At 39.4% G+C, this 278,207-nt stretch overlaps 7 protein-coding genes and 1 long non-coding RNA gene across 17 annotated transcripts; 3 read left to right on the top strand and 5 right to left on the bottom strand.

Annotated features, from left to right (window-relative positions):
- Positions 1-7,330: 7,330 nt before the first annotated feature.
- LOC131237826 (dof zinc finger protein DOF5.6-like) lies at positions 7,331-10,246 on the bottom strand. The gene is made up of 2 exons (XM_058235836.1): positions 9,976-10,246; positions 7,331-8,754 (listed from the first exon to the last, which is right to left on the bottom strand). The coding sequence occupies exons 1-2, from the start codon at positions 10,024-10,026 to the stop codon at positions 7,882-7,884; spliced, it is 924 nt and encodes a 307-aa protein (XP_058091819.1). The 5' UTR covers positions 10,027-10,246; the 3' UTR covers positions 7,331-7,881.
- A 41,888-nt stretch (positions 10,247-52,134) lies between these two features.
- Positions 52,135-210,399, top strand: LOC131237824 (serine/threonine-protein kinase ATM). Of its 7 annotated transcripts, none has more exons than XM_058235829.1 (79): positions 52,152-52,469; positions 53,183-53,291; positions 53,375-53,518; positions 58,311-58,472; positions 58,582-58,777; positions 58,935-59,091; positions 59,172-59,311; positions 59,395-59,482; positions 60,788-60,891; positions 62,824-62,922; positions 63,350-63,406; positions 63,649-63,730; positions 67,723-67,797; positions 77,982-78,023; positions 78,331-78,401; positions 82,133-82,181; positions 83,909-83,980; positions 92,547-92,699; positions 92,802-92,891; positions 92,980-93,170; positions 125,786-126,404; positions 126,529-126,600; positions 126,742-126,906; positions 128,143-128,268; positions 128,575-128,702; positions 129,383-129,539; positions 131,707-131,753; positions 131,828-131,891; positions 132,030-132,104; positions 140,016-140,087; positions 140,382-140,567; positions 141,255-141,376; positions 141,475-141,544; positions 141,660-141,787; positions 149,101-149,242; positions 149,345-149,482; positions 149,683-149,781; positions 149,884-149,930; positions 150,044-150,239; positions 150,342-150,554; positions 152,255-152,326; positions 152,477-152,546; positions 163,153-163,270; positions 163,375-163,498; positions 164,048-164,191; positions 167,604-167,714; positions 169,059-169,106; positions 171,340-171,444; positions 171,661-171,747; positions 174,137-174,451; positions 174,883-174,998; positions 175,273-175,339; positions 175,453-175,527; positions 175,861-175,983; positions 178,095-178,259; positions 178,338-178,442; positions 184,841-184,992; positions 185,101-185,302; positions 185,383-185,430; positions 185,554-185,637; positions 193,197-193,280; positions 194,435-194,515; positions 194,789-194,878; positions 194,962-195,024; positions 195,296-195,436; positions 195,629-195,685; positions 195,863-195,922; positions 196,426-196,520; positions 196,633-196,741; positions 199,895-199,984; positions 203,269-203,348; positions 203,451-203,529; positions 204,203-204,249; positions 204,339-204,438; positions 207,040-207,171; positions 207,298-207,432; positions 207,524-207,589; positions 209,018-209,161; positions 210,116-210,399. In XM_058235829.1, exons 1-79 carry the CDS (start codon positions 52,401-52,403, stop codon positions 210,191-210,193), a joined length of 9,078 nt encoding a protein of 3,025 aa, XP_058091812.1. In that variant the 5' UTR covers positions 52,152-52,400; the 3' UTR covers positions 210,194-210,399. The 7 variants fall into 7 exon arrangements, 5 of the variants coding, with proteins under 5 accessions (XP_058091813.1, XP_058091812.1, XP_058091810.1 ...); XM_058235827.1 differs by having other exon boundaries at positions 139,968-140,087; XM_058235830.1 differs by lacking the exon at positions 175,861-175,983 and having other exon boundaries at positions 52,151-52,469; positions 139,968-140,087.
- A 2,744-nt stretch (positions 210,400-213,143) lies between these two features.
- Positions 213,144-217,266, top strand: LOC131237823 (uncharacterized). Its single transcript, XM_058235826.1, has 2 exons — positions 213,144-213,291; positions 216,119-217,266. The coding sequence occupies exon 2, from the start codon at positions 216,304-216,306 to the stop codon at positions 216,895-216,897; it is 594 nt and encodes a 197-aa protein (XP_058091809.1). The 5' UTR covers positions 213,144-213,291; positions 216,119-216,303; the 3' UTR covers positions 216,898-217,266.
- A 4,044-nt stretch (positions 217,267-221,310) lies between these two features.
- Positions 221,311-231,662, bottom strand: LOC131237821 (uncharacterized). 3 transcript variants are annotated; one of them, XM_058235825.1, is made up of 5 exons: positions 231,505-231,662; positions 229,182-229,322; positions 228,051-228,246; positions 222,320-222,368; positions 221,311-221,674 (listed from the first exon to the last, which is right to left on the bottom strand). In XM_058235825.1, exons 2-4 carry the CDS (start codon positions 229,295-229,297, stop codon positions 222,351-222,353), a joined length of 330 nt encoding a protein of 109 aa, XP_058091808.1. In that variant the 5' UTR covers positions 229,298-229,322; positions 231,505-231,662; the 3' UTR covers positions 221,311-221,674; positions 222,320-222,350. The 3 variants fall into 3 exon arrangements, with proteins under 3 accessions (XP_058091808.1, XP_058091806.1, XP_058091807.1); XM_058235823.1 differs by having other exon boundaries at positions 222,320-222,339; positions 231,505-231,661; XM_058235824.1 differs by lacking the exon at positions 231,505-231,662 and adding an exon at positions 229,513-229,535 and having other exon boundaries at positions 222,320-222,339.
- A 4,432-nt stretch (positions 231,663-236,094) lies between these two features.
- LOC131237820 (uncharacterized) lies at positions 236,095-241,720 on the bottom strand. The gene is made up of 6 exons (XM_058235822.1): positions 241,518-241,720; positions 241,360-241,414; positions 239,551-239,601; positions 238,638-238,729; positions 238,448-238,525; positions 236,095-236,387 (listed from the first exon to the last, which is right to left on the bottom strand). The coding sequence occupies exons 1-6, from the start codon at positions 241,571-241,573 to the stop codon at positions 236,234-236,236; spliced, it is 486 nt and encodes a 161-aa protein (XP_058091805.1). The 5' UTR covers positions 241,574-241,720; the 3' UTR covers positions 236,095-236,233.
- An 8,361-nt stretch (positions 241,721-250,081) lies between these two features.
- LOC131237818 (fructose-bisphosphate aldolase 3, chloroplastic) lies at positions 250,082-263,865 on the top strand. Its single transcript, XM_058235820.1, has 6 exons — positions 250,082-250,329; positions 260,532-260,801; positions 260,974-261,083; positions 261,927-262,017; positions 262,209-262,478; positions 263,279-263,865. Exons 1-6 carry the CDS (start codon positions 250,174-250,176, stop codon positions 263,555-263,557), a joined length of 1,176 nt encoding a protein of 391 aa, XP_058091803.1. The 5' UTR covers positions 250,082-250,173; the 3' UTR covers positions 263,558-263,865.
- LOC131237819 (uncharacterized) lies at positions 257,570-259,368 on the bottom strand. The gene is made up of 3 exons (XM_058235821.1): positions 259,111-259,368; positions 258,766-258,906; positions 257,570-257,789 (listed from the first exon to the last, which is right to left on the bottom strand). Exons 2-3 carry the CDS (start codon positions 258,879-258,881, stop codon positions 257,585-257,587), a joined length of 321 nt encoding a protein of 106 aa, XP_058091804.1. The 5' UTR covers positions 258,882-258,906; positions 259,111-259,368; the 3' UTR covers positions 257,570-257,584.
- Positions 263,866-267,139: 3,274 nt separating the features above from the next.
- LOC131237817 (uncharacterized) lies at positions 267,140-276,838 on the bottom strand. Of its 2 annotated transcripts, XR_009167428.1 has the most exons (6): positions 276,763-276,838; positions 274,902-275,056; positions 274,084-274,209; positions 273,423-273,472; positions 268,186-268,350; positions 267,140-267,917 (listed from the first exon to the last, which is right to left on the bottom strand). It is a non-coding gene; the product is annotated as an uncharacterized LOC131237817 (long non-coding RNA). The 2 variants fall into 2 exon arrangements; XR_009167427.1 differs by lacking the exon at positions 276,763-276,838 and having other exon boundaries at positions 267,140-267,441; positions 274,902-275,388.
- Positions 276,839-278,207: the final 1,369 nt, after the last annotated feature.

Genomic DNA, 278,207 nt, shown 5'->3' with positions numbered 1-278,207 from the left:
TGTCCTGATCACCTTACATGTTTGGCACGTGTGCCTGAGGAATGAAATGCATGGATCTTTATCCCGCACGTGTTGTGCTAGCATTCTTCATGCACAAGAACTGTTTTTCTAGCATGGCTAGAACGAGCTGCCTCCACTGTTGAAGAGTTGTGGGCCATCACCCATCTGCAATGGATCAGTTAATACAAACCATCTGGATTACTACGGCCCGATGCACCGGTGGGTAGAAATAGGGCCATGGTTTGATCCAGACCATTGATCTTATTGTCCGAAAAAAATCCACATTATCACTTCACAAACCTTTAATCACTAACCTACAAATAGACGGTTAAGATAAAAATATATCAAGAGTCCTTGAAAGGGCCAAATATTTGACGGCTGGCCTGCCCTCATCTGAGGACGCCATCTGGATCAATGATCCATGGGCCTACTTGTACCAAATGAGTTGGCCAGGAGTCAGTACTGGAACTGTGTGAGCTTAGGGGTGTTATTTGATACTTTGGTATTGTGTGATGGTTGATACACAGGCGCTCAGAAATTGTCCACGTGGTAAACATTAAATCAAATTAAACCATCCAAATTGCAGGACCCCACTAACCTCCGAAAGTATGATTGAACGATCCTAAACGCGGATTGATGGAGTTATGTTTGTTGAATCTAGACCATTGGATATCGTCATTTTCACCGTCCATTAGATGTCCACAAATCAGCCGGTTATGATTTTATATCAGTGCAATTTTTAATTCCATGGTGGTCTAAAGTGGGACCCACAATTTGGACGGTCTAATTTAAGTTGGATGCATGCCACGTGTGCAATTTGTTAATTTCAGAGTAATAACCATGACACCTGCAAGATCCAAGATGTTCATGCACTAGATTGCAATTTTTTTTTTTAATCCTCCTTGACCACTTGACTATGCACGTTCCAATGTATGGGAGCCGTTGATCACGAGATTGCCACTCAATAGGTGAGTTATCTCAAAGTTAGGCTGATCTTACCATTGATCACTTGGTGTGGCCTACCTGGGTTTTGGATCGGTTAAAGCTTTGACCTTATAATGAATAAGGTGTTGTGTTTTTTATAAAAGTAAAATTTAAATTTAAAAACTTTATTTTAAAAAATTAAATAAATTTAATATATTAAAAAAAAAATCTTAGAGATATTAATTAGGTAAGTGGTAAGAGGATGGGTTTTTCCGGATTTCCTGCGAAAGGCTCCTGTAAGAAGTTCCTGCGCAAGGATGCTGGGTGGAGGCCTACGTCATGTTTGTGGGGAATATACTCTGTTCATCCGTTTGGTGATCTCATTTTAGGAAAGCGACCAAAAACGAGGTGGATCCAAAACTCGAGTGGGCCACACGAGAGGAAATTTTGGGAAAAGAAATACCTACCATTGAAACCTTTCTGGGCTCCACCTTGATGTTTATATGTCATCCAAACCGTTTACTACATGGATGAAGAGAAAATACAAAACATTTAGCCCGAAACAAAGCTTTTATGGCCATAGGAATGTTTCAACGGTTGTCATTGGATCCTCACTGTTTCCTCTCGTGTGGCCCAATTGGATTTTGGGTCCATCTCATTTTTTGTCACTTTTCCTAAAATGATCTCGCCAGACGGATGAACGGAGTATATTTCACACAAACATGGTGGTGGCTCCCACCCAGATCCAATGCCTTTTCCAGGAAGTTCCTGCCCAAGGATGCTGGGTGGGGCCCACCGAGATGTTTGTGAAAAATCCACCCCGTCCATCCATTTTACGAGCTGATTTTAGGACGTTATACCAAATATTAGATGTATATAACAATCAAATGGGCCACACGAGAAGAAACAGTGTGCATTCAGTGAGCACTGTTGAAGCATTCTTAGCCATAAAAGTATCACGCTATATTTTTTGTGTTTTCACTTCATGCCATTGGGAATGACCTTATAAACCGTTTGGACAGCATATAAACATTAAGGTGGAGCCTAAGAAGGTTTTAACGGTAGAAATTTCTTTCCCCAATTTCCCCTCTCGTGTGACCCACTTGAGTTTTTTATCCACCTCAGTTTTTGCTATACATCCTAAAATGAGATCAAAATACGGATGGACGGAATGGATTTCTCACATACATTGCAATGGACCCCACTAGCATCCTTTTGTGGGAAATTGGCGTCCCTACCTTGTGTGAGGAGCTTAATGGAGCTAATTTTTTTGGCACTTGGTTCAATAAGAGGTCTCACTCCCATTGTTGTTTGGGAGCGGCGTAAGACTATCTTCTCTTGAAGAGGTAGTCACCCTAGCCTTGTATTCCTATCTCTTTCTTTCCATTATTATTGTCTTGATCGCATTATTTTTCTGTGGCGTGCAATTTTAAAATTCTGCTAAGACATTTCGAAATATAAATTTTCATATTGATTATTCAAATTTGTAAATTTATTGTATCCTAAAAACAATTTGTATCTCCTTTCTTTTAGCATTAAACCTGCAAATCTAATTTTATTAATCTCATGTCTTTCATTACTCTACTGAATACTTTTCTTCCAATCTAATACAAGGAAAGCCACACCAAATGGATAAAGTAGGTGTCACATGAACAACAAAGCCTAGGCAATTTTCTTTTACTTTTCAGAGCTTATGTAAGAAATGATAAAACCTTTTGATTAATTCACATCTAAGCATACCAATGGCTACAATAATGTCTCATTTGAAAATAGGACATGCATTGTATCATACACACTCTACGATTTAAAGTTCTGGCTAAAAAAATTCTCAAGAGAATTTTATTTTGTCAAAAATATGAGTCGAAAACAAACCTCAATTCTCTTAAAAAGATGTTCTTGAAAAATAAATATTAGAGATAGTATTTTCTTTCTCACATTTTTGGAAAATAAGGTTTCTCATAAAACACATGGAAAATTTATAGGATGGGATATTTTGTACTGCATGGTAGCATGTACTCAATAAGAATATGGCAACTCAAGTCCAATGTGAAAGTGAAAAAGGGTTACTGATTCCGTCTATCAATATTTCAAAAAATCTGGGGAATGTATTGAGGTGGGCCAGATATGTATATCGAATTTAGACCGTTGGTTTATTTCTTTGAACAGCACGGCTGTGAAGCCCATTTGATGATTATATTGACAATCCACACAGTGAAGATGTCTGATGAACGTCTCCAATTTCACACGTATCTCATTTCTTGGTATGAGGTGAGTGCAGGCCCTCAGACCAAAATCTCAGTGGAGTTATTTGACACTCTGTCAGAGCATGGAGCTTGATATGCAGGGACTTAGAATGGACACCCTGATCCATAGCTCAAGTGGTAGACTGAGTGAAAGATACCTTGTTTCAACACTGAGGTCTTCGATCCCTAGTGGGGGTGGCTAACACCGTAGTGTGAACTGACAGTGGGATGTACTGACAAGCTAACCAAAAAAAAAAAGGACTTAGAATGGAAACGGTGTATGCCATGTCATACTGAGTAAACTCTGTTGGGCCCACCACGAATGTATGTGGCTTGTCCACGCTGTCCGTCCATGAATATATGTGATATTTAGCAGAATCATTATAAAAAGCTTGTCAAAATATATATTTTTTAATAAAAAAAATGAAGAAATTTTGAGTCTCATATAAGCCACCAGCATAAATCTCTCAAATAAGCAATTTACTGGTGTTTTTTAACCATGCATTTAAATGGGTAAGGTTGGACAAATCAAATTATTCTATTGATGTGATTTTAGTGTTGTAATCGGTAATTAAATTATTAATTAGTAGCCTAACGAAGCCTTTATTATACATGGAATCTTTTGCCTCCAAAAATAGAGCCGGGAAAGCGTTTCATTCTTTTTACACCCTAATCACGATACAAAAAATGTGTACTTCAAATACCCCACAGTGCAGTGTCCCAAACGAAAATTCCAAAGTAAAATCTCATCAAATCTTCTCGAATCCCTGGGATACACGCAAACATAAGATGCCAAACGGCCCCTTAATCCACATGACTCACATGTAATGACGTGGCACTTAACAGAATTCCATGCAATGCGATGGGAACTGGCTTTTTCTCTTTCTCGGGTATCCAAATCCACGCATGACTCTCGTCACCAGACTATGGTGATTGTTCACCTCCATATTCTTAGTTGGTGGTGGAGAAATTAACGCCCTTTAGCCGTTATAACGGAATGGCCTTCTTCTTCTTCTGTTTTTTTGTGTGCTCAGGCGCTTTGCAAATTGCATCTGAGCTGTGCTAGGGAGCGGATTAGGTGAAACCCGGCCTTATCCAAGACTATGAGGCCCCTGCCATGGGGCCCACCTTGATGTATGTATTTTATATCCATGCCATCCATTTGCTTTTTCAGATCATTTTAGAGCATTACTCAAAAAATGAAGCAGATTCAATTATCAGGTGAACTACACTATAGAAAACAGTGGTGATTGAATGCCCTACCATTAAAAACTTCTTAGTGCGTACCTTAATGTTTCCGTAGTGTTTATTTTCCATCCAATCTGTGATACATAAGCATGAATGAAGGAAAAGAAATTTTTTAAAAAAAGCAAAAACAAATATCCACTTGATCCAGCTTGATCAAGCTGATAATTGGATCCTTACTCTTGCTTGGGTGGTAGACTCTTTGGACTTTCAACACCCGGTCAAGGGTTCGAGCATCTATAAGTGGTGAAATTCCAGCAGCGTGAGTGTGTGGGGTCTGTGTGCGTGTGTTTAAAAAAAAAAAAGCTCGATCCAGAGCTTTTGTGGCCCATTAATGGTCAATCACGTGGATACAGAATACATACATTGAAGGTGTGGGTCCCACGGACATGGCCACACCTAATCCGCTCCCGCTGTGCTAAGCCTACTCGCGAGTATGAGGTGGCACATGTAAGCACCACCGTACATTAGGGCCACCTTAGATGAGCTGACCCCCGAACTGGGCCCACTTCGCCACTCAAGGAAGAGAACTTTGGCTAGAGGTTTCTAAGCCGTCCACGTGTTTCTAACATCAACTTGGACCAGCCTGATTTTGAGGCAAGAACATCTTCAAGATTGGACCCATCTGATGAGCGGCTGGATATCGCACTTGTCTGCCACACCGCCACACACGTGCTGGCATGCAGATGCCTGCCTTGTACACCATTCTTTTGTTATTATGATGGACGTGGTTTGGGTGGATCCCTAACTATGGGGGGCCCACTGTGATTTATATATCTTACATCCACACCGTTTATCCATTTTGAATTATCATTTTAGGGCATGATCTCAAAAATGAAGCAGATCCAAGTCTTAGGTGGACCATACCACATGAAACAGTGGTGATTGAATCCTTACCATTAAAAACTTTGTGGGGGCCACAAGAATGTTTATTTTCCATCCAACCTATCAATAAAACAAAAATACCTAAATGAAGAGACCATACAAATATAAGCTTGATCCAAAACTTTGTGACTCATGATAAGTTTTTAATAGTCGAATACCATTGTTTCCGGTATTATCATCCGTCCGTCCACCTGAGATTTAGATCTGCTTTATTTTTTGAACCCTTCTCTTAGATGAGCTTTCAAAACGGATGGACGAAATAGATATAAGGAATATATCACAGTCAGGGATCCCACCCACCTCGGCAATGCTTATATAACTCTAATACCAGTCTTACACTGTCTCTATTTCCATCAAACAAGCCGCGTAAGTATGCTAGTGTGGTCCATATATACATATTGTAGGGCCCACCGTATTTTGTCCACAGCAGATAGATAACACTCACCATTCAATCACAACCATCAAATCTATATCTACACGAACAGTTCACCATTCAATCACAACCATCAAATCTATATCTACACGGACAGTTAAAAGTAACCAAGTCAGCATCCAAACTTCAATGAGAAAACCCTGATTGTTGGTATTGCTGGTATCGTCCAATCAATGTAGTTGTCTGAGTTCTACTTTATTCGTATGATGGTCCATTATCTGTATTCGATTGCTTTATGTGCAGACTTGAATGGTGAATGAGTCACCACTTTTATAAAGGAAGAGGATTGTGTCCTGCCGCCGCTGGACAGAATCGGTCCAGGCAAGGGGCTCTGTGAGGCCCACTGTAATGTATGGATTTTATCAAAGTTATTCATTCATTTTTATTTTTTTTCATATCATTTTAAATTATAATTTAAAAATAAAGAAGATTCAATGGTTAAATGGACCATAAACTTGGGATTGAACGCCCACCATTAAAAACTTTTTGAGGGCTATAGAAGGTTTTGATCAAGTTGTTATTTATTTTTTCCCTTCATTTAGGTACCTTATGATCACATTCGATGGTAAATAAACATGACGATGGGTCCTAAGAACGCTTCACCGTTAGGTGTCATTATCTAATGTGGGGGCGTTTTCACACCGGGCTCAAGTGGGGTGACATGTGGGATGTGGGGGCGTATTCGGGGTGGGTGGCCCGCATAACCCTTGAATTTGGCGCCCGTGTGAGACGGGTGGCTTGTATAGGGCGGAACCCATGGATTTGGGGCCCACGAGATGGGTTCGGGCGATGACCTAACCCATGAATTTAAAGCCTGAGTTATATGAGATAAAGGGATTAATTCACCATGCTCTATCAGTTCGAACTTTTAGAACAAGTGATTAATTATCCTACATCATTATCACCACAACTGGCTTCCGAGGGCATGGTCCACTTGAAACTTGAATTTGTCTTATTTTTTGGCCTCATACTATAAAATGATTTAAAAAATGGATGACAGATAGCAGACAAAACCATTGCATCATGGTGGGCCCTATAAAAGTCCTACCTGGGCGGATTTATGTCTAAGTGGGCAAAAGACTGTATTTATGTAAGCCCATTGTAACCCAACTCAACTTAAAAATAAAATAACATCAAAATTTTCATTATTTAGAAAAATGGGCCACTAATTTCATAGCTAAACTAAAATATTATATTTCTTTATTAGTTGTTCATTTTGCTATGATATAGTCTCTATAATAATTGTACTTTTTTACTTTTATAATAATTAACTTATTATTATGATATAAATGAAAGTGAAAATATTCAATTATATAAATTAATATAAATACTTTAAGATTTAAGGGAATGGTAATTATGAACATTGGAAATAGACCCGGGATCCTGATTTTGCATGTCACAAGTTTTCCTCGAAATTAAAAAAGGAAAAATGGTAGATCTTTAAACACCCTGAAATTGAAATCCATGATTTTGAAGGGTGTCAAGCAACCCCTATTTTACAACTTGTGGATTTCAATTCTTAACTTACAAAAATTTAATATTTGAGATGCCAAACACCCCTGAAAGTATTACATATTCGCACCCTAAAAACTGCCAGACAAAGACAAGCAACTTTGAATATCTTTACTTCCAAAGACCCCAAAAGGGCCTGAAAAAACACATGATCTTTGATTGTGATAAAAGAAACATCAAACTGCGAAGTCATTCTTCTCTTTAGTCATCTCAAATCCTACTTCAAAGCATTTCACACACAAAACCATCCTATCCTCCCACGCATCACTTGTGTATAACATCTGAACTTTGGAGAAGGTGAGCCCCACCATAAAGATCGCCCCGGGTGGAAAAGACCAATCTAGTCATTAGGTGGGCCAGACCCATGCATCCAGTTGGATCATCGGCTGTCCCTTGAATTCAACGGTGTAGATTCCCTGATGAGTGGAGCATCCTGGTTTTTTTTCTTCCCAAGTGATCTGTGTGCAGCGGCCCACCTTTTGCATGGCTCAGATGTGCTACACAAGTTACACATTGGTGGTAATATATTGCAGGTGAATACTTCTCCTTTAGGGGCAAAAACCACCAAAACACTTTTCTAAAATTGATAAAAATCAGCTGATTTGTTGTAAAAAGTAGTATGCAATCTATCTTGATCATCTAGAGCAATGTGTTTGTTGTTGAGGAACCATAGCCATTCATTGCCCCAGGCCATGATCCTAGACCGTTCATCAGATACCCCAGTGTATCTCTCCCAACTTGAGTGCAACCTTGTTCTTGCCACTGATCAAGTGACAAAATCTTGTTACTTGATTTCATCTCATTTGCATTCATATCCTCATTTCCTCCAAATGGTAGCAACAATCTCTCTCCATTTTCCATGTATGAGCCATGACTCCCATCCATAGAAAACCCAAATGGAGAACATAGCCCATGAAGGCTAGGAGAGGTGAACCCATGATCCATGTCCTCCTTTCCCCCCAAATGGCTTGAATCACCACCACCCATGTAACCATACTTTCCAGGACTTCCTAACATGCCTTCAAGCTTAGTATCCATGAAATCAGAACACCCAGAATTCGAGAGCATCGAGTCATATTTGCACCCCATAAAACTAGGGTTCCCAAGATTTCCTAGTATGTCATTGAGGTGTGAAAACTGCACCCCAGGAATTGAAAAGTGGAAATCCATCCCATCGTTGGAAGATATATTAGGGTTTCGATCGGGGAGCTGATCAGCCGGCTTCTTTGCGGCCGCTTTCTTATTCTTTCGGCAGCCACCACCCACTGGAACATTCCTGAGGGACCCACCTTTGGTCCAGTACCTTCTACAAGTCTTGCAGAAGTATCTTGGCTGAGATAGGCTGTAGTTGTTGTAGTAACAAAACTTAGTATGGGTGGAGTCACATCTTGGACATTTAAGAGCTTGATCTGGTTGTGGCCTGAGTCTCCGTTCTAGTACTGGCTTGGAGCATGAGATTATCTCCCCTGAGGGTGATGAAGAATCCATCTTAGTCTCCTCGTAATCAACGCCCTAGTGTTTTTAGAAGAACAGAAGATTTTGTCAGATTTGCAATCATGGTCATGTTTCATTTAAATAATTGGATGTACTTTCAAACACTAGTCAAAAGTTACAATGCCCATGATTGAAATGCAGCGTTCGAGATTATTAAAAATTCATGTGGGAATGCATGATTTGAATAATGGGACAACTTTCAAACACGAGAATCGAAGATTGCAACCGTACTGATAGAAATGATGAAAGGTGAGATTTTAAGAAAGAAAGAGTGGCAAATGTGTGAAAATTCATCACATGGGCCTCATTTTCTAACTTGCATGAAATTGGATGTCCATCTGTTTGGGTGATCCAAAAATTCAATTTTCTTGAACTAAAATTTTACTTAGCTCAAGCTGGTATAAGCCTATTTACTCAGGCATGACTATGTTGCACTCCAAATGGGGTCCGTCCAGATGCATTATCGGATCGAATTGCAATTATAGTGATTTTTAGTAGAGCTAGAACAATTTTATCGGTTATTTCGTCGCTAAGATTAGCTAAGTGTTCACAATTCAATTCGCTTGTGCTTCCAAACATGGCGTTAAAGCATAAAATGGCCACCCTTTCTGAATATTACACTCCAAGAATAACATTTTTCACAGCACCATTACCATGATGATGATGATGAACATTCACACCTTTGATTTGAGGACACCCATTTCTGCATTTTGGGAACTGAAGTAGTACATTAGTGTACTACTAAAATTCCCAAGATGGAAAATGGGTGGATGCAAATCCATAAGGGTGGGTCTAAATAGTGGTTGAGAAGATCATGACCAATTAAACAAATGGATGGATGGATGGATGGAAAGAGAGGGAGAGAGAATTAATGATGATTAGCGTAGTGTTCGCAATTCAATTCTCTTGTGCATCCAAACGCGGCATTAGAGTATAAAATGGCCACCCTTTCTGATATTACACCCCAAGAATCACATTTTTCACGACACCATTACCATGATGATGAATATCCACTCCTTCGATTTGAGGACACCCATTTCTCCCATTTTGGGAACTGAAGTAGTACATTAGTGTACTACTAAACTTCCCAAGATGGAAAATGGGTGTATGAAAATCCAAAAGAGTGGGTGTAAATAGTATTTCCTTAATGATATTTGTGAGAAAATCATGACCAATTAGATGGATGATAGATGTGATGATGATGAATTCCCAATGACACAAATGAAGTGCATGACATACCTGTAGCCAATTAGAAGTGTCCATGCAATCTTGGTGAGAAGTGAGGCCCATTCAAGAGTAGATGACTTGAACAAACATAAATGAGAGAGAGAGAGAGAGAGAGAGAGAGAGAGAGAGAGAGAGAGAGAGAGCTATAACAAGAAGTTCCAAGACATTGCTATGGAAAAGGAAGGAAGAAAGAAAGGGAAATTAAAAGAAAACAAAGGGCAAAGGGGAGTGAGGAAGAGAGAAGTGGAAGTGGAGATGTGATGATAATAGAAGGAAGAGATTGATTGGTTTGTAGGGTAGTGAGGCTGTGAATATGAAGACCAAAAAAGATAGCCCCATCAGCAACTACAGTCTAGGTCAGTGCACTGTCATGGGGCCCACCATGTTTGTTGGGCTCTGATTGGCTCGGCTTTGTATGGCTTCAATGGTGCGACAGCCCATGCTCTTTTTTTTTTTCCACAGCTGATCTTTCATGGGGAGACGTGCGGTAGAAAAGCAATTTGACTGGCCCGGCAAACTGGTCATGTGGGGTCCACAACTGACGATCCGAACCTTCCATATGATCAGTCGCGGACCATTTGCTGATGAGTAAAAACTTTGATGCTTTGCCAGAGTGTGATGTATGATAAGCAGGCACTTAGAAATTGCACACGTGGCATGCAAGTAGTAAATTAAAGTGTCCACATTATGTGGTCATTATGTGGTCTAGTGTAGATGCATTGGGAGCGTGGATTTGGAACCCCCTGGATTCGGAGCCCCCAGGATTCGAAACCCCCCTTGATTGGCAATCCTACCCAGAGTGTGAATCAACTTTAATTAAAAAATACATATGCATGGTATATTTATTGGGGTTTGAATTTAATTACTAAATCAACTTTAATATCTCTAATTACTAAGATATATAATTTTTAACACTATAGTTGTAATAAGTCCGCTGAAATATATGTTTTACCTGAAAATGATGAAATTCTAAGTTTTGGCTGGACTGCAAGCACAAGATCATGTCTGAATGACTAACCAACAATTTTTAATCGTTGACTAATATAGACTATGTTTGGTGCTGGATAATGTTTGGACGGTGCTGATCATTAGTAGTGAGTCATGTACCTAATAGAATGATAGTATACAGTGACACACATGTTACACCTACAACTATTAAAGTGATTTTAGGTGTAATCTAAGCTCTCACTGTGGATTGCAAACCCTTTGAGGGGATTAGAAACCTTCTGGATTTGAAATCTCCAGTTACTTTATGCTGCCACACAGATAGGGGATCGCCAATCCTCTCTAATCCATGGTGCCAAACAATCCCTAAGCCTATGAAACACCGTACATGTAGTATATGTCAAAGCCATCCAAGCCATCCATACGCATGAATATGACCCACCACGGCAAGGAATGAGAATTGAATATTTACCATTGAAAATTTCTCAATGCAATAAAAGTTTTGTATAAGTTGATATTTGTATTTTATTTTAATTTTCATCAATATAATTTTATAAACAAGCTGGGTGGCAAATAGACATTCTGAAAGTAGTAAAAAAGTTTCCTAATATTTCTTGTTGTAATGGTCTACTTGAGTTTTATATTTATAAAATAGATGAGCCATATGAATATATATTTCATGATGCCACTCGTACAAATTTCACACGACATCGGCTTTCAATTTAAGTAAGCCTAAAATGAAGTGTATCCAGGTATCAGGTGAACTACACCGTATGGGAAACCTCCGTTAAAAGCTTCTCGGGGTTTACAAAAGTTTTGTATATAGCTAATTTTGTTTTCCTTTCATCAACTTATCAATGGGTTGGATGACAAATATACATTACGGTGGGCCTTGAGATTAGTGGTGGTCGTTCAAAAATTACTTTTTATCATGGTGTGGTTTATCTAAAAAAAAATTTGTTTTTTTTTCACACACCCACTCGTGCTGTAGTGGGAATTCACCACCTGTGGGTATGGACCTCGTGTTGAAACTCCTCAGAGTCTACCACTGTGGTAAGGACTTAACCCTGGTTTATCCAAGATTTGTAACGAATTTTGGGCCTATCCTATAAAAGATCTAAAATAAAATAGAAAGCAGCTTGGTCATAAAACACAAATATTACGGTGGGCCGCACGGTCACAGATCTACCGAGCACGGTGTTTCCCTTGGGTCGTGGTTCACACATGGCATTGCATGTATGATCACTGGCCCTGATCTGACAATGCCTGCACGTGGGCCGCATTCACACATTGATGCTGCAGTTGATGAGGAATGTGGGCGTGATGAACGAATCTAAGTGAGAACACTCGACGTAGACACTTCCGCAGCCATCCAATCAGTTGTGGGGTCCATCTGAAAACGCCCTCCTGCAGTAAATGGGCGTATGAGCTGTACACCTAATCTATTCCTTGGACTCTTGTGAAACGCAAACGCAATAAGACACCACAAGCACGTGGATGTGATTTCTTGACGCGATTCCTTCGTGGACAAGGTAAGTGTCATTTGGGGCCTTTTTAAACGGTAGCAACTCATTCCTCGCACTAACGACACACATGTGCGTCGATCTGGACCGTCCACATCGTGAGACCCGTTGTGATGGAGCTTGTACCAGAAATCAAACCGATCTAATAATCTTAACCGTCCAATTATTGATCATCGACGAAAGCGTCCAAAATTAAACAATCACCGATTCAGAATAATGGTTGAAATTAGATGGATTTACGGTGCTGATTGCATTAGATGTACGAAACGTGTGTGGTGGATGAGTCGTAACCATTTAAAGATGGTGACAAGACGCACACCGTTGGTTACGCCATTCGGCCATTCTACCAATGGCAGCGCGGGGCGATCGGCTCGAGCGGGACCGTCGGATTCGGGAACGGATTGGCTACTTGACACCAGCCAATGGCTGGTGGTCGGTGCTCTATGGGACCCACCATGATGTATGTGTTTCATCCATGCCGTCCATCTATTTTTCCAGATCATTTTGTGGTATAAGACCAAAGATTAGGTATATCCTAATCACAAGTGTACCACATTACAGAAAACAGTGTTGAATGAGCTTCGACCATTAAAAACCTTTTGGGGGCCATAAAAGTTTTTGATCAAGCTGATTTTTGTTTTTTCCCTTCATCTGGGCCTATATGACCCAATAAACAGATTGGATGTCAAATAAACAGTACATTGGGCCTTAGGAGTATTTTAATGGTGGATATCCAATCACTATTGTTTTCCTGTGGTGTGGTCAACCGAGATTATATCCCTCTCATTTTTCGCATCAACCGATAAAATGATATGTAAAAATGGATGAACGGAATGGATGAAATAAATACATCATGGTGGGTCCCACAGATCACCAACCATCAGCCACCGGGCTGGTGGCAGGGGGAGTAGCCAATCCGTTTCCGTCGGATTCTCCCGACATGCGTCAGCCATCACAGCGTGATGACGTGACAGACGGGGAATATTTGGGTCCTCGAAAAAGAGCAAACCGAAAGAGCACTCCATGTGGGGCCCACCACCCTATGATCGAGAGGACATTCTCGCTCGCCTCCTCCAAGCAAAGGATAGATTCCCTTTCAGAAGAGGGGAGAGAGAGAGAGAGGACACTGGTTCCGTTGGGTGCACGTAGGCGACGTGCTCCTTCGCACGTCCGTTTTTATTGCGACGGTGGACCATTGTGGTGGGGCCCACCCGATAATCGTACAGATGAACGGGGATGGTGGGCCGGAGGGCGTGGTCCTTTCTGAATGGACGTATTGGGCCTTGACGTGCCTGTTATAGAAAAGGATCTGATTTGATACTCTGGCAGAGTGTGACGATTGATTCGCAGGCACTCAGACATTTTACACGTCGGCAAACATTTACTCGATAAAACCTTAGAAATGATCACACATGGGATGTGGACCTGAAATCTAAGCCGTGCATCTGGCGCGCTTCTTCATCGGAACCCTACGTACTAATAATCATGGGCTGGATCACAGGATCCACCGAGGTGGGAGGGATCCCTGACTGTGGGGCCTACCTTGATGTTTGTGCCTTATATCGACCCCGTCCATCCGTTTTGAAAACTCATTTTAGCTCGTGATTCCAAAACTAAAGTAGATCCAAATCTCAGGTGGACCATAGTACAGGAATTGTGCTAATCGACCATTAAAAACTCTTGTGGGCCACGAAAATTTTGGATCATGTTGATTTTTGTCTGGTCTCTACATCCAGGTCTTTGTGACCTTATCAACAGGTTGGATGAAAAAAGAAAAAAAAAAATTAACTCCGGAAGCCCCCATGAAGTTTTTATTAATGGGGATTCAATAATGGCTGTTTCATGTGGTGTGGTCCACGTAAGATTTGGATCCGATTCATTTTTTGGATCATGTACTAAAATGAGCTTTGAAAATGAATGAATGGTGTGGATTTAAGACACATACATCAAAGTGCATGCACCCCACATGGATCCACCTACCTGAGGATCCACATAAACCGCACCGCACATCTCTATACAGGCCATGTGTAACATGCCCGCCCAGATAAGCCTACGACCGGCTTGAGTCCAAGCATGCCCCTTTATTACAGTGGGTGCACATCATGTTTCTGTCAGAAGAAACATACACAAGAAAGTGGACTCCACGTTCCATCTCCAAGCTTCTACGTGGACATCACCCCAGCGTCCACATTTGCTCCCTTTGATTGGGCCCACCAAAGCTATGAAAAACTTTGGATGCAGATTGGATTCTACCCTCACTATTTCCTAACCAGAGTGGTACTGCTCAACCAGGGGCTTTGTGGAGCCTACTATATTTTAGAGCATGGGCTAAAAAAGGAGCCAGGCCTGCTGTTGAAAATTCAAAGGGCCATCAAAGTTTTAGATTAAGCTAATATTTATGTTTTTACTTCATCGAAATCTACGTGACCTCATGAACATGGAGGTGTATACAAGTCAAACCGAGTCGAGCTCGGCACAGCTCGACTTGGCTCGGCCACTTGTTGACCCCAGCTTGAACTCGGCTCGACTTAGTCCTCGAGCCTAATTGGCCAACTCAGGCTAATTCGAGTTAAGTTTGCCTGTGCAACATTTTCACAAATATATTGATTGCACCTTCAAAACCTCACTGTATGTAAAACAGCCGTTATGGTTTTATAGGTATTTCATCAAACACCTTCTAAGCAACATAAAAATTAAGAAAAAAAAATTATTTTCCTATACATATATTCTTTGCTACCAGCCATACTTCGTTGAGTCATTTCATCAAACATTTGGTGAGCAACATCAACATCAAAGTAATCGAGTCACCGAACTGGCCCAATCCAAGTTCGATTTGAGTTGGGTTCGATCTGAGGCAAGTCAAGCTCAGGCAAGCTTGAACTCGGTTTGAAATTTTTTCGAGCTCAAAAAATCAACTCGAACTCAATTTTAAACTGAGTCGAGTCAAGCTTTTTCAAGTTGAGTTAAGTGAGCTAACCGAGTTAACTCGGTTCGTGTACAACCCTACATGAACATATGAAATAAAAAATAAACGTTATAGTAAGTGCTATAAAGTTCTAAATTGTAAGAGTTCAATCTCAATTGCTTTTAAAGTTATAATTTACTTGAGCCTTCAAGCTGCTGCTTTTTTAGGCTCATGCAGAAAGTAAATGGACATCATAGATAAAATATTTACATCACGGTGGCTCCACGGAGCTTTTGACAAGACCGTACATCTCTAATAGGCCATCATAGCATGAACTTTAATATCTTTATTGATTTTATATGAGTCACATTATTCCAAAAATCCAAACTTCTTATGGCTTAAATTAATCTTTATTGAGAAGGTATATATTTTTTATAGTTACCCTCCCTTCACTTGATGCCGAGGTTGATGTAAAGTAGTTGTGGATTAAATTTTCTTTCTACTTATGAATAAAATATTACTAAATTTATTTTGAAATTACAATTACATACTTTAACATTTTAACACTTCCTAATTTCCAGTTTATCTAATAACACTTAAGCTGAATTTTGGAGTTCCAAGCATAATAAGGGCTTATTATGCCTTAGAACGAGCAAGCTTAGACACTTGTTTGCGCGGAAATAGGATTATTTGATATTTCCTTTTAGGACGGTCCATTAAATGTCAGAAACCCACCGGATGAACAAATAAGTTTAATTTCTTACCTATGGCAGCATGAAATTTTCATGCTTTCATGTGACATCTACACATAGCACGCATGTAAGATGGACCATTATTCTTAGATCATGCTATCTTAATCATTTAATAAATGGGCCTTTTACCAGCTGTTGCTGATTTTTCTTTTTAGCACTCCTTTGTATGCCAAGTAAACACTGATTTTTAGACCATGCTTCAATCTCTATTTGAAGCACAAGTTCAGCTATTTGGATTTCATCAATCAATGTTTTCTGTGCATCGAGATTGTGAATGAGACGGAGCTAGGAATGGGCTCTCATCATGCATCCCGATCAAGATCGGTATTTTGGACAGTTTAATTCGAAATATTTGTACTCTGTCCCAAAAATTTTAAATAATTTCTAAGAGCCTAAGTATCATTTATCACACTTTGTAATAGTATCAACCTTTAATTTCATTTAAAAGACAGAAATGGTGCAAACGCAAGCTGGGAACCACTATTTATCCTACCATGATTGATAGATCACCCCAATCTTTCTACTCTTGGGAGTAAAATAGTACAAAGTTGCACCATTGGTACTTAACAGGATGGAAGAAGAGAAGCTTCAATAGACTGGCAGAGCACTAGGAAAGCACCACGGATGATACGCAGTAGGGCTGAAAGTCCGGCAGGTTCAACCCAACCAACCCGTCATTGGATTGGGCACGGCCAGGATATATAGGGTTCAATCTCAAGCTTGGGCTATACAAACACCAACCTGATAAAACTTGGGTTGGGCTCGGGTTGAAGTCTTAGGTTGCCTGTCCCAACCCAACCCAACGCAACCCAAACCAAACCCGATCGATATATAAGTTACCATTGTCGGGTTTCATTGGTCCACATCATTTCCAATGACTCAAACTAACAAGATACACTCAATTTCTCTCTCAAATAAATTGCAGGCTATACCACGCGACTTTTAATGGAGTAATTCTATATTTTAGCTTGATTGTTTAGAAGAAGAAGGAAAAAAAAAAAAACTAAAGTTTTTTAAGGCAAATAATTACATGTATAATTAATAAAATAAAAAATAAGACATATAATGAAAATATAATATACTAATGTAATAATGAAAAATATTGTCATGTATGCATCTGACCAACCTAACTAGGCCCACTTGGGTTGAGCTTGGGTTGAGAATTCTTATCTCGAGGTTAGATTGAGTTGGGTTGGGGTCGAGGTATAGAAACCTTGGTTTAAGCTAGGGTTGAGTACCAACCGGACCCAACCGGCCGACTTTCAGCCCGGTACACAGGCACTTAGAGTTATTATTATTATTATTATTATTTTTAGTAAGTTTGATAGTACACACCCATGTGTACACACACTCCATGTTAGCCACCCCCGCTAGGGATCGATACCAAGACCTCAAGTGTTGAAACGAGGTATCTCCACTCAGTCTGCGGTTGAGCTATGGATCTAGGTGTCACTTGGAAATAATTTAAATTTGAATACAGATCCTCTGTTTGTGTCAAGCAGAATAATCGTAATTGTTGCAATCTAATTGGATGGTATCATTACACACCATCATTACTGACTGGCATAGACCAATGACAATGCGGGAAAGCAGAAAAGTCATGCTTTTGGCAAACAAAGGATCCGGACTCTTTTAAGTTTTGAATTAGTGGCATGCATGCACTTCCTAAGAAACTGTCAAAATTCAAGCGTACATGGGGTTGGAAATTGAAAATTTTTCAAAGTTCTCCTGTCTCATCAAAGGTCACTATTGTTAAATCATCTTATTTTTTGGACTGTAACCTAGTAACAGTGTATTCCAGAATTTAACGGGTGCTGCATATCAAGCATTGCTTGCAGCCAGGGTATTAACTAACTCCCAAAGAAAGGGTGCTGCTGTCAATCTGCTTGGGCGTAGATACCATTTCCTTCCAATCAACTACCTCAAGCTTTTGGGTGTAGATATCAAATAACGCGTGGGAGAGCTGAAGTAGATCACACCAGACGAAACAATGAAGATTGAAATCCAACCGTTGAAATTTTATCAGGACCATAAAAGTTTTGGATCAAGCTAATATTTATAGTTTTACTTCATCTACATCTATGTGACCTCATAAACATATCAAATGAAAAATAAACATTATAGCAAGCCTTGTAAAGTTTTAAACGGTAAGAGTTCAATCCCGATTGCTTTCTAAGTTATAGTCAATTTGAGCCTTTGAGCTGCTTCCCTTTTGGGCTCACGCAAAAAATAAATGGACGATGTGAATAAAATATTTAAATCATGGTGGGCCTTTGACAAGACCGTCCATCTCTAGTTAGGCAATGGTAGCATGAAATTTGATATTTTTATTCATTTTATATGGGTCGTGTCAATCGGAAAATCCAAAATTCTTAGTGTTTAAATTCATATTTAATGAGAACAAGTATATATATATTTTTAGCTACCCTCCCTTCACTTGATGCTCAGGTTGATGTAAAGTAGTTGTTGATTAAAATTTCTTTCTACTTTTGAATAAAATATTTCAAAATTTATTTTGAAATTACAATTACATACTTTAACATTTCAACACTACTTATTTTTCAGTTTATCTAATAACACTTAAGTCGAATTTTGGAGTTCCAAGCATATGAGGGCTAATTACGCCTTAGAATGAGCAAGCATAGATACTTGTTTGCTGAAATAGGATTATTGGATATTTCCTTTTACGACCGTTCATTAAATATCTGAAACCCACCAAATGATCAGATAAGTTTAATTTCTTGTTTGCTATGGAGACAGCTAATTGCCTACCTATGGCAGCATGAAATATGCATGCCTTCATATGATATCTACATATAGCACGCATATAAGATGCACCATTATTCTACGATCATGCTATCTTAATCATCTAATAAATGGGCCTTTGACCAGACGTGGATTTTTATTTATAGCATTCCTTTGTATGCCAACTAAACACTGATTTTTAGACCACGGCCCAATTTCTATAATTTGAAGCACAAGTTTGGATTTCATCAATCGATATGTTTTCCATGAGTCACTATTGAGAATGAGATGGAGGAATGGGATATGTCTCTTCATACACATAAGCTACTCTTATCATGCATCCCAATCAGGATATGTAATTTAGATAGTTTAATTTGAAATATTTGTACTCTACGTCCCAAACTTTTTAAGTAATTTCTTATAACCTAAGTATCATTTATCACACTTTGCAATAGTATCAACGTTTTATTCCATTTATTGCTTGTTTGATTTTCCAGTGCACTGGTAAATACCCGGTAAAAAAGTAATAATTATTTCCCATGTATTTACAATATACTTGATTTAACTACTTACTTTTTTGATATGGAAATCGAAAATATTACAAAATATATATGAGTCCCACTGTGATGCATTTCGCTCATCCACACCATTCATTCATTATGCCATTGAATTTATACTGTGAGCAAAAAAATGAGGTATATTCAAAACTCAAGTGAACCACACCATGCGAAAAAGGAAATCGAATACTTACCGTTAAAAACTTTGTGGGGCCACTGTGTTTTTTGGTGTGAGCACATGAGTGTTGTATTTGCTTCATTTTTTATCTCATGCTTCAAAATATTATAGTAAAATAGATGAACGGAACGGATATATCATATATATTACCGTACCATTCAAATTTTAAAATTATCTCTTTTAAACTAGTTTCCATGGCACAAATACTTATGAATTTTCAAACACAGTAAATCATAATAATTACCTATTTCCAGTGTATTTACACTGGCTTTGAGAAAACAAATAAGCCCTTGAAAGAGAGAAATGGTGCAAACGCATGCTGTGGACCACTATTTACCCTACCATGATTGATAGATCACCCCAATCTTTTTGCTTTTGAGAGTAAAATAGTAAAAAATTGTGCCATCGGTACATAACTAGACAAAAGAAGAGAGAAGCTTCAATAGACTTTATAGCAGAGCATGACCGATGGATGATACACATTAGGGCCGAAAGTCAGGTGTGTTCGACCTGACTGACTCGTGACTGACCCAACATTAAATTAGGCTCGGGCGAGATGTATCAAGTTTGGTCTCAAGTTTGAGTTATACAAATACCAACCTGATAAAACTTGGGTCGGGCTTGGGTTGGGTCTCAAGTTGCTCAACTCAACCTGAACTTGGTCAATATATAAGTTACTTATGAGTTATAACTGAGTGCAAATAATCCATGCTGAAGGCACATAAAATTTCAATGCCGTTGTCATGTTTCATTGGTTCATGTCATTTTTGATGACTGAAGCTAACAAGATATATTAGATTTCTCTCCCAAATAAATTGGGTGCTATACCACACGGCTTTCAAAAGAATAGTTCTATATTTTAGTTTGTTTGTTTAGGAAAAAAAGAAAATTTATCACAACAAATAATTACATATATAATTAATAAAATTAAAAAGTAAGACATGTTTTGAAAATATAATATACTAATGTACTAACTAACCTAGCCAAGCCCACTTGGGTTGAGCTTGGGACGGGAATTCTCAACTCGAGGTTAGATTGAGTTGGATCGGGGTTAAAGTATAGAAACCTTGGGCTAAACTTAGCGTTGAGTACCAACCTGACCGACTGGCCGGCTTTCAGCCCCGCGATCACAGGCACTTAGAAATAATTTAAATTTTGAATACGTGGCATGCATGCATGTCATAAGAAACTGACAAAATTAAGCGTATACACCGGTTGGAAATTGAAAATTTTCACGTTCACCTGTCTCATCAAAGGTCACGATTGTTAAATCATCATAAGTAACAGTGTATTCCAGAATTTAGCGGGTGCCGCGTATCGAGCGTCGCTTGCAGCCAGAGTATTAAATAACTTCCGAAGAAAGGGTGCTGCTGTCAATCAGCCTGGGCGTAGATATCATTTCCTTCCAATCAACTGCCTCAAGCTTCTGGGTGTATATATCAAATAACACGTGGAAGAGCCCATCATCGAATACAGTGTACACCTAGCTAGCTCACCTGAGGCTACTGATGGCCAAAATCAGACCTGACCGTTGGATCAGGAGCCTCCAAATAAAGGCAGTGGTCCACGGTCAACAATCCAAAAGGAAATAAAAGAAAACGGTTCATTGCAAGGTTAGGATCATTCAGTCATGGCAGCTTTCTGAGTCATACGTAATCCAGGGAGGGGCCCACCAGATGGATTCAGTTGTTCTGGATCGTTCCTTGGGATGGGAAACACGTGACTTTCAGCGCAAGAGGTGATATGATACGCCGTCCGAGCCAATGCACCATGCAGGTGGATTTCCAATTCTCACAAGCAGCGCCATATCTTGGTAATCCAGACCGTTGATCATTTGCAGCCCACCTTAGATGACCTGTCCCCGTGAAATCGCCTCGATATGACAGCACCGACCTTTTGATCTGTGGCCCATGGATTGACGGTTGAGAACAGAAATACAAAAAATCCAAATTCAACCGAAAATAGGTCCCTAGATTGGATGATGAGATTCTAATATAGGAGATGTTTGGTCATGGTCCATCTACAATGGGACCCAACGGACCAATTGTCCGCTTATCAAACCATGGGCGTGATGTGTGATCACCATCCAACTCGTCCATTAGATGCGCCCCCTAATGCTACGTTAGAACTCAAAAATCTAGCCATAAAAATAGCTCATGTGGGCCACACCAAAGGGATCAATGGGAGACCCTAGAAACTCCAAAGAATGTGGGGTCCACGACATTGATTGTGCACTGTCCAACAAACTCATGAGGTGCACCTCATAGGGATGAACGGACACACCAACACTGGGACCATTCAAAAAATCAGATGTGCCAAACCACATAAATGTACAGATTCTAGGCGTAATTGTACATTTCTCCATGTGTGTGTCCCACCTACGTTTCGGAACAGGACGAATCTTTGGATCTACGTGATGACGATGAGTTTCAGCAGATGCACGGTTCCGATTCCACATATACATCACGGCTGGGCCCAGCACAACTCGAACGTACAGTAATTTCCATGGGTTCGACGCTCTTTTTCTATTGTCAGCCATTCCATATATTTCCATTTGCAATTTTATATTATTTTGATATTATGTTACTGATGTGGGGCCCTTAGTTGTTGCGCGTGCTGTGGAGACAGAACATTCCTCTCAAAGATCATGTAATCATTCAAAGGACGGTGGAGAATATCTTGAAATTTAACCATTAGTGCTCCTTTTTCATTTTTATTTTTGTTCTCACGCTAGAACCTACTGTATATGTGTGGGGGTGCTTGGATCGATGGAACCATGAATCCATGATTGTGGGCCCCACCATGATGTATGTGTTTTATATCCAAACCGACTGTCTGTTTTCCAGATTACTTCAAGTCATGAGCCCAAAACTGAAGTACATCCATTTGTGGACCCCACCACAAGAAGCAGTGGTGATTGAACGCGCACCGTTAAAATTTTCCTAGCTTCCTGGCGTTAGATAGTAATGATTTTTTTTTTTTTTTTCCATCCAACCTGTTGATAAGGTTATACTGACCTGGACGAAGGGAAGACAAAAATATCAGCTTGATCCAAAACTTCCGTGGACCAGAGAAGTTTTCAATGGTGGGCGCTCACTACTGTTTCCTACAGTATGGTCCACCTGAGATTTGGATCTGCTTCATTTTTGGATTCTTGCCCTAAAATGATCTGGAAAAACGGATGGACGGAGTGGATATAAATAAAATACATCACAGTGTACCCAGAGTCACGGATGCACCGAATCAGCGTCCCACATGGGGCGGATGCGTACTACACAGAGAGTGGGAATTTGGTTGGACAATCTTAATGGCCCAATCATGAACCACCGTTGATCGACTTTTGATTTTTGAAAGTGCTTCAGTTAGACGGTCAAGATCGATCAATAAATATGAATTTTGGTCAGAACTAGAGCCTATGAGATGAATGGTCCATATCTTGTAAACGAATAACATTCAACTTCAGACAATCTAAGAAGCATGTGACCCGAGATTCCTGCATATCATCTTTTGAGGCTACATATTCTTTCGAAGTGGGGCCTGCTGTTTTGGTGATACAGACCGATTATTGGATGGGCCCTGCAGTAGATGGGGGATGCCACAAAAATCTCACGGATCTGAAGGTTCTAATCTTTTGGATGGACCGTTGTATGGTTTTAATTAACCATAGCTTTGTACTCCACCAAATCAATGGGTGAGATTCTTCAAATCCCTGAGTACGGTGGGGCAGACCACATCAATGGTCTAGATCACCGAAACCACGGCCCCAGGTGTACACGTCTGTTATCTCACTTCCATAGTGGAAAATGGGAGTATTTTTCAAATCCACTATGGAAGTGATTACAGGTGGGTGCAAATATCAATTCCCCAACTTACACCGCATGATTACAGGTGGGACCCACCGTGATGGCGAGTCGCCGACCATGTGACCATCTTCACGAGCTTGTGTCCGGTGTTCTCTCTTCTGCTCCGAGGTTTGCTAACTGTGCAAGCGTGTGTAGCCATGGCCATCCACACGCAGTCACACGTGACAAAATAGAACACGTATGGGTGATCTGAGCTTTCTATCTAGTTACAAACAGTGTTCAGATCTTCTGCCTCAAAAATTGGGCAGTTTCCTCATCAGGTGATCAACAGTATTCAAATCAAACTAACGGTTAAAACAGATATTTTCTAGCCGTCCAGTTGTTGTGGCCCGCTTAAGGTTTGAAATGGGCGTGTGCACACACTCATCTAATGTAGCCCGAGAAATTTACGACTGTGGACCCCACCTTTTATCCAGCGGTTTTTACGAAGCAATACAAACTTAGAATACGCACTTGGACCTCCTCGTACGGAGTCGGAATTTCAGGACGAAAATACCCCTCCTTTTGACGGAAACGGATTCGGTACTCCCCCTGCCACCAGCTAATGCGGACGGTCGGTGGTCTGTGGACCCCACCATGTTGTATACTTTTCATCCATGCCGTCCATATATTTTTCCAGATCATTTTATGGTATGAGACCAAAATTAGGTATATCCAAATCTCAATTGTACCACATTACAGGAAACAATTTTGAATGAGCGTCAACCATTAGAAACTCAGGTGGAGCCCACTGTGATGTTTGTGAGAAATCCTCCCCGTCTAAGTTCATTCATAGGGTCACAAAGACCTGGATGAATAGGAAAAGCAAATTTCATAATGATCCAAAACTTGTGTAACCCCTAAAAGGGTTGCAATGGTAGACGTTCAATTCCCCACTGCCTTTTCCAGTGTGGTCCACTTGATTGCTAGATCTGTCTTATTTTTCACCTCAAGCCTTAATTCGAGTTCGCCAAATAGATGGACGGTTTGGATATAACACATACCTCATAATGGGACCCACAAAAATCGGTGGGGATTACAATAGGGAAAAAGAAGGAAAAAAAAAGAAAAAAGAAGCCAGCGTGTTGGGGTCGACCGGGTCAAAGCTGGGTCTATCGCTACGGATTATAACCGTAGCTAAAACTGTAATGCTATGCACTTTTTTCTTTTTTTCTTTTTTCTTTTTTCTATTTTTATTTTTTACATGGAGAACGTTTTCCCCCTTACATTTTTCTATAATACATAATTATGTAAATATGATTATATAAGTATATAAAAATATTTTTCTATCTTTTAATTCATTTCTTTGTCTATTTATTTAACAAGCATATCTCTTAAGCTAGAATGATTTACTTAACTTACCACATATTATTTTGGGGTAGGAGAAGCTAATTTAGCTAATCAACCTAGTTATTTTCCAAGATTCCATCGGGTCATTGGTCGAAAATCCATTTCATTCAGTTCATGGTCAATTTGAATCACTTCGTGGTCAAACTAGAAATTCAGCGGGACAAACATGAAATTGAGTAAGGCAAACATGAAATTGAGCGGGGAAAACTAGAAAGAACTTCATTTTTATTATATTTCAATATAGGACTTATTACATTAAGTTTATTATATTTCAATTACGTGTAAATATTTTTGTTATAACATTAGTTTGTTATTTTAATTACGTGCCAATCCATTACGTGCTAATATTTTTATTATTACATTAGTTTATTATATTTCAATATAGGACTTATTTTTGTTATCTATGATTTTATTAATTATATACGTGATTATTCATCATAAAGAACTTCATTTTTTTCTTTAAAAAACTAAGCTAAAATATAGGACTACTCCTTTAAAAAGTCATGTAGCATAGCACGCGGTCTATTTGGGAGAGAGAAATCCGGCATATCTTGTTAGCTTGAGTCCTTGGAAATGACGTGGACAAATGAGACCCGACATTTTCCACGTTGTTTTTCTTATTTGCCCCGCTCATATTTCAGTTTGTCTTGCTGTTTTTCTAGTTTGTCCCGCTATTTTTCTTGTTTGCCTCGCTATTTTTCTAGTTTGCCTCCTCATATTTCAGTTTGGCCCATTGTTTTTCTAGTTTGCCCGCTCATATTTCAATTTGCCCAGCTTTTTCTAGTTTGCCCGCTCATATTTCAATTTGCCCGCTCATATTTCAGTTTACCCACTGTTTTTCTTGTTTACCCCGCTATTTTTCTAGTTTGCCCGCTAATATTTCAATTTACCCAGCTCTTTTTCTAGTTTGCCCCACTCATATTTGATTTGCCCGCTCATATTTCAATTTACCCGTTGTTTTTCTAATTTGCCCGTTCATATTTCAATTTGCCCCTCTCTTTTTCTAGTTTGCCCCACTCATATTTCGGTTTGCCGCTGTTTTTCTATCTTGCCCCGCTCATAATTCAGTTTGCCCCACTCATATTTGAGTTTTCTCATTGCTTTTCTAGTTTGCCCGCTCATAATGCAGTTTGCCTCATTTTCATGTTTCTCTCATTGCTTTTCTAGTTTGCCCGCTCATATTTTAATTTGCCCCACTGTTTTTCTAGTTTACCCCATTATTTTTCTAGTTTATCCCGCTACTATTTTTCTAATTTACCCCGCTCATATTTCGGTCTGCTTGTTTTCTAGTTTGCCTCGCTCATATTTGATTTCCCACTGTTTTTCTAGTTTGCCTTGCTTTTATGGTTGCCTAACTCATTTTCATGTTTGCCCCGCTGAATTTCTAGTTTGCCCTGCTCAATTTCATGTACGGCTGAAAGTTGAGCGGGTTCAACCCGACCGACCCGACATTGGGTTGGGCTCGGGCAGGATATATCGGGCCCGATCTCTAGCTTGGGCTATACAAACACCAACCTGATAAAACTTGGGTTGGGTTAGGCTTGAGCACCAACCCGAACCAACCCGCCCGACTTTCAGCCCTAATTTCATGTTTGCCCTGCTCAATTTCATGTTTGCCCCACTGAATTTCTAGTTTGCCCCACCGAATTTTTAGTTTGACCGCGAAGTGATTGAAATTGACCACGAACTGAATTAAATGGATTTTCGACCATCGACCCGATGGAATCTTGGAAAATAACTAGGTTGGTTGGCTAAATTTGCTTCTCCTACCCCAAAATCATATGTGGTAAGTTAAGTAAATCATTCTAGTTTAGGAGATATGCTTGTTAAATAAATAGACAAAGAAATGAATTAAAAGATAGAAAAATATTTTTATATACTTATATATATATATATATATATATATATATATATATATATATATATATATATATATATATATATATATATATATATACTTCTATATACATATTTACATAATTATGTACTATAGAAAAATGTAAGGGGGAAAATGTTCTCCATGTAAAAAATAAAAATAAAAAAATAAAAAGAGAAAAGAGAAAAAAGTGCATAACACTACAGCTATGGCTACGGTTATAATCCGTAACGAAACAACCCCTCCTTTGTGAGTAAGCGGGCATGTGGTTACGGTTTGGTGGCCTCCTTAGCTACGGATTAACCGTAGCCATAGGTGCCGCTAATCTGCAACCACAAGTACTATGGTCTAGGGACCCGATAGACTAGGTCAGCTAGTTGGGGTCGACCGGGTCGATTGTCTTGCCCACTTGTGTTTTTTATATTTGTCTCATTTTTTGTCTTATATCATAATGAGAGTAGTCAATTCATTTTTTTAGATTTATCTCATTTTTTGTCTTATATCATAACGAAAGTAGTCAAAATGAATTGACATGAGACCCACATAGCTTTCAATAGTAAGGGATTCCTACCCTAAGTTGTCGTGGGCAATCTGCATCCCTTTGGATTATAGGAAATTCATCTAACCCTAGGTTACAGGCAAGTTGCATAACTTTTACACAATTTAGTTTGCATATGACTCAATTGAGTTTCAAAACTCAAGATAAACTTGACTCGACTCGAACCACTAGCTCGAGTCGAAAGCTTTGGCAAACAAGCCAAGCCTTAATGTTGAGCTCGAGGGCAAGCTCGAGATCGAGCTCAAACTCGAGTATAGCATGGACGAGTCAAGCCGAGCTTGGTCCATCTTGACTCGACTCGACTTGATGTACAACCCTATTTACAGATAATATGCAATAGTTAGGCCTCAAGTCCAGTTTAGGCATGATTTTGCTGACATGTGAGTGGTATAATCATGCATCAGTGAGTTATGCCCTATTCTCGACAATAAATACTCGAACATGTCTTATTTCACTCGGTATTGGATAGTGGCATATTTACATACATGCTTAGCGGGCTCATCTAGCACTACAAGCTCTAGATGTCTTACTTGTGTAATTCAGATAAGGTATGAATACGAAGAACAAGACATGTAAACTAGACATGACCCATTCATGATGGTTTCCTCCGTATCAATGACTTGGATAAATATATAACTGACTTTGAATAGATGGTTCTTGTGAGCTATTTTGGATGCTTAGCTAAAAACATAGACTTCTTTAACTTAGCTACAGAATATTGGGGTTAGATTTCTTTCGTTCGTTGGAATTCCTGAAGAAGAGTTTTAATGGATAATTGAAGTTTAAATATTGTAAACCCCATGAAATCAGATTTTTCAAGAAATCATTTTTTAAAAAATCTGTTTTATTAAAAGATCAAAACATCTCATTTCCCATTTCCCATTTCCCATGAAATATGAGCGAGGCAAACTAGAAAATCAGTGGGGGAAACTAGAAAATGAGCGGGGCAAACTAAAAGATCAGCAGGGCAAGCATGAAAATGAGTGGGTCAATCATGAAAATGAGCGGGTCAAGCATGAAAATGAGCGGACCAAACTAGAAAATCAGCAGGGCAAGCATGAAAATGAGCTGGTCAATCATAAAAATGAGCGGGTCAAGCATGAAAATGAATGGGGCAAAGTAGAAAATCAGTGGGGCAAACTGAAATATGAGCGGGGCAAACTGAATTATGAGCGGGGCAAACTAGAAAAACAGCGGGGCAAACTAGAAGATCAGCGAGGCAAGCATGAAAATGAACGAGGCAAACATGAAAATCAGCGGGGGAAACATGAAATTGAGCGAGGCAAATATGGAATTGAGCGGGGCAAACTAGAAATTGAGCAGGGCAAACTATAAAATCAGCGGGGGAAATATGAAATTGAGCAGGGCAAGCATGAAATGCATGGAAATGACCATAAAGTGAAGCAAATTGACCATGAAATGCATGGAAATGTGGGTTAGCTTGCTAGTAAACACCCATGCCAATACACACCCTCCATGTTAGCCACCCCCACTAGGGATCGATACCAAGGAAAACGTACCTAAATAAGACTTTAATTTCACTACTAAACTATGGAAGTGTCCCAAAAGAATACTTTATGGATCTTCTAAGGAATGCTTTGAATCATGCTCGAAATGTTCGTTTCAATAAGCACATTGCAGCTGTCTGGCTTCAATAAATGCCCAATGTGATGAATGTTGCTCTGGTTGCTTTGGTAGTTCACATGGTTGGAGTTGGTTATAAAGAGTGCTCCATGTAGAAACCTCTGCCATGTACTTTCAAAAAGCCAACCCAAATTCTTAGGAGAAGACTAAGATAATAATGGTGATGATGATGCATTTGTAAATTCATACACATATACAAACATACATACTTATAGAAATATATAGATATGCATATGCATATATAGATACAGATACAGGCATGTGGTTTTGATTGTATATGGCAATCACACAATGCAATTCTTGAGATTTCGGAAAAGTCCATCTTTTTCACAGCCAACAATCATGGCCACCTAAGACCTATCACTTGCTATGAAAGAGAAAAGGCCCTTAATTTATCTTCAAAATTGCAACAAACCCAAGACATCATTTCAGTAGCAATAGTGTAGGATACGATGGAGTTAAAACCCACTACACCTCGTGAATCAATGTAATTTCAAAATGAAATTACGCATGCATATAGGACTGATTTAGATAGTGGACTCAATCCAATTCCAAACAACACATACCATCCAATTCCATTGCAAAATTATTTTAAAAAATTCTGAATCAAGTTGAGAAGTATTAACAATATTCACTAATCAATGCAAAAAGTTGGGGTCGACCGGGTCAATGGCCATTACAGCCAGATGGGGTCGACCGGGTCTACCCGGTCGACCGGGTCAAGTCACAACAGTGAGTTTATAATGTGTTTTTAGTTTTTTTCCTTCACAATAATCCTGATGGCATTTTTCTTTTTTGTCAACCTCACTTAGCAAAACCAAGTTTGAACTCATTTTGTCAACCATACTTAGCAAGTAATGTTATTATCAGGCCCACACAGGCATTTCGTCGAACACAATACACATCAGTGGGTTTGCATATTTATATAATCCTCAAATATAACATATGTATAGCATTTTTACGGATATTTGGAAAGAGAAAACCCGATTAAATGCTTCAACCTAGGGTTTGGGTCAAGGGTCGTCAGAACCTATCCAACACACGAAGTTTATAAGGATAGTTGGAAAGAGAAAATCCAATTAACCTAGGATTTGGGTCAAGGGTCGGATCTCACCTCTTGGTTGATTCTAGCGAACAACAAAGGAGTTCTTAGCCTATGATTCTAGCGAGGCACATGCATGAATCATAGCCTAAGACTTTAGTGCTGAAATTCCCCGAACGGTTTGTCTTCCGGTTCTCTTTGTGTTAGTTGTGTCAGGACACATGCATGCGGCCATAGCTACGAAAATTGGAAGAGAGCTCGAATTTGTTACCTTTTATCAACCACACTTCGCATCTACTACGGTAGGACCGAGGTCTCCGGCGAATACACTCACACACACTTCGTCCATGTTGCTGGAATTGTTGTAGGAGAGAGTGAAAGAGAGAGGGGTTAAAGGATTTTATACCCTGGTTTTAGGTCAGTTGGCCCCGGCTTTCGCTAATTTATCCAAATGGCCTTGTTGGACCCAATTCCGGTCACCATTTCTCAATCAAGGGTCAGATTTGACTGCCCCGCTGCAAGGACATATCTTCAATATTCAAAGTGTAAATTTAGGTGAAATCTGAAGGCCGAAATCCTGAGATTGGCCGGGCGTGCCAAACAGAGTCGGTGATCTGATTCCAATCCCACCGATCTTAAGACAATCCACTGACAACATCATCGTTACCTTTAAATCCCATCCAATCCATCCTAATCTACCACAAGCCCAGTGAGCCCAATGACGGCCCATTCAGTTAGATTTTTTTGCCCTTCATTGGGCGATGCATAGCCTGAAAAGACAGTCGCCAAGTACAAATTGCGCAGATCGGCTCTACGGCCCATGTTTAACGGGGCAAAATGAAAGTTGGACGGGGCAAGTATGAAATAAGACTTATTAGATGTTGTAGCTTCAACTGAATCACCAAACTATGCGTCACAATTGAATAAACTGAAGACCCCAGAGTACTATTCATATTATCTTTTCAACGATCATATCATTCAAATCAGCGGGGCAAGCATGAAAATCACCGAGGCAAACTAAAATATCAACGGGGGACACTACAAAATCAGCGGTACAAACTACAAAATCAGGGGGAGAAACTGAAAAATCAGCGGGAGAAACTATAAAATCAGCGGGGCAAACGAGAAAATCAGCGGGGGATACTAGAAAATTAGCGGGGCAAACTACAAAATCAGCGAGGGAAACTGGAAAATCAGCGGGGCAAATTATAAAATCAGCGGGGAAAACCGAAAAATCAGCGGGTCTTTAATTTTCATGTTTATTTTCAAAGATGTATAGATGTATAAATGGCCTATTGTCTTTGTGCATGACAGTTAAATGCGTGCTATTCTTTATCTTCGAAGATGTATAGATGGCCTGTTGTCTTCTTTTTTTAGCAATCAGCCAAGGAAAACGTACCTAAAGAAGACTTTAATTTCACTATTAAACCATGGAGGTGTCTTAAAAGAATACTTTATGGATCTTCTAAGGAATGCTTTGGATCATGCTCGAAAAGTTCATTCCAATAAGCACATTGTATTGATAGGTATGCGTCCCAAAATAAGACTTATTAGATGTTGTAGCTTCAACTGAATCACCAAACCATGCATCACAGTTGAATAAACTGAAGACCTCAGAGTACTATTCATATAATCTTTTCAACAATCATATCATTCAAATCAGCAGGGCAAGCATGAAAATCACCGGGGCAAGCATGAAAATCACCGGGGGATACTACAAAATCAGCAGGGCAAACTACAAAATCAGCGGGGGAAACTGGAAAATCAGCGGGGTAAACTATAAAATCAGCGGGGCAAACTAGAAAATCAGCGGGGGATACTAGAAAATTAGCGGGGCAAACTACAAAATCAGCGGGGGAAACTGTAAAATTAGCAGGGCAAACTACAAAATCAACGAGACAAATAGTGATTTTGATGGGGACATGTAGCTAGGTATGAATCATAACTTACATTTCTGGCGAATATGTAAAAAATTTTCAAAATATGCTATCCACCAAAATTACAAAGTATATTATACATCAAAACTTACAAAGTATGCTATACATCATAATTTACAATATATAGTCAACGATTTATATAATACAATGTATACAACATATTTTCAAAATCCATTTCATGCCTTGGACAAATATCATCTACAAATTATACGATTGCACGTCTAGGTGCCCATGTCCAAGTTCTTTATCTTCAATATCATTTACTTCCCCTTGCTTCCTCAACTCCTCACCCTCCTCCTCCATCACAAAACGTCCCCTCCGTGTACGACTACATTCCTTCTCCTTAATAAACTCCTCTCTCTCATTCACTAACTTTTCCTATTTTCTGTTGTGCATGTTCCATTGTTTTAATTTCCTGTTTTCTTGATGTGTGTGTGTGTAAAGAGACAATTTCGGCCGATATGGATCCTATAATCTGATACGCCCAATATCGTATCATTTTAGGGCCTGGCTGATACAGTCACAACATTATTTAAAACCTTGCTCAGAAGTCAGAAATCCTTCTTTATCATTTGAAGCAGCAATCTCGTGATGTGCTAGCCTGACACTCATGGAAACTTCATTGTCCAACATTACCCAATTGGACCTCCATACTCCATGGAGTACTAATCAAGTGATCAAATGGATGTTATTTACTTCGGTCATAGGGTTGGCTGGTGGAATGTGTTTGGTTTTGGTTTAATGGAGCTAACAGAGTTGAGTCAACTCCAGTGTCTCTCCATTGCCTAATCTCTAATAAACTCAACCAATCATCGTGGCTCTTACCTACGTTTATGCTTTAGCCCCAATCCTTCCATCCCATTCATCCATCATCACTTTCAAATATCAGCGGGGGAAACTAGGAAATGAGCGGGGCAAAGTAGAAAATCAGCCAGGGATACTAGAAAATCAGTGGGGGAAACTAGGAAGGCAGCGGGGCAAACATGAAATTCAATGGGGCAAACTAGACAATCAATGGGGCGAACTTAACAGATATTTTCATTGCTTAAGCCGATAAATCTAAACTTATTCAATGTTCAAATGGACCACACGAAATGAAATTTTTAATTGAACTTCTATTGTTGATCATTTCTTAGGGGCTATAGAAGTTTTGGATCAAGCTTATAATTGTTTTTTCTATTAATCCATGTCTGTATGATCTTATGAATAGGTTTGATAACAAACAAACATCACTATTGGGCCCATTATGGTTTCAACGGTGGAAATCATTATGCCCATTGTTTCCCGTGGTGTGATCCCTTGGAAATGACGTGGACAAATGAGACCCGACATCACTAGTGTACCTTCTACACAAACAATCCACACTCAATTATAATTTATAAGTAACTAATATATTGATCGAGTTCGGGTTAGGTCGGATAACCTGAGACCTCAACCCAAGCCCAACCTAAGTTTTATCGGGTTGGTGTTTGTATAGCCCAAGCTTGAGATCAGACCCGATATATCCTACCCAAGCCCAACCCAATGCAGTGGGGAATTGAACGTCTACCATTGAAACCCTTTTAGGGGTTACAGAAGTTTTGTATCATTATGAAATTTGTTTTTCCTCTTCGTCAGGTCTTTGCGACCCTATGAATGAACTCAGATGAGGAGGATTTCTCACAAACATCACAGTTGGCCCCACTTGAGTTTCTAATGGTTGACGCTCATTCAACATTATTTTCTGTAATGTGGTATAGTTGAGATTTGGATATACCTCATTTTGGTATCATACCATAAAATGATCCGGAAAAATATATGAACAGCATGGATGAAAATCATACATCATGATGGGGCCCAGACCAACGACGATCCGCCATTGGTGGGTGGCGGAGGAGTACCTAATCCGCGCCTGTGAAAAGGATGGGTATTTCCGTGAAAACACAGTGGGGCAAACTAGAAAACAGGCAAACCGAAATATGAGTGGGGCAAACAAAAAAAAAAGAAGGCAAATCAAGTATGAGTGGGGCAAACTAGAAAAACAATGGGGAAAACATGAAAAGCAGTCTTACTTACTAAAAATGAGCAAACATGAAAAGTCAGTGGGAGAAACTAGAAAATCAACTGGGCAAACTAGAAAAACAACGGAAAAAACAAATATAAGCGGGCAAACTAGAAAAATAGCGGAGAAATATGAAAAGCAATGGGGCAAACTAAAAATTAAGTGGGCCAAACTAGAAAAACAATGGGAAAAACTGAAAATAGCGGGGAAAACAAGAAAAACAATGGGAAACATGAAAAAAAGTGGGAAAAATATGAAAAATATGAAAAATATGAAAAATAACGGAGAAATATGAAAAACAATGGGAAAAACTGAAAAACAACGAGGGAAACATGAAAAATAGTGGGAAAAATGAAAACTCTATGGGCCCATCATGATAGATGTGTTTTATCCATGCTAGGTGGTTGTCCATTTTACCAGCTCATTTTAGAGTATGAGCACGAAAGTGATGCAGGTCTAAACAAGTGCAGCTCAACATTTTGGGGGCCTTAGGCAAGTCATAAAAATAAGGCTTAGAATTTAATTTTTGAGAACTTAATTAGCAAAAAGTAAGTATTTGTGGTCCTAGGTTTTAAGAGAAGAATTCATTGGGAATGATGTTATTATTTTGAAAAGAGACGATAGAGTTCGACTATTATTATTAATAGTGTTAGTTTATAAGATTTGTTTTTTTATATTTTCTAATTTGCCCCATTGCTTTTCATGTTTCTCCGTTGTTTTTCATGTTCCCCCGCTGTTTTTCATGTTTTTCATGTTTTCTCGCTATTTTTCATGTTTCCCATTGTTTTTCTAGTTTGCCCATTGTTTTGTCTATTGTGGCTGTTTTTCATGCTTTCCTCATTGTTTTTCATGTTTCCCCCTGTTTTTCTAGTTTGCCCATTGTTTTGTCTTGGCACATTGTTTTAATTTCTCATTGTTTTTCATGTTTTTCCCACTGCATTCTAGTTTGCCCATTGTTTTCATGTTTCCCTCGCTTTTTTTTTTGTCCCATTGCTTTTTTAGTTTGCCCCCTCATACTCCAGTTTGCCCTGCTTGTTTTCTAGTTTGCCCGTTCATATTTCATGCTTACCTTGCTCATTTTCATGTTTGCCGCTCTTTTTCATGCTTGCCCACTCTTAGGATCGATACCATGACCTCAAGTGTTGAAACGAGGTATTTCCACTCGGTTGCTAGTTGAGCTATGGATCTAGGTGATAGCTAGATCTGTCTTATTTTTTGTCTCAAGCCTTAATACGAGCTCGTCAAATAGATGGACGGTTTGGATATAACACGTACCTTATAATGGGACCCACAAAATGCCGTAGGAATTATAACGAAAAAAGAAAAAGAAAAAGAAGCTAGTGAATTAGGGTCAGTGGGACCCTATAGCTAATGGTGAAAATAAGTGTTTTGACCTGATAGAGGGAGGTGGTTTCACACATACTGCATAGTGGGCTATATAGAGCATGAGTGTAGGCCTATTTTAGTTTGCCCCGCTGTTTTTCTAGTTTGCCCCACTCATATTTCAGTTTACCCTGCTGTTTTTCTTGTTTGCTCCGCTCATATTTTAGTTTGCCCCGCTGTTTTTCTACTTTACCCCGCTCATATTTCAGTTTGCCCCGCTGTTTTTCTTATTTGCCCCATTGTTTTTCTAGTTTGCCCTGCTAGATTTTCAACCATCGACCCGAGGAAATCTTAGAAAATAACTAGGTTAGTTGGCTAAATTAGCTTCTCCTGCCCCAAAATCATATGTGGTATGTTAAGTAAATCATTCTAGTTTGGATCCTTACTCTCCCTCGAGAGGTAGACTCATAGGAGTTTTAACACCCAGTCAAGCGTTTGAGTATCCATAGGTTGTAAAATTCCACTAGTGTGAGTGTGTGGGGGTGTGTGTGCGTGTGTAAAAAAAAAAAAAAGCAAATCATTTTAATTTAGGAGATATGCTTGTTGAATACATGGACAAAGAAATGAATTAAAAGATTAAAAATATTTTTTTATACTTATATATACATATTTATATAATTATGTATTAGAGAAAAATGTAAGGGAGAAAAAGTTCTCCTAGAAAAAAAAAAATCCTGCGAGACTGCCGCCTGCCGCGGCAGTATGTGGTTTTTTTTTTTTTTTTTTACTATGTTGCATGTGTGGGTCCAATCATGAGGTTTGTGTTATATCCAAACCGTTCATCTATTTGGCGAGCTCATATTAAGGCTTGAGACGAAAAATAAGATAGATCTAGCTATCAAGTGGACCACACTGTAAAAGGCAGTGGGCAATTGAACGTCTACCATTGAAACCCTTTCAGGGGTTACAAAAGTTTTTGATCATTCTGAAATTTGATTTTCCTCTTCATCCAGGTCTTTGTGACCCTATGAATGAACTTAGATGGGGAGGATTTCTCGCAAACATCACAGTGGGCTCCACCTGAGTCTCTAATGGTTGATGCTCATTTAACACTCTTTCCTGTAATGTGGTACACTTGAGACTTGGATATACCTCATTTTTGGTCTCTTACCATAAAATGATCTGAAAAAATATATGGACGGCATGGATGAAAAGCAAACACCATGGCGAGGCCCACATACCACTGACCATCCGCCATGGGCGGGTGGCAGGAGGCGTACCCAATCCGTTTCCGTGAAAAGGAGATGTATTTTCGTCCCGGAATTTGTCGTCCGTACGAAGAGGTCAAGTGCGTATGTTAAGTTTGTATTGTTTCAAGAATATCCAATGGATAAAAGGTGGGGTCCACAGTGCTTGCCTAAGCCCTGACTAGGCAAACCGGGGGCGGGCCACTGCTAACCGACCGGAATTTGGGGGACAACGTGCATGAGATCTACACCGTCCATCAGGTGCGTTGCCTAATTTCCACACACAAATCAGGCCGGTCCTAAAGTCAGGTAGGCCACACCGTAAAAGAAGAGTTGGGATGGAACGCCGACCTTTGGTTGAGTGTGCGTCCCACGTGGTTTATATACGAGATCCAGTCCGTTCATCTAACTCGAATCACTGGAATGAATGGATATTTCAAAATTCGGGTACACCACAATCGTTTTTACACTGTTTCTTATGGTGGCCCACATGAATTCTGGATCCGTGTAATGTTCGGATTAAGGGCCAAAAAGTAGATGGTGAAGCTGATGGACGCTGTGGATCTCATGCACATCAAGTGATTCGCCCCCACATAAGCAGTAGGCACGGCCCTTTATGCACACGCGTTCTGTGTATCACAATCGTCAAAGCTCATTGGAACACGTCCCACAAGGAAATAACGAGGTAATGATCGAATGGACTAAGTGCGTGGAAACCTCCCATGCACCCAGTTGCATGTGAATCCACGTCACCTATCCGATCTGGACCGTCATTAGGTTAAGTCCACTCATCATCCTCCACCGAGAAAAGTTACCAGCAACCGGATGGACGACGATCTCCTGCCAAAGCCTTTCGCAGAAGTTACTGCGCAAGGATGCTGTGTGGGGCCCACTTCGATGTTCTTCGATGAGCACCGTTGAAACATTCTTATGGCCGTGAAAGTTTTGTATCAGGCTATATTTTTTGTTTTTTCAGTTCATCCCATTGTGAATGACATACAAATGACTTGGATGGGACATAAACATCAAGGCGGAGGAATTAACCTAATAAAGGTTCAACCGTAGGAATTTATTTTCCCAATTTTCTCTATGGTGTGACCCACTTAAGGTTTGGATCCATTTAATTTTTAGTCTGACGTCTTAAAATGATCTTGAAAAGTGAATGAAGGGATGAATTTCTTGCAAACATCAGAGTGTAATCCACCCAACATCCTTGTGCAGGAAATTCAAAATCCGCATGGCAATGGGATAGTTGGGTACATCTGTGACGGAAACTATTTTCAGCCAGCGAACTTGTCAATTCACTTCTTTCAAAATGGACAGGGGTGATCGTCAAATCACTAGCCTGGTAGGTGGATGATATTAGATGGGATCATGCAGTATGGAATTGCATTTTAGACTGTAAATTTTATCCTGTAATTGGTAATTTAAGCCTGATAGACTGAGTGAAAGATACCTTGTTTCAACACTAAGGTCTTGGCATCGATTCCCCAGTGGGGTGGCTAAGAGTGAAGTGTGAACCGATAATGGGTGTACTAACAAGCTAACCAAAAAAAAAACACACAACAACAACACATATTCAGATGCCAGCAGTAAATGCTCCAAGATTTTCTGTGGATTTCAGCAAATGCTTGTGGATTTTCTGTGAATTTCAAAATCCATTATACCTCGGGCGTCTGTTATGCCAAACCATTCAAGAGTTATAAACATCCCATTATCCATTTTCTTACTTAAAGAAAATATTTTTAGACTTCCATTTTCTTATTCTTACATCTCAATTAAACTTAGAATGCAGTTTATTGTACGCATTCCATTACTGTTAACTCAGCTTTTTATTTCTCTCTCTCTTTTTTTTAATTACATTTATTTTCTATTCCCTTTATTTTATTATGTTTGCATGTACATTGGTTTTCAAATTTGCGAAGCAAAGTTATGGTCTCTTTTACTTTCTTATTTTTTTCGCTAGCCCAGGCCTCTCGTGAGGTTACACGAACTATGACTACATGATTAACATATTTACAATTACCCTAATTTTTCTGATAGATGCACATTCTTTAAAATAGACACCACACTTAGTGTTGGTAGGAGGGGGTGCCTAATTCATTCATCACTTATAGCTAAGACACTTACTCAAAATCTATAATCACATGCTAACAGCGTGACTAATAAAAGCAAAAAAACCAAAAAAGAAGAAGAAGATATCATTCCATCACGTGTATGCATCTGCACAGGCTGTTTGTTTGTTGAGAAAAGTTCGATTGATATTTTACAAATTTTAAGTGTCCAATAAATGCCCACTCATCGGTGAGACATATACAAGTACGTTAAAGTCCATTAAGTCCATTAACATACATTGATAAACCACTCTCTGAGAGCTCCAACTTTTAAATCAAGGGGTGATTTGATATGGTATCAGATCTGAAGTTTTGTGTTTTAATTGTGGGAGCCTAATTGATACCATCATCTACAAAATCCCGGCCATTAATTTGGCGAGGCCCACTATGATCACAATCGAATTCATGAAGTGGGCCAGTATATTCATTAGGAGTAGAGTTGGGCATTAAGTCGACTCAGACCGATTTAGGGCTAACTCGACTCGATCTAGTTTTGAAATAGGCTCAACCCGAACTTGATCCTACTCGATACCGAGTCCAACATGCTTGACTCGATCCGAGTTTGGTCTGGCCTGGACTGATTCGGACCAAGTATGATCCGGTCAGAAGTACTGAGTCGGGTCGAGTTGGCACCAAGTCAGATTGAGAGATGAGAGAGAAAAGGAGGAAGAGGGTAATGGTGGTGGGTGGTTGCCGGGCTTGGAAGAGGGAGGGAGGGAGGGAGTGGAGAGGAGAGAGAGGAGGAGGAGGAGGAGGAGGAGGAGGAGGAGGGTGGTGGGTGGTTGCCAGGCTTGGAAGAGGAGGAGGATGAGGGAGGGAGAGAGAGCGGTTAGGATCGGGTCAGGGTAGGGTTAGAGAGTTAGGTCGAGTCGGGTTTCGGATCGAGTCGAGTCTAATCGAATCGAGTTTTGGGTCGAGTCGAGTTGAGTTACTGGGTAACTCGACTCTGTTTGAGTTCGGATTGGGCGAATCTTACTCAGTTCGGACTAACTCACCCATTTGATTCGGGTCGAGACAGATCGTCACATGCCAACCTCTAATTTGGAGAGACCGGTGCGTACTCGAACACTGGTCATTGTTCAAATTTTTCTAAGTGGCCACTTTTGTGATAGTATGGGTCCCATCTACCTGTAGGGCGGCCTTATCCACAGGCCACGGTATGCTCATTACCGACCACCTGATAAACGTCATTACCGACCACCTGATAAACGTCACCGATTATTAGGCATGCGTACACCTCATACGAGCGAGTACCGTCAGCATCCCACCCACGTGCATGCGTGCAGAGAATGCTGCTAGCTGGCGAATTCGACGGTCCAGAAATCCAACCTGAATTTGGCCGGGTTTGGGCGAACGCAGGCGAGGCCGGGGAACCACCAACTTCGGTGAGGCCGTGAGAGTGGGTCCCTCCTTAGTATATCTTTTGTATATCCACACCGTCCATCCCTCTTGCCAGCTTATTTGAGAGCATGAGTCCGTAAAAGAAAAGTCGATCCAACTCTCAGGTGGACCACACCACAAGAAACAGTGATAATTGAGTACCACCATTAAAAACCTGTGGGCCACAAAAGCTTTGGATCAAGCTGATACTTGCGTTTCCCTTCATCTAGGTCTTATGACCTCATCGATGGGTTGGATGCAAAATAAACATTACAGTGGATCTTACAAAGTTTTTAACGGTGACCGTTCAATCACCACTTTTCTTTTGGTATGGTCCACCTGGCAAAACGGATGGACAGCGTGGATATACAACAGAACAGATAAAGCAAGGTGAGCCCCACAGTCACCGCCTCACCAAATCCGCTTTCGGTTTGGGCCGGGCCTTGCGATCGGATGGCTTAGATCGTGGGTATTGGGCTGGATATTTCCCCTCGCCTATCACTCCTACCAGAGGTCTTCACTCCAATCTAGTTGTCTTTGGATTCCCATGCATTTGAAATCCAAACTCTCAAATCGGTTATTACAAGCCCATTTATTCGCATTTCATTTCATTCCATTTCCATGTTTCTACTCTCACCACGATGGGTTGAAACTCTTGTGAGTCTAGTACGGGGCCATGAGTAGGGACCCAACTTTTTCCGTTTTCATGTTTGGTTTTCTATTTCCCCGGTAACAACATGGAAGTAAGTAATTATGACTTACTCCACCTGCTTGAAACTGGACAGGAATTACGTCTTGAAATTCAGTCTATAAAAGCCATATTTGGGCTCCATCATGATATATGTGACTTATCCACACCATCCATCCTTTTTAACAGCGGATTTTAAGACATGAACTGAAAAAATGAGGCAAATCTAGAGCTCAAGTGGACCACACCTTAGGGAATGATGATCATAAAGACGACAACAGTTGAAAGTTGTTTTCTCCCTAGGGCTCACATAGATGTTTATTTGTCATCCAACCTGTTCATCAGGTTACACAGTCATGGATAAAGGGGAAACAAAAATATCAGCTTGATCTAAAATTGATGGGATCCTCGAGAAGCTTTCAATGATAGGAGTTCAATTCACATTGTTTTCTTATGGTGTGATTCACTTGAGGTTTGGATCTGCCTCATTTTTTGGCTCATGCACTAAAATGAGCTGGCTAAAGGGATGGACGGTGTGGATAAGACACACATCATGATGACCCCATGATTTAACACTTTTCTCCTGACATGAGTATTGTTAAGGGCGGTCAACATCACCTTCGAAATCTAGCCGAAAAATATAAGGATAATTAATTATTACCCATTTACCTGAAATTACCATTGTAATTAGAGAATCAGAGAGTCCTTTATCTACTCCCAATTCCCTCCATTTACTCACATCCAAACAGCCCAGCAATGCCTAGAAATGTATTCCAGTGGGCCTCTAGATTAAGACACTTATGTGGCTGCATAAATTGTAGTTTGAAAACTAAACCAGTCAGCTTACTCCAAAGCAGGTCAAGTGCAATTTCCTACAACCCGGCTGTTTGAATGGGAATAAATGGAGGTAAATGGGGAAAAATGGAAGTGGAGGTAAATGACATTTGAAATGTGTTTGGATGCAAGTAAATGCATGTAAATAAAATGAAATGGAGTAAATTGAGATAAATGACATTTGAAGTGTGTTTGGATGCAAGTGAATGCATGGAAATAAAATGAAACGAGAGTAAATGAACTTGCAAATGAAATGCACCAAGGATTTAGAAATAAGATGGAATGCCCTTTTATGCTCCTTGAGAATCACAAGAGTAAACCAAAATGCTGCTATGTCCATGTCTAACAAATGTATGACATGATAATGATACTCCAAAATAATTCAATCATGGACTACAACATTGAAATCATAGCAATAAAATGATCCAAAATGTTCAAAGGCTGACCATCTAAATGGACGGTTAATAAATGTTAACAAGTTGCTTGTTTGTGATTTTTATAGTTGCGGCCCACCCAAGGCTCAAATTTTCCTCTTTTCTAGCTAAAGTATATATTTAATGGGTTTATTATAATCATTCTATTACATATCACATATGCACATTGATTTTAACATTAAAATTGATTTAGAATGTCATATACTTTTGTGTGAATATATTGAAATTTTCTAATGTATTTAAGTTCCTTCCATTTATTCTCATTCAAATAGAATATTTGAATTTCAAATATCCAACATAACTATCTAAACCATTTACTCCCAAATCATTTACTTCCGATTCAATTTTTCCTATTTAACTCCATTTACAAGCTCCCAATGAAGCCTAAGGGGTCATTTGGCACTGTGGATTGGAAGGGATTTAAAAGGGTTTCAAATCTCTTGGTTGTTTGACAGCATAAAGTAATTGAGGGTTTCAAATCCCCTCTTTGAGGGGGTTTGCAATCCACGATGAGAGCTTGGATTACACCTAAAATCATTTCAATAGTTGCAGGTGTAACATGTGTGTCATTATACTATCATTCAATTGGGCACATGGCCCGCTAATGATGATCAACACCATCCAAACACTGTTCAGCAGAGTCCAAACATTCTCCATATTAATTAGCAATTAAAAATCATTGGTTAATCACTCAGACATGATCTTGTGTTTGCAGCCCATATGAGACTTAGAATTTCATCATTTTCAGGCAAAACATATATTTAAGCAGGCTTATCACAACCATTGTGTCAAAAATTATATAAATTACATATTTCATTAATTAGAGATATTAAAATTGATTTAATAATTAAATTCAAACCCTTGTAAGTATATTATTCATATGTACTTTTGGATTAAAGTTGATTCATACTCCATGGTGCCAAACGCACTTGGAGGATTGCAAATTTAGAGGTTCCGAATCCAGGGGTTTCCTAATCTATGCTCCCAAATAGGGCCTAAAGGAAGCCGGTGTAACATTGATTTAGTTGTGTGTGGATAAAATGAGGAGATTATAATCTTTTTTCACGAAATATCTAAAAATGAAAGTTTAAAAATGTTAATATTACTTAGCAATAACTCCTTGAAGGCTTTAATGGCGGACCTCTCCATCACCGATGTTTCAATTAAGTTCTGGATTTGGGATTTTTTTAAAAAATTATGTCTTAACATGAACCAACAAAACCCATGGATGGAGATGTCGTGTGGACATAGACGGTCCCAATAGAGCTTTTGATTTCATGGGCTTCTTGCATCAACAATCGTAAGAAATTTATACCCTTAACTAGTTGGTTGATCGTGAAAATCAGCAACGTCCTAATTTGCAGGCTCGGCATTACTTACTTGTTGACTCAGGGCTCCTTCAGCCTATCAACGTTGTAATTAGTTCCATAGAGCCAAAGAAGCAATCCGCTCCAAGGGTTGAATATTGAATGACATGGGTTGGGTTGGATGGCTTGGCTGGGTCTCAGGAGTGGGGACTGTTATTAGTGATGCACCCGAAGAACTCTCTAAATCCCTTACACATGTGCTACCTGACACGTGTGCTTCAAAGCCCTCAATGCATTCAAGCAAGCGAGTACACTTGCCCATGCTGCTCACCCTCCCTTCAACGCCCTTTGGCGATCCACACCGTTCATTCGGTAGGCTGCGCCACCGATATGGCCCGGTGCTCACTAGAGATATCCAACATCCATGAATAACTTTGAAAATCTGGACCACAGCTTCAAATTCAACTTTGTACGAATCCATGGATCTCCATTGAGTTAGATATTCACCGTGCGTCTCATCCATGGTGGGGCATTTGATATCAACGGCTGGATTGGCGGTGCCTCGTGGGCGAGCCTCTGTAGCATTTAATTGGCGTAATAAAGTGTTGTACATTATCGTTCCTGTTTTCACTCTGTACAATACATTGTTTGATCCAAACCGTTGACATTTATAGGTACCACCGTCAATATACCAGATAGAAAAATCCTAAATCCCTAAAAGGGCCGCCGAGGAAGAATGTTAGAAAAGGGAGATGAAGCAACAGTTCCCATTTAAACGTAAAAAATAGAGGATTTCATCTTTCCGGATCCTCCAACGAAATGGATTTGTGGTGAAATGTCCATCCACGGTGAGTCCCATCACATCAACAGCTTGGATTACGGCATCATGGGCCCCACTTTTAAAAAACGAACCTCGAACATACCGTGGCAATTAGGCAATTATGCAAACCATTGGTAAGAGCAAATATATAATCAAGTCTGTGAATGGATTTTTATTTTTTTTATTACACACGACGCACACACCCCACACACTCACGCTGGTGGAATTTCACCACCTATGGGTACTCGAACCCTTGACCAGGAGTTGAAACTCCTGAGAGTCTACCACCCGGGTAAGAGTAAGGACCCAGGTCTGTCAATGGATTGGATCACCCCATGATACTATACAATCCGATCCATTTATAATGGGTCTGGACCGCTGTACAAGTTTGACGGAACAGAGTCTGTATCTTAACATATTAATCGGATCAATTCTGGATCCGGATTCGATTTAATTAATACCCAATCCAATTATTCCAATGAATGTTTCAATCTTAATTTTCATTTAAAAAGTTTTAAAGCAAGCAATTCAAATTTTTTTATTACCTTTCATTGTCCCTCTACACAACTGATGCTCCACGCAAAAAAAAAAAAAGAACGAAAAAATAAAACTAATTAAATGAATGTTTCTCCCGGTTCATGCGTCTAAAGAAAAGCATAAGTTACAAAAAAAAACTCTCTATTGCCCCCTTTATCCCCTCTCTCTCTCATTTTCTCCATTAGTAAAAGTTGTTATAACAATTTCTCATCATCTAGTGGTGTTTCCAATAATATTGAAAATAAATTTTGAGAAATTGATAAGTGGCATTCCCATGTACATCATAACAATCAAATTTTCTTTAAAATAATAAGAACCAAATTGGTATTTGGAATAATCACTCTTTCCTTCTAAACAAGAGTTTAGTATATTTAGTTAGTAACTACTTAACAAATCGAAGTTCTTAACACTTTCAAGAATAACCCATGGCATTTTCATGATTCAAGTTTCTATTGTTATATTATAATTAATATTTAGTATAGGTGGTGGAGTGCTTAATAAGGCTTGTAATTGTTTACTTCGAGAAATTGTAAAGGCTTTAATACGTAGGTAACATTGATTGTGGCATCCAAACAAGAGCAAGTAAAAATTAATTTAATTTACTTTTAATTATTAATTTTTATACAATAAACTATAATTACAATTTTATGTATATATTAGTTATTTCTTCTCCTATCATTTATATGAGCATGGTATAAATTAGATTTGCCAAGGTTAATTTCTTTAACTTGGTAAGGAAAAAATATGCATGATATTTTATCAGAGTTGGTACTTGACAGTGTTCCATGGCTTTGTTTTTTTTTTAAAAATAAATAAATTTAATACTTCTAGATTATTAATTAACATGATGAAGTTAATATTTAATAGATTTTTTAAAAAAAAATTATTTATATATGTATAAATTTTAGATTAGTCCCAAGCTTGATATGGTTACATGCCAATGCATTGATGGGACCTAGATAGGTAGCCAATTGATTCAATTCAGCTCTGACCCATTGACAGATCCGGCCAGGCACGTCTGGATCCACTATACATGTTTAATGGTCGGGTCTAGATCCTAAGATATCAATCCGTTTTTAATCAAATCAGTTCCGGATCCACCCAATTCCGATTTGGATCTGACCGGTTAACAGGCCCAGTATAACACGTAGCATAAGTGTATAAATTGATGCTCTAGCAGACCATGTTCCTTGATATACAGATACTCAAAATTTATATATATGGCACACACTAATTCAAACTAAACCTACTAATCTGTGGAACCGTCCGTTGCTAAGTCATATCTCAAAATCAGATTGGTTGAATAATCATAGCCACTGATTTCCAGGCACTTATTTGTTCACGCAGGATGATTGGATCTTTTTCATTCCTAACCATCCAGTAAATCTATACCAACCCAATATTAAGATAACTAAATAAGTATAATTTTTTATTAATCATATATCTAAATTATGAACCATAATTTATAAGGGTTAATTTAAATTTTTAGCTATTACAAGTGTGTAATTCATGAGTAATTCCAAGTACCTGCTCATCATCATCCGACTACCGGTGTATTAACGTTTTTCGACTACATCTGTACGACCCATTCATGGCCTATTTACATTTGTAAGCCCACCTCTTTTTACCTTTCAAGAATAAGCCCCATACGTACGGATAACTTGCCAAAGGTCGAAAATGCCCCTGCTTTTCCTTCCGCAAGAGGATCGGCCGCTGACGCTCCTCGAACTCCAAGTTGTGCCAACGGCTCAAAAGATATCAAAGTTTCATGGGCCCCACAATTATTATGTATTTATTATATTCACAACGTTCATCCATATTTCGAGATCATTTCGGAGCATTATCAAAAAACAAAATCATACCCAAAGATCAACTGGACCACACCACAAAGAGCAACAAGAAAATTGATTTTCACCATTGAAAATTTTGTAGGGCCCACCATAGCATTTATTTTCCATCCCATCTATTCATAAGGTCACGAAGACGTGGATGAAGAGTTAAAATAAATTTCATAATGATCCAAAACTTTTGCGACCCCTAAAAGGGTTTCAATGGTAGACGTTCAATCCTCCACTGCCTTTTACAGTGTGGTCCACTTGATAGCTAAATCTGTCTTATTTTTCGTCTCAAGACTTAATCCGAGTTCACCAAATAGATGGACGGTTTGGATATAACACATACCTCATAAATGGACCCACAAAGGCGATGGGGATTAAAACAGAAAACAAAAGAAGAAAAAAAAAAAAAAGAGCCTGTAACCTATGGATTATAACCGTAGCTCAAATCGTAGCCCATGCCTTTTCAATATGTCCTTTGGTATGTATCGAAGGTCTTTCGATATGATCAAAAAAAGGTTTAAAACTGTCCAGTGAGTTTGCCTAAAAAATCCTGCAATTTTCGATACATATCGAAGTGTATTTGATATGTATCGAAGCTATAGCTACAGATTATAACTGTAGCCATAACTGTAGTCCGTAAAAGCCCATGCATTTTCATTTTTTATTTATTTTTTTACACAGAGAACTTTATTCTACCTACAATTTTCTCTAATACATTTATATAAATATGTATATACAAGCATATAAATTTTTTCTCTCTTTTTTTTTTATTTCTTTCTTTATTCATTTAACAAGAATATTTTCTAAACCAAAATTAGTTACTTGACGTACCATGTATGATTTTGGGGTAGGAGAAACTACTTTAGCCAACTAATCTTGTTATTTCCCAAGATTCCATCAGGTCGATGGTCAAAAATCCATTTCATTCACTTCGCGGACAATTTCAATCAGTTTACAGTCAACTTCATTTACTTTGCGATCAATTTGATGCATTTCACGGTCAATCCCGACGATTCCCCTTGACTTCACGGTCAATTCCATGCATTTCACGGTCATTTTCGGTGATTCCGTTTAGATTCAAGGTCATTTCCACGTACTTTATGGTCAATTCCCTTCACTTCACGGTCATTTCCATGCATTTCACGGTCAATTCGCTTCACTTCAGTGTCATTTCTATGCATTTCCGGCGATTCCATTTAGATTCATTGTCATTTCCATGCACTTCACAGTCAATTCCCTTCACTTCATAGTAATTTCCATGCATTTCACGGTCAATTCGCTTCACTGAACGAACATTTTCATGCATTTTAAGGTCATTTTCGGCGATTCCGTTTAGATTCATGGTCATTTCCAGGCACTTCACGATCAATTCCCTTTACTTCACGGTCATTTCCACGCATTTCATGGTCAATTCGGTTCACTACACGATCGTTTCCATGCATTTTACGGTCATTTCCATGCATTTCACGGTCAATTGCATTCACTTCATGGTCATTTCCACGCATTTCACGGTCATTTTCTTTTACCTCAGGGTCATTCCCATCCATTTCACGGTCATTTTCGGCGATTCCATTTAGATTCACGGGCATTTCCATGCACTTCACGGTTAATTCCCTTCACTTCACGATCATTCCCACTCATATCATGGTCAATTTGCTTCACTTTAGGGTATTTCCATGCATTTCACAGCCATTTCCAGCGATTCCGTTCAGATCCATGGTCATTTCCATGCACTTCTCGATCAATTTCCTTCACTTCACGGTCATTTCCATGCATTTCACGGTAAATTCGCTTCACTTCACAGTCATTTTTATGCATATCACAGTAATTTCCCGCGATTCTGTTTGGATTCACGGTCATTTCCATGCATTTCACGGTCAATTCCCTTCACTTCATGGTCATTTCCATGCATTTCACGGTCAATCCCGGCAATTCCGTTTTGATTCACGGTCATTTCTATGCATTTCACAGTCAATTCCCTTCACTTCACGGTCATTTCTATGCATTTCACGGTTCCGTTTTGATTCATGATCATTTTCATGCATTTTACAGTCAATTCGCTTCACTTCACGGTCAATCCCGGCGATTCCGTTTTGATTCACGGTCAATTCCCTTCACTTCATGGTCATTTCCATGCATTTCACGGTCATTTCCATACACTTCACGGTCATTTCCATGCATTTCATGGTCAATCCCGGCAATTCCGATTTAATTCACGGTCAATTCCCTTCACTTCATGGTCATTTCCCTTCACTTTACGGTCATTTCCATGCATTTCACGGTCAATCCCGCCGATTCCCTTTCATTTCACGGTCATTTCCATGCATAGAATTGACCATGAAGTGAAGGGAATTGATTGTGAAATGAAATGGAATTGTCGGGATTGATTGTGAAATGCATGGAAATGACCATGAAGTGAAGCGAATTGACCGTGAAATGCATGGAAATGACTGTGAATCCAAACGGAATCGCTAAGATTGACCGTGAAATGAATGAAAATGACTGTGAAGTGAAGCAAATTGACCATGAAATGCATGGGAATGACCGTGAAATGTATGAAAATAACCGTGAATCAAAACGGAATCGCGAAGATTGACCGTGAAATACATGGAAATGACTGTAAAATGAAGGGAATTGACCGTGAAATGCATGGAATTGACCGTGAAGTGAAAGGAATTGACCGTGAAATGCATAAAATTGACTGTGAAGTGAAAAGAATTGATTGTGAAATGCATGGAAATGACCGTGAAGTGAAGGGAATTGATCGTGAAATGCATGGAAATGACAGTGAATCAAAACGGAATCGCCGGGATTAATCGTTAAATGCATGGAAATGACCGTGAAGTGTAGGGCATGGAAATGACCGTGGAGTGAAGGGAATTGACCGTGAAATGCATGGAATTTTTGTGAAGTGAAGCGAATTGATTGTGAAATGCATGGAAATGACCATAAAGTGAAGGGAAGTGACTGTGAAATGCATGGAAATGACCGTGAATCAAAACGAAATCGCCGAGATTGACCGTGAAATGCATGAAAATAACCGTGAAGTGAAGCGAATTGACCGTGAAATGCATGGAAATGACCGTGAAGTGAAGGGAATTGACTGTAAAATGAATAGAAATGACCATGAATCAAAACGGAATCGTCGGGATTGGTCGTGAAATGCATGGAAATGACCGTGAAGTGAAGCGAATTGACCATGAAATGCATGGAAATGACTGTGAAGTGAAGGGAATTGATCGTGAAATGCATGGAAATGACCGTGAATCAATACGAAATCGCGGGGATTGACCTTGAAATGCATGAAAACGACCGTGAAGTGTAGGAAAATGACCGTGAAATGCATGGAAATGACCGTGAACTGAAGGTAATTGACCGTGAAATACATGAAAATGACTGTGAATCAAAACAGAATCGCCGGGATTGATCGTGAAATGCATGAAATTGACTGTGAAATGAAGGGAATTGACCATGAAATGCACGGAATTGACCGTGAAGTGAAGGGAATTGACAGTGATATTCATGGAATTGACCGTGAAGTAAAGGGGAATCGCCGGGATTGACCGTGAAATGCATGAAATTGATCGCGAAGTAAATGAAATGAATGAAATTAACCGCGAACTGATTGAAATTGCTGGCGAAGTGAATGAAATGGATTTTTGACTATCGACCTGATAGAATCTTGAAAAATAACCAGGTTAGTTGGCTAAAGTAGCTTCTCCTACCCCAAAATCATATAGGGTATGTCAAAAAACTAATTTTGGTTTAAAAGATATTCTTGTTAAATAAATAAAGAAAGAAATGAAAAAAGAGAGAAATTTTTTTTATATGCTTATATATACATATTTATATAAACATGTATTAGAGAAAATTATAGGTAGAATAAGGTTCTTCATGTAAAAAAATTAAAATTATATATATATATATATATATATTTATATATATATATTGCATTGACTGGCACAGACATAGTTATAACTACGGTTTTAATCCATAGCTAATAGTAAAACCTTCACTACATCTCGAATACTCTTCAATATGTATCGAAAATTGCAGGATTTTTAAGGCAAACTCGCCAGACGGTTCTGGACCTTTTTCGATCATATCAAAAGACCTTTGATATATTAAAGTACATATTGAAAGACCTTCAATACATATCCAAAGACATATTGGGAAACAGGCGCTGCGGCTATGGCTACGGTTTTTATCCACAGCCATAGAAGATCCCGTAGCCATAAGTTTCTCTCTCTTTTTTTTTTTTTTTGCTATTGTAATCCCTACCGCTTTTGTGGGTCTTATTACGAGGTATGTGTTATATCCAAACCGTCCATCTATTTGGAGAACTCATATTAAGGCTTGAGATGAAAAATGAGATAGATCTATCTATCATGTACTCCACACTGTAAAAGGCAGTGGAGGATTGAACCTCTACCATTGAAACCCTTTTAGGGGTCATAGAAGTTTTGGATCATTACGAAATTTGTTTTTCCTCTTTATCCAGGTCTTTGTGACCTTATGAATAGATTGGATGGAAAATAAATGTTATGGTGGGCCCTACAAAATTTTTAATGGTGAAAATCAATTTTCCTGCTGCTCTTTGTGGTGTGGTCCAATTGATCTTTGGATATGATTTTTTTTTTTTTGATAATGCACTGAAAAGATCTCAAAATATGTATAAACGTTGTGGATATAATAAATGCACCACTGATCCGCTTGAAGGAAAAAATAGGGGCATTTTTTACCTTTGGCAAGCCGTCCGTACATCTGGGGGCTTATTCTTGAGAGGGAAAAAGAAGTGGGCTCTAAAATGTAAATGGGCAATATATGGGTCGTACAGTTGTAAATTTCTCTTTTTCGACGGTCCATCCTATCGACGCGGATTAGCTACTGACAGGTTGAGTAGCGAGACTCGCTAATGAAGTGACGTCACCAATTTCTTTGGGCCCCACCATGATGTGTGTTTTGTATCCAAACCGTTCATACATTTTGAGAGATCATTGTAAGCCATGATACAAAGAATGAGGTAGATACAAGGCTAGAGTGGACCCCACCAAAGAAAACAGTAGAGAGAGGGACGCCTACCGTTGAAACCCCCCAAAGGTCCAAAACCTGTTAATGTGCTAACGCAGACATGAAAGATGGGAAAACACAAATATCAGCTTTATCGAAAACTTTCTTGACGTTAGAACTTTTTAATGGTGGACGTCACTCTTCTCACTATTTTCTATAGTGGGGTCCATTTGAGCCTCAGATCTGACTCATTCTTTCGATGATGCCCTAATATGATCTCTCCAAATGGATGAACGGTGTGGATACAAAGCATACATCACGGTGGGGCCTATAGAAGTTGGTGACGTCACTTCAGTTACGCGTCTCTCTACTCAACCTGTCAGTATCTAATCCGCGTCCGCATTCCATACTCCGTCAGCTGAGACTGGGAGGCCTCTGTCGAGTAGGTTTTGGGTTAAACGCGTTGGATAATTAATGATAATTCGTCTCCTAATGAATAATCCGTTAAGCTTCTGTACTGGATCAAAACGGTTCACATACTTTATTCTTCAATGAAAGAACAAACAACGGTCACATTCATACAAAATATCTTGTACTTTAATCAAATGGCCAAGATAAAAATTAGCCAATTGAGATAAACTAATGTAGAAAATCATCTATCTGGTATTATGTACAACCAAAATAAATCTATACACAAAATTTATATCTACAGATCAGATCCACTCTCAACTTCTATATATCATATAATTGACGACGAACTTTCCTTTCTAATCCAACGCGACGGATCGGATTCCCCCTCTTTCCTCTCTCATAAACCCCTGGAAAAACTCAGTTCTCCGCCAAAACTCCTCCGTCCCTTCCCGCCTTCCCCCATTTTATCTTCTTCCAAAAACATTCCCCAGTCTTCTCGAAGGAAAACATAAAATAAAATCCCCAGCTTCCATTTCTCATCTCTCTGGTACCGCAGTTTCCATCAGAGAAGAAGAGAGAAGGGAAAAAAGAAGAAGCCATGGCTACTTCAAGAGATATTCAAGAAATCGTTTCAAAGCTCTCATCAGAGAAAGTCAAATCTCGAGAAGTAATTCATTTATTTTTAATTTTAGTTTATTAAATCTCATCAGAGAAATTAAAATAACTGTCGGCAAATAGCTTCATTTTTTCCTCGATCGAGCCGGCATTCCGTGTGATCCAGACTGTTCTTGTGGTGGGCCTCACCATGGATGGAGCTATATTGAAGTGAGCTCCCATGGTGGATTATCCTAGTCGTCTGAACGGAAAATATACACCTTGCTGTCAGGTTTTTCTTCATTTGCGCGAGTGGGCCCCTGCTTCAGCCATCCAAACCGTTGATATGATAGTTCCCACCGTGAATGACCAGTGCACTATAATTCTTCCAGGTTGGAAGGTTCTAACTGCAGAATCGTTGGCCTTCTTTGTTTGGATTGAATTTGGAGCGTGCCATATGCTCTTTCTTGACCGTCAATCTGCTAGCGGCTGATCTTGCAGTGTGGGGTTTCCCGTGGCCCTATTAACTGTCTGGATTGCTGAATCATGGGCCCCATAGGTACAAACTGAAAACTCACACACACTGAAGAAATTGCCTGTTCATACTTCTTATAGTACCTAAAAAAGCAAACATGATGAGCAGTTCATCTGGAGTGGCTATGATTATCTGGTCGAAGAGATTTTCATTCCAATGCCCACATGGTGGGGCCCGTAATGCCGAAATGGGCTGGTTTGAATTAAAATGCCGAATATATTGTGTTTTTACTTTCATTTGATGGATTGTAGGAAGGTGTTAAGTTGTTGAGTAGCTGGATGGAAGGTGAAAGGTCGTTCGGTTTCTGTAAATTGCTTGGCCAGAACACTGCAAGGCTTGGACCTAATGAGATTCCGCATGGTAAGATTGGATTTCGATGCATGTGTTTACTGTGGGAGGGGTTTCTTAGATTGTTTATTTTTTTTTTCATTTATCGATTGCAGCGGAAACATGGCCGTTTATTATTACGTTGCTCACGAAATGTATTATGTTGGAAATATCGGCGAGTAAAAGGCGATTGCCAAAGCTGTTTTTTGCAAAGACTCTTCGGAGTGTCATTCAACATGCTGAAGATGCCAAGTTTTCAGGTTAGCGATGGAATTCTATGATGGTTTTATTTGCGCATTTGTCTACTGTTATCTTATTTTATGAGAAATTTGAATAAATTTGATTGGTGGCGTTTGAGTAAAAAAAAGACAATGGGAAAGGAAAGATGCGAATTTATGTTTTGGGTTGTGAGATATTTTTTTTCCTCTTAATTTATTTGAGAAAATGACAAATGTAACACCCAAATGGAATTCCATAATGGTTACATACAGAATTTTGCAATTGGCAAAATTAGAACGGAGACAGAAAAACCGAGACATGCAATATGCTCATCTCAATGGCTCTCTCTATTGTGTGGATACAGGGGATGTTGAGATGGATGTGTGGGAAGTCTAAGAAGTATTGAATTAGGAATGATGTCTTCCAAACCAGCCTAGAGTATGTCCCAATAAGGGCCTGTTTGGATTCTTGGAAAGTAAAGGAAAGGAAACATTGTTTACAATGAAACTCACTATTGTTGTTTGGCAACTCTTTCTTTGTGGGAAACACCATTTCCCTCTTTCTATCTTTGTTAGAAAACAAACAAATTTATTTTCCCTTCTTCACCCCCTAAGAAAGACATTATCCCATGATGGAAGGATAATAGATTTCTCAAGGGGTTAAGCCCAAATGCGCTATCATCCATCTTCAATCCCCCACATGTGCCACATGTCAAAGTGCCAAATGAGCCATTAACAATCATCGATCATGCCCCACATGTGCCACTATGCCACATATGCCAATGTGTCACATGAGTCACCATCAATCTTTTGTGCCCCACATATGTAAAGCGTCCCACGTGTGCCAACATGCCATATGTGACACTATCCATCATCTCTTACGCCCCACATGTGTAAAGCATCCCACATGTGTTGGTGTGCTGCATGTGACACCATCAATCTTCTCTTATGCCCCACATGTGCTAATGTGCTATGTACTATCATTAGCCCCACATGTGCAAAGCACTCCACATGCGCCAGTGTGCCACATGTGCCATCGTCTGTCTTAGATTGCTCCAAATATGCTACTGTGCTAATGATGCAATTTGCACATGTGCTACCATTTGGTTTCAAGTGCCAATGTGTCAAATGTGCCAACTTGTGTCTTGTGCCAGGTGCCATTGTACAACTTCAAGCACCTCACATGTCAAGCACCCAACATATTTTGTGTATGCCACATGTGCCAGTATCCATATTCAAGCACCCCACGTGTGCTACATATGCCATATGCTAATTTGGCACATGCTAGTGACTATCTATAAATTTTTTTTTTTTTTTTGCCAAACAACAAATTTGATAATAGATCCTAAACTTCTATGAAAATATTGTATAAAATTTAAAAAAAAACAAAGAAAACAATGTTTCCTTTCCCATAGTTTCCTAGAAATAAGGTTTCTCGAGAAAACACTATTTCCTTTCCTATGCTTTTCCTGAATCCAAACAGGCCGTAAGAGAAAACTGATGGAGAGTTGATTGAGATGGTTCAATCATGTGTAACGAAGACTGCCGACAGCTCCTGTAAGAACTGAAACATTAACTAGGGTGGAGGGGCCTGAAAAGAAGGTGAGAGGGAGGCCTAAAATGCCTTTCATTGAGGTGGTGAGAAGGAATAGGACTGCTTGTCCACATACTGAGTGTAGGAACTTAAATAAGAATGATGGCAAAATTGGAATCATGAAGCCAAATCCTGCTCTGGATTCCTCTCCCTTTCGCTACTCGTTTATGCTTGTTAACAATTATTAACAGACACTTCACTACTCCCGCACCTACATCAGTTGTTGCTTTGCTTCACGCTCCGTGCAACTGTAGTTTCGGATCAATCTGGATTCATGCTTTTATTGTATTCTGGTTTGTTTGTTATTGACATCTTTTACTTTTCTTATCATCATCATCTTGGTTATTACATATTTTTGTGTCCCTTAATCCTGAACAAATTTGGTCATGCGTCTCTTTTATTTGCTGAATATGTATATTTTTGATGGATAAGATTTCTAAATTTTATTGCAAAGAAGAGGATGGCAAGGATTCATCATAGAAACAGACCGACAGGCCCAACAAGCTTACAAGATACCCCTCCCTCCCCAAATACATTAACCGAATAGCTACAATCCCCTACCATCTGCTTTGCTGTAACCACACTAATTACACTCTACCCACATATTCAACATACATTTGTATGCTGCACATTGAACATGTGAACGACTTTGTAATAAATAGGTGTTTTTACTAATCAGAAGTGAATTGTAACTTTGCCACGATGTTGTAGGGATATGTAGATTCAAATGGATGCAGAAAATAATGGCTGGAATTGTTCTATACTTAGAATAAGAGGGGAGAACGAAGACTAGACAAAGGATTATTAGCTATTCGAATAAAGCTGAAGGCAATAAAATCTCAAAACTAAATGTCCAATATGTTGTAGGCTAATGAAAGCGTTACTCACTTCCCTAATTGTTTAACACTAAACCAGTAACCTAATTTAACTTTCTTCTAAAATTAACTTGGTAATCAAGTCTACTCTAAAGAAAGAAAGACCTAATACCATTTGTACCCGTGCTTCCATTAATTAAACCTGATATTGAACCCAAAAAACCCCACTTTTGGGTAAAGTGCAATATCTAGGCTAAAGTGCAAGGTTGGGCATGATCGTGTTGGAATGCGTAGGTGGGCTCCTTGCTCTTCTTTCAACCACCTACTTGAGCACGTCCTTTCCACTTTTGGGCACGCGTGTGTTTATTACCTGATATGGGGGAAATCCATCTGCATGCACGCTTTGTGCTTAGTGGTATGCCTGGCAACTGTCCTTCGTGATCCTTCTCTGCTTGCTTGCCCTTTGGGGTGTGTGTATTAGTTGTGCTGGTGGTTAGTACCAGGTGGGAGCCGGTTGCACCACTTTTGCCAAACTACGCACTTACATCTGCCACTATAACAGGTGTGCAAGATTGGAGAGGTCCATCAGTCGTGACATGCTGTGTAGATGCCATCATGTGGGCCACAATGTTTGAAAGAAATGGATGGATAAAAAACTGTTTTAGCCATCCATTACTTTGATACACCATGGCCCACCCGATGAGTTGAACTACCTGATTTTTGTACCAAAAGATCCGCATATTGTATCCTACTTCCACCTGATGGGCTGCTCGCATCTTGCATCCTCACACCTCAGTGACACGTGCTGGAATGTAGATGGGCATGGCTATACGTGTACATGGCCTTAACAAGCCTCTCACTCACCTCTGTGTGTGTGTGTGCTGCGCGCGCGCATTGTGTGCATATGTATGATTTTAGCGCAACCACCCACCCACCATACATACATATGTGTGTCTGTGATCCAATATAGTTGACTGCATGGTTGCCTACCATGCAGTTGAGTTGTGTGGGCTCCACTATGATATATGCATGAATTCAAGCCTCCATCAGATTCTCTCTTGTGAGTTAGACCAAGGGGCGAAAAATGAGGCCAATGCATGATTCAGGTGGGCTACAACATAGGGAGACAGTTGGGAGGGGATTCCCACCCTTGATTTCAGTGGTGCCCACCTGAATTCCAAAATGGCCTGACTTTTGGTGTGCCTTTTCATCCAAGGTAGATGAAGGGGCTGAATGGCCCATATTCCATGCACACAACGGTGCGGCCCATACAAAAGGAAGGATGGGTGTCCCCTCCTAACTGTATTCCTTTGTGTGGCCCCGACTCATAGACCAGCTTGATTTTTGCGCCCCGCTCCTAACATGATGGGACACATCGGATGGTTGGTTTGGATGTCATAAACACATTTCGGGTGGGCCCCAGGATGGTTGACTGCATCCCCCATATATATGCACCTAAAAACACATTGAATGTATATGCACACACACACAAATGTACCATAGGGATTGCTGAACTCAATGAAGCAGAATTGCGGGCTTTGCTCATGGGAATGGAAGGTCTATCCGGAATAACCCTAACACCAAACACCCCCCTCTTTCTCTTCAAAGGGGATTCAATAAAGACCGTCAACTGGGCTTCTTCCATGGTCTATGGATGAAAACCCGTGGTGATTGTCAAGATGGCTGGACTAAATTAGGGGACTGAAGGAGACTATCTTGGCACTCTTCATTTACATTAGTGGGGAAGGAAATGATGTAGCGGATGCCTTGGCAAGGATGGATGCTAACCTCCAATCATTTCTGATTGCATACTCTCCCTTCGTTGTAATATTTTCTCTCTCAATAGAATTGTAAGCTTATCCTTCTAAAAAAGAACATGTGCATCTGACGCCTTATTTATAATGAAGTGTACTATGGGCCCACTCGCTAGCAATTCATCACTACAGAATATTTGATTTCAAATTCCACAATTAACTCAGTTTATGTCAAAAGAAAACTTCTAGTTAATGTTCTTCATGTTTTTGGTTATCCATCAAGGAAAGAGCATGAATAGAGTTGAATCATCCTGAAAACCGATAATAAATTTCTTCATGTTTTTTGTTATCAATAAAGGAAAATGAATATTCTTCAAGTTTTGTACGATGTGATTATATTTTACGTTTTTTTTTTTTTAAAAAAATTTAAAATTTAAAATTTTATTTATTAATAAAAGAAAAGGGTATCTATGATAATTGGAGCAGGATAGAATAAGACTAGTGTTTGACTAGGGGGGAAGCATTTAATATGGTTGGAGTGTATTGCTTGCTTTTGTAATAAATGGGGTGTGGATCTTTTGGTCTTTTGCCTTAGTGAATGCATTCTTCATTTATCCATAGAGCTTGTTGATTTCAACTAGTGTAGCTAATGAATGGAAGTTTTTTCTTAGGCAAGACGTTGCCTCTCTTGTCCGTAGTGAAGTTGCTTTTCAGCCATATCTGGGATGTTATAAAGGATGTTCCAAGCTTCCAATCTGAATATGGCATTATTCTCCGGCATCTTTTGGCAGTGAGAGAATACCGCTTTCACATGAGGAAGCGGGTTTATAATAGTGAGTTCATGTTTGTTAAAATAGGGTTATACTTATCTGAATATTCAAACCGCTGCATCTGATATTTTTCCATGCTATTGTCCAATTCGCTTGGCCTTCTTGCTGGCAGGTTTGGTACTTCTATTCAGCAGTCAGGTACAAATGGCCATGGGTGGGAAAAATAGTATCCAATCTAACACCAAAGAAGAAGTTTTCCGTTGCATCCTCACACTCCACTCCCTCTTGGAAAACCCTCCTGGTGATTTCCCCGATAATCTAAGGGAAGATCTCATTAAGGGGTTTGTTGGAATTTTCTCGCATGTAAGGTATTCCATAAATTGTGCCTCCTTTGTTTTGATCTGACATGGCCAGAAGCCTTTCAGTCAATTTATTCTTACTTGTTTTTTGTCATCCCCTCGACAGTTTGAAATTACTGATTATGCTTGCATGCACTACATTTTCCCCTTTTCTGAACATTATCAGGGAGGAGGGGAAAATTTCACGCAAACTCATTGAATGCATCAATATGTTCTTGATAAAAGATGGCCCAAATCTGGGCTCTCAGTCCATGGAAATCCATTCCGCCATGCAGGGATTTATGTTCCGCTGTTGGCTCACAACTCATGATCGTGGGTTGAAGGTAATAAAACAAGTGTTAATCTTTTGATTTCTGTTCTTTGTAAGATAGTATCTTATGAATGGTTTGTTTTCTTTTTGTAGAATGCACTTATTGTTTATGCAAGGATACAGTTAAAGCTTAACAGGAGTGTTGCTGATGGAAGTCGTCTGATAGAACTAATTCTCGATGTTGTTAGCAAGGACCTTGATCAAAGCAATGTCGTGGGCACTGGTATTGCCTGGTGAGTCCTTGTGTTGTCTCATCTGATACTCTCTCAGGTCACATGGCATGTCTCTGATACAATGCTAATGCAATAACATTCAGGAGTGATGCAGCGAGGGATGATAAGGTTGGAGCCTTGGCAAACTCACAGCGTGGTTTGATGGAGCTTGCCGCCTCAGTCTTTTATCAGGTCTCATATGGTATCATAGTATGAGGGAAGCATTGGGAAAATTTAGGAAAATTGGGAAAATTTTTAGTTAAACTTCAGGAGATGTTAAAACATACATGATTGTACACTTAACACTCAAAAAAGAAGCACTATGCACAATAATTTTCGTTTTTTTTTTTGGGGGTTTCAAAACTATGCTCCGAAATTGCTCTCCGATTGTGATTTCTCCACCAAATTCGTGTTTTGGTTTGAAAAAACTCCAGCAGAGTCGTTAAAATACAACTGCAAAGAGAATTCTCAAAAACATTTGGGCAAACTCCCCTTCCTGCTTATTGACGTTGCTTTTAGTAGAAATCAATGTTTTAAATATCGTTATCGTGTAATGTATCACACCCTTGGGATACGGATACATATCAGTTATCGCATGGGATATATCGCTTGTATTGTGTAATGTATCACTGTTGTTGGGATGCATGGGAACATTGGGGAATTGGTTGAATTTTTTAATGAAACTTTAGGGATTGTTGAAAAAGACATCAATATACACTTAGAAATTAAAACATTAAAACAAGCACATAATAGGGTTTCCTTTGTATGGGGTCCTAACATATGTGCTTTCCAACTGAATTAATGCAAGTATATTCAAAGTATATTCATATAATTTATAAACGTAAGAAGGCATGTATGGAAACACAAGCAATACGTTCAAAAGCAAAAGAAGAATCACTAGATCAGGTTACTTACATACATGTTTAATTTTGTGTTTGGATACAAAGATTGCAACTGATTTGCGAGAAATTGAGAAATTTTGATTTTTCTCAAATTTCCGCAACTTGACCCATCTCCCCCAAATCTCGAAATCGAAGTTCCAAATTCATGATTTTTCATGGAAAACATGAAGAATCATAGATTTGTAACCATTTGACTCTGGTTTAACGTGATTTATAGCAAAAACATGGATCGAAAATCGAAAATGCTCACTGGATCGAATAGGTGGGATATATCGGCACTACTTGTGCGTTTCGTATCACACAGGTGGGATACAAGATATATCGTGGGATATATTGGCTGATATCGTCGATATTTAAAACACTAGTAGAAATATTGCGAAATATTAGAAATATCATGATATGTTGGCATTAACTTGATACATGGGAATTTTGCAAATACTTTGAGATTTCATATTGCCCACGTGCAATACCGATAATATTTTCTGATATTCTGGCCAATAGCATCGATAAATTGATCACCGGCACTGAAATTTCGGTCTTTCAACCCTACTTAGTTGCCGATGAATTCTGTTCAAAATGATTGATTACCTTGCAGGTGTGTGTGCATACAACTAAAGTACCATCATCAGAGAAGCGACTTAAGAGGGAGAGTGCTGCCGCTCGTTTGAAAGATGGTCTCATGAAAGGGAAATGGTTATGGTGAGGTGCATCTTTGCTATTTTAGTGTAACTTAATATTCTTTCCTATATGTCATTTTGTTAGATCTTTGAAAATGTGACGGATTTTTTTTTTTCAAAAGTTTAAATTTATTTATTTAAGTCGTAAGGATCACTGTTTAGATATTATCAAGTTTCTACAAAATACAAAATCAGAGAATTCAGTATCTAGAATTACCTGCAGATTGCTGTTGTCGAAACCATGTAGTTTTCCAATGGCATACTTTCAATAGAAAAGCTTCTCTCTTAGATCTATCCTAGATGAGCCATAAGAATGTTCCTAGGTAACTAGTGGATCCCCTGTTGGATTATATGGACTGTATCTTAATGCATGAGCCCAACAACACCCATGTTCAAATCACTGCAATTGATTCCGTGAGGCGGGCCAACGCACATTACATTAGGAACTTGAACTCCATATATGTCCTTAGGTCTAATGATTAGTCAAAGGTAGTACATAGGCAAGTCAATCTGGACCAAGCATGATGGGTCTCTCAATCTAGAGACTTGTAGTGATTTTCCAATGCAAGTATTTGACGGGTTTAATACCCAAATCCCATATCCATGAATATTGTCACTCCCATGTGGGGTAGGTCAAAAGTGTTGATTCGTTTTTGAGCTCAATGGGGGAGACCTCCCATCTCAAACATTGGTCCCTTCACATTTTTTTTTGAGAATTATCGGTCCCTTCACATAGGATGACCACATAAGAATAACCACAGGTTCATCCTAGGACCCGCTAGGTGGTCCTGAAACATCAGGGTATTGAGATTCATTGAAAATAACTCTTCCTTGACCAGCAGTCGTTGTGTCCAAATGCAAGTTCCCAAGGACAATAAACGAAACCATCTCCTTTGACCCATATGCCTGTACGATTAAGAATCTAAGATGTACTCACTTATTGATTATGACATTAACCACGTGTCCACACAGGACGCATGATCATCATGATATATGGACAAGATCATCAATTCAAAGGCTAAGATAAACACACTGGCTTTTCAGGGCACACTGACACATTCATTAGTCTCTTGTATATTGGACTTTTCTACAGTTATACGCTAGAAGGACAGTTGCACTCGTGATGTTAATTTTGTTGAGGTGCTCCTTACATGGGGTGGAGTCTGAATATCTGATCTTTCACTGTGTCCATAAAGTAGATACAAGAAACATTGCACTTTGAAAGTAGAGACTGAAGAAATTTTTGGATAATTTGCTTGATAGAAATGTCTTGGAGTTTACATCATGGAAATTCGAAGGCTTTCTGAGATGAATAGTGTTTGAGTTATGTCTATCAGAAATTTAATTTTCTTTCTCTATAAGCTACAAAACTACTGTTAAGGGACACAATGGGTTGATTAATTTTCTTGGAAGTGTTTTCAGTGAATTTTCACATGCAAACAGTCCCTGTTGGGTTAATTATCTGTATCACTCATGTGATGTCAATGCTTATTAATGTCTCTTCATGGGGACTTCAACACATGCCCCTGTGAAAAGGACCTTAACTAAATGATGCAATTGATCTATCCAGTACCTTTTCATAGATAATGTGCTATATTGGCGTCCTTTTCTTCCTCTCATTATAGATTACTGCAGCTTTATATGAATATGTGACTTTGCTAAGACCATGGTCAAGGCTGATCAACTTGTATTTGAGTGAATGCGATAAGGTACCCATTTTTATTAGTCAATTTAGAAACTTGTAATGATTTATTGTACAATGATAAGAAAAAATGTTAAACAATTCTCAAAAGAGAGGTTCTACTCTAGATTATTGGATGCTTTTGTTTATGATCTCTGGTGAGAGGTTCATACTCTTGCATATCTTGTTTAGGATATAATTATCTGTAAGTTCTAGCCCTGGAGTTCATTTTCTGTGTCCTAGACAATGCATTCTTTTCACCATGTTCTGCAGGTATGGTGCCTTTTGCTTCCTTATCCGGAACTATGGCTTACGCATCAGTAGGGCTCTTGTCAGCTACTGGTTTGAGGGCATCTGTGAAAGTTTTGAGAGGTATTCTATGCTTGTAATATCCACTACTTGCCATACAGCTATGGATAGATTCGTTATTTATTAACTTAGTATATCCTAAAATCCTATGCGAATAAACATTCACATCTGCATGTTTACATGGATGCTCTCATACAGTCACAAAGACATGCATCGATATAGTCTATTGAACTTGTGTGATTACCGACACTCATACATCCATATATTTACGCGTCAGCCACACTTTGATTTACACGTAAAAACTAGCACAAGTATGCATGTGCATCTGCATCTGCCAACTTGAATATGTACCTAAACATAGACATGCCTATATGCATGTGTGCAAGTGCATATTCTCTAGTGCACAACCCATTTGTTACGATACAAGAAGGTAGTGAACAGCGATGCTTTGATATTCATGGATATTTGGATCATGGTGTTTTATGTGCAGGATTTTGAATGATGCCAACACAGTGCATGCTTATGATGGCCTTCTGTGGGCTATACGGTATGCTGTTCTATTTTCCCAAGAAATAGCCTTTATCATGACAATGGTGCTGATGCATTGTTGTTTTCCACTTCCATTGGATTGTATGCTTTTACTTTTGTACTCGACAATGAATTTCATTTCCTATATATTTTAAGCTGTTTTATATATTGTTTATCTGCAAATTCAATATGGTCAATGCATTTAATAGCTGACAAATCCCACTTTCTGAGTTCTTATTATTTCTGCAATGCATTTTGAAGGAGCCTGCAGGAGCTCCCTTCCTTGCTGCCGCTTCCGACTCCAGGAGGGGAGCCTTTGCAATCATCCATCACCTCCAGTGAGGTATTGGCCACTAGAGTTCCCCCCCTCCTTTCCTTGCCTTTTCTTGGAATATAGTCTTCTGGATGTTGTGTACTATCACGGTGTACACTAAAAAAGCGTTAACTTTTTTTTTCCTGCATCATGTCCATCACTGGATGAGTGCATGGCAATGGGGCCACATGAATTTTTTTTTTTTTTTTTTTTTAAAATTTATTTATTATTATTTTTTCGGTATGTAGTGTTTTAAAATTTCATTTTTTTTTTCCATGGTTGAGTAATATAAAGCACAAAACACTGTTACGTCTAATAAATAATTAGGTGAGAACCAGTGTTCGAAATATCGGTATCGCACAATGTATCGCACCCTTGAGATACAGATACGTATCGGTTATCGCATGGGATATATCGTTTGTATCGCATAGTTTATCGCACTTTTTGGGAAACATGGGGAAACATTGGGAAAATGGTTGAATTTTTTAATGAAACTTTGGGGATTGTTAAAAAACCCCTTAATGCACACTTTTAAATCATAACATATCAAAAAAAATATACACATAATAAGTTTCCTTTGTATAGGGTCCTAAGTTATGCGATGTTTAACTGAACTAATGCAACTATATTTAAATTGGATGCATGATATTTATAAATATATCGTAGTCATGTATTAAAACACAACCAATTTATTGAAAAGACAAAGAATAACTTAAGAAGTAAATTTTGAGAAATATACTTATGATTGATGGGGACATGAAGTGACATCACCAAGTTCTGAAGGGCCCACCATGATGTATGTGTTGTATCCACACCGTCCATCCATTTGAAGATATCATTTTAGGCCATGAGAAAAAGAATGAGTCAGATCCAAAGCTCGAGTGGACCCCACCACAGAAAACAGTGGAGAGAGTGACACCCACCATTAAAAATTTCTAGGGGCCACAAAAGTCTTTGATCAAGCTGAAAGTTGTTTTTTCCCTTTTTTTCATGTCTGTCTTAACTTATAAATAGGTTGGATCTCAGATAAACATCACAATGGACCCATGATCAGGGTTTCAACAGTGGGCGTCCCTCTCTCCACTGTTTTCTATGGTGGGATCCACTCCAAATTTGGATCTGACCCATTCTTTATCTCATGCCGTAAAATGATTTGGCCAAAGGGATGGACGGTGTAGATGCAATACATACATCATGGTGGGCCCCACAGAACTTGGTGACGTTACTTTAGTAGCCGGTCTGGCTACGCTTCCTGAGAATCCAAGGACGCGGATTTCCTGCGCAAGCCATTTGCAGGAAGTTCCGGCGCTGAAAACTTAAGTGGGGCCCAACGTGATGTTTGTGAGTAATCCACTCCGTTCATCCATTTTTTGAGATCATTTTAGAACAAAGAGCCAAAAATAAACAGGATCCAATTTTCAAATGGGCTGAAAATGTAAGGATTGAACATCCACAGTAGAAATATTCGTGTGCCCATAAAAGTTTTGAATCAGGTTAATATTTGTGATTTCAGTTCATCTCAGCTCCGTGGGCCCCACCATAATGTATTTGTTTCATCCATTCCGTTCATCCATTTTTACGGATCATTTTAGTGCTTGATACAAAAAATTATAGGGATATGATCTCATGTGGACCACACCACAGGAAAACAATAATGATTGGATATCCACCATTAAAATCCTCCTAAGGCCCACTGTACTGTTTATTTGACATCCAATCTGTTGATTGGGTCATAAAGACCCAGATGAAGGGAAAAAATAAATATCTGGTTGGATGACAAACAAACATCACTGTGGGCCTTAAAAAGGTTTCAACGGTAGAAATTAACAGTTCCACTATTTCCTGTGGTATGGTCCACTTGAGTTGTGGATATGGTTCAATTTTGGGCTGAACACCTAAAATGATCAGTAAAAACGGATGGACGGCATGGATAAACCACATGCAATCACGGTGGCCCAACAGAGTTTACTCGGTAAGCGTACCATGTTGCCCGTCATTGACGGAAACGGATTGGCTACTCCACCAGCCAATGGCTGATGGTCGGTGCTCTGTGGGCCCACCATGATGTATGTGTTTCATCCATTCCGTCCATATAATTTTATATATCATTTTAGGATATTAAAAAAAGAAGAAGATATACTCCAATATCAACTGGGCCACATTACAGGTAACAGTGTGAAATGAACGTTGACCATTAAAAACTTTTTGGGGTCCATAAAAGTATTGGATCTAGCTGATATTTCTTTTTTCCCTTCATCTGGGTCTTTATGACCTAATCAACAGATTTGATGTCAAATAAACAGTACAGTGGGCCTTAGGAACATTTAAATGATGGATATCCAATCACTATTGTTTTCCTTTGGTGTGGTCCACCTGAGATTTATATCTCTCTAGTTTTTTTGATAAAGCCATAAAATAATCTTTAAAAATTTATGAACGGAATGGATGAAATACATACATTATTGTGGGGCCCACAGAGCACCGACCATCATCCGCGGGCTGGTGTCAGGGGAGTATCCAATCTGTTTCCGTAATTGACGGCCCCAATGCCACGTGACCAACTTACGTGGGTCCCACTAAGATGTATTTTTTGCATCCACACCGTCTATACATTTGAAGAGATCATTTTATGGCATGAGCCAAAAAATGGGTCAGATCCAGAGCTCGAGTGGACCCCACCATAGAAAACAGTGGAAAGAGTGACGCCTTTAAGGTAGGCCCTTAAAATTCTTAAATTTAGATATCAACCCCTTAAATTAGAAAGGAAACCGGATGGACGGTGTGGATAGACTACATACATTAAAGGTTGGCCCAACTGAGTTTACTGAGTACGATAAGAGCGTACTCCGTAACCCACCGCACGATCGAAACCCCTTTTCACCCCATTTCCGCGCCCTTCTTCTTCGTTTTCCCTCTCCTTCACGCACGCAGAGATTCCGACGATCGCGGCGGCGACGATTCTCGTTCTGGAGGAAGGGGTTCCTCAATCTGGCCCGATTTCTCGCCGGAATCTCCGAGAAATCTCCACAGATATATCGTAATGGACCACCTCCGATCACCAATCTTCGCTGGTACTCTCCGATTTCTCTTTTTTTTTTATAATCTAATTCATTTTTTTTTTATTCTCCACCTATGCGCATGGCGATATCGGGCGATATCGCACGATATATCGTGCGATATCTGAATTTTTGCATTTTTGGTATCTTCCGGGCGTTATTGCCCGGGTATCGTCTCGTTGGGGCCCGATAACGATAATATTGGCCGATAGTATCGATATTTCGAACACTGGTGAGAACCATGGTTGAAATCCTTCTTAGTTAAAAATGTTCTCAACCAAATAGAAAATATAAAGGGCCTAGTCTAGATTGAACACTATTAAAAATTCATGGGATTTTTATGAACCACCATCCGCACTATAATGTCAATTGATGGAACCACTTGTTTTAGTTGGGGTTAGATTTTACCACCCAAAATTTAATGGGGTTTTTGATCTTTCCACTTCCTGCCGGATTATCCTAATAACAGGCATCCATTATTTTCAAAATGATGAAAATGGCCCTTTTAAATGATGAAAGTGCCCCTACGCTAAAAGTCTCTTATTAACCCCACTCTCTCACTTGTTCTCCCCTTCTCTCTTCCGAAGTCTAACAGCCTGCCCGTCTCAATTTCTTCCAAACCCTAACGACTATCCCTCTTCATCTCACACTTCCAAATCCTAAAGGTCGTCCCATCTTCTTTTCGCTCTCACCCAACTGTCTTGACTGACTGAAAGGGAAGAAGAAGAAGAAGAGAGGAAATCCCATCTTGTTTTTTCTTCATGTTTCTTTTCAGTTAAATGCCATTTAAAGGCTTCCTTGGAAATACCCTTGCTATGTGTTTGCGTGCGTGTTACCACACGGGCTACTGAAGCTTCAAAAAACCTGGTTACAAACATAACATGCATTGCATATGTTTGAGTTCTTTTCTTTGTTTTTGTGTGAAACTATGGAGTAAATTAGTTCAATCGTTGGACGAATTTACAGGTTAAAGGTGGGTGGCATATAATATGGAGCTGTTTAATGCATGGGCTTCCTATATTCAGTAATGTGACATCAGTGGTAAGTTTTGCTAGCGATCTTTATTTTGGTGGATTATCGATTCAGTGATGAATTGGTGACGCTGCTTTAAATTCTTTCTACAGCAACGGACTGGGGTTACAGTTTATCATCTTCTCTGGGTCTAGGTTTAATTTGATTATGAATGTTTATACTGCTGTCTTTCTTTGCTACCAGTTAATTCTGACCTGCTTTTTCCTTGTTGCAACTTTCAGTGATTGCCTTTCTGGCCAATATGGATTAAATGAAATAGAAACTCATTTAATCATGTAAAAGTCAGTGATATTACTACATCGGGAGTACTTTTTAAATCAAGCTTTGCATTGGTGTGTTGTTACTAAATATAGTACCAATGTGGAGCACCACTTATTCTCAATTAAGAGTCTTGAATTCTGTTATTGGGATATAGGTGCGTGTTATACATGATTAATTTCAAGAAACAATGACTGATGAGGCACATTATTTTCAGTAAAAAAATGAGTTGCGTTATTTCTCTTGCATCCCCCAACTGCAGATTCATGATCTGTTGATTGAAATTATTCTGGTTTCTGGGGAGGAGGTGATGCCTTTACCTAGATTGGTTTTTTGTTATAGTTTCTTCAACTTGTTGATTGTATGGAACATGTACAGGTTTCAACTTTTCTCTTCCAAGGTGATAGGATATCTTGTAATCTTTTAATTTGGCATATGTGCGCCCTTGTGTGCATGTGTGTCACTTGAGAAGTGTATGCAAGGTGAAACAATGATTCTCTCAATGCATTTTCATGCTTTAGTTTAAGGATAAATGTTTGCATGCCAGGAATTTTCATGTCTTTGGTGTACAATTTAAAATTAATAATCTAAAATACTGATGTAAATCATCATCATCCAAGCCTTATCCCAACTAGTTGGGGTTGGCCGCATGTATCCTTTCCTGCTATTCCACTCTATCGAGGACTGTAATAATAATTCCCATGGGGTGTAAGTACATCTCTTACGAAGACCATATCCTCGGCTAAACTCAGGTTATCAAATATTTTCCTACTACCTCCATCCATGATCTTTTGTGCCTTCTTCTAGGCCTTTTAGTGCCTTCAACTTGAATCAATCCACTCGCAATTGGACCAATTATTGGTCTTTGTTCATGCATCGGTCCTACATCAAATTTGGTATTAGAGACCATAGGTTTAGCATAGGATTTTCGTGTTGCATCTAGGATAAGAGTCACATATAGGGTTAGTAGTGCATACATTGCATATAGGAATATATTGCTGATTTTATTTATTTATTTATTTTTTTCGGTCATAGTTGGGAGTATCCTATTGCTGAATTTCCAGCTAGCCTTTCCATTTATACCATTGCTGAATTTTCAACATAGTAATCTCGGGTTGTCACATTGCCGAATTTTCAGTTTGTAATTTTCAGATTACATTCTTGCTGAATTTTCAGTTTGGCAACCTCGGATTACCATCTTGCTGATTTTTTTACATAATATTTAAGGGTAGCGGCTTGCTGAGTTTTCAGATTAGTGTTTCTAGTGTGTCTAGTTTGATCTCTAGGTTGGTTTTATCATTGTCATAACATTGTCCTAGGACCCAGTGTTTCCTTTTGGAGTTGTGTATGCCCACTCGTTCGGGACGTGGTTTTGGTCTACAACTCATAATGAATCTAGAGCAGATTGCCGAGGCCCTTAATGCTATCAAGAACTGCTTGACGACCATTGAAGTGCACAATAGAACCACTGCCACTCAATTAACCGCGACCAATGCACGTGCCAATAAACTTGAGGCCTCCCTACCAAGGTGTTCCGTAACGGTAACGGTGGCCGTAACGGCCACCACCGTTACCGTTATGATCCATTTTTTATTTTTTAAAAAATGTTCTTACTGGACCGTTATGGGGCCGTTACAGGGTGTTTTTCTGTAATGGCCGTTACGGCCATTTCGACCCCGTAACGCGTAACAGTTATGACCGTTACCGTTACGTAACGGCCGTTATGTAACCGATTTGGAATACCATGCTCCCTACAGGCAAACCCCAACACTGGGAAGATGTTCAATCTCAGGCTGGAGATCAATTTGATAGGTGAGGGCGTGGCCAAGGCGTTGGCCGTGGTCGAGCACAAGTGCCACCACAACGTGAGAAACGTTATGACTGTCATGATCCAGATGCACAAGTCATGAAGGGTGTAAAAGTTGAGGCTCCCAGTTTTGATGCTCGATTGGACCCCAAAGCATTCCTTGATTGGGTGGCAGACATGGACCACTAATTTGAGTGGTATGATATGCTTGATGCCCGTTGAGTGAGATTTGCCAAGATGAAGTTGGTGAGCCAGGCCAAACTTTTTTGAACCAACATGGAACCTAAAATTGATAGGAGTGGAGAACCCCAAGTTGTTCATTGGGCTGAGATGAAAGAGGTCCTTAAAGAAAAGTATTTCCCTCTTTCTTATCGCCAGAGGGTCCTAGACCAGTGGCATGATTTACGTCAGATATTCATGACTGTGCCAAATTACATCACTAGGTTCGAGGAATACATGATGTGATGTGACATTAAGGAGGACCCGATGATTACATTGTCCATGTTCAGGATGGGCCTCTGATTCGAGATCCAACGAGAACTTTATTCTCTTGATGTTGGCACATTGGAGCATATGTACTAAGTGGTGCAAGACATTGAACACTTTCTCAAAGCACCAGTTAATAGGCGTCATGACTCTCGGGATCCAAGTATTAAGACTTACCCTCAAGAGACTAAGCCTAACATGGGGAGTCAGTTTAGACTCCAAATTGGTTCCCAGTCCAACCCTAGAGATGTCTAAGGAAAATGGATAACAAGTGCTAACTCTAGGGGAGGTGAACAAACGCGATGCATCAATTGCCAATGATTTGGTCACTTTGCGCATCGGTGTCCCTCAAAATATAGTAACAAGGCTCTTGTGATTGACGGTGGTGAAGAAGCAGGAGATGAACATGGCGATTTGAAGAAGAAGTCTATCAGCCCAATATCACTGGTGCTAGTGATGAGGAAGTAGAGGAAGAAGAGACCATATCACTTGCAGTAGTCAGGTGCGCCTTGACTAATGTTAAGGAGACTGATGACTGGCGTCGGACTTCGATATTTTACACCTATGCGAAATGTGGAGAGAAGAATTGCAAGGTGATCGTCGATAGTGGTTGCTGTACCAATGTGGTCTCCACTAGCACTTTGTCCCACTTGGGTTTGAAACTTGAACCGCACCCTCAGCCCTATAAAGTATTATGGGTGGATGCATCTTCCATGCCTGTCATCCAACGATGTCTCGTGCCTGTTAACTTTGGATCTTATTTGGATTTGTTGTGGTGCGACGTTTTACCTATGGATGTTGGACACATCATTTTGGGACGACTTTGGTTATTTGACCGCAATGTGATGATATATAGCCGTTCAAATGTGTGTTCATTTATGCATCAAGGCAAGAAGATCACTCTAGTTCCTCTCCCACCAAAAAGCAACGTGGATAAGAAAGTTGAGGGGAAGTCAAGTAATCCAAGGGATATGAGGAAATCCCAACCTAAGTCTCTCCATGTTATCAGCGCCAAGGAGTTTGAGAGAGAGACTATGGTGGTTGGTGGATTCGATAGTGTACGCCTTAGTGGCTAGAGAAGTTACACCCGAGGTTAGTGTAAAGGGACCACTTGAGGTGAAGCCGATTATGGATGAGTTTCACGATGTATTTCCAGAGGACTTACCAGATGAACTTCCACTCATGAGGGACATCCAACATGCCATTGATATTGTCCCTAGGGCCTAGGTCGACTCTACCAAACCTTCCTCATTATTGAATGAACTCTTATAGAACATGTAGAATTGAAGAGGCAAGTAGATGAGCTCTTCAGAAAGGGTTTCATTCAAGAGATTTTGAGTCTGTGTGCCATACCAGCACTTCTCGCATAAGAAAGATGGCACGTGGCGCATGTGTGTGGACAGTAGAGTCATTAACAAAATCACGGTCAAGTACCGCTTTCCCATACCGCGTCCTGATGATATGTTAGACATGATGGTGGGTGCCACCATCTTTTCGGAGATTGACCTCAAGAGCGGGTATCAACAAATACATATACGCCCAGGAGACGAGTGGAAGACAACTTTCAAGACGAAGGATGGGCTATACGAGTGGCTAGTCATGCCCTTTGGCTTGAGTGACTAACGCCCTGACCACATTTATGAGAGTAATGACCCGGGTGTTGAAACTCTTTATGGGTAAGTTCCTTGTGGTGTATTTTGATGACATTCTTATCTATAACACATCAAAGGAACAACGTCTCCATCATCTGAGGCAAGTTTGCGGGGTCATCAGAATTGAAAAGTTTTACACCAACCTTAAGAAGTGCACATTTATGTCAAAGAGCGTTATCTTCTTAGGGTTTATCGTATCATCTGAGGGCATGAGAATGGACCTCGAGAAAATCAGGGCCATAGTTGAATGGCTTGAACCGCGCAATATTCACGAGGTGCGCTTATCAACTTTTTATTGGCGGGTTCATCAGAGGATTTAGCTCCATCATGGCCCCCATCACGGATTGCATCAAGAAAGGGGAATTTGTATGAATTAAAGCTGCCTCTAAAGCATTTAAGGAGATCAAGGACAAGTTAAACGAAGCCCCTGTCATGCGCCTTCTTGACTTTTCTAAAGTCTTTGAGGTTATGTGTGATACATTTGGGGTAAGTTTGGTGGGTTGCTTAGTTAGGAAGGGCACTCCATTGCTTATTTTAATGAGAAATTGAATGAGGTAAAGCAATGGTATTCCACCTATGACAAAGAGTTCTATGTTGTTGTCCAATCCTTGCGCCATTGGTGGCATTATATATTACTGCAAGAATTTGACTTGTTCTATGACCATGAGGCCTTACATTACCTCAGTTCCCAGAAGAAACTAAATCTTAGGCATTCTAAATGGGTCCAATTTATTCAGGAATATTTTTTCGTTCTGAAACATAAGGCTGAGGTTGAGAACAAACCTGTTGATGCCTTTAGTCGTCGTGTGGTGCTACTCCAAAGTATGAGAGTGGAAGTGACTGAGTTTGATCGGTTGAGAGAAGAGTATCCTACATGCGCAGATCATTGTGGGTAATGAGCTAAAAAATGAGGCAGATCCAAAGCTCAAATGGACCATACTGCAGAAAGCAGTTGGCACAATAATGCCTACTGTTGAAATTTTCATAGGGCCTACCATGATGATTATTTGCCATCCAACCCGTTCATAAGGTCACACAGACCTAGATGAAGGGAACATAAAAATATCAACTTGATCCAAAACGGTGTGGATATAACAGACATTATAATGGGTCCCACATGACACATTGATGTCAACACAACATTGAGGTCGGTGGTATGTGGTACACCATGCAATTTGCTTCCTTCTCCCATGCCGTTCCACTCAGACGCAGATTGCTGGCGAAAGCAGAACTATCGACAATAGAAACTAGGCGGGGCCCACATCGATGCTTGTGAAAAATCCACCTTGTCCATTCGTTTTGCTAGATCATGTTAGGACAAGGGCCCAAAAATGAGGCAGATCCAAAACTGAAGTGGGCCTCATGACAGGAAAAAGTGCATAGGGGAATGCCTACCTTTGAAACCTCTTTGGGGTCCACTGTGATGCTTATATGCCATCCATTCATTCCTATTGGGATGAACTGAAAACACAAAATACTAGCCTGATCAAAAACTGATGTGGCCCCATGAATGTTTCAATGATGTACGTTCAATCCTCACTGTTTTCTGTTGTATGGTTGTTTTGATTTTTGGACCTGCCTCATTTTTGGGCCCATGTCCTAACATGATCTACCAAAACGGATGGATGGGGGTGGATTTCTCACAAGCATCACGGTGGGCCCCACCTAGCTTTTGTCGCAAGAAGTTTGGCTTTTGCAGGCTATCCACGTCCGAGTGGGACGACGCAGGGGAAGGGGGTATGGATTAGGTGTTACCCGGGTGACACCTTAGTGGGTGTCACTGCTATTGTGTGGCCCACCTTAATGATGTGTTCTATACCCACGCTGTCCATTCAATTTTCTAGGCCATTTTAGGATGTGGTCCCAAAAATTAAGCAGATTCAAATCTTAGGTGGACGTGGACCACACCACAGGAAACCGTGGTGATTGAAAGCCCACTATTAAAAACTTCCTAGGGCCCATAGTAATGCCCGCCACCCATTGATAAGGTCAACTATACCTGGATGAAGGGAAAATATAACGATCAGCTTGATCCAAAACTTTTGTTGCCCACAAAAAGCTTTTAATGGTCATTCACCATTGTTTCTAATGGTTTTGTCCACCTGAGATTTGGATCGGCTTAAGTTTTGGGATCATGTCCTAAAATGAGCTGGAAAAATGGATGGACAGTGCCCATATACAAAAAATTCATCAAGGTGGGCTCCACATGGTATGGGTGACACCCATAAAAGTGTTACTTGGGTAATGCGTAATCTGCTCCCAGGAGAAGGGGATGCGGTTTGGCTATTGACACCGCCAGTAGCCAGCGGCTATTGGTTGGTGCTAGGTGGGCCCCACCATGATATATGTGTTTCCTCCACGCTGTCCATCCAATTTTCCAAATCATTGATTCGAAAAATTAGGCATATCTAAATCTCAGGTGGACCACAAGATAGGAAAACATCAGTGATTGAATGCCACCATTAAAAACTTATTGGATATTCAATCACTACTGTTTTCTTGTGTTATGGTCCACCTGAGATTTAGATTTGCCTCATTTTTCGGGTCAAGCCCTAAAATGATTTTGGAAAATGGATGGACGACATGGATAAAACACATACATCATGGTGGGGCCCATAGAGCACCGACCAGACCAGTAGCCACATGGCTACTGGTAGGATAACTAGCCAAACTGAGTTTGGGAGAAGCAATCTTCGTGGTGTGCCACACACTACCGACCTTGGTGTCGTGTTGACGCCATTGTGTTCTGTGGGACCCCCACACCGTCCATCCATTTTGTGAGATTATTTTAGGGCATGGGCCCAAAAATGAGGCAACTCCAAAGCTCAAGTGGACCATACCACAGAAAGCAGTGGCAATTGAACGCCTACCATTGAAAGCTTCATGGGGCACACAAAAGTTTTGGATCAAGTTGATATTTGTGTTTTCCCTTCGTCCAAGTTTGTATGACCTTATGAACATGTTGGATGGTAAATAAGTATCACGATGGGTCTTGGGAAGGTTTCAACAGTAGGCATCATTGTCCCCATTGCTTTCTATGGTGTGGTCCACTTGAGCTTTGGATTTGCCTCATTTTGGAGCCCATGACCTAAAATTGATCTTACAAAATGGATGGACAGTCTGGATACAACACATACATCATGTTGGGCCGACATAACTTGGTGACATCAACACACCATGCACGAGTGTTGGAGAGAGAGTCAGAGAGAGCAAATATCACATGCGTGCAAGAGAGTCTCTCTCGCCGCAAAGCTGGACTTTCGGGAAAGTCCCGAATCTCCGTTTTTAATCTTTGTTTTCTTAATCCAATGGCTGGTATTGTGGTGTGCAAAGGGTTATATGCGCACAGGTGATCTTTTCTCTCTCTCTCTCTCTATATATATATATATATACATATATCAGTAAATAAAAAGAGACAAAAGTACCCTTAATAACAAAAGCAAAGATACCCATCATGTCCCAAACCAACACAATGACAAATCTACCCCCAATAACAAAAGAAAGTGCATAAGAACGAAGGCTAGGCGGGTCTCATACAATGTAACAAGAGCTCAACTGTGATGATTAGATGCCACATAATTTGGTCTATCTAATGATCAGGTGGGCCACACTATGGAAAACAGTGGACAGTCACCCTCCATTGTATCATGGTGGGACCATATGATGGTTGGATCAACCATGGTGGATTGTACGAGTAGGATAGTAGGCGAAAACAATGGACAACGACTATAGAGAAAAGTTCAATGCACATTCTCCAACCAGTAGTGACTCTAGTTGGCACGAGTTCATTGTCGGCATTAGCTACGATGGTGATTTCAGACTTCTTAGGAACTACTTGAGTTGGACTCACCCATTGACTGTCGGATATAAGGTATATGATACCCACATCCAACAACTTAAGTACCTCAGCCTTAACCACTTCATGTTTGGATTTAATCGACGTTATGGTTGCCCGGAGGTTTTTGCATTATCCTCAAGATGAATGCAGTGAATAAAAATCAAAGGATCAATTCTCTTGAGATCCGCAATCGACCATCTAAGGGCTCCTTTATGCTCAATGAGAGTAGAAATAAGCATACTCTCTTGTTCTTTCTCAAGGTGGGTAGAAATCACCACCGGGTATATCTCATCTTGACCTAAGTAGACATATTTAAGATCAACGGGCAAAGGTTTTAGGTCAAGCTTCGCTGCTTTGAGGCTAGACGGTAGCGGCACTACATCGGTTTGGGGCAATTTCTCAAATTGTAGCCTCCACCCGTTAACTTCAAGTATCGGCGCAGCATCAAGCATGACATCCTGCTCCCTAATTGTGTCATCATCTAAATCAGGGGAGTGGACCAAGCACGTCTCTAGAGGGTCCGAGTATAGAGTCAAAAGTGCTTTAACTTCCACGAGAGAATCTATCAAGTTAATGTCGTGGATATCGTCGACATCCTTTGACCGTTTGCTCATGTTGAAAAAGATATTGAGCTCCAATGTCATATTTCTGAAAGATAAATTCATGATTCCATTCCTACAATTAATGATCGCATTTGATGTAGCAAAGAATGGACGACCAAGAATGACGTTTTACATCCTTTAAAATGGTAATGACTCTTGAACTGTACACTTGGAGGCCCCTGTACAGATGGTTACAATTGTCTGATGGGTGTGATTACAGAGCTCCATCCACAATAGGACCCACATTTTGGATGGTCTTGATTGATTTATTGTGTTGTCACGTGTTGCGAGGATGAGTCACCATCATTTAAAAAAAGGCGCTGAACCAATAGGGAACAAAAATACAACAACCTAAGAATTCTATGCTTTTCTCTGTAGTGTATGCTACCTACGCTGCACACCACGCTACCTAGAGCATACTTTGCATACTGTATACTGTATGCTACCTGGGAATTGCGCTATTTACATACACTATGTAGCGTTTTAGCTACACTATGCTATTTAGAGTATGCTACTAGTGCCGCTGAAAACACTGGGGCGTAATGCTGGTCCCTAGTGTCAGCCCGCAATTATTGGAAAGTCAATCTCTCCACTAGTGGTCCTCACATCCCTTGTACATTTCCTTAATCACGTCAATATATCCTCTTAAGATCCCTTTCTTTCCCAACACCCACCATACTCGCTCTCTAGGGACCCTATTGTTTTGAGTCAATAAAGACTGTGTCGAGATCCTCCTCTCCCTACATTTCTCCATCAGCTTAGGAAAACAAACTCAATGGTTGTCCTTCCTGGAATAAATCCAAACTGATTTTCTGATTCATTGGTCTCATACTCTTATGCCTTTTATCATTGGTCAATCACTCTATCCCAAAGTTCCATAGTACAAGTCATAAGTTTAACCATGATAGTTAGTGCAACTCTCCTTTATTCTTGTAAATAGGTACTACAATACTTCTCCTCCATTTGTTTGGCATTTTCTTCGATCTTACGTTCTTGTTGAACAACTTTGTTAGCCAAAATAAACCAATTTCTCCTGCGCACTTCCAAACCTCTATCGGTATATATCATATGGTTCTAGGGCCTTTCTTGTTTTCATCTTTCTCAAAGCTTCTTTCACTTTCGATATCCTAATCTTGCAGAAGTATCTATTTTCTCCAGCCTTGTTTGTATTTATGATTCCTTCTGTCCCTAAATACTGATGTCAATTCTCATTGGCAGTATCGTCTGACTAATACAATCTAACAGGAGACAGTGGATGAAGATTCTCATTTGAGTTTGTGACTGATATTATCATAACTTATGCTATTGACGTACTTGTATAGACCATCATGCATGATTGTTATTGGGTTCTGCTGTACCTTGCTTGGGATTCTACTGCTACATCGATGTTAGAATGGTATTCTCCTTGTATCTAGTTATGTGGGATCTTTTTTTTTTCCCCACCTGTTTCATGTTTTTTAAGGCTACTTGTTTCATCATCCTAGTTTTTGGTTGGTTTTGTAGTTTAAACCGATGACCTAATGTTGCACCTTGTGTTTACTTCCCTGCAGGCTGATGCATCATTAATGCTCCTTGGGTGTATTATTTCAAATGTAATTGAGTAAAACCTCTATTCCTCTGGATAGCACCTTTTTTTTTCACTCCTTTTTTTTTCCCCCTGCAATTTCTTTAGGGCCTTACCTTGTCGTAGAGGGGAACCCTTCCTGAAATTCTCAATGGCATAGTGCGGGTTAGAAGTAGTTTCCAACCAGCAGTTGACATGCCTTAGTTATAATCTTACTAGCTGCGTCTTCATTCCCCATTTCTCATAAAGTTGAACATTTTCCTTTAATATGATTAACATATTTCACTTTCGTGGTCATTTCAGATGGTAAAAGTTTTACTCTCTCCTTCTTTCAGGACCTAATTAATGTGCCCATTGTGCCTCAAGATGTTTGGGACCTCCGAATGTTTAAGCATATGACATCCATGTATGTTTCCTGTTCTTTTTTTTATCAATGTCATTTCTTTCAAGTGGATGGTATTTATGGTTATATGTGTGTGGTTTTGTTTCAGGCTTCTAGTTTTGTAACTTTTGATTTCATCTCCATTCTTGACTGCATTGTTTGGTGCTTGTGGCTTTTGAGTAGCCTTTTAACCATATAAAGTGCTTGACTTGCTCAATTTGGCTATGATGGAGTATTCCTTTTTTTTTTAACCTCCTCAAAGAACGTCTGGTTCTGATCATGCCTCTCTCGATATCTTACTAAGAACTTCCCATGCTATGGCCTTTAAAAAAAGAAAAGAAAAACAAAAGAACTTCCCAAGCTATGTCCACCTTATCTGGACATTTTAGGTGAAGTTATGCAAGCAATTGTTGTTGGCAGCAGCGACTGCAGCCATTGTTGTCGCAGTTGTTGGTGGTAGGGAAGAAAGAAGAATAGGGTGGAAAGAGAGGGAGAGAAGGGCGGGGGTTGGGCCTTTGGCGGAGGAGGCGACCATTGTAGTAGTCCGGCACTGGGATGTTGCTGCTGTTATTATTGTTTATGGTGGCGTCAACGACCGATGCTGTTATGATTGCCTGATAGCCCTCTTCTTTCTCTATTTCCCCCTAAATTCCTTCTTTTCTTTCCCATTTTCTTCCTTTTTTTATTCAATCAATTTTAATTTTCTTTTTAATTTTCTCATATGATTTGTGGCCATGGTTGCTTGTGCAAGATGACGACTTAATGATTTGGTTTTGATCAGAAAATTCACACTAACGATTGACATATGAAATTTGGGAAAAGGGCATTTAGTAATTAAATTTGGGAAAAGGGTCGGCACTCACCTCGATCGTAGACACACAAGTCGGAGATCCGTCATAGTCTCTTTGATACCACCGATGAACGAATTGGATGGGTGGGCCCACAGGATCTGACGGTCTACATGATTTTGGAACCTTCGCATACAGCCGAAGATGCTATAGAAGACACAAACCATTGTCGAGGGTGGAGTACGATTTGCTCAGGACGAGGTGCTATGTCTAAAGGTCTGCCTAACCACCAAGGGAGTAGAGAGAATCTTGTCACCTCTCTGATACAACTGATGAACGACCTAGATACCTTTGGTAATGGCCCGGATGGGTGAGCCCGCTGGATCTAATGGTCTACACGATCTTGGAACCTTTGCACAAAGCTAAAGATGGATGGCAGCCATCCTCTATAGAAGGCACTGACCATTACCAGGGCAAAGTACAATTCGCCCGGGATGAGGTGCTATGTCTAGAGTTCTGCCTAACTACTATGGAAGTAGAGAGAATCTTGTCACCCCTTTGATTCTATAGTTAAGATGGTCCTTGGATTACGATCAATGGCTTAGATCGTTCAGAGGTGGGCCTAATGGATAAATAGAACACTATTAATTTCCTTCCTATTTTCTATCTAGAATCCCTCTTGGTTGTGTGTATTTTACGAGGGAGTGCCTCCCATTTTATAAGGGAGGGATCATGAGAGTTTGGAAGAGGTAGGGATTATCCCATCTTTTTTGATCTCTCCCTTTTCCAGATTGAATCCTTCGTTGAATTTGAAATTCAACTTTGAATTCAAAATTCATTTTTAATTCTAAAAAAGGAAGTAAACAGAGGGATATGGAGGGTAACTTGTGTGGGACCCACCCAATAGTGATTGCCCACAAGCCCATGTCCAATAATGGACTATTAGGAAACATCCACTCCTATAGCAAATATATGATTCAGTAAGGGTTCTCCTTTTAGTGGTTGCATTTCATAATCAGCCTCTTCGCCACTAGATGTTAATAATGCATTTCTTCATAAAGAGCCTTAAGAAGTATATGTTTCTTTGCTTCCTGATTTTCACCCACTGGGGAAGAAAGGGAAGGTGTGTAAATTGAAGAAAGCAACCTATGAGCTCTTCTGATTATTCTATGTTTATAAGGTGCAGTAGTGGCTTTATGACTATCCTCATAGTCTATGTTCGTCCTCACGGGCAATAATGATATGTAGATAGTATGTTTGATATTAAGAACTTGGGTCCTTTGAAATATTTCCTTGGATTGAGGTTGCTTGGTCAAACAAAGGCATTTTCATTTCCTAGAGGAAATATGTTCTTGACCTTCTTTTGGTACTGTTATGCTAGTTGTGCGGCATTTAGATTTTCCTATTAAAGCCAATCATCGCCTTCACGACAAGGGTCAAGAGTTTTCTTGATCGGAACATGTATCTTCATCTAGTGGGAAAGCTCATTTGCTTGAGGATAACTCATCCAAACATCACTTATGCTATCACTGTAACAAGTCAAATCAAGGACTCGCCGTGTTCTCATCATCTTAAGGTTGTTTATTAGATTCTTTGCTATTTGAAGGCAATACCAGGAAATTGATCACTATGTTCCAATTACGGGCATTTGAATCTTAGTGGGCATTGTGATGTCGATTGGGCTCGCTCTAGTGACTGGAAGTAAGCAAGTGGATACTGTGTGTTTGTTATGGGCAATCTAATGTCTTGGAAGAATAAGAAGCAAAATGTCGTGGTCTGTTCTTTTGTTGAGGTGGAGTATCGTTCAACAGCTCGTGCTACATGTGAGAAAGTATGGCCCTGTTCTCTTATTAAAAACATTGGGTTTTTGCGTCACTACAACTCTGCTGCATCGCAATGATCAAGATGCATCGTTGTCTGTAATCTGGTTTTTTCATGAAAGAACGAAGCACATAGAGGTTAGCTGTCACTTTTGTGTGAACAATATTCTCCAAGTTGATTTCTACTCTGTTGGTTCGATTGAATAATCAATTAGATGGTATTTTGAAAAAGCTTGCAGTCCTTGGCATCTTCTGGAGATTGTGTAAAATGGATGTATGAGATTTTGTGGATGTGTGTGTTTTGTAATGGGTGCTCTTGCTCCTCTCTACTCAAATCTAGAGTCTGCAGAGCACTGCTCCAACCACTTCACCGTTCATGTGTCCTTTCTGTAAGTGAATTTGAGGGAGTGCACTTGTTAATCTCTAAGCCATTCATTAGGTGGTCACTATGACTAGATGCCCTTGTGTCAAAAATCGGGTTGATCTGGTTATCATATGGACCACATCTTTATGTCGAGTTTGGGTTGTTTGTCAATTTCTTTTAACAGTCCATTTATTTTCTAGTGTGTGGTCCACATTATGATCAGTCTGTCCCGTTCAGTGGGAAAGGAATCTGAGAGGTGGGTCCATATGATAAGAGTCTTGAATATCTTAGATGTTCTAACTTTCCACATGTGAGAGACGATTGGTACTCAGTGGAGTGCACTTAGCATTACCCCTCTCTTACTGTGCTAACAAATTTTGTTTACAGAAACTGCTGGGTTTGCGAGTGTGGAACACAAATGCACCACATGTCACAATATGGCATGTTTGTGTAAGATCTAGGGTGTTCATCACACAATCCCTTTAGTGCGTGCATCTTAGGCCCGCCAGTCATCAAGTTAGCAATACATATAAATTAGTGATTAACTTTCAGTTGTTTATTTATCACTTTAGTGTTGACTTTTTGCTTGAGTGAACACTAGCCTTTCTATTTTACTGACACAAAATAACTGGTTATTTCATCATAAATTAGTTTTATTTTCCAAAATACTAAGCGATGTCTTTATAGGACATTTGCCACTCAATTTATAGTTTAGTCAATGTTCAATATCTTCTTGTCATTATCTTTGTGCTGTCTAATTGGATGATTGTGGACTCCCTCCAGGCCTGCTTTATACTTCATTGCTTGCTATTTCTCATGGAAAGGTTGTCAGGTATGCTCTTTAGTGGGTATCTTTTCCTTCTTTTTTCAACTTAATTGAAAATTTCTCTCCCTACAGAAAGTTAGTCAAGCTCCATTTTTTCTTCTATTGGTCATTTACTTGTCATTTCATGCAGTGTAAATATTTGTCTATCACCTATCTCTGTATTTTGGTTTGGACTTCTGCATTTTCAGGAGACCAACATTAAGGTCCTTGCTTTTTCTTTATTGGAGCGACTTCCAAACTGATTACCAGCAGGATTGCTTTAACCAAGCATGTTTTTTCTATCTCATGAAATTATTCTTTTGGCATTCTTACACTTATATGTTGGTATAGTGCCTGGCCGCTTTTTGTTGAAAGATAATGATGATTTTCGTAAGAAAAGGAGAGAAGGGGAATGATGAGAAATTATCTCCCAAAGCATAAAGAGTGCGGTTCAGAAAGGATTGAGAAACCAAGAAAAGGACAATCAAATGACTTTGTGGGTTTAACCCATTGCATCACTTTTGAATTTTCCTTCTTGAATACATCATTTAGGCTACTAGTTCAATTCTGAAAGGATCTATTGTTCCGTTCCTCCCAAATCGACCTCGAGCCTGCTAGAAGATAATCTCCCCAGGACCTTCCTCTTTTGGCCCACGACACCCCTGGTGACAAGCTATAAACAAGGAGCCAGTTGAATGAGGCATCACCCAGGGTATCCAAACGAGTCTTAGTATCATCTCCCTGAAATCCCTTGAGAAATCACAATGAATGAATAAATGATTCACCGACTCTGCATCCATAAGGCACATAATGCAAGCATTGGGAATGATCATTTGCCTATTCCTAAGTTGATAATTTGTTAAAACTTTATTTCTTGCAACTAGCCTACCGAATCACCGACTCTGCATCCATAAGGCACATAATGCAAGCATTGGGAATGATCATTTAGCTATTCCTAAGTTGATCATTTGTTAAAACTTCATATCTTGCAACTAGCCAACCGAATCAGACAGCTCTTGGTGGGGCTTGATATGACCTTATGCGTCCAGTCAGCATCACTCCCCTGTAAGGAGAATGAGCTGATAAAACCTTGTAGAAAGATTTGATAGAAAATATCACTGGCCTTCCAATTTTCTACACCTATCCACTCCTAACACCAGGGGAAGGATCCAGCATTGTAAAAGATCAGGCAGATTCACCATATACTCAATTTCATCTTCATTACACTTCCTTTGACATGGAGGTGCCTAAACCATTCGATTTCCAAGATAGAAAAGCACTGAGAGATAGGAATATCACAGTCCCTAGCAGCTAAAGTCAGCCCAGGAAAAAGAGGATACTGAGAGGACAATCACTATGCTGCCTGGATGCTATGACTCAAATACCACTCACTGCATGATTTCTAGTGCTGTCTTCAGTTTATTGGATTTTTTTTTTTCTTCTGAACTCCTGGATTTTATATATGAATATTTCATGTATATGAGGAAAAATTCATCATCATCGTCGTCGTCGTCTAAGCCTTATCCCAATTAATTGGCGTCAGCTACATGAATCTTGTTCGCCACTCCACTATCAAGGGCCATAACTTCTGTTAAACCATTGGTCATCAAGTCTTCTCTTGCTACCTCCACCCATGCCCTTTTGGGCCTTTGCCTTGCCCTTTTAGAGCCGTCAACTTAAATACATGAGGAAAAATTGCAAGTGATATATGTTTGTTGTTCTTTAATTGCTCATTATTCGTTATATTTGTGCAGGGTGACCTTCGTGATGTTTTTCATCTCAGACAAACTCTTCTAAGGGCAATTTTTGGACTGTTTAACTTGAAGGTTTGTTGCTCCAACCCTATCTGGAAGATCATTTCTTGAAATAACTTACATGTCTATTTTCTTTTCCAATCAAGGATACACTGATTCTTATCGAAATTAAATCTAGGGTCGAATGGTAAAAAGCAATATTTTTCCTTGAACTTTTAATAGTGCGGATTTGTATACTAGAAGTAGAAGAAAGAAGAAATAAAAGAGTAAAGAGAGAGTTGTGAAAAGAAAGGAAAATAGGACTGTTGGGCAGGACAACCCTTCTCCTCCTATTTATATTAATAATAAGCAAGTAAAAAAGACAGAAACACCCTTAAGTCACAAAAGTAAAAATTTCTCTTAATTCCTAACCAGGAGTATTCCAATTTAACTAAAAAATAGACAAGAAGAGGTGCTAGGTAGGCCGTACAACTGTGTGGCCTACATCTATATCCATTAGGTGGGTATTACGGCTGTACGACCCATGTTTCTCAAGCTTTAACAAATATAATTGATGTAAAAGATTTATATTTTGCTCTAGTTACTTTTGATCTTATTCAATTAAAACTTGTTACAAATTCAAGATTCTTCTTTTATTAGTATTGTTTTGTAGCAATATGCATGAAAGAGGAGGGGATCAAATAGCGCTAGCATCCATCGGCTGTCTAACTCATAGATGGTGACAAAAATATAAAAAATTTCCATGGGATTGCTAGCTCTAGAGCTTGGGCCAATTGTATCTCCTCACTCGTTGTTAATGGGAAAAAGGCTCGTTGACAAAGGTCCCATCTATGAATCCACTGTCTAGTATTATTAAGACTTACTATCGGATGAGGGTCGGAAGAGGCCGAATCTTGACAATCTTAGCCTTCGACTTTTATCTCTTCGGAGGAGGCTGCGAAGCTTGAGTTGCCTATCCGGTTGGAGGAGATTAAGGAGGTAGTGTGGGATTTGGGGAGGGAAAAAGCCCGAGGGCTGGATGGTTTTTCCTTTGGCCCTTTTCTAGACCTTCTGGGACTTGGTTAAGCTGGATCTTTTCGCTTTCATTGAGAATTTTTTTGGCCTTTGGTCGCATTTCGTTGAGTTAGGTTGCTACCTTTTGGCCCTCATCCTAAAGCTGGACGGTACAGATTGCTTGAAAAATTTTAGACCCATCAGTCCTCTCGGCAATCCTTATAAAATAATTGCTAAAATCTTGAGTCAAAGGCTAAGGGTGGTGCTTCCTAAGTTTTTTTTTTTTTCCCTTTCAGAGCGCCTTCATTTAAGGGTGGTAGATTCTTGATAGTACTCTAATTGCACCTATAAATGTTTGGACGCATTCCAGAAGGCGGCTAGGTAGGGTGTGATTTGCAAATTGGACCTTGAAAAAGCTTATGATCACATTGATTGGTTCTTTTTGGATTATATGTTGGTTCGGCTGAATTTTGGAGCTAAGCGGGGACATTGGATTCATTGTTGTGTTTCCTTTGCAAGGTTGTTTGTCTTTATTAATGGTTCTTCGTTTTGTTTCTTTAAAGCCTCTCAGGGCCTTTGTTAGGGAGATCCTCTCTCCCCCTTCCTTTTGTGGTGGTCTTCGAAGCCCTAAGCAAAATGTTGCCTAGAGGTCAAGCCGAGGGTCTATTAAAGGGTTTTGAGGTTGATAATTTTCCTCAATTGATCAGTCACCTCTAGTTTGCCGATGACAACATTTTGTTCTGTGAGGCCGAGGAGTCTATAATGGCTAATATGAGGATCACTATCAGATGGTTTGAGGATGTGTCTGGGTTAAATATTAAACTGGCTAAGAGTGAAATCCTTGGTATTCATGTCTCTCAGGAGGTCTCCCTGTTAGCTGATATATATATATATATATATGTCGGGTTGGGTCCTTCCCATCTTCTTATCTTGGTCTTCCTCCTCTGCCTCGGTAAGCCTGCAGTTCTTCTTTGGGATAAGGTGGTTGAGAGAATGGACAGAAACCTTTCTCCTTAGAGGAGCAACTTGCTTAATTGATGCCCTAAAGCTGTCCGTCTATACTTTGTCCTTGTTTTGATGCCCTAAGGTGGTTCTTGCATGCATTGATAAGCTGAGAAGGGATTTCCTTTGGCAAGTAGGCACCTGCAAGAGGAAATCTCATTTGCTGAATTGGAAAGAGGTCTGTTGATGAGGACATTGATGCAGGGATGAACGTGATGAGGTCGATCACCGTCTTCCTCGAGGATAACTACTTCGAATCCACGGAGCTTCTCCGGACTCCTCACAGAGACTTCTCGAATCCACGAGGAAAAAGCAATAAAAATAGAAATAAAATTCTAAAGAAATTCGTAATTGATTGATTGATTGAAATAAATGAGTTCACAACCCTTTAAACAGGGATACCAAGCAATAGGAGAGAAATCAGAAGCAAACTATAACTAAAACTCCCTAAAATTCGTAACTTACTATAAATAATAAATTTACTTTTATAGTAAGTGTCCTATGTGGCTTAACCACGTTATTCTCCTAATTATTCTAAGCACTTTTCGTGTTGGACACAACTCCTAAAGCCCAACAGATGAAGAGTTAGAAACTTATAATCAAACTAAAACTTACTATTTATAGTAAAAACGGAACTAAACATGGAATTTGGCTGTCGATAGGATGAAATCTCGAAAATTCGGCTTGGGCAACCCGGCTATGCCGGATTGGTTGGCTAAAGTAGCTCGTCCTACCCCAAAATCATATATGGTATGTCGAGTAACTCATTCCTGAGATATGCCTGTTTTAAGGTTCTGACAGTCTTGATGACTTCTGCCTCTGATCGGGCCTTATCTGGTCCATCTTGGACATGAAAGTGTCCAGGACTTGCTCTACATCAGTCCCTTCCACTTCAAAAGAACTCGTCCTCGAGTTCTCGTGCTGCTTCGGTTTATGATACTCCGTCTGGTGCACCGTAATGATACCCGGATCAAAAGTTATGATCAATTTACGGTCCACCTTCTTTTGGTCCAACCATGCTAGGAATGTATCTGTGACATGTTCTGCATCAGACCCCTCTACTTGGAAAAAAGTCGTCCTCGAGTTACTCAAGGGACTTGGTTTATGATTCTGAGATAACTTTTGATGCCGATGTTTATTAACCCTTTTCTTGTACTTGGCATTAGGCTCTTGAGTTGACACAATACATGCACTTATGCTTTCCTTGACTAATATCGATCAGTTCCTTCACTTCTGTCTTCAAGATCTTACATTCCTTTTGATAATGTGGGCAATTAGGTAGACTTATAATTGAGACGGGATCAATGTGGTCTTGTATATCTTGTATGAGAGGCAATTTATTAGGGAGTTCATCTAGCACAATCGCCTTGAACTCCTGCAACACTGGTTTCAAATCCCCTGGGATGTTCACAGGCTCCATATATTCTTTCTTTTTAACTAATGCACATATATCTTTTGTTTCCTCATATTATTTAACAAAGGCCTGTTCAGTTGTGAGAGATTGTTCCTCAACTTTAGAAGTCTTGGGTTGGTTCTCCGTTCCCATGGCGAGAAGGCTAATCTTTCTACCGTCTTTAGTAAATTTAAATACGTTATCCTGACCTCTATGTGTAGCAATAGCATCAATATTATTTTGCCATGGTCGATCAAGTAACATATGACAAACTTCCACGTCGACTACGTCACAAACTACTTGATCCTTATAATTTTTACCAATTGAAAATGAGACAGTACATTGTTCGGTTACCTCTGTTTTGTTGATCTCCTTGATCCATCCAATCATATATGGAGATGGATGTTTTTCTGTTTTCGGTTGTAGTTTTTCCACCATTATTTTCGACATGAGATTGTCACTGCTCCTGACATCGATGATCACATTGCAGACTTTTTGGCTTACAGTGCACTTCGTTCGAAAGATGTTGTCTCGCTGTAATTCTATTTCTACCTTTGGTATGTATAATGGCTTCCTCACGATCAAAGTGGTGGCTTGCGATCTACCATCATCTGATGGTGCTTTGAAGAAATCGGGGTTGTGTTGTACAACAACCACGGGCGGTTGAGCATCACTTTGAGCTCGGGGCGGAATTAGCGCATCCGTAATACGGTTGAGAGTTGCCTGCAGCCCTTGCATGGTTAACTGACTCTCCCGGTGGGAAGCTTTTATTCTTTCCGAAAGATAACGAATCCCTGGATCACCGTCCACAAGAATTTTGTTCATACCTTTGTTGTTTGCCATTGGCCTGAGGGGAGTACTCGCTTCGATACCAATTGACGCAGGGATGAACGTGATGAGGTCGATCACCGTCTTCCTCAAGGATAACTACTCCGAATCCACGGACCTTCTCTGGACTCATAAAGACTTCTCGAATCCACGAGGAAAAAGCAATAAAAATAGAAATAAAATTCTAAAGAAATTTGTAATTGATTGATTGATTGAAATAAATGAGTTCACAACCCTTTAAATAGGGATTCCAAGTAATAGGAGAGAAATCAGAAACAAACTATAACTAAAACTCCCTAAAATTCGTAACTTACTATAAATAGTAAATTTACTTTTATAGTAAGTGTCCTATGTGGCTTAACCACGTTATTCTCCTAATTATTCTAGGCACTTTTCATGTTGGACACAACTCCTAAAGCCCAACGGATGAAGAGTTATAATCAAACTAAAACTTACTATTTATAGCAAAAATGGAGCTAAACATGGAATTTGGCCGTTGATAGGATGGAATCTCACAAATTCGGCGTGGGCAACCTGGCTATGCCGGGTTGGTTGGCTAAAGTTGTTCGTCTTACCTCAAAATCATATATGGCACGTTGAGTAACTCATTTCGGTTTGTGAGATATGCCTGTTTTAAGGTTCTGATAGTCTTGATGACTTCTACCTCGGATCGGGCCTTCTCTGGTCCATCTTGGATATGAAAGTGTCCGCGACCCGATCTACATCAGACATGAAAGCACCATTCAGAGTCTACCAGAGGAGGAGATCATCACCGGTTTCCTTTTAAATGGATCACTACTACGTGGGCCCGAGTGGGCCAGGTGGACCATTTTGAAGACCCTACATGCATTTGATGCATCTTCGAAGACCCTACACTAGGAAGATACATGTGGGCTGCATTCTTGAGGAGTTGGGACCATTGGATCGAGAGGGGGTGACGATCAAACTATTAGATCAAGTGGACCTCTCAATCGCACGGTTGGATCATTGTGATCTTTGATCACTTTGATAATAGCATTAGGATAGTTTATTTTATTGGTTAGGTTTTAGATTTCATTAGTTATTTTTGTTTGAGTTGTATTTAATTTTAATTTTGAGTAAGTAGGACATAAGTGGAACACATTTGATCTGAGAGAGTATTTTGGTCGGAACCCAAAATTGAGTCTTATTTCAAGGCAAAGGGGGGAACGGCCAGCAGTAATGACTGATTTTATTAAATAAAAATTCGGATTCTTCTTCTTGGAAGTCTCTCTCACATGTGAATTGAGATCCTCAAGTGATTTGAGCTATTTTGGGTGCGAAATCCAAGTGTGTGAAGCCCAAACCTCTCCTTCATCATCATCTTCACGATAAGGTATTCTCTCTCTCTCTCTCTCTCTCTCTCTCTCTCTCTCTCTCTCTCTCTCTCCCTTTTCCTTCAAATCCTTCTTCTTCTTCCTCTCTTAACCCCATCCACCAACCCAACCCATCTTTTGTACGCCCCCTTAACCTATCCCTCTTCTCTTTCTTCTTCGATCCATTTTTCTCCTTTTATAAACCCTAAATCCCTAAGCCTTATTTCTAAACCCTAACCCTAATTCCTATTTTCCCCAACTTCAAAAAAACCCTAAACCCAAAATCCCCAATTCTCATGGACCCTAAATTCCCAAATCTCAAATCTTCCCTTCCAACCTAGTCTTAGAACCAACAAGTCAACCCCTTGAGTGTGGATTGTGTCTATGCTAAGTTGGAAGTTCTATCGTTCTATTGGAATTAGTTTTAATTGATTTATATGATTTCATAGCATGCGGGCATGTGATTTAGGTTGAATAAAATTTTATTTCCTATTGTTTACTCGTAATCTTCTAGTAGGTTAACATTTTTTGTTACTTGAATTACTTTATGGACTCTTTGGTAATTTCCATGTTGCATGCTAGCATTAAATCATGTGTTATGCATCATCTGTCGTCCTTTTGATGAGGGGGATGCATAGGGCATCTTGATGTTGTTAACTCGGCCTTGCTGAGCAAGTGAGTTCGGCTCTTTGGTGTGGAGCTGTGGTAGAAATTCATTGCTGCGAAGTATAGCTCTTCCCCCATCGGCTGGTGGATCAAAGAAACATCTTTGTATCGCGGCTCCTTCCTTTGGAGGGTTGTCGCTTGAGTCGCCCCTAAGGTGTTTTAAGGTTTTAGCTTGGCTGTGGGGGAGGGGACAAGGGTTAGATTTTGGGAGGTCGTTTGGTGCGGAAACCCTTCACTTCAATTGTCCTTTGGGAGGATGTTTTGTGGGGGAGGGGACAAGGGTTAGATTTTGGGAGGACGTTTCCTGCTCCGGCTAGTCTATGCCCTGTGGCTGATATCTCTGTTGCTGGTTGCTTCTCGAGCTTGGATTCTGGGGGTGTATGGATTCCCCCCTTCTATCGGGACATGATGCTGAATTCGATGATTTGGCCTGTCTTCTCTCTTGTTTGCATGGGATTTCGTTCTCTCCGGGCGTGGAAGATTCTCTCTTTTGGCGATTTTGCATGTTTGGAAGATTAGGGATTGGGTGCCCTGAGTTTTTTTTGTTTGTGGGGTTGGGTTTCCCGAGTGTTTGTCGTATTTTCCATTTTTTTTTTCCTTTTTATTTTATTTTATTTTCTTTCTTTGGTTTTGTTTTTGTCTTCCTTTCTTTTTTCTAGCTTTTGGCCCTAATAAATTTGCATCATCTTTCGGAAAAAAAAAAGTTGTAAAGGGAGGAGGTAGAACTTGTAATTGCATCAGGACACTTGGACAATCTAATCGCTGAATGCAGACTATCATTTGGTCCATACTACATTTCATGGGCTGCTGTGCAAAAATCACTTCGATCAGGTGATTTGCATACGACTTTGGTTATGCATAATATTAGACTAGAAACACTAGATCTTTTGGTTGGTTATCAAGTGAACTTATTACACGAAGTTATTCTAGTAGAATGCATGAAGTAATTGGCAAGCAATGCCTTTGAGTTGCATCACCAAAATGTTCGTCATTGTTAGTACTCCATAAGTATTATATAACTCAGTTTTCTGTAGTTACGTGTGCTGTAAGATTCTCCAATCTTTGGGGTATTCTGGATTCAGAAACATTGTTTGTGAGTTTCCTTGAGATGCTATGTTAACCCTTTTTTTTTTTTTGTTAAAAAAAAAAAATTAAATTTTTTTAACACCACATGGACTACAGCGTTCAAATTGTCTGTGATTAGCCATTGCTTGTAGAACATAGTTGAGGTAGATGTACTAAAACTAGCTGATAGTTGGTTCTTGTATTATTATGTATGTTCGTATTATATGTGCGCTCCTGTGTGGTTGTTTCTTTGTCTCAATGTCTTCATTAGAGCTGTACAAGAGTTGAGCTAGCGTTGTCAGCTCGCTTGACTCGACTCGGAAAAGCTCGACTCACCTCGGTTCGAAATTTGATTCGGACCGAGTCGAGCTAGTTTTTGGAGCTCAAAAAAATTTCAAGCCGAGTTCGAGCTTGCCCAAGCTCAACTTGATTCGGATCAAACCTCAACTTGAATAGACTTGGATCGAACCTCAACTCGAGTAGACTCGGATCGAATCGGCTCAGTGACTCTGTTATTTTGATATTGATGCTGCTTGCCGAGTGTTTGATGAAATGACTCAACGAAGTGTTGTTTTGGGTGCATGCATTCTTCGCGGAATCGGCTAGTGGCGAGGAAAGAATGGACACGAAACAAATCACTACAAAAAAAAAAAAAAACTTTACATTATAAAATTGCCCTCATATCTTGATTTTGATTCTGCCCGCCAAGTGTTTGATGGAATACCTGGAAACTGCTGTTACTGTTTTGCATTCTGTGAGAAATTGAAGATGTAGTCTATGTGTTTGAGAAAATGTCGCAGAGGCTCGAATTCGGCTCGAACTGGCCCGAGCTGCTGACCGAGCCGAGCCAAGTTGGCCATCAAGCTCGAGGACCGAGCCCAGCCGAGTTCTAGCTGGGGTTAGCTATTGGCCAAGCTGAGTTTGAGCTGGGGTTAGCTACTGGCCGAGCCGAGTTTGAGCTGGGGTTAGCTACTGGCCGAGCCGAGCCGAGCCGAGCCGTGCCAAGCTCGACTCGGTGACTCGTGTACGGCTCTAGTCTTCATAGAAATACTTTTAGCGAGAAGTAACCAGTGATTACTATTGTGGAAGCGAAACTGATGGGATTGAGGTGTGGGAAATGTTTATATCTAACTTGTTCACATGTGAAGGACTTGTGTGTGCTCCATCAGCTGATAATGCCATATGATGCTACCCTTTTTTTTTTTTTTCCAGTTGTCATCAATTGATTTTATCTTGTTTTTATTTTTCAAATTTGGTTTGAATGCTTGCCTTTGCTTTGTTATCAGGAAATCCTACCTTCAGTTTGTCTTATTTATGTTTTGGCATGTTGGTTTAAGTGAGATGTCCTCTTGTGTAGGAACCCTTTGTTTTAAATGAGCGGATGGTGATGCTCTTGCCAGCAGCTATTTTTTCTCTTTGTGCTGGTTGCACACACTTTCCGTCTTATTCAAGGCAGTCATTCATGTTAAACTCTTATATTGATATTCTTGAAGCTGAGGACTGGACGAAGGTATGCTTTTTATCCCATGTTGTATCTTTGTGTCTAACTTCTGGTTTTCATACTACCTGGGGGATACTGGGTTGATTCTGTAAATGGGAACTGTGGTTGTAGACAGAAGACCATGACCAAGGACTGGTGAATGAGCTTTCTGAATGCTCGGTGGAAGTTTTGGCAGAAATTGAGCCAGGATGTTGTGTTGAGGTGCGAAATGTTGGGTTCTGGAAGTGTTTCATTCAAAATATGGTTCCATTTGATATCTAATTTTTGGGCATGCAATGGTTCATTTTAGGTGTCCCAAACTGAACGCTATCATAATTTGCGCCTTCCACGACAAGTAAGGCATCCATTAATGCAGGAAATGGAAGATTATTTTCTAACAACTGTAACTTCAGATCAAGAGATTGAAAAGAAGTCACTGTCAGAGCTCTTCTTTTCATGTGCTTTCTTATCCAATTTCATCTATGTTTCAATGTTAACCAGGTAGTCTCCACTCTGGGTTTAAATCTGATTCTACTGAAAATTTTATTGTTGAGGAACTTGCCGTAAACTTGCTGTTCCTGGTTTATCGTTGACTGTTATCTTTGATGTGAAAATATTAAGGCCCTGTTTGGTAGACACTGAAAAATGAGTTCATCTCATTTTAATTAACAGTAGTGATGTATTAAAGGTCACAATCTCTGATACACTAAATGTTAAACTCATTTTTATTATTATCAAAGATTGAGATCTCTAGTACATAATTATTGTTAACTAAAAGGAGAAGAATTCATTTTTAGGCATCTACCAGAAGGGGCTAAATTGTTTGGTGAAAGTGTAGTTATCGACTTGGTGGGTTGCATAAAATCCAGCATTTACTTTCACATGATAATCATGAATTAGCTGAATCTTTTTTTTTTTTTTTTTTTGTCTTGATGCCACTATGTAAATGATTCAAGCTGCTATTTTGAGCATTTAATCATGATTACCGCTAAGACAATTTGCTGTCTACTCACGACATGTATTCGTTAGGATTTTAGAAATGTGGAAGCTTAAACTTCTGAAAAACAATCGATTTAAAACATGCCCCTAAGGATCCCCATGTAGAATATAAATCAAAATCCAAAAGCCATAAACAAATCACATACCTTGGTTTGTCATCCGTTAATTATGATGTAGACAATGCTAATGCCTATTCTCTAAAGTAGGAGATCTCTCCCCGATCTATCCCAGATGAAGGAGAAAGAGGAGAGCCAACATACCAGGGTATCCCAAATCGGTTACGTATCGTCCCTAACGGCCGATACGTAACGGTAACGGTGGGACCCGTTACGCGATACGGGGTCGAAACGGCCGTTACGGATTTCTGTGACCGTAACGGCCGTTACGAAAAAACAAAAAAACCAAAAAAAAAAAAAACCTTACCTTTTTTTGCTTTTTTCTCTTCTTCTTCTTCTTCTTCTTCTTCTTCTTCTCGAGCAGCTGCGGCTGCGGCTGCGGCTTCTCGCGGCTTCTTCCTGTTCTTCTTCTTCTTCTTCCTCTCTCTCTCTCTCTCACTCTCTCTCCTTCCTGTTCTTCTTCTTCTTCCTCTCTCTCTCAATCTCTTCTTTCCCCCTTTCCCTCTTTTTTTCTTTTCTTTCTTTCCCTCTGTTTTTTCTTTTCGTTTCCCTCTCTCCTTTTTCTGCAGCAACTGACTGCTGTAGGTACGTGTCACGCAAAGACGAGCGCTGACACTCCTCGAGCTCCGAGTTGTACGAACGGTTCAAAGGAGATCAAAGTTATATCGGCTCCACGGCGATGTATTTATCACATCTACACCGTTCATCTATTTTCAGAGATCATTTTAGAGCACCAGCCAAAAAATAAATTATATCCAGAGATCATGTGGACCACGCCAAAAATAGCAGCAGAGATAATGATTTTCACAATTAATTCGTAGGGCGCACGGTAATGTTTATTGGGCCCCCCGTAATATATATATTTTACCCATATCGTCCATCCATTTTGCCACGTCATTTTAAGCCAGGATTCAAAAAATTAATAATATCCAAATCTCAGGTGGACCACACCATAGAAAATAATGGTTATAGAATGCTCACCATTAAAAATTACTTAAAGTCCATTGTAATGTTTATTTTCAATCTAACCTGTTAATTGGGTCACATTGACGTGGATGAAGGGAAAACACACATGTCAGCTTGATCTAAAACTTTTCTAGCCCCCAATAAATTTTTAACGGTGAACGTTTAATTATTGTTGTTTCTTATGGTGCAATCTACCTGAGCTTTGGATGTGCCTCATTTTTGGGCTCATGCCCTAAAATTATTTGGCAAAATAGATGGATGGTGTAGATATAACACATTCATCACGGGTTAGGCCCAAAAAACTTTGACACGTGTGCTGCACTTTACATCCGAGTCCCTCATAATTCAAGCTTTAAAAAATTGTACACGAGACATATATTAACTTGAAATTTAACAATTAAATTTTAGACTGCAATTGCTAACTCACAATGCCAAAATCAAATTATTTGAATAGTTTTAATTATTAATTTGTGAACTTTTATTTTTTAAAATAGGGCCTTTTGATTTTTTATTTTTATTTATGATTCACTATCCAATAAATGTCCACCAATTTATAAGTGGGATAATCACAATAAATGGCATGAATTTGAGGCTGATTTGGAGAATAGATTGGTCCTCCAAGTCAGCCCCAAATTGGCAACGCCATCTACCTAAATTTAATTTCATTTTTTTAAAGAACTATTGGGAGAAATGATATCAAGTTGTTAAGTATATAAATTACATATTTAAAAAATTAAATATATGAATTTTGTAGTCAAATTCAAATTACCTGGTTAAAAAATTAATCAGACAGTCCGATACAACTTCTTACCAAAGAGTGGACCGTTACACCACTATAAACATGTTCCAATTTATAAATGAATGCATATTTGGAATGCTTAGAATATTTCGGATTTAATCCATATTTTTTCATATTTTTTTGGCAAAAAAAAAATAAATTGCACCGTTACGGGCCGTTACACCCCTGTATCACTGTTACGCCCCCGTATCCGTATCGGTTTCGGAGGGCACCGTTACGCCAACCGATACCGATACGGGACACCTTGCAACATACACAGCCCAGTAATAGGGTCTGGATGATTCTAAAATGGAGAGCCGTCCACTAGGTGGGGTCCACACATGGAACCACACGAGTGATGGATGAAGGATGAGATGATTCTCTCGTTCTTCTCCTCTTCCCTCTCTTGTTTTCTCTCTAGGTGATGCCTAAGGGATAGGGATGTCTAACACTGGGTTCTCTCCCTCTAGGAGACGATCTATATATAAAGAGATAGGCCTGTTTGGGAGCGTGGATTTGGAACCCCCTGGATTTGAAATCCTCCTATTGTGTTTGGCACTCTGGATTGGGAATCAACTTTAATCCAAAAGTAGCTATGCATGGTATATTTACAGGGGTTTGAATTTAATTACTAAATCAACTTTAATATCTCTAATTAGTGATGTATGTAATGTTTGACACAATGGTTGTAATAAGCCCGCTTAAATATATGCTTTGCCCGAAAATGATGAAATTCCAAGTCTCAGATGGGCCACAAGCACAAGATCATGTCCGGGTGACTAACCAACGATTTTTAACCGTTGATTTACATGGACAATGTTCGGACGGTGCTGATCATCATTTTAAAGTAATTATAGTGATGCAATTGATAATCTAATTGTTTTGGGATATCATTAGTGGGCCATGTGCCCAATAGAATAATTGTTTGGTGACACACATGTTACACATGCAACTCTTGGAAGGATTTTAGAGGTAACCTAAGTTCTCACCATGGATTTCAAATCCCCTGAAATCCCCTGGATTTGAAACCCTCTCTTTGAGGGGATTTGAAACCCCAAGTTACTTTATGGTGCCAAACAACCAGGGGATTTGAAATCCCCTCAAATCCCCCCAAATCCATGGTGCCAAACAACCCCTCAGGGTTTCAAGGGATGCACTTGTTATAATACAGCTCATCCCCCTGTTGTCTTAAAAGCTGTTGTGCGATAGTACGCATATACATTTTCTATCTTGAGAATCACGAGCTCCTGTCTAGAACTACAAGCCCATTCCACCCCTTCAGAGTTGGCAATGACATCGTTGAGGATGAATCTGTTGGCAATAAATCTTGTTTGTTCCTTTTAATAATCTTGGGAAGGATGTGATGAAGCCTCAAGGTTAACAAAAACCTTTGCCTTGCTCAAACTTCTATATGCTGTACCAAATCAAAAGTCCATGATCCTGCTTATCCATGTACCTAAATTGATTGGATCCCTCCACTAACCATGGCCATCCACCCTTAATCCAATACAATGCAAATCAATAGGTGGACCAAAGATCTTAACCATTGGATATCCATCGAGTGCGATTAAAACATTTTTAACTGTCAAAACAAAAGATCGACAGTTGAAAGAATTTTTGAAAACATTTAAAGCTAGTTTAGTGCTAAGCCTAGCTATAAAGCAACTTGGTGGATGATCCCATCATCAAGATCTAAGTATGTTCCTAGGAAACTACTGGATACCTTGTTGGATCATATGGACCTCAACCATTTCCTAATGGATACGCCCAACCACACCCATATATGGAGCCACCTAAGTAACGTCATGAGGGCCAAAGCATATTATACTAGGAACTTGAACTCCCCATTTGTCCCCAAGTTTAAGGATTTGTCAAAATTGTTACATACATAGTCAATCTGGCGAGGCATGATGGGTTTCTCGATCTAAAGACTTGAAGAAGCAATCCTCCAATGCAACTATCCAAAGGGTCTAATAACAAGATTCTATAGCCATGAATTCTCACACTCAAAAGTGGGGTAGAACAAATTGGCACCAACTCGTCTTTAAGCCCAATGGTGGAGACTTTCCATCCCAACTCATCATTGGTCCCCTCACACATGATTACCACACGAGTATATGTTTTAAATAGCTTAGTTATGCCACGTAGTGGTATGTAAGTGTAACATCCCGAATTTTCATGGTCCGATTACGTACTCGTGCCTGAGAATTCCGGGTGTTAATAATGTAAAACTTAGATGCTTCAAAATTGCACCTTTAAAAAAAAATAAATTCACATCCAGATACATTTACGAAGGTAACCATTCACGAGAGTAAAATCAACTATATTTATTATTCCATTAGAGTAAAAGAATTCAACAAATCATCAAATGCCCTCTTAATGAGAGCTTATTACATTATCAAAGTTTGCAGCGGAAAATAAATAAAACAATTCGTGGTGATATCCTTCTTTATTCGAAGGAATCTTCCATAAAATGATTATCGTCCGTAACATCAACCTGTAATACACTTGCAATATTTGTATGGTTGGAGAGGGCAATGCCCTACTCATAGTGGTGGTTGTCTTTTAAAGTTTACAATGATTCAAGTGATTCATGAGAATAACAGAAGGGTCCTGATACATCTTATAATCCTCAAATACAACTGGTATCGGTATGCGTAAACATTCTATATGAAATGCATGCCTAGCAAAGTATGTGTGGTCCATCACACTCAACGATCATTATCACAATGTGGCAAGTAGTTCAAAATATCCGACTAGCCCTGCATTCTCACACTACGGAGATTCGTCGGCATGTCCAACGTTAACGTGGATTTATGCAAACGTCTCAAGGCGACACAACAATGCGATTGGAAGATTTACGTGACACGATGTGTTCATGGAGCGACTATTTGCGACATCCAATCTCGAGAAGTGATGTAACACGCATGGCGATCTACTTACATCGATTGTGCACCACTACCAAACCCACGGAATTACGTGCCGACCAAGAGGGCTGCTACTCAACGCATTACGTCTACGATATTATACCGATCACTAGAAGTGAGATTTCCAACATTATATTTGTGTGACAAGGTAATAACGTGATAATTTAAATTGTGCAATAGTCATTTATAAGGTGATGATTCACAATAATAAAACTTGAAGCATGTAAGAATAAGATAATCAAATCAAATTATCGCAAAATTTAAAGAAAAAACCCTCACTTTAGCCTTAGATCTAGGTAGATCTCGATGTAGGAAAGTTTCTACATGAATCATAACAACGCTTGAACAAGAGGGAGACACCACATGTGTGGAGGAAGAGAATAATGGGCGACTACGCTTTCTCTTTCTCTCTCTTTCCTTCTCTTTCTCTTTCCCTTTTCCTTTCTCTTTATCTTTCTTGAACGTGGGATCATGGGCGTGTAAGAGAAGGGGATGCACTCCTTTTATAAAGGATTGGGCGTGTGAGAGGGGGTGCGTTTCACATCTTACTTGGATTGGGTTTCTCCAATTTGACCTTTTCTAGCAATCTTTTTTTAAATCTAATTCGTCTAGTGTATCGGGATTGTCGAATAGGGCCGGGGTATATGGTTTTCTTAGTGATCGGAAATTTATATTGGCATATCTTGAAAATTCTCCTAACGGGTGCCAAAACGAACTTAATCTCAAATAACGGTCCACACTTAATGATTAGGGCCCAATTTTAGGAGAAATGTGTAGTTTAGATAGGCAAACGGTTGGACAAAAGTTGGTAGTTGATTAATGGTGGAAAATGCCTAAATCTGAGATTTCACCTTTTGCACCAAAAGGAAGGAACTGGCTTCAACATTCAACGGTGTAGGATCATAGATCGGGGTCTAAATTTTGTATAACCTCGTAGTCATATGAGACCAAAGTGTGGTCCAAATTTGAGTTGCGATGGACAGTAGGAAGTGATTAAATTGGAAGATCCAGATTTATTAGGAGTTGGTAAGCCTCGAAAGGATAAATTCGTGCCTAAGGAAAAGCCTACCAGAATGGGGCCTTCATATTTCACACTTGTTCCATATTATGTGTAATCCAAGTCATTTACATGAAGAGAAATATCCTACCACGATTACCCACGAGGTTTTTTTACTAGATGGACACCAAAATCAACGGTTAAGGGGTTGATTTGTCAATTGGGACACTTTTACTATAATCTAAGGGCTGAAATTTGACATGTATGGTTAATTTATAATACATAGGCATGGTATAAAATTTCACATCAAACGGTTTATGAGAGCTATGTGATCTAGAATTCAAGGGTATAGGTTAATGTCATTTTCGTAACTATTGCTGATATAGGAGTTTTGGAAAATCTAATGGTTATACATGGTTATAGGCACGTTTCTAAGTAATTCTTATAAAAAAATTTCTATATAAATCATTATAAATAAAGAATTATTCACCAAATTAATTAAGAGAATGCACATATATCAACCAACATCATGGATGATCAGATGACATGTTAAAAATATAAAAACTTAATGGTTAGTTCTCTGATCATGTATGTAAGTGGGTGTACGGTCAGTTTTGTAAACGGATGATCACAAGTGGTTTTTGGAATGATCAAGAGGCAATATTATACCGTTAGATTCAAGTGACTTGTTCACATGTGTAAGTTTTTCAGATTGTAGTTTTGATGGTGGGTTAAGCATATTCATAGGTGGTGAACAAGATAAACGGATTAGAATTTCAATTTGGTGTGTAAGAGCGGATGCAAATATCAAGTAGTTAGTTTACTATGATCGGGTGGTCAAAACTCAAAGTGGACGGTCAAATATCTTTACCTATCGGTGGATAGTTGGCTGAATGGTTGGTTATGATCAAGGTGTCCCGTATCGATATTGGTTGGCGTAACGGTGACCTCCAAAACCGATACGGATACGGGGGCGTAACGGCGATATGGGGGCTAACGGCGCAAATTTTTTTTTTTTTGCTAAAAAAATATGAAAAAATATGGATTAAATCCGGAATATTCTAAGCATTCCAAATATGCATTCATTTATAAATTGGAACATGTTTATGGTGTAACGGTCCACTCTTTGGTGAGAAGTTGCATTGGACTGTCTGATGAATTTATGAACCAGATAACCTGAATTTGATTACAAAATTCATATATTTAATTTTCTAACTATCTACTATCAATGATATATATATTAGAATGAATTTAATATGAAAATATCTTACATTAGGTGTTTGCAATTATTTTTGAGGAATTTCTCGAACATACCTCTGCACGTGACTGTGATTCCTGTCTATAACCTGTCATCCTCAAGTCAAGAATATTAAAAAAAAATAGTAGTGTCTGATATACTCCCCTGCAACTTGATTAAGGATTACTTGATTGGTTGTCAGGGGAGCTATTTTAAATACAAGTTCGGCAGTGTCAAGTGTGTGCATGACTGCATGGCTTCTTGCAATAATACTGCTGTGAGCTGTTTGATGCAAATACTTACCTTAATATAAATATATACTCACAATTATAAGTCACCACAAAAATGAAAATCTGCTTTTTTGTGGTTGCTCGACCTCCACATCATCATCATCGTCACCATCAGGTTGAGGCTGTCCAATAGGTGTACGTGCTGCATATCCATAATATCTAGTGCCAGAAGGAAACACTAGATCAACGAAACCAGAGGATGATTGATCCTGACTAGGTAACGACTCTTGACCCCGAGTAAGGATATCCACCAGTGCTCGTCGAATAGCCATACTGGTGCCTATACTCAGGCTGTTGAGAATCTTGAGATTGAGAGTACGTCTGTTGTGATGAGTAACTTGGATTTGGATCTGGATATCTATAATCACATGAACATTGATCGGAAGGGCTATTCCAACATGAATGTGATGGAACAGGCTCAGTATAACCATCATAATCATAATCCAATTGACCATAAGAATATCCATCATAATAACCAAGACCATGAGCCTGCTGATGTTCCGGACCTTCCGGACCTGGTGCACCACTAGATGTACCCTCCTCCTGCTGGCTGTATCGTGACTCGGTACACCCATAAGTCCGACCTCGTGTACCACCTCGTCGATGTTCATCGGCATCGCTATCTCTAGACGGCTGTATAGGGCGCTGAGCAACACCAGAAGTGCCAACACCAGGGGGCAGGGGGGTCATCGTCACCATCATCTGACATGGTCACGCTACCACTGCCCGTACTCTTTTGTTGATTTTGACCCGTACTCGTACTTGGCATAAACGCTGCCCCTCTTACTGGGTCTAACACATCTACACGACTCTCTTGTTGCGCTCTACGTATTTCTGGGTCATCAATTTCCAATTCTTTACTATCCTCTTCAATTTGCTTTTCCCTTGTTTCCAACCAAGGTAGAAGCGGGTCATCCTTATCATAAATATTGTCCAAGTTTATTGGACAGTAGTCTTCGTTATCGACAGCTGTAATGCTCCTATGATGTCGTCGCATTCTTAGTTTTATATTGTAGTGCATAAAGACAAGTTTATCTAATGTTCTAGTCTGCAATCTATTCCTATTTTTTGAAAGCGCAAAACAACTCTAATTTCTTTCGCAGCTAGATGAAGATGTTGTTTGGCTTAAAACTTTTATTGCAATTTTTTGGAGAGCCTTCGTACTCTCTCCGAAATTAATCCACCATTCGGCCGGTTGCAACCTCGAATGCTGTGCAAGAGTATATCCAAAGCTACCAAGGCGATTTTCAAATGTATCCAATTCATTCAACGTCTTTATTTGCATATCTAAGTCAGGCTCTAATCTCTTTAGCACATTTTTTAGCTTGACACGGACTTCATCATCTTCAACAAATGATTGGGCATATCTATACCTAGGATTTAGATAGTAACTTGCTGCATGAAGATCATGACGGAGTTGTCTTGTCCATCTCCTGTCGATCGTCCTTCAATAAGACTCCCAGCTTCTACAATCACGTTGAATTGCCAACTTTGCCTTATCCATGGCATCGTATAGGAAGCCCATGGTAGGTGCTTCGTCGGTTTCAACAAGACGGAGTACCCTCATTAGTGGCTCCATCACCTTTAGGATCGACTTGACCTTCTTCCAATATTTGTTGTCCCGTATGGTGTTCGCAACTTCAATCGGTGTCCCTGATGTCTTCTTCCCATGTTTTGTGTTGAGCCATTCTTGGGAAATGAACATCTCACTCAACTCTCCCCTATACTGGAATAAACTCTTTAATGCTATAAAGTTTGTTGCGAATCTTGTCGCTGCAGGCCTCAACAATTCTCGTTCTTTCGTGAACTTTCTCATTATTGCGACTACTTGATTATGGTTGTAAATAAACGTCGTTACTTCTCTTGCCCTTTCGACCATTTCCTTAACATTCTTCTTCTTCCCAATATTTTCCAATATAAGATCAATACAATGGGCAGCACATGGCGACCAAAAAAGATGTTTTCTCTTATCCATCAACATGTCCTGCAAGCTTATATGTTGCTTCATTATCTGTCACAATCTGCACTATATTCTCCTCTCCAATCTCGTCCACAACTTTATCCATTAGTCTATTAATATAAGTAGAATTTTTTGTTGCCTCTGAGGCATCTATTGACTTATGGTATATAGTTCCTAAGTGGCAGTACCCCATGAAGTTGATCATGCTGCGTCTGGTTGAGCCAGTCTAACTATCACACATGATCGTGTATCCTCTGGCTTGCCATACAGGTTTAAAGGTAGCTACGTATGCTTTCACATCCGCATACTCTGCATCTGTCCATTTCCCCCTAATCTCCTTAGCCGTGGGAGCTTTTATTCCTTCACCTGCTTCTGCTGCTGCATCAATTACCACCTGCCAATATGGAGAATTGGCTGCGTTAGGAGGTACGTTGGCATGTATAAATAACTTTGCTGCTGCTCTACCTAATTTCTCAACGGAAGTTCTACTCCACATTTGTTTTATCTTCTTTTGTTTAGTTGATTCTTTCCTAAACAGGATTTGATCAATAGAGGGTCTCCTAGGCTCATTTACTTCTTCATCCAAACGTATAGGTGCATCACGTGAAGATGTCTGTCGTCGGCTCCCAAACACACGTTGTAACCCACCAAACCTACCCGCTCCCCGCCCCCCTGCAGAAGCAGTTGCACTCCCACTCCCACTACCCCCCTTGTATTATGCACTGACCCACGCGTGCTAAACATGCGACGACGTTCTTCCTCTTCACGAGCTAGACGCAAGCTCTCTCTCCTAGCTATAGTTAATTCTCGATCTGAATCTTTGTCAGAATCAATAATATCTTCATCACGAACACCCATATATTCAGGACCAAACACCTCCTGTCGAGCTGTATCCAAAATATCATCTTTCTTCTTTTGTACAGTAGCACGTTTACCCTTCGACTCATCCAGACTAGCTTGCATTAAAAGCATTGTCTCTTTCGGTACTCTACTACATGGCGCAATTTGACCCTTTCGATGTGCCAAATGTTGTTTGAGACGGCTAATTCCTCCAGTCACTAGTCTATCACAATACTTGCACTTCATTTGGTGCCTAGTACCACTAACCCTCTTACAATGTTGCCATCCAATATCCTCACTTGTTGGCCAGACCTAGACATTTCTTTAGGTTTAGGTAGATACTAGATAATTAGATATGAGTATGAGTGTATGACCTATGTTAATAAAGATGATTTTATGTTCTAACTAAACCCTTAGAAGCTCCAAGGCAAAACCTGTCCAATATAAGCAAATAAAAACATAAAGTCACTAATTCGAAAATAAAAAAAAATTATAAAATGACACTACAAATCTGTAAAATGCACATTAACATGTTATACTATAATTAACACATGAAATTCTATGATTAAATTAGCAAACTATTCATTAAAAAATGATTTTTCGAATTAAAAAAATGGCCAAAATTAATGTGTAAATAGAAAAAAAAATAAAAAAAAATAAAAAATGGCACCCCAAATTTGTAAAATGCACATTAACATGTTCTACTATGATTAACACATCACATGGCATGATTAAAACACCAAAACATTTATTAAAAAATGATTTTTCGAATTAAAAAAAAAGGGTCATAATTAATGCGTAAATAAAAAAATATTAAAAAATTATAAAATGGCACCCCAAATCTGTAAAATGCACATTAACATGTTCTACTATGATTAACACATCACATGACATGATTAAAACAGCAAAACAATCATTAAAAAATGATTTTTCGAATTTAAAAAAAAAGGACCATCATTAATGTGTAATTAGAGAAAAAATAAAAAAAATATAAAATAGCACCCCAAATCTGTAAAATGCACATTAACATGTTCTACTATGATTAACACATCACATGACATGATTAAAATAGCAAAACAATCATTAAAAAATGATTTTTCGATTTTTTTAAAAAAAGGGCCATAATTAATGCGTAAATAGAAAAAAATATAAAATGGCACCCCAAATCTGTAAAATGCACATTAACATGTTCTACTATGATTAACACATCACATGACATGATTAAAACAACAAAACAATCATTAAAAAATGATTTTTCGAATTTAAAAAAAAAGGGCCATAATTAATGCGTAAATAGAAAAAAATATAAAATGGCACCCCAAATCTGTAAAATGCCCATTAACATGTTCTACTATGATTAACACATCACATGGCATGATTAAAACAGCAAAACAATCATTAAGAAATGATTTTTTGATTTTTTTAAAAAAGGGCCATAATTAATGCGTAAATAGAAAAAAAATATAAAAAAAATTATAAAATGGCACCCCGATTCTGTAAAATGCACATTAACATGTTCTACTATGATTAACACATCACATGGCATGATTAAAACAACAAAACATATTAAAAAAAGTATAAATACCTTTTTTGACGAATTTCTGAAAAATGGCCCACCGAGCTTCGATTCAAGAAAATCCATAATAAAATGTGTTTTTATCTCAAATACCAAGCCAAGATTGGTCGAAAATAGTAGTAGAAGGATTGAGTGAGAGTTTGAAAGCAAATGGTTTCAAAATAAGTGAAAAACGGAGCTTAAAAAGGCAAAAAAAATGTGACCGTTATCTGACCGTTACAGGCTAGCCGTTACGGGTCAGTAACGGCCGTTACGCCCGTAATGGGCCGATACGGGTACAAAAACTAGGAACGGCCGATACAACCTTGTATTGCGTAACGGGTACCACCGTTACTGATACGTATCGGCCGTTACGGCCGATACGTATCCGATTTGTGATACCATGGTTATGATGGACAAGTGGGAATACTTGGACATATGATGATCTTGTCTTAAAGTCAACGGTTGGATGACTTGATCTATGGATGAAGATAATTCTCAACGGTCAGATTCATGTTGGAGAATAGATGTAAGGTTATGATAGCTAGATTGGTATTGTACACATGTACATGTTAAGTTAAATTTCATTGTAACACTCGAGAACTTTCAATATTCGGGTATTGAAAAGTTTGGGGTGTTACACTAAGCCTTCATGCTACGTGTATCATTAAAAATAGATTAAATCATGTGTAGCCTACAATACATGCTAATTGACATATGCTAAATGGTATGTTATGGAGTTTACAATGCAAATTATTTTCATTAAACATGGAAATTATTTAATGTTTTTAATGATTTGTTACATTTTTCTATTTTCAAGAAAATTAGTTAGTGTTTTAATGATTTACTAAAATAATGTTAGTCACAATGTTAATTAGTTCTGTTACTATTTCTTTTTCTTTATACTTAATATTTGCAATATTGTCCTATTATTTTAGGATGTGTTTGGTCTTACTAAATATCACTATTGGTGTACAACAAGTCAACAACTTAGTATACACCTGTGGTGTACAAAGATTTTTGTACACGTGTGGAGTACAATATTTGTCTAGGATTAGTATTAGGTCTCTAATCCTTCTTTATCTTTTACTATTCGCTTTTAACTCAAATTCTGCACCTATAATCTTTTATATAATTCAATTTTAAGGCGAGAGGAAATCCAACTTTTTCATCTCACATTTTCTTATTCTCCTTCTATTTGTTTTCTTCTTCTAAAACTATCATGGTATCAAAGCTTCTTTTGATACGAACTCTGCATCCTTTTTTACTTCAATTTTCTCTTCTTTCTCCCTACTTCTTTTCCTTCTCCCAAGCTTCAATTTTGTCCCTGTTTACCCTGTAAGATGGTGAAAGTGAGATAAATTTTCTCCATCACCATCCTACAGATGCACCTGTAATGCATCATTGAATCAACCGGAAGAGATCTCTCCATTGGCTGTTCCTTTGGAAGAAACATCCACAACAACTTGAAGCTGCAAATATCACCAGAGGAGTTTTCTTATACCAAGAACCATACCGAAATATGGTTCTGACAAATTTTTCAGCACCCAATCTACACCAGAAACCATCTAAAGTTGTTGGATTAGGTCTTTTGCCACCAAATATGAATCGGAACCACTCAGGTGTCATCGGATTCCCATTTTGGGACCAGTTTCATCATTGGATTTGGATCAGGGTCTTGCCAACGTCATCGGATTTGAGAAAAGCAACCTCTGTTGTTGTAGGAGCCACCGGATCCTAGGCGAAAACCTTTCATTGCTAGAATTAGGCCCAGGGGCCTTTGTTGTTGCTTCTTCGGCCTCCTACAATTGTCGATTCTGATGTACGTCACCAGATCCTCCCTCTTTTGTCGTCGGAATTGCCGAATCTAACTCGAAAACCTCCCAACGTTGCCAGAATCAAGTTTAGCAACCTTCATTGTCGCTGAAACTGCCTTTGTTGGCCTCGTGTTGTTGCTGAATTTGTCATTCGTGCCTCTAGGACTGCCTATTAGCACTATATCTAATGCCGAATCCTTTAATAGACACTCGATCCACCTCCAGAACCGCCTGCTGCTTCTGGATTTGTCGTCTGTACCTTTGTTTATCGCTGAATCTACCCTCTAGACCACCTGGACCATCATCTGCTGTCAAGCTTGTTATCTGGACTGGTTGTTCTTGGCAGATCCAACTTACAATCCTTTGTTAGACACTTGTTCCAACTCCAGAACCCTTCGACGATACACATATCATCCTTAAGGATTTATTTATTAGTCTCTAAATTGGAGATAATAAACACACCTAGGGCGCTTTTGGACATATGGATAGCCCTAGTCTTTCAATTACTCTGGTAAAACAGATGATAAATTATTTAGAATGGTCCTAGGTAGCCCATATGTATATTGGAGCACGAAAGAGATTGGGATACATTACGAGAACCAAGAAACAACCCAATTCTGATGATCCCATGTATGATGAATGGGAAAGTGAAAAATGGCTTGTAATGTCTTGGTTGATAAATTCTATGCAACCAAACATTAGTCGCAAGCTCCGTCTGTTGAAAATTGTAAATGATGTGTGGGATAAAGTCGCTAGGATGTACTCTCACCAAGAATACTTAGTCCACCTCTGTCAACTCCACATGGAGATAAACAAGCCCAAACAGGGAGATGGAATTGTAGAAGAATACGTTGCTAACTTGAACAATAAATGGGAAGAATTGGATAATTGTCAAGCAACTATTCTAGAATTGGAAGATCTGAAAAATCAAATACGTCAACTCAGAATCTTTAAGTTTCTAGTTGGTCTTCTTTCGGACTTTAAACCTCAAAGTATGTTGATTCTTGGGAGAGAATCTTTTCCTAACATCTAATCTGTATATAACTACATACGCATAGAGGAAAGATGATGGAATGTTTGTCACGCCATCCTTCAAGAATGGCTAGGCTTAACTATAAACTCTAAAAATACAAAGGGGCAATGAACCAGACGGGGAACCATGGATAAAGATAAGCTCAGATGCAATCTCTGTGGAAAAAAGATGACATCTAAAAGAATATTGTTGGGTCCTTCATCCTCATCTTCGGCCTAAGGATGTTAAAACAAAGTCTTCTGCTACTATGAGCATTGCTGAAGATACTTCTACCCATACTGGCCAAGACCCAAGAGATAAAACCATTAGTGAACTACAACACGTGGCTGCCATCTAGGCCTCCATCTTTGTTGCTAACTAGATGGGGCAGTTAGGTACTCATGTAACTGCGAACCATGTCATCGATTCAGGAGCATATGGTCATATGACGGGTACGACTGATGGATACACTTCCTACTCCTATCTCCAGTAATGTTAGATTGGTTGATGATTCTCTTTTTAAAGCATGAGAAATAGAACTTTCAATCTTCTTGATTCCTTGTCTATCTCTTCTGTAGTTCATGTTCCCTCGTTTCGATCTAATATTCTTTTTATGAACTCTTTGACCAAACAACTAAGTTGCCGTGTCATTTTTTATCCATTCCATTGTGTCATCTAGGATTTGCAATGAAGAAGACGATTGGTGGTGGTTGCGAAGACTGAAGGCTCTACCTTCTCAACCGAGAACGACTCAGTTCTACTCATGTTTCAGCATTTGCAATAGAGAATGAAACTTAGGTGATCATTTGGCACACTCGTCTAGGTCGTTTTTCTTTAAAGTCATTATTTCATTTGTTTCTTGGAAAGTTCAATAAAAGTGATAACTTATAATGTGAAACTTGCCACTTATTTATCCGTAAAAAAAAACTTATCAGTTATCCAAATACTATCGAACTACTTTTCCCTTAAGTAATACAAAGACATTAAATCCATTTCAACTTATCCATTCAGATGTATGGGGACTTGCTTCGTTAGTTTCTGTATTTGGCTTCAAATATTCCTATTATTTATCGATGATTTATCATGATATAAATGGGTTTATCTACTAAAAAGTCATGATGAAGTCTCATTGACTATAAAGATATTTCATCAAATGGTTTCCACCCAATACAATACTAAGATCAAAACATTTCGATTTGATAATGCCTGAAAAAATTTACACCATGACTTACAAAAATATTTTGTAGATCATGGTATAGAACTTCAGACCTCGTGCCCTTATACACCACATCAAAATGGGGTAGCTAGACAAAAAATCAGCACTTACTGGAGTCACCTGGTCCTCACTAATAGGCATGTTAGTACCAAAGGCGTATTGGGATGAAGCCATTCTCTTTGTTACCTATGTAATCAATCGGATACCGACAAATGTACTAAAAGGTAACTGCCCATTACAAGTCTTACAACCTCATGCATCCCTATTTATTCTACTTCCAAAAGTGTTTGTGTGCACCTGCTTTGTTCACATTCTTGGATCATCTCACACCAAGCTAGGACCACAATCTAAATGACTGGGAGGTGGGGGAATATGCAGAACTTCTCAATTGTCTCTCTTTGGTGTCGCTGAACTGGAACGAGCCTGATAAATTACTGTGGAAGGCGGACAAATCTAGTCTTTTCTCGGTGAGATCGCTTTATACTATCCTGTCTCCTTCCACAAATCCTCCCCCCTCGGCGCACCCTTTTATCTGAAAGTACTAGGCTCCCCCCAAGTATATCTGTTTTGCCTGGCTAGCAGCGAGGGATCGAATCCTCACGGTTGCCAACCTCAAGAAAAGAGGCATGCAACTGCCCAATATATGCCTGTGTTGCATGAATGACGAAGAGACGACCGATCATTTGCTGGTCCACTGTGCATTCATTTCTCCTATCCGGTTGGATTTCTTTCAAAGATTCAATGTCTACGGGTGCATTCCTTCCACCGCCTCGTCCTTATTAGCGTACTGGCACGGTTCTCAGCTAGGGAAGATCAATTCGCGGATATGGAGAATGGCGATCCTCGCCATTTGGTGGGCTGTTTGGACGGAAAGGAACGATCGTTGCTTTAACAATTCCCCATCCTCGACTCGCGTTGGGGGCTCTCGGGCTAAAAAACTTCTTATTGAATGGGTGGCCAATGTTCCTTCTCTTAAGGGGTGTAATCTTTTGTTCTTAGGTTCTTAATCCTGGTTCTGCCTTCTCAGCAGGCCTCTTTTGTTTCTTTCGTTTTCTTCTTTTGAATAAAACGTTACTTCTTAAAAAAAAAGCTAGGACCACAATCCATAAAATGTGTGTTTTTAGTGTACAATGTACTCCTAACTCTAAAAAATACAAATGTTACTGTCCTATAAATCAGAAAAGATATATTTCTAAGGTTCACATTATTTGAAAACATACCTTATTTCAATTCACGTGACAGTACACATACTCTTGCATCTCTTCCTCTACCTTTCATAGATGAGTCTCATATTGACAAGATGCCAAGCCATACTCCAACCAAAGAACTCAAGGTCTATTCTTGGATGAGGAAATTTCTTACTCTTTACAAACACTACCACCATTCTACTTTGAAACTAGAGCAAGTTTATCTCTCGATTGCGCTTCGCAAAGGAACTTGGTCTTTGTACACATCATTTCATTGGTAAATGTCTCATCTAAATATCTTTCTCCTTCCTATTAGTCATACCTTTAATCCATATCATTTATATTTATTCCAACCAAGATTATAGATGCCCTGGGTGACCCTAAATGGAAAGCAACCATAGTAAAACAAATGTCTGCACTTGAAAAACAAAATACTTGGAATTAATCACTTTTCCATAAAGCAAGCATATTATCGGGTGCAAATGGGTGTTCACCATTGAATATGAGGTTGATGGATCGATAGATAGATAGAAGGCATGACAATTGGACCTTGCATCAATCGGATGTCAAAAATGTGTTTCTACATGGTGATCTTCGCAAAGAAATATGTATGGCCCTTTCTTCTGCCTTTTGGCCTTAGGGGGAGACTGGCAAAGTCTGTTGTCTTCGGAAAGCTTTGTACGACCTCAAATAGTCGCCTTGTGCGTAGTTTGAAAAGCTTGGCAATACGATTTCCAACATCGAATTTAAAAGAAATGCTTTTGACCATTGTGTATTTGTAAAACATATGAATAGCAACATGACAATTCTCGTTATATATGTTGATAATATTATTCTAACTGTCACGAGCATAATTGAGATGGACAATGTTTAAAAATTCTTGGCCTTGTCATTGAAAATGAAGGATTTAATGCCGTTGGAGTATTTCCTTGGAATTGAAGTGGCTCACTCAAAACAAGGAATCTTTTTTATCCCAACGTAAGTATCTGTTGGATCTTTTCTCCGATGTTGGTTTTGTTTGGCGCTTATCATGTTGACATACCTATTGAAGTAAATTCATGAGTTACATGAGAGACGATCAGACGAAATGGATAATTTGAGCATATACCGTCGACTAATTTATCTCAGCTTTACTTATCCCGACATCTCTTATGTGGTTGGAATTGTAAGCCAGTTTATGCAACGACCTTGTTATCATAATCTTGAAGCAGTTTATTGGATTGTTCGTTATTTGAATGTTGCACCTAGTTGTGGTCTTCCCTATTCAAATCATAGTCATTTGAGTATCAATGGTTTTTGTGATGCTGATTGGGTTGGCTCCTCTGATCAACATTCTACTACAGGGTACTTCACGTTTGAATGTTGAAATCTAATTTCTTAGAAAAGTGAGAAGCAATCCATTGTTGCTCGCTCGTCTGCAAAAGTTGAATATTGGATAATGGCTCATGCGGCATGCTAGTTACTATGGGTGAAAATCATATTTCAAGATATGGGATTCGTGACAACTTCTTTAATTCTACTGCATTGTGAATCAAGCATCCATACATATTGCATCCAATCCAGTTTTCCACGAATGCGCAAAGCACATTGAAGGCGGCTGCTATTTCATTTGGGAAAAAATAGCTGCAGAGATTCAACATACACCTTCATTCAGAAGATCAGTTAGCTGATGGCTTCACCAAATACACATCAACAGTGCACCTCAAGACCATCAATATCAAGCACGTCATGAATGATATCCATGCACTAGCTTGAGGGGGAGTGTTGGTGTAGAACAACTTAGTATGCACCTGAGGCGTACACATTTATGTACACCTATGGAGTACAATATTTGTCTAGGATTAGTATTAGGATTAGATTAGGTCTCTAATTCTTCTTTATCTTTCAGTCTTCTCTTTTTATTCAAATTCTCCACCTGCAATGTTTTATATAAATCGATATTAAGGAGGGGAAATATAAATTCCTCATCTCATGTTCTCTTGTCATTCTATTTGTTTTCTTCTTCTAAATCTATCAATCATGAAATTTCATGATTAAGCCAAATGCATCCTTAATAAAAAAAAAATGGAAGTGCTATGTAGCTTATGCTTCACACTTTAGAGGGGTGAATGCTATGCCTTAAGTTAATTGCTATTTAAAACACTATACAAGAATAACCAAAGGTTCATCCTAAAACCTGTTAGGTGGTCGTGGAATAATATGGTACTGAGATCCATGGAACACAACTCTCCCATGGAAAATGGTTGTTGTGCCAAAACTCAAGTTTCGAAGGACATCAGATGAAACCCTCTCTTTAACCCATGATTACATGTACAATTAGAGTCAACCCATATATTAATTATGATGTTAGTAACATGTACACATAGAACCAATGATCATCATGATCAATGGTGAAGATCATCACTGGCTTTTCAGGACGCAACACAAATAGTGTCCCTTTCACATTATGAGAATATGAAACAAAAAGTTCTGTAGTGCTTGTCATGCCCCAAACTCGGTGAATGAGCTTATAGAATTCCCGAGCTCCGAATCCGGTGTGACAACCTCCGTAGTTCCCCGATTTCGGTACCCAGCACCCATACACCACACTGCGAGACGATATACTCGCGATAACCTCCGGAAGATACCAAAAAATCCCAAATCCAGATATCGGCCGATATTATCGGCGATATCGCACGATATATCGACAATATCGCGCCATTTCCTCTCCATTATTGTCGGACATCAACGCACGGACAGTCACGGGTAGATTGCAGGGGACTCACGAGTCCCACTGTAGCTAACCACCCACACACACCATAAAAGTCGGATCCGAGCAATGGAAAATCAAAAAAAAAAATTGAATCAGAAAAAAAGAGAGAAAGAAATCGAAGGGTACCTGTTGTAGCGGTGATCGAAGGTGAGCCATTCGACAGGTAAGTGCCTTTTCTTCCCATTTTCTTCATCTTCCCTTTTTCTCGGAGATTCCGGCGAGGAATCAGGCCGGATCGACTCACCGTTCCGGGCCGAGATTTGAGGGGACGAATCGGACTGCGTTGATGGCGGCATGGAGATGAAAATGAAGAGGGAAGATGAAAAGAGGGCGGATGCTGAAATCGGGTTGCGTACTGAGTAACGTACGCTCTTATCGTACTGACTAAACTCTGTAGGCCCCGCTGTTAAGCACTTAGTTCATCCATGCCGTCCATCCGTTTTTCCAGATCATTTTATGGGTGGGGCCCAAAAATAAAGTATATCAAAATCTCAAGTAGACCATACCAAAGGAAACAGTGGAAGTATTGATTTCCACCGTTGAAATATTTATAAGGCCCCCAATGATGTTTATTTGTCATCCAAACCGTTCATAATATCACAAAGACATGGATGAATGGAAGAAACAAATATCATCTTGATCTAAAACTTCTGTGGGCCCCCAAGAACTTTTCAACGGTAGACTCCAATTCAAACTGTTTCAGGTGGTGTGGTCCACTTGAGCTTTGGATATGATTAATTTTTCTTTCAAAAGACATGAAATTATATGATAAAATGGATGGACGGATTTGATGAAATGTATGAATGACAGTGGACCCCACAGAGTTTACTCCGTACACAGTGCCCAATCCGCTTCAGCGGATGGAAATAGGATTGCATACTAGTTACTCAGTACGCTTTTATTGTACTGAGTAAACTCAGTTGTGGTCCACCTTGAATGTGTGCAGTTTATCCAATCCGTCCATACGTTTTTTCACTTAATTTTATCCGTTGAGCCTAAAATTGAGGCATATACCAAGCTTATGTGAACCATACCACTGGAAACAGTGGGAATAGTGATTTCGACCGTTGAAATATTTCTAGTGCCCAAAGTGATATTTATTTCTCATCCACCATGTTCATAAGATAAAAAAGACTTGGATGAAGTGAAATAAAAAATATCAGCTTGATCCAAAACTTCGGTGGCCCCTAGAAATTTTCAATGGTAGACACTCATTTCACACTCTTTCCTGTGGTGTGGTCTATTGATATTTAGATATAATTTTTTTTTTTTTGTATATGAACTGAAATTAACTTTTAAAATGGATGAACGGTGTGGATCAAATAGATAAATCACAGTGGATCCCACAGAGTTTACTCCGTACACTTAGCATACTGAGTTACTCAGTACGCAATCCGCTTCCCCGTCAAATGGGGTAAATGCTTTCCACCGTTGAAACATTTCTCCATTGATTTCTATGGTGGGGTCCACTCGAGCTCTGGATCTGAGCCATTTTTTAGCTCATGCTATAAAATGATCTCTTCAAATGTATAGACGGTGCAGATCTAAAAAATACATCATGGTGGGACCCACGTAACTTGGCTATCATGCCCCCGTCACTGACGGGCGGCATTCCTGGATTGCGTACTCAGTACGCTATTATCTTACTGAGTAAACTCTGTTGGGCCCACTGTGATTACACGTGTTTTATCCACGCCGTCCATCCGTTTTTACTGATCATTTTAGGCGTTGAGCCCTAAATTAAACCATATCCACGACTCAAGTGGGCCACATTACAGGAAACAGTGTTGAATGAACGTTGACCATTAAAAACATTGTGGGAGCCATAAAAGCTTTGGAACAACCTGATAATTATTTTTTCCCTTCATCTGGGTCTTTAGGACCCAATCAACAGATTGGATGTCAAATAAACAGTACAGTGGGCCTTAGGAGGATTTTAATGGTGGATATCCAATCATTATTGTTTTCCTTTTGTGTGGTCCACCTTCAATTTACATCTTATGATTTATTGTATCAATCCCTAAAATGATCCATAGAAATGGATGAACGGAATGGATGAAACAAATACATTATGGTGGGGCCCACAAAGCACCGTCCACCAGCCATGAGGCCGGTGTCAGGGGGAGTAGCCAATGGAGATGGTTTGCGTACTGAGTAACTCAGTACCCTTAGCGTACTGAGTAAACTGTGTGGGGTCCGCTGTTATTTATTTATTTTATCCACTCCGTTAATCCATGTTAACAGATAATTTTAGTGCTTGATCCCAAAAACGAAGCAAATTAAAATCTCAAGTGGACCACACCACAGGAAACAGTTTGATTGAACATCTACAATTGAAACTTTTTTGGAGGCCAAAGAAGTTTTGGATCAAGCTGATGTTTGTGGTTTCTCTTCATTCATGTTTAATGGTCCACTTGAGCTGCAAACCTCTTGAGGGCCACAGAAGTTTTGGATCAAGGTAATATTTATGCTTTCCTTCATCCAAATTTTCGAGTGCTCCTGCTGACCAGCAAAACTCATTCAAACGAGGGGAGTTATTGGATACTCTGGCAGAGAACTAGGCTTGATACACAGACACTTTATAATTATACACATTACATGCATCAGATCAAATTAAGCCCCTAAATTGTGGAACCCGCTGTTCCTGACTTACAACACCGAAATCAGATTGGTTTCACCAGTCCAACTTAAATCGATCCTTGTGTTTTTAAATATGACCGGTTTGGATTTTCATTTAAACCGTCCGATTGTCAGATGAAAAAAAAATAATCAGAAATTTTGGTCCAGAACACATCTAAAAGAGGGTCCCGTGATCTGGACAATTTATTTTGACTTACTAGTCTGCCACGTATACAATTTGTAAGTGATTGATAAGCGCGTGAGTATCATTAACAACACTCTGCCAGAGTATGAAAGATTTTCTCTTCAAAACAAATCTTCATTCTGCAAAACGTCGGAAACCCTATTCGCCATCCCCTATTTTTCTGCCTATTTGAATGAGAAATAATCAGATACAGCGACTGTACCAGAAATATTGATACATCCATTTATATTCACAAACAGATCTTATCTATAGATTATCTAATCTGTCTACAACGTAGATCACACAATGTTGAACTCATTTTATGCAAAATCAGTACGATCCACTCCTCGAGTAGGACACGTTGGAAAAATGAATTGCAGTCGCAATATGAATCATGTACTGGTGTGGCCCACTCAATGAGATGATTGGTCTGATTTTCATATCACGATGTCATCATGTCGTGGCCAATTCATGAAAAGAATGAATATTCTACACACGTGATATGCTGGCAGGAAAAGAGTAGTAGTACCTGAACTTCTAATACAGCTGCTGTATGTGATTGTTCGTATTTTTTTAATACTTACGTTTGAAAAGGTTCACAAGAAAAGAGAGAATCATGGAACCGGTGTCTATATCATGCTCTGATTTCATAGCCAATCCGTCTCCTCGCGCACTGACGGGTCGTGTAGCCAGATTGCTCAAGTGACGCACCAAGTACTTCTAGTTGCACCATGATACTTGAATAGTCCAATCTATTGATCTGTACCATCCATTAGATGCACAATACATGTCATGGAGAACCATGTAAAAATCACACCAATCGGGCAAATCTAAGTGTCCAATGCCATGTACATGTGGATGGTGCTCTATGGACTATTCCTTAAAATAATCTAACAAAATGGATGAGTGTCATGGATATACAGCACATGCCCCAAGGTGGGCCCTAACAAGTACTAATATAATATTATTTTACAGATAAAATATGTCGGGAGGAAGAGGAGGTAGGCAACCTGATATAGGGTGGACGTACGGTCGGCCCATTCCCGATAATCGATTCGGGAGTATATGTAATTTGTGTGGTCATGTATCGAGGAGCGGTGGGGTAACCCGCTTAAAGGAGCATTTAGCGGGAGGGTATCGCAATGTTGTGGATTGCCCGAAGTGCCCACAGGATGTGCGAGAACAGATGAGGACCATATTGAAAAAAAATGTGAAGACAAAAGATGAACGACATGCACGGGAGAGGGAGATTAGGGAGGAATTGGGGCGGCCACCATATGCAGGTGAGGATGATGTAGTGGATCTTGATAATGATGATGATCCCGAATACAGACGTGCAATTCAAGAGTTCATACGGGATCAGCGGGTGAGGGATCAGAATAGGAGGTGGGACATAAGTATGCCTAGATTTGAAGGGTCTATCCATGAGCGTGGTGGGGGGAGTGGAGCAGGGGGGAGTGGAGTAGGGGAGAGTGTTAGGGGTGGATCAGGGGAGGCTAGTAGGCGGGGAGGAATATGGGGCATGAGCAGGAGTAGTAGCATGTGGGTACCGGATCTACCTTCAGATCCAAGGATGTACAAAGAGGCAGGAGGGACACAAAAGAAAATAAATGAGATGTTTAGTGGAGGGGATGTGAGGAAAAAAGTTGAAAATTTTATAGCAAAATTTTTTATATACGATCAAATCCCCGCAAATGCCGCAGCAAGCTCGCATTTTAAAAATATGATAAGTGAAGTGCAGCGTGGGGGTGAGGGTGTGCAGCCTCCCACACCCGCCCAGATCATGGGAAAATACTTGGATGATGAACATGCAGAAATGAAGACATACGTTGATTCGTATCGGCAGTCATGGGAGATGTACGGCTGCACCGTCATGTGTGACGGTTGGACCGGACCGACGAAGATGTCGATTATAAATTTTATGGTCTATTCTAGGGGACGGGCGGTGTTCCTAAAGAGTATAGATGCGAGTAGTAAGATCAAGGATTTTAACTACATTTACAAACTAATGCACAACGTCATGCAAGATGTTGGGAGGAGAAATATTGTGCAGTTTGTTACGGATAATGGAAGTGCATTTGTTAAGGCGGGGAAGGATATTCAGAGCAAGTATCATATGTATTGGACCCCATGCGCAGCCCATTGCATCGATCTCATGCTGGAGGGGATCGGGGATAGGCCGTCGGTGAAGACTGTAATTACTGATGCACGGCTCATCACAAACTTTGTATACAACCACAGCTGGTTATTAGCCGCAATGCGCGAGAGGTGTGGTGGGGATATAGTGCGCCCCGGAGCGACGCGGTTCGCCACAAATTATATTGCCTTAAGTAGCCTTCTCAAACACAAACAGGGGTTACGAGAGCTTTTCGCCTCTCATGATTATGTAGAATGGAAAAAGAGGTTAACAAAAGTAACCTATAGAATTGAAGAGTTGGTGCTGGGAAATTCATTTTGGGATAAAGTGCGTGGTGTTGTGGGTATTATAGAGCCTATTTATGTGGTGTTGAGGATGGTGGATAATGAGACAAATCCGTCGATGGGGTCGTTGTATTCGTCTATACAGCTGATGAAAGAGGCTATCATGGTTAAAGCTCCCAATGCATATAAGTGGGTGCATGCAATAATAGACGATCGTTGGGAAAGGACACTTTCTCACCCACTACATCAGGCCGGTAAGTACCTATATGGATTTTTTTTCCCATATGCAATAATAAATGAGAGTTGTATTGATGTGTATATATTGGTTTTCAGCATATTTCCTAAATCCCAAATACCACTATAGCCGGAACCTCTTCGATGATAATTCATTAAAAAGGGCTGTACATGAGGTGTACGATCACTTATTCCCCGACTGTCCAGGGAAAGGCACCTTTGGTAGTGAGGTAAATATGTTCCGCACTTACATTATCCTTATCTTCATCTCAATCATTAAACACTTATTCTAGTTGCTATACACCATCAACAGATTGTTAAATTCCGCGACGCAATTGGGATGTTTGGGTGTCACCCTGCAGTGAAGTCAAGGAACACCATGATGCCATGTGAGTCACTGTAATAAACTTAACTTTTATATTATTTTGAAAAATCTAGGATAATGAAAGAATTTTATGATATGCAGGTGAATGGTGGTCCATGTATGAGACTGACTGTGAGGTTTTACAACGACTGGCTGTCCGTGTGCTTGCACAGACGGTGTCCTCGTCACCTTGTGAAAGGAATTGGAGTACATTCTCTCTCATACATACAAATAAACGTAATAGAATAGGGTATGAGAGGCTTCAGAAGCTAGTGTATTGTCACTACAATATGAAGTTACGAGAGAGGTTGCTCCGCTCGGAAAGAAGAAGAAAAGCACAGGAAGACCCACTGGACCTGATGACAGTCGGACAGCATGCATATGCTGAGGATGCGGAGGATGACCTAGTTTACCAGTGGGTTAGGTCGGATGACTTAGATACCCCGGATGGGCGACCAGAGCCACATATTGCGGCAGAAGCAGAGACACAAGGGATTAATGTTGACAAACATGTGGAGCAGCAGAGGTCTCCTGATGAAGCATTCGACCCATTAACGAGGAGTCCGGAGGGCAGCCCGCGGCAGTCACTATCACGCGGGACACGTGGCGGGGAAACATTATCTGACACCGAGACTGAGTCAGAGAGTGATGCAGGAAATGAGTCCGATGATGATGATGGCGACGATAAGGGTGATGATGACTCTGATGACAGTAAGGATGATGATGATGATGATAATGATGGTGGTGGCAACGGAGATGGTGGCGACACAGGTGGGAGTCAGGATAAGAGGCCTCTTAGCCCTTTTACCAGGGAGGAGAATTTTGATCATTCCACGCAGGACCCTGACCATGGTTCTCGTCCAGGAGAACCACGACCCCGTCTTGTTTATAATAAAACATACACGCGTCAAAAGCTACTGCAGAAAAAGAAGACTCATAAACTTTCAGATTTTGAGGAGGAACTGCTAGCAAAATGCATGAGGGACACAAGCGTTCGTGGCAAGCGAGGTGGCTTTAGATCTGGATCACGGACGAGGGAGGGGAGCTCGAGTTACAGGCCACAACATGAATCTGGATCACAAACACTGGAGAGTAGCTCGAGTTCTGTGCCACAGTATGGGCATGGATATGGACCTAGTGGATATGCGACGAGTGACTCCAGCAGTTACGACACATCATTTTTCAACCCTGGTCAGGAGTTCACTTCTACATATGGGCAAGGATATGAGCAGCAGTATGGATATGGCCAACAATATGGATACCAAGGAGCTTCATATGTGCCCTTCCCAGATCCATATCAGTTACAGACTGTGACGATTACACAGTACCCACGAATGGGCGTATTGATTCAGTTTGGAGAGGATGAGTACCAGCGTTATGTAAGGGAGTATCTTAACTGGTACCACTCTACTATGACTTGGGCACAATATTGTCGAATTGTGGAGCAGCAGTACTATGCCCAGCCCCGTCGAGATGGAGATGATGATTACGAGCCACCACGCAACTCTATGTGGGTCTAGACCACAACTAGTCCCCATCATTGATATGTATATTTATCAAATTTTACTTCTTCAGTTCTTATTTTGCTTTTCAATGAATTGGTTGTGTTTTCATACATGACTATGATATATTTATAAATATCATTCATTCAATTTAAATATAGTTGCATTAGTTCAGTTAAACACCGCATAACTTAGGACCCTATACAAAGGAAATTTATTATGTGCATCTTTTTTTTGAGATGTTATGATTTAAAAGTGTGTATTAAGGGCCTTTTTAACAATCCCCAAAGTTTCATTAAAAAATTCAACCATTTTCCCAATGTTTCCCCATGTTTCCCAAAAAGTGCGATAAACTATGCGATACAAACGATATATCCCGTGCGATAACCGATACGTATCTGTATCTCAAGGGTGCGATACATTGTGCGATACCGATATTTCGAATCCGGTGTGACAACCTCCGTAGTTCCCCGATTTCGGTACCCAGCACCCATACACCAAGTTTTGAAAGCGGCGTCCCACAAGGAGGATTTTAGGGTGATTTTTTTGGTAACTGAGAATATCAATAAGAACTCCACAAGCCCCATAACATCTCCACTGTACATAACGGTTTGGTTCAAGGCTGCTGAAAGGGAAATACATATGATAGCAAAAGGACAAAAGCAAAGGAGCGTGCTCCAGCATCACCTACTACTGCGCTCTAGCATAACCTGAAACATAAACAAGCGTGCATGAGATTCTTACGAAGCCCAGTAGAGTATGTGTGTGTGCGCGCAATGCCAATGCATATGACAAGTATATTAATATCAGAGTAAGTAGATAAGGATGGAGGGCTATGATGCCAAGTCCATGCATGTAATTAGCCATACCAAGGCTATGTACATATGCTATGCGAAGGCTTACAAGGTTGAATGTCATATGTAGCCCTGCGATGCAAATATCCCAATCCTCATCTCTAGTCCACTTCTTAGAACGGTTCCCATCTGGAACATCATCGGGGTCTAGTACACAGGCAAAGCTCGTAGCGCAAGACCATGTGAGGGCAAAGACCTCACTACCTACCTCGATAGTGGTATGCCAATGCCCACCCGGCTCGGCAGTAGCGGGTCTATTTCGAAGTTGGTCAGACTTGACCTAATTCGCCTACACCACTCCAAGCAGGTGAGGCCAAACCTCCTTCCAACCGACCCCGACACAGGCGTACAAAATGTCCCAAGGGAATATGGGCTTTACATCGTACATAATCAACCCTCGCAATCCGGCCAACCCGGGATATATCAACGCCGGAAATAGGTGTATAGAATGTTCTAGGGGAAGATGGGCTTTACAGTGTTCATCGTGATTTATGTGACATTCATTCTGTCCATCACTTGCGATTGATCATGTTAAGATCTGAGCTAAAAAATTAGGCTGATTAAAACTCAAGAGGGCCACACTAGGTAAAACAGTGGGATGAAGACAAACCATTAAACCTTTTTGGGGCTCACCAAAGTTTTTGATGATGCTAATATTTGTTTTTTTTTGCCTTTGTCCTGGTTAATCACTTTATGAAGAGGTTGCATGATATATAAACTTGACGATGGGCTCCAAAAAGGTTTCCTCGGTGGGCATTCTCATTCTTGTTGTTCCCTGTGATGTGGCCCACTCAGTGTTTTAAATAGCAAATAGTGGGTAGCGTAGCATTCACCCCTTTGAAGCGTGAGGCATAAGCTACAATTCGTGTGGCATAAGCTACATGCTACCTCTAGCTTTTAATTAAGGTTGCACTTGGTTGCACCAATATCATGAAGTTTTCTCAACCAAACTCATCCTAAAATAATAGGAAAAATAGGGAAAACATTAAGAAAAAGATAAAGAAATCGCAGAAATAGTAACAAAATTGATTTAACATTGTCACTTATATTATTTTACTATGTTCGCAATATCGATATGAAACCCCCAAAAAGCACTTGGGAAATTTAAAAAAAAAAAGATTCTTTGTATCCTACGATATATTGCAGGCTATTGCACAAAATTCGTCGATATTGTCACGATTTCGTCGATATTGTCACGATTTTTCTTGATATAATCAATGTGACAAAGGGGGTTTTAGTACCTGTAGAGAAGAAGATTGCATAATCAGATCAAGAATTTGGTGGGCCACTCCATCGATCAACGGTGTGCGCCGTAAGTGCAATTTTCTTTTTCTTTAATTCAAATGGCAACGCAATTTTTGGCGAGAAATCCACAAAACTCGTGGAGATTTGGGATTCCGAAAGCACCAGAACCCTTTCTTCGAAAATGGCGTTGGAAACGGAGAAAAATCAGGGATTCCGGTCCTACGGGAACCCTCTTTCTTTGAAAATGGCTGACTTTTAGGGATTTTAGGGTTCCGGTCATTCCAGAACCCCCTTTTCTTAAAAAATGGCTTCGGCCTCTCTGCTGTAACGGTGAAATTTGATACTTATTTAATGGAAATGGATTGGCTACTTAGTGGTCGGTGCTTTGTGGACCCCAACATGATGTATGTGTCTCATCCATGCCGTCCATCCATTTTTCCAGATAATTTTATGGTATTGACCCAAAACTGAGGTAGATCGAAATCTCAGGTGGGCCACAATGTTGATTGAACTCTCACCATTAGAAACTACTTGGGGCTACAAAAGATTTGGATGAAGCTGATTTTTGTTTTCGGCATTCATCCAGGTCTTTATGACCTAATCTACAGGTTGGATGTCAAATAAAAGTTACAGTGAGCCCTAGGAGGTTTTTAATGGTAGATGTAATCATTATTGTTTTCCCCTGGTGTGGTCCACCTGAGATTTTGATTTGTCTCATTTATGGGATAAATGATTAAAATGATTTTTTAAAATGAATGAACAGTGTGGATAAAACATATAGATTATGGTGGGGTCCACATAACACAGATCACTAGCCACCTGGCTAGTGGCAGCGGGACGCGGATTAGCTACTGACAGGTTGAGTAGCGATACTCGCTATTGAAGTGACGTCACCAAGTTCTGTGGGCCCCACCTTGATGTATGTTTTGTATCAACGTTGTTTATCCATTTGGAGAGATCATTTTAGGGCAAGATCCAAAGAATGAGTCAAATCCAAAGCTCCAGTGGACCCCACCATAGAAAACAGTGGGGAGAGTGACGTCCACCATTAAAAACTTTTACAAATGAATGGACGGTGTGGATACAACACATACATCATAATGGGGTCACAGAACTTGGTGATGTCACTTCTGTATCTAATCCTCGTCCAATGGCAGCGTCACTGGCCAAACTACGTCTCTGTTTAATAAGGATTTTGGCTATCCACGCAACGAGGAATCTGATGTGGAGTTTGGGCCCATCGTGAATGTATGTGGTTTATCCACACTGTCCATCCGTTTTTCCAACTGGTTTAAAAGGTCGAGCCCAAAACCAAAGCATATCCAAAGCTCAAGTGGACCATACCACAGGAAACAATGGGAATAATGATTTCCACCGTTGAAACCTTGCCCACAGTGATGTTTATTTGTCATCCAACTGTTCATAAGACCACAATAACATGGATGAAGGGAAAGCACAAATCGAAGTTTGATCTAAAACTTCTGGGGCCCTTGGGAATTTTTCAACGGTGGACGTTCAATTCACATTGTTTTCCGTAGTGTGGTCCTTTTAAGCTTTGGATATGCTTTATTTTTTGTCCCAAGCCCTAAAATTATATGGTAAAATGGATGGAAGGAGTGGATAAAATATATAAATCACGGTGGACCCCACAGAGTTTACTCAGTACCGGGGCACAATATTGTCGATTTGTGGAGCACCACTGCTATTCCCAGCCCCGTAGAGCAACTCTATGTGGGTCTAGTAATGCGGGGGCATTTTCACATCGGGCTCGAGTGGGGTGGCCTGTGGGATGCAGGGGCACACTCGGGGTGGGCGACTCACATAACCCATGGATTTGGGGCCCATGTGAGGCGGGTGGCTCGTGTAGGGTGGCATCCATGGATTTGGGGCCCACGAGGAGGGTTTGGCCGAGGACCTAATCCATGGATTTGGGGCTTGGGCTATGAGATAAAGGGATTAATTTGCCATGCTCTATCAGTTCGAGCTTTTAGAGTAAGTGGTTATTTGTCCTGCATCATCTAGGCTACAACCAGTCCCCATCATTGATACGTATATTTCTCAATTTTTACTTTGATACATTTATAAATGTTATGCATTCAATTTAAATATAGTTGCATTAGTTCAGTTAAATATCGCATAGCTTAGGACCCTATACAAAGGAAATTTATTATGTGCATTTTTTTTGAGATGTTATGATTTAAAAATGTATATTAAGGGCTTTTTAAACAATCCCCGAAGTTTCATTAAAAAATTCAACCATTTTCCCAATGTTTCCCCATGTTTCCCAAAAAGTGCGATAAATTATGCGATACAAACGATATATCCCGTGCGATAACCGATACGTATCTGTGTCCCAAGGGTGTGATACATAGTGCGATACCGATATTTCGTTCACTGATTTTACTAAATCATTAAAAAAATCATCTAAATTTTATTGAAAATAAGAAAATGTAAGAAAGAATTAAAAAGATTAATTAATTTGATTGTTTTGTGAAAATAACTTGAAGTGTAAGCCACATAGTGTGTAAAGTAGGCTACGTAGTGTATAGTGTATGCTAATTAGCATATAACGTAAGTTACACATGATTTAAGCTGTTTTCATGATCTATATTGCATGAATGTTAAGCTACGCTATGTACTGTATTACTATTTAAAACACTGGGCCCACTTGAATTTCAGATCTACCTCAGTTTTGGTTTCGTGTCCTAACATGAGCTGGTGCAACTGATGGATGTAGTGGATGTTAAAACTTATCATGGTGGCCCCTACAGCTTTTTGTTGTAGAAGGCAGATTGGTTGAGCAGATCGCTATAGCATTACTCTTTGGTCCATGCTGTAGCTGTTTTTATAGATTCTCTTTTCTTCATTGGATAGAGATGTCATCACCCTGTTCCGAATATGCTTCTTGGACTTTGTGTTCAACTAGAGACATTCTGCGCTTGAAATCTTGCACTCCTTTTTTATTTTAAAAATGCACGGTTGAAGGTTGGTTAAACTCATCTTTAGCTGCTTTGCTGTCTCTTATTCACGTCACTTTCTTGCAGGCATAAAGAAGGGAATTCAACTTTCCTCACCAAAATGCTTCATCGTTTATTAGAATTACTAGAACATGCTGTTTCTGTAATTCAGGAAAATCTCAAGGAATCTCACAATCATGGCTGTTTGGGTTCTGGCCCCATTGATGATGTAGTAACAGGTTCCACCCTAGCCGCTGTTAGAATTCTTATCCGCTCTCCACTTTTCAGCATTTGGAAACAGAGAAATGCAAGCAGCGATGAGCTTCCTAGAAGTATCATTCAAGTTATTGAGAGGCTTTTGCTGGCTCTAGCTAATCTATTTGAAGAAATTTCCAAGTGTAATACAAACTTAGAGTCTGAGACAGATATGGCAGAATTCTTTCCATCTTCTATGACCTGCCCAAAAAATTCTTATACTATGAATGATGGTAAAGTGAGGATTGTTGATATGGAGCTGGACATAGAAGACGAATCCAAAGATGCAGATACTGCAGCTGCTAGTGGGAAGAACATTTCTGGGTTTTCTTTGTCCTCTGTGCAGTTGAAGCTGGACATGCTTTCAGCAATTTCAAGTTTCTTCTGTGTTTTGCCTGATAATACATGGGAAATCATGTTTGATCTCATGGGAAAAGAAAATGATTCCAAGGTATTACTCGCATGTACTGTTTGGGTTGGGAGGGTGGGAAGGGTTCTGTTTGTGGGTTTTATTAGTACTTTGCAAAATCATTACATTTTTTGTAATGTTTGTATTCTTTTTTGTGTTTAATTAGGTGCATGAAAGTATGCTCCACGGTCTTTGTCAAAATTTTGCTTGCTCTTCTACCAGAACTCTTTCGGAATTGGTACAGTGAACTCTTGCACATGAGGTTCATAAGACACTATTATGCTTTGCCAAAATTTCTGTGGTTATCTTAGGCTGTAAGGTAATTGCAGGCTTCCACTTGATTGATTGAGCATGCTGTTGTTACCACCCCATTTTGTAGGTCAATTCAATGAATAACATGATGAAAGCGAGTCTGACTCTAAAACTCTGTTGTGTTAATGTCGTAAATGCCATCCATGGTTTGCTGGGGGCATTACTACCCTCGGGTTCTGTTGGAAAAGATGAAAATGTTAAGCAGTTTGGAAGGGGAAAGGCAACGGATCAGGTATCTTTTATATCTGTTGCTATTTTTGTTATTTGAGACGAGTCATTTCACTTGAAAATTCAAGCATTGACCTCCACACACTGCTTGGTATGTCATGGTCTCCTTAAGTATCGTGTCAATTTTATTATACAATTTTCGTTTAACAATTGTTTTGCTTTGCATGGACTTCTGACTTTCTAATTACTGATGGATTATGATACTTAAATATTTTCCTTCTTTGGATGGACTCATTGAATGCATTCGTCCACATGCTCCCCATCCTACTTACTCACTCCTCCCAAGAAGTAGTCCTATTTTTCATGTCGAGTACTTGGAAGTTGGCCTTTCTGAGTTGGCTTAGCTATGTCTCAGGTCAACTAGCGTAGTTTTCTAACAATAGTTTAGATTGCCGCTTCTCCCATGTCTCTGACACTAAGATATTTGCTCTCAGGATGGCGCTCATGTTGTCTGCAGTTGGTCTTTGTCATTCTAACCATACTAAATGATATTGTGGATCTACACCATAATATTTCCCTGTAGAAAGCGTTTAGATTACCCTTTTTTCCATGGCTTTGACACCAAAATATTCCCTCTGTGGAAGGTGTTCAGACTGCGAAACATCACCCTTTTGAGGATACCACAAACTCCCTCTGTGGAAGGTATTTAGATTATGTGAAAAAGCCAAAATGGCGATATGTGGCAAAAGTTTGCAACCCTTCAAGATCTGCTAAGTTAGGGAACTTCTTGATGGATAGTCAAAGGTGATGCTTTTCAATTTACTTGAATGGAATGTAATCAATGGCTAGATTATTCTAGATGTTTAAATCTTCACAAAGTTAAACCTCTTCTTGGGAGGAGGAACCGATGGATATTGTGTTTGTGCTTGACAAACAAGAGCTGTATTGTATAGATAGATACTTATCATGATAGTACTGCTTATATTGCAAACTGCTTAGGCATTGTGTACCAATTGTGTTTCAAAACTTGAAGACTCTGGCATGTTTTATTTCTGTTGTGGATATGTTGCATGCATGTGTATAATGACAATCAACATACTATTAATTTACCTTTTCCATTTTGATCTTCAGTTTTTAGTGAATGTGTTTGTAGACTTGATATGCTTTCATTTATCATAATGATTCTCTTTAAAATATACATACTGTTGATTTGATGTTTTAGTGAACCGTGTGTAGCCAACATGGTATCAAAGGCCAACTTATGTTTTTAATGAATTTGTGTGTGATGTTGGGTTTACAGAACTTGGTACCCCTTGGAGATTTGGTTAACAAAGTAGTGGAGATTGGTCTTATTGATTGGTCTGCACGTGTTAAGCTGATTGATTGCATATGCTATTTTGTAATGCTCGATCCTCGCATTGCCCAGGTGATTCTTTCTAAAAGCAAAGATGATTGCCCCTTCGCTTGACACTGGGTGTGCGCTTCTAAGTTGACACCTTGCCTTTTTATCCTGTTCAGCCTTGGCATGACTTGTTTGGGTATCCCATTCTCTTAATTGAGTGGATATTGTCATTGTCAGGAAGGACAAGATAAAAATGTCACCCATTTGGCATTCACTGAATGAATTTTTGCTGAATTTCTTTTGTTTCTAAGAATCCCAACAATTTGAATGTGACTAGCTGCTTGTAACACGTTTTTTTTTTTTTTGGATACAATCCTGCACATTAAATAGGCTATGATTGAGAGACTTCTTGCGATGCTTCAAGATACTGATTATCGAGTTAGGCTCTTCTTGGCAAGACGAGTTGGTGTGCTTTTCCAGACGTGGGATGGGCATGATGAGTTATTTCAGGATATTTGGTAAAAATTTGTATTTTGAAAATATATCAACATAGACACATCATGTTTTATATGGTCATCACTAAGGCTGTCAATGAGTACCTAAATCCATGGGTACCTAAGTATCTGACCCGATTTAACTAGACATGGATCCACATTTTGGGCCTGATTAATAATCGGGCGATCCGATTTAGAATCCAGATTATGTTTTGCCTGGCCTGGGTACCAATATGATTTTTATTTTTCATTTTATCCTTTATACATTTATATTTATTATTAAAAATGATGTAAGAGGCATGTTTCTAGTATGGACCCAAATCCAGATCTGGACATGAACATGGGTCCAGACTCCATTCTATACTTGATTCAGATCCAAACCCCATTCCAAATTGCTCGAAACAAGACCCAACCACACGATGGGGTACCTGAGTCCTATCAGATTTGGAACCTGTACTCATATTTGTTACCCATTTCCAGACCTGATGGATCTGAATCTGATCCCCTTAGTTGGACCAGATACGTGTACACTAGTAACTGACCAGAAACCAACCTATTGGCAGCCCTAGTCATGACCCACTTTGGATGACTGTAGCTTTACTTGTATATTTTCTTTGATATTCATCTTTCCTCCAAAAGAGGAAAAGGAAACTTTGTTGCCCACTTCTCTTTTGCTGCTTACTTCTCATTTTTTGTTTTACCAGTTCCAATTTTGGTATCAAGCTAGTGATGGCCTCAAAAGAGAAGCTTGTTACAGCAAGGGAGGTTTTGGCCACTGATGTTCAGCCGCGGTTAACTATGGAAACTAGTATTGTTACACTGGCACATATTGCATTTTGCAGTGAGAAAGTAGAGCTGGAGGTACTTAACCTTGCTTTAGCAAATTTGCATTTCAGTGCCTGGTCTGATGGTTATCCATAAATAAAAAGCCTGGTCTGATGTGGGGTAACGATTTGAAAACTGTTTGCTTTTCTTAGGCTTTGATGATTTTCATAGTATTCCAGGCATCGTTATGCTTCTAGAATCTGGATTTCATTATAAAGTCATGCAAATTAGTGCTGTCCTCAAATTGTGAAAATAGGAATTAGAGACTCTGACTTATCATCCATCGACTACACCAAATTCACATATCTTGCAGTACATTGGCCCCTCTGCTTTTCTGTATGCTTAGCAACAGTTTCTAACTTCGGTTGTGCATATGATTTGTATATCATATATGACGGTAGTTATGATTGATTATGGTATAGCTGCCATATGTGGATTACACATTGCTTGTCAGTTGTCATCTGACATTCATAGGTGTTCATATATGCAAACAAGCAGGTATATACACCAACTCTTTTGTAGAACTGTAGTAGTTGACATTGTTATGTACCTGTGATACCATCATTCTTCAAAAGCTACAGTACTTGGGGTTTGATTTATAAGGTTAAGGTGTACCCCTTTTTCAGAATTTAGATATACTTGGATTTTGAACCCTAAACCTACAAGTTGCTTAGAATATAAAGTGACCTGTATCAATTAACTAACGGACCAATGTGTGAATATTGTTGGAGACATTTTAACATCACTTTATTTCTTTTCATTAAAATTTATTATGCTCATGAGTTGTAATGAATCCTTGCCACACCCTTAGACATGGTGTTTAGGGGATCGTTGCCGTACCTGTACCTGTTCTCTGTAAAAATAGTTGTGTATTGTGGGTTACTATGATAATTTTCTCTTATGAAGACACAAAAAATAATAGTTGAGGGTTTGATGACGATCTTGTCTAATCAACATTTGTTATCTAGTCACATGAAAATCTTCAGTGTGCCCAAATTGTTGCCTTTTGTTGGAGTCTGAAATGCTACTTCCAAGTTTGGTATTCTCTGTACTACACGGATTAGTATTATGTAAAAGGAAATGATATAGCAATAAAATGAAGGTAAACTAGGAAACTCTAGGCTCAGGAGTCTTTCAGATGAAGAGGCGGTTGTGTATATCGATCTGTTGAATTTTCTCAAGCAAGTTGTTCCTTCAGTCCTGGAAGAAGACTCCATGATCTGGATAGGGCACCATTCTGGGAAATTTTTCGTTTGTTCTCTATTCAGATTCAGATCTATAGCAGATTCAGATTTTTCTCCGAGTCCTTCACATCTGTTTCATCATTGGTTTTATGGCGCCCCTCTTCTATTGGCGGTTTTCATATGGTCGGTGGGCCAGAAAAGAGTGTTGACGATTGATAATTTGCAATGACGATCTCTTGTGCTCCCTATTATCTGCCTGATGTGCATGACGGACATGGAGTCCATCAACCACTTATTTATATACCGTCCATTTGTTTGAAGAGTGTGGGATTATTTTCTAGCTGTAGCTCAAGTGGCTTGGGTCATGCTAGATTCAGTGGATGCTCCTAGAGTGGGGAAAGGTGGAAAAATTGTTTGGAGGCTTCTCATTTTGACCCTTTTTTGGGCTATATCTGGAAGGAAACGAATGAGCGATGTTTCAGAAATGGGAGGACCTCGGTTGACAGAGTGATTTGTATAATGAAAGGCTATGCAAAGGGTTGGGTTCCTTTTGTTAATGCAGCTATGACTGCTTCTGTTTCTTCATGTTTGGGATGTTAGTGTTGTGTCGTTTTCTTTTCCTGCCTCGCAGTGGGTGGTCTAATCAATTTCTATTATCTCTCAAATTTAAAAAAAGGTTACAAGTGGGGCTGAATATTTGGTACATTTGGGGCATGCCATGGAAACTCTTGTTGCTGCAACTTACCCCAGCTGCATGCCGATGATTATTTAGTTTCACCTTCCACTTCTTTTGTGAGACTAGAAAATTTTGACATGTGCTCCCCCTCATATCCAGCAATGATCAACCTTGCCTTACTATAGGTTATATTAAGCTCATATCCTCTACAGAACTTTCTAAATGTTAAAGAATATGGTGTCCAGATGATTTTCTCTTCTTACTCTTTAGTTTCTCATATTGTTAGTATCAAGTAGTACTAATATGATCACTTTCTTTGGCAATTACCTGTGGAAATGCTCAGGCTATCTTCATGCTGTGTGTTGTTGCTGCGATGGATCCTTGTCAGAGGTATTTTGTTCCACAGGTTCTGCTTGCATACTTACCATCCTTAGTTTGTTTTATTGAGTGTCACTTTTCTACAGGGAACTGGTTTTTGCAGTACTTGATAATCTATCAGGACGACTCCAATACACAACTAGGTCAAAGGTGACATGTTTAACTTCTCTTTGCCACTAGTTTCTTCAGAAGCAGTAACTGATGCTAAGTTGGTGGCAGACATTTCTTATGCCACTATGATACAACAAACTGAAGTAGACTGTATTGATATGGACTGTTTTTTTGCAGTACTTGGAGGAACTTATGGGATCAATTCTTTCTTGTTGGGTGGCTTGCGGTGTAAGTTTAGTTGCACTCGTTGAGGTATGGGCTTTAATTTTTTATGCCATACCGCACACTGTTAGTAGGACGAGTATGATCAAAAGAAAATCTCAGTACCGTATATTCAAGGGTCTGGGTCCTATCAGGCAAACTGCAACTTACCAAGGTGGAGCAGCATGCCCACCAAAAACTCAAGTGTACTTGCATGCCAAGATTGGACAGTCAAAATTCTGGACCCCATTGTGAATGTACATGTCATGGAAAGCAAATTAATTGGATGATCTTAACTCATAGCTGCCAAAATTTCTCTTTTAATGTCCATTGATGCTCACCATTCAGATGGTTGGAATGATCTGATAAAGCGATCCTTGGGTCATGCTCTGTTCACATTGGGATCCATGATTTGCATGATCTGGATTGGCATTTATGTATGGAAAATTTTTGGTGAATTAATTGCTTCAACTATGTAAGGTGGATTCCCTATATTTAAAACAATTATATCTTTTGAACCTAGATTTAGAATCTCTGTTTTCTGGTTACTGGGTGCCCAAAGCGTCTAGTTCCTTTCATTTTACTTTGATAAGAAGCTTGTTAGTTCCTTTTGTTTGAATGCGCTTTAGTCCCCCTTTCGTGGTGCACATATAATGGTTATGTTGTGTGTATCATAGGTTTCTTTTTCTTTTCTTCTTCTTCTCTCTGCTTTTTTTTTTTCCTTGCTTGATTTCCAAAATCTCAAGGGCAGCAATTTTACTCATATTGAAAGTCTTTAATTCTAGGTCATCACTCATACTTCAACCAGTAGTCTAGTCCTTTCTATGAGATCTTTCCCCTGTCTACGAAACAAAATCAGATGAGCCTGCCTTCAATACCAATCAGTCCTCTCTCTCTCTCTCTCTCTCTCTCTCTCTCTCTCTCTCTCGGAATGGTAACTGAATTTTATTTTATTTTTGTTAGATAATGAAGTTTTCTTTGTTTTTTGTTTTTTTGCTTTTTTTAAAAAGAGCACAAAAGCTCAAAGCAACAAAACAACAATTACATCCAGACAAAAATTACGAACCACTTTGGTCAAAGTCCTTAATGCATGGCACCCACCTTATTACATCCAATTTAGCCCTCTTATAGACATCCACCTCCAGCCCTCTTTTATTTGGAAAGGATTGATTGTTTCTCTCCCCTAAAGTAACCCAAATTATAGCCATCAAAACTAACCTCCACACCACTATTTCTTCCCGATCCCTACCCCCTAACCAAGCCAGAAAAAGGACCAGGATGAACCTCGACATAACCCAAGACATTCCAAAGAATGTTAGGAACTTCTTCCACACCTTCCGGATGAATGGGCAATGGATGGATGAACAAATGATCCACTAATTCCGCCCCCCTCAGGCACATCACATAGCAAGGATCACTAACAATCTTTTTTGAAAGTTGCCAATTGTGAGTATCCTGTTCCTACTCACCAACCAAGCAAACATTGCCACTTTGGGAGGAGCTCTGAATGACCAAACTAATGACAACTGAACTTCACTCTCTTCCACAAGGGAATGGCGCAACATCTTGCAGAAGGAATGAACTAAGAATTGCTTTGATTTCTTTAAGGACCACACCATAGAATCCCTCTCATCTAAAGGCGGTTTGAGACATCGAAGCCACTCTAAAAGCTGAACAAAGCCCTCCACTTTCTTGTCCAACAAATTTCTACGGCACATGGGAGCCCAAATCACAAGATCACTGGCAATCAAGTTACATTAATCAATGGTCACATCTAGATTCGTAGTGATTTTGGCTAACGTTGGGAAGACGGGCTAGAGTGGGCTCTCCCCAATCCATAGATCCTTCCAAAACTGAATCCTTCTCCCATTCACCGCATGTGAATCGGATCCTTACCTTTAACTTATTTGCCAAACTAAGGATCCCCCTCCACAGGCCCCAAGGCCTTGTAAAAGGATGAATCCTTCACCCACCGGCCACCACCCCTTCTTGAGCACCATATATGCAAGAAATTACCTCTATCCACAACTGTCCTTCCTCCGAACTAAGCCTCCACAACCATTTACATAACAACGCTTGGTTTGTCTTTTCTAAATTCCTTACACCAGCTCCCCCTTATACGGTTTGCACACCTCTTCACAATTCAAGAGGTGGAATTTATGCTTTATCTCGGCACCTTCACGTAGAAAGTTCCATTTTATCCTTTTAAACCTATCCACCACCAATGCCGGACAGTTGGAAACTGACATGAAGTAGATTGATGGGTTTGACATTGCAGCTTTGATCAATGTCAACCTTCTTCCCAACGAGAGATGCCTGCTTTTCCACCTAGACAACTTCCTTTCAATCTTTTCGATTATTTTATCCCACTAATGTTCGGTAGGCTTGCTAATACACAAAGGGAACTTGAGATATGTCAACGGAAGCGACCCAACCCGACACAAAAAAAAACTCTGTCAAGGCGGCCACCTCATCACTAAACGAGCAAACACCGTGCATTTCACTTTTAGAAATATTGACCTTTAGGTGTGATACTACTTCGAAGCATCCTGCCAGTTTCCTCAAATTATCCACCATTTCAACTTCTGCATCATAGAAAAGAATAGCGTTGTCGACAAATTGAAGATGAGAGATAGGAAACGCCGCAACTCTCACCTTGAAACCTCTAATCAACCCAACTGATTGGCTTTTATCCCACATCTTGCTTAGCGCTTCAACCACCGCCACAAAAATGAAAGGCGAGAGCATATGCCCGGGAATAGCCTTTGGGAGAGCCGTTTACTAGTCCTGATAACCTCACCGAATTGATACACTCTTGCATCGACCTCCTCCACCTTTGCCTGCATCTCAATCTCCTAAACATGTAGTCTTGAAGCCCCAATCATTGTGGCCATACGCCTTTTCGATGTTTAGCTTGCAAACTATCCCCTTCTTCCTTTTCCTATGTCTTGAATCCAAATGCTCCTGGTTTATAAGTGCAATTGAATTGTACTGAAAAAAATAAGCGACAAAACAACAAAAGGGATCAATGGGATGATGATAAATCTTCCCACATAAACCTTCAACATACTTTCATAATTCCCCACAAAAACCCATGAAGACTTCCCAATTACACCCTTTTAAGATGAGAATTCCCAGAGTCCCACATAATCAACTTTCCTTTTGCTGTTTGAAAGATCACTTTGGCTTCTTCGAATTTATTGTTAAAGACTTTATTGTTTCTTTCCTTCCAAATGGACCACAAAACTGATAAGAAAATGATACGCCATAGAGTTCTCCTTCCTTTCCCATGAACTCCCATAACTACACTTGAGAAATTCCTAAGATAGATCCGGGCATCACCCAAAACACTTTAAAAAGATGCAACACTTTATTCCAAATCAATGATGCCATTTGATAATGAATAAAGAGATGATTAATAGATTCCTTGTCCTTGAGGGATAAAAAGCATACATTCATAATGAATCAATGATCATCTTGCTCTTCCAAAAATGGTCAATATTTAAGACTTCAGACTTTGTTTTTAGCAACAAGCAATTTGATGACTACCACCCTCGGGGGACCAAGGAATTACCATAAACAAGCTTGTAGGTTAGTATGAGGTAATCTTTCTCCTACCTTCGATATAAGGATTTGACAGTGAAGGATCTTGATCCTCCCCTTCCCATCTCCATCCGCCTTTAGCCATAGGACCCAAAACAAAATTATCCCATCATCATGGAGGTTTCTATAAAAAGTAGGGTATCAAGAAATTACACCACCCAAGATGCCAAAGCATTGGGAGATAGGTACCATCTTGTTAATGGCCAGACTATAGTGGCTGCCATTGTCTAGGCAAAGTGGTTTGTTGACAAGAAGAATCTTCCCAAAATCTTGTTTTGGATCCATTTTCCACTACAACTGTAGTTCTATTCCTGAATTTAGATGTAGCTCCCATTGCCACCTTCCATATCCTTGACGCCCTATATAATGATGAGCTGGCCGTGAGCCCTTCTTCCTCCTGTGTGCCATATTTGTGTGCGATAAATTGTCCGTCTCCATAAATTGTCGACTTCTGTGCCAAATCTCCTCAGCTACTGGCCCTACAATGATATAGGACGGATAGCCTAAACTATGATGATGCGAATGAATTAATACACGGATTATTAGAGTAAATCAAAATATAAAATATTGCCAATCTATCACAAATTTAAAGAAATCAAGTAGTCAACTATGCTCAAATTCAAGGCCACATCATAATCCCGCAGATGGATCTTAAGATTATCAATCAAAAATGACCCAATGGAAGGTAGAACTCCCATCTAGCATAGGATTCGATCTAAATCTGAGGATTTACTTGCGCTTTGTTAGGGTTTGAAGATTTAAGGTTTATGGAATTTGGAGATTAATGTTTGGAATGCTAGGTTCTAGGGTTAGGGTTTTAGGTTTTAGATTTATGGGGTTTTAAATAGGAAGGATCAAGGATCAAAAAGAGGGCAAAAAGGGGGAATGGGGCTGGCCGTACGGACATGGGGGGTGGTCCGTATTGTTGTACGGTTGGGTAGGGTTTAGGGCTAGAGGGTTTTGGGGATGGGATTTGGAAGGAACCAAAAGAAAAAAAAAGAAGGAAAATAGAGAGAGAAGAAGAGAAAAGTGAAATGACCTTGAAGAGAAGAAAAAAGGGAGAGAAGATAGTTGGAATCACTCCATGGCTTCACACCAAACTCCAATCACAAGAGGCTTTTTCTTTGCTCAAAGTAGTAAAGAAGAAAATTTTATTTTCAACTTAAAGAATGTGTCCCTAGAGCTTTACACACCCAACCCTTTAATAGTCTTTTTGGGGTGTTTTTACAAAAATACCCTTATTGCATATAAAATGTCTAAAACACCCTTATTTCAACTAAATTATAAAATAAACCAAAATACCTAAAATAAATAAACTACGCCATCCCAATGGCTCCATCGTGTCCAATGGGTCGACAATTAAGATGATCCACGGTCATGAACCAATGGTCCATGTACGAAATTCAACGCTCCCAACTAAGCAATCCTGATGCAGGACATGAAAATTAAATATGATACGCAAGATTTCAGGCTTTAGATCATACTAATTTAGAAACAATCACAACAATTCCACATCCCACATAAAGTCAAGCATTCAACAAGGGGAATCTACGAGGGTCCAAGCCTACACATGTTAGGACTGGATCAATTAAAAATTAAAGACCAAATAATGCTTAAAGGAGAGTAGATTCATCCACTCTTGCAAAGGATTATTCCCCAATCCAAGGGATTCACATGTTTCAATTCGGGAAAGCCTAGGGTTTGCAAAAGTGGAATAGAACCTGGAATTTACGATTATCTAGGGTTAGGGTTAGGGATTTAAGGCGAGAGAAGAGGATTAGAGGGGAGAGAACTTGAAAATAATCCACACGTGTGGACAACAATTTGGCCCAGACGCACGTGCGTGGGATCCTGCCCGCATGTGTGTGGTGCCCACGAACCCAAAAAGGGACACCTTGGGGTTGGTCGGCCAGGGGTGGGCCACCCACACTAAGTTTCAGGCCGATCGGGCGTCTGGTCTGTACACAGTGCTCTGCCGAAGTTTTAGCCCTCCTGGAGGGCTTGATTCTACAAATCTGCTGTAGAGGAAGGATCAGCTGCAAAAGGGGGTGGATTTGATGATGGAATGGTTGTGGGAGATGATGAATATTGAGGGTAGGAAGTGGGGGCGATTTGGAATGGGTGTGGCTTCGCACCACGGTAGTTAGCCCTTCGAAGAAGGGAGGGTTTCGCACCCAATTAGATTTTCACAACTCAGAGAATTAGAGAAGCAGAAAAACGTAGAATTTTATTCATAATCTTCAATGAGAAAAAACCTACAAGGGGTTGCCTATTTATAAGAAAACCCTATACCCCAAAAGCCGCGCCATGTGCCCACACTATTACTTAGAGATGAAGTAACAAAAATAACAACTAATCAATGCAATTAAAACCGTTCATGATGTTCCTAATAGCGATAATAAGCAAAACTCAAAGTCCTTGATCATTTAGGGTAGTGGGCCACGATCATGAAATCCAATGGTGGGATCCACATGATGATCGGGTCCATTCCAATGAACTATAGTACAACCCTCTAACTACGAGGCCCTCCATAGATGTCATCATCGATCCGGATTGATGGTGGGGCCTTCCTCCTCCTTGCGTACGTGCGTAGAGGAGGCGTGCGTGTACGCGTGATGTCCCCATCAACTCTCCCCGGCTGCGAAGATTTCGCCACTGGGGAAACAAAACTCTTAAACCGCTACAAGATGTCAGGATCAATTCGTTGAAGCTCCTCCTCAGTGAGCGATGTACTATCTGAAGCTGGGCGTGACTTCCATTTAATCAGGTACTTTTGAAACCCGCCGTCCGACGTTGATATTATCTTATGGTCCAGAATATCCTATCTCCTCTCTAGGTGTGGGAAGGGTAGGTATGGGAGGTAGAGGCTAGGAAGAAGGGTCGGGAAGATGCCATGGATTAAGGGAAATGTCTGGGGAATCAAGATGGTTTGGCAAAAGGCTGGATAATGTATCAGTGGCCCCCTGAAATGCAACTAGATCCTCCAAATTAATTGTGAAACTAATTCCCATGGAAGGTGGAAGATCTACCACATACGCATTGAGACCGTTTCGTTTTATAATTTTGAATGGTCCAATGCTACGCTCGTGTAATTTACGAACGGCTCCCCAAGGGTACCGCTCTGGCTTGATGCGGACCATCACAGAGTTCCCGACATTGAATTCCTTAAAACGTTTATGTTGGTCTGCTGAAAGTTTGTAATGTTCATTACTAGTAGTGATCTTTTGCCTGATTTCTTGATGTAATGAATGAATGTGATGTGCAAAGGACTCTGCAGACTCTGATGACCTATGGGACAGAGACATAGGGACAAGATCAATAGGCTTCCTAGGTTTATATGTCCCAAACTAAATAGGAACAACATCACACCAAAATGTGTCTTTATATGATCCAAACCGAATAGGAACAAGACAACGGTGCGAGACTGGAATGGAAGTTTCATCAACCCACGACACTTCAACTGTCTTGTTATATGATTACCCCCTTGTGGTTTCAATTTAGGTAGATTTAATTGTCTTAGAGCTTGTCCCTCTGCAACTTTTGGCTGTTGCACTAGAACAACTCTCTCTCTCTCTCTCTCTCTTTTTGCGTCCTGTCTTGTAGCAACTGGGGTAGGGTGGTTTTTTTTTTCCTCATATGTAAAAAAGAAACCCATATTGGCCAACTTTACCACTTCCATTAGAGCATGTTTACATGGAAACAATGGATAAGTTCTCGTTGATCTTCTTGAAATGAGAAACCTAACAATATGCCTATCATTAATTTATTCAATTTAATTTCAACATTGTTCGTCTTCAATAGCCATTATACCGGATTCTTCAGCTACAATCACCAGAACTGGAATGAGCATTCTTCAATATGCCTACCATTAATTTATTCAATTTAATTTCAACATTGTTCGTCTTCAATTGCCATCATACTGGATTCTTCAGCGACAAAACCTCTTCTTGAAATGAGCATTCTTCAATATGCCTACCATTAATTTATTCAATTTAATTTCAACATTGTTCGTCTTCAATAGCCATCATACCGGATTCTTCAGCGACAAAACCTCTTCTTGAAATGAGCATTCTTCAATATGCCTACCATTAATTTATTCAATTTAATTTCAACATTGTTCGTCTTCAATAGCCATCATACCAGATTCTTCAGCTACAATCACCAGAACTGGAGATGATGTCAGCTTCATAAGACTTAATCACTGCATGAATCTTGATATTGCTTCCAATTTCACTCGACTTTTATTTGTATGCCTTGTTTTTCTTGATGTTTATACAAGCTTTGTTAACTTGAAGCTTATTTGCATTGCAGGTACGGGATCTTTTTGTTATTAAATCAGAACCAAATTTCTTCATGCAGTATTGCTGCCCTTGGCTTCTTCCGCCATTAATTTTGAGTGAAAACAGTACCGATCTCAACTGGGTTTCTACGGTTAGAAGCTTCAACTTTTCTATTTCATCTTTCACTGTAGTTGTCTGTTTGTTCCAAAGCTGCTTGACTATAATGTTTGAGTATCAGTTAACTTTAGTAAAGCACAGATACTCATTTTGAAAGAACAATTACAGCATTGAAGTGCTAGCATGTTTTTGTACATTTTAGTGGAAAAAGATTTAGTCATCTAGTCATGTGATGTAGGTTAACGCATGCCCACTTATCTTCTTACTGTTGCACCTGCTCAATTATTGTTTTATTTTTCCTTAACAATTTTCTATGTATAATGCACAGGTTGCTTGCCAACCTTTGGCAGTTCTTGCAAAGAACCATTTTGTGCCTATTTTTGCAGTCTGCATGGCATTTCATTGCAGTACAAAGTCGGACAAGGAAAAAGGAGCAATGGTACTTCGCAGTTCAATTTTACACCTTGCTGAAATTTCCGAGCATGAACGAGATGATCTCATAAAGAAACAGATGGTTAGCACTTTTGTCTTATCCTTAGCATGTACAAGATGATCTCATGAACGAGATGAACTCGGATGGTTGTCTTGTGGTAATGGTTGGGGCTTTTAGCACCCTTGCTGCATCAAAATAGTGCTGTAGTGTGTATCCCTAGTTGTGGAAAATTCTTAATGGACATATATTCTTATGCAAAAAAGCTAGTCTATGCTGAATGGAGGCATTTGGAGTCCTAAATCAAGGTCTCTACCTTCTACAGATGCAAATACGTTTGGTTTCCAAGTCAGTTCTGTTTTTCCACTGCCAATTATCCCGTATTTAGAGTTTTAGACTGCACAACACCATCTTCAGCACTTTGATTTTTTTTACTAGGGTCTTTTTCCAATTAAGGAAACACCATTTTTTTAGTGTGAAAAGTACCTTTGGAGCTTGCAAGCAAACAAATTGGTGAAGTGTGGGAAGAACCTTCGAAAAAAAGAAAAAGTGAAGATCTTAAATTTCACTTCAGGTTGAAGGATGCATTGTTCTCATTCATCTAAGAAGTGTGGCCAGTGCATGAGGACTGAGTTCATTCACATCATTGAATTTTTGGATTTGCTATCCTGTTGATTTTCTTAATGTCGCAATTTTATTACGAGTGGCAAGGACTTGCTTAAATTGTTTACCTTCCACTTTAAAATGTTTGAACATTTCTTTTTTATGCAGGTAACAATTGTCAGTTTCCTTCTATCGCTTTCCTCTTCTGCCATGGACCCTGCAATCCCTTTCTTTTCCGTGGACACAATTGTCCTTGCTATAAGAACAATTGTTGATGGATTCTTGGAGATGTATAATGCCTCGCACTTTCAGTTTTATTTATTCTATGTAAATTAGTAGGCTATATTCATGTTTTTGACTTTTTTTTTTGGTTACTGAATAACTGCAGGGATGATCATCATACAAATGCTGGTGTTATTGATAAAATCCACATTTTCCGTCCTGATAGAGTATTCATGGTGATGTTCTTCACGTTTCTTGTTGAATATTGCCATTCATTTTTCAAGTGCTTTATGTGCCACGATATTCATTGTTATCCAATTCTTAAGATTGGTCCTCATCATGGTTCTGCAGTTTCTAGTAGAGATACATCACCAGATTACAGCAGCAGTTCCTCCTAGGCACAGGTGTCATCGGTTGTCTGGAATCGAGGTGCTTACCAATATAATTGGACATAGGGTTTCAGTTCCAAGCACTTGCTGGTGAGATAATGGCTAATTCTTCTCCACTATTTGATTGCAAACATTGATACCCAACCCCAACCAGTTGGGATAGATGATGATGATAACACTGTTAGACATGTAAAGGCATTTGTTTTGATGGTGTTAGAACTGTACTCGTGATATTGTTTATTGCGAAGTCATTTTATTGTTATGCAAATTCTTCATGCGTCGGTTTACGCTTATTTAATATCGTTTCATTGTCAACGTCGTCGTCGTCGTCATCATCATCATCATCATCATCATCATCGTTGTTGTTGAGATATAGTTTATAAGGGCTTCTTTGTAATAAAAGGAATGTGAGGGGCTTGTTTGTAATTTCATTTTATATATATATATATATATATATATATATATATATATATATATATATATATATATATATATATATATATATATATATATATATATATGTGGGAAGCGGTACTATGAGGTCGACCTCATGGGAACTTCCCATGAGGTCGAGCTGTGTGGGCCCCACTGTGATGTTTGTCGAACATCAACACCGTGCATTTGATGAGTACCCTTTAGGTCATGGGATATCCCAAAAATAAGCCGTATACGGAACTCAGGGGGGCCATACCATCTAAAACCATGTGAAGACATGCCTAAAACATACAAAAATACTTGGTGGGGCCCACCTAAGTTTTGGATGCGGCTGAAACTTGGTATGAGCTCTCATCCAAGTGGGACACACACAATGGATGGGCTGGATTTGTGAACCACATCTTGGAGGGCCCAATAAATGATTATGAATGTTTTAATGGGAGGCTAACCCCTCTCAACTTTTGTATGTGGTGTGGCCCACCTAAGTCATGGATTGACTGGATTTTTAAGCCCGTGGCCCACCATGGAATGGCGCATCTGACTGATGGGATAGATGTTCGACAAACATCACAGTGGGGCCCACACAGCTCGACCTCATAGTACCATTTCCCTATATATATATATATATATATAAGAATGAGAATAGGGCAGCCGGCCTTAACTTCTCCTTTCTCTTTTCACCCTTCTTCTCTCCTCTCTTCCTCTTTTCTTCCTTTCCTTCTTCCAATCCTAGCACGTACCCTCATCTTCTACTTGGCACCAGAGCAAGGTTCGGAAGTTTTTAGGTTGGACCCATTGCTGATATCATTATGCCATATGGGTGACGTTAGTAGTGTACCTTCAGTTAGGTCCCATGTTGGAGAAAAGTATGGGATTCAAAAGAGGATGGTTTTAGAAGATTTTTGGTTAGTTTTTCAGCATTTATTGGTATGTATTTAATGTTTGTTTTTCCAAAATATAGAACATAGAGTTGTGGACCTTAAAAAAAAATAAAAATCTCTGGCTCATGCATCCCTGTGAGAGTTTTTCGGGGATTTTTTTTTTTTTTTTTTCACATGGGTTCGGTGCATTTGATTATTTCCTACTTTTATAAACGAGAATCATTTCTTTTCGATCAAATTTGAAAGAATTGTGGTGAAAATGAAATTGAAGAAAATAGGGTGCCACACAACCCTGTTTTTGGTCAGATTCGTTTTTTTTTTTTTTTTTTTTAAAGCTCTCTTGATTTTCTAGTGAATATTTTTGCTACTGTTGTGAATATATGAGGATTATTTTGTGGGAAGATGTTGACTTTCAGTTTTGGGGCCACAAGTTCATTTGTGTCCGGGCACTCAAGTTACGTCTCTATAGTAGGTATTTATGGCGACAACCCTAGTGGGCCAATCACAACTGTGAAGTTAGATTACACAAATTTTCTTGAATGGTCTCAATCTGTCAAGATGTATCAGTAGGCAAGGGAAACTAGGGTATGTGAATGGTCGGGTTAGAGAACTAGTTATGGACGATTCCACGTGTGATAATTGGGAACAAGAAAATTTTATGGTGATGTCTTGGATTCATAATTCTATGCAACCTCAGATTAGTTGAGCTCTTTTTTTTTTTTTTTTTTTCTTGTGGACAACCAAAGAAATCTCAGAAAAAGTTACCAAAACTTACTCCTATAGATAGCTTATATTGCTCACGTATATCAGTTATGCCAGGAGATGGCTACTACTCGTCGTGGAGAGAAAAGTTTGGCTACATATTATTGCACTCTAATAGGGACTGTGGGGAGAGTTGGATCATTATCAGTTATTACAATGAGATTCTAATGACGTTGATGGAGGCATTTGGAAGGATGTTGGATCAAGGGGTTGCGATAGGCTTGGTGGAAGGATTTCGGGTGGATAACTCTAGCTTTCAAATTTCTCATTTTCAGTATGCAGATGATACCCTGTTATTATGTGAGAAGATGTATTGAAAATTGATAATCTTTGATTGATTATAACATGTTTTGATGCGATTTCGGGTATAAAGGTCAATATTGGTACAAGTGAATTGTTGGGGGTGGGTCTTTTTAAGGTTGAGGTGGAGGGTTTTACAACTCATTTTGCATGTAAGACGTGGTTATCACGCCCAGAATATGGCACTCGAATACACACGCGAACCAAACACTGAGCCCGAAGGTGCGATTTGGGAGGTTTTTTTTTTTTTTTTGGTTAAGTACTTAGTACACAACTACTTATTCATACATTACAAAATTCAACTAATAGTAACCAGCATCAACCTCATTTGATAACCATTCAAGCTTGCAAAATAATACTCATTCCCAATACAAATATTACAATAAATGTTTCAAAAATAAACTAAGCAGAATATCCTCAGGTCCATGCCAAGGTATCGCCGCAGGTTAACTTTTCCTGAAAATTTAGAAACAACAACGTGGGTGAGCTTAACAAGCCAGTGAGTACATTTCTATGCATGTGAGATAAATAAACACATTTTCCCACAATTAATAATGATTAACATGTTGCTTCAGGGAAACGTGTATAAAATTATGCATGTGAGGTAATTATGAATGCGATACTTATGAATGCAATTGCTAACACATCTCAGTATAATTAACTTCATTGAACAACTGATGTCATTTTACACTAGCTGGCCAAAGCTCTCCCAACCACTATCCGACCTCGGCAGTGGGAACTTGTTGCGCACTCAACACACTCACCTCACCCAACCCGACCCCATGATAGGGAACCTCTTTGGTCGCAACATATGCTGTAGACTTGCTACACCTCTTCTCCAACCGACCTTAGTAGTGGGATCCTCTTGCAACATGTGCTCACCCACCTCTCCCAACAATGGAGGTCCCAATTAGTACTAGGTTGGGTTGGGGCCTCTCATCCAAGGGACCCTTGATGTTCCCCTCTATTTGGTTTTGGGGATTTTCATCTTAGGGGACTCAATTGTCCCTCTCGAATTTTCCAATGTTTCAAAATATTCTTGTGGTTCTAACCATTTGCATGCATGGGGTACATGAGTTCACCATGTCGAACCATCTCAAGGTTCTGACCATTCACATGAGCTCACAAATCCGAACCATCTCAAGGTTCTAACTATCCACTTGCGTGGGGTAGATAAGTTCACCATTTCGAATCATCTCAAGGTTCTAACCATTCACATGAGCTCACAAATCCAAACCATCTCAAGGTTCTAACTATCCACATGAGCTCATAAATCTGAACCATCACAAGGTTCTAACTATTCACATGAGTTCACAATTTCCAACCATTTTATGGTGCACATGCATGAGTTCTTATGCATGATTCGAGAGGAAGTTTTTTCAAGTTATCAAATGGTAGATTTACACATGATTTACTACTTTAGTAAAAAGGGCTAGTCTACACAGGATTTTCCATTAATCAGAGGTTTAATTTGAACACACTTGTTCACTTGAGCAAGAGTCTAACTTATACCCATGCATAATATGCACCTCATGGATCTAACTTGCCACATTAATACACTTGAACATTGGTCTATCTTGCACACATCACATTCAAGTAGTGGACTGTTTTAGTCACCACCACACAAGGGTGAGTGGGCTCGTTTGTGCACTACTAACCAATGGTCAAGTGGACCAACATAGGCACCATACACCCATGCTCAAGTGAACCAAGTCAAGCATCATTTACACATGTTCAAGTGAACTAAGTCAAACATCATTCACACATGTTCAAGTGAACTAAGTCAAGCATCATTCAGACATGTTCGAGTGGACTAAATCAAGCATCATTCACACATGTTTGAGTGGACTAAGTCAAGCATCATTCACATATGTTTAAGTGGACTAAGTCAAGTATCACTCACACATATTTAAGTTAACTAAGTCATGAATTTGTTCAGGTGAACTAAGTCGAGCATCATTCACACATGTTCAGGTGGACTAAGTCAAGCATCATTCACACATGTTCAAGTGAACTAAGTCCTGCATCATTCACTTATATGCAAGTGAACTAATTGAAGCATTTTAAACACATGTTCTAGTGAACTAAGTCAAGCATCATTCACACATGTTCAATTGAACCAAGTTAAGCATCATTCACACATGTTCAAGTGAACTAATTTAAGCATCATAAACACATGTTCTAGTGAACTAATTTAAGCATCATAAACACATGTTCTAGTGAACTAATTTAAGCATTATAAACACATGTCCTAGTGGGCTGATCTTAGCATTATTACACATCCAAGTGGACTGTTTTGGGTCTACTAAGCCGTCCTAGGTGGCTTGCCAATACATTGTCTCTACCAGCTCATCTAACTAGCACGAGACTAGTAACTCACAATTCATTCGATAATGTACTAGAAAATTATGAAATTAAAAGAAAATAGAAAAATGCATTGTTCTTACTCATCTTTTGTGTGTGACTGTAGATGCAACCATTAAAAAGAAAATTGAATTGTTGGAACTGATCTACTGCATATGATTGTAGATGCAACCACTGTACATGTATTACAACCATAAATCATCGAATTCGAATAGAAAGAAAACCTACATTTTTATGGTTTTTTTTTTTTCGTTCCAAAAACGGTATATTTTTGGAAAATAATGAAGTAAAAAAACACACTAAATCGACAAAAATCTAGCAAGATAATGTCAATTTGGTGTTTTCATCTTTGATGTTGTCATTTCCAACAACAAATCACAAAAAAAATAAAATAAAATAAAAAAAATAAATAAATAAAAAAATCAATCCTTGCCTCATTTTTTGATTTTCCAAAATGGCCTGCTCGAGCTTCGATTCGTCAAAACCGATTCGATTTGAAGTTTTAATCCTCATGGAATGCACAAAAACAATAGGATACTCCTTAAGAATAGTCTAGGAATAATAATAAAAAAAAAAACAACAATTGTAGATTTTTGAAGCAAAAGAACGATATTTATGAAAAAAAAAAAAAAATAGCTGCTTTTGGACTGTTACGGGCAGAATTTGACGATTACACCCCATAATGGTCCATTATGACACATTTTTTAAAGGGTGCCTGTTATGCCCCCTTATTGCGTAACGGGCACCACCGTCACTGTTAACTAAGTAACTATTTTTTAATTGCTTGTTTCTAGTCCTAGCACCTACCCTTATCTTCTACTATCGTCCCCATCGTAGTCATTGTCATCATCATTGTCGTTCTCATCATCATTGTCATCATCATCATAGCCTTGCTCCTGCTTTTTGGAGTTGTCTTTCAAGCATTAAAACATGAGTCTCATGATTGCAAACATTCAGGAACTTGCTGCCTACCCGAGTAACCTGACATCAATCTTTGCCAGGGCTGGGGACTGTTTGTATCTCGCTACTTGGCAGAATTACTCAATTATATCATTTGAATAATTATTTAATGAATTGTGGCACCAAACTTTCTTCTATGAAATTTTATGGGTACGTTCCTCGTGCATTTTAATGGTTTCCATTGTTATATACATCCTATAGGGCTGCAATGTCAAATATGATCTGCAAACTTTTGGTAAAGTTCTAAGATTGAGCAGTCGGGCCATTATATAACTGGCCAGAATTTCCTCCTGGAAGTGTTTGAATCTGTTTATCAGTTGCGTTGAATTATGTATCATGCATTGTTTCAGTATTGATGATATTGGCCTATATGTCCAACAATATATCTTGTATCCCACCTAGGCGATATGAAACCCTAAGGTAGTATCTGAAATTCTTTGTATCACAAATGATATCGTATGATATCACAATGTATCACATAATATTACAAAATATCGCGACCAGTCTGTTTCATAAAATTCTAGATATCAACCATATCGACTTATATCGCACAGAAACGTGGGAAGTCTAGGGCTTTCTTCTAAAAATTCAAAAAAATCCATTCTATATATATATATATATATATATATATATATATATATATTCTTGATTCCTCTTGACTTCAATCTAGATTTATTGTGGATTTTGACCCTTCCTCTTGAATGTTGAATCCATTAGATGAAAAGCACAAATTTCAAGTTAGAATAAAGATTCAAGCTAATTTGGGGCCGTTTTCGATCCATGTCTTTTTCATAGTATTTTTTCCTTCAAAATTTCACTCCTAACATATATGCAATTCTATGTGGGTCTAAGCCATAGCCACACATCATTCACAGGTATATTTCTAGTTTTCTATTACTTTTGCTTTTGAATGTATTGCTTGTGTTTCCATACATGTCTTATTACATTTGTAAATTATATGAATTGACTTTGAATATACTTGCAAAAGACAATGCTTGGATTAGGACCTGATACAATGGAAACCTATTATCTGCATTTTATTTTATTTTATTTTTTGTGATGTTTTGATTTGTATGTGTGTATTGATGTTGTTGTTTTTTTTTTTTTTTTCTTTATTTATTTTTTAACAATCCCTGAAGTTTCATTGAAAATTTCGACCAATTTTCCAATGTTTCCCCATGTTTCCCAACAACAGTGGTACATTAAGCGATACAACCAATATATCCCATGCCCGACATGTATCCATATCCCAAGGGTGCGATATATTACGCAATAACGATATGGAAAACATTGGTATCATATATATGCTTTATTATCTAACCTGTCTATGAATATCTTGGTGTTTAATATTTCCTTTTCTCTCTAGAGAACAAGTCATCAAAACAGATGTGGTGCTAAAGCCTTGCTTGATACTTGAAATACTCTGAAAACATTATTTGAATGAAGGAAGATGCGTTCTTATTTTAAAATGCGTGTATTTATTATATGCCTTACAATTGATGCTGAAGTGTTTTGGATGCAGTTTGCTCTTTCATCCCTCAGCTTTCTGAAATGCCAATTCACTGTGGCTTTAACTTTTCTGTAGGATTCTAGTGTACGGTTCATGAATTTCTAATGTTTGAAGATCAACACAACTTTTAGCTGCACCTTCAAGGCTACTGCCTTATTTGATTTTAGCTCTAACTCTTGAGTTTTCTGCAGTTATCTTTTCAATTTAGTTGGACAATTTATTGGGTGCCGGGCTTTGCAAGACCAGTGCTGTCTTATCCTGTCCACGTTGCTCGAAGCTTTTAAGAACAATCCCACCAAAGATGTTACCAGCGTGCTAGGTGAACAACTCCAGGTGTTTGTCCCATTCACCAGGTTCTGTTTTTTCATTTTTCTTGTCTACTTCTTGATGAACTTTAATCCTCAAATATTCTAATCAGTGTTAATTTTTGTGCAGTTTTTGGTATCAAAATTGGTTGCTTGTTGCATTCCTTCTAATAACAATCTGGACCCATTTGTTCAATCTTCTAGAGTTTTATCTTTGCTTCACCAGTTAACTGTGGATGCTGATCCATCTCTTTACGATTACATCAGAGTATGACCTCTGTGACCTTTCTCCAACAGCAAGTAATGATTTTGGTGTCGGTCTTCGAAATTTTAGTTAGCTTATTATATTACGTACAACTTTTACTCACTATGATATTTGCTTCTTTCCAACAAAATGTAGTTGATATTCATTATTTTACTTAAGAATTCAAAAATGTGCCCTTTGAATCTGGTGATGCTTTTTTTCAGGAATTGGAACCCTTTCCTGAGCTTCATTGCTTTGAAAGGATTCATATTTTTCATCAGCAACTTTGCAAAGCCTACTCTCCAAAAGACCACTTTACGAAGGTAAATAGTTTTTTTTTTTTTTTGTAATTAATATATAAATCATTAGTGAAGCTCAGAATTCTTTCCATGTCTATAATGCTTGTGTTTCTCTTTCATTTCCAGTTTGTAACGAGAACTTGCTACCTTCCTCAGAGATTGCTTTTATGGAGGTTCCCACCTTATCATCTCTCATTGTACACTCAGCATTTACATGGTTCATCTATTAATTTACTCCATGGATCACACATAAACTGTTTTTGTACCATTTGATTTGTTGTTGCAGTCTTCAAACACTGCACAAAAAATTAGTAATGAGGGAAATCATTCATCCAGAGAAGAATGCAGAAGATATTCGTGAGGAGTTTAATTGCTGGCATTGTGAACCTGAAATTGTCTCTGCTGTATGGACGCTAGTTGGCATGTGTACTTCAGAGGATGCAAAGGATATCCGAGAATTGGTTGCGGACTTCATTTCCAGGGTAATTCCTGCAACTTAGTCACTATAATTATTCTTTTTATGCTATCATGTGTTGCTCTTACTTTTCAAGATTCTCGGATAAATAGTTTACTTACATTTGCAGGTTGGCGTAGGGGATCCACATTGTGTTGTTTTCCGTTTGCCTGGAGATGTTAATCAAAAGCTTCTATTTAAGCCACTTGCTCATGGGGAAGTTGGGTTTTATACTGATATCGGTGTATCAGAACGGCTTCTGATCAAACTAATAAGGCTGTTAAAGAAGTCTCTATTAGATGATTCTGTGAAGATAGTTGATATGACTGCACGAGCTCTCCGTGTATGTTTATTGAATTCTTTTGGGATTGCTGTTATCTTGTTTTCTTGTAAAGTTTCTGATACATTATCCATACTTGGTGCTTCCTGTATTGGTTTTTTTTTTTTGGAAGCTGCATATTACTCTAACACCTTATCATGAACTATGTACATATGACTTGGGTGTTCGATGGGTAACCGAATTCATGGATACCCGAAATATCTGATCTGAGTTAATCGTATCCTGGTCCAGATTTCGCGTGCAGGTCTTACGATTTGGATGCAATTAGAAATGTCTTTGATATTTATCCAATTCTGGACCTGATTCTGGATGCAAACCCTGCTCAATTCCTAATGCTTGCTTGAAATTGAATATGGTGGGGACCATGGGATACCTGAATCCAATCGGATATGGATACCCTCCCTCATATATGTGTCTGTGTCAGAACCTGACAGGTCCCAAATCTGATTCCCTTGGGTGGGGATATGGGTACACTGTACACCAATATCCGACCTAAACCTGACCATTTCATAGCTCTTGGTATACCAACTTTGTGTCGTTTCCATTGAAACTTCAAAGACTGCCTCGCAGCTTCAGAAATTAAGCTGGGGGAGTGGTTGCAGGTTATTTATTTATTATTTTTTAGAAAATGGTTTTAGATTCTATTTCATAAAAAATGATTTAAACTTATAAAAACAGAATTTGAAATTCGTTCCATACCATGTAAAACCCTTGGCAAGAACATTTGGATGGTACAGCCATTTGATTCCTCAGTTATAGTGTACAGAACCATCTGATATGTATACTGGAGCGAAGGGTTGGTCTAATTGAGGTGGCCTATACATAAATCTTGTGTTCAGCCTAGGTAACATTCTCAAGGGAGCTTTTAAGATCGACATGAAACCAGATCTAGATTTTCTGCTATCTTTTATTTTTTTATAGAAACAATTAGAATCATTAAAGAAAAAAAGAGGATGCTGCATCTACAGATGGAGGCAGAATTCCTGATATAAAGATTTTCCACTATCTTTTGGCTCCAAATGACCATCATGATCCCTTCTCATAACAAGAAATTTTGTTAATCTTCTGTTGCGAAAAATCATACCAGCAGCTACAAAATTAGTCTAAGGGAGCAAAATGGCTGTGAAATCTGTCATTTCTTTGGGTAAAAGCTTGTACCCTAGACACTTTGATAGAAATGTTTATTCATGTTTGACTCTTTAGTGTTAATTGTACATCGCGTGGAGATGTTGAATCTATAACATGGCTTTTGTCAACTTGGGTAGTATTGTTAAAGACAAAATCATTAAGGAAATTGGTTTTTTAGGCTTTGAAATGAATGTACAAGAATGGAAGAGTATATGAAGATCACCGCTGTGCTTTATTGCTGAGTTCCCCCATAAATACTGAGCTGAATAGTCCTAGACTGGTTCTACTTGTATTAATTTGGCGTGATGGGAAGTATCATGTGGAAACTATAGAAAAATCCACAGTCAACCATCAGCTATTGCATTTAATTGTATTATAAATTCTTTCCTAAGTTGAGTAGTAATGCTTCCATGTTTTATTTACCCCCCAGTGCATAGCACTCATTGATTTTCTTAACTGTTGACTAATAGGTGTTCTATTTTCTTAAGCTGCCTCTTCAGGACGTGCTTCATATAGTTATATTGTCATAACTGATTTTTTGAAACTCTAATTGAATCATTGGCGCAAATAACCAGGGGATACTTTCAACTGAAAGAGGTCAAAGTGCTCTGTTGTCTTTTGAATCTTATGAGAAGTCCCTTGTTGAGGTAAATACATGAAATTTATTATATGAAAATGAATCTTGTACCCTGCAAAGCTATTCAGTTTTTAGAATTTGTCCGTTTCTTTTCATGCTGATGTAAATATGTTCCTACCAAAGGTTTATTTCATACTAAAAACTTGTTATCTATGTGCAGATTCACTCGAAGGGGATTAATTCCGATTTGGTTGGGAAGTTGCTATTGGATATTGAAAGAAAGTCTAATGGTAACCTATTTATTGTTTTAAGTTGTGATTGCATTTTTTGTTTTCTTTTGTTGAGTTTTGTCGAACAGTACTGCAGATTAGAAATTTGGACCATTTTCACTATCTTGAGTTTCTTGAGCTCATATTTGGTTTTCCAAATTTTGGTGCAATTCAAAGTAAATGAATCATCATTATCTTTTCAGGGTGTTTGGTTAAGAGAGAATTACGGCACAAAAAACGATAGTGAGATACACATGCAAAGTAAACGGGTAAAGGAAGTTGTAATCATTAAATTTTAACATACCAAAAGGCCCAGTTTTACAGTGATGCCCTTGTAAAACAAACAATGGTATAATATAATCATTGCAGTAAAATGTAAGCGATGTCACTACACAATTACAGGGTTAAGTAATCATTACCCATTTCCTGCTAATTACAGTTGTAATTGGAAAACCAAACAGGCCCTAAACTTGTGAGGAAATTGCGGTTTCACATATCCTCCTCTAGAACAATTCCCGTATATGTAAATTGGAAGCTCTTCCTTTCCGTGTGTGAAAAACAAATTTTGATGGTTGTTTTTTGGGGAACCTAGGTTCCTCTAGTATGGAAGGGAGTGCACTTGGGCAAGGACTAGAGCTCTTATCTACTTCTTTTCCCATGCCTTTGGTCATGGAGTTGTGTAACTCAATCAAATGGCCTCATCAATGCATAAAGAACCATGGAGATTGACTTTATGGTCAGTGAGATTAGTTTGATCTATTCTACTCTAGTGCATCCTTTCCTCAAGTTCTTGGAGAGGCTAGTGAGATTGCTGATGCTCTTGCTGGAGATGGGGTGATGAGAAGAGTCTCTCATCATTGGAAATTCCATGCCCCACTTAGTTCTCTCCTTTTGTGCCCCTTTGCCTTACCAGTAAATTTTTGCCATTTGTAAAATCATCATTGCTGTTTTAGCATGTAGTATGCTTGGGATTTATATGCATCATTCAACTAAATGGTGGAACCTTGTACTCTGGCCATCTTAGGCTATTTTAGAAGATTGTGGCAGATGGATTTTGGAACAAATTTTTTTCCCAATCATTTACTGTACAGACGTGGAAATCTGTGCGCAAGATGAGCTTTTCATGTACAAGCACTAGATGCTTTTGTTTCTTGCAATTCCTGTCTCTTTGTTATCCACATTACTAAGGTTATTTGAACCCAGTTAGTTGGGGACTGGGATGTGGCTTAGGTGGTGGTTGTGGTGGTGATGATGATTATGATTAAGGTTATTTGAACTGCCATCTATACTGATTAGGACTTTGTTATGCTTAATGCTTCCCTTCTTTCAGTTGTGCCAATTGTTTCTCTTCACCTATTGTGGATTATTTAGTATGAAAATTTTGTTATCTTCGATCCTTCTCAATGGCACTCCGAAAGGCTTCTTCCCCAGTTCTAGAGGTCTCCGCCAAGGGGACCCTCTTTCTCCCCTTCTATTTTTGATCATTGGTGAAGCCCTATCCCAGATGCTCCTCAAGGGTCAAAGCGCCAGTCTCTTCAGTGGGATATCAATGCCGGGTGTCTCAACGCCAGTCTCTCATGTTCAGTTTGCGGACGACACTCTCATAATGGTGGAAGCAATCAATAACCTTCATACGACTCTCATGTGTTTCGAAGCAGTTTCTGGGTTGAGGATAAACATGGCTAAATCAAAGATTTTTGGGGTAAATATTTCTGACCACGAGCTTTCTTCATTCGCTGAGTCCCTGGGATGTTCCTCTGCTCAATTCCCGACGTTGTTTGTTGGCTTGCCGCTCGCCATTGGTCCCCCACCAATATCGATGTGGGACAAAGTGGTGGTCAGATTCCAGAAGATGTTGGCGAGATGGAAATGTAGATATTTGTCCATGGGTGCAGGATTACCCTCATTAAAGCTGCCTTATCCAATATCTCTATCTATTTCATGTCCCTTTTACACTGCCCGACTTCAGTTCTTCATCGGATCAACAAGTTGCAAAGAGATTTTTTGTGGTGCGGCAAAGACAATCAGAAGAAATTTCATCTTCTCGACTGGCAAGAAGTTTGTAGCCATTTCCAGGAAGGGGGAGCGAGCATCAAGAAGTTGAAGACAATGAACAGGGCCCTTCTTGGCAAGTGGTCCTGGAGGTTGGGCTCGGAACCAGACGCATTATGGTGCACCATTGTTAAAGGAAAATACGGGTTTTCCCTAGGGGGCTGGTGAACGAAGGATTCTTTAGCCTACAGAGCCTCTCCCATCTGGAGAGGTATCCTTCGGTCCAAAAAAATCGTCGTCGAGAATTGTGATTTCCAATTGGGAAGTGGCACAGCAATTCGTTTTTGGGAAGATCTCTGGCTGGGGGAGTCAAGTCAGCAAGTCATAGTTTGATGATCGCTTTCATATGTCTCTTTTAAACTATTTACAAACTCAGAAGCTGAGATTACAACACTATTTTCTCACATAGATTTTTCTCGTAGTTCTTACTTCTCTCTTATTTCTATATTCTTATATATCCTTCAACACACATATTACACGGGTATTTATAGAGGGGAGAGACCCACTGAGACGGATCTGAAAGAGATCTTCAATACAGAAAATTCTATCATCTCGAAGTTGCAGTCGACGCGGATGCAGGAGAAGAGCTGCAAGGGGGGACACTTGCTGTAGATCCAGTCCTTTGGAAACACTTGTTGAGACATGTATGCCTTGGGAGTGATGAGAGTAGGTAGCTGGAGAAGCTAGACGTAGCAACGTGAGAGATATTATACAAGCAGTGAGGAGATTTACTATTGCTGAAAGTGACATGTCGAGAGTGACATGTGAAGAAGAGATGAGCTTGTCAGAGATGCTTCTGCTTTGGGCAGAGGTGCTTCAAAGGTGCAGACTTTGATGGCGATGGCTTCAGTCGGAGCCTGAGTCACTGGTTGGAGCAGTGCGATAAACAGAGTGGGGAGACTCATCATCGCTGGACGGGGGTGTTGGAGCCATTAAGAGCTCGAGATTCCTTTCAATGTAAGTCATGAAATGGTCCAAGCACAAATTATCATTGGCCATAGTCATGGGTGTGAGCCAAATGGAACTCGGAATGTTGGCCTGGAGAACATTGTTCAGTTCACACATGTGTCGTTTGAACAGATGAAAGACATTTCCAAAGAAATTCCAGTGATGAGCAAGATTGTAGTGTCTGTATCCTTGTATCACTGCTCTGTCTTCAATAACAGCTGGCACATAGTAGTGCTCATTTGTAGCAAAGTTGGAGCGGAGTGTTCGAGGATTTCTGAAGGAAATTTCAACATACTCACTGTGGTGGTGGAGTTGTGAATGCCAGACTTCTAATGGATGGAACCATTCAAGGAACACTTTGAGATTTGTCTGTGCCTGAGATAACTGGTCAGAACCAATTATTGCTATCCAGTTAAGACGAGCAATATAGGCATGGAGCGAGGCCACTGGGAAGATAACCATGATGGTGTAGCTTTGTACAAGATAGTACAAGAAACAAAGGGCTTCATTAGGTAAGTAATAGAGGTCTCGAAAGGAGATGGGAGTTAAGTATGGATAGTGAGGATGAGGGATATGTTGGAAAACATGGTCATTTCTAAAGAGGTGAATTTCAAGGAAGGTTTTGAGATTATGGGTAGGCCTATTTGCAAGATAGAGATCACGGATCATTTTCTGGAGTTAGAGAGGAAGAGTTGGGATCCTATCTATGGGAAATAAGCAGGGGATGGAGAATTCATAGATGGCTGGTGAGGTTATGACGGATGGAGGATGTTTGGTAGGGAGGCGAGACAAGAAGTCAGCAAGGACATTATCTGACAAGCTCATCTCTTCTTCACATGTCACTCTCAACATGTCACTTTCAGCAATAGTAAATCTCCTCACTGCTTGTATAATATCTCTCACGCTGCTACGTCTAGCTTCTCCAGCTACTTACTCTCATCACTCCCAAGGCATACGTGTCTCAACAAGTGTTTCCAAAGGACTGGATCTACAGCAAGTGTCCCCCCTTGCAGCTCTTCTCCTGCATCCGCGTCGACTGCAATTTTGAGATGATAGAATTTTCTGTATTGAAGACCTCTTTCAGATCCGTCTCAGTGGGTCTCTCCCCTCTATAAATACCCGTGTAATATGTGTGTTGAAGGATATATAGAAATATAGAAATAAGAGAGAAGTAAGAACTACGAGAAAAATCTAAGTGAGAAAATAGTGTTGTAATCTCAGCTTATGAGTTTGTAAATAGTTTGAAAGAGACGTATGAAAGCGATGCTTTTCTGATAACGACTTCTTTTCCTTATTTGTTTTGTAATTCTGTTTCTGTTTATCTTAGTCTCTGCTTATGTTAAGCAAACGTGTTTGTTTTAAATTCCGTCTTCGTGTTAAGTGCTTACTGCCTTATAGATTTTCTAGATTTTTACTTATCACTGATATTATCTTCACTACTCCATTTCCCCGTACTGTTTATTTAAAGCCTCATCAACTTCCTTCTCTTCCATGTATCCGCCAGAGATCATTGCAGCTATTTTAGCTTGTTTAGGTTTACTAATTATGTGCTTATATGTTTGTTGTCATTTCATGTGTCTTAAACCTGTCAGCCAACAAGGATAGTCCCGTCGCCAGCTTCTTTGCCATATCCGATTAAGGCATTGTCTGGAATATCTCTTGCAGCAGAAATATCCACGATTGGGAGATTGGCGAATACACTCATCTTCTCGATTGCTTAAACACTGCGTCCCCGAATCAGATGGAACCCGATAAAATCGTCCGGCCTCAGGATAAATCTTCTTGCTTTTCGGTTAAATCCTTGTATTCGGTCCTTGATTCCATCCCCTCCCCTGCTTCCTTGATCTCTCCATTTATCTGGAAATATCCAGCCCTCCCAAAGTTTATCTGCTTCACTTGGCTTGCTTCTAAGAATCGGATCCTCACGATTGACAATTTTAAAAAAAAAGGTATGCAGCTCGCCAATATGTGTCTTTGCTGTATGGGCAGTGAGGAATCTATCGATCGCTTGTTGGTTCACTGTCCCTTGATCTCCATGATCTGGGAGGACTTCTTTGTCAGATTTAACATCAGCGGATGCGTGCCGGGTACTGCTTTTCACTTATTGGCCTATTGCCATGGTTTCAAACTGGGTAAAATCAAATCCAGGATTTGGAGAATGGCTATTATCGCAATCTGGTGGGCAGTTTGGAAGGAGAGGAATGACAGATGTTTCAACAACTCTCAATCTTCAGTTCAAGTTGTGGGCTCCGTGGCGAAAAAGTTACTTATTGAATGGGCAGCTAATGTCTCGTCTCTTAAGGATTTCAATTTTCTGTTTTTAGGTTTATAGTCTTTTTTCTGTTTGTTTTCTGCCATCTCGGCAGCCCCTGTTGTTTCCTTTTTCCTTTTTTAATATATTCCCGTTGCTTCTGAAAAAAAATTAAAAAAAATTGTTATCTTTAGTTTCTTTTGGTGTTTGTCCCACCCATCTTGCTACAAAACCATTCTAGAGTCTTTTTATTTATTTTTTATTTTTTTAAAATTTATTTTAGATCAATGAAGAAATTTTATTAGCACCACTCAAATGAGGATAAAGAGATTTTTATCAAAGAAACTCCAAGGGGTATAGAATACACCCTAACAAGGGAAATGCCCACGCTTTCATTACAGTGAGGCCCTTCCAAACTCATTCAATATATCAGTAGTACAACACCCCACAAATTTCTGAAGGGATTTTGCCCAAAAGTCCCAAAAGACACCATTGATGATCACCATGGCCGCCACCACCATCTTCTATCAACTTTCTCCCTTTGCCTCCAATGTCCTCCATGCCTCTAATTGTAACCCATCGACGTCAGCAAAGACCATGCCATGCCAAATTGATTGGCACACCACCCCGAAATTGCAAATGTGAATGAACAATGGATAAGTCAGTCTCCTAGTTCTTAATGAACATCAACATCTGTTGATTATGATTTTCTCTGTTGTGCAACTGATCAATTGTGTGGACTTTTTTGTTTTTTGTGTGTGTGCCTACTAGCCAACCAAATGCCATAACAACTTTCGCTCCCCATAACCAAGTCGTTGGAGCCATTCTCCCACCTTTCTCCTCTGTGAAATAAGCATAGAATGATCTAAATAAGAAGCTCCCATTCTTCTCCCACTTCCACATTCTTCTGTCCTGTCCTTCCAGATTAAACCTAACCAATGAGTTCTCCTCCTGTAGGCATCTTCTAAAGAGAGGCAGCTAGACAGTTCAGTCTTGATTGTACCATAAAACTTGATCACCTTAGCCTCTTTATGAGTGACCAAACTAGAGTATCAAACTCATGCATAAAGGCACATCACCACACCATTCATCTTCCCAAATTCTGATGTGTCTTTAATCTCCTACCTTGAATCCAATGCCTGGCTGGGCTGTAAAGAGTGTCAATTCTGTGCATAAAGGCACATCACTGCACCAATCATCTTCCCAATTTCTGATGTGCCCACCATCCCCTACCTTGGATCCAATACCCTGACCATATAAGTTTTCGTTCTCAAAATGATTTCTCAAACCCTCGAGCATGGAGTGTTAGTATCTTGAAGATGAAGCAGCGCGCCATTCATCTTCCCGCAAGCTTTGTTTGAATGACACAAGTTTTTTCCACTAAGAACATGCTCACTCCATTTTAACTGGTGATATTTTCTGTTTCTTCCAATCCTTGCAATAGGAACTCCCTTTCTAATCTTTCCAACTTACCAATTACACTAGCAGGACATTGGAATTGTAGCAAATAATATATTGGCATGGGAATTGGGAAGCTTTGATGAGTGTAATACACCCACTCAACCAAGGCACTTTCCTTTCCAAGCCAATAGTCGTTGTTGAACTCTTTTGATCACCAGATCCCACAAGCGTTTAGAGGGGTTTCCAACGTATAATGGCATTCTAAGATAGGTGGGCAGTAAGAGAGCCAACCTTGCACTTAAGAATCTTTGCCAACTCAACAATCTCTATAAACCATCTTGATGCCCAATAGATCACTTTTGGAGTGGTAAATTTTCAGACCATAGACTGCCTTAAGGAATCTCAAAATGCACTTCAGATTTGCCAGTTGATGTCTGCTTGGGTTATAAAAAATCAATGTGCCGTCATCAATGCAAAGGCAAATTATGGAAGCCTAAATGATTTGAATCCCTTGACGAGACCTTCCATCCTTCTGTTTTACATCATTTTACTCAAAGCCTCTACAACAGTTCAATGTTCAGAGTATCGGTATCGTAACATGTATCAATTGGGGGGGGGGGGGGGGGGCGGGGGGGATAAATCGGCATTGCTGATATTCAGAAAAAATATTGACGGTATTTGGAACACTATGGAGATAAATGAGGAGAATGCATCCTCGGCCTTAGTCTCCCCCGTCAGTCCAAATGAGCCTTTTGGCAATTCATTCACAACCACCAAAAAAAGTATTGCAAATGAGATACGATCCTTCATCCAAACCCTTCACCTAAGTGCAAAACCAATTTTTCTGAGCAATGCAGCTTTTAAACTCGCACTTAACATGATCGTAAGCTTTTTCTTAAGTCCATTTTACTACATAATTCTGGTAGCCCTGTTTTATGCCTTTAAACGATGCACTTATGTGCCACCCGACGCACTGTTCAAAATCTGGTGACCTTAACAAAATCCTCTTAAGGATTGAGAGAGAATATAATTATAGGACCCAAAACACTGCGGAATCTAGAAGCTAGATCCTTAGGATTTTTTATTTTTATTATTATTTTTTAATTTAATTTTATTTTTTTGTGGGGGGTATGAACTTCGATGTGCAGGGCTGGTACTTTGTTGACCTACCTTGGGTTCCGTACGTGTGTGGGGAAACCATCCAAGCATTTGTAGGATGCTGTGGTCAAAACAGTAGAGCATAAACTTTTAGCTTGGAAAAGCAGGTGCTTGTCTTTGGGTGGCTGCATCACTCTCATTAAGACTGCTTTATCCAACAGGCCTATCTTCTATGTGCCCTCTTTAGATGCCCGATCAATGATATCAATAGAATTAGAAGTCCAGAGAGACTTCTTATGTCAATGTTGGGATTGTTTAAAGAAAATTAATCTGGTGGGATAGAATGAGATCAGTTTTCCCCAATCAAATGGGGAGTGGGGACCAAAGATCTCAAAGCTATGAATCAAGCCTTGTGCAGGAAATGATTTTGGAGGTTTGGGTTAGAGGAAAACAAGTATGACAACAAGTCATCACTTGCAAGCAAGGTATCCCGTATCGGTATCGGTTGGAAAACGGTGCCCTCCTATACCGATACGGATACGGGGGCGTAACAGCCCGTAATGGTGCAAAATTTTTTTTGCCAAAAAAATATGAAAAAATATGGATTAAATCCGGAATATTCTAAGCATTCCAAATATGCATTCATTTATAAATTGGAATATGTTTATGGTGGTATAACGGTCCACTCTTTGGTGAGAAGTTGTATCGGATTGTCTGATGAATTTATGAACCAGACAACCTGGATTTGACTGCAAAACTCATATATTTAATTTTCTAACTATTTACTATCAATGATAGATATATTAGAATGAATGTAATATGAAAATATCTTATATGTGTAGGTGTTTGTAGTTATTTTTCATAATTCATAAAAAAATATAAAATGACAATAACAATCTATAAAATGAACATTAACATGTTCTACTATGATTAAAACATCATATTCTACCATTAAAAGATTCAAACATTCAATAAAAAATAATTTTTCGAATTAAAAAACAAGGGCCAAAAATAGTGCGCAAATAGAAAAAAATTATAAAAAAATATAAAGTGATAACAAAAATCTGTAAAATGGACATTAATATCTTCTATTATGATTAACACATCATATTATACCATTAAAACAACAAAACATTGAATAAAAAGTATAAATACCTATTTTTGAGGAATTTATGGAAAATGGCCCACAGAGCTTCGAATCAAGAAAATCCTAAATATAAGTTGTTTTTATTTGTAATATCAAGCTAAGAGTGGTCGAAAATAGCAATAGAATGATTTATGAAGAGTTTAGAAGAAAGAAGTTTAAAAAAAAGTGAAAAAATAGACCTTAAAAAGCAAAAAAAAAGGGAAAAGGGGGGGGGGGGGCGGGCATTTTTTGACCGTTACGCCCTGTAACGGCCGTTACAGTTAAAGAATCCGGGGGGTGACGGTTACGGTCCCGTATCGCGTAACAGCCACGGCTGATATGCCTGTATCATAACGGATACAGGACACCCTGCTTGCAAGCGTAGTGTCTAGAATGGAGGTTGGTTCATTTGTCCATCGTTGCTTTGTAGGACCTTTGGATTCTAGAAGGCAGTGATTAGTGGTGGGGTTTTTTTAGGTTGGAGATGGTGCTTGGTTAAGGTTTTGGGAAGGCACTTGGGATGGTAATTCTCCTTTCTACATTGATTACCCTAGGTTATATTTCATTGCTTCCGATCAACATGCATTTATTAGTCAAAGTTTCAATGAGGGCCAAGAGGGATGTGGGTCTGGTCTAGTCTCTGCACTTTTGCAGAAACCTCAAGGATGATGAGATTGAGTTCATTGGCCTCACCAATCGTATTTGTGAATTCTGCCTCTCTCCTGCAATGGATAGTTGGCGTTGGAAGTTAGCCTCATTGGGGGAGCTTTACCATGAAATATTGTTATTGTCTCCTTTGTGGGGTTGGTACTCGTGTTGTCCTCTCCCTAGACTATCTGATCTGGCATTTCTCGTGTCTTCCCAGGGTTGTTCCTTTTGTTTGGGATGTGGGAAAAAGAAGATCCTTTCTATTGACAACCTATGGAAGAGAAATATGATGCTCATGAATGGGTGAATAATGTGCTTTAAGAATGTGGACTTAGTTGATGACCATTTGATTCATTGTGAGTTTACCTCTACTGTCAGAGTGATCTCCTGATTCTCATCAGTATCTCCTGGGATGTGCCTAGTTCTGTGGGCGACCTTATTTTATCTCGGGGTGAAGGGGTTGTAGTCAAATGGAAAAAGTCTCGTTGGTAGCTCTCTTTATCGGTGATTTGCTGGTTGTTGTGGAAAGAACAGAACAATTACCCTTTTAATGGCCATCTAGAATTCAATGAGGCAACCATCCTTAAGGATAAGGTCAAAGTTGTACCTTGGGCAATCGGGATGAACATTTGTTAGAAGGATGAATTTGTGGTTGTCTAGCTAACTCCTTGTGATTGTGTTTGAGGCAGGAGTGCTTTTGGGTTGGTTCTCACCTTTTCGTTGCCCCCTTGTTTTCCTTCTCCCTTTATTTGGTTTAATTAACATCTATTGTTGCCGTTCAAAGGAAAATGTATCTGTCATGCTACATGGATGCATTGGCATATTGAGGTTTTTCCAGTTGCAATATCTAACATCTACTTGTGTTTATCCAACTTATCCATAAGCTTAATCTTCTTATGATGATGCTTGCACATTGAACAATTTATCATTTCACAACCATCATGATAGTTGTGGTTGCGTACCTTGCAAGTTGCGTCTCTTTTTCTTGTTGTATAATTGAAAACTATTTTATATATTCATGCTTAAAGTAGATTTTAGATGGCCTTGTTACATTGTTGAATTTCTATTTCATTGAATGTTGTCATTGTTTCATTGATTGTTAGCTGAAGCCATTCTGTTGGAGGATTCTAATGTGTGGAAGACACATGGAAAAACGTTCGAGATGTGGGTTTGCCCACTCGTGTACTCACTTATCAATCATTGCAGTGATACGATTCTGAGGTATTCTATCACTCCCAAATTATTCTTGTAACTTGAAACTTTTTAGTGTTGATTTGATTGGAGCTTTTGTATCGATGGTTTAACTGTTTATATACCACTTGTAGGTTGTGTCAAGATATAGTTCTCCTGAAGGCAGAAGTGGCTGAGCTTCTGTTTCCAGTTGTTCTTGTACACCTAGCAGGAAAGAAGGATTTGAATTCAGACCTTTGCCAATTAATCTCCATGCAGGTCGAATGAGCCGTTCTTCATGATCTTCAATATTTACTGGAAGTTGTTTGGTATTTGTTTGTTATGCACAACAGTATTCTTGGCTTTGTCTTCTGGTTTAAGCATTTTTATGCATGTGCTTGATAACATTCTGTTACTAATATGATATTTCTTCTATTTCATTTATTGTGCTAGTCTAATACTTCAGATTTATTTATTTATTTATTTATTATTATTATTATTTTTTAAAAAAAAAAATTTAAAATCAAAAGAGCACCCTCACATGTCTTAGTTGAAATGCATTAGTAATGTGTTTGTTGCAAGGAGATTATTCTTTTGATATAATATATGGTTTTGCTGTTTCTGACTTTTGCACCTGTATAATATTTAAAGCTTTAAATCAGATATCGGAGATGTTTTGAATAACAGAAAAGTTTTCTCAATATGTCAAGGTTATTTTGCAATGCTTGATCCTAAAACTATTGTTGATTGAAGTAAATCCACTATATTGTGGTTGTATGGATAGTTGAACTTGTAAGATAGATTATTTTGCATTTGATTACTGTGCAGGTTCAAGAAAATATCTTCACAGAATCCAATGACTTGGTAAAATCAGTTCAGGTTATGTTGGATGCACTGAATGAGCTTCGACTACATTATGTCGTTGAAAGAGCAGATACATCTTCGGCACCATCCAAGCGAGAAAGTGCAAAGGTAATTTTGATATTAAACAATGTTATACACAGTTTGTAGCTCAATTTTCCTAGGTCTTGCAAGCATCATAGTTCGTGCATAAAATACAGTAATTTCTTTTAAGGCGATGTAAAATTCCATGTGTGATAAGAAATCAGAAACAAGAAACACAAAAATATCAACAAAGGAAATAGGTTCCCACAGATGAGACCTAGCCCTATCATTTAGGTAGGGGTTGGAAGCCATTATATACACACACACACACACACACACACACACACACACACACACACATATGACAAATGTGAGACTAAACCCTTAAGAAAAAATACGTACTGAGAAATTATAGTCTCCTGATGCTCCAATTGGCACAAGTGGCACATTTGATTAGGGGATTATTATTGATGAATCCATGGGTCAACATTGATGGTGGAGACCCCTAAAATATTCCACATTAGAAGATCCTACCCATCCATCGTGTCTTTTTTTTTTTTTTTTTGAACCATTGCTATATTTTCTTTCTTAACCGCCTATGTGTAGGCATTGATCAATGGTTTCGGATTTTCCAAACTGGGAGACTTTGGGAACATCCCTCATCCATGAAGAAACCCATCATATCAATGGTTTGGATCTGGGGAGAGTTTAAAGGAATGAAGATAGCTTGGTTAAATTCACTTTCTTGAATCCGGTTGGAGTGGCTTCCTCAAATTGAGTGGATATTTTGGCCATCAAAGTAACCACGGATGTGTTGCCGGGTTGGTGGCCTTTGAGGGGTTCTCGCAATGTGATTGTTTGGGCTTCTAGAAAATGTCTGCCTCCATGGAAGTTCGCCTTCATCTTAAATGAATTAAGAATGTTGTCTCACTCGTTGGAGATTGTTTATAATTTGGTTAATCGTGTCAAACAACCATTCACTCCAAAAGCTTAAGCTGTCAGAGTGTGGTGTATCAATGTATATCAAGGGACTTTATCACTTCAACACCCCCCCGCACGTGCAAGGTGGGAACTCCGCACGGGAACATATTGACGAAGGTGGAGGGACATTCACACCATAAATAGGCCGGGCTTAATTTCCCCGTCCTTGGGCCGGACCTGATTTTCCTGACCCCCCATGGGAGAATAATATAGTAGCGAGGCATATTTGCTGCTCTCGAGATTTGAACATAGGACCTTCCGCTTTGATACCATGTCAAACAACCATTCACTCCAAAAGCTTAAGCTGTCAGAGTGTGGTGTATCAATGTATATCAAGGGACTTTATCACTTCAACAAATCGTGAGTCCAACTCTATCGATGATTTGTTGGCAGAGGAAAATGCCCATAGAACACCCCCACAACACCCGCGTTACATCAAATTAATCCAATTGACATCAAATCTTCCTTCCTACAGAATAATTGTGGCCATATTTGTCCGTCTATCTGCACAATCGGAAGAGGGGTAGGAACTCTTTATACGGGCTACCTCAGTGGAGAATTCAATTTCTTCCTCCCTAATGTGCCCATAAAAGCAGGGAGACTAGGCCAGCTCATTTCTCCTTGTGCTAAAGCATTGTAGACCATTTGCTGCTCCAAAGGATCCAGGGAAATCATGACATGCCTACATTGGGCCTAACTTTGCTCCATTGACCACTGCCCACCTCCAGAACCACCTTTCTCAAGAAAACCATGAGGCCTCCTGCCACAACCTTCCAAATAGTCGATGTATAGTTGTGACCATTGTTCGAAATATCTCCGATATTATCTTTATCTCGAACTCAGCGATATCGATAACATTGTTAGCGATACCGATAACGCTAGTAGTATAAGAAATTCCAGGTATTAGCAATGTATCGCTAAGTATCGCCAACGTACCAATATCGCTAATGTAATTGCCAATATTTTCAACTATGTAAATTCTAGGTGTCGCTTGTATTGCCAATGCATCAGTATTGCGAAAGTATCACCAATATTTTTGACTATGTAAATTCTAGGTAAAGCTTGTATCATAAGTGTATTGACGATATTTCAATATTATCGCCAACGAATTGATATCATCAAAATTTTATTTATTAGAAATTTTTTTATTTCGTGGGCACATGGTTGTATGTAGTGTTCAATTTGTCATTGATAATAATGATAATATCTCAATATTATCAATATCGTAACATGTGCGATATTGGGACCACAATCTTCCATTTTATTTCCAATTGTTTATGATTTCTTGGTGAAATATCGTCTGTTGTTGATATTTTGCAATATCGATGGATGTTTGGATGGAAGGTTGGAATGATTTCTTACAACAAGACATGTTTTTAAAGCCCCACTAATGGAAACTTGTTATTTATGTATTCTTTTTGTAAATTTTTTATTTTTAAATATGTAAATATGTACATTTTAACATCTCCTAAAGTTTCGCTGAAAATTCCATTGTTTTTCCCATGTTTCCCCACATTTCCGGTTGTCAGCAATATTATCGGCGATATTGATATTGTTTCCGTATCTTTGGCCAATGAAACTTGTAGCGATACCGATACTTCGAACACTGGTTGTGACAATGGTAATGTAGTATTGTAGTCCACTGCCTAAGGCTGACATTCCTTGCTCCACTCCACTAGATGAAACTTCTTTTTATCCTCCTTGCTTTGCCATAGGAAGTTCCTATAGAGTTTATTTATCTTGTTGATGACACTTAAAGTACATTGGAAAAGGGACATGTAGTACATAGGCATGTTGGATGGAGCAGCTTTATTAGAGTTAATAGATCACTCATGCACAGATACCTATTTTTTGAAGAAGATAATCTACGCTCTACTCTTTGCAGAACAATGTCCCATAAACACTTGGCCAGGTTTTTCAATACAGAACAGGAGCCCCTGATACGATGCCAGAAGCTTGCCAACCTTACAGCCAAACTTAGATGCCTGGCCTTCACATCATCCTCCCCCAATTGGACGCCAATCAACTCACTCTTATGCAAATAAAATTTTCTGACCAGAAACTGCTAAGAACCTCAGGACCCTTGAATATTAGCAACCTGATCAGTTTTCGCCTCAGAACACAAGAGTGCCAGAAGCTTGGAAATGATTTATGGCAATGGCCATTCATATTGGTTTTTGAGCATGATCTGCAGTTGTTTCACACATGTTACTTCTATATCAAATATGGGCTTCTTCTTCTCCTCTTTTTTTTTTTTTACTTTTTCTTTTTGCCTAGTCATTATGTAGGTTCTCCTAAAATCCTCTTTCATCTGTCCTGTTGTTTTGGAGGACATGGACATATGATTGTTCTAGTTCTTTAACTCAATAGACAACTTTACTTTGTTCTACCACCATGTCCCTTAGGAATTTATAATATTTCATTGACTGCTTTATAAGATTTTCGTTTTATTAGTGATGATGATGGACATGTATATTGGTTTTTTATTTGCTAAGTACAGTATATTCTGGTCTTGCAGCATGCTAAGCCTTCCAGTTATAGTTCAAGGTCCCGTTGCGCATCTGAAAAATCAAAAGATGCATCAACTAGACAGAATGCAGGGATCATGTTGAGTTCATCATGGAAGAAGGTAATCACAATGGGAATGTCTGATATATGTATCGTCCTTTATGAATTACTGCAGTGAAATATCCAATCCTTGATCAGCTTATGCTATTTTAGAGGTGGATTGTTAAGGCAAAGATAATATGCTGCATTTCTTTAAATTAGCGAATAAGTTTGAACCAAATGGTTGCAGCCATAATATGTTTTTGTTACTTTTCTTTTCCTTGGTAGGCTTGTTCGTTCTGATTAGAATATCATTAGTTTCTTTTGTTTAGGTGTTTTAGTAATGCTTGTACTATTGTTTCATTTCTAACTTTACCATTCCCAAAACTCTCCTGTATAAATTACATTAGAATGGATACAAATTCCATTTTATGTTTCTTTTTTCATGGAGAAACGAGATTCTAAGACTTGGTATTTATAGTCGACATGGTCATGACTGAAAAAGAACTAACTCACTTGAATCATGTCAACTCCCCCCTTTTTGAGAATTCCAATGAAAATCTGATTATTAGATTTTTCATGTCTAATTTTAATTTCAGATCAACAAACGGTTGCACACTTGTTTTCAGCTCCTTCAAGTTACTGTCTTCTTCAAGAAAAGAAAAGGCTTTTTAAGTTTGCATTCACTTCTTTCCAAATTACAATTCAAATCACCCGTCAAAATATATAGAAAGGCATGTGTTTGACAAGATATTGATCTATGCCTGAGTTTACTTTCTCCATTTCTCAAGAAACTCCTAGTCACTGATTCCCTTTGTTCAAAGATCAGTCCATTTTAATTTTGTCCAAGTTAATCCCCGATACCCTCGTAAAAAATCAGGGTTATAGTGGTAATGGAAATTAGCCTGAGCTTTGTGTCTAGGTGACTCACTGATCCAGGGATTCTTGTTCTAGAGCAAGATTATATGTGAGAGAATGTTGCTTTATCTCTAAGAGGCCAAAAAACCCAAATATATACACAATAAAAGGGACACGTGTCACGATATAATTGGCATGTGTCTTTTACAATATACAATATACACATCTCTAACATAATCGACCGTCATCTGGCATAATAAATTCATGGGATGACGTGCAACTGTAATGATTTCAGCACATCTTGACTGTTTATGCTGAAATAATAGTTCATGCTTTAACATGACACTGTTTGATTTTATTTTATTTTATTCTTTTAACAGTTACATGATAGATACAGCATTAGTTGATTATGATGATGTTTGAAGTCTGGAATACTTTATGGATTAATGATTATCTATCGTGTTGTGATCAATCTTTTCCCTTTGAATCTTAATATTCCCCACTTTCATATTGTTGAATGGGACTTGTCCGTTATTGTATTTGCTCTGACAGTTTATGGTGTTGCAAGGTGTACTGGCTTTCGATCGATTATCTTGTGGTTGCTAATTCAGCAATTGTGAGTATCACTCTCAATTTGCAACAAAACTTTCCACATAAAATGTGTTTAGAATCCACTCATGTATGTGCTGAATGAATGCAGGAAAGCATGTTCACATGCATGTATGAACGTAGGTTATTCACATGTTGTAGGGATCTTATTTTGAATGGTTGACTAATATTTTGATCTAATCCTTATTTTGAATGGTTGACTAATCCACTTGTACACACAAAAGTGATGTAGGACACATGATTTAATGCTAGCATACAACGTGGAGATTATGAAAGAGTACATAAAGTAATTCAATTAACAAAAGATGCTAATCCACAAAGTAATTAAGAGTAAACAATAGGCGATAAAATCCCATTTAACCTGAATCATATAATGCTAATAAATCACATAAATCAATTAAAACTAGGCCCAGTGGAAGTATAGAACTTTCAATTTAGCATAGGCACGTTCCACACTCAAGGGACAGATTTGTAGGTTTTATTATTAGGGTTAGGAAGAGGAAAATCTAAAATTTTGAAAATTAGGATTTATGGGAATTGAGGATTTTAGAATTAGGGTTTTTAGAAATTGGAAAAAATAGAAAATAGGGGATATAGTGTTTAGGGTAGGGTTATGGATGGAGAATCAAGGGGTTTTGATGGGGGAAGCAGGGGAAAATTAAATGATTGAGCGTTTGTCCATACGGTCAGCATAGGAGCTCGCACGTGTGGGTCGTTGGATAGGGTTTTTTTGGGTCCTCAATGGTTGATTTCGGTCGGGGTTGAAGAAAAAGATGATTTGGATGGTCTTAGATAGAAAGGGAAGAAGAGAGATGAAGTTTTGGGGAAAATACATCTTTTGGATAGAAAGGAAGAGAGAAGGAAGATGATAAATGGAAGCCTCGCACCTCTGTTGAATAGGGAATGGAATCACTCCACACCCCAGCTCCAAATCACATGAAGTATTCTTCAAATCACATGAAGAAGAGAAAACACAAGGTTTTTTTTTTTTTTTCAAAATTATGGCATTAGGGCTTCACACACCCATATTTCTCATAAATATAAAATATACCAAAAATAACGAAGCATGTAAATAATCTAAACAACTAAACTATTTTGTGGCCTATGGGGTCCACGATCAAGATGTTCAATGATGATGATCCAACGGTCCGATTATCATATCCATTAAGCTCATATATGCAACCCATGTGCATCTTCCCAATGTAGGGTCTTCAAAGATGCATGAACATGCTGATGGGGTCTTCAACGTGGCTAAGAATGTGAATTGAGCCAAGTGGGCCCCATGTAATGGTTGTCTAGCCATAAGGAGACTGGCTCAGCCTTCCTCCTCTGGTATGGTGCTCGGATGTCCTCATCACAAAGAAGAAGATTGTTGGTTTTCATCACCTGGGGAAACCCATCACCTTTACGAAACCCTTCCTTACAACCCAATGCCTGTAGGAACCCCTCCATCATACAAATGTTGATGCAGCTAACCCCCTGAGAAATTGGGGCATCTAGCATCGACACCACTATATTCTCTATTCCTCCCTTTTTTCAAATCAATTGCTTCGTTCTCTATTGAGTCCTATCCCTTTATATTCCGAGACACAATCTTCTTGGCAACTGAATCTGCTTTCGACCCCTGTTCATCCTGCTCAATGAGGTAGTAGCTTCCTCTGTCCTACCTTTTCTGTCATAATTTACAGATGAAATCATATGCTGGATGCCCCTGACCATTCTACCTTTCAATTGTGATTCAAATTCACAGTTTCCCATCTCTTTTCTTTAGCTTTTGGAAGCAATCCAACATTTCCCTTTCACTGCTGTCAAATCCTGCCCTCGGGATTTTGCACTGGGCCACCCCTTAGTGACATTGTTGACGAGGAAATTGCAATGCTTTTCATATTTCAGTTCCATAACTATATACTCGAATTTCCAGCAGCTCTTTGAAAAGTAAGCTGGTGACAACTTCTACACTTCAAAGTCTTTCATCTACCTTATATTTTTATTTGATGGCTTAAACATGCAATAGATGCATCCACAATGTGCCTGTTCTTGTTTGAAATTTTAGTATGTACATGTGTACCTTGTATTTTTTTTTTCGATCAACATTCCTTTTATCTATGCTTATTTGCATATTCGTGTGTGCAATAGTTAGAGAAAGAAGGTTTATGTGCATGTGTATATTGATTTTCTTCTTCGTCTTTCACATGCCCCTGTATTGTAATCTCCTCCTGATGGCTACATTTACTTGGCAGCATTGTGGCTCATACTTCACCTCCGTTATGTATTTGGAGCATTGGTGTGAAGATCATTTTAACAGCCTGACATTGGGAGACCCTGATTTTTCCCATATTGAAACTGTTAGTATTGAACTAACTGCTATGCTTTTCCCCTTTTCCACATTACTTCAGGTCTTGACCTTTTATATGCTTTAAGTGTGAGGGAAATTATAGGGATCAATTTTTTGACCGATTGAAGTACGGGGGAAATTTTTCATGACTTACAATGTTAAATTATATCGATCAATTTTTTCAAGTTCATGATCTGACTCACCACCTTACATGCAATTTTTCCAGCTGCCACCCCACATTGAATTACTAGTTGCAGCGGTCACACAAATCAATGAACCTGACAGCATATATGGGATCATCCAATCACATAAGGTGAATTGTTTTATCATAGTCGCATGAATTTTGTTTTGGTTTTGTACTGCAATCTTCAGGCTTAGGAATTGATCCAGTACTGTAATAGGATGAAGCTTTATTTGGCATGTATTTGCTAAGAAGAGGGAATGTTTATCAAGTAGCATTTTATTTATGGGCTATCTGCGGAAGTACTCTTTTAGTCCTGTTTAGTTAATGGAATTAGCACTCTTACCAGCAGCCTTAGCTTTGCCTGTACCACTAGTTTGCCGAAGTTTGAATATGCTGCTTGTTCAGAGATGGGGGTGGTATGAGCAGATCAGATCCCACCACACCCTTGTTTCAGAAAACTAATTGAGGTCCACCTTTCACCTACTTCTAGTTAAAGCCTCACAAACCTAGTTTGCTCCTCCACAACATCTTTGTTTTGATTTGGTTCCAACTCTACTGAATGTTGAATCTCAAAGGATTGGAGCTATTAATCCTAGGGCTGTAAATGGGTACCTGGACCCATAGGTATCCGTTCTACCCTACTCGATTTTTATAGGTCTATGTCCCATTTATTAGACCCATTAAGAAATCGGGTCAGTTTCAGGTTTCACCTTTTGGACCTGTTGAAAACTGGGTTCAGTGGGTTTTGGGCCGGGTCCATGCATGGTCCTGGTTAAAGTGGGTTGGGTTGGGCCTAGTCGGGTCTGGGTCAGGTCCAATTAGTTTTTATGGTAAATTTATATATATTTTTATATATGTTGTTTATTCTGGCAAAAGAAAGAGGCTTCCTTAGCCACACACATGTACAAGAGCCCATTTCCACAACATGACATGAAAAAGTGGCAAATGTGTTTGCAACCTGTTAGTGTGCACACAGATTTGTGTACACCTGAGGTGTGCATAGATCCCTGTGCACCTGCAATGTACTGTATAAGAAGATTAGGCTTAGGTTTCCTAATTATGTTTAGTTTCTATCTTCTCAGTCTCTTAATTGTAATTAGGGTGAAATTAAGTTTATTAATAAAGGGCTATGGAAGGAAAGGGAATACAAGTAACACCCTTTTCTCTTCCTCTTCTCTCCCTCTTCTCTTACTTCATCTAAGCTTTCACAACCTAATGCATCCATTGGGCGGGCCCAACCATGGAAATGCTCTTATTTGTCCTGAACCCAAGTCAAAATCTTGATCCAAAGACCTCATGTATTTGGTGAGTACCTGAACCCGATTGGATTGAGGTCCAAGTCTTCAAGAACCCGCAGCTGGCAAGACCTGGACAGGTACTATAGATCCTGACCCATTTACAGTCTTAATTAATCCCATAGATCCTCCTCATACATAAGTATTCCAAAATTGTTACAAAACGGCCGTTATGTAATGGTAACAATGGTAGCCGTTACAAAATGGTAACAGTGGTAACCATTAACTGTTATGGGAAAAATGGCCCGTAGCAGTCCATTACAAGGCTGAAACATTTTTTTTTTTTCCAAAAAAGAAAACGAAGAAAAGTTGTAACAGCCGTTACGGCCCGTATCGTAACAGTAACGGTGGTGACTGTTAGCATCATGGAATACCTTAGCCTCATAGGAGACCTCTGGATATAAGACTACGATCTTGATCTACTAATTTAGTAAAGTTCTGGAGATCTGTTGTGACTGCTCTTGGTTCTGAGTTCCATCGTGTTTTGAATGGAAAACCAAAAGAAAACTGTGAGATTGGAACTGCTGACATTACCTGAATGCTCGATCTTGCCAGCCATATTGAAGCTTGCTGGCAAATCTGCTTGCATCACAGCATGATTTGTCCATCCTACTGCAGATCTTCAAGGAACTGTTGCTTCTTCATATACTCGATGGACTGCCACTGCACTACCCTTAACTGGTTTCCATCATCTCCATGGGAGCCTCCGCTTTTGTACCAGACATAGGCAAGGAAACTATCTTAGACAACCATGAAAATGCTGAATGTAATCCTAAGATGGACCTGCTAAAATTTCCCCTGCAATAATGAAATCTGATGAATTAACAGCAAGAGGCGAATGCTTTTGTATCTTTACCTCAATCAACTCCACACCATGATGTGCATCTTTTGACTATAATTTTTGTACTATTCGTATTTTTTGTTGTTTCTGTGGTACTGATATTATTCAAATCCAGTTCTAATAAGCAAAATATCAAGGTAAGTTGATTTTTGTACATTATCTATGTGTAGATTACTTTAATAGCTTCCTCTCAATATGTTGCTTCTTTTTTTTTCCTGGCACTTCTTTGATATGGCTCATTGCTCCTCATATAAGAAGTGAGACCACTATAAGCATGGGACTGGAGAAGTGTCCTTGTCAATAGAGTTTTTGTAGGACTTACATATTTCATTGCTGGTTGAGGTGTCTTCACGACTTTCCCTTACGTGATAACTTTTGACAGCTGACATCTCAAATCATCACCTACGAGCACGAGGGGAATTGGAGCAAGGCACTTGAGTATTACGACTTACTTGTTAGAACAGCACCAATCAAACAAATGGATGGTTTGCCGGGTAATTCGTCAAGTGACTATTCTCAGGGAATCCATCAGCCAGCCTTCAACTCAGAAAACGAGAGAGGGAACCGGAAATCTTACAAAGGCCTCATGAGATCTTTGCAGCAAACAGGTTGTACTCATCTGCTGGATGTATATTGCCAAGGATTGACAACTCAGAAAGGCCAGTTTGAAAACGATTCAGAGTTCACTGAATTACAGGTTTTCTTCTACTTCTGATAATAAAAATAGTCTGGCCATTTAAAAAATATTAGCCGCACCGCATTTTGCTTGTTTTTGCTCTTGTACGCCATGACGCCCCCCCCCCCCCCCCCAAAAAAAAAAAAAAAGAAAAAAAGAAAAAGAAAAAAGAGAGGCAACTGCACGACAATATGGCACAAAAATCAGATCGGGCTGCTCATCAGTTGGGCCACACTGTTGGAATCACTAGGCAACTGATGGTCTGACTCAACATGCTGGTGTGGCCCATCTAATGATCAGCCTGATTTTTGAGAAGAGTGATCTTCATGATGGGACCTCCTACACAAGTGGCATCTTGGCTGCAGAGATAGGCCAGCCTGCATAGAAAAGTGTCATGTTGTTGCCTGTAGGCGATCAGTTCTTGTAAATAATGCAGTTGTGTACCTCTGCAGTATGAAGCTGCTTGGCGAGCTGGAAATTGGGACTTCTCCTTACTTTCCACGGATGCTAATTCTCCGCACTCCAGACAGCATGTTCAAAACAGTCACTTTAATGAAAACTTGCACAGGTATCACCCTTTAAACGTTTATTTATTGATTTATTTATTAGTGGTAAGATGCTGCAACTTCTAGTTGCAACTTGCAACTGTCTGAATAAAACACTGTTATGTTTAACTGGTGAACCCCTTACAAGCTGATCCTTTTAATTTGAAGTTTTGCATTGTGTGTGTGTGTGTGTGCATGGATAAATAGATACACATGCACACACACACAATGAATTTTGGTATAAAATTCATTTGCATAACCTTTTTATTAATTTTTTCTTTTCTTTTTTAACATTAGTTGTTTGAGGACCTTGCAAGAGGGAGATAGCAATGAATTTCATATGAAGCTTATAGACGCAAAGCAGGTGATAGTAATGGGTTTGTTCATCTTTTTCGTCTCAAGGTTTTCTTGGCAGATAATATGTTACAATATTTAGTTATCTTGCCTTTCTCATTGGATGTTTCCTTATTCTATTAGGAGCTTGTGTTCTCAATCTCTCATGCAAGCAAGGAGAGTACTGAAAAAATTTACTCGGCGATAGTAAAACTTCAGGTAGATGATTTTAAAAAGCATATGGTTTCATACTTCAAGCAATTCAGTGAGTCGTCATCATCATCATCATCTTATCCTTGCCCAACTAATTAGGGTTGACTACATGAATCTCTTCCACAATTCCACTATATCGAGAATCATATCCTCACATAGATCATCAAAGCTTGAAATGTCAGATTGTCAGGAATCATGAGATAAAGATGAGGCGAAAGTTTGATACTGTCTGCCAACCCGATGCAACCCTCCTTTATCTGGGCTTGCGACTGCCAATGAGAGTGGAGAACTCCAAAAATTCAATGAGTGCTGACTAAAATTTATTTTTTATTTGTGCAGATTTTAGACCATCTTGGCATGGCTTGGGATCTACGCTGGAAGTCATCTCCATGTGAAACAATAAAACCCTTTCCAGACTTGCAAAATGTTTTTCATGAACCTGTGATCCCTAGCATAACGCAGGTGGTCCTCTCTGTTTCATTCAATTTTTTCTACAAATATGACTTTTAATTTGTGGGTATTTGTTTTAGAACTGTATCTATAATAGGAAATACTTTCTGTCAAATCACGTTTATATAACAAACATTTTGGGGTTTTTTTTGTAGGTTATGTAGAATATAACATGTCATCCTATGTTGACTTATAATTGCTCTGGCCTTCCTCTCTTATGGCCCTTCCCAATTAGCTTCCCTATTTCCAGATCCTGTATGAAACAATCAGACCAGAAAACAAAACCAAATAGTTATTTTCCACTAGTTGAGCAACCGAAACCAAGTTGGCAGATAATTTAGGAACATAAAATGCTTTGCGAAAAAAGAAATTGCGAGATGACGATGGGGAGACTTTCAAGGACCCGATATGAGTGATAGGTAAATGGTTCCCATCCGCAGTGTAAGATGGAACCCATTCCTCTATAGGGGACACAGTCAGTTAGACTAGAAGGGTCCCCAGTCATATGATTAGATGCCCCTGAGTCAATATACCAAGAATTTATAGGATCAATATTACCTATCGAACCTGAATAACCGATCGCTTGAAGGATTTGCTAAATTTGTTATGGGGAAAGTAGATTAGGCTGCACTGATGGGGCCATAGATGATGAGTCGGGCTTATCAGCAGAGGGAGCCAGAAATGTATGTCTACGTCGCTGGTAGTGAGGAGGTAGGGGAGGACGAGTCGGCAATTGGCTATATCATGTCCTTCTTGTTTGCAGTATCGACAAAACAAAGTATTGAGTCCAGAGGATTTCAGATTTGCTTTCTTGTTGGGACAACAAATAGCCACATGACCAAAACCATTACACTCAAAACATTTAACTTTCGAATATCTCGTGACTTTCCTGAAAAATTGTGAGTAATGAAGGCAGCATCAGGAACAACCTCTGTCATGGAAGCAAGGGTTTTCAAACGTGTCTCTTCTGCCATCAAATCAGATAGAGCTGCATCAAGAAATGGAAGTTGAGGTCGGTTCATCAGAGTGGCTCAGGTTGGTTCAAACTCCGAGCGGAGTTTATATAGAAATTACATCAATTTACTTGTGTCGCAAAGTATCTTTACTGTCTCTATCACCATAGCGGGAATAACTAGATCCATAAGTTGAATCTCATGCCAAATAGAGGTAAGTTTAAAATAGAAATCTTATTCAATGGGGGTGTCGTTGGAATCGATGGGGGGCCGCCGGAATCAATGGGATGCCGTCGGAATCAATGGAGGAGCGCCAGTCGTGCGGCAGATTCAGAAACCTCTCTCTAATACCATGATAAGTTAGGAATTTGGAGATGTTTTTCTGTATTTCTTCAACCCAAAGGTGGGTTTAAATAACCACTCTACAAGACTATACTAGGAAGCTTATTTAGAGCTTCTCTATACATAGTATATTACAACTAATAACCCATATACACAATATTCTAACATGTTAATCCGGTGAGAATATAGAATACATTGAATTAGTCCTCCAAACAAATGCATAATGAGTGGAACTATGTATACGTGGTGTACAAGTCGTGGACCATAACTTGGGTCTGAGGGTGCACACTTTGTATCCGAATTGCAGGGCGTGACAGTAGGTGAATGTGAGTGTGGGCCTATGACTAGGTCCACAGGTACATACACTTGGGCTGCCTTAGTCCTTAGCTTTTCCCCTTTTTTTCTCTTTGTTTTATGCTTTCCTTTTTTGCCCTTTAGTCTTTCTTTAGTTTTTCCTTCATATTAAGGGCAAATGTGTAATTCTACCTTTCTTCTATTATTATAAATAGGTAGGGCTGGACATCCTAGCCCTATGTGCTCTTCTTCTCTCATATTCTCTCTCTCTTTATCAAATTCTCTCCTTTGATAGAATCTATGACTCTAGGGAATATTAATTACCATACATTCAGGGAATGTTGGATGAAATACTTCTGGGGAAATATCCGGCAAATGCAATGGAGAATGTGGCAAACGCAATGCTGGAATCATCTATACCCTTTAGGAGCCCCTGTCCCAATCTTGGAATGTATATAAATACCATTAGCTTTAAGTATATAATAAACACTAGTTTCTGTTGCATAAGTGATGCTTTTGAATTTGTTCTTGCAGTTGGAGTTACTGAATACAGATTGGAGCTTCATTTTGAAACGGACACAGTTACATCTGAATCTGTTGGAACCATTTATTGCATTCAGGCGAGTTCTACTTCAAATCTTGAATTGCAAGGACTGCACAATACAACATCTTCTACAAGCTGCTTCCACTCTTCGCAAGGTTATCATCTCCATCCAGCAAGTATACATTTATGGATTGACAAGCCTGCTTAGCATCTAATATGTGGATGGCTTTCAGGGCTCTAGGTTTTCTCTAGCAGCTGCAGCTTTGCATGAGTTCAAGTTCCTCAGTGCTGGTGCAGAAGGACAACAAGCGACCTCATATATCTGTTCTCTCGGAAGGGTATATTAAAATAAAATAAATAAATGAACTTCTTATTGTTCTTCAAGCATACTACATCTTTAGTTAGACTCTAGTAACTTATTTGTATAAGAATATCACTTGGAAGCAGAAATGATTCGATGCTACCATAGTATCTATGCACAACTAGTTGCAACTTGCAAGCGAGGCCCAATCTAGTATGATCCTTATTTGAGGCATTGGTTTCCTATCATCAATTTTATTGGTACACCTGGATGTCATCAATTAGCCAAGCATACTGGAATCAGTTTGTATTAAAATCCTCACCCTTGTAGTCTTTTACTGAAGATAAAATGTTTTTGCATTAAATGCTGAAAGAGTCATGATCTACATTGGAATACATGACCATCACCATTGCTTTTGCAATCAGTAGTCTGTCTAGACATCTGCATTTTCTTTATCAATTGGTACTGAATGTTACATTAAACAAGCAGGACATGGAGCAAATGCCTCGCTATCTTCCTTTTGAAATTTATGCATGACCTTTGCTTTAAGAGTGCCCTACTTTCTTAGTAGCAAGCATCATTGATATCAGTAGTTTTCTGAGTTTTCATTTGCTTATTGATCTGTTTTAATGTGTTTTTTATCCTTTAAATTTTCGTCATAAATGTTTTCAAGTGTTCCACTAGGCATGTATGTGTCGGTGCATGTCTATGGGTAGGTTGTTGTGTGCAATGTGTTAAATAATGATAGTATTAGCTGATAATATCAGTATCGCAGCTCAATGATACAAAATATGGGGAGAGTTGTAAAAATCCCTCATCTTTATCGATGATATCTCATGATATGTTGATATAGCGCAAGATATTGGCGACATCTCATGATATATCACAGGCCCCCCTTTATAATTATTACCTAGTCTCGTCACTACCTGCAATACACATCGACAATACACCGGCAGTGTGTTTGGGGGAAAGAAATTTTGAAAAGAAACCCAAAAACTACAAGAAAAGCTTTTTTCTGCAAATTTTGGGTGAATTCTATTAATTGGAGTAGTTAGGCAACTCCATTTGAGTTGTTTTGGGTGAAGAAATCGTGATCCAAGAGTGAAAATGGGTCAGAACCCATTCGCTGAGAAATTTTTACTTTGCCTGTTTATAGTCAATTCTTTTTACGTAGATTCGGTAGAAAGAGGTTAGAAATCCATTTCTATACATTTTTGTATGCAGGTGGGTTTGCTCCCTACAGGTGTGGGTTCGACTCCCCTCCCCGGCATTACCCAATGCACGTGGTTATGGGTGATTGTGTGCATTCACAAGGAATAGTCTCACCTAAAAAATGGGGTGGCGACACCCTATGTTGTCAAAAAAAAAAAAAAATCAATTTGGTGAAAGTTCGAAAATCTTTTGTTTTCACCCATTTAAATTGCAAATACAATAACAAAAAATTATATGTCACTACTTATAGATTAATCTATGGATTGGTGACACTTCCTCAAAATTTTAGAAGAAGATACTTTTTAATTAGAAAAGAGCGAACGATGATCAACCAGAATTGGTTTATCTATCTTTTGAACAATTTTTATTGGACAACTCACCAAGCCAAAAAACGCAAGGTGGGGAAAGAAACAACTCGAAACAATCAAACCAAAAAGGAAAAGAGGGATGCGGAAATCACCACCTCTACATTGGAGGCCTAACTTTTTACATTGAACTTGACTTTCCTAGCAACCTCCTCCACGGACACACTCCTATTTTGGAAGCAATGACCATTCCTTTCGCTCAAAATTTCCCATAAGACTCCCTCCCACCCCCCCCCCCCCCAAAAAAAAAAGCCCAAAGCATACCATCCACCAACTTTAGCATTGCCCACGCCACATTGAAAACATTCCGGAGAGTCCAAAATCTTGCGAGCAAAGGTTCAGTGGACGAAGAGATAATTACCTGTCGTCCATACACAAGACGTAGATATTAGGGAGTATCATAAACCGCTTTTGAAGATTATCAATGGTCAACACCCTTTTCCTACCCAATAGTCAAACAAATGCAAGAGTCGAGCAATGGAGATGGGTCTCAAAGCATCCTATGGAGGACCGAACGTAGAAACAACCCAAACTATGCACATGCCACACCAAGGAGTCCTTTTCCCCTAACACCGGGGTAAAAAAGCCTAAGGCAATATCACAATGACTCTTAACTCTATGGCCTCCCCTTTGGTCATATCTCTTTTGCATAGAGGCAGCCACACACCAAAGCTGCCTGAAATGGAGTAGCATCGAGCCACAAAGATGTCCCTCCTAGTGGCTAGACTAGCCACTTTCAGAAAAGTGTCACAGAGACTTCTACCCCCACACCATATATCTTCCCATAACTGAATCCGGTTATGATCTCCCAAGGTGAAAGAAACTCCCTGCTAAAAGTGGTCGCTACCGACTCTACAGCTTTCCAAATACATGAAACGTGGTAAATCAAGGAACTCTCAACCTTCCAACCCCTTGGTTGAGTGCCATACTTGCAAGCAACAAGCTCTCCCCACAACTTACCCTATTCGGTTCCAAATCTCCGCAACCATTTACCCAATAAAGCCAAATTCATAGATTGTAAAACCTTGATACCCGCTCCTCCCTCTTTAATCGGCTTACACACCTCGGCCCACTTGAGCAAATGGAATACGTTCTTGTTCTCAACCCCTCTCCACAGAAAGTCTCTTCTTAGCTTTTCTAGCTTACCCAACACCGACTTTGGGCATTTGATGAGGGACATAAAAATACAACGCCCTGTTCGAGAAGGCTACTTCAATGAGGGTGATCCATCCTCCCAATGATAGATGCCAACTCTTCCAACTCAACAATTTCTTTTCAATTCTCTCAACCACCTTGTCCCAAAGATGTTTTGGCAGCTTCCCTATACATAGTTGTAAGAATGAGCCTGCTTTGCAACCAAACACCAAAGCCAAGTTGGACACCTCACTAATTAGCCGGATCCCTAGGATCTCACTTTTTTTATCTTTATCTTCAGACCCGACACCAACTCAAAGCAAGTCACAATCTTCCGGAGGTTGTCGACCTTCTCCTCATTCACATCGCCTAAAAGTAATGTATCATCCACATATTGAAGGTGATTAACCCTAACACCCGCTTTCGTTACTTTGAAGCTAGACTGCTAGAGATTAAGCCAACCTCCTCACCTTTCTGGAGCATCTTGCTAAGGGCCTCCACTACAATCATATAAAGGTAAGGGGATAATGGATCTCCCTATCTAATTCCCCACAAAGACTTGAAGAAACCTTTTGGCAATCCGTTAACCAAAACTGAGAAAGCAGCCAAACCAACACAAGCCTGAATCCAACCCCATCATCTCTTTCCACAACCTAATTTGCCTAGCATATAATCAAGAAAAACCCTATCCACATGACTGTATGCTTTCTCCATGTCCAACTTGCACACTATCTCACCCTTGCCTTCTCTCTGTCTAGAATTAATGTACTCGTGAGCGATAAGAGCACCATCTAGAATTTGTCTCCCTCAACAAAAGCTCCTTGGTTTTCAGAAATGATGCTTAAAAGAACTCCCCAGACTCTCAAAGCTAGGACTTTGGCTAGAATTTTGTAAGGACCTCCATTAAGGCTAATGGGTTTAAAATCCTCTAGACACTCACCTTCGATTTTCGGGATAACGGCATTGAATGAGGCCCCAAGATTAGAAGAGAGGCAAATCCTCTCATAGAATTCCATGATAAATGCTAACAAGTGTTCTTAAATCACGTGCCAAACACCTCTTTTACCTCTTCTCTAAAATCGGCCTTTCAAGGGACTCGGCTTCCAAATATGAGAGTTGAGAAAAGTCTTGATTATCTTGGTCTCGGCCAAACATCACTAGAAAGCAAATCTTTGTAATTATCACTTTGTGAACCTTTTGCTTATCTATTAGCCTTGCATTCCACAATGAAGCTACTAATTCGGTTACATCTCACCCTCGCACTAGCAATATTGTGGAAATTTTGGGTATTTTTGCCCCCTTAAACCAAATTGTGCGAGATCTTTTCCTCCATTTAATTTCTTTTTCTTTGAGGCAATTAGCGTAGGCCATGGAAAGAGAATCACGTTTAATCCTCTCCTTATTCAACAACTCTTCACCCTTCTCTTTCAAGTCTTAACTCATGGATTTCTTGATTGTCTTGTCTAAGTCAAGGTTCCGACCTCCAAAAACTTCTTTTTCAATATCTTACGCCTTTCTTTTAGCATCTTTAACTTGCGGTAGAATCTGAATGTTGCATATCCTTCAACCGCGACAGAGCCCCATGGTTAGCGTAGGCCATAGAAAGAATGGCACGTTTAATCTTCTCCTCATTCGGCAGCTCTTCACCTTCCTCTCTTAAGTCTAACTCACGGATTTGTTGGAACATCTTGTCTAAGCCAAGTTCCCATGCTCCAAAGACTTATTTTTCCATATCTTAAGCCTTTCTTTTAGCATCTTTAACTTGTGGTAGAATCTGAATCCTGCATATCCAACCATCGACTATTAGTTTTTCGAATTATGTTGTTATCATGTACATTTTTGAAAAAAAAAATGTTGGTGTTTCAAAAAATTATTAATTGGATATCTAAAAATAATTATAAAAAATGCAAAATTTTATGAAATGATTTTGATTATTTATAATATTCTTTTTTTCTAATCTATTTTTATATTTTATTAGTTGTATTGTAGTATATTTGAATGATATGAGCTCTTTTTCGATGTAATTGCGTCATTTTTATCTGACAACGCATAGTATAGGTGATGCAAGACATGATTTAATGTTAGCATACAACGTGGAGATTATGAAAGAGTCTATAAAGTAATTCAATTAACAAAAGTTGTTAAACCACCAAGTAATTAATAGTAAACAATAGGAAATAAAATATGATTTAACCTAAATTACCTGCCCGTATGATAAGAAATCACATAAATCAATTAAAACTAGGCCCGGTGAAAGGATAGAACTTCTAATTTATCATAGGCATGTTCCATGCTCAAGAGACTGACTTGTAAATTTTATGATTAGGGTTAAGAAGGAGAAAATCTGAATTTTGGAAAATTAGGATTTTTAGAAATCGGGAAAAATAGGAAATCGGGGATCTAGGGTTTAGGGTAGGGTTATGGATGGGGAATCAAGGGTTTTTTATGTCGGAAGCAAGGGGAAATCAAAGGATTGAGCGGTTGTCCGTACGGTCAGCCTAGGGGCTTGCACGTGTGGGTCGTTGGCTAAGGTTTTGGGGTCCTCAATGGTTGATTTTGGTTAGGGTTGAAGTCGGATGATGAAAAGTTTAAGAAAAAGATGATTTGGATGGTCTTGGATAGGAAGGGAAGAAGAGAGATAAGGTTTTTGGGAAAATACCTCTTTTGGATAGAAAGGAAGAGAGAAGGAAGATGATAAATGGAAGCCTCGCACCTCCGTTGAATGGGGAATGGAATCCCACCACACCCAAGCTTCAAATCATATGGAGTATTCTTCAAATCACATGAAGAAGAGAGAACACAAAGCGTTTTTTCTTTTTTTTCAAAATAATGGCATTAGCTCTTTACACACCCATATTTCTCTTTTATAGTCTCAGAAAAGACCTTTTACAAAAAGACGCTTAATAAATTAAAAGTTATTCCTAACTCCCTAATCTCAACACAGATATAAGGTATACCAAAAATAACAAGCATGTAAACAATCTAAACAACTAAACTATTTCGTGGCCCATGGGAGTTTACGATCAAGATGTTCGATAATGATAATCCAACGATCCATTCATTGTGTCCACCCAATCTAACGGTCCGATGTGTCCATCAAGCTCCTATATGCTGCTCACACGCATCTTCCCAATGTGGGGTCTTCAAAGATGCATGAACATGCACGTGGGGTCTTCAACGTGGCTAGGAATGTGAATTGGGTCAAGTGGGCCCCATGTAATGGTCGTCTAGCCATAAGGAGACTGGCTCAGCCCTTCTCCTCTAGTATGATGCTCAAATGTCCTCATCAATAGGCCCCTATACAATGAAAACTTATTGTGCATACTTGTTTTTTGTAATGTTTTGAGTTCTAAGTGTGGAATCATCTCTTTTAACATACCCTTAAGTTTCATTGAAAATTCATTTTCCCAATAATTCTCCAATGTTTACCTCTAACTGTGATACATTCCAAATTACAATTTATGTGCGATATTTCCCATGTGATACCATTATGTTTCAGTATCCCATGGGTGCGATATGGGCAGCAAAACAGATACTCAAAACAACGGCTATGTGAAGACATGTTTTGTCATTTACATCAATATAATGTAATAAATCTATCAAGGCATCAGTATTGCTAACTTAAATCATTGGATTTTTTTATGCTATTCAATTAGGATGCTACAAGAAGAGATTGTGCTTGCTCTTTGTTTCTTGGGTGTTTGACTATTTTGTATTATGACAGCTTGAAGAAGCTAAACTTTTACGGGCCCAAGGTCAGCATGAGATGGCTATTAATCTTGCAAGATATATTTTGGATCATTATCAATTGAATGAAGAAGCTTCAAATGTACACCGTCTAGTTGGGAAGTGGTTGGCAGAAACTCGATCTAGCAAGTAATATATAGATGATATTTAGGCATCGCGTGTGTTCATTTCTTGTAATAAATTACATTGCAAAAAATGATGACTCTTTTTCATATGTAAACTTTGATGTCCATGCAGCTCTAGAACTATTTTAGAACAGTATCTAAAACATGCTGTGGAACTTACGGTGCGTGACAAGACTACATCCAAGAAGTGTGTTGCAAGACAATCTCAAAATTATTTCCATCTTGCTCACTATACGGATGCTCTGTTTAGGAGTCATGAAGAAAGACTTACCTCTAGCGAATGGCAAGCAGCTTTGCGATTGAGGAGGCATAAGGTACCTTCCTGAAATTCTAAATACCAAATGGTAATAGTATCTTGCATTTTCTCGTATGGATTAATTATCGATTGGTGCAGACTAAAGAGTTGGAGGCACTCATTAAAAGATTAAAAAGTTCAACAAAGGCAAGTATTATACGAGTTTTTTTGTGGTATACTTCTTTGTTTGTAGTCATTTTAAGTAAGGAATGTCATCCTTTCCTAAATACCTTACTCTTTTTGTAATTTTATTGTTTGCCTTGTTTGTAGGGTGAAAAGACTGACTATTCGGTAAAAATACAAGAGTTGCAGAAGCAGCTTGCAATGGACCGGGAGGAGGCTAAAAAATTGCAGGTGTATCTTTGAGTTTAAACCATATTGGTTACTGTTTTTTTAATTCTCATTTGTGTACCTTATTTTACCGTATTCGCATATTTGCCTTTGACCAATGGAATATTTGTGGAAAAGTTTAGGCTATTAGTGTTTTAAGGTATTGTTACCAGTATTGCATGGACACATAAGGTTGCCAATGGATGGGCTTGGGTTTATTTTTGGACCAGTGTTCAAAATATCGATATCGCGTTACGTATCGCATCCTTGTGATAAAGATACGTATCGGTTATCGCATGGGATATATCATTTGTATCGGGTAATTTATTGCACTTTTTGGGAAACATGGGGAATCATTGGGAAATTTGTTGAATTTTCCAATGAAACTTCAGGGATTGTTAGAAAAGACCTTAATACACACTTTTAAATCATAACATCTCAAAAAAGAAGTGCACATAATAGGTTTCGTTTGTATAGGGACCTAAGCTATGTTGTCTGACTGAACTAATGCAATTATATTCAAATTGAATGCATAACATTTAGAGTGTATTTGATAATCATTTCATCAAACACTCCTAAATACTTGGAAATTAGTCTCAATTGACAGCTGGTTTATGGAAATTTTTGGAAAAAAAAATATTTTAATAATTTTTTATTAATTTTTAATTTAAAAAATGATTTTTATTTTCTAAAAATTGACGAGGACTTGACAAATCAGTAGATCAGCCCTTGTATTTGGAGTGCAACATTGCAAGCAATTTGGGAGAAATTGGGAAATTTTTGAATTTTCCCCAATTTTCCCTAAATCGGACCACCTACACTTAGACTTCGAAATTAGAATATATGTGATGATTATTTCATCAAATACTCCTAAATACTTTGAAATTAGCCTCAATTGACAGCAGGTTGAAGGAAATTTTCGAAAATAAAATAAAATGGAGAACATGAATGGATATCAAAATCAAAGCTTCAACTCCATGATTTTGCATGCAAAACATGAAGAACCAATGAATTTATAACCATTTAACACTGATTTAACATAATTTCAACAAAAAAAAATAAGGGATCAAAAATTCAAAATGCTTATCGAATTGATCATGTGGGATATATCGGCACTACATGTGACTTTCGTATCACATATGTGGGAAATAAGATATATTGTTGGATATATCGGCCGATATCATTGATATTTAAAACATTGGTTTGGACCTCATTTTTTAACTTGTTATTCTAGGCTGGGCTGGACGGAGCCCGTTTAAAATTTTGGTGTTGCCCAGCCCTTTGAATGCCCAACTAACACTACATAGGCGTTAGTGTTTATCATGCCAGAGAGTCAAACTCGGTAAGCCAATATATATATATATATATATATATGCAGATGCCCACTCATCCATACAGCACGAGACAAACACATAATATATTGTAAGTAATAAGCAACATCAAAACCAAAGTTTAACATTTAGATTTGTTATAAATGTTATTTCATTTTTATAACTTGTAGTAACATAAATAAAATGTTACCATCCACGTATCAAACTAATTTATGTATATGTTAATGCATATGTGTGCAGAGGTTATAACAATTTTTGTCCCATAAATTAGTGTCTGCGAAGATTCCTCAAGTGATTTGTTTTGTTACCTTGGCTTTATAATTTCAAAGGATGTGAAGATCAATGATTATGTTTCCAACAGATTTAGAACTGGATTGGTGAAGTGTCAATGTATGTGGTGCTTTGTTGTTAGTGCATTGCCATTGAAACTTGAGGGGAAATTTTACAAGTCAGGTATTTAATCTGTTGTGTTGTATGACTGAGTGTTGGGCAATTAGGAGGCATGAGGAGCAGTATAGCAAAGATGAGGATGTTGAAATGGCTATGTTTGAAGAACATGAAGAATAGAATCAAGAATTGGGTAGACCTAGGAAATAAAAAATGAGGATGGTTTAGCCGCGTGATAGGAAGATCGGAGGTGTTCCTGGTAAAGAGGGGAGTATCAATTAGGCTTGAAGGGCTTGAAAGGAGGATAAGTGATGCAGGACATGAAATTTAAGTATGAGATGCAAGAATTCAGGCTTAGATCATACCAATTCAGAAACAGTTACACAAATTCCACATCCCACATGACAATCTAAATCATTCAATTAAAAGGGGAATCTATGCAAGTCTAGTAGGCCGACACAGGCTAGGACTGGACCAATAAAAATTATAAACTAAACGATGTCAATGGAAAATAGAAATCAACCACACATGCATAAAAATCAATCCCTAATCCAAGGAATTTCCCAATTTCAATTCAAGGAACCCTATGGTGAAAAAAAGGGGCAAATAAATTAGGGCTAATGTAAACTAAGGCTAGGGTTTAGGAAATATGAACGAAAAGAGTAAAACCAGAGGAAAACCTGACTTGGAGAAAGCTCCTGCTTACAGATGGTGACCCTGGGCTGACGCACGTGTGTGGGTGGGCTGGCCGCATGTGTGATGGAAGCCCGCCTCCCCAAAGTGACACCTACGCCTTGATCGGCCAGGGGAGACCTCCAATCCCTCCAAGTTTGATGACGAACTAACGTAAGGTCGAGGCGTAGTACTCCGCCGAAGTTTCAGCCCTCCTACAGATCCAGATTTTGGAAACTGGCTGTAGGCAGATGAATAGCTGCAAAAGCTGAAAAATTCAAAGCAATAATGATGATAGAATATGAGAGATATAGATGGAAGAGGGTAGGGGTGGATGGAGATAGATATGGCTTCGCACCACGGTAGTTAGTCCTTCGAAGAAGGGAGGGCTTCGCACCCACTTTTAAATTCTTCCACAACTCACGAAGAGAGCAGAAAAGTAAAGAAGGAATTTTTATTAAACTTGAATGAATGAAAAGAACTACAAGGGGTGGATGGAGATAGATATGGCTTCGCACCACGGCAGTTAGCCCTTCGAAGAAGGGAGGGCTTCGCACCCACTTTTGAATTCTTCCACAACTCACGAAGAGAGCAGAAAAATAAAGAAGGAATTTTTATTAAACTTGAATGAATGAAAAGAACTACAAGGGGTGCCTATTTATAGGGAAAATCCTATACCCCAAAAACTTGCACCATGTGCGCAACCTATTACTTGGCGATGAAGTAAGCTAAAAATAAAAACCAAACAAAGAAATCTAAAGCGTTCACGATGTTCTAAATAATAACAATAAGCAAAACCTAAAATATGAAATCAATCCGATGAGTGGGCCACGATCATGAGATCTCATGATGGGCTTGTCTTGACTATCGGGCCCACCTTTTTCGAACCAAAACTTGTCTTCTAGCTAATAAGCCCTCCCTGGACGTCGTCATCGAGCCAGATCAATGGTGGGGTCCTTCTGCGTACGTACGTGCGTATGGGTGGTGATGTGCGTGCGCGTGTGCGCATGATGTCCCCATCAATTCTCCTCGGCTGCGAAGATTTCGCCACTGGCGAAATAAAACTCCTAAACCAATCCAGGATGTTAGGATCAAATCTCTAAAGCTCATCCTCAGTGAGTCCTCTGAAGCTGGGTGTAACTTCCTTTTAACTAGGTACTTCTGAAACCCGTCGTTCGACGTGGATATTATCTGATGGTCCAGAATATCCTCTATTTCCTCTCTAGGTGTGGGAATGGTAGGTATGTGAGGTAGAGCCTGAGAAAATGGGTTGGGAATGGTAGGCATGGGACGTAGTAGCTGGGAAGATGAGTCAGGACAGTTAGGTATGGGAGGTAGAGGCTAAGAAAATGGATCAGGACGGGTAGGTACGAGAGGTAGAGGTTGGAAAAATGGGTCAGGAGAGGTAGTTATGGGACGTAGTAGCTGGGAAGATGAGTAGGGACGAATAGGTATGGGAGGTAGAGGCTGAGAAAATGGGTCGGGAGGGGGCCATGGATCAAGGGAAAGGTCTGATGAATCAGGATGGTTAGGCGAAAGGCTGGACAATGCATCAATGAACCCTTGAAATGCAACTAGATCCTCCACATTGAATGTGGAACTAATTCTCATGGAGGGTGGAAGATTTGCCACATACGCATTGAGACCGTTTCATTTTATAATTTTGACGAGTGCAACGCTATGCGCGTGTAACTTACGAACGGACCCTGGGGAATACCGCTCGGGCATGATGCAGACCATCACAGAGTCCCTTACATTGAATTCCTTGAAACATTTATACTGGTCTGCAGAAAATTTGTAATGTTCATTACTAGTAGTGATCTTTTGCCTGATTTCTTGATGCCATGAATGAATGTGATGCACAAAAGACTCTGCAGGCTTTAATGGCCTATGAGACAGTGAAATAGGGACAAGATCAATAGGTTTCTCAGGTTTATAACCAGTAACGACTTCATAAGGACTGAGACCTGTGGACCTATCGACAGAACTATTAAACGCAAACTCGGTTGTAGGTATTACAGTGTCTTATGTTCTGGTGTGCTCTATCCCTCTTAGGGAGAAAGTCATTCGATAGATCATCAGGAAAGACATCATGAAACTCATCCACTACCAGAATGGCCTCAATAGGTAACTCTACACTAACCTCTAGTGCACTCTCTCTAGCCACAAGGCCGCACATGTTGTACCCCTAAAAATTATGGTCTTGATGTCCCTCATGGGGTGGGGGTACGGGTGCACGCCCATGACTGACTCCTTGGCCACCTCCATTCATTGGTCTATCCTCCTGGCCACCTGCCTGAGATTGGCCATCTTTCCCAATGGTAGGGTTTGTCCTGAGAGAGGCCTCTATTTAGTCTAGGCGTTGATCTATGTCTTGTTCCAAACGCTTACCCCAAGACTCGATCTGCTGGGACAGCTTGTTTAGTGACTTTAACAGTTGTTCCATGTTTAGTGTAGGGTGCTAGCCAAAACTATGACCCGTACGTGTTGGACGTACAACTTGCAACTCCACCTAAGGACTTTCTACGACGACTATATGGGACTAAATGATCCTATAAGACTCTATATGAGGGAAACTACGCAGTGCTACTAAAATCCAACAATATAGTTGTCAAAATAAAGGAATAACAGAAAGTTACAGCAATGTAAATTGGTAACTTCCTGCTAACAGAAATTTCAGCAACTAATATCAGGGACTATGGACTCCTAAAAGCTACATATGATGAACTGAATGCATGATGGACTCAAACAAACTAATCCTAAACATGTAATGTATTCCCCTATAAGAACCCTAAGCTCTGATACCAAATTTGATGCAAGACATGAAATTTAAGTATGAGATGCAAGAATTCAGGCTTAGATCATACTAATTTAGAAACAGTTACACAAATTCCACATCCCACATGACAATCCAAACCATTCAATTAAAAGGGGAATCTATGTGGGTCCAGGCCGACACAGGCTAGGACTGGACCAATAAAAATTATAAACTAAACGATGTCAATGGGAAATAGAAATCAACCACCCATGCATAAAAATCAGTCCTAATCCAAGGGATTTCCCAATTTCAATTCAAGGAACCCAATGGTGAAAAAAATGGGCAAATAAATTAGGGCTAATGCAAATTAAGGCTAGGGTTTAGGAAATATGAACGAAAAGATGAAAACCTGACTCGGAGAAAGCTCCTGCGTGCAGATGGTGACCCGGGGCTGACGCACGTGCGCGGGTGGGCTGGCCGCACGTGTGATGGAAGCCCGCCTCCTCAAAGTGACACCTACGCCTTGATCGGCCAAGGGAGACCTCCAATCCCTCTAAGTTTAACGACGATCCAACATAAGGTCGAGGCGTAGTGCTCCGCCGAAGTTTCAGCCCTCCTACAGGTCCAGATTTTGGAAATTGGCTGTAGATGAATAGCTGCAAAAGCTGAAAAATTCAAAGCAATAATGATGATAGAATATGAGAGATATGGATGGAAGAGGGTAGGGACAGATGGGGATAGATATGGCTTCGCACCACAGTAGTTAGCCCTTCGAAGAAGGGAGGGCTTCGCACCCACTTTTGAATTCTTCCACAACTAACGAAGAGAGCAGAAAAATAAAAAAGGAATTTTTATGAAACTTGAATGAATGAAAAGAACTACAAGGGGTGCTTATTTATAGGGAAAACCCTATACCCCAAAACCTCGCACCATGTGCGCAACCTATTACTTGGCAATGAATTAAACTAAAATAAAAACCAAGCAAAGAAATCTAAAGCATTCACGATGTTCTAAATAATAACAATAAGCAAAACCTAAAATATGATATCAATCCGACGAGTGGGCCACGATCATGAGATCCCATGATGGGCTTTTCTTGATTATCGGGCCCACCTTTTTTGAACCAAAACTTGTCTTCTAGGTAGGAAGCCCTCCCTGGACGTCGTCATCGAGCCAGATCGATGGTGGGGTCTTCCTTCTGCGTACTTACATGCGTAGGGGTGGTGATGTGCGTGCACGTGTGCGCATGATGTCCCCATCAATAAGGGAAGACCTAAAAGGACTTGGATTGAGGTTATGAGAATACGAAGGCTTGTCACCAAATGTTTGAAACAAAACGATGATGATGATGCATGTGGGAATAATATAATGGAAATATCTGATAATTGTGTATATGCAGATGCTAGATTATGCGACATGTTGATTACTAATGCACGCGTGCACATGCACACTCATAGACACAAGGTTAGATTATTCTTGCAAAGAAACAAACAACAAAGACTTTGTCCCTAAGGTGAGGTGGGGTTCACATGCGCATTATTGACGTTAGCTAATAATGTACGTATTGTTGATCTGAGGATGATTGACTTTAAAGTGCCAATATCAAGGTTTTAAATATTGGTATTGGGGGTTGTATTGGCCAAGCAAAAAAACAAAACGATAGAAGGTGTATTGGGCATTATCTGACCTGTATCAGCAAAAATAAAATAAAAAAATTATGCCCTAACTTTTTGAAATTTTATATGGAAAATAAGGAGAATGTAAACACCAAAATCTATCATGTTTTGTGCTTTTAGCATGTATTCAATAGTGTATCCGACCATTCTTTGATAAGAATGATCTCTGTTGGCGTGATCTATTGAAAGTCCATCAAATAGGCCCTAATTGAATAAATCAAGCATGATTTGATGGATTAGGGCCCATTACATTGAAATGCAATAGAAAGAAGAGAAAATCGAAAAACGTGATGTACCCCTTCTTTCAATTTTTCTCAAAATGGTCCACTCCACTTCAAGTCAAACCTAAAATAGGGTAAAACCCAGTCTACTATGAATTTCTATCTTCTTCCATCGTTGAAATGAAGAAAGTCGAGAAATGAGAGAAAACTAAAAGAATGGACGGCGGCCTTTATGGCTGTATCGGCATGTATTGGGTAACAGGGCTGACTGGCTCACGTAGGTATTGGGTAACAGGGCTGACTGATATGGTTGCATTTTAGCCAATATATGAATGCGCGTAACTAATATGAGCCAAGTGCAAAACACGTTCCACTTGTCTGACTCATGTTTATAATGTATTTAAGTGAATTTTTTTCCTTCATTATTCTCTCAATCAGTTGTGACTCCTTTGTCATTGTCATTCAAAGTAGACTATTTAATCATTTTGTAGAATAAAGCATGATTAGATGAAGCCATTTCTTTACTCTGATGTCTCAGGATGACAGGGACAACTTCCTCAGCCTAGCATTGGAGGGATATCAGCGTTGTTTGGTCATAGGAGACAAGTACGATCTGAAAGTGGTATGTATTTTATTTCATCTATCAATATCATGCACTTGAATTAAATGAAAGTTCACGAGCTCTAATATGATCAGATTTATAAGCATCTCTCGTGAAATATTAGCAACACCAAATCCCTCTAAAGCCCTAATTCCATTCCTCTCACTGGCCGTCCCCCTTGATTGGTGGTTATCAGCATAGAGCGGCAAATGGTTTGTAAAATTTGGAGTAATGTAAATGCGATTTTTGTAATTTGACTTTCAATCAAATTCTAAACTTAATAAATAACCATTTTTCCTGAAAGTTAGTGAGAAATATCTCACGTAACTGGGATCTATTTAATTCACTTTTTAATTATTACAGTGAAGTTGTGGGTTTTTTTTTTTTTTTTTTTGGGGGTAGTTGGAAACCCTACTGCACCTTTTCAACTATCAAGAAATGAACAAAACCAAAAAACTATACCAGTACCCAACCACCTAAGCTTAGTTAGAATCAACCTTAACATTTGTTTCTATGCCAAAAAACTATACCACAAGCCAACCACCTTGAATATGTAATCTGAAACAAAACGGCCACAAAATAAAGAAAATCATTAAGTTTCTAGCATAAAATACAAGCAAATGGAAGCAGATTTCATGAGATACAGAAAAATCAAGAAAAACAAACTGAAGAAAAATGAAGGCAAGTCACTCCAATCTACAAACTATACAAAATGTAAGAAAAAAATGCAAAATGAAAATACCTCATCTTTGCACGGCAGAGTGAAAAATCAAAGGAAATGACAAAAATGATGAACCAGAAAGCCAAAATATATGATCTTCCACTCGATTTCGACAAAAAATCAAAGAAACTGAAAGAAAATCTATGGTTGATCCTAAATTAAAATTAAATTTAAAAAAAAAAAAACTATAAAGAAGCAAATGCAAGCCATAAAAACTTAATCCATGTAAGAGGGTGAAAATTCAAATAAAAAAAATGAAGCAACCGACTCCAAAGCACCTATCAGGGAAGATTATATAGAGACATGCATTTTACATTGTGGACTGGCTTGTGCACTGTTTGACTCGACAGTGCATCCGTGTGATGCTTCATCTTTTTGTGCATTTAGTTGGATGATGGTACAATCAAGTGACTGTGATGACATACACTTAACAAACTGAATAACATGTTTTCAGGTATTCCGACTTGTTTCCCTGTGGTTCAGTCTCTCTTCTAGACAAAATGTTATAAACGGCATGCTGAGTGCCGTAAAGGAGGTGCGTAGTTAGACTGCTATTTCTTTATTTTGTTTGTACAGATAAGATTTGTTTTTTTGTCGGTACTGTGATAGACATTTGTTTTATTTTGTTGGAGCTGTGGACAATATAGATTTGTTCAATGCGACAATGATATTATTAAAGATTCTTGAGTATTTAAACTTGTATATATTGTATGGTGATGTTTGTGATAGTAATTTAATTACATGCCCTGTACGGCTGTACTTACATCTTGGATTACATGGTAAGACGGACAAAAAATTGTTGTTACAGGTTCAATCATACAAGTTTATACCATTGATGTATCAAATTGCTTCCAGAATGGGTAGCTCAAAAGATGGGCAAGGATCATATAATTTCCAGGTTTAGTTCTGAAGTGATATGTCTTGCTTCGCAAAAGAAAAGAAATGAAAAACTTGTTTAATCTTTTTATTTTTAATATGCAGTTTGCTTTGGTTTCTCTTGTGAAGAAAATGGCCATCGACCATCCATATCATACTATATTTCAGGTATCAAAATAAAATAAAAACAAAACTTGTGTTGCTTGGTAGATATTTTATCATACACAGACTGGACTACACTTGTACACTTGGCTAAGCATAGCAACGCAACAAATAGATTGAGAATTGGACGATTTGTCACAAGATTTAATCTAACCTGGTATGCTGTGTCATCAGTAATGTATGATCTGGTGTGTGTGTGTGTGTGTGTGCGTGGGTGCGTGCATGTGATTGTTACTAAACCCTCAATAATGATCTATCTACACCTTTTTTTCATCAGCTCCTTGCTTTAGCAAATGGTGATCGCGTTAAGGACAAGCAGCGGAGTAGGAACTCGTTTGTGGTGGACATGGACAAAAAACTTGCAGCAGAAAATCTCTTAAATGAGTTATCTTCACACCATGAAGCTATAATTAGACAGGTAGCTTATAATCATTTTGACTTTGCTTGTCTCACCATTCAAACTCTTTCCTTCTCTGACTATGGAAACAGAGTATTCTGTATTCTCTTCTTTTCCAATTTTCAGTTCTCTGAATTGTAGTCTGTGCTTCCATCAAGCTTGTAGATCTAGATAAGATCAAGATAGCAACTAATGATGTTCTCAATGTTATAGATGAAACAGGTAGTGGAGATCTATATCAAGTTAGCTGAACTGGAGACAAAGAAAGAGGTTGGTTACCTGCTTTTCGAAATTTTCTAGTGGTTTAATTTTGCATGTCTCATGCTATGAATTGCTTTTGTTTGAATCTCGGCGCATCTATATCATTTGATTTCATTTACATGGACGTAAGCTGACATGTAGTCTGCTAGGATCAGCTGTCTAATCATTTCTTTTTCATGTCAACAGGATATTAATAAGAATATAACACTGCCAAGAGAAATTCGCAGTCTTCGACAACTTGAACTTGTAAGTGCAACAGTATAACTAACATCTTGTTGTATTATCAGTTTTTGTATGTTAGAATGTAAGGCAATGCTAGTATGCAACTCTAGAATGGAATTTCCAAGGTCAAATTCTTTGGTTTGTTTCCTCAACAGTAAGCTACCCAACAGTAGTGGTGTGAAATTATGTTCCAAAATCGTGTGCATTTGTGTCACTGTGTATGTGTATATGCATATTTATGTGAATATGTATTACCTTATAGCATATGTACAATTGATGTATGAGCTTTGTTAAAGCTATTGCAAGATAATTGAAGCTTAAGCTACCATTTGTTTTATGAAAGCTACTTCTTCAGCTAAATTCTTTGTGGTTTAATTTTTTCCTGTAGCTTGCCCTGGATTTTTGGTCCTGTCAATATTAATAATTGACACAGCTGAATCTTATTGTCTTCTATTGATGTTGCACTTCTATGTTTCATAGAAGTAATCACCTTTGAATTTCCCAGTTAACATTTGATATTTTCTCAGGTACCTGTGGTAACAGCTACTTTTCCAGTTGATCGAAGTTGCCAGTATCATGAAGGATCTTTTCCACACTACAAGGGCTTGGGAGATTCTATCATGTACGTGAAGCAAACATTAAGACATGTTCTTTGATTTTATGCGCCCTTTTTTTACAAAGACGTACAAATCTTCACAGCTAATATTACCTTCATTATTTTACATGATGTGCAGGGTAATGAATGGTATAAATACCCCAAAAGTGGTCGAGTGCCTTGGCTCAGATGGTCACAAATACCGACAACTAGCTAAATCTGGGAACGATGACCTACGACAAGATGCTGTATGAACTGTTGCTGTCCTTATTTTCTTTTTCATATGTATGAGTGTGTTGGACACGCAAATCAGGCTAAAAATTTGAGATCAATATCTGGAATCGTTGGCCTGAAGGTCAAACCGATCCATTTCAGGTTTGTGTAGAAAAATTTCACGTATTTTTGTCAACAGCATGAAAGCACAATATAGACCACTCTAAGATATGAAGCACATCTGGCATGACCAGCAGCACAAATGGTGTTGATGTAGGGACATGTGATGGCCTAACCATAGATGCATGTATAATCAGGTTGAAGAGATTCAAATAATAAAATTAATCAACTAACTGTTATCAATCACGTCAATTAAGCAAATCTCAACACAGAGATGAAATCATTCCATCGAGATCATGCCCCTTAGCATAAAATCACATAAATAGTAAAAAGGGATGACCTATGGATATAAGGATATCCCTGATCTGGCATAAACCAGTCCATGGTCAAGTTTGGATCCAATTCTCCTGACTAACCATTCCTCTTTTCCGTTCAAACCAAAAAGGAATATCCAGAGAGGAACGAAAGAGATGAAGAAGAGATGGGTTTGAGAGGAAAGATAGTACAAATTCTAGGACATCAAAAAAGAGAAGACGGCTAATCCTTACCTTTTCCTGTACCTTGAATATCTAGAAAGAAAGAAAATCTGAAACCGGGGTAAAATCCTCAACACCCAAGGGTCAATCCTGAAACTCTAATGTCTTTGGTAAAAGAGGAAGAAAACATACGAATTCTCATTCATTCACTCATAAAATAGGGTTTCTCACAATGAATATATAAGCCATGGAAAAAATAAAAAAGTGTACTAAAGCCCATTGTTGTCATGCGCGACCGCATATGCGATGTATGCGATCATATACAGCACATGCGATCGCATATTGGCCATGGCACAATGAATTTTTGTTTTTATTTCTTTGCCAAAAAATAACATTTTGCCTATAAAAAGGCTTCCAAATCTCCTCCATTTGCAATATTCTCACTCCAAAACTCTCTTACTCTATTTTTCTCTTACATTTCTTAATTACAAGTAGTCTTAATCTCCTTCTCTCTTGTATTTCCTACTTCCAAGTGATCTCTCTCTCTCTCTCTCTCTTTCTCTCTTGGAAGTTGGAAGATCAAGATTCAAGCACTTTTAAGTTTCAAGGAAGATAGCTTGTTGATTTTGTTGTTACTTCTTGTTAACTATATTGTTAAATGTGGATGACTTGATGTTTAATTCATTTTATCTCTCTCAAATGTATTTTAAATATGTAAAATTAGTTATCTATTAACTTAGAAAAGTTCTCCTCAGTTTCTTATATTTTTTTTACATTTTTTTGAATTTTTCCCATATATATATATATATATATAAATTTTTCAAAAAAATTAAAAATTAAAAATATGCGATTCGACAACAATGCTAAAGCCCCTGGAAACAATGAAAAGAACAATACGATGACTAAAACTAAAAAATGCACTAAAGCCCTAGAAAACAAGGAAAAGAACAAAAAGACGCCTAAAACTAAAACACCCGCGTGACAGGGTGTGAAATTCACCCCATGGGCCTGCGGTCAGGGTGCGATAATGCTACTCCTGCACTCGTAACGCATCAAAAAATGGATCCGATGGACCCGGCGTCCATCCACATCAACTCCTCTGCTCCGATACTCTGTCAACGACGCCTCCTCCTCTACTACGCTCTAAAGGGTACACCATTGATGTCCACATCGGGTGTCAATAATTGGAGTTATATGCAATTGCAAAAGGTTATAACTAATATAAAGATTATTGTAAATTGAATTTGGAGCTTAGTTGTAGAATCCTTCTAGCCAGGTGCTACTCATGCTCCGAATCGTGCTTCAGAATCGCGCTCCCACTCTTGCTTCCTAGCTATTTATACTTTACAATATTTTTGGAACAGATGCTTCCCCACTCCCACACCTCAATATGTTGTTGTATAGCTTCACGCTTCGTGCAACTATAGTTTGGAGCCATGACTTTGCCATGCTCCTAGACAGAATCTACCTTATGTTATATCTGAGGGCCAAAGGGATCGGATGGTGTGGCGTAAGGGCAAGTTTGTAAGCTTCTCAATTTGCTTGTTCTATAAGATGTTGTGCTCTCCAAAGGTGGATGGTGGTCATTGGCAAACCTCTTTCGCGTGGAAATACAGGGCTTCTTTGAAAATGGTAGCCTTTGCGTTGTTAGTGGGGAGAAAGCAGTTGTTGACCATGGAAAATCTTTAAAAAAGAGCAATGATCATCCCCATTGTGTGCCTTAAATGTACGAGGGATGCGGAATCTATGGATCATATTTTCATTCATTGGATGGTAGCTCAAGCGCTGTGGTTCAGTTTTCTGAGATATTTTGGCATGGTATGGGTTTTGCCCTGCTCTATGGAAGCATTGTTTTTATCCTGGAATGGGATTAGCCTTGGGAAGTAAGAGAGGGTTGTGTGGAGGTTATCTTTGTTGGCAGGCCTATGGACTGTGGGGAGAAAGAAATGGGAGATGGTTCAACAACTTGAGCTCCTTTGTGAATCAAGTGATTTGTAGAGCAAGGTCTTGTTAGAAGGGCTAGATTTCTTATATTGATGATTTAAATGATTGTTATCTTTCTTTTCTTTGAGTGAGTTGTAAGCTCTTGCGCCATCTCGGTGCTCGTGTAGTAAATTATTGCATTTTTGGAAAGGAAAAAAAAAAAAAGTAGAAAGGGTTTGATGGCACAGTATCTCTTGACTGAAATGGTTAGGTAGGAAATAAAAAAAGAGACTAGAGAAACAATTTACATGGTTTCAACGTGATCACAATTGGTGGGTCCTGTGCAATATGCAAGGGTAGTCCTCGGATATCTATTCTACAAGAGCAACATTTCAACAAAGTCATTTTTCACAAAATAACTTTTCTCAATACTCTACCTTTAAATTGCAATTTCCATTACTAGATTGTGTATGGTGTTTGTGAACTGAGACTTAGGGGTGGTATTCTTATAAACAAGGGTAAGAAATATGCAATGGTAGCTTTTGATTATGGAATAGTAGAAACCATTTCATTGTGGTATTTTTACGTGAAATGCTGGCAATCAAGAATTTTCTCAAGTTTATTCTCGTAATTGATTATAACATTGAATATGAATGGATGTTTTTGCAGGTCATGGAGCAATTTTTTGGTTTAGTAAACACATTTTTACAAAACCATCGAGATACATGGAAAAGGAGACTAGGTATTCGAACATACAAGGTATTTTCACCTATTCTTAAATAACAAATTATCACATCTCGTACCTAGATGTTGTTGTTTTTTTCCCCTTCTTTTATAATAATAATAATTAATAATAATAAATAAATAAAAAATCTTGGAATTGGTTGCACAGTGGTGGCTTGTGTTTGTCGTGTTCTTAAAGAAGTTGATAGCGTACCAATAAACTAAGCTAGCATGGTCTTGTTGTATTCATTATAGTATCTTAAAGTGCGGTGCGAGTTGGATTGTGCTGCTTGATTCTTTCCTATTCATACGTTTGAATGATTTCCTTTGCCTAATCAAGTAATAAACATAATGTTCCCTTATCCTTTTCAGATCAATTTGTCTAATTCAATTCTTGAAATGTCACCTTAATTAGTAAAGGAACAAAATTGTGTGTGTGTGTGTGTGCGATTCAATTATGTCAGAGGCATTGGCGCTAAGAGATGGACTGAGAATATTCTTGCCATCTTTCTCCAGGAAGATTACTGTGGAAGCAATTATAAGGATATTATTGGGTGGGATCTAATCTGGATTCGAAGCCCTGGACACTTCCTTTTTAATGAAAATTTCAACATTTCTTAGTTAAATATTTCATTTAACCATGTTACTAGCGAGGCCTAAGAGATCAAGAGAACTTGCTAAAGAATGTTTTAGATGACATCATTGTATTTTGGATTTGTGACCCCTCATTTTCTGTAGCCTTTTTTTTTTCTTTTCAACAAAAGTTTAGCTCTACATAAAAATATGAGGTTTATGTCGTGCAACTAGGGTCTTGATATGTGAGCATTTGGACCATGGATTTTATGAAGAATGAGGGATGAATCTTGGGCTCAAATTGTCTAAAATCATGCAATTATCTTTAAATCTGCCACTCACAATCTGTGGTAAAAAAAATCAATTAGTAATTCCAGTCTATGTCAAAGAGTGCATCTGAACATTCTCTAATGTTCTGTTGTCCCCTGTATCAATTCCTGTGTAATGCAAGTATATTTTAAGGCTACTTACAATTATCTTTAAGGCCATTGTTTTCTTCTATCGTGGTTGCATCTTGTGGCACATAATGAAGTTTATAGACCATGAAAATTTGATAATTTTTCAGTTCTATTATTATGAGCTGTAACAGGATTCTTAAAGTTGATCCCAACCAATGTTTTCAATATCGACGATATCAGCCGATATATCCCATGGTATATCGTGTATCCCACCTATGCAATATGAAATGCACAGGTAGTGCCGATATATCCCACCTATTCAATCTTGTGAGCATTTTCATTTTTTTATCATTTATATATGTGTGTGTGTGTGTGTGTGATGTTAAATCAATGTCAAATTGTTACAAATCCATGATTCTTCATATTTTACATGAAAAAAATCATAGATTTGGAGCTTCAATTTCAAGATTTGGGGGGGATGGGCCGACTTGCAGAATTTTGGAAAAAATAAAAAAATTTCAATTTCTCACAAATCAGTTGCAATCTGTGTTCAAACACAGAATCAAACATGTATGTAACCTGATCTAGTGATTCTTGGTAATTTGGGGATTTCTCGAAGAAAAAATATTATTTAAATTTTGTTAAAAAAATATTATTTTTTTTTGAAATTCCACTTCGATCAATGGTCAATTGACCCCCATTTTAGAGTATTCAGGAGTGTTTGATGAAATCATCATCATATACACTCTAATTTTGGTATTTGGGGAAAGATAGGCTGATTTGCGAAAAATTTGAAATTTTCTCAAATCGGAGAGGATGAGTACCAACATTATGTTAGAGAGTATTCTACTATGACCTAGGCATAGTATTGTCGTTTTTTGAGTCACGGTACTATGCCCAATTCTGTCGAGATGGAGATGATGATTTTTGAGACACCACGCAGCTTTATGTGGATCTGAGCCACAGCCACACATTATTCACAGGTATATTTCTAGTTTTCTACTTCTTTTGCTTTTGAACGTATTGCTTGTGTTTCCATACATATCTTCTTACATTTATAAATGTTCTCATTCATTTATAAAGTATAACAATACATATCTTCTTACATTGAATATACTTGCATCAATTCAGTCTGACAATGCATAGATTAGGACCTCATACAAAGGAAACTTATTATATGCACTTGTTTTTGTGAAGTTTTAATTTCAAAGCATGTATTGATGTCCTTTTTAACAATCCCTAAGGTTTCATTGAAAAATTCGTCTAATTTCCCAATGTTTCCCAACAATAGCAATACATTACGTGATACAACCGATATTTCTCATGCAATAACCGATACGTATCCGTATCCCAAGGGTGCAACGCATTACACGATAACGATGCAGAAAATATTGATCCCAACTAGTTTCTATGTGTTATGGGCTGTAAATTTATTCACCTCTATGTTCTTCTAATGTGTGTAACATTTCAAATGTTTTGGAAGTATTGAGAGAGGCATTTGCATATGCTGATTCTTCTCTATGTCTATTAACAATTTTATTTTTTTTATCAGTAGATGTGTACATCATCATCATCATCTAAGCCCTATTCCAGTTAATTGGGGTCAGCTACATGAATCATGTTTCTCCATTCCACTCTATCAAGGGCCATAACTTAATGCCATATCATGAGTTTGGATTGTCATGTTGTTCAGATTCATGATGGAAGTTATGACATAAGTTTGACACAGGCTGCCAACCTGACACAATCTTCCTTTATCTAGACTTGGGACAGGCAATGGGAGCACAAAACTCCCACAGGCGCAATGTAATGGACTATTACATAGGTTGATTACAATCAAGCACTATATAATGGTCTTTACAATCAATGAGTTGATTACAATTAACGAGCCAGATTTGTACATGCAGTTAAATTGTTTAGCTTGTTGGTTGTGAACCCAATTATCCTACTTCTTGAGCAAGGCTTTTTCCACATCTCACTTGATCTTTGACAATTTACTGATAGTTGAGCTAACCATAGAGACTTGTAGAACCAAGGTTTGAAATGGGTGTGTTTCATTATGTATTGTTCACCACCAATACTGTTACATATCGCCCCATATTGCCCTGTATCAGGCTATTTTGGGCCAATACAGGACCGATAAATTCGTATTGTTCATGGGTGATACGGTATGTGTCAGGCAATACATACCAGTTTCAGATGATACTTCAAAACTTTTGTAGAACACCTAAAATTGATGAGCTAACCATATAGCTGGGTGTTTTTCTGGTAATGCATGGTGCACATCATATTTGGCTTGATCTTTAGTCCTCTTCATTCTGGTTATTTGTATCATTGTTTATTGAACAGGTTGTTCCCTTTACCCCAAGTGCTGGTGTCCTCGAATGGGTTGACCGCACTATTCCAATTGGTGAATATCTTATAGGAAGGTTAGTAGTCACTAAGTCACGATACTATGTTGTAGCCTGATATTTATATCACGTGATAGCTTCTTTGAATATTGTATTATTACATGCCTTGCGCCCTTTCAGCATGAGGACCAGCGGAGCTCATGGACGCTACGGAATTGGAGACTGGACGTTTCTCCAGTGCCGAGAATACATGGCAACTGTAAGTTTCATGGGCATTCCTTTTTATCTGAGCATTTGTAGAATTCCTGGGTAAGGAAGTGAGAGGAATAGTGAATCAGTATCAGAATATATGAAATCATTATCTCAATCATGCATGGGAATGATTCCAGAAATGGCTGCATGAGCTTCGTGATGGAATGCCGCAATCATCTGATGAGTTAGGTTCATGATGCATCAGGATGAATTGTGTCCTAACGTGCCCAGTTTGTACAAATGGGTGGGCCCCATGATTCATTGATTCAGACCATTGCTCCAATGACTCCCATCTTTGATGGGGTTGCTAAAATTTTCCTAGATTGCTATGCTTTGATCATTGGACTACAAAGTAGATGGTTAAGGAAACAATTACAGCAAAGGTCCAGAAAAGAGGGAAAAGATTGGATGGCCAGGACCTCCAAATCTTAATGATTTTTGGAACATCCACCCTGGGTCCCGTCTGATCAACTGTCTGGATCACTGAATCAATGGCCCATTTGTATGGGGAAAGGGTGCATCATGATGTATCATTAACAAATACATTTTACCTGTTTTCCACACTGTAGCTGACTTTCATCCTCTTGACAAGCAAGAACATGGATGAAAGTTGTGCACCTATCTTCATCAAATCATCTTAATGTCACTGAACCATTTTTTTTTTTAAATCTTTTTTGTAGGAAAAGGACAAGCGTAAGGCATTTAACAAAGTCTGTGAGAATTTCAGGTCTTATCCTTTTTCTTGCTGATTTATTCCTTTCCTAGTTAAGCATTTCAACTTCACTGAGTTCAACTCGTTCACTGCAATTCACACAGACCTGTCATGCACTACTTCTTCTTGGAGAGATATTTGCAGCCTGCCGATTGGTTTGAAAACAGATTGTCCTACACACGAAGTGTGGCAGCTAGTTCAATGGTAGGTATATATTTTTATCATTATCTTGGTATTGACTTTCTGCCTTTATCCGGCATTTGCAACAGATGACTTTGTATTATGTTAAGATGGTTTATCTTTTTTCTTTTCTTTTCTTCTTCTTCTTTTTTTTTTTTTTTTTTTTTGAAACATTGTTGTTGTCTCTTTCTTGTATGGACAAAGTGTTCTTCAAATTTTCAATAATAACATCATCTATTGGTGAATCAAACCCCATTAACCAAAGCAGCACTTCTCTACAGAGCAATCTGTATGAACTTCATTGTCTCATTTATGGATGTAAAGGTGCCTAAGAAAAGATGTACTATGGATTCAGAGTTCTAGTATTTGCATTTTTTGTATTTTATGAAAAGAGTCAACTAGGCGAGCGACTCGGTCAAGTCTTGTCAAGTTGACCGAGTTTACTAGCCGACTCAAGGAGTCTTGTCTAGACTCGACCGTGTCATGTACAGTAGCAAGTTTCCAAGATACTCGGCTCAAAATCTGACCAAATTGAGTAGGCTCGGCCAGTGTTTTAAATATCGACGATATTGGCCGATATATCCCACGATATATCTTGTACCCCACTAGTGCGATGCGAAACGCACAAGTAGTGTGATATATTTCACATGTTCGATCTAGTGAGCATTTTTGAATTTCAGTCCTTTTATTTTTTGTAAATCATGTTAAATTAGTGTCAAATTGTTACAAATCCATGATTTTTCATGTTTTACATGATATATATATATATATATATATATATATATATATATATATATATATATATATATATATATATATATATATATATATATATGGATTGGGAGCTTCGATTTCAAGATTTGGAGATGGGCTGAGTTGCAGAAAATTGAAAAAAAAAATCAAAATTTCCTATTTTCTTGCAAATCGTTTGCAATCTTTGTGTCCAAACATCAAATCAAACATGTATGTAACCTAATCTAGTGATTCTTCTTTTGCTTTTGAGTGTATTGCTTGTGTTTCCAGACGTCTTCTTACATTTATAAATTATATGAATAGACATTGAATATACTTGCATCAATTCAGTTAGACAACACATAGATTAGGACCCCAATACAAAGAAAGCCTATTATGTATACTTGTTTTTTGTAATATTTTAATTTATAAATGTGTATTGATGTCTTTTTTAACAATCACCGAAGTTTTATTGAAAAATTCAACCAATTTCCCAATGTTTCCCCATGATTCCAACAACAGTGATACATTCCACGATACAACCGATATATCCCATGCGATAACCGATACGTATCCGTATCTCAAGAATGCGATACGTAACACGATACCGATATTTCGAACACTGGGCTCAGCCAAGTTTTGGGTCGAGTCAACGAATTTTAGAAGTATGCTGCGAACACCACTTGGGCTTTTAGAATAATTTTCATGCCTTACGGTTTTTCTTGCGGAGAAGCAGTTTTTATTGCAAATCCCAACTACCATCTTTTCAGCAGTCAAGGCACTGAGGTATGTGTAGAAGAGTTGATAACCTTTGTTATTTAGTGTGTACTTGTGGAGCCCATGGTTCCGTAATCCAGTCACTTATTTGATGAGCCCATGGATGGATGGGCCCAAACCTCCTCAATTGGAGAATACTAGCCCTTTGATTTATGGCCTGCAAATAGATGTCTAAGAAAAGAACATTCATGGTCCACATTCAATTGGAAAAGTGCTAAAGATTGGACAGTTACAATCTTTCAATCTTGGAGATTTTTGGGGCATGCTCCATCCATGGTGCCCATCAGATCAATAGCCTATCTCACCAAACCAAGGGCTCCACATCTACAAACTGAAAACTTGAGGGGGTGTTTGGCGTATGGTATTGGGAAGGATTAGGTGGGATGGGATTCAAAAAATGTAATTATTACATATGACAGGGATTGTCCCCTGTTACCATGGGATAAACCTAATTCCATGCTATGTTTGTAATACGGTAGGATTCACTGTTTGGTTTGATGTACATTGAATAGATATACCCACCATCATTTGAAACTATTGAGAATAACACATATGTGTTATATCCAAACCGTTCATCTGTTTTATAACCTCATTTTATGGCATGGGCCTAAAAACGAGGCAGATCCAAAACTTATGTGGCCCCAAAGAAGTTTTCAACGGTAGGTGTTCAATCTCCGCTGCTTTCTATGGTGGGGTCCACTTGAGCTTTAGATCTACCTAATTTTTTGGCCCATGCTCTAAAATGATCTTGAAAAATGGGTGGACGGTGTGGATATAGCCCACACATCATGGTGGGACCTACACAACTTGCTAACATTGAGTGGAATTGGCACAGGACCAAATGCAATTCCATCTAATCTAATTCCAACCTTTTCCATTCTTCCCAAACATTAAGTGGAATTGGCACAGGACCAAATGCTACCATGTGCCAAATGCCCCCCGAGGATATTGTCCATATTCTTGGATTAAGGATCATTTTGCTCCTGTTTGTGTGCACGTCTTTGTACTTTTGTAAATGAAGCTGCATATAACTCCAATCAGTTATTTATGTGCCTCAAGATGGAGACATGGTAACCAAGATGCAGCTTAATGACTAGGTATATCCTTTGAATTCAGGTGGGCTACATTGTTGGGCTTGGAGATCGGCATTCAAATAACATTCTCATTGACCAAGCTACTGCAGAAGTAGTTCACATCGATCTCGGTGTTGCCTTTGAACAGGGCCTGATGCTCAAAACACCGGAGAGGGTCCGTCTATATCTAACCACTGAATTTCCATTTCTCCTATCGATTTATCCAAGGAAAAGAGGAGTTCACGCTGCGTGTTAATAAAGTCTCCAATAATTTATGTGATAGCTCTGCTGTCTTTGGCAGGTTCCATTCCGGCTGACAAGAGACATCATAGATGGTATGGGAGTTACTGGAGTAGAGGGTGTTTTTAGAAGATGTTGCGAGGAAACCCTCTCTGTAATGAGAACAAATAAGGAGGCACTACTTACAATAATTGAAGTATGTTTGGTCACCATATATCCTTCCTAAATAAAATAGAATATATGATCTGTTTTTGTTTTTTGGATAACTGATGGAAACTGCTCTACAGGTGTTCATTCATGACCCGCTTTATAAATGGGCTTTGTCCCCTCTGAAGGCTTTGCAGCGTCAGAAGGTATTTTTTGTTTTCAATTAAAAAGGCCCAAAGGGCACAGCAAGTAGAAAGAAAACACGAAAAAACAAAAAACAAAGAATTGAAAGTACACAACCCAACCCCCAAGGTTAGGATTCCCATTCCCTAATCAACAAAAATAATTTACATATAATGAAACCCATGGGATGGCGGCTGTCCCTGAAGCATCTCTCATTCCTTTCCCACCAAATGCACCATAAAACTGCAAGCAGGGCAAGGCACCATTTCATTTTATCGTTGGATGTGGAACCCCCTATGCCAGCACCTGATAAAGATCCCCCATGGAAAACGGCATAACCCAAAGAAACTTAAAAGACGAAAGAATGCTGTCCTAAATCCCAGAAGGAAAGGGGCAGTGGATAAAGAGGTGCTCCACTGATTCTTCACTCTTCTTGCATAACAGACAGACATTGGCCAAAACCAGCCCTCTCTTGCACAGATTGTCCACAGTCAGGAATCTGTTTCTGCCTGCTAGCCAAGCGAAAGCCGCCACTTTTGGTGGAGCCTGGTAGCACCAAATGAAGTCTATATGGAAGCATTTCACCTATGGACCCGTCCCACGGATTACCTTGAGGAAAGACTGCACCATGAAAACACCCAAGCTGTCTCTGCATATTAATATTCTTAATTCCATGCTACTATAATATTCCAATTATGATGCGGCTATCTTATATTTGCCGTTCATCAACAGTTAATATAGCTTTTCAAATACTGATGATCATCAAAATGCAATGCAACTAACGGCAGATGCATCATCTGTTGCACGGTCCATTTAATTGCTTAGGAATTGGTTGAAGATATTTATTGCAATTTGCATGTATATTTAAAGGTTATTTCAATTGTTTTTCCCCCATTCATTCTAGTTGGTTCCAATCGTATCCTAATTAGGTGGTTTGCCACTATTTACGGATGCTTTTGGAGGCGAAGTATAGGGTCCCAATCTGCAGCGAAGGTGTCATTTGACAAGGCACTGGAAACAACATGTGGGGCCCATGGGCTGGTCATATTGATCATTGATCTGATGGACCTCACCCTGGACAAGGGATGTCCCAAAAGTCTCCCAGATTGGAAGATCTTTCAGTCAGTGGTCCTCAACTAGACGGTTAAGAAGCGGCAGCAACAGTCCACATTCAATGAAGATCAGGCCAAAGATAGAAGGGTTAGGATCTTCCAATCTGGGATATCTTTTGGGACATACCCCACCCAAGGTGGGGCCTGTCAGATCAACAGTCCTTATCACGGATCTGCAGGGCATGGATGTGCTGAATCCTGTGCCTCGGCAAACTATGCACTCACTGAGGCCTGGGACCCTGTAATTTCTTACTTTTGGTTGGGCTCTGCTAAAAAGATTTATTGTGAATGGAACTGCATGTTTCTGTCCCATGGAACCTGCTTCCTTTGCTGTTTCAGGAAACGGATGATGATATCGAGTCTGGTTTGGAGGATTCGCAAGATGTATGTGAAGGAAACAAGGATGCAGCACGTGCACTGATGCGTGTCAAACAGAAGCTAGATGGGTATGAAGAGGGGGAAATGAGAAGCGTGCAAGGCCAGGTCAGTTCTGATCATTGCATATGCATTCTTCAACCAAAACGCACATGACTGAGCAACATGCCATGCAGAAAGGGCATACAGTTGGAATCCTGCATTTGAAATCTTCATGGATCCCATTATGGATTAGGGATAACCAAAAAATCTTCCAGATTGGAAGATGCCTGCCATCCAATCATAGGTCTTTTTTTCTGGAAATCTGTTTTTTTTTTCCTTAATCATCTCTCTATAGGCCACTGATTGAAAGGTTAGTGTCTTCCAATATGTGAGATTCTTTTGGGCATTGCTGATGCAGAGTAGGTCCAGTCAGGTCAACAGTCTGGATCACCAAGCCAGGCCATGGGCCTGCACTTGGCAGAGTGGATTGAGGGTATCAGGCAACTTCATGTCACGAACATTTGGTTTTGCGAGTTAAATCTCAAGATTCTTGGGTTAAAGTAGAATTGAAGATTCTTTGAGGTAGTTGGGCAAAATGACCAAAACCAGTCTTTAAGTTTAAAATGATGAAACCACTCAAAAGTTTCGTAGCGAATCATCAGAAAGCTTGCTTATATTTCATGGGTTCTGAAAATTGAGGTGGGATTGTTTAGGCAATTCACTCATTAGGAATATTTCACTAGCTTTTCTCGAAGTTCCAGCATCCCCGCTGCTGCTATAAATAAAAACACAATTAGGTGCCCTTGTGATAAAAATTACCGGGACAGTCAAATATCACCACTGATCTGATCAAAATAAAGTATTCTGGGATCTGCCCAATTTCATGCTTTGAAATTTAAGTGGGTCCCAAAGTTTTTTAGAAAATCCTGATATCAAGGTGAATCATCGTGGATTTTCACTCCCACCTTTCCACCAAATGGAAGATGATGAAACATTAATTCCTTTTCTCAGTTTTCTCACTTGCTTCATCTGTTGGGTCCAATTATCACCATTTGTTAATTTTGTGCTTTCTACTTGCAGGTCCAACAACTCATACAAGACGCCATTGATGCCGAACATTTATGCCAGATGTTCCCAGGCTGGGGAGCTTGGATGTGATCTAGTTCCCAATCACCTTCGGCAGCTATGGCACCCAAACACATTGTACAGGCGGATTTTTTATTTTATTTTTTTTTTCCTTGTTTTTTCCCCTTCTACCGAGTCCAAGTGTATTGGATGATGTTGCTGCTTCGGTGTGCGATTTTTTTGTCCATTAATGAATGTATGCTTCTGTATTATATAATAATGTCAAGAGCATTTACAGAGTGTAGGTGTTTTATGAGTGCACTCCAGATGTACCAGGCAGAAGTGGGGTGCACCTGATGCCTGATGTATTCACAACATCCAGACCGTCTATCAGATGTGCCATCTTACGTTATACCCAGGGCCCAAAAATTAAACCAAAGAAAACCTCAGGAGAGCAATGGAATAGGGGACAAGTTGAGAGGGAATGATAACCCTTGATTTGTGTGGGGACTGTTTTCTGATTTATTCCTCTGGTTCAGTTCCCATTCTAGGAGAAAATGCCGGAAATGGAAGCCTTTTGTTTCATTTGCCATTGCAATGCAGTCCATGATCAAAATGGGATAGTCTTCTGTGCAGGACCACCATACATGGTCCCAATTCTCAGTGATCAAAACTGCCAATACAGTGAGTTTCAATATGGATGATGAACCCTAGGGGTGGAATGGGTTGGGTCAGCCCATGGATCATTTGGCCCGACCAGCTTCTGAGGTGTGTTTAGGCCAAGCTAAAATGGGTTGTTGGCCAGTTCTAGAAATATGACCCATTTAAGTAAATGGATCAGGCTGGTTTAACCCACTGCAAAATGAACAGCTAGTTCATTGTGGGAGGCTGTTTTGCCTCTTGTGGGCACCTCAGGATCTACCGTGCTGAACCATTGGGGCCCACATCAGGAGATGGTCGGATGATTTGAAGCATCCATGTTGTAGTGTCCACATGCTACACTGGATTTGGACGTTACGAAAAAGACATTTTCACTTGTGGCATTCAACTTCAAAAATCGAAGGTATCAATTGTTACCGAAGCATGATAATGGGACACTATCTTATTTGTGGCATTGATAAGAATATAGAGGACCATCTCATAATGTGGGCCCCAGTGGGTGGCCACAGTGCCACAAACGCTTTTGATCCAATACTGCGAGGCCCACGGACCAACCTGTGGGGCTGGGGTGCCGCTTCGGTGGATCCCTGACTGTGTAGCCTACCATAATGTATGTGACTTACATCCAAGCTGTCCATCCGTTTTAACGACTCATTTTCAGTATGATTCCAAAAACGAAGAAGATCCAAATCTCGGGCAGACCACATCACAGGAAACAATGGTGATTGACCATTAAAAAATTTCTTGTGGGCCACAAAAGTTTTGGATCCATCTTATATTTGTGTGATACCTTAATTCAGATCTTTGTGACTTTATCAAAAGGTTGGAGGAAATAAATGGTATGGTCTAAATCTGCTTCGTTTTTGGGCTCATTCCCTAAAATGAAGGGATGGAGACCGTGGATGTAAGGAGAGCAAATCAAGTTGGGCGATGTGCCCCCACAGTCAGGGATCCACCCACTTCGGTAGATCCGGGGATCCACCGAAGAGTGGGCCTGACCGTGACGTTGGTTGGTTTATATCGGATGCTGATTGGGTACTTCTCCTGCCTGTCCCTATCTAGGAATGGATAGAGGCTCTGAGGGGCTAACGTGGTGTATGGGTTTTATCTACACCGCTCATCCATTTTGCCACATCAGTTTATAATACAAGCCCAGAAATGAGGCAATTTCAAGGCTCAAGTGGAACACACCACATGAAGCATCGGTGATAATGAATGATAGTCACCATTCAAACCTTCCTAAGTCCCACCGTGATGGTTAATTGCCATCCAACCTGTTCATAAGGTCACATGGAACTGTCTCAGTTTTGGGCTTGTATCATAAAATGATATATGCAAAATGAATGGACGGTGTGGATAAAATCCATACATCACGATGGCCCCTCAGAGCCGCTGTCCGGGCGGGGGTAGTCCCCAATCCGCGTCCGAAATTAGAATGGGTTGGGCTAGGGCTGACCATGACCGTCCCTTTTTTACCATGAAATTCCCCTGCTGATGAGTGGTTTGGATCTCGCACAGGTATCATAGCCGCACTATGTACTGGAAATCACCAGTGCATCTCACACACTGAAGTGGATTGGCTGGTGTACCACACACCAGCTATGTAGCTGCGGTAGGTGCGTGTCGTGCGAAGACGAGCACTGAGGCTCCTCGAGCTCCGAGTTGCATGAATGGTTCAAAGGAGATCAAAGTTACATGGCCCCACAGTTATGTATTTATTATATCTACACCGTTCATCTATTTTTAGAGATCATTTTAGAGCATTATCCAAAAAATTAATCGTATCCAAAGATCATATGGACCACACCACAAATAGCAGCTTTCACCGTTAAACAATTCATAGGGCCCACCATACTGTTTATTTTCCATCCAATCTGTTCATAAAGTCACGAAGACCTGAATGAAGAGGAAAAACAAATTTCATATTGATCGAAAACTTCTGTGACCCCAAAAAGGTTTCAATGGTAGAAGTTCAATCCCCCACTGCTTTTTTCAGTGTGATCCACTTGATAGTTAGATCTGTCTTATTTTTCGTGTAAAGCCTTAAGACGAGCTCGCAAAATGGATGGACAGTTTGGATATAACACATACCTCATGATCAGACCCACAGAACTTGCTGACGTCAATACAACAGTTATATAGCTGGTGTGTGGTACACCAGCCAATCCGCTTCCCTCACACGCTGGCATTTCTCGACGGTGCTCATTGAATGACCACTTTTTCTTCTTGTATGGCCCACGTGAGTGTTGGATACACCTCACTTTTGGTCGTACGTCCTAAAATGATCTCATAAAACGGATGGACGGGGTGGATTTCTCAAAAACATTTCGGTGGGCCCCACCCAGCATCCTTGCGCAGGAACCTCCTGCGAAAGGCTTTCGCAGGAAAACCGCGTCCTCCCCAAGCTGTAAAAAACATTTCGGAAGGCAAAGAAGAAGCTTCTACCAAGAACTCGCTCCAAAACCCTAAATTCTCCTGTTCCGCCTCCTTCGCTTCTGCTGCAGAGACAGAGGCAGCTTCTATCAAATGGGGTAAGAAATCTCCCTCCCTTCCTCTCTCTCTTCTAGGGTTTGAAAGATGCTTCCTTTTTTTTTTTTCAATAATGCCCTTTTGAGCCGCTGAAGATTACTGGAAGCATTAGATCTGTTTGTTTATATCATCATGCCTGCATACTTAGGTTTTGATCTTGTTCTGCTGAGGTAGGGTTTGAAGTTGCTTTTTTCTTTTTCTTTTTTTCTTTTTTTTCTTTTTCTTTTTTTTTTTTGGAGTAGCCATTTCTGGCCATTATCACTTGGTTGTTTAGAATTATTTGATACATTCACCAATTTCTTGTGAGCTACGATTTCCAGGAAACAGATTTCCAGTGAAAGAATATCTGTCCGTGGTGTTTGGGTACTAGAAAGCTATTTTCAAGTTTGTGTTTGGAAACTGGGAAAGTGTGGGAAAACCTTCGTTAAAAAAAATAAAAATAAAAAATAAAAAAATCTGATTATTGGATTGGAATCCTTTTTCCAATTTTTTTTAGCCCATCTTAAATATAGGAATATCATAAGGGGCAATTTTTTGTAATTGGATTCCCACGGGGTTTCACTTCCAACCCTTTCCCCAGATTCAAACTCAAATTCAGCCCCCGACCATACCTGTTGTTAGCTGGATGTGGATCCTAAAAAACACTTAAAGAGTCCACATGCATGCATGCACAAGTATGCGTGCATTTGCAGACATAGGGTGGCAGATGATACGATGCATGGGGCATAAATATGCCTCATCGGCCATGTTGTCAAAATCATTATCATATTGCAAATTTTAATAGCCATCTTGTATTGAATCGCAAGTTGAATTGTAAATTGTAAGATTTTTTTCTGATTTTCTTAGAATATCAAAAAAAAAAATCTGAAAAATATAAATAATCATCAGTGTGCACCAAGAAAAGTAATACATGCCATCATATAGGCAATTGAGAACTTTTATGAGGTATACATATCATAATAATGTTAAAGGATTCTTGCCTTTCCTTTATGTTTTGTGTTCAAAAACTTTTCCTTAAAAATGTGCAAGAGTCCTTAAGTGGCATTTTGCTTACCTTGACCAAAGAAAAACATATTGTGATTGTTTTGGGTTTCTGAATATCAAAATCTCCATCTCTCTCCCTCTCTCCAAAGACAAACATGATGATTTTTAATAGGAATGGGCCTTTTACATGTTTTAAAGCAAATGGGTAAAAAAAAGAACAGCATGTAAAAAGATAACCAAAAAAAAAAATGATTTTTTATATAAATTTGGGCCCATTTATGCGGTCCACATTTATCTTACAATTCAATACAAATAATCATATGATACAATGTGATTCATACAGTTTTTTGGGATATGCAATTTGAACCTACGATTCATGTAGTGTGGTGTGCAATATGATATAAACTGAATGATTCATATTGCAAATCACGCTGCTTTGAATTGGTGCCTGAACGACATTTGCCTGTTTCACCATGGATATTTGATCCAATGGTGTTTTGAGCATCTAACCAGCCCTTGGGGAACTAAAATCCACCTTTTGTGATTTTTAAGCCAGGAAATGTAGTGGTTCGCTGAAATATATTGTCAATAAATCTCTACAATGTAGCATCAGAGTTCCAATAAACTTACTCGATCAATGAGGTACTGAGGTCAAGTCAACTCAAACCTCAGTATCATTCGCATGTTAATGTGGATATTTAATCCAATGGTGTTTTGGGTATATCCAAATAGCCCCTTGTGGAAATAAAATCTGCCCAATTCGTGTGTTTTTGGTGACTTTTAAGCCAGGAGACAGTACATTCTCTGAGATTTAGTATCAGGGAGCCTCTAAAATCTAGCATCCGAATTCAATAAACTTAGTCATATGATGAGGGACTGAGGCCAAGTCAACTCAAAGCTCAGTATTGACCACATTTCAATTGATTTCTTTAAATTAAGTGGTTGCTGTTTTTCCAAGTTACAGAAAACCATGTTTGGTATGTTGCTAGACATGAGCCTTGATTGGGTTGGGCCCAGTTGGCAGGTTTTTCAAGAGTCAGTTTATTTTTTTTATTTGTCTATTATTCCATATTAACTTTCCGGAACTACTTACAATGGTTGCATTGGATGCAAAGCAAATGGCCCTATCAAAAAAGGCTGTGTTCAGTTCATCTGGGAAAAGTGTTTGTGCACATTTTTTGAAAAGATGCTTGGGAATTGTGCATTGTGCACCAAGAGTCAGGTGCACATGCACCGCGTCACCCAATAAGGGTGGCCAGCAACTGTGACCTACATTTTCAAAATGAGAAAAATTCATCTATTGAAATTCACGCTGGATCCCTGCAACTGACCTAAATGATGGGATATATCTGCGCACCTAGTCTTGGTGCAACTTGGCCAAACTTCTGAGTTGATTTTTTGGCATTTTGAACTGTGTTATGGTTCAATAGAATTGAATCTTGTTTGGTACTGTTCTATTTGATTCATATCATATGAGATGAATACAAGTGTGTGATTTTTACAAGTCTCATTTCAAAGATTCGCAAATGGCTAGCATCATGGGTTTGCTCCCCACAGACACAAGTTCAATTCCCACCCTATGCTTTACCCGATGCACGTGATTTGCAGGTGATTGCCTGCATCCGTAAGGATTAGTCTCGCCTCGAAATGGGGAGGGGACACCTTGTTGTCATTATAATTTTTATTTATTTATTTATTTTTATTTTTATTTTTTAAAAAAAAAAAAAAGATCAAACTCATGCCCCATGCATTCAATAGAGGGTTTTTTTTAATTTTAATAATTGAATATGTTTGTTAATAATTTATGAAGGTTTTGTATGATTCATTTTTCATTCCCACTTGCAGGTAAGCTACTGTTTAGATAGACCTGAACTTAGCCTCGGTGAAGAATTCTCTGATAGTTAAAACCATTGATCAGACAATAGAGGACTGTACTGTTATGCATACCTGATTTTGCAAATTGGCAGTTAAAACTGTTGCCCCATCTATTTCCCTCTAATGAAGCTTCAGTTTTACATACTAACAACACCATGAAGTTCCGTGCACTTCTGAGATCGATTCGTTCTTCTTCGGTTACTTTCTCTTCAAAACCCACCAAATCTCTTCCACAATGTCGTCTATTCCACCACGACTTTGTCCCCAGAGACCCTAAAGCCAAGCCCAAGAGGTACAAATACCCCCCGGTCTATGACCCATATGGCCCCAGACCCCCTCCTTCTGATAAGGTTACTCAGCTTGCTGAACGCATTGCTGCCCTCTCTCCCGAAGAGCTCAAACAGATTGGCCCCACTCTTCGGGAACGTCTGAAGCATCCGAAGATGCAGCCAATTTCAGTGGATGGCTTAGACTTTGGTTCTCAAGGAGGGGGCCCTGCTGGTTCGGCCAAGGCCGAGGAGAAGAAGGCGGAGAAGACAGCATTTGATGTGAAATTGGAGAAGTTTGATGCAGCAGCGAAGATTAAGGTGATCAAGGAGGTTAGGACCTTCACCAATCTAGGATTGAAGGAGGCAAAGGATCTGGTCGAGAAGGCGCCCGTCTTGCTGAAACAAGGGGTCACAAAAGAGGAGGCCAACGACATTATAGAGAAGATAAAAGGTGCTGGCGGTGTTGCAGTCATGGAGTAAAGAGCTTTTTCTTATGTGGGTTTTTGCCAACCCTGTTGGAACCTCCAAATGTGAGTTTTCACAGCCAGGTTGTGTTTGGGCTCATGGACATTTCAACAATGGAGAAAAATTATTCATGTTTTGGAATATCTACTCTTAATAGATATTCTGAAGATCACGAAATGAGGCACCACCGTGTTGGCAGGTATTGGAAGAAAGCGCTCTTTCCTAACCACATGGGTATCAATTTGGGATATTTTCGAATTTTGCCAAGAGTAGAAATCATAGAAATTCCAAAATTTGTGAATTTTTTTTCTGGCAGCTGAGCCATAGAGCCTTGGATGACCAACATTATCAGGTTAAAGAAATAAGTTTAGGGCTTTACAATCACTTTTGATGTGTTTTGAATTGGATTGAATTGTTCGCAGAGTGTGTGTGGCCCGCTGTGTTTTGCAACATCTACTGTCCATTATTTGCTCCAGTCGGGAGTGGACTAGCTGTTACTCATGGTGTTACCCTTACCGTGTGGGGCCCACCTTGATGAATTTGTTTCGTATCCACAGCTCATTTAAGGACGTTGTTATCCGGAAACTTAAGAAGATCCAAATCTCTGGTGGACCACACCACTGGGAAATTTTTGTGAATAACCATTAAAAGCTTTTTGTAGGCCACAAAAGTTTTGGATCAAGCTAATCTTTGTATTTTCCATTCATCGAGTTCCGGTTGACCTTATCAACGGGTTGGTAGGAAAATAAATATTGCAGATCTTCTTAAAGTGGGCCTTAGGAAGTTTTAAATGGTGATAGTTCAATCATCACTGTTTCTTGTGGTGTGGTCCACCTGAGATTTGGATATACTTAATTTTTGGGACTGCGTCCTTAAAATGGGACAAAACGAATGGACGTAGTGGGTATACAAAATATCATTAAGGTGGGCCCTATGGTAAGGGTAACACCACACCTAATCCGCACCCGCCAGTCATGTTTGCGCGTGAGCCCAAAAATCTGGCCAATCCAAACTCTTCAAGTGGACCAGACCACCGGGTGAAGTGGAGCTGCGAACATACCAAGCGTCCACCACTGAAGTTTCATATCATGCTGATATTTAGTTTCTCCCTTGATCCTCATGGGACTCACCATGTGAATTGGTTGGATCAATTTCTGCATTGGGGCTCACATGCTGAGATCGTATATTCTCTTCATAGCTAATATGTGGTCCTATAATCAAACTTCAGCGCTGATCTTCAACTTTAAATTTTCAGTCATGGAGTTGAAAGAGTGCTAGTTGCTAAAAATTATCATTTCAGCATGGTAGATGTGTGACTTGACTCGCCATTCATCATAGGTTTCTTAGGGTCGCTCAGATAGCATAGCACCCTCAATTATACTGCCAGATTATCAATCAAAAGTATTTCTCTTCTAACAACAAACACATTGGTGTGCTGTGTGCTCGTACAAGCTATTTCCACACCCATTTGCACGCACGTGCCAATGTGGAACATGTGTGAGAACTGAGCTTTTCATCTGGGGTGGAAATAGTGCGTTGAAGTTGTCTCAAAATCAGGCAGTTTACGCACTGAGTTGGGCCACAATGAGTAAAACGAACCGATGGTTACTGCAGTTTGTTCTAATCATCTGCCAGTTTTGTGAGGCATGAAATGGACTGATTTTAAAGCCAGAAAAAAAAAACCATGAAAGATTAGATCGCACATCATCCATTCGGGAAAAAAACGGTTACAAAATCCCTTTCTGCCCAGGGTGGCAAATGGACCGGGTTCAGGCCGGGCCAGGCCCCGGCCTGGTTCAATACTTAAAAGACTCAAGGGCCGAGCCCCCAAAAAAAAAGTTGGTTGGGCTGGTTCAAAAATTGAAAAAATCCCTATTTCCCTCTTGAATGTTCTTTTTACTTGATCTGTTAATCGAGCAGGACACTCCTGCATGAAGTTGGCATTTTAGAGAAATGAAATAAGCGGTCTACATTCTGGCTTGCCTAACTGGGAGATGGTAATGGCATATATGTAGTATACGTATAAAGTCAGATCAGAGCCGGGTTAGGTCAGGTCAGGTTGGGTTTTATTAACCTGAGCCCAAGCCACAATTCGATCAGGCCATGTGTGTGAGGCCCAAACCCAGCACACGGGCCAAGATAGTAGGTCTAAGTCTGGCCCAAAACCTGGTTGGGCTTATTGCTCATTTTTTCTACACCACTCAGCTCAAAGCAAATATGATATCAAAACACAACCAATATATCTATACACAAAGTAAAAGTACATCTGTACCCACTGCCCACTAATCTCTACCTCAAAGACTCGTCTCGACTAGGAAGGACCATAAAACTATTATCCACAAATTAACACTACCATGACCAAGTCACTCTACTTGTCCTCTTTGAGCTGGCTATGTACGCTCATTCATGAATACTACATAATCGTCGCCATTTATAGCTGATATGGATTTGGAGCTGAAATGGATTAGGTATATCTTATTCATAAATATATCTACTCCTAGTCATATCCTAAATAAACATCCCTGTTAGCCGTATGCATACTCCTGCCCATATCCATAGTCAAATAATTGTGGCCGTGCCATAGCTGTTAGAGTCACTCATCTCATATGTACGAGTACAACTATATCTATATTATCCATATCCATATCCATATGAGAGTTCTTTGACAACTTGAAACAAATTGCCTAAATCAACTCTAGAAAAGACCCCAACAAGGAAATTATAGAAAGAGTTGGTATGTTTTGAGTTTTTCTTTTCTTTTTTCGATTTCAAGTGAGGAAGGGGTGCTATCCATGTATAGCTAATACATCATAACATATATCAATGACCAGTGTTGGAAGTATCGGTATTGTTACAAGTTTTGCTGACTAGAGATACAAAAACATTATCGATATATGGAAACATGAGGAAACTTCAATGAAACTTCACGGGATGCTAAGATACACATATTTTTGCATATTTAAGAATTAAAAGAAAAAAAAAACATATGTAATAAATTCTCGTTTAATGAGGGCTTAAAAGCATGTGATGTCGTAAGACATCAATCCAACCATTCCATACGCAACCAACCATCCAACCAGCCATCAACATTTCAAAATATTGACAATAACAGGAAAGGAAACGAAAGATTCTGGTATTGATATCACTAATGTTGCGATAACGATAATATCATGATATTATCGATATTATCATCGACAAATTGAACATTGCATACAACCATACGTCCATTAAAAAAAATTGAAATGATTTTTTTTTTAATAAACAGTTTTTTGGCACTATTGATATATATTTGATGATATTAATATATTAGCGATATTATTGAAATTTCGCCCATACACTGATGATACAAGCAACACCTGAAATTTACATGGTCGAAAATATTGGCAATACATCGGTGATTTTGATGCATTAGCAATAAAAACGAAGCCTGAAATTTACACAATCGAAAATATTGGCAATACTTGGTGATACTTTGCCGATGCCTGAAATTTCTGATGCCATCAATGTTATTGGTACCACTAGCATTGTTATCGATGACATGTGAATAAATATATTGCAACAAGTTGATATCACATGAACATGATATATCACAATGTATCATTGAAACCAGGGATCTCAAGTCCTGGGGCTTATCAACTCCTTGGGTTTATCATATTGGTCAGTACTGATGATGCCATCCAATACATCGGCAGTTTTTATGATATTGCGAACAGTGGAGCGTAACCGCACAAGGAAAAACTGCAAATTTTCCTTACTGTTATCAATCGGTTGATATGTCGGGTAACTTTCTAGAAAAATGAAAATATATATTTTAAAAAAAAAAAAAAATCATTGGCTTATCAAATCACTTATTAGGCAATAAAAACACATTCAACAAAAGACAAACAAAATCACTATCTGTTTTACATCAAGCAATATGTAGAGCAACACCTGAAATAGGAGTAAAAGCAAGACATGTTGGTGAATCAACTCATCAATCTCCTGTTGCAACATAATGTACACAAGGAAAAGTAAGTGCCAGGTCCGAAATTGATAAAGTTGTTATTTCTTTCTTGAATGTTCCCAATCTATCCGTTGATAGAGTGGACCACACAAGCACAAAGATAGAAATATGAAACCAACAGTCTACATTCAAGATGGATGGGTTGCCTAACCAAGGACTGGAATGTCATTTTTGTAGGATATAACAGATGAACATATAAAGTCGGGTCAGGCCAGCTGGCCCAGGTCAGGTCAGGCTAAAATGACTTGAGCCCAAGCCCGGCCCAAAAAATGATCGGGACCATGCATGCAAGGCCCAACTCCCGGCCACAGGCCAAAGTTAGTAGGTCCAAGCACAGCCCGATGCCGAATCAGGCAGGCTACCTGGCCCATTGCCACTCTTACTCTGTTACCCCAACACTGCAGATATTTCCCAAAACCAACGGATAAAGGGTGCCTAGAAAAACTAGGATTTTTTCATATAAGCCAATATGCAAAAGATCCATCAAGATTAAGAAGGGCATATCTGGAAAACATGTGCAGAGTCTTTGTATTGCTGCAACTCCAAATCTAACATTCGTATAGGCTCTGATGGATTAAAATAAAAACAGAATGAAAGCTGACTATCACAACCAAATAGGATCCTTCAAAATCCTTCTCAGCACACAAGTGGGTAATTCCAGCAGATGAGTATTGTTTTGTGTTGAAAGTCCAGACCTGATATGGAATTAGCTTTGCGTTGCGCCAAAAGCTCTCCCACCATTCCTCAGATGCCATCCCTCAGAAAATATGCACAATGTCATAAGCGAATCTGTGTATGTTAAAGAAGTGCAGCTGCAGAATGCCCAAGCGGGCATATCAAGAAACTCCCTTCTGCTCCCCAAGGGGTTGAAAACAGTAACCCTACTTTGGAAAGTAGCACAAACCATAAACAGTGATCTCAGTTTGGGGCTAGTTTGGACATAAGTCAGAAAGCGAAAAGGATACCAAGTTCTTTCTGGGGCCAGCAGTGCCAGTGGAGCTGGCACTTCGTTGGTGGTGCCAGGTGCAGGACCCAAGAAGCTGGGATTTCCTTTTATTTTCACTCCACAAATTACGTCCAAACAGGTCCTTGGAGAATACAACCTTTTCGGCATAAATAAATTGGTCATTCACACAAAGGGGGATGATACAGCCTAATCATTTGCAGTGAATTTCAGATAATTGCCATGTTTGGGGACCGTCACCAGCAAAGTTTGTAGGCTCCATAATTGCTTGGTTCCCGTCATGTGACAACCATTGTGTAAATATTGGAGGATTTGATAATCCCATGTACTGACAGTCCAAGCAATTACGCCCAATCAATCCTCTCCCTTGAAACAGTTTTACCACGGAAAAGAAAAGGCGATCAATCTATTACAGCTGTTATTATCCTCTGTTATCAAACAATGTTGCTGTAGATTAAAACAAAGGATACGTCCAGAATAGCACAAACGACTGCAAACACATCAAGATAATGTCAGTATCTGTTTCATTAAAAGGGGGAAAAAGACAGCCACAGATAAAAACTGCAGATGATAAACATTGCAGAGCACAACTTGCATTAAAAATGAGGTTTAGGCATATGGCATGAAATGATTTCCATTCCGGTGCAACAAAAAATAAATGAAAGAGGGCATAATGGCACGATGCAAAAAGGCATGCAAATAAAAGCAGTGAGACAATGGAGTTGCCTGAATGCGCACAGTATTTTGCATGATGTTCATGGGTACGCTGGAGTTCATGATATTGAAAGGCTTTCTCCATATCTGCATTTGATTATTCTGTTATTAAGATGTATTTTTCTTCCATTTGTAAGATAGGTGACCCTCGGGACAACCTTTTTTTTTTTCAAGGGTGACCCTCGTGACAACTTTACCTCAACTTATCAATAAACCAAGAACAACCTTCCTGGCATGTAATGCATACACCTATGAAGGTGGTGGTGGTAGAGAAGGACTCTGGAGCTCCCTCCCTCCCTCCTTATATATATACAACAGTAAATTTATTAAGAAGGAGCCGAAATACGCAAAGAATTACAACGTGAGCAAGAAAGAAAGATTAAAATCTTGTACAGAGCTTGTACAAGAAACCCACTCGGCTACAAAGTTCATAACCTTAGAAATAACAATTGCTTCCTAACAAGATTCATTCCAAAAACACCTACCATTCTGCTCCCCCCAAACGGCCCAAAGAACAACCATCAACACCATACGCCACACAGACTGGGCTTTTTTCTCAAGATGAACCCCATGCCACATAAAAAAAGAGATCCTTCACGGATTCCGGCATGATCCAAGAAAAGCCAAAGTGGCCGAGGATGAAGATCCAAACCCGATTAACAAATGGGCAATGAATGAAGAGGTGGCTGATAGACTCCGTGTCCTTCATACGTAGGATGCACACGTTTGGAAGAACCATATCCCTTTTCTGAAGATTGTCAATAGTGAGGACTTTCCCTCGGCCAACAAGCCAACCAAACGCTGCCACTTTATGTGGGACTTGATAATGCCAAACAAATGACTTGTGATTGAAAGAAGGATTCCCTTCATACCACGTTAACAATTTATAAAAGGACCGAACTGAGAACCTTCCCAACTTGTTCATCCTCCGAACCAGAGAATCTCTTCCGTCTCTGCAGGAAGATCAGCGAACTCGTCTGCCTCACCATCAAGCATGGACATACGGCAAGGAGGATTCCACACCACTTGCGAGCCAACAAAATCATAATAATCAGCAACCAAAATATTCCTTTTCATGGCTAGGTGAGCCACCAACAGAAAGGAATCTTGGATAGAAGCCTTCCCGATCCAAATATCTTCCCAAAATCTGACCTTTCACCATTGCCAATCGAAAAGCATACTCCTTGAAAGAACCACAGATATAAATGAGCACTATTTTTCCAAATCCAGGAAGTTTTATAAAGGGAGGAAGTCCTTACTCTCCGCACTCCAATATCGCAGCTGTATTTGTCAACTATGACCTCTCTCCATAAAGCATTGTCTTCCACCCCGAACTGCCACAACCACTTCCCTAGGAGGGCAATGTTCATCACATGAAGCTCCCTAATGCCCCCCTCCTTTCATAAGGCGTACGCACTTCCTTCCAAGCTACCAAATGGAATTTTTTATTTTCCTCTGACCCATGCCACAAGAAGTCTCTTCTCAATTTTTCAAGCTTGTGAACAGACGACATTAGGCATAGGAATAAAGACATGAAGTAAAGAGGGAGGTTAGACAAAACCGACTTTAGAAGAGTAATCCTCACACCAAGCGATAGGAGCCAACCTCTCCATTGAGCCAACTTCCTTTCAATTCTTTCTATGATGATATCCCATAAGTATTTGAGAGAAAATATAGAGAGAGATCCATATTTGCATGAAGCGACAACAGATTCGGCTGTGGGAGCTGGGAAGCATCTGTTTTCAAAAAGTTTATAAATAAATAAAAAAAAAAAAACTAGGAAGCAGAAGTGGGAGCATGCACCTGATGTGTGATCTTCGCACCTCTATTATTGGACCTGGCTCGCTTAAGCAAGAGCCACCTAGTTAGAAGGATCCTGCAACTAAGGGCAAACGCTCTACAGAGAAGATAAAAAAGGGGGAACCTAAAGAAACAACATTTTCTGAGCAGGGCATCAGAGAGCCTGAGGGCTCATTTGGGAGTGTGGATTCGGAACCCCCTGGATTTGAAATCATCTTATTGTGTTTGGCACCCTAGATTCAGAATCAACTTTAATCCTAAACTAGCTATGCATAGTATATTTACGAGGGTTTGAATTTAATTATTAAATTAACTTTAATATCTTTAATTAGTGAATGTATATAATGTTTGACACAATGGTTGTAAAAAGCCCGATGAAATATATACTTTGCCCGAAAATGATGAAATTCCAAGTCTCGAATGGGCCACAAGCACAAGATCACGTCCGAGCGACTAACCAACGATTTTTAAGCATTGATTTACATGGAAAATGTTTGGATGGCGCTAATCATCATATTAAAGTAATTATAGTAATGCAATTGATAATCTAATTATTTTGGGATATCATTAGTGAGCCATGTTCCCAATAGATTAATAGTCTAGTGACACACATGTTATACATGCAACTCTTGGAAAGATTTTATAAGTAATCCAAGCTTTCACCATGGATTTGAAACCCCCAGTTACTTTATGGTGCCAAACAACAAGGGATTCGAAACCCCCTCAAATCCCCTCAATCCATGGTGCCAAACGAGTCTAGGGCCTGCAAGATGTGGGAGTGCAACGGGTGATGCTGGCTCTATTGGAAATGGACAACCTATTTGAAACCTGGGTCCAAGGGAAATAGGGAGCATCCTTAGAGACCATACCAGAAGGTTAAGATTAGCTTTTCAGCTAATGTCCACTAAAATGACTTGGATTTCATAGACGATTTAGTGCCTTTGCAAGGTATATAGATCTCTTCCTCTCATTTATCTCTCCCTATGGATGCAGAGAGAAGCTGGGGAATTCGATACAAAGGAGAAAAGGCATCATACATGTGAATTTCAACCGGGAGATTGGGGATCTATACAAGCATGGTGATGTTAAATTTCATCATTTTCATAGAGAAGCTAATTGGACCATCACTGTTTCTGGAGTCTTCTTAACCATCAATTTAATATTGGTTTTTTTTTTTTTTTTTTTTTGGGGGGGGGGGGGGGGGTTTTTAAATTGTTTGTGCATATCCTAGCGATAACAACTGTCAAGCATGAAAGAAGTTTCACAGAGTAGAAAACATGGGAAGCTGTGTTTGGCTAGAACTTTTTGAACGCATCTGTCCAACCAAGGATGTCTGAATAGGCTATAGTGAGAATGGACTATTCTGTTGCACTATTTGCAGTTTGTCAACCACCCTATCTAGACAAGCATATGTTGCTCTTGTAGCCATTAGGCAAATTGGCACAGGTGGGCATGCGACACACTTAATAACGACATGTGACACATATGGGTGCATGGTACTACATGACAATCTCTTGAACATGCATAGTGGGACATGTGACGTATGTACACATGGGTATTGGTACATGTAGCACATGTGGGGCACTTGAAGGTCAAATGTGACACATGCGGGAGGTTGAAGATGAGCATTCTCACTTATAGCACATTCACGTGTGCGGCTTATGTGGCACATGTGCCATGCATGTGTATGGAAGATTGCTAATCCACATATTTTGTGGAAAATTGGCTAAAACCAACGTTATGTCTTCATTGCCTAATCCACAATAACAGCTAGTTTTTTGGACAGCTTTGTATTTGGTTTCATTGAAATTAGTGTCATGTCCAAATAATTGTTGTTGACAAACTATGGACATATCCCTGATCTGGACAATGTTGTTTGAATGGAACTTCTTCAGTAACCAAACAGCCCGAAAGTGAAAGATTGGTGGAGATCCATATCAGATTACCAGTTGAGGGCTGGGTTAGTCGCAGACTGCTGCATCAATTGAAAACGATTAAAGGTTTTGATCAAGGAGAGGATAAAGGAGCATTTCAGGGTACTGGAGTAAGCTAAAGCCTCCATTCTTTGTGTATTAGGGTAAGTTCTTGTTCCAGTTGAGGACAGCGATAGAAGAATCTGGATTGGGAATCATACCAGGGTATTCATGCTCCGATCGTTTTATGAGTCGTTTTCCGGGTTTGCCAGGTCACTGTTTGGCCATGAATTGCCATTCGAGATATCCCCCGAGAGTTGTGGGTTTCTGCTAAGTGGCAGGTATTGACAAAATTCTTTCTTTAGATCACCTTCAGAATAAGAACTACAAAATTGTGAATGGTTGATTCATATGTATGCAAGCAAAGGAATAGATGCAGCATCTATTGGTCCATTGCCCTTTTGCTCCAGGGATAAAGAAGCATCCTTTGTATGTTCAAGGTAGCTTGGGTGATGCCGGTGTCTGCGCAATTGCTGTTGGAAGTGGGGATTTTCAGTTTTGCATTAGAAAGAGGGAGGCTTTTGTGGAATCTTTCCATTCCAAAAGTATGGTGGTCCATATCAGAAATGTCAGTCATAAAGTGTTCTTCAGGAGGTGAACAAGGTGAGAGCAAAGATTATGTCTCAGGCTTTGCTTCACAAGGAATTTCAAAGGATAGTGTTGAGGGGTTGGTTGGAGGTCATTGATGGCAGATGTAGTTTGCCAGCCCATCGCCAAATGGTCTATGGAAACTTGACAGAGGTTTTATTGGCAATCCGGGGCTTGCAGGATAGGTGGGTGAGAAGAGATAGTGAAGGTTCAATTCTTCAGATGGCAAAGGTTCAATTCTTCTGAGTTTTCATTGGTCTGATCAGGAGGGCCAATTTCAATGATGTGGAAGTCAGCACTTTCATGTGCCTAAAGGACAGAATCTGTTGATCATCTCCCTATTCACTGTGAGATCGCTTCAAAGATCTGGAAGGATTTTACGAACACTGTGCATTAAGGACATGGAATTTGTTGACACCTCCTTATTCACCATAGGATCACTTGAAGAGTCCGGAGTCTGGACGGGTTCTCTGAACACTTTTGGCATGCAATAAGTCATGCACATGGCGGTTGGTGATCTTTTCTTAGCCTGAAATGGATGGGCAGAGGAGGGTGAATTGTTTGAGGCACTTTGGCATCTCCCCCTTTGGATTGTAATGTGGTTTCTGTGGAAGGAACACAAATAACCACATCTTCAATACCATTCCTAGGCCACCAATGCGGTTTTTAGTATGGCTAAAGGAAAAGTTGTTCCTTGTTTGATTGCTATTAATATACGTAAGAGGGGCAACCCCTTTGGGAGTTTGAGTGTAAGAGTTGTCAGGGGAGGTTTTCTTTCTAGGGGGCCCGCTTTGGGTTTGTTAGGCTTGATTTCTCATCATCCTCTTGTTGTTTCTTGCTTTTTCTTTTCTTAGTAATGATCATGTGCAATAAAAAATGTCATATAATTAAGAATATGGTCAATAATTAATAGGATGAGATAAATAGAAACTACAAATAACCTTTCAAAAAAAAATAGAAACTACAAATAAATTTTGGATGGCATAATTTAACTAATAAATAGTAGATTTGCACTTCTTCTTCTTCTTCTTCTTCTTCTTTGAAAGGGTAAATTTGCACATTTTGTGTAATAAATATTCCAACAAGACCAAGTTTATAGTACCAAATAGTAGTGTTAGCAACATACCATAAGCCCGCCAAGGAAGCCATCGATTATAATCCGATTCCAGCAATCAAAGTATTCATGAACAGAGAATTTTGCCTTGGCCATGAGTCCCAAAGAAGTAATTGCCATGATCAAGAAATAAAAGACAAAACCCATCAAACCAGTAAGCCCCAGAATCCCAGCAACCACTCCACCAATGATGGATACAAAGGTACGGCTACACAAACAAATAAAGTGTGGCTTAAGCATTATAATATTTTCAAGCCAACCAAAACTACAGCCAGAAAACATGAAGAAGGAAAAACCAATGAAAGTCAATGCACACCATGTACTAATCAGAGTAAAATAAACCTGCATGCACATATTATGAATAGATTGATATAAAAGTGGTATTAGACTTTTTATACTAGCTAACAAGGTTGCAAAAATGCCTTGCATGGGAATTTCTCTGAGCCTTTAACCCAAGAAAAACATATTTTCCTCTTTCCAAGGATATCTTAACATGGACAACGAAGTTCATCATATTTCTGACATTTTTTATTCTCTAACTCTACATTAGAAACTTATTGGCATGTGTTTCACAAAAACAAAAAATAAAAATAAATAGATAAAATCATCAATCCAAACCAAGTCTTCTAATCTCTTGACTGGTACCAGCTCACCCATAACCCAAGAAAGGGCCAAAAGATCAAAGTGGCTGGCACATGGACCAAAGATCACACTAAATTGGATAATTCTAGCTGTTCAGTCATTGATGGAAGTTAAGAAAGAAAAATAGTCAACAATCCTAATTCAATCAGCAAATGTCCAATCAATGTGACTGGACATTTAGTTAAACCACATGCACTCTAGGGGTCTATTTTTGGATAATTGGGGTTCGCATACCTCAGCCATGTTGGATGCTTGGAGTTGGCATCCCTCAGCCACGTGTACGGTGGATGTGTTTTTTAGTATGATCCTCCATACACAGCCAAAGTAACATATCGTTCCTCATTGATATGAATCATAACCTCAGCATTTCTCAGATTACTCCGAATTGCAAAATTCAAAAAATGATTCAGCCTCAAAGTAGGCACCAACTTGGCGATAAAGGTCACCACCAATCAACCAACAGAAAAGGGCACCAACTCGTATTTGGTCATGAAAACATACCTGTAGTAGATGATTTTCATGTTGCTTTGCAAATTATCGGCATTGAAAATCGGCAGATCATTGCTAGCATCAGTTGATTTCTTCTCAACCGCACTTGAATCCTCATGCACCGCCATAACTTTTTTTTCCTCGAATTATTATCTACAAAAGCAATTGAAAAAAAAAAAAAAGTGTTTTCTAATCAGAACTCAAGAAACACCGATCTCAACTTCTTTTGAGAGAGAGAGAGAACAAAATTTATTAGAACACCCACCAAAAGGCAGGAAAAGAATACAACACAACACTAAGATGTCAAAATAGAGGAAAAAGAAACAGCCTTAGCTGCATATACATGAGGAGCCCGACCCTTAACAAGACATAAAATTGTCTTTATCACCCCATCCACCATGGACCTCCCTTTTCTAAACCACCGCTCATTCCTTCATTTCCCACCCCTTCTCCATGCCAAGCCCAGAGAAGAGCCTCTACAAATTCCACAATAACCCAGGCCATATGAGACTTGGCGAAGAAAAACTCCTACACTTTCCAAGTAAAGGCGCAATGGATAAGTGGTTGATATATTCTACATCCTCTATGCATATCAGGACAATATTAGGGAGAATAAGAGATCTCCATTGGAGGTTATCAATGGTTAGAACTCTCATTGGCAAATCAACCACACAAACGCTGGGGGGGCAGCATAATGCCAATGGAGAAACGAGTGGGAGGAACCAGGGACACTGCCTGAATCAGAAATAAATATGAAGAAAGAAGCCACCCAAAAATTCCCAGATCAATTCCCTTTCCATAGTAGAGGACTTCATTTCATCAAATTGCATCATATATCAAAATGTTTAATAATAGAGGTCGTATCCAAGCAAGCATGCTTGACCAAGATTGATCGGGCGTGCAACGCCACCATCCAAGTGGAATCATGGTTGGATAAACTGGACCATCCATCAGGTGGGATCCACTGTAAACAAGTTGCAGTCCAAATTTTGCATCAATTGGATGATCCTGACCCTCTGATCTGTGGAAAAAAAAAAAAACTTTACAGATTTTACTATAGGAATTCTGTGGTCTCATTCTGCATATCTAGGAGAACAATATAGAATGATTTGGTGGGTGGCATCTATATGGTGTGCTTTGCCACCATTTATTAGACTGCGGGACCCCTTCCACTGTACGCATGTACATCGATCCAGTCCATCCAAATAATGTACCCAATTGTGCAAGGAGGACATGCCAAACATCACAACTGACCAGACATTCTTAAATATCAAACTTTCCCCACTGAATTAGGACCCATATCCATTTTCTTCTTAAGAACTGATCACCTGCAGGCAAGGGACCACAACTTGTGGCACTGTACCATCTTTCCCACCAACATGCCACTTCAGTAGGACATCAGTACTATAGAAACTATAGGCTGCCCCATGAAGATCACCTGGAAGAAAAACCAGACCAGTCCAATCATTGGATAGGCCACACTACCGGAATCAATGGACGATGTTCTTCTGACTGAACAAACAGGTATGGCCGCCCACCTAGTGAGCAGAGCAGCCTGATTTTCGACAAGGGCGATCTTCATGGTGGGGCCTACTGTCTTCACAGTACTGATGCCCAACAAGAATGGCACGTTGGAGAAAAGATAGTACTGCAAAGAAACTAGTGGTACTGTTGCTGTAGGTGATCGGTTCTATTTATTCTTAAAGAGCCATTTATGTTCAGCAATTGGAGTGTTTGGAATGTCATGCAATCGCAATTTTCGCTCAATAAATTACTCCATCCACATTGGGCCCAAATTTTGGACGGCCCGAGTCAATGAAGATGTATGCCACCATCAATTACCACCATCTAACTAACAAGTGACAAACACAGACAATGGTCACAGTGACGAATTTGTAAAACTAAAAGATCATCACGTCACCGGACAATATTCTATTCATATTCACAAAGCTCGTTTCACAGATCTATGAAGAAAATACAGAAGACGATGATGATGACAGTCTCTTCTTCTTCTTCTTCTTCTTCTTCTCTTTTTTTGTTTTCCTTTTTTTAGGCGGATAACAATAACAATGATAATAAAGTGGGAATATAGTAAATTTCAAAGACCTTCAACCAGCCTTGCAGAAAGGAGGAGGAACTTATTATAGAAAATCCAGCGAATTCCAGATTTTTCTGATCCAACGGCGCCTAGTAAAGAGATCAAGCTTCCCGCAAAGGAATGGATCAGATTAATCCAGAAATCGATGGATGTTTAATTAGAGATGAGTTAAAAAAAACCCCAGTTTTCACATGCAAATGATGAAACGTGCGTTTGGATGGGACGGAGATTGCATACCTGAGAAATCGGAGAAGAAACAGAACGCTCGAGCTCGTACGGTTCTGGGAGAGAGGGAGGGGCGGTTGCCAAGAAAGCAATTATAATTTTTGAGGTGTGAACAGGCTAGGCTAGGGCTAGACTGTCCAAGCCCGGCCCGTACTGTTCAAAAAGGCACGGTCCAGTCGAGGGCCGCTAAGGCCAAAGCAGTCCAGCCCGGCCCAGAGCTCAGCCCGAAACTCTGGTACTTCGCCCGAACCCGAGTTTTTCTTTGGTCAGTAGATGGCTCACGCCAGTTTGTTAACGCTGAATTTTTATACTTGAGGCGGAATTTGAAAATTAACCAGGTGTTTGTTAACGCATAAAAAGAAAAGCGCTCCACAATTTTAGTCTACCTTAACGCGGAGTGAAAATTGCTAGGTGATTATTATTTTTTAAATTCAAACTTACCTTTTGCGAGAGAGATTTTCTTCCTTGCGTTGTACACATCTCAACTTTTAATAAGGAACACTTCTTTGAGCCCACTATGATATATGTGTTTCATTCATTTTTAAAGATCATTCTAAGTCTTGATATAAAAAATGAGAGGAATATAATCTCAGGTGGACCACACCACAGGAAAACAATAGTGATTGGATATCTACAATTAAAATTCTCCTAAGGCCCAATGTACTGTTTATTTGACATCCAATTTGTTGATTAGGTCATATAGACGTAGATGAATGGAAAAACAAAGATCAGCCTAATCTAAAACTCTTATGGCCCCCAAAAAGTTTTTAATGGTCAACATTCATTCAACACTGTTTTCTGTAACGTGGTCCACTTGAGATTAGGATGTATCTCATTTTTTGTCTCATACATCAAGTGATCTAGAAACATAGATGGACGGCATGGATGAAACACATACATCATGGTGGGGCCCACATAGCACCGGCCACCTGCCATTGGCTGGTGGCAGGGGAGTAGCCAATCTATTTCCGCAGACACGGATTGAATACTAACAATAGCGAGATTGCTACTGAAGTTACGTCACCAAGTTATGTGGGCCCCATCATGATGTATGTTTTGTATCCATGCCATCCATCCATTTGGAAATATAATTTTATGTGAAGATAAAAAGAATAAGTCAAATCCAAAGCTCTAGTGGACCTCACCACAGAAAACAGTGGAGAGAGTGACGCCCACCATTAAAAACTTAAATAGGCCAAAAAAAATTTTGATCAAGCTGACATTTGTTTTTCCCCTTCTTTCATGTTTGTGTTAACTTGTTAACAGGCTGGATTTCAAATAAAAATCAAGGTGAGCCTTAAGAAGGTTTCAATGGTAGGCATCAATCTCAATGGGGCCCACATGAAATTCACCTTCCACCTCAATTTTAGCATTCAAAAATGCAAAACATGCCTTAAGAATGGTGCTGGAGTCAGGTGGTAAATAATGAATATACATTTTCTTTTACGTATTTACCATGAAATTGGAGCTACGTGCTAAATAATGAATGCACATTTCTTACATATTTACCATGAAATTGAGAAAACAACAGGGAAACATTTGGAAAAAGAGCCATCCACCCCTGAGTTCTATCGGGCCTCCATGATAATTAATATGAAATCCACTCTAAGAATTAGATATCACGCCAAATTTTTCGCATAGGGTCAAAATATAGGTGTCTGTGTGATTTAGATGGGCCACACCAAGAAAAATCATTTGGAGGGTGAGCATTGTGTTGCACTATTTCCAATCCTATTGTCCACCTTAATCACAGATATGGTCATTTTCGACCCTTGGTTTTTACATGTGGTGAATCACCTAGTATTCAAGGTGGAGTTTACATTAACATAACAATGGACCCGCCTAAGCTTCCAATCATGGGTCTCCTTGAAGGGTATTTTTTGTTTTTTTGTTTTTTTTAGAACTTCCCTTGGAAACCTAATTGGCTTTGCCAGGGCAACCTCCAAGCTTAGGGGTTGTAGTATAAATCTATGTAAGATTCCTATCAGGTGGGCCATACATGATCATCGGTTTAAATCCAATTGTTGGATTATTTTAATTGAGTGATTCAGTGGGCCCCACTACAATTGTAATCATTACATATAGGTTTAAGGCGAGATGCTTGAACCTTGATCTCTATACACGATTATTAAGCTGGATTAGCGTGAAGACCATAGAGGGGAGAAGTGTGATGGGTGAGCTTATTTGACTCTCTTTTTTATAAATACATATCTTGATCCTCTTGCCCACACACATGAGAAAACCTTAATTTTATTGAGAGGTTTTCCTGAAAGTGTAAGGTGCACAAGATTAAGTCTTATTCTTGGCTACATTGCGGCATTGGGAATATCTTCTCAATTACATATGCCTTTAAGATTGTAGTATTGAATCTTCATTATTAATGGATTGATAATTCATTTATTTCACAATATACAAATTACAATCTAAGCCTAACGCAATTGAATTTTAAGCCCGAACCCATTCCTTAAGCTTGATACTCCGGCTTAGTCAGGCCAAAGCAGGCCCCATTGAGAGCTATGATACTTTCGCAGAGGGATGTCTAATAAGCAGATATCTAGAGACCACGTGGAAATTGCATACATTGTGGTTCATATATTGGACGGTTGAAAATGAGAACCATCCAATGGTCCCATCTCAACAAATGATTACATTTTTCTTAAAGCAAGAATCTCTGCAGTCGCATAAAGTGAATCACTAATTCATACGACCCGAGAAATCAAGCGCCATAAAAATGCATTAACTAACGCCTGCTGCAACAAGCTTGGGAAGCTTTTTAAGCCTTATGCCATCCACTAAGCTACCAACTACCGGTGAAACAGAGATGCAAGCGGCAGGAAGCAAAGAAGCCAGCCCGGCTCTCAGGTGCTTGATGAAGGCAGGCTCGCTTCAAGGCAATGTTCGACTTTTGGTATGGTATGAGATTGCTTCACACCTCGCGGTGATTACACCTCTTGCCTATCGAAGTTCTGTTTAAAAACACACACAAGTAAGTGACCCTGCTACCATGGCATCAACCCAATCTCGATGGACAAAAAAAACCCTCTTTTATCAGATTTGAACTAATGATTTGGGCACTCCACTGCTGCCCACTCCACTTGTGGCCACTAACGAAGAAGTCATGAGGGGAGGCGAATTGCCTTGGCGCGAATTACAGAGCCGATCCACACTAATTCGAATCAGAAGGGGAAATTTTAGTTAATATATGACGTGTATAATTTCTGAGTGCCTGTTTACCAGGCGTCATTCGCTACCTGAGCATCATGTAACTCCCAGGAATCATATGGATGCATTAGTGGACTGATGCATCCATTTTAACAGAGGGTGGGCCATGGTTTGCTGATACCCAATGTTGACTTGATGATTCCTGGATTGGATGGAGGCCCAATCGTTTTCGTGTGTTTTGTACCTAACCGTTTACTTAAGACAAGATTAATCTAGGAGATTTTATGAATACCCCCTCCATTACGTGTGCTTTGCTATCAACGGTTCGGATCACAAACCAGGGGCACCACCTGCCCAAACAGGTGCAGGATCTAATGCGAACCCTGCAGGAGCATGCACATCTGTAGCAGGCTGAAAATTGTATTTTTCGTCATCATAGGGCACTTGTGCGACTATCTGAACCGATGAAGAGGTAGGCCCCAGCATAAGTAGGCTACATAGGCTAACAATCACCCAATTGTGACGGTTCCCACAAACGAACATTCTACTGGTAAATATCCAATGATCGGATGGCTGTCATTACTTCAACAGTCATCTTTGGCATGTCGCTTTTCAAATATAAGATCAAGAGGCCGGATCCACAACTGTTCTAGAAGAGGGAAAATAAGGAGAGAGAAATGAGGGTTACACAAGTGCTATCCAGCAAGAGAAAAGACGGGGGCGGATTGATTGCGGTCCTGACCACGACCTTACCTAAGATGGCGCAGCCCTTACCGAGAGGTCCACCTTGATTTATGTATTCTATATCCACCCCGTCCATCCATTTTTTTATTTTTCCAAGATAATGTTAGGTCATGGGCCCAAAACTGAGGAAGCTCCACAACTCGAGTGCGCCACACAACAGGAAAAAAAAAAAAAAAAGTGTAGAGAAATGCCTAATGTCGAAACCTCCTTGGGTCCACCATGATGTTTATATCTCATCCATAACGTTCATAAGTTCATTCCTACTGAGTTGAACTGTAAACACAAAAATATTAGTATGATCCAAAACTTCTATGGCCCCACGAACATCTCAATGGTGGATGTTCAATCCTCACTGTTTCCTGTTTGGCCTACTGAGTTTTAGATCTGTCCCATTGTTTAGCCCATGAGCTAACATGCTCTGGCAAAACACAAATGGGTGGATCCCAACAGTGCATCGACGAACTTCCGCCCATTTTGAGTTCAGGGAACCAAGGGGATGGCCGTGATCATTCCATCAGTGTGATTTTGAAGGGACACACATACGTATGTCACTGCTTTCCTGTAAATCCAAACCAAATATGATAAAAACCCAAGAGGGCTTCTACTGCGGTTACCTAGGTTCATGCCACCAACTTTGTGATAGCTTTTAAACCATCCATTAATTCGTCTCAACATTGCAGCCTCAATTGTGACAAATACATGAAAACTTCTGCACTTTGTTGCATGGAAGTCCTCGAAAAGAGAATCATTTGCCTTTAAGAAATTGAAAATTGTGAATATTACAATGGACCCAAGCAAATTTCAATATAGTCAATCTCATGATAGATCCTACTTTTTAAGTTGAAGATCCAGCAGTTTGATCCTCTTCTTTAGGTGGTGCCCACTGCTGGCTCATGCGGGACCTACACCATGGATCTGAGGCTGGTCTCTGGGGCACTTGGGGGGTTGCTGGTTTCGCCTCTCTAAGCTCGTTCTCTCTGTCCACAAACCTACACAAACACTTTGCCTGAGATAGATGCATTTAAAGTGCATATGTAATTTGAATTGAGCGCCATGTATTTGTAATCAGAGCATAAGTTCCAGTAGCCCCTGCGCTCATGGCAATGCTGCAGGCATGTTTGGTGATTGGGATGGTTGGTCCGGAGTGGGTGGCCAGATGGGCTATAAGACCAAAATTGCAGTGATTGAACAATTCTGACCATCAAAGTTTTCATGTTTTTTTTTTCACTGTTCCTTCCACGGGCTACTGATCAAAACCCCTTTGCTTTTCAGGTAATGGTCTATCCGCATGATGGTGACCAGAACAACAGTCTCAATCATCAAACATGCTCACCATAAGGGAACTGCACTGAACTTTCATGGAACGAGCTGCTTATTAGCATTCCTATTCCAACCAGGTAACAAGGACACACGAACCCTACATACATGTTAGGGTCCATGTTTACATATGTCTGTTACAAATGCCATCTTCATGTTAGCAAAAGCAAATACACATATCCAATCCTTAGTTACCAGAAGTAGGGAACAAGTGTTCTAGTTAGTTTCTTTCTTTTCTTTTCTTTTCTTTTTTCCTTTTTAATGAGAGAGAGTGGGTATAGATGCAAAATGATGAAAAGAACAGTAAAGTTCGCTAGGCAAAAGCTCAGGGGCAGCACACTAAGTAGAAGATCATGGGACTATAATCTAATCCAAAAAATCTGCAACATGGAGGCGGGGTTGGAAAAGAAGATAGTGTTGTGTGGCTTCTTCTTTTTTTTCTTTTTTTCTTTTTTTTGGACAGTAGATGCTACAGGAATACATGTGGATCGGTGTCCGCAAGGGCAGAGATAGATGTAATGGGATGGGTTTCACGTTCAAAGGCTTGGACTGCTGGTGCTTTGAGTCAACTATTCAGGAAGATGTTGTCTGAGGCATATTATTCGTTACCTCAAAAAAAAATCCAACAAATCTGCAGCGACAATTGCTCAGTTTCTACAATCTAGGATCCAATTGCGCATGGGCAGCCAATCTAGTTTCAAGTGGGAGATGAAACGGAATGGAAGAACTTGGAAAATGAACCCTTCTATAGATAATAAATTATTAAGAAAAGGAAAAACTTACAATAGGGACACAGAGTACCCAACAAACAAGGAAAGCAGATCCCTTTTAACATGTCTCCATTCAACATTCCAGATAATCAAACACAATTCTTTTCTCAGATTCTAATCTAGGACATTCTAGGTAAGGGCTGTTTGGAATGAAATGTTGTTTGTTTATGCTATGATTTAAACATATGCAACTATAAGCATCATTACATACCACATGTGACAAACCCTCTCTGAAATGTTGTTTGTTTATGCTATGATTTAAACATATGCAACTATAAGCATCATTACATACCACATGATTTAAACATATGCAACTATAAGCATCATTACATAACACATGTGACAAACTCTCAACCTGTCCCTTTTTTTAACTTTCTTATTGGGTCATCTTCCTTTGATGAGATCCACTACTCGAATGGAAATGTTTTACAAAACACTTCTTTTCTTTCATTTAGAAATTATCACAGGTATCAATTGACTCAGCAATTGGATCATTGGAGTTATTGTGTCATTAGTCTAGGGTTTACCTTTTTAACCATAGGTATTCTTTCCGGAGCAGTATGGACTAATGAGGCATGGGGATCTTATTGGAATTAAGACCCCAAGGAAACTTGGACATTTATTATTTGGACCATATTTGTTATTTATTTACCTCTTTTGTGTTAAAGCATACTTTTAGTGATTCTTGGTTGATGATCGATTAAGGCCATCCCTCATTCATTGAATCACACTTAAATCTTGTGTTTTGATCTCCAAAATTTGCAACTATCTAATCCAAAATGGTTTTCTAGCCTTCTGAACTAGCAAACGAGGTGTCAATCACCTGTCAAATTGTATCCAAAAATTTAAGTTCCTATCAAAAAAATGAAGACAACAGTTTCCAACATACAGTGATCAACCATGATTCTGCACATATGTAGCAGAGAGAAAGAGCAAAGAAATTTGAGCAAATGAAACCTTACTCGATGTAGGCCATAGGTGCAGCATCTCCAACTCGTATGCGTGTCCGAAGTAACCTCGTGTATCCACCTGCTCTGTCTCTGCTTAACACAATAAATAAATAAATAATCATCAGAGCCTGCTAAAATATTCAGACAAGCCACAAAAAATTTTATTAAAAAAAAAAGGAATTTAATGGGCAAAATAATTTACTTATAGCGATAAGCTATCTCTGTGAACAGCTTATGAATAACATCATCCCCACGAACAAAACCAGCAGCTTGTCTAGCAGCCGAAAGAGTGCCCTGAAAATCAAAAGGAGAAAAAAATGAAGTACATGGAATTTGACAAGCAGAACCCCTTTTGTTTGAAAGATAATGCAATTTATTAAGGGCCAACAGGCCAAAAATGAAAACAAAACATCAAGAAAACAAGGAAAATATAAACAGCCAATCAAGGCACCCAATCCCTGATACACAGATTAGCCCAGCTGATAACCCCGAGATAAGAACCACTTCTATAGCAGAAACAGCAGCTATTCCTCTCAATCCAAAGAGACCAGAGGATGGCAAGCATAGCAAACCACCACCTGGACCTGCCCTTTCTCCCAGCCTCTCCAGCATGCCAAGAGAGAAACAGACCCTCAATTAAGCTTGGCATCACCCAGGACACATTAAAAGAGAGCAAAATACTACGCTAGACATCCCTCGCAAAGGGGCAACGGATGAACGGATGATCAATCGACTCCACATCTTTGAAACAAAGAAGACAGGTGTTAGGCAGCACCATAGCCCTTCTGCAAAGATTGTCGATGGTAAGACCTTATTCGAGAAGAAGGGGGGGGGGGGGGGGGGCTGTGGTGGATGTTTCTGCACTACCTTTATTTTAGAAGTGCAGATCCTCTTCTCTTTTTCTGAAATTGTGACGATTTCTTCTTTTCTACCATTTTCATTTTTTTGGAGAAATGATAAGTTTTATTAAGGATGCCAAAAAGGCAAAAACAATGAGCCGGGGGGGGGGGGGGGGGGGGGGAGGACAAACCAGCACCTGAAAGGCTTAGGGATCCCACTCCCTTAGCAACAAGAGAACCTTCCTAACACACACCAACACACACACACACACACACCTCTTTCCCAAGCTGCACCATCCTATCTGCAAGTCGCCGAATTTCTTTCGCCTGATCATGAAAAAAAAAAAAAAATTGAACATTAACTCGGTTCCATCAAAATCCCAATATGAATTCATTAAAATAATGATAAAAGCCCAAAATTTTCTACAGAACGATTACAGACTCTGCAATATCTTACCATTTAAAGCCTTGAAAAGTCATAAAGTTCAATATAAGAATGTCTTTACCTTCATTTATCTTGAATTGATCAAGAGAATGCTCTAATAGCTCCAAAAAAATAGAAGAGAAAGGAAAAGAAATGAAAAAAAAAAAAAAAAAAAAACGAAAGGAACTCCAAACAAGCAAACAAAAGCCTAAGATTTTCAAAAACCTCAAAAGTTCCACTGGCCGAGGTAGATAAGAGTCTAATTCTATTTCATCCAAGCACAAAGCCAATGATTCAGAAATATAGAGTCAACTAGCAAAAGAATATTACATGAACAGATCAAATCATGCAAAGGCAATCTTAGCAGTCATCCAGAGTGTGGCCCGCCAAATATGGGCCCATGTGCACTTGAGAAACTGCAGGCTACATTTTCATGTGGTCCCACTGCTCGGTGTTCCTGAATTGCCAAGCCCAATACTAGAACCTATGTCAGCCACAATACCAAATTGTGACGACTCATCCACTTGCATATTTTTCAAACCTTGTACAAACCACCAGCCCCATTTTAGATGGAACAGAGCAAGAGAAACACACTGATCCTATGGTCTGACTTTCCCTGTTAGCTTCAGATACTGAACCATTTTCTTTTTAACAGTCCATTTAGCATCCACCAGATGGATAGTTATTGGTTACGGTCATCCTTGCCATGTGATTTTTGGGTCATACTCCATCCAAAATGGTGCCATGATTCGGATAGTGATTTCCGAGTTCTTGACTGCCATGTCTAGGGATGATAAGTAGCTAAAAATTAGTAGCTGTCGTAAACATGCATTTTAGGGACTAGCAGATTTCAAAACAAGTAGGCTAATTTCAGACGGCCCATGTTCAAGTGCCCAAGGCAAACACCCCCTCGTGCCAACATGGCACATGAGACCCAGGACGTTCGTGAATGTCTCAGTGTAAAAATCCATCCATGTGTTTATCTTGTGGCTGTGGGCCACGCATTGGAGAAGATTTGAACAGCATATGTATGTATACACAAACATATAATATATGAGAAATGCTTCGTTGCCCTCGGAGCACTATAAGTTATAGCACACCTAGCTGCATTGGGACACTGCAGTCAATTGATCTGGGATTCATTAGGTCCAATGCACATTTCATGGGCTACCATGAAAATATCACAATTATCTGATGGACAGTAACCATTTGATCAGTGGCCCTAAATATTGACGGTCAGGATCATTCACACAAAAATAGGTTTACACAGCAATTTGATCCATCTATTTGTTAGGGATCATCATGGATTGCTTGTGATTCTAAAGAACTGCCTTTCTTAGGCAATCGTAACCATCCCATCCATGGCTTGGTAAAAGATGGCTATAGAAAATAAGACCAAACCAGGAACGGATTCTAATCAGTATTATTTTTGCATGGTAGCCCATGAACTGTATTCTAAACGAAATGGACAGTTCAGATCAGTTGATTGAACTTTGCAAGTGAACTGATGCAACCAGCAGCACTGTAATGTATCGATAGCCATGCCGGGGTTTATTGAGTTAGCAGTCCTCCGTCAAAACTCCGAACAGAAAACATAAACCCTAGGAATTAGCAGAAACCCTAAAAGCTCTGAGAGAGGGAGAGAGGGAGAGAGATGGCACCTTGGCAACAGTTGTTTCAATGCGCTCGTGTTTCACCAGCTGAGAAACCATAGTCCTGCAGAACAAGGTAACGAAAGAAATCAAAACCCTAGAAAAATTCAGTAAATAGAGGGAATATGGAGAGAGATGGAGAGATTTTGATGGATTTCTGGATGGACCTGAGCATCGACATACGATGACCGGTGGGCCGGCCCAGCTTTCTGAACTTCGTCATGCTGATGGTGGAGAGAGGGAGGGAGGGAGTAATGCGCACCCGGCGTTGAGATGCTCGCACTGGCCTAGGGTTTCTCCATTTTTTTCAGGTCGGGCGACGAAAGCCTCTTGCATGAACTTCCTGCGCAAGGATGCTGGGTGGGGCCCAAGGAAATGTTTGTGTGAAATCCATCCCGGCCATCTGTTTTGAGATCTGATTTTATGACGTGCATTCAAAAAATAGGTGTATCCAACACTCAAGTTGGCCACACGAGAGGAAATATTGGGCATTCGGTGAGCACCGTTAAAGCATTCTTATGGCCATAAAAGTTATTTATCAATCTATATTTTCCGTTTTTTCACTTAATCCCATTTGGAAAGACCTTATAAACGGTTTGGATAGCATATAAATATTAAGGTCGAGCCTTGGAAGGTTTCAACGGTGGAAATCTATTTCCCCAATTTTCCCTCTCGTGTGACCCCCTTAGTTTTGTATCCATCTCATTTTTTGTCTCAACGTTCTTAAATGAGCTTGAAAAACGGATGAACAAAATGTATTTCTCACTTACATTTCAGTGGGCCCCACCCAGCATCCTTGAGTAACTCAGTATGTTAAGCGTACTGAGTAAGCTCGGTTGGCCCAACTGTCGTTCATGCAATTTATCCGTTCCCCCCATCTCTTTTAACATATAATTTTAGGTCTTTATCCCAAGAAAGGAGTGTATCCAATTCTCAAGTGGCGCACACTACCAAAAATAGACTAAATTGAACGTAGCATTGAAAATTTATCGGGGGCCAAAGAAATTTTTCTTTTCACCCATGTCTTTCCAGTCTTATTAACAAGTTGGATGATAAATAAACATCACCGGGGCTTTATAAAGTTTTAATGGTGGGAATCAATACTAGTATTGTCCACTTGAGCTTTGGATATGCATCAATTTTGGGTTCAACCTCTAAAATGATATGGACAAATGAATGGAGGGCGTGGATAAACTACATGCATTCGTTGTATCCCCGTCTCTGGTAAGAATCGAGCCAAGCACCACTATGGAAGTCTCTACATAATGAATCCTCGACAGCGGGCGAGTTATGCTCAAACAGGAGAAGTGCCTGCTGGAACAATTATTGATCCTATGCGAGGGATAGCTGGAAGCGCACGTGTATGTTACCATGGGAAACTTCCTCGACCATGCTTTTTAGGGATTTTGAATTTGAGGATGCTGAAGTGTGAGGTAAAAGGCTGGCTAGCCTTGCTCTTTAGTTGATGGATCAACCTAAATGTAAACTACTGAAAGGGGAACGAATAACATTACGTTAAATAAACTTCTTAAGACTAGGTTATGGTAGTAGTTGTTGGAGCCTAGTGAGCGAAAGGAGAGCATATTTTTCCCACACCGCATTTTATAACCTTCAAACCAAAACCCCCAAAATGAGATGGAATTCCATAACATAAACCTGTATCACACTTTACCACCTGCTTATCAGCTTGATCGGGTGTGTCTGTTACATGTTTGTACCCGAGCAGCTGCGGACGAAGCTATAAAAGAAGGCTATCAGGTGCATCTTTGTCAGATACGATGAGCAAAAGAAAGGGTGGAGGTGTGTGGATCTTACCACCGAGAAAGCGTGTATCTCTCAGATACGATCCAAATCTGATTGATTACTAGCATATTATTCAAGTGCGCATTTTGTAGATCGAGATCGATACCTATCAACGGAGGGAGAGTCAGCACCTCGCCCAACACCCTAGAGTCATTTGTTGAACCTAGACCGAATACAAAGTCTTTTCCACAATGCGCCCAATAGAGTTTACTCAATATGATAAGCAATTTCGTCCGAGAGAGGGTCCCTCATCTTTCAGGAAGCGGATTGCGTGTGTCTACGCACCATTGACCTTGGTGGTATATTGACTTCAATAAGTTATGTGGGCCCAATGATGTATGTATTATATCCACACCATCCATCCATTTTGTGAGATCATTTTAGAGCATGGGACCAAAATTGAAGCATATCGAAAGCTTAAGTGGACCACACCACATAAAACAATGGGACCATGACACCACCATTGAGACATTCCTAGGGCTCACAATCATGTTTATTTCCCATCGAACATGTTCATAAGGTCGCACAAACCTACATGAATTGAAAACACAAATATTAGCTTATTAGCTTGATCAAAAATTCCCGTGACCCTAATAAAATTTCAATGGTAGGCGTTGAATCCCACTGCTTTATGTGGTGTTGTACACTTGAGCTTTGGATCTATCTTATTTTCGGCCTATGTCTTAACACAATCTCACGAAATGAATGGATGGTGTAGATATAACACATACATCATAACTAATGTTTTGTGATTTTAGTACATCTCAGTGTAAATGACTTTACAAATGAAATAGATGACATATAAACATCAAGGTAAGCCTACAGAAGTTTCAACCATATGCATTTAACTACCTGCTTCTTTCTATTGCATAACTCACTTGAATTTTGGATCTATTTTATTTTTTTAGCCTAAGTCTCTGAAATGACCTTAGGGGTCATTTGGAACCATGGATTTGAGGGGATTTGAAGGGGTTTCAAATCCTCTAGTTGTATGGCACCAAAAAGTAACAAAGGTTTCAAATTGAGGGGTTTGAAATCCACGGTGAAAGCTTGAATTACATGTAAAATCTTTCCAAGAGTTGCATGCGTAACATGTGTGTCATTAGACTGTTAATATACTGGACACATGGCCCATTAATGATATTTTGAAATAATTATATTATCAATTGCATCACTATAATTACTTTAATATGATGATCAACGCCGTCCAAACGTTGTCCACATAAATCAACGGTTAAAAATCGTTGGTTAGTCGCTTGGACATGATCTTGTGCTTGCAGCCGATTCGAGAATTGGAATTTCATCATTTTCGAGCAAAGTATATATTTCAACGGGCTTATTACAACCATTGTGTCAAACATTACATATGTTCACTAATTAGAGATGTTAAAGTTAATTTAGTAATTAAATTTAAACCCTTGTAAATATACTATACTATGCATAGCTATTTTTAAATTAAAGTTGATTTTGAATTTAGGGTACTAAACACAACAAGTTGAATTCAAATCCAGGGGGTTCTAAATCTATGCTCCCAAACAGGCCCTTAAAAAAAGATGAACACATTGGATTTGTCAAAAACATCACCATGGCCCTGCATTCTAGGAAATTCCTGCCAAAGCAGCATTTGTTCCAAAGTTTCAGTGTACCGCACCACACAAAGTGTGGGGACAATGAGGCCAACCATTGAAACCTTCCTGAGGCTTACTATGATTTATTTGCTATCCAATCCATTCATAAGATGACTTTTGATCAAAAACCTCCATTTCTCCGAAAAGTTTCAAACGGCCGTGGACGTTGATTCCCCGCTGTTTCCTGTAGTGTGGTCCACCTGAGAATCGGATCTCCCCCTAGTTTGGGTTCGGGCCCTAAAATGAGCCAGTATAAAGGATGAACCACAAAATCTCTCTCATTCGCGCGAGACGCACGCATTCGCACTCAAACAGCAGTACAGTTGGATGCAGTTTGACTTGTGATGCTGCCATTAGATGGGTGATAGTGGTCGGTGCTCCATGTGTTTTATCCACGCTGTTTATTTATTTTTTATTTTTTTGACAAGTAATGGAGAATTTTTTTGAAACGAAGGCAGAGAAAAAAAAAAAAAAAAAAAACCACAAAAGGAGAGTTGAATTGCTGAGATAGCTGCTCAGCTACTCCCCTGTAAAAAGAATACTACAATCCTTTGGCTTCTCAACATTATAAGCCTACTCAACTATAAAGTTAATCACCCTATTGACAGTAGCCTCTAACGATTTACACATGTCAGTAAAACATTTTCCATTTCTTTCTTTCCACACTGCCCAGCAAACCGCCAAGAGATAAATTGTCCAAGCTTTGTCCTATGCTTTCCACACCTTATACCATGCCATGCCTGCTGCAATCCTCGACACGGAGTCTACGTCGGATATGTGAAAGCAGAGTCGATAAAGAGATGATCCACTGTTTTGATATATGCCATGCAACATATGCCCATTTTCCTCGTATTGTCCACTGTCAGGAAAAGGTTCACTAATTTTTACACATTATTTTAATACTTTATCCCATAAATGAGGCAGATCAAAATCTCAGGAGAATCATAGAAAGGAAAATAGTAGTGAGCAATGTCTACCGTCAAAATCCTTCTACGGCTTACTGTAATGTTTATTTGACATCAACCCGTAAATTAGGTCATACAACCTGGATGAAGGTAAAAAACAAATATCATTTTCATGCAAAATATTTTTAGCCTCAAGAAGTCTTTAATGTTGAGAGTTGAGTAAATACAGTGTGGCCCACTTGACGGTCTGATCTTTCTCATTTTTGGGTTCATACTATCAAATTATATGGAAAAATGGATGGATAGAATGGATGAGAAACATACATCATGTTGGACCCACAGAGCACCGACCAATGCAATTGGCTAGTGGCAATGCGAGTAGCCAATCCGTTTTCGATACATTTAGGCGTGGGACCCAGAAAGGACGATAGAATAGAGAAGTACAGTGGGGCCTCATCTTTTCTATTTTTTTTGATAGCTTGTTAGTACACCCACTGTCAGTTCACACTTCACTGTTAGCCACCCGCACAAGGGATCGATTGGGACGCCTCAGTGTTGAAACGAGATATCTTTTCCTCGGTCTACCACTTGAGCAGTGGATCAGGGTGTCAGTGGAGCCTCATCAGATTGTGGATATGAAAGGGTGAAGGGCATACCAGAACCATCATTACACTGGCATCAACAACATCCACCGTTGAAACCTTTTTAGAGTTGACTATGATGTTTATATGCCATCCAAACCATTCATAGAATTATTATCACTCAGATAAACACTGTAGGAAAAATATCTTTGTGGTACAAAACTTCTGTCACCTTAAGACGTTCAATCCCCATTGTTTTGTATAGTATGGCCCACATGAGTTTTGGACGCCTGATTTTTAGAATATTGTCCTATCTTTCAAAACAGATGGACAGATTGGATTTATCACCGGCCTCACACATCCGGGCACAGAGAGCCCTGAACCATGTATGAAAAAAAAAAAAAGGAAAACCCTATCCGTCCTTTTCTCTCACACGTTTTTCCCTGAATTGCAACCATTTTGGGATCGCTTTGTAACCGTAGGCAATCCACAACATGGTCCACTAGTGTACGGTTCCAATATTCTGTTTAACATGACTGCATATGGCAAAAGGAAAGCAGACAGCATACTAAGTAACTCGGTGTGCTTATGGCCTACTTGGACAGTGGTATTAAGTTGTATTATATGAGATTGCATTACTAATTTTACTTTGAAATTTGGGATGACATGTTTACAAGGAGTGTTAGATGGGATTAAAATTAACTTTATAGGCATTAGAAAATGAACCTTGTGTTGTAAAGTGTAAAATAGGATTATTAATCACACGGATGATGAATTTTTGTTCCATCCACGTTCAGTCTAGATCCAATTTGAAAGTAAATCCTAAAATTTGTTTTTTAATACATATATTTCAAACATAGTATTAAAAAACATAAAATAAAATTAAATAATACCTTGCACATGCACTCATTGTAACTTTTGCAATTCCATTCACCTAATCCCACCTTATACAGCTGGCAAAATAGGCCCTTATCCTACCGAGCAAGCTTTTTGAGGTCTACCGGGATTTATGTATTTTATTATGTGTCCATCCATTTTACCTAATACTTTTAAGTACTCGAGCCCAAAATTTAAGCATATATAAAACTTACGTAGCATATCTAAAACTTAAATGGACCACGCCACAAAAAAGGTGTGAATTGAACATATGCCTCTAAAAGTTTATTGAGGCCACATAAGTTTGGTATTTTCCCTTCATCCATATTTTAAACAGCGGGCCGTTGAAACATCACTGCCTATAAATGTTTCAACAGCCCACTGTTTCCTGTGTTATGATCCACTTGAGGTTTGGATATAATTAAATTTGGCTCAACCCTTTAAATGAGCTGAAAAACAGATAGGCAACATGGATAAATCACATACATTCAAAGGTGGGCCCAACTAAGTTTTCTCAGTTCGATTGGAGTGTACTGAATAACGAAGTACGCAATCCAATTTTGGCGAAAGAGGGTCATATCACTTAGTTTCACTGAAAATTGGATTGTGCACTGAGTTATTCAATATGCTCCCGTAGTATTGAGTAAACTTGGTTGGGCCCAACGAGAATGTAACTGGTCTATCCATGCTATCCATCCATTTTTCCATCCTATTTCAGTGGTTTTGACAAAAAATAAAGTATACCCGAAGATCTAATGTACCGTGACATAAGAAACAGTTGCAATAGTGATTTCCACCATTGAAACCTTTATAGGGCCCACAGTGATGTTTATATCTCATCCAACTTGTTCATGAGATCACGCAAACATCGATGAAGGGAAAACATAAATACAAGCTTGATCCAAAACTTCTGTGGCCCCCAAGAAATTTTCAATGGTAGATGTTCAATTCACACTATTTCCTGTGGTGTGGTCCAATTGACATTTGAATATACTTTAATTTTAAGTTCAAGCCCTAAAATTATCCGGTAAAATGGATGGACGGAGTGGATAAAATATATCAATCACTGTGGATCCCACAGAGTTTACTCAGTACGCAATCCGCTTCCATTTCACTGGGACCACATGAAGAGAAAAAAACAAAATCCCCAGCGTTGATACTGTTAGGCAAGAGTGAAGACTGACGGAGGTGGAGAGCATCTCGAAGGACGCGGATTGGCTACTCCCCCTCCCACCAGCCAATGGCTGATGGTCGGTGCTCTATGGGCCCCACCATGATTTATGTGTTTCATCCATGCTGACCATTTATTTTTCCATATCATTTAATGTGAGAGACCAAAAATGAGGTATATATCAATCTCAAGTGGACCACATTACAGGAAACAGTGTTGAATGAGCGTTGACCATTAAAAACCTTTTGGGGACCATAAAAGTTTTGGATCAAGTTGATATTTGTTTTTTCCCTTCGTCTGGACCTGTATGACTTAATTAACCTATTGGATTTCAAATAAACAGTACATTGGGCCTTAGGAGGATTTTAATGGTGGATATCTAATCACTATTGTTTTACTATGGTGTGGTCCACATGAGATTTATATCCCTCTTAATTTTGGGATCAGGCTCTAAAATTATCTTAAAAAAAGGATGAAACACATACATCATGGTGGGACCCACGGAGCACTGAACATCAGCCACGGGGTTGGTGGCAGGGGGAGTAGCCAACCCTTTCCCCATCTCGAAGTGGTTCGGTGAGAAGGCCGATGACCTAACAAAGCCGCCACCTCACTCTACTCTGTCAAATCAACGGTCCTAATGCATTGAGTGAGAACTGTACCCAGCTATACCAGTTTCTACAAATGGGGACCATGGTTCGGAAATTAAGACCGTCGATTCGATTGCACGAAGCGTGGATGGGAAATTCCTCCAGAGACTACGATGTGAGAGGTTCATAAATCTTCCATCCAGTGGCCTACAAATAAACGGCTGAGAGAAGAACATAGCAACGGTAAAGATGAAAGGACAAATATAGGATGGAAAAAGCTTTCAATCGGGAAGATTTTCGTACTATTCCCCCATTTGAGAAGTGTACGTAGTTTCAACGGTACGGATCAAAGTCAATTGGCCCCATTAGCGAGGACTGGGTGCAACGGATACCGTTCGTTGTCTGATGCATCAGCACTCTACAATTCCTCTGTTACTCCACCAAAACCACGTGGAAGTTATAAATTTACAAATGCACCCGGTCATTATTACCAAAGTGACCTCAACTCATCCGCTAATGGCATCAGACAACGAACGGTATCCAGGGGCATATTGGTCAATTTCCAGGCACATATTGGTCATTTTACATCTACTGTCTTTTCTTCACCTTGACGCCGATTTACGCACCGAAAGCCTTTGGCAGGAAGTTCCTGCGCAAGGATTCTGGGTGGGGCACACTGTGATGTTTGTGAGAAATCAAATCCGTCCATACGTTTTTCGACCTCATTTTACGACATGATACAAAAAATCATGAGGATCCAAAACTCAAGTGGGCCATAGGAGATGAAACAGTGGGAAAAGGAATACCCACCGTTGAAACCTTCCTAAGCTCCACCTTGCTGTTTATATGCCATCTAAACCGTTTATAAGGTCATTTTCACTCAGATAAAGTGAAAACACCAGAAAGATAGACCGTTACAAAACTTTTATGGCCATATAAATGTTTCAACGGTGGTCACTAAATCTTCACTTTTTCTCTCGTGTGACCCAATTGAGGAGATAATCCTCTTATTTTTGGTCTCACTTCATAAAATTATCTTCAAAAACGGATAGAGGGGTTGGATTTCTAACAAACATCTAAGTGGACCCCACACAGAAACCTTGCGCAGGAACTTCCTGCACAGGCTTTCGCAGGAAATCCGCGTCCGTTCACCTCCCCTGCGGAGTAGTCGAGACGAAGCCTTTTCCTCTCTCCCCTACATAACTATCTCCCCAACAACCCCAGTCTCGGAAAAATCGAGCGAGAGAGAGAGAGAGAGTTATTGCAGCGATGGCTTCAACGAGTCTGGTGAAACTCAATGCTTCCTCCTCTCAATGGATCGGCCAGCAGTCCTTCAACCGCCCCGGCTCGATTCGGTCGAGTCCGCGCCGAGTCGCCGTCCCGATCCGTGCCGGATCCTACACAGACGAACTCGTTCAGACCGCTGTGAGCTCTCTCTCTCTCTCTCCCCCTCTCTCTCTCTGATCCTGAACGATCGAGATCTGCGAAGTTTCGATCAGATCGATCTGTTTCTTTTGCTTTCAATTGAGTAGTTTTGATCCGGATCGTCCCATACGCTTGAAGATTTTTCTTTTCGATCTTCGGACTGCGAATCCTTAGGGTTGAGTTAGGTCTGTCTTCGACTGATCTCTGTTTTGATTGTGGAACAATTACAATCCATGATAGTTACATAGAGTAGACTCTTGATTCGACTAGTTTCTCTCGGTTTGATCTTTCCATGATCGAATTTTGTGGAATTCCAAACGGTTCGACCTGTTTCCATTCGTCATGTTTCAGGATTGTGAATACTTAGGCCAGGAAATCAGTCTGTAATTGGTTCCTGTTTGGTTGCGCCACAGCAACTGCAAGAACGGGAATGCCGGTTCTGTAATTTTGTATGCTTCGGTCTTTCCATTCGGTCTCATAACATAACAAGTTCATTGTAAGCTCATGACACTTTTTTCAAACCCTTGGTTGAGTGATGAGAATTGGCGGCAATTAGGTCGAATTAGGTATGTGTTAGAGGGACTTCTAATTTTAATGCTGAAATATTTTTCTCTTAGATCTGTTCTGATCATGATCTGGTTTTAATTGCTTGATTCTCTTTATATGGTCAGTCTTTTATTCTTTAAAATATGTTCTAGTTGCAGCCCGTTTCCTTTTAGCTGATTTTAGATCAGTATGCCCCACTGTTCAGTTTCTGTTATGAGAAATGATTCTGCGGTTTGCTTACTCTGAATTAGGTCTGTGTTAGAGGGACTTCTGATTTTAATGCTGAAATATTTTTCTCTTAGATCTGTTCTGATCATGATCTGGTTTTAATTGTTTGATTCTCTTTATATGGTCGGTCTTTTGTTCTTTAAAATATGTTCTAGTTGCAGCCCGTTTCCTTTTAGCTGATTTTAGATCATAATGCCCCACTGTTCAGTTTCTGTTATGAGAAATGATTCTGCAGTTTGCTTACTCTGAATTTTTTGGGTAAGTGATTATGAAGAGTTGTTTGATATTGATCAGACTGTTGTGTGAGAAGGGACCACCACTTGTAAATTATTGGGTGTGGTATTCTCTAAACTAGCATGTGGTTGCCCCCACATGAGACAACTCTCCAATCAAATGATCGAACCATAGTGATAAATCTTGTTCTCAGCACTTTCTCGGCATGGAAATTTCTTGGGAGATCTTCAAATTTGAGGGTTTTCTCGGGATATTATTGGAAAAATCTCGCTGAAAATAAAAAGATTTATTCTGAATTATTGAATAATTTAAATTTTAAATATATTCATATTACAAATTCCTTAATGTTTTTTAGTATTGTCAAGTTAATATTGCAATATTATCTAGATAAAGATACAACACACTAAAATCTGCTGAGATTTGAAATTCTTACCGATAATATCGTTTGATGTATTTCTCGCAATATTTTGCAAGACTTAAAAATCTCGTAGATATTTGTTGCACTGCTTGCAACAAATTTTTTGGTGCAGGTGATTATAGCCAATTGTTCAACTTCAGTCATTTCTGAGGTTGTATTTATAAGTTTTCCCTTATCCATTTAGGTTGAATCAGAAATGTAATCTTTGTATGCTTGTTGACAATAGAGAGTCCTTAATTCATCCACTTGAAGGTCAAATGTGACACATGCGGGTGGTTGAAGATGAGCATTCTCACTTATAGCACTTTCACATGTGCGGCTTATGTGGCACATGTGCCATGCATGTTTACGGAAGATTGCTAATCCACATATTTTGTGGAAAATTGACTAAAACCAATGTTATGTCTGCATTGCCTAATCCACAATGACAGCTAGTTTTTTGGACAGCTTTGTATTTGGTTTTATTGAAATTAGTGTCGTGTCCAAATATTTGTTGTTGAAAAACTATGGACATATCCCTTATCTGGACCAGTGTTCGAAATATCGATACTATCGGCCAATATATCGGCCGATATTATCGTTATCGCACCCCTGCGAGACGATACACTCGCGATAACCCCCGGAAGATACCAAAAAACCCAAAATCCAGATATCGGCCGATATATCGTTGATATTGCACGATATTTTGACGATATCGGACGTCATCATCCGAAAAAATTGGGAAAAAAAATTAGAGCGTGGATTTCGGTACCTGTAGAAGAGATCGCCATGATCGGAAGCTTCCATTTGGCGGGCCATTCGAATTGAAGCATCATTCCTAGGTTTCCACCAATAAAATCTCCGATTTTGGAGAGAAATCCCGAGACATCTTCGCCGATTTGGGAGAAATTTTAGGGTTCCAGCTTCCGGAACCCTTTCTGCTTAAAAAGTAAAGGTCGTTCGAGCCTTTTTTTTGACGCGGATTAGCTACTGATAGATTGAGTCGCGAGATCGCTACTGAAGTGACGTCACCAAGTTACGTGGGTCCCACCATGATGAATGTGTTATATCCACACGGTCCATTCATTTGGAGATATCATTTTAGGACATGAGTCAAATAACGAGGCAGAAAAAAATCTGTAATGGACCCCACTACAGAAAACAGTGGAGAAAGTGACATCCACCGTTGAAACCTTCCTAAGGTCCACCGTGATGTTTATTTGAGATCCAACCCGTTAATAAGTTAAAAAAAGATATTATAAAAGGGAAAAATATATATATTAGCATAATCGAAAACTTTGGTGGCCCTCAGAAGTTTTTAATGGTGGGTGTCACTCTCTCTATCGCTTTCTGTGGTGGGGTCCATTAGAGCTTTGAATCTTACTCATTTTTAGGTTCATGGCATAAAATGTTCTCTCCAAGTGGATGGACGGTGTGGATACAAAACATACATCATGGTGGGGCCCACGGAACTTGGTGACGCCAATTCAGTAGCTACTCAACCTGTCAGTAGCAAATCCGCAGCAGGAACGGATTGGCTACTCCCCTTGACACCAGCCAATGGCTGGTGGTCGGTGCTATGTGGGCCACACCATGATGTACGTGTTTCATCATGCCATCCATCTGTTTTTACAGATTATTTTATGGTATAAATCCAAAAATGAGATATATCCACATCTTAAGTGTACCACATTACAGGAAACAATGTTAAATGAGGGTCGACCATTAAAAACATTTTGGGGGCCATAAAAGTTTTGGATCAAGTCGATATTTGTTTTTTCTCTTCATCTGCACCTGTATGACCTAATCAACAGATTGGATATCAAATAAACAGTATAGTGGGCCATAGGAGGATTTTAATGGTTGATATCCAATCACTATTGTTTTCATGTGGTGTGGTCCACCTGAGAATTATAACCCTCTCATTTTTGGGATCAAGTAATAAAATGATCTTTAAAAATGGATGAACGGAATGAATGAAACACATACATCATGGTGGGGCCCACAGAGCACCGAACACCAGCCACGGAGATGGTGTTAGGGGGAGTAGCCAATCCGTTTCCATCCGCAGCCCTTTTTTTTTATCGAAATCCAGTACCGCGCACACCACCTAGCTGTGTGTTAACGTCGCCAAGTTCTGTGGGTCCCATCATAAGCTATGTGTTATATCCAGACCGTTCGTCCATTTGGCGAGCTCTTCTTAAGGCTTGAGCCGAAAAATAAGACAGATCCAAAGATCAATTAGACCACAATGCAAACAGCAGTGGTAGATTGAACGTCTACGATTGAAACCCTTTTGGGGGTCACGGAAGTTTTGGATAATATGATATTTATTTTTCCTCTTCATCTAGGTCCGTGTGACCTAATTAACAGATTGGATGGAAAATAAACATTATGGTGGGCCCTTTGAATATATTAATGGTGAGAATCAGTCCCCCACTACTATTTGTGGTGTGGTCCACTTGAGCTTTGGATATGACTCATTTTTGGGTTCATGATCTAAAATGATCTCTCCAAATGCATGAACGGTGTAGATATAATAAATACATTATTGTGGGGCCATGTAACTTTGAAATATTTGTACAACTTGCGCCGAGGAGTGTTGGCACAGTACTAGAATTTCCTGCCTAAGCCTTCCAGTGCTTGAAACCTTAGTGGGGCCTATCATCGATGTTTGTGAGGAATCCACTCCATCCATCCGTTTTGTGAGATCATTTTAGGACATGAAATAAAAAATGAGTAGGATCTAATACTCAAGTGTGCCAAAAATGTGAGGATTGAACATCCACACTTGAAATATTCGTGGGGCCACATAAGTTTTGAATTAGACTAATATTTGTATTTTCAATTCATCCATGTAGGAATAATGTTATGAACAGTATGGATGGCATGTTAACATCACTGTCAACCCAGGGAGGTTTCAACAATAAGGAATTTTCCTACCCACCTTTTCCTTTAGTGTGGCCCACTGTAGTCTTGGATCATGCTCATTTTTGCTCTCAAGTGCTAAAATGATCTCAAAAAATGAATGGACGAGGTGGATTTCTTATAAACATCACAGTGGGCCCCACCTAGGTTTTAAGTGAAGGAACTTGGCAGGAAATCTGCGTACGATCGGCGCCCCACCCCCAATATGGTGGGAAGTGGATCCCCTAGTGAGTAGTGTACTTTGTAAACTTCGTGGGCGCACTATAATTCATGTATTTTATCCACTCCGTCCATCCATTTTACCAGATAAATTTATGGTTTGAATGAAGAGAAAAAACTACTATTAGCTTGATCCAAAAATTTTGTGGCCCATTAATGGTCAATCACCATTGTTTCCTATGGTATGGTCTACCTAATTATTGGATCTGTTTTTTTTTTTTTGGATAATGTCCTGAAATGATATGGAAAAACGGATGGACGGGGTTGATACTGAATATAGTTGTCTTAGTTCAATCGGACAACGCATAGCTTAGGACCCTATACAAAGGAAATCTATTGTGTACACTTCTTTTTCGAAACTTTATGATTTAAAAGTGTGTAGTAAGGGCCTTTTTAACAATCCCCAAAGTTTTATTAAAAAATTCAACCATTTCCCCAATGTTTCCCCATGTTTTCCAAAAAGTGCGATAAACTATGCGATACAAACGATATATCCCGTGCGATAACCGATACGTATCTATATCCCAAGGGTGCGATACATTGTGCGATACCGATATTTCGAACACTGATCTGGACAATGTTGTTTGAATGGAACTTCTTCAGTAACCAAACGGCCCGAAAGTGAAAGATTGGTGGAGATGCACATCAGATTACCCATTGAGCTGGGTTGGTCGTAGACTGCTGCATCAATTGAAAACGATTAAAGGTTTTGATCAAGGAGAGGATAAAGGAGCCTTTCAGGGTTCTAGAGTAAGCTAAAGCCTCCATTCTTTGTGTATTAGGGTAAGTTCTTGTTCCAGTTGAGGATAGCGATAGAAGAATCTGGATTGGGAATCATACCAGGGTATTCATGCTCCGATCATTTTATGAGTCGTTTTCCGGGTTTGCCAAGTCACTGTTTGGCCATGAATTGGCATTCGAGATATCCCCCGAGAGTTGTGGGTTTCTGCTAAGTGGCAGGTATTGACAATATTCTTTCTTTAGATCACCTTCAGAATAAGAACTACGAAATTGTGAATGGTTGATTCATATGTATGCAAGCAAAGGAATAGATGCATCATCTATTGGTCCATTGCCCTTTTGCTCCAGGGGTACAGAAGCATCCTTTGTATGTTCAAGGTAGCTTGGGTGATGCCGGTGTCTGCGCAATTGTTGTTGGAAGTGGGGATTTTCAGTTTTGCATTAGAAAGAGGGAGGCTTTTGTGGAATCTTTCCATTCCAAAAGTATGGTGGTCCATATCAGAAATGTCAGTCATAAAGTGTTCTTCAGGAGGTGAACAAGGTGAGAACAAAGATTATGTCTCAGGCTTTGCTTCACAAGGAATTTCAAAGGATAGTGTTGAGGGGTTGGTTGGAGGTCATTGATAACAGATGTAGTTTGCCAGCCCATCGCCAAATGGTCTATGGAAACTTGATAGAGGTTTTATTGGCAATCCGGGGCTCGCAAGATAGGTGGGTGAGAAGAGATGGGGAAGGTTCAATTCTTCGAGTTTTCATTGGTCTGATCAGGAGGGCCAATTTCAATAATGTGGAAGTCGGCACTTTATGGCAGGTTATCCAGCTGCTCGTTGATATGCACTCTCCTTGCATCATAGATGGAGATTCAATCAATATGGTCAGATGGGATCCTCCATTGGGCGTTTATCTGTGGCAGTTCCTTCATTAGATAGAGGAAATCAGGGAGATACAAGAACTGCCTCAGCTTCTTAAATTCTTTCTCTCGTGCTTCTAGAGATCTCAACAATGTAGCAGAAAACCTGGCTAAGAAGGGTGTTTTCTCCAGAATTTTATAATTGGAGAATTCCTTCCCTTGTTGTAATCTTTCCGTAATCTCTATTTATCAATGAAATTATACTGCTCAAAACCAGAAAAAGGTGCTTCATGTGCCTAAAGGACACAGAATCTGTTGATCATCTCCCTATTCACTGTGAGATCGCTTCAAAGATCTGGAAGGATTTTATGAACACTGTGCATTAAGGACATGGAATTTGTTGACACCTCATTATTCACCACAGGATCACTTCAAAAGTCTGGAGTCTGGACAGGTTCTCTGAACACTTTTGGCATGCAATAAGTCATGCAGATGGCGGTTGGTGATCTTTTCTTAGCCTGAAATGGATGGGCAGAGGAGGGTGAATTGTTAAGGCACTTTGGCATCTCCCCCTTTGGATTGTAATGTGGTTTCTGTGGTAGTAACACAAATAACCACATCTTCAATACCATTCCTAGTCCACCAAGGTGGTTTTTAGTATGGCTAAAGGAAAAGTTGTTCCTTGTTTGATTGCTATTAATATACATAAGAGGGGCAACCCCTTTGGGAGTTTGAGTGTAAGAGTTGTCAGGGGAGGTTTTCTTTCTAGGGGGGCCGCTTTGGGTTTGTCAGGCTTGATTTCTCATCATCCTCTTGTTGTTTCTTGCTTTTTCTTTTCTTAGTAATGATCATGTGCAATAACAAATGTCATATAATTAAGAATATGGTCAATAATTAATAGGATGAGATAAATAGAAACTACAAATAACCTTTCAAAAAAAATTAAAAAATAGAAACTACAAATAAATTTTGGATGGCGTAATTTAACTAATAAATAGTAGATTTGCAATTCTTCTTCTTCTTCTTCTTCTTCTTCTTTGAAAGGGTAGATTTGCACATTTTGTGTAATAAATATTCTAACAAGACCAAGTTTATAGTACCAAATAGTAGTGTTAGCAGCATACCATAAGCCCACCAAGGAAGCCATCAATTATAATCCGATTCCAGCAATCAAAGTATTCATGAACAGAGAATTTTGCCTTGGCCATGAGTCCCAAAGAAGTAATTGCCATGATCAAGAAATAAAAGACAAAACCCATCAAGCCAGTAAGCCCCACAATCCCAGCAACAACACCAATAATGGATACAAAGGTACGGCTACACAAACAAATAAAGTGTGGCATAAGCATTATAATATTTTCAAGCCAACCAAAACTACAGCCAGAAAACATGAAGAAGGAAAAACCAATGAAAGTCAATGCACACCAGGTACCAATCAGAGCAAAATAAAACCTGCATGCACATATTATGAATAGATTGATATAAAAGTGGTATTACCGTATTAGACTTTTTATACTAGCTAACAAGGTTGCAAAAATGCCTTGCATGGGAATTTCTCTGAGCCCTTAACCCAAGAAAAACATGTTTTCCTCTTTCCAAGGATATCTTAACATGGACAACAAAGTTCTTCATATTTCTGATATTTTTTATTCTCTAACTCTACATCAGAAACTTATTTTGGTGTGAAAGCCAATTGTCAAGAGCAAGATTGCCATGTGTTTCACAAAAATAAAAAATAAAAATAAATAGATAAAATCATCAATCCAATCCAAGTCTTCTAATCTCTCGACTAGTACCAGCTCACCCATAACCCAAGAAAGGGCCAAAAGATCAAAGTGGCTGGCACATGGACCAAGATCACACTAAATTGGATAATTCTAGCTGTTCGGGCATTGATGGAAGTTAAGAAAGAAAAATAGTCAACAATCCTAATTCAATCGGCAAATGTCCAATCAATGTGACTGGACATTTAGTTAAACCACATGCACTGTAGGGGTCTATTTTTGGATAATTGGGGTTGGCATACCTCAGCCATGTTGGATGCTTGGAGTTGGCATCCCTCAGCCACGTGTACGGTGGATGCATTTTTCAGTATGATCCTCCATACACAGGCAAAGTAACATATCGTTCCTCATTGATATGAATCATAACCTCGGCATTTCTCAGATTACTCTGAATTGCAAAACTCAAAAAATGATTCAGCCTCAAAGTAGGCACCAACTTGGTGATAAAGGTCACCACCAATCAACCAACAGAAAAGGGCACCAACTCGTATTTGGTTGTGAAAACAAACCTGTAGTAGATGATTTTCATGTTGCATTGCAAATTATCGGCATTGAAAATCGGCAGATCATTGCTAGCATCATTTGATTTCTTCCCAACAGCACTTGAATCCTCATGCACCGCCATAACTTTTTTTTCCTCGAATTATTATCTACAAAAGCAATTGACAAAAAAAAAAAAAAGCGTTTTCTAATCAGAACTCAAGAAACGCTGATCTCAACTTCTTTTGAGAGAGAGAGAACAAAATTTATTAGAACGCCCACCAAAAGACAGGAAAAGAATAGAACACAACACTAAGATGTCAAAATAGAGGAAAAAGAAGCAGCCTTAGCTGCATATAGATGAGGAGCCCAACCCTTAACAAGACATAAAATTGTCTTTATCACCCCATCCACCATGGACCTCCCTTTTCTAAACCACCGTTCATTCCTTCATTTCCAAATAGCCCAACGAATAGCCATAATGAGAAGGCTCCAAACAACTTTAGTAGCCTTCCCACCACCTTCTCCATGCCAAGCCCAGAGAAGAGCCTCTACAAATTCCACAATAACCCAGGCCATATGAGACTTGGCAAAGAAAAACTCCTACACTTTCCAAGAAAAGGCGCAATGGATAAGTGGTTGATTGATTTTTCATCCTCCATGCATATCAGGCCAATATTAGGGAGAATAAGAGATCTCCATTGGAGGTTATCAATGGTTAGGACTCTCATTGGCAAATCAACCACACAGACGCTTGGGGGGGCAGCATAATGCCAATGGAGAAACAAGTGGGAGGAACCAGGGACACTGCCTGAATCAGAAATAAATATGAAGAAAGAAGCCACCCAAAAATTCCCAGATCAATTCCCTTTCCATAGTAGAGGACTTCATTTCATCAAATTGCATGATATATCAAAAATGTTTAATAATAGAGGTCATATCCAAGCGAGCATGCTTGACCAAGATTGATCGGGTGTGCAAAAGCCACCATCCAAGTGGAATCGTGGTTGGATAAACTGGACCATCCATCAGGTGGGATCCACTGTAAACAAGTTGCAGTCCAAAATTTGCATCAATTGGATGATCCTGACCCTCTGATTTGTGGAAAAAAAAAATTGACAGATTTACTATAGGAATTCTGTGGTCTTGTTCTACATATCTAGGAGAACAACATAGAATGATTTGGTGGGTGGCATCTATATGGTGTGCTTTGCCACCATTTATTAGACTGCGGGACCCCTTCCACTGTACACGTATTTCTCGCAAATGATTTTTCTAACTTTTCAGCTTGGAGCAATAGACCCTAATTATCCAACAAAGCAGCTACCTAACTCAACTTTCCATGAACATGGTACTTAGATGCATGATCTTTCTAATCAGGTGCTGCTTTTGCCTGGAAATACGCAGAACTCCCACTCCCACTCCCTGGCTGTTTATTCTTGCTAACATTTCGAAATTCAAACTGCTTGAGCTGGATCCATTCGAAATTTGTGTTTTGCTTGGCCCCAGCCCGGATGATTGCCTTCCCTTGCTGTGAGAGAACCACAAAAAACTCAATTTCAGGAATTCGTGTATGCCATTTGCTTGTAAAACATACCTCATATACCTTGGACATGTATATTATGTTGGTGATGATAAAATTTTTCTGCCCATTTATTTCTAGCAACAAGCTGGCCCCAATTGCTTGTACAAAGTTATGATGATGATGAGGATAAGAATTTTTTATGTGCATTTAGTTTTCTGTATTTATGGTTCTTGACTGTTTTCTATTTTCCTCTTATATGTATACTTCCAGAAAACTGTTGCTTCTCCTGGACGTGGTATCCTTGCCATTGATGAATCAAATGCGACTTGCGGAAAGAGGCTTGCTTCGATTGGTTTGGACAATACCGAAACCAACCGCCAAGCTTATAGACAGCTTTTGCTGACCACTCCTGGCCTCGGAGAATATATTTCTGGCGCCATTCTTTTTGAGGAAACTCTTTACCAGTCTACGACAGATGGAAAGAAATTTGTGGATTGTCTGCGTGATGCAAAAATCATGCCCGGTATTAAAGTTGATAAGGTAATTCTTCCATTACACATCCAGCTTGTTCAGTACCTTCAGAAATTGCTTTCTTCTTCTTCTTCTTCTTCTTCTTCTTTTTAAAAGAGATTTATTTTAATTCCACATTGCATTGTTCCAATGTTTATGGTGCACTGATAATGTTATGAATTCATTTGCCTTTTCTTTCAAGGGATTGGTTCCTCTACCAGGATCAAACAATGAATCTTGGTGCCAAGGTTTAGATGGATTGGCTTCAAGATCTGCTGAGTATTACAAGCAAGGTGCCCGCTTTGCAAAATGGTTAGTTCCTACTGCACAATTTACTGGACCTGCCTAAAAATGAACAATGCTCGTATGAACTTTTGTATTTTGGGAACATTCCAAAGAGGAACATACAAGATTCTATGCATGTCAGATTGCATTCGGTGATCAAGGCCATTGATCTGATGGGTCTTGCATTAGGTAGGTGATTGTCAGAAAATCATGTAGATTAGAAGATTCCAACCCTTTGATCTTTGGACCACTCTTTTAAAAAAAATAAAAATCAGATTTGAACCGTTACTATATTTCCCCCTTTGCTGTCAAATTGTAATCTATTGATCAAATTGCAATATTGCAATCTTGAAGCTTTTCTAGCTCCCATTTATAGCAAGAACAATCAGTCAATGGTTTGGAATGCCTATCTGTGCCCCATATGTTAGCAAACTGTACACTTGCTGATGAGCTGGAGCCTATAATTCCTCCTTCCAAAAGCAATAGGAAATATCATATGCTCCCATCTACTTGATAATGTGGAATTAGAACTCCCCAAAACTGTGTTGACTCACTTTATATGGTCAGCGAGTCGACCTCCCAAAACATGTATATATTCCAACAGAGTCAGCATGAGGAGTGTCATTTGTCAGGCTTGTAAAGGTGCAGGGCCAAATTTTGAACTGCAAGCATCTGGCCTGTGAGTCCTGGCATATTCAATAAATTTTGTTTGCTCAGCCAGACCAGGCATATTGCTATCCCTAGGCACAGGACTACAAGTCGCACTGATTTTGGCTTACCCAGAATTACCGAATGGTTTCAGCTTCTTTGTTGATTCCCATACTACCCAAGTTCTCTGTTAAATGTTATGCTTCTGTATCAAATATGCAGGCGGACGGTTGTTAGCATTCCTTGCGGTCCTTCCGCTTTGGCTGTGAAGGAAGCTGCGTGGGGACTGGCACGTTATGCTGCTATTTCTCAGGTATGTTTATTACTTTATTATGTATCTTTGCTAACCCATATTAATGAGTAGGAAATCTATATTTCGATGCCATCATAGTGGATATTTCTCAATTGTTTGCTTAGGTTTTCTTGTGGTCTTATTGGTGGCGATAGTGATGATTCTTTTATGTATTTTTATATTTCTTGTTTTGCTGAAATTTCCTTTTTCAGGATAATGGTCTTGTGCCGATAGTGGAGCCTGAGATTCTCCTTGATGGGGACCACTCGATTGACAGGACGCTTGAGGTGGCAGAGCATGTCTGGGCGGAGGTCTTCTACTACTTGGCTGAAAACAATGTGGTTTTTGAAGGCATCTTGCTCAAGCCTAGCATGGTAACCCCGGGAGCTGAACACAAAGAGAGGGCTTCTCCTGAGACCATTGCCAAGTATACCCTCAAGATGCTGAACCGGAGAGTGCCACCTGCTGTTCCTGGGATCATGGTAAATTCCATCAACCTGCTTATTCATGGATCTTGTTTTTCTCGCTCCTTAAACTGGATTCCATATGTTCTTTTCTGTATCAGTCTTGTTCTTTCTAAATATAATCTACAACTTCTCTTTTTAAGGGCATTATCTGAGATTTGATCCCATGAGATGGTGAAACATCATTTTTGTTGAACTCTACATTGGGACAGTTGTGGCCCACCTTTTTTTTTTAAATCAAAGCTTTTGGACTGGTGTCTGTGATCAAGGGATGGACCACATGCCCCGATATCTCCCCTGTTGTCCTAGCCATCTGATGAAAATGGACAGTCACAACAGGCGCATGGTCTGCGCTTGCTGTTTGCCCTATAGAGGTAGACCCCATGATCTGAGGATGACTTCGACTTCTGGCTCATCTCCCAAAATCATGGGGTGAACTGTAGGAATTTAGATTGCCAAAAGGTGGTACCAAAATGCACTTTGCTGGGCTAAGCAAATGCTTAGTTGAATATTGCATGCTGCAGGCCTCATCTTCTTAGTTAAGGAAATGAGAATTGATGTGCTCGTATCTGCTGTCATCCATAAAAGATGGTGTGAACTTCAAGACACATTTCAAATGGACTTCTGAAAGTTCGAATCATGAACTGCTTCTAGATTCACGCCAGCCATCTTTAAATGATGAGAGATGATGGGTGCACGTCTCTCAGTGAGCCTCCGTGTGCATGCATTGAAACCGTGCCCCTTATATATATATTAATAATTTATTTATTTAAAGAAACTAATTGGAGTGTTTTCCATGTTTCATTAATCAATATCAGTTCTTATCGGGAGGACAATCCGAAGTGGAAGCGACGCTGAACCTGAACTCGATGAACCAAAGCCCCAACCCATGGCACGTCTCGTTCTCCTATGCACGTGCTCTCCAGAACACGGTCCTGAAGACGTGGCAGGGTCGCCCGGAGAACGTGGAAGCTGCGCAGCGTTCTCTTCTGGTGCGTGCCAAGGCAAACTCTCTTGCCCAGCTTGGCCGTTACACTGCTGAAGGCGAGAGCGAGGAGGCTAAGAAAGGCATGTTTGTGAAGGGCTACACCTACTGAACATGCAGGTAAACCTCCCCCCCACCCAAGCACTCCCAAGTCCTGGACTTGTTATTTCTGAGAACTTATCGTAAGCCTTTTTTTGGCAGTTTGAGGCGCTTTTTTTTTTTTTTTTTTTAATATAAAAAAATTTAAGAATAAGCAGTGATTTTTAAAGGGACTTGGAATCCCAGGAGCTGTTGGTTTTAGAAGTAATTAGATCTTAATATCTTTTGTCGACCTTACCCCTAAGACTATTAGGGATTTGTTGTAGTCTGCCATCTTGGTTTCTTCTAGAGGATGATGAATATGCACTTGAATTGCTGTAATCGTATACTTTCAATTGGATTGATGTGTCAACGAATATGTATTAGCAAGATTCCGTTTGGAAGGAGGGTTATTTGATGCTCTGGCTACGCATGGCGCTTGATATCCGGACACTGAGAAGTTGGGCACAGCATGCATTCAGTCAAGTTGAACAAACTAAATTGTGGAACCCACTCTCTCAGTCACAAAATCAGATTTGCTTGAACGATCCTAACATCTGATTAGTGGACAGTTGTTGAAATTGGACCATTGGCTATTTCCTAATTTTATCCGTCCAATGAATGTCCCGCTAATCTGTCTGTCAGATAATCAAATGAGCAATTTTTGGCTTATGATGCATCTATATTGGGACTTGTAAGTTGGATTGTTTAATTTGAATCACTTGTCTTCTGCAAACGCAAATTCCAGGTGATTTCTTAGCACCTCCGCATCATCGTTGCACCCTGCTAGTGCACCTAAGTTTTTCTATTTGAAGAAATAAGAGTGATCTAAATCTGAAACGTTTGACCATTGGTCCAAACTGTGTTAGATGGACTGTAGCCAGAAATTACACCAAAGGATGTCATGCCCGCAGAATACGCCCCAACTGTTGCAAGATCAAACAAGGATTGCAATGGCTCCATGGTGCAGTCGTGAGATCTGTGGTCGGATTCGTGTTTCGTTAGGGGAAATCCCACTGTCATGTCAGGTGTGTGTTCCAGAAGTGTTTCTTGTATCCTCGTAATGATTGTTCTTAGTAGACGGTTCAAATTATGTGATTAAGCTGAAGAAGGTGCCCCGTCTAGGACGTGAATCTGGCCCTGCCAAAAATCCGTTTTAGACTTAAAACTTTGTTATGCAGGATCCCACAGCCAAATGTAGCATAACAGATTGCAATTGAATTAATTTTCTGTCTATCAATTTGCGCCTATGGCAATGATTTGCTATGTTAGTAACTTGGGCTGCCAATAACCCACACACACACACGTCCAGGAAGATTGTATACCAAAATGTTGGGAGAGCAGCAGTTTTCCAAACAGTGAGTAAATGAGTCTGGAGACCTACCGGTGAAATAAACTGAAGCATGTGCCAATACAAGCCCTCTTACTCAATCAACTCTTGACTGTCGTTGGGCACTACTTTTAAATGGGCCATTGACCAAATGTGACTTTGGGTTCATGTCCTAACAGCACGAGAGAGATTCATTGCTCCAAGTTTAACTAACAAATGCCCATTGAAGGTACTGTTCATGAGATGTATCAGTTATGATGGTTTTTTTTTTTTTTGGTAACAAGCACACACACGGCATTGGTTTTTCACCACAATGGGTACTTGAACCCTTGAACCCATGACTGTTCAAACTCTCGTGAGTCTACCACTAAGGCATGAATAAGGACCCAATCATGGATGGCTTATTTCTTTGCAGGTGGTTGTTTCAATGTTTATTTGTGTAGATCTCTCTCTCTCTCTCTCTCTCTCTCTCTCTCTCTCTAATATCGTAGAACCACGCGGCCTTCAGGCCTTCTTTCCTTTGTAATGAGAAGAAAACTTTGATGGTGGGGTCCACCCATGATGATGTATAGATGGAATCCGAACTGTAAATTAGCCTCCTTATTTTCACTGTACATCCAAATAACTATCCTGATTCAAAGCTAAGCATTTTATAATCACGCCATTTGGCTCTCCTGTGTTTTTTTTTTTTTTTTTGAGCTGCATTTTGGTTCATCCCTGCGTCTACGGTGGGGCCCTCCTAATGAATGGGTTGAATGGCATGTACATAACACGGTGGAGCCCGCACATCATGTGAAAGTTTCCGTGGTGGGTGAATGCCCATGTGGTGTGTAAATAAAAAAATAAACATGATGCATGTAAATAAATAAATAAATAAAATATGATCGCTTACACCTTGCCCCTTCTTGTATTTCACATCCTCTCTGGGTGCATTTCACGTGCCATATCCACTGTTTATATGCATTACTCAGTCGGAGATGTGTAATTGGCTTACACACACACACACACACGTGTCTTCACAGGATTTTATAATCATTTAGTAAACAGGTCATGCTTGCACTGATCTAACCTGACTCATGCCACTAATAGTCATAATTGGAAGTGGGCCTGAGCTTGGTCCAGGAATCAGGTTAAAAGCTTTCATACTTGGGCTAGTCCAGGCCTACTACTTAATTGGAACTGAACTGATTACCTGAATCACTGGCAGATAAAATGGCTCAGAGCCCAGATAAAGCCTTATGGAATTTTCATGATTTTAGTAATCCTTCTTGATGTGCTTGTATGGTGAACTGCTGGATGGGCGGGAAATAGCGGTGAAAAGGCTTTTGCAGAATTCGGGACAAGGAATGGATGAGTTGAAGAATGAGATTGTACTGATTGCCAAACTTCAACACAGGAATCTGGTTGGGCTCTTGGGTTGTTGCTTGGAAGGAGAAGAGAAGCTGCTAGTGTATGCGTATGTTCCTAACAGGAGCCTTGACACATTTCCGTTTGGTGAGTCCAATTACACTAATATGATTCAATAGGAGGTTGCGTTTGGATGTTCAACTGAATGAAATTGCAATGAGGTCGGATCCAATGCAAATGTTTTATAGGAAAGCTTAACATACAAATCGACGTGTGGGGCCCATCATGATGTTTTAGTGACATCCAATTTGTCCATCAAGTGCGTTCGCTAGTGTTCTCCTTCATACAAAAAAATCTGGCCGATCCAGCGCTTAGCTGACCCATACCACAGCATAGAGTTGGGATGGCGACATGTGATTTTTGTGTTTTTGTCTACAAATTATAGCAAAAGCCAAAACGTGGGCTTATGGAGAAACTGTGCTGGAAGTGCAGTGAATCTTGAAATTTCTTCACAACTTGATATGATTCTCAATCGCATTGATCCCATTTTGGCCAAAGTAAAATATCATTTTTCTAGAAATATGTATAGTTTAGAAATTTAAAGTGGTGGCCCCCCAACATATCATGTACGTGGGGCCCACCATGGATGCCCAAAGGTGCCCCAAAAATATGAAATCAAAAATACAAAATTTGAAACACATCGTATTAACTTAGTACCAGAAAAAGGGGCCCAGCTACGGAAAGGATACGGAAAGGCTATGGATGAGCCGGAGCAGTATGGCTACGATTATAGTCCGTAGTATGATTGTACCATGTCCGAGTAATTAATTAGCTACGAAATTTTCCGTACTTCAATGATAGATATAGTACGGTTTCTAAATTATTAGCTACGGTAATATCCGTAGCTATTGTCTATATTTTTTAAAAAAAGCTAAAGAAATTATAATAATGGTATTTCTTGCCATCGTAGTACATGCCCTGACAGAAATTATAATAATGTCTCTCGTATACATTATCGTCATTCATGCTCGGCATTGCAGAATGGATGGCATCTCCTAATTGTGCACACAATAGAATCAGAGACAAGGGGGCAAAAAGCTTGTTACGGGAAAACAACAGAGCAATGTTACTTGTTGCTTTGTGATGTAACCCTTGCTTTCGTCATCACAACCAGTAAAGGCTGCTATGCAAGCTTGCTTAAACAATGGCTGCTTCATTATATGGGCTGATCCGAGCAAGAACTGTGGGGTAATCAATTGGAAACAATCTCGAAATTTCATCAATGGGTCATGCTGTGAGCTTGAATCTCAATTTGGCAAGAACTACTTGAAAAATAGGAGACCTAGCCTGTACACAGAGTACCAGGTTTCCTTGAATGTGAACTGCACTCAAATTGGACATCAGCACAGTGACCTGGAGAGATCATTTGGTGGGGTCCCGGTTGGGAATTCCTGCTGATGCATCCAATCAGTGTAATGGTTGGTTTTTGAGGAATGTTGGCAAAATGGTCTACAATAGTGCAAATGATCCATCATCTTGGTGGCTAGGATCTCCCAATCCATGCAATTTGTGGAAAGTGATCTATCAAAGATATCCAACCAACAAAATGGCTGAATGATTGGGTGTTTTGCCATGTCCAATAGAAGTGCAGCTCATCATGTAGGCAATTTTGTCAAGGTTTCCTCTTCGTGTGATACGCCTGTTGTCACAGGAACAGCTGACGAAAGCACACAAGTAATGCTGATCACAAATGATTTGATACTGTTTTCACAATAAAAGATTCTTGCCTGCAGTTCATGTCAAGCTTCTTTGAAAACTTTACAAATGGATGCAGTGATTTGTGTGAACCATTTTTTATTTTTATTTTCAAATTCTGAAAAGTTTCAAAAAATAAAAAAGACAAAAAAGTGGATATTGTAGAATTCATTTGAGGAACCTCTATAAGAAATGACATTTATCAAATGGCACAAAATCAAGTAGATTACTTGTCTAAATTTGATGGATCCAAGTTTCTCAACATCAAAGAAAGCAAAGACCTGTTTCTGCATTCTCCACTTCTCTTCTTTCCCATAATCATCAATCTGATTGTATATAGTCAACCTATAACCAGTAACTTCCAGAAAATGAGTTCGAAGTGGATATGTAAAACCCTGAAAACAGAACAGAAAGCCTCAGTTGAACATCACATTCCACAGGACCATCACCAGGTTCATACTGACAAAACTTTTTTTTTTTTGGAAAGATCTGAAGTCATACTGACAAAACTCTAGATCCAAGAAGTAAAATCTAGAATAGCATAAAGACTTCTGATATGCAGATAACTGATGAAAGCATTAATTACTTCTGCCACGAATAGGGGAGAATCCTATATTAAGATTCCTGACCAATGAACTGCTGCTGCCTTGGTATGTGCTGGTCCTAGTCATTAGTAACTCCATTTGAATTATAGTTGCACAAGGCATGAAGTGAAGTGGCAACAGATTTGGTGCGGGAGCAGGGAAGCGTCTGTTTTAAAATGTTAGCAGGTATAAACAGCTATGAAGCTGGAGCAGTAGCACAATTTCAAAGCATGATTCGAAGCAAGAATGGAACCTTGTTGGAAGGATCACAACTAAGATTTGGATATTGCATTTTGGATAGTCTTGAAAACCCAGCTAATACTCCAAATTCTAATGATTGACTTTCCTTATAATGTTGATGTTAATATTATCATATATAAATTGCACCAGTAGATACTAGAATCACTCTCCTAGGCTAAAGCCAATCAATATTCAAAATATTCACATCATCCATAGTATCATATGTATGGCCTGCAGCCCATACATAGGCTTCAATCCATAGTAACCAAAATAAGCTACTTTTTGGTTAGCTTGTTAGTACACACCCATGTCAGTACACACACTCCATGTTAGCCACCCTCGATAGGGATCGATACCAAGACCTCAAGTGTTGAAACGAGGTATCTCCACTCAGTCTACCAATTGAGCTATGGATGTGGGTGTACCAAAATAAGCTACTTGAGGCGTAAGTAGCTTATGTAAATTAACTTGCAATCCAAACACCCCCTTGTTGTCTATTGCCGATCTACCTTGCCAGATTACAGTAGTCTGATTGGATTGAATAGCACAATTAGTACAGATTTGCTGCTGGATTAGAGTAGTCTCATTGGATTGAGTAGCACAATTAGCAAAGATTTGCTGCTGGATTAGATTAGTCTGATTGGATTGAGTAGCACAATTAGCACAGATCATAGACTAAGAACAATTCCCCTAGGGGTTTTTATTATAGGAAGGATACAAGCTTAGGATTTTGGAGGAAAATGACATAAGGAGAACAACATGAGGACAGAAGAATTGAGTGTCCCACCCTATCGTGGATGGGACCTACCCCACTGCAGCACAATTAATACAAGCTTAGGATTGAATAGCACAATTAATACAGAAGCTAGATTCCATCACCTTTTCTAACCTGATATGAAAAGATATGACTGCCAAAAAAATCAATGTACCAGTTAATCATTTGAAGCATAAAGAAAAACACACAAAAATAAAAAATCCATTTTTATATCAATAACTATTCTGTTTCAATTAAAAACAAAACAATAACAACAATAGTAACAGAACTTAACATCATACCACTAGGAATTACTAAGATGTTGTTGAAACTCTAGATTTCATCAAATTTTCCAATCTGGCCATTAAGACACTAAACACAATTCAACTATTTGAGAACATAAATATCCATTTGAAAAAAAAAAAAAAAAACCAACAAAAAAATATGATTACGTTGCTCAAATGCGACTTGCACAATGTTACCAATCCAACACTGAAAATCATAATCTTCACAAAAAAAACCTGACCTGGATCCGCATCCAGATCCAAGCCCAGACCCATATCCGCACCCTGAGCTAGATCCTAAACCCTTACCCATGTCCTAATCCCGGGCCAGAACCGTTGAATCCAGATTTAGATCTAGACCCATGCTATAGTTGCTTCCTTAAAGAAGGGATTGAAGAAGGGAGAGAGAGGGCTTCACGGCCAGGGTTGCATTGAGAGAGAGAGAGAGAGAGAGAGAGAGAGAGAGGCTGCATAGGGCGTCTGGTGGCAGGGATTGAGGGAGATGGCTGCTTGTAGAAGTTTAGGGAGAGAAAGAGGGCTGGACGGCTAGGGAAAAACACCCTTTTAAACAGCCGTGTACAAGCTCGGCCATAATGATGCAAATCGCCTCCATCTGACGGCCAACAATATGACAACGCTCAACCTTACAGAATGCTATGGTAAGGACGAGCATATAGAACCTTCCCCCTCTCACACACACACACAGGGAAAAAGTACTATATGCTCGACCTTACTGTAGCATTCCGTAAGGTCGAGCGTTGTCATATTGCTGGTTGTCGGATGCTGCAAATTTGAAATCAACGGAGATGCTCTAGGCGGGATTTAAAGGAGAGAGACCGGTCGTTCCAGTTATGTTGAGGCCGAACATGTACACGGCCATATAAATAGGGATTTTTTACCCCTTTGAATCCCTAGCCGTGCAACTATCTCTCTCTCCCCCTCAATCCCTACCAGTAGCCACACCACGTGCAGCTCTCTCTCTCCCTCAATCCCTACCACCAGCCACGTTCGTCTCCACCTCTCTCTCTCTCTCTCTCTTTCTCTCCCTCAATCGGTACCACCAGCCATGACCGCTTCCACCTCTCTCTCCCTCATTCCCTACCACCACTCTGTGCAACCTTAGATTGAGTGTTATAGGTAAAGCCTCTGTTTTTTTTTTTTTTTCCTTTTTCAAATTGAGATGCTCTGGATCCAGGTTCTGGGTCTGGGCATGGATTAGGCTCTGGCTCTGGATCCAGGTTCTAGGTGTGGGCAGTGATTTGGGACGGTCCATAGCTATCAGACTTGGAATTTGCAATTGGTTTATTCCCCCCAAGCACGTTACCAATGATTTTTATGCATTCATCATTTTTCTTATATTCCATTAGGTGTTTCTTTTCTTTTCACTACAAGTGTTTGGCATTATGTTCTTGATAATCTCTTGTTGATAGTTTAAATGGTTGTGATTTACAGTGCTTGTAGTCTCTGTTAAGATTTCTAATTCTTCATTGTATTAATGATGCGGATTATTAGATTTCTCTGATTTAGTTCTTTCTTGTCAATGATTCCATATTAGCTGAGAGGGATAGTGTTTATTATCATGCTGTTGATGTCTGCACCATTATAAAGACAAATAAAAAGAAGAAGATAAAGATAAAATCATGGTTTTATGTCACAGAGATGGCAACAACCTGTTTCAGTTTTCAAACAATTGTTCATGGATGCAGGTATCTGAGCTATTCAACTTGTTTGACAGTGACAATGATGGTGCTATTAGTTCCAACGATTTCATGGCCTGCATAAGAAGGAACCCACTGCTTGTTGCACTCTTTGCTTCTAATTCGATGCATCATGGCTTGATAGAAGGTGGAAAGCTAGTGATTGCATGATGATTATATGGGCATATTAAAGTCCCTGTGAAATGCTCGATGATTGGCTTCTAATTAAACATTGTGTGACTTGCAATAGGTGGGAAACTAGAGGTTGTATGATGAACATATGGGAATATGATTAAATGAAATGATCGATGTTTGGCTTATCTTGAATGAAAGTCCTGTAACAAGGCTATTGCTTTTGATAATTTTTATTTTATTTACATAACCAAAAAAAAAAAGCTAATTGGAAATTTGCACAAATGATGATTGCTTAGGTGCTGTTCTTTTCATGTATTACAACAAATTGGCCAAAAAAGGGAGGGAAATACATCATATACCAATGCTTTCCCTACATTACAGCACACTTGTCTTTAGTTTTGGATTCTTGCTTTGATGAAGAGCTATTGTTGCTCCTTGGCCCCTGCAAGAAACAACATCTCTTGTAAAAACAACACATTTGTGGTTACATTGCAGTGAAGTTACATTCAATATGGGTGAGAGAAAGGATTCTTGAAGAATAATTCCACAACAGGCCTGAGATGACTCTACGCAACGAAGCGAAAAGAATAATACACAGCATGTAGCCCAAAGCAAAGCATGCATGTTACAACTCATGGTCATGCTAACATAGCAAAGATAGAAATGTTCATTCCAGGCTTCTTTCTTTTAAAAAAAAAAAAATAAAATAAATCCTTCACATAATAAAGGATGCATGTAAGATTTCATGCCTCCTTTAATTGGAATAAGCATTCAACCTATCCCAGGATTGAAAACCAGACTCCATGGTTGCAGATTATATGGCCGAAGATCTATCATTGCAAATGAAACAACCATGTAACGGTACATCTTTTAACATGGAAGATTAAAAAAAAATAAAATGAAAGGAAAAAACAAAAGCAAAAAAAGAAAAAGAAAAAAAGAGAGAGAGAATGGACAAGAAATCTTGGTGGCTCCTCAACAACGGTCAGAAAACTTGACAGGCATCTCTACAAACCACTCAAGGAATAGGCATATCTAACCACCACTTGCAACCTTGCCTTAAGAAACACCTTCTGGAAAACTGCTTATTTACAAAATGTTCTATTGTAGTGCCCCACTATGTTCAACTTGTCCCGTTTTGGGATTTGATTCCCGATCACATGGATCCTATTTTGGTCAAAGTAAAATATCATTTTTCTAGAAATATGTATAGTTTAGAAATTTAAAGTGGTGGCCCCCAACATATCATGTACGTGGGGCCCACCACGGACGCCCAAAGGTGCCCCAAAAATACGAAATCAATCAAAAATACAATTTCTGAAACAGATTGTATTAACTTACACTACCAGGAAAAAAAAAAAAAGTGGTAAAAGCTACGAATAAAAGCCGTAGCTAAATAATATTACTACGGTTATAATCCGTAGTATATTCGTAGAAATTTGTGCCGGTCCATGGATCTTAACGATATGCTACGAATAAATTATACCGATTAAATCCGTAGCTATATTTTCCGTAACTCAAAAGCATACAGCTACGAATGATATTTGTAGTTACCGTAGCAGTAGTAAAAGTTATGATCAGCTACGGTTTCCAGATTAAAAGCTACGGTTAATAGCCGTAGCTATGGCCTACATTTTTAAAGAGAAAGAAATTATTTCTTACCATTGTAGTACTTGCCTTGATAGAAATGATAATAATGTCTCTTGTATGCTAACAATAACCAATTTCACTAAGAGATGAATAATTTAGTTTTAGAAAAAGACACTAAGTTACCTGAAACCAAGGCTTTGAAGTAGTTTCTTAAGTTCATTTTCTGCTTTTTCCTGCATAACATGAAATGGGCATAAATACTTGGATGAAGACCATCCGTCTACCAAACTTGAAAACTCACAGATCTGCCTTGTAAGTCTAACGCACCATTCCTATCTGAATTATAGCATTAGTTTAAACATTTTGTGTTTTTGATTTACTGTTTACATTAGTTGGATAGGGCGAACAGCCTCTAGCATAAGTGGCGAATGCGCCAGCTGCTGTAGAGCAGGGCCAAGCTGCTACTCCAGCAGGAGCAACTGCATCCCAAGACCAGAACTCACAGAATGTGACAGCTTAGATGGCTGTGCAGCCCCAACCCCATCCCCAGAAAGTGATAGCAATGAATTTAATTGCTGTGAAGAATTCCATTGCAGCATTATGTAGTGCATTCTGCATATGTAACATTTGGGCTGGACTAGCCTGTCACTCTTCCAGGCCTGACTGACCATGGACCAGGCTTTGGCCTGGTTTTTATGCATGTGGGTTGGACACTGATGTGAATTTCAGGCCTGGTTAATGAATGGCCCATGGCCAAGCACAGGTTTAGAGAGGACCACCTGGCATGAGTTACCTTGTAACATCACAAAACAGATATTAGAGAGGACCACCTGGAATGAGTTACCTGATTATTTGGAGCTCTGCCAACTGTTGGTGTGACCTGCTGAACAGTAGATTGACCATTGACAGCTGAAAATAAAGAAGGCTGTTGTTTTTACTGCTCTTGATAAAAGATGGAAATAAGAACCCCCTGCATACATGTTGTCATTCAAAACATAAGACTAGTGGAAACGTGAGAGAGAGAGAGAGAGATGCCATTGACATTAAGAAATTTCCACATGAAAATTCGATTTCAAAACAGACGGTAATTTGAAAAGCCATAGATTTGTACAATGGGGTTGGGCCAGTGGTCTGCTCCCAATCGGGTGTGAACAGAGTCCTGATATGCCATATAGTACAAGTGGAGGTCATGGTCTGGAATATAGACCATTGATCTCATGTGCCCCACCAAAGATCAAGGACGCCCCAAAATTCTTCATGATTGGATGATCATAAGCATCCAATCTTATCTCTGGGCTTATTTTTCCTTCCGATGTGAACTGGATTGTTTTCAGATTTACCTATTTTTAGGCCACTGATGAAGGGTTAGAATCTTCTGATCTTAGAGTATTTGCAGGCAGGCCCCAATGCATGGTGTGGTGCCCATAAGATCAGCATTTTTTTCATTGTACCATGGGTCCCACATGTACAAAATCCTATACTGCAGAAAAATAATACATATACTGATGCTCAATGCTCTATAACCATTTTAAGTGAACTTTTTGTCTCCAATGCAGTATCCATTGTAATCAGACCTAAATCTGTGATTTTTGTTTTGTTTGTTTCATCAGGCAATTTAAAAGGATTCATCATTCGCTAGCAAGGTGAAGAGAATCGTCATACTTGGTGGGGCTTTCTTGACCTCTGGGAATATGAACCCTGCTGCCGAATCAAATGTAAGTATCTCTTTTCCACCTATCCTTCTTGGAGTATCAATGAAAGTAATGCCCCTACAAACTTTTATTAGAAGGCCTTGGTGAAACACCTACACTGCATATCTGATCAAGAAACACAAACACACACACACACACATCATTTTGAAATTTCAATCTGTAGTTATCCATGACAAAGCTATAATGATAAAAATTGAGATATTGATTTCTATTTGATATTTGATTTTCAAAAGCTTTCCTTGATTTAAATTAACACACTGTATTTTGAAATAGAGTTGTCTGTGACAAAGCTGCAATGATAAAAATTGGGACAGTGATTTTTATTGATATTTAATTTTTATAAAAGTTCATCCTATGATACAAAAAAGGGGGGGTGGTTGCAAAGGGATGAAGTAAGAGCTTCAAACTGAACTCCTCCAACTTGAATTTTTATTTTTATTTTTGGGGGGGGGGGGGGATGTTAGTACACACACTCCATGTTAGCCACCCCCGCTAGGGATCGATACCAAGACCTCAAGTGTTGAAACGAGGTATCTCCACTCAGTCTGCCAGTTGAGCTATGGATCTGGGTGTTCCTCCAACTTGAATTATCACATAATGGTATGGTCCACATGAAATTTGACATTAGTTGCCTATCTTGTTTCTGATATATAGAGCTGATTGGACACAATGAAAGAAGAAACAAGGCCAAAGGATGGGGTCACTAGGACTCATGATCTGATGAGGTTACCATGAAATGATGCTGACATCATAGTGGGGTCATCCCACTTCTGGTGGGATCAAAAATTCATAGGGTCAACTGTTCTTAATTTTCAACAAGTAATGTTATTTTATGACATTCTTAGGGAGTCTTAGTTGATTCCAGTACTAGAAATTAGCTTAGGATGTTGGAATCCTTCGATTTTTTGAGTCTAGGAAGGATTTCTAGATTTCAAAGTTTTTAGGCTAAAAGTGCATTCGGTGGCAGCTACTTTTTTCAAAGTAGAAGCCATTCTACACTTTAGAATACCTTCTACTTTGTAAGAGAAGCTGCCAGAAGTAGCTTCTGGTGGTGTTATCAAATTCCCTATAAAAGCAGCTTCTAAGTGTTATAGTTCCCTTAAAGTTCAGAAGTCAAGGGACTGACGTATGTATATGGACTTTTTTTTGTTTGTTACTTTTTCATTTTGGAACATGGAACCAAAGCTCTTCTGTAACCAAATTGACTTTTGTTTTTTTACTTTTTCTTTTTTGAACATGGAACCAAAGCTCTTCTGTAACCAAGTTCACTCTGTTTCGCTTGACAGCAAGACAAGTTACTCCTCTGTTCTTTTTCTGCAGCTGAACCTCAACCAGAAGTATATATGACTGAATACTGATTTATGGTCAGTTTTGGCTCCCTATTTGCGCTTCTAGATCTTACTTACACCATTCATTTCTATCAGTTCCCCAACTGCTTGATCAGAAAGAGCCTAAAGCTGTGGGCCATGGCTAAATGGATAAGATGTAGATTGCACTAGTCATATCTGTGGCCCCATGAACTTTTGAATTGAAAAATAATGCATTTGAGAAATTCAATAAACATACAGTTTATCACGAAAATTCTGGATGATGAGTTGTCATCCGAGCACTAAAACACAAAAGCTACCCCCCAAACATACACTGCCCCACCTGCAAACCCATTTGTATTTGTTTTTGTTTCTAAAAAAACAAAAAAAAAAAAAAAAAAAAAAGAAGAAGAAAAACTCATGACGATGATGTGTTTTCCGGATGCAAGTGCTCATGATGTAAACAGAAACCATACCAAAAAAAAAAAAAAACAGAGGCCTTACCTGTAACGCTCAATCTGAGGAGAGAGAGGTGGAGGCAGTCGCGGCTGGTGGTAACGATTGAGGGAGAGAGAGAGAGAGAGAGAGAGAGAGAGAGAGAGAGAGAGAGAGAGAGAGAGAGAGAGAGAGAGGTGGAGGCAGTCGCGGCTGGTGGTACCGATTGATTGAGAGAGAGAGAGAGAGAGAGAGAGAGAGAGAGAGGTGGAGTCGAACGTGGCTGGTGGTAGGGATTGAGGGAGAGAGAGGGCAGCACGGTGTGTGGTTGCTGGTAGGGACTGAGAGGGAGAGAGAGATGGTTGCACGGCCAGGGATTCAAAGGGGTAAAAAATCTCTATTCACATGGCCGTGTACATATTCGGCCTCAACATAACCAGAACGACCGGTCTCTCTCCTTCAAATCCCACCTAGATCATCTCCGTTGATTTCAAATTCTCAGCATCCGACGGCCAGCAACATGACAACGCTCTACCTTACAGAATGCTACGGTAAGGTCGAGAGTATATTACCTTTTTCATATATATATATATATATATGGAAAAGGTACTATGCACTCGACCTCACGATAAGCTCCGTGAAGTCGAGCTGTGTGGGCTCCACCATGATGCATGTTGACCATCAACACCATGCATTTGATGGGTCCCCTCTAAATTATGGGATATCCCAAAAATCATCTATATACGGAACTTAGATTGGCCATACCATCTAAAATCATGTAAAGACACCGTTAAAACATATAAAAGTACTTGGTGGGGCCCATCTGAGTTTTGAATGCTGCTAAAAATTTGTCTAAACCCTAATTCAAGTAGGAAACACATAATGGATGGACTGGATTTGAAATAAACATCTCGGTGGGTCCAAAAAATGATTATGAATATTTTAATGGTGCACGGCCCCTCCCCACTTCTGTATGTGGTGTGGCCCACAAAAGTCACGGATTGACTTGAGTTTTGAGATCTAGGCCCAATATGGAATGGTGCATCTGACTGATGGGTTAGATGTTCGTATCACGGTGGGGCCCACACAGCTCGACCTCATGGGACGGACCGTGGTGGAGCGCACAAGCTCCCGTGAGGTCGAGCTGTGTGGGCTCCACCGTGATGCGTGTCGACCATCAACACCGTGCATTTGATGGGTCCCCTCTAAATTATAAGATATCCCAAAAATCAGCCGTATACGGAACTCAAGTGGGTCATACCATCTAAAATCATGTGAAGACACCGTTAAAACATATAAAAGCACTTGGTGGGGCCCACATGAGTTGTTAATGCTGCTGAAACTTGGTATGAACCCTCATACAAGTGGGACACACATAATGAATGGTCTGGATTTTCAAACCACATCTTACCAGGCCCAAAAAATGATTATGAATGTCTTAATGGTGCACGGCCCCTCTCCACTTTTGTATGTGGTGTGGCCCACAAAAGTCACGGATTGACTTGATTTTTGAG

Source organism: Magnolia sinica, chromosome 2 (genome assembly GCF_029962835.1).
Source record: "Magnolia sinica isolate HGM2019 chromosome 2, MsV1, whole genome shotgun sequence".
Taxonomy (NCBI): domain Eukaryota; kingdom Viridiplantae; phylum Streptophyta; class Magnoliopsida; order Magnoliales; family Magnoliaceae; genus Magnolia; species Magnolia sinica.
The sequence above is the reverse complement of the archived record's forward strand: the minus strand, read 5'-3'. Positions and strand labels throughout refer to the sequence as shown.

Excerpts from the sequence above, each read along its gene's own strand:
- LOC131237826 (XM_058235836.1), bottom strand. The coding sequence starts at position 10,026 with ATGGGCCTCACTTCTCACCAAGATTGCATGGACACTTCTAATTGGCTA. Across the intron at positions 8,755-9,975 it reads ACACTTCTAATTGGCTACAG|GGCGTTGATTACGAGGAGAC; the intron begins GTATGTCATGCA and ends TAAAAACACTAG.
- LOC131237824 (XM_058235827.1), top strand. The coding sequence starts at position 52,401 with ATGGCTACTTCAAGAGATATTCAAGAAATCGTTTCAAAGCTCTCATCA. Across the intron at positions 140,088-140,381 it reads ATCTCAACTGGGTTTCTACG|GTTGCTTGCCAACCTTTGGC; the intron begins GTTAGAAGCTTC and ends TATAATGCACAG. Across the intron at positions 207,433-207,523 it reads CACTACTTACAATAATTGAA|GTGTTCATTCATGACCCGCT; the intron begins GTATGTTTGGTC and ends ACTGCTCTACAG.
- LOC131237823 (XM_058235826.1), top strand. The coding sequence starts at position 216,304 with ATGAAGTTCCGTGCACTTCTGAGATCGATTCGTTCTTCTTCGGTTACT.
- LOC131237821 (XM_058235823.1), bottom strand. The coding sequence starts at position 229,297 with ATGGCGGTGCATGAGGATTCAAGTGCGGTTGAGAAGAAATCAACTGAT. Across the intron at positions 228,247-229,181 it reads ATGAAAATCATCTACTACAG|CCGTACCTTTGTATCCATCA; the intron begins GTATGTTTTCAT and ends TTGTTTGTGTAG. Across the intron at positions 222,340-228,050 it reads GCTTCCTTGGCGGGCTTATG|TCGTTTGTGCTATTCTGGAC; the intron begins GTATGTTGCTAA and ends ATGTGTTTGCAG.
- LOC131237820 (XM_058235822.1), bottom strand. The coding sequence starts at position 241,573 with ATGACGAAGTTCAGAAAGCTGGGCCGGCCCACCGGTCATCGTATGTCG. Across the intron at positions 241,415-241,517 it reads CATCGTATGTCGATGCTCAG|GACTATGGTTTCTCAGCTGG; the intron begins GTCCATCCAGAA and ends CTTGTTCTGCAG. Across the intron at positions 239,602-241,359 it reads TTGAAACAACTGTTGCCAAG|GCGAAAGAAATTCGGCGACT; the intron begins GTGCCATCTCTC and ends TTTCATGATCAG.
- LOC131237818 (XM_058235820.1), top strand. The coding sequence starts at position 250,174 with ATGGCTTCAACGAGTCTGGTGAAACTCAATGCTTCCTCCTCTCAATGG. Across the intron at positions 250,330-260,531 it reads ACGAACTCGTTCAGACCGCT|AAAACTGTTGCTTCTCCTGG; the intron begins GTGAGCTCTCTC and ends GTATACTTCCAG. Across the intron at positions 260,802-260,973 it reads CCGGTATTAAAGTTGATAAG|GGATTGGTTCCTCTACCAGG; the intron begins GTAATTCTTCCA and ends TTTTCTTTCAAG.
- LOC131237819 (XM_058235821.1), bottom strand. The coding sequence starts at position 258,881 with ATGGCGGTGCATGAGGATTCAAGTGCTGTTGGGAAGAAATCAAATGAT. Across the intron at positions 257,790-258,765 it reads ATGAAAATCATCTACTACAG|CCGTACCTTTGTATCCATTA; the intron begins GTTTGTTTTCAC and ends TTGTTTGTGTAG.